This window comes from Mirounga leonina, unplaced genomic scaffold (assembly GCF_011800145.1).
Source record: "Mirounga leonina isolate KUSES-001 unplaced genomic scaffold, KU_Mleo_1.0 Mir_92, whole genome shotgun sequence".
Taxonomy (NCBI): domain Eukaryota; kingdom Metazoa; phylum Chordata; class Mammalia; order Carnivora; family Phocidae; genus Mirounga; species Mirounga leonina.
The window spans coordinates 16,660,955-16,900,901 of NW_023270852.1; the positions used below are offsets into that span (position 1 = coordinate 16,660,955).

At 41.1% G+C, this 239,947-nt stretch overlaps 4 protein-coding genes across 11 annotated transcripts in view; all 4 read left to right on the top strand.

The window, feature by feature from the left end:
* Positions 1-36,651: 36,651 nt before the first annotated feature.
* ACER3 (alkaline ceramidase 3) lies at positions 36,652-202,467 on the top strand. 6 transcript variants are annotated; one of them, XM_034995231.1, is made up of 11 exons: positions 36,652-36,822; positions 89,015-89,125; positions 131,147-131,199; positions 149,101-149,153; positions 151,649-151,730; positions 154,608-154,643; positions 174,529-174,587; positions 190,217-190,318; positions 192,544-192,648; positions 198,691-198,736; positions 199,457-199,688. In XM_034995231.1, the coding sequence occupies exons 1-11, from the start codon at positions 36,720-36,722 to the stop codon at positions 199,508-199,510; spliced, it is 804 nt and encodes a 267-aa protein (XP_034851122.1). In that variant the 5' UTR covers positions 36,652-36,719; the 3' UTR covers positions 199,511-199,688. The 6 variants fall into 6 exon arrangements, with proteins under 6 accessions (XP_034851122.1, XP_034851123.1, XP_034851124.1 ...); XM_034995232.1 differs by lacking the exon at positions 36,652-36,822 and adding an exon at positions 49,996-50,080 and having other exon boundaries at positions 199,457-202,467; XM_034995234.1 differs by lacking the exon at positions 36,652-36,822 and adding an exon at positions 96,167-96,241 and having other exon boundaries at positions 89,041-89,125; positions 199,457-202,467.
* Positions 36,758-55,440, top strand: LOC118004080 (RNA-binding protein with serine-rich domain 1-like). The gene is given in 5 exon segments (XM_034995229.1): positions 36,758-36,822; positions 44,765-44,955; positions 49,984-50,080; positions 54,458-55,243; positions 55,246-55,440. Coding segments are annotated over 4 exon segments (999 nt in total). The 5' UTR covers positions 36,758-36,822; positions 44,765-44,935; the 3' UTR covers positions 55,342-55,440.
* Positions 202,468-218,373: 15,906 nt separating the features above from the next.
* Positions 218,374-224,769, top strand: B3GNT6 (UDP-GlcNAc:betaGal beta-1,3-N-acetylglucosaminyltransferase 6). The gene is given in 3 exon segments (XM_034995244.1): positions 218,374-219,860; positions 219,863-220,721; positions 223,953-224,769. Coding segments are annotated over 2 exon segments (1,191 nt in total). The 5' UTR covers positions 218,374-218,998; the 3' UTR covers positions 220,192-220,721; positions 223,953-224,769.
* Positions 224,770-231,330: 6,561 nt separating this feature from the next.
* The window catches only part of CAPN5 (calpain 5), a 52,310-nt gene continuing 43,693 nt past the window's right edge, over positions 231,331-239,947 (top strand). Inside the window, exon 1 of one of the 3 annotated variants that reach the window (XM_034995608.1) lies at positions 231,331-231,433. The gene's annotated coding sequence lies outside the window, so the exon portion shown is untranslated. Of the gene's footprint in view, positions 231,434-232,422; positions 232,628-239,947 lie in introns of those variants that run through there. The other 2 variants (XM_034995610.1, XM_034995607.1) reach the window with 2 other exon arrangements.

The window sequence follows — 239,947 nt, forward strand, 5'->3', positions numbered from 1 at the left end:
GTGCATGTGTGAGTCGTATGTGTGATGTGTGTGCATGTGTGAATCGTGTGACATGTGTGCATGTGTGTATCGTATTGTGGTGTGTGTGCATGTGTGAGTCGTATGTGCGATGTGTGTGCATGTGTGTGTCACATGTGTGATGTGTGTGCATGTGTGAATCGTATTGTGACGTGTGTGCATGTGTTATGTGTGTGCATGTATGTATTGTATGTGTGATGCATGTGCATGTGTGAATCATGTGTGATGTGTGCATGTGTGTATCGTGTGTGTGCATGTGTGTATTGTATGTGTGATGTGTGTGCATGTGTTGTATGTATGTGTGTTGGGAGGGCAACAGGCAGGCAGGGGGAAGGTGGATCAGTTTTTCACAGAACATATTGAAAGACAAAAGTCCTGGGCGGGGATGCCTGGGTGGCTCATTCGGTTGAGTGTCCAACTCTTGATTTCAGCTCAGGTCTTGAGGGTCGTAAGATCAAGCCCCATGTTGGGCTCCATGCTCAGTGGGGAGTCTCTCTCTCTCCTCTGCCCCTCCCCCTGCTCGCACACGCGCGGTCTCTTTCTCTCTCTAAAATAAATAAATAAATCTTAAAAAAAAAAAAAGATAAAAGTGCTGGGGTTCCTGGCTGGCTCAGTCGATAGAGCATGCCACTCCTGACCTCGAGGTGATGAGTCCAAGCCCCATGTTGGGCATAGAGCTTCCTTAAAATAAATAAATAAATAAGTAAGTAAATAAATAAATAAATAAGCTTATCTTTGGGTAGTGAAGTTAATAGCTATTTTTCTTTTGCCTTCTCTACATTTTTCAACTTTTCAACAAAGAGCATATATGACTTTTGCAACAAAAAGAAAAAAATTCAAAGGAATTCACTGTGTTTCATTGCCATCCACGTTGAATCCCTTAGTCCCAGCAAATCCTATGAGTGAGCTGCTAGCCTAGTCTGTTGTGTCAGTGGAAGAATGCTCACTGACTTCTTTTAGTGTGGCTACAGGAGCCGTCTGGAGACAGGGACCCCACCCTGTTCTGTCACCCAGGGCTCACCCAGATGGCCTGGTAGGGCCTTGGCAGGGTCCTGAGCGCTGGATTCCCAGGGTTCCAGGCAGCTTTGGAGCTGGACCCTGGCCAATGGGGGGCAGCGGGCGGGAAGCAGGTACAGAGTCCAGCTCTGGAGAGAGGCCTGCTAAGAGCCAGGATGCCGCCAGAACACTTCCATCCAAGAGAGCTGCCATAGCTCCTCACCTCCAAGACATGCATTGCCCTCCTTGTATTGATTTTTGAAATGGAGGGCAACATCTGGGAATTGACAAGTACATTTAGTGAGGTGACACTTCTTGTTTTCCCAAAAGGCTCTTATTAAACCTGCAAGTTATACCCAGAATGTGCACAGTGTCAGGCTCACAGTGGATGCCAGTAAATATCTCTTAATAAATGAATACATATATTAAAAGGGAAAAAGTAATATCTATCTTTTTATAAGAGCAATATGCCTCCCATTGATCCCAAAGTAAGTGATGCTTGCTGGGCGGGCTCCCCTGGGCTTGCTTAGCTTGGCACAGTCCCCCTGGGGACATTGGAGAAACACAGTGACCCTGTGAGCCGTGTCTGAGGGGACAGGCATTTTCCGTCCAGAGCTCCTTAACCACCTCCCCAGGAACATGAGAAAGTGTCTGCTCAAAGCACAAAGTGTCTTCTCAGTGCTGGATCCCACTGTGCCGCCCCCTCCTCCCCTCCATGGCTTGTGCCATTCCCGTGCAGAGTAGGCCTTTTCCTTTGGGAACGTCTGTGCTCACAGCGGGTGAGGGATGGACCTGAGCAGCCACAGTGTAACCAGGTGCTTATTTAAGGCAACAGGCACCTTAAAGATTGATTGACTGATTGATTGATTTTAGAGAGAGAGAGTGTGCATGCAAGCGGGGTCAGGGTGGGTAGGTGGGAGGGTATGGAGAGGGAGAGAGAGAACCCCAAGCAGACTCCCCACTGGGCATGGAGCCCAATGTTGGGCTCATCCCACGACCCTGAGATCATGATCCAAGCCGAAACCAAGAGTAGAGCACTCAACCGACTGAGCCATCCAGGCGCCCCAGGAATGACAACACTTAAAGGGAGGTTAGGCTGAACCCTTCTAATACAAAAAAATATATGACTCATTCCAGATGTGGAGTATTTCATCATTATAAGAAAATTAACTATTTTGAATGGTTGTCCCCTTGGCCTCAGAAGGGTGTGACTGAGACCAGCGTCTAAAGGGATGTGGCGCGGTGTCTGGCTGGCTCACTCAGTTAAGCGTCTGCCTTCAGCTCAGGTCATGATCTTGGGGTCCTGGGATCGAGCCCCACATCAGGCCCCCTGCTCAGTTGGGGGGTCTGCATCTCTCTCTCTCTTCTCTCACTCTCTCTCAAGTAAATAGATAAAACTCTTTAAAAAATAAAATAAAATAAACAAAATAAAATAAAGGGATTTGGCATCTAGCTAGTCATCTCTAAGTGGGTCCCCTTGGTGGGCTGGGCACCTCCACCCCCATTCTCCAGCTGCTGTTGGCTCCCAACCCCCACCCCACTCCAACACCCTATTAGGTGCAAGTGGACAGGAGGATAAGGGCAGACAAGGATTAACTTGACTGTTGCAGACGTAACATGGCATTGGGTCCTTCTTCAAGATAGCCGTGCAAAATCCTTGGCATTTGTCTTATGGGAAGGTCTGTGGGTCCCTCGCAACCTTTCCCCATCTCTGGGGAAGTCCCTTGATTTGGCTTTGCCTTCTCTGGCTGAAGCTATACTTTTTTCCTCAGCTCAGCTCCAGTTCGTCCCCTCTGAGGTGCCACGTGCCCTTCTAGGAGGTCGTCTTAATCCAACTCCTCTCCATGGGGGCACATCTGGCCCATTGGGAAAACCTCAGGCATCCTTGCTGGGCTGTTCCTAAAGCACCACCATCTCCTGATTTGGCCACCAGTGGGCGCCCTAAACAAGCCTCTAGCCAATGGACATTTTCAGGTGCCAGTCAGGTACCCATCTGTACTCTCATTAAATGTCCAGGCACACAGGCTTCATTCTCTGGATGGTTTCCAGGAAGCCCCCCTCAGTTGGCTTAAGTAAGGAAGAAGCTTCCTTTGGCCTTCCCATCTTGGGGTCAGGGTGGGGCACAGGCAGGGACAGAGATGGACAATACTATCCAGTCTCCAGTGAAACCCTCACTTCCCCCTTCTTTATCCGGCTTTCTGTGTATCTTCAGTGGGGGTTTTAGTCTCTTAGTAAGTCCCATGGAGATTGTCCTTCCCTTGGCCCGTGGTGCCTCCTTGAACTCTCTGAGACAAACAGGAAGTTGCCTCAACCCTATCAGGCTTCACTGATTCCAACAGCTTCTAGATACACAAGGAGTCTGTGGGATGTGAATTCAGATCCCCAGCCTTTGTCTAACAAGTCCCTTGGGCAAGTTGCTGAACTTCTCTTGGTCCCAGGTTCCTTACTTGCAAATTGGGTTTTAAAATCCTTATTTCGCAGAATTTGGAAGAAGTTTAGACCAACAATATTGCAGGGCATTTGGCATAGTGCCTGGCTTATAATAAATGTTCACTAAATGGGAATCATTATTCACATGGTCCTGCTCAGATGTGAGCTTCCTGCTCTGGGCCTGGGAGGCATCCAGGCTTTGCAGGGCTGCTCTGCAGAGGGATACGCTCATCCATTATTCTGCCCGTTGCCAGCTTGACTCCCTGAGGAGTGGTAAGGAAACATCACAGGTGTTATCTTCACAGAGGGTGAGTTCCCTCTCTACCCTGTCACCTCTCAGCTAGGTGACCTTAAATATCTCTGAACTCCTGGTCCCACCCCTGAAAAGTCAAGACAATATCAAACTGTTTCGGAAATAAACCTTCCTTGCTCTCAGTGGGCTATTATAAGGATGAAATTAAGTGGCATATGGCAGGTGTCTGGCCCAAACCTTGCGGCCTGCAAGCCCTCAGCAGTGATTAATTCCCTCCTCCTCTCCCTGCGAGGGAGCAGTGGGGATGGTGTCTGTCACCTGCATGTCTTCATCCACAAAACAGTTGTGACGGCTGAAGAAAAGAGTCTCTTGTACCAGGTCACCCGCACTGCAAAGGGTGAGCAGGCTCTGACCATTAGCAGGAAGAAAGAAGAGACCAGCAGTTCTGGGAACAGTTCCTGAAGAAGAAGCCACTTTAAATTTTGCTCCCCAAGGAAGATTCAAAGCAGTCTGTTCTGTTGAAATGTCTGTTTCTCTCGGGAATCGTTTGTATGTGGTCGGTAAAGGGGGGTGCAGTGTCCGGATTACATGGGAGCCATATTGATTCTTTTTTTTAATTTAAATTCAACCAGCCAACATACAGTACATCCTCAGTTTCGGATGTAGTGTTCAGTGATTCACCGGTTGTGTCTAACACCCGCGCTCGTCACATCGCATGCCCTCCTTAACGCCCATCCCCCAGTTAGCCCATCCCCCACCCCCTCCCCTCGCCATATTGATTCTTTTTTTTAATTTAAATTCAACTAGTCAACATACAGTACATCCTCAGTTTCGGATGTAGTGTTCAGTGATTCACCGGTTGTGTCTAACACCCGCGCTCGTCACATCGCATGCCCTCCTTAACGCCCATCCCCCAGTTAGCCCATCCCCCCCCTCGCCATATTGATTCTTACGTGACATATCCTAGCATGTGCGTGTCTTGAAGCAATTAGGAACAAGCTTTCTCACGACTAAAGAGGAAGCTGCAGCATTTTATGAAGATCTTACAGAAAGCTGAGAAAGTGCTTTTCTCTGGAGCCCGTTGTGGCTGACGTAACGGCTTCAGGAACCAGTGTCCTCTCCACTCTGTGAGGCTCTCTGGGGAAGCGGATTGTGCGGATGAAGAAGCTGTGGAGATACTTCCTCTTGGGTCGATGAAAACTCGTTTTACGTTTTGAAGAAGTCTAAACCTCAGTTGAGGTTTTTCACTTTGGTGACTCCAGCTCTGTGAGAGGCGAATGCCGTAAAAACCCCCCATCGGGGAGGACGGCCCTCGGGCTGAAGGCTGCTGGCACGCAGTGACCAGGGGCCGGGGGCAGGAGCGCGGGCAGCCACGGAGCCGCCGTTGATGAGGACTGGTGCTGGTTCGTTAGAGCTCTGCTTACAAAGACCCCACAGGTTGTTGTTTTTGTTTTTTTAAGATTTTATTTATTTATTTGAGACAGAATGAGAGAGAGAGAGAGAGCACATGAGAGGGGGGAGGGTCGGAGGCAGAAGCAGACCCCCCGCCGAGCAGGGAGCCCGATGCGGGACTCGATCCCGGGACTCCAGGATCATGACCTGAGCCGAAGGCAGTCGCCCAACCAACTGAGCCACCCAGGCGCCCAAGACCCACAGGTTTTAAGTGATCTGCCCCAAACTTACTCTTCGGTTGTGGCTAAACCCGATCATTTTTTCCCCAGAGAATTGTATTTTATTCAAGGGGTTTTAATCCATCATACCCATTATTTATTTTGATGCTCAAATTAGCCTTTCCTTGGCTAGTGGGGCATTATCATCCTTTGAGCCCTTCCTTGATTTTTTTTTCCTTTTTATAAATTTACTAGTTTTATTTAAATTCAATTAATTAACATATAGTGTATGATTAGTTTCAGAGGTAGAGGTCAGTGATTCATCAGTCTTATGTAACACCCGGGGCTCATTACATCGCATGCCCTCCTTAATGCCCATCACCCAGTTACCCCATCTCTCTACCCTCCTCCCTTCCAACAACCCTCAGTTTGTTTCCTATGATTAAGAGTCTCTTATGGGGGCGCCTGGGTGGCTCAGTCGTTAAGTGTCTGCCTTCGGCTCAGGTCATGATCCCAGGGTCCTGGGATCAAGTCCCACATCGGGTTCCCTCCTCAGCGGGAAGCCTGCTCTCCCTCTCCCACTCCCCGGGGCTTGTGTTCCTGCTCTCGCTATCTCTGTCTCTGTCAAATAAATAAATAAAATCTTAAAAAAAAAAAAAAGAGAGTCTCTTATGGTTTGTCTCCCTCTCTGGTTTCATCTTGTTTTATTTTTTCATCTCTTTCCCCTATGATCCTCTGCTTTGTTTCTTAAATTCCACTCACGAGTGCGATCATCTGATAATTGTCTTTCTCTGACTGACTTATTTTGCTTAGCATGATACCCTCCCCTTCCATCCAGTTGTTGCAAATGGCAAGATTTCATTTTTTTGATGGCTGAATAGTATTCCATTGTATATATACGCCACATCTTCTTTATCCATCCATCTGTCAATGGACATCTGGGCTCTTTCCATAGTTTGGCTATTGTGGACATTGCTGCTATGAACATTGGGGTGCATGTGGCCCTTCTTTTCACTACATCTGTATCTTTGGTAAACCCTATAATTTTTCTACCACAAGATCTTTGCAAAAGGATTTTCTTTGTTTTATTTTCTTTTCAGGGTCATACATATGGCATGACCACATTAGGATACAAATGCCCACATTAGGATCCCATGGGCCAATCAGGATTACCCAAACCTCCAAGAAAGCAAAAATTAAAGTGATTTTGGGGTAGTTCCTGTCCCCTCAACCACATGTTTTCCAGGTTTGATGAAAGCCATGTTACCAGAACAAGAGAATACTCCTCATATAGAAAAAAAAACAAAAAAAGTAAATTTCAGATGTAAGTAAAATTCGGATGTTATCTCCCTCCAGGAAGCCCTCTCTGCAGCCTTCTACCAGGTTGGGCTAGGGGCCCTCCTCTGGGCTCCCTCAGCTTCCTGCATTTCTCTGTCTCAGCTCAGAGTGCGTTGTGTGGTCACTGCCTCCACCCCAGTCTCGCTGGTCCTTGGGGGCCGAGGGCCCAGCACAAGGCCAGGCCCTTGGGTGGCATCCATAAGCACTGCGTGCTGAACAGGATGACCCGGGAACACAGTTTGGGGTTGGTGAATAGAATAGTGTGGTTCTGCCTGTATTTCCAGCCAGTGAGAACTTACTTCAGAGATCGTTTACCCCTCTAAGCCAGGAGTAAGCCTGTGTGTAAACACTTTTTACAAAGTTCGTGAAGTATTTAGCTTTGTTTACTAGCTTTGGCACAGGCCTCCTCCCAGCCTAGAAATCCCCCCGAGGCTTGAGGCGCTGTGCGGATGCATACAAAACCCAGGATGGGACCAGAACCCTGCGCAGAACAGTGGAGAAAACCGAAGCAGGAGAGCATAGGGAGGATAAAAAGTCCGGGGCTGTGAATTAAGCCATGCTCCAAGCCACACTCTGACATTCACATGCTCTGGGACCCGGAGGGCCACTTTGCCTCTTTGGGCTCCAGTTTCCTCATCTGCAGGAGGCCTTGGAGTAGGTCCCACCATTTGTTTGACATGTGTTGCAGGACCTATGTGGTGCCTCCTCAGAGAGAAGAGGAAGTAACCTTTACTGATGGGACCAACGATGTCCCAGGCACTTTGTATCTAATATCTAATTTAATGCCTCCTCCAAGGTAGGCATTATTATCCCCATTTTATAGCTGCAGAAATGGAGGCTCAAGAGGTTAAGTGACGTAGGGGCACCTGGGTGGCTCAGTCGGTTAAGTGTCGGACTCTTAATTTTGACTCAGGTCATGATACCAGGGTCATGAGATGGAGCCCCGCAACAGGCTCCATGCTCCATGCTCAGCAAGGAATCTGCTTAAGATTCTCTCTCTCTCCCTCTGCACCCCCCCACCCCCGGCTCATGCTCTCTCTCTCTCCCAAAAAAAAAAGACGTTAAGTTTAAGTGACTTATATGTGCTTGTGGAGCCAGCGAGGAACAGAGCTGGAATTGGAACCCAGGTCTGCCTGACTAAAGATTAAGACGGTTCCCACCCAACCTGAACAGTCTGTGAGTCCATGACTTAAAAAAATAATAATTCCTGAGAATGTATATTCATCCCCTCCCTTAGATCTGGGCTTTTAATCTTTAAATGAAAAAGGGAGGGACACCTGGGTGGCTCAGTCGGTTGAACATCTGCCTTCGGCTTAGGTCATGATCCTGGGGTCCTGGGATCGAGTCCCGCATCAGACTCTTTGGTCAGTGGGGAGCCTGCTTCTCCCTCTGCTTGCCGCTCCCCCCTACTTTTGCTCTCTCTCACACACAAATAAATAAATAAAATCTTTAAAAAAATAAAAATAAAAAATAAATAAATGAAAAAGGGATTCTGACTCTGAAAATGGATAATGTCCTGTTCTAGCTTATATGTTAGAAAAAGCTGAAAGATGGCTCACTCATCCCTCCATCCATTCATTCACTCATTTGTTCAACAGATATTTATCGCATGTCTATGTATGGACCACACACTGTTCAAAGCACTGGGTAAGCGTCATGAACAAAGACAGATGAGGTCTCTGCTCTCATGGAACTGACATTGTATTGGGAAGACCCAATAAAGATGCTAAATAAGATGATTTCAGTTTATTGTAAATTCTAGGAGAAATGTAAACTAGGAGAAACGATATGGCAGATTGCAGGTCTACCTAAGTCAAGGTGGTTAGAAAATGGCCTCTCTGAGCAGATGACATTTGAGCTGAGATCAGGTTGAGAAGGACCAGCCATGTGATTATCAAGGGAAAGTGCTTCCTAAGCTGAGGGAACAGCAAGTGAAAAGGCACTGAGGTAGGGACAAGCTTGACTATCTGAGGAAGAAAAAGGAAGCCAGTGTGGCTGGAGGAGATCAACAATTGGGAAAGTGGCAGAAACGAAAGGTGGGAGATGGCGCCATGAGGCCATGGTACAGAGTTTACACGGCTAGGCAAAATCACCAGCAGAAGGTAAGCAGGCTCATGATATTCGACCTTAGAGACACTCTGACCCAAGCATCTCACATTGGTCCAGCTGAAAAGACTTGTCCGGAGACCCAACAAAGTCAGCGGGTGGTGGAACCAAGAGTTAGTAGAAGGCCATAGTCTCCCTACTCCCCAGGGTGTTGAAACAGAGCTCTTGGCCAATCCAGTGACACCCTAACTGTAATGCAACTGCCCAGGCCAGTCACATCTCTGTCCTGATCAACTGCACCAACCTTCACTGGTCTTCTGACTCCCACCCTTACCCTCCTAAGGTTTATTGTCTACACCGCAGGCAGAATGAGCACGTTAAAACTTAGTTTAGATCATGTCAGACCTCTGCTCAAACTCTCTGATGGTTTCCCTGTACCTCGATGTAACTGTTCATTTCTGTGTCCCCACCAGACGTGAGGGCAGGCTCTTGTTGGATATCCCGGGAGCCTTGGTGTGCTGAACATAGGCTCTGGAATGTTAAAAAAAAAAAAAAAAACCCTCAATAACTGCTGAAGGAATAAACATGCATAGATATAAAATCGTGCAAGCAAGCACACTAGGTGATTTGCTTTATGCCCTGCAGAGTTGTCTGGTTATCCCTCAGGTATAACACATTGGTTAAGAGCATGGGTGTTGAACCAGACTGCCCAGGTTGAAAACCTGTCTTTTCCACTTACAAATCTTGCAAATGACAAGATTTCATTTTTTTGATGGCTGAATAGTATTCCATTGTATATATACGCCACATCTTCTTTATCCATTCATCTGTCAATGGACATCTGGGCTCTTTCCATAGTTTGGCTATTGTGGACATTGCTGCTATGAACATTGGGGTGCATGTGGCCCTTCTTTTCACTACATCTGTATCTTTGGCAAACCCTATAATTTTTCCACCACGAGATCTCCTTGGATAGTTATTAGCCCCTTTGTGTCTCAGTTTCCTTGTTTATATAATGCAGATATTAATAGCATCTAACTCACAGGGTGGTTGCGAGTATTAAATTAGTCAGGATATATGAAGTGCCTGGAACAATTCTTGGTACCTCCTGACTGCTAGTCACTGATATTATTTTTTTTTTTAAAGATTTTATTTATTTATTTGAGACAGAGAGAATGAGAGACAGAGAGCATGAGAAGGAGGAAGGTCAGAGGGAGAAGCAGACTCCCTGCCGAGCAGGGAGCCCGATGCGGGACTCGATCCCGGGACTCCAGGATCATGACCTGAGCCGAAGGCAGTCGCTTAACCAACTGAGCCACCCAGGCGCCCCAGTCACTGATATTATTACTGATATCTACATATGTAGTGGGGAAAATGAATGCAAGAAAGGTCTAGATGGCTTCCATGGCAACTCCTGGTATTGGAGTCAAAGCCGTGTCTTTGGAGGGTTCCCTAATTAGTTGGCATGAACTTGGGCAAGTCACTTCACCCTTCAGAATCTGTTTCCAAATCTGAAAAAAGGAAGATCATTTTACTTCCCCCATTGGAAGATAGCTTTGAGATTAAGTGAGATTATGTATATCAAGTTTCTGGCACAGGACCTGGTACCTACTCAAAAGGCAACAACTGTTTCCTTTCTTCTCCCCCGCCCGCCCCCCGGCCTTGGGATCCTTGCCCAGCCAGGGATCCTTGTTACATGGGCCTGAAGCTGCCCACACCCTCGGGGCCTAGCACACAGCCCGGCCCTGTAGACAATAAACAGCAAACAGACAGAAACAGCGAACAGACAATAAATACTTGTGGACTCTTACTTACGTAGGCTGCCTTGGCAATATTTCACATATCTGTCCCCGGGGATTCATTTTTTTCTAGAAAAGTTGTCCAGAGCATCATCATCTCTCATGGTGGTTATGCTGAAGACCACCTACTGACCTCCTCACTCTGGCAAGGGCTTGACCCTCCTGCTGTATTGAACAGTTTTCTTAAACATTAAGGAGCATACATACTTGACAGATGAGTCACCTAGTCTTGTCTGTTCTAGTGAGCAAAGGTGTCTTAAATCAGTCTCCTGCGCTCAGCCCTAAGTCAGACCGAGTCGTCTCTCACTGGGACTGACATGACAGCCTCCTAGCTGTCTCCCTTCTTTCCTTCTAAGCCCCACACAGACTACTGGCATGACCTTGCTAAAACGAAAATCTCATCATGCCTTTCCCCTCCTGGAAACCTTTTATTGGCTCCCCACTGCCATGGCATAAAGCTGCCTTCCTCTTCAGCCTGGTCTTTTGCTCCCCCACGCCCCCTTCTGCCCTCCACACTCCCTTATACTCCTCCAGACCTGCTTATAATACCACAGTAGCCCTGTGCTGCTTTAGGCCTCTGTGTCTTAGCATATGCTGTTCCCTCTTCTTCAAATGACGCCACGCCTGCCCTCCCTGTCCCCGTCACATGATAAACAGCTGCCCATGCCTCCAAACCCAGTTCTGCTGAAAGCGTCGTCTGTGCAGGAGGAGATGGCTGACACGTGAGCCCCCCCCCACCCCCACTACCATACATTTGCCCTAGAAACATTGGGCATTCTCTGTGCACCAGATTGGTCGGATCCCTGTGGGTGCAGCCGGCACCCCGTGTGGATGTGAATGGTGCTCCTACCTGCCCTGTTTCCTACCCTGGAGCGCTGAGCTCCAAGCAGCTCCTGGCTCTCGTCTCTTAGTCCCCCTCTTCACTGAGTGCTCACTCGGGGCTCACACATGGGGCAGACCCATGAACGACCTGCATCGTGGGCCCAAATGGTCTGTCAGTCCCTTTCTGAAGACTGAGGAAGGCAAGCGCGGAACGGAGCAGGACAACTTCCAAGATCTAACCAAGGCTGACACGGTCTCTTGCCTCTTATTTTGCAATCTTGCCAATCACTAACGAAAAGATGCTTTCGCTTTGGCTGTCCTGGGACTCCTGCTCAGGCTTTGGCTGAGTGGTTCCCAGGGGCCAAGTCCTCAGGAAACTCCCCCTGCAGCCCCCAGAATGCTGGGCCAGTGACCAGGTCACACAGCAGCCCACATAGTGCGAAATCAGCTTTGCCACCACGAGGGTGGCAGGAAATAAGTAAGCTCAGGCTCTGGCTTCCACTGTTCAGAGCCTCGGTGTGTCCATTCTTTTCTTTTCTTTTTTTTTTTTTTCTTATTTATTTTTTATTCTTATGTCAATCCTCATACATTACGTCATTAGTTTTAGATGAAGTGTTCCATGATTCATTGTTTGTGCATAACACCCAGTGCTCCATGCAGAATGTGCCCTCCTCAATACCCACCACCAGGCTAACCCATCCTCCCATCCCCCTCCCCTCTAGAACCCTGTTTGTTTTTCAGAGTCCATCGTCTCTCACGGTTCGTCGTGTCCATTCTTTTCTTTAGCAAAGCTTGCTGATGCTCACTTTGTGCTTGGCACTGAGGACGGGGAGACAAATTAGCCTGTCCCCGCCCTGGAGGAGCACCTTGTCTGTGGAAGCGGGCAGCATGTTTCAAGACACTTCTCGGAACAAGTAAGTCACCACATGGCTAAGTCCCAAAGAGCTAGTTCCTGAAGGAAGAAGGAACATGGTGCATTCTAAGAATGGCAGGAAGACAGGTGGAGGGTACCTGGAGATCAGGGGAAAGATCCCAGGTGAAACGGGACACGTTGTGCAAGGTGGAGGTACCGGGAGGAGCACAGCCTCGTCGCTATAGTAAGAGCTAAACTAACATGGGTGTGGCACTCACTGTGGGCCAGGCACTCTTCTAGATGCTTCCCGTGCGTTACCTCCTCTCATTGTCCCAATAAGCAATGAGGTTAATTGTGATTATTATCCTATGAGCCATGGAAAGCCATTGAATGGTGTCAAGCAGGGAAAATAAATCAGATTTATATATGCGAAATTTCCTCTGGCTCTGGTGTGGTGCATCGAGGGGGGTCAGAGTGGATGCCAGGACACCCATCAGGAGGCCTCCACAGTAGGGGACCAGGGGCCAGATGCCAGGAGTCTGGACCTGGGGGCTGGCTGTGTGGGTGGGGAGAAGTGGGCATTTCTGGGGGCTATTAAGGAGGAGAGTTGACAGAACTGGTTAGCGCTTACTCATTCTTCAGGACTCAGCCAGGCCTCCCACAAACCTCCCCTCCTCCTCTAGGCTCCTCCAGCCTTGGCCACCTTGCTTCCTTCTAACAGCCCCGATCTTACTCAACACCAGATTCCAGGCCCATTTTCCAACAAGCACATCACAGAAAGCCAGCTGTCCAAGTGAATAATTCCTCAAACCATCACTTTGCCAAAAGGCTAATAAGCCAGAAGCTAATTCATAATAAGCCAAATCATTCAAAGCTAATTCCTAAATTTGTTTGTTTCCTTTTATTTTATTTACTTATTTTTTTTTAAGATTTTATTTATTTATTTGAGAGAGAGAGAATGAGAGAGAGCGAGTACATGAGAGGGGGGAGGGTCAGAGGGAGAAGCAGACTCCCTGCCGAGCAGGGAGCCCGATGCGGGACTCGATCCCGGGACTCCAGGATCATGACCTGAGCCGAAGGCAGTCGCTTAACCAACTGAGCCACCCACGCCCCCTACTTATTTTTTTTTTAAGAGAGAAAGCGCACATGCGTGCGAGCAGGGGGGCACAGGTGGTGGCTGTTGCAGAGGGAGAGGGAGAGCAAGAACGAGAATCTTAAGCAGGCTCCATGCTCAGCACAGAGCCCCCACAGGGCTTGATCTCAGGACCCTGAGATCATGACCTGAGTGGAAATCAAGAGTCAAACCCTTAGCTGACTGAACCACCCAGGCGCCCTATTATTACACTATTGTGTAATTTATAGCAGTTGGTATTAGATGGGACAGGGTTTTTTTTAATTGTTTGTATTAAGTATGTAAAAAAGAATACTTATACAAATATGCATAAGGTATAAAAAACAATGATACAACAAAACTCCTGCACCCAAAACCAGTTTTTAAAAATGAATATTATTGGGGCCAGTCAGTTGAGTGTCCAACTCTTGATTTTGGCTCATGATCTCAGGGTCATGAGATCGAGCCCTGCATCGGGCTCCACACTCAGTGGGGAGTTTGCTTGAGATTCTCTCTCCCTCTGCCCCTCCCCTGCATGTGAACATACTCTCTCTCTTTCTCTCTCTGTAAAATAAACAAATTTTTTAAAATGAATATTACTGTTACCTTGGAAACTCTAGTGCCCCTCCCACATCCCGTCAACTTCCATCTCACTCCAGAGATAATCACACTCCTACATTTTCTGCCTTTCTCCCTCACTTTTCTTTATAGTTACATATTTGTATCCTCAAAGAGTATTTTCTTAGTTTGTGTGTTTTTGAACTTTAAATAAAAGGAATTAGAGTATATATATTTTTCTGTAACTTATTTTTTCATTCAATGTTATATTCCTGAGATTCATTCTTGTTGATGTATAGAATTCTTTTTTTTAAGATTTTATTTTATTTATTTCTAAAGATTTTATTTATTTATTTGACAGAGAGAGAGAGAGAGCACAAGCAGGAGGAGTGGCAGAGGGAGAGGAAGAAGCAAGCTCCCCACTGAGCAGGGAGCCCAATGCGGGGCTCAATCCCAGGACCCTGGGATCATGACCTGAGCCGAAGGCAGAGGTTTAACTGACTGAGCCACCCAGGTGCCCCTTAAAGATTTAATTTTAAGTATCTCTACACCCAACATGGGGCTGGAACTTATACCCCAAGATCAAGAGTCATATCCTCCACCAACTGAGCCAGCCAAGCACGCCTGATGTGTAGAATCTAATTCATTCATTTTCTTGGCTATATAGTAATCTGTTTTATGAATACATTATAATTTATGTATTTGTTGAATTAAGGGACACTTACAATGCTTCCAGTGTTTTCTATTACACATAGTGTTGCTAGGAAGATTCCTGGATATGTCTCCTGGGGCACAGATGATATGGAATTGGTCTAATTCATTCTTTTTTTTTTAATTTTTAAAATTTATTTGTCAGAGAGAGAACACAAGCAGAGGGAGCGGCAGGCAGAGGAGAGCTGAGCAAGGAGCCCGATGTGGGATGACCTGAGTCGAAGGCAGACGCTTAACCGACTGAGCCACCCAGGCAGCCCAGTTTAATTCATTCTTTACAACAATCCTATGAAGTACAAATACTTAGCCTCATTTTATAAAGTACTTGAGGTTCAGAAAATTTAAATGACTAAGGGTATGAATCTAATAAGTGCAAGATTTTATACATTGTATCTCCCCATATCATGAAGTGGTCTATGAGAAGAAAAACCCAGCCTCTGACCCATTCTTTCAGCAAAGAATTCCTCTCTGGACAACTCCTACCCGTGTTCCCTCCACCCCCGTATCCCATTCTTCCCAGCACATCACCAGTCCCTCCCAACCTCATTCCTCCCTGTCCCCTCCTCTCCACCCCTTAAACCCACCATTGTCCACTGTTCAAATTGATGTTGACCACCCACTGAATTAGAACAAAGAACCAAGGACCTTAATGTCCCACTCGCCTCTTCCCACCTTCCCTATCGCTCAGCCTCTTGCCCCCAGACAAGAGTCTTCCCTCCTCCTCTGACCACCCACAGCTCTTCCCTACTCTGATGAACCCGATTGCTTGGCCTGGGATTTAGCATAAGCCTCTCCCAGATGGGAGCTCTTTGAGCAAGAGTCTGGTCTTTCATTTCTATTTCCCCAGCAGCCCCAGAGAAGTTTTCCCTAGTGGTATTTAGCACTTTCTATCTCATGTTATTTTTAAAAAAAATTTTTAAGATTTTATTTTATTTTTTTTTTTTTTTTTTAAGATTTTATTTATTTATTTGAGAGAGAGAGAATGAGAGACAGAGAGCATGAGAGGGAGGAGGGTCAGAGGGAGAAGCAGACTCCCTGCCAAGCAGGGAGCCCGATGCGGGACTCGATCCCGGGACTCCAGGATCATGACCTGAGCCGAAGGCAGTCGCTTAACCAACTGAGCCACCCAGGCGCCCTAAGATTTTATTTTTAAATAATCTCTATACCCAATGTGGGACTCAAACCCACAACCCCAAGACCAAGAGTCTCACACTCTACTGACTGAGCCAGCCAGGCACCCCTCTATCTCGTGTTATAAAGGACCTGTTTTATTCGCCTTTATCTCCCCAGATCTCAGCTCAGGGCCTTGCACAGAATGAGTAACAAATATTTAATGGAAGAATCCGTTTTCACCCAAACCACTTCCCGTGCTGTGCTTGGATTAATTTCAGTTAATGTTTACTGATCTGCTATAAAGCACCAAATACTGTGCACAGCCCTCCTGTTCTGGGCCAGCCAAGGCACTCGCTCCATCTCATTCCCCAGGCTCAAGCAGAGGGCCTACCATGCATCTGGTCCCTTCCTGGGCATAGTCTCCTTCAGAAACCTCCTGGAAGTCTGGCCCCTAATAATAAGCACTAATATTCACATAGCTCTTTCACAGCTCCAGCAGCAGCGCTGTCAGACCCATTTGATCTGCCCAGCCACTCAGTGACTGCTACAGGTGTCATGATCCCCATTTTGCCAATATGAAGACCGAGGTCCAGAGATATCAAATGATGGACTCTGGTCCACGTAGAAAGTCTCCAGAATTGAATCCAACTTTTCTAAAGCGAGAGCCCTTGCTTTTCCACTACAGAAATCTTCATGACAGTTGACAAGTCAGTATGGTGTAGAGGGAAAGGCTGCTGGCTTGGTGTAAGTCAGCCTTTGAGTTTGAGTTTCAGCTTCATCACTTAGTAACTGTGTGACTTTAATCAAGTCATTAGCTTCCCTAATCCTGAGTGTTTCATCTCCAAATGAGGCAGTAACATCTACCTCACAAGGTGATGAAGATTCAAAGGATAAAAAAAAAAAAATGTGTATAGGGGCGCCTGGGTGGCTCAGTCATTAAGTGTCTGCCTTCGGCTCAGGTCACGATCCCAGGATCCTGGGATCGAGCCCCGCATCGGGCTCCCTGCTCGGCGCGAAGCCTGCTTCTCCCTCTCCCACTCCCCCTGCTTGTGTTCCCCTCTCGCTGTGTCTCTCTCTGTCAAATAAATAAATAAAATCTTTAAAAAAAAAAATGTGTATAAATTGCCTTACACGCAGTCAGGACTCAGTAAGCATGAGAGCCTTACCTGGCCCCACCATGCCTGTTCCCCACCCCGAATCTCTATGACAATAATCCAATACTCCAAGTTCTGTGCCCTAAACTATTAGTCTTTGCATGCAGAGGATTGCTCACCCACAGAAGATGAGGACACTGGGTTCAGCACAAAGGACAAATGCATATTAATTTCCTCATTCCGGGGCGCAGTTCTTTATTTTCCTCTGGTTGGTTGCTTGCCTTCTCTGAGACTTTTAAGAGTATATAGGTTTGGGTTTGCCCATAGCCTGATGTGGCCCGCTTTAGCTACAGAGCATGGTTTCAGCCTTCTTCTGCCATACTGAACTCTTTCCCCCACCCACCAGCTACCAATCTACAAAGGAGTCTGTGGTTCCTTGAAATCCACATCACCCTCAAGGGAAATTTTTTATAGCTGTTTTTAATCTAAGAAACTATTCCCTGCCAGACAAATGGTCTATCAGTCCATTTCTGAAGACTTAACTAAGTGTAAATGATGGGGGCAGGCCAGATCCTAAGACCCAGAGGGGGCCCCGCAGGACTGGTCAAGAGGATCCCTGGCTGTGCACAGGATGGAAATGAAATGCCAGCTAGCAGGAAGTGAGAGCGGAGTTTATTGTAGGTATAGACAGAGAGTGCAGATACAGACAGAGTGTCTGGGAGACTCAGAAAGGAAAGGAGGGAGTCTGGGCTTTGTTGGGGTCTCAGGGGTTTTATTGAGGTTTGTGGTCTGGTATACCTGTCCTCTCGGGCATTGGAACCCCTTAGAACAAAGACGGGGGCCCAGGTGTTACTCCTTGGAGCCCAGGCGCGTGATCGTGGAGCTGTCTAGCCCAGCTCGGGTGGCCTGGGATACGAATTGATAGCTGCCTCTGCTCATTCTCACCCAGTCCTTCCTTAGATGTTATCTGTTTTAAAAAAGGCATTAACTCCTTGTCCCTTACAAGTAGGACATGCACTATTTGCATTCGGAGGCATGTGTAAAGTGGGATTGCAGGTTCTAGCAAGAACAGAAGCAGGGAAAGGAGCAAAAAGCAGGTTTTCATGTAGTCCTTCAGTTTCCCTATCTCACAAAGTCATGTGGCTCACACCTGTAATAATTACTATAATGACTACATCTGGCAGTTACTGGGCATCTATAAGGTGAGATCGTGTGTATAAAGCACTAAGTGCACTAAGTGCTTTATACACACGATCTCACCTTATCTTTACAACAGAACGTTGGGATGGGTGGTTATCTGTGTTTCGAAGATGAGAAAACTGAGCATTAGAAAGGTTTGGTGACTTGCTCAAGCCTACACTAGTCACAGAGCCATGGTTCAAAACCCTGTCTGATTGCAAAGCTTGACTTCTTTCCCTGCCCTAAGAAGTTCCCCAGAAGCTTTTTATCTTGATGAAGTCCCAAAAGTTCATTTTTGCTTTTGTTTCACTAGCTTTTGGAGATGTATCTTGAAAGAAGTTGCTGTGGCCGATGTCAAAGAGGTTACTGCCTATGTTCTCTTCTAGAAACAGTCAACAAAACAAAGAGGCAACCCACAGAATGGGAGAAGATATTTGCAAATGACACTACAGATAAAGGGCTGGTATCCAAAATCTATAAAGAACTTCTCAAACTCAACACCCAAAAAACAAATAATCAAGTCAAAAAGTGGGCAGAAGATATGAAAAGACACTTCTCCAAAGAAGACATACAATGGCTAACAGACACATGAAAAAATGTTCATCATCATTAGCCATCAGGGAAATTCAAGTCAAAACCACATTGAGATACCACCTTACACCAGTTAGAATGGCAAAAATGGACAGGGAAAGAAGCAACAAATGTTGGAGAGGTTGTGGAGAAAGGGGAACCCTCTTACACTGTTGGTGGGAATGCGAGTTGGTACAGCCACTTTGGAAAACAGTGTGGAGGTTCCTCAGAAATTTAAAAATAGAGCTACCCTATGACCCAGCAATTGCACTACTGGGTATTTACCCCAAAGACACAGATGTACTGAAAAGAAGGGCCATATGCACCCCAATGTTCATAGCAGCAATGTCCGCAATAGCCAAACTGTGGAAAGAGCTGAGATGCCCTTCAACAGACGAATGGATGAAGAAGATGTGGTCCATATATACAATGGAATATTACTCAGTCATCAGAAAGGATGAATACACAACTTTTGCATCAACATGGATGGAACTGGAGGAGATTATGCTAAGTGAAATAAGTCAATTATCATATGGTTTCACTTATTTGTGGAACATAAGGAATAGCATGGAGGACATTAGGAGAAGGAAGGGAAAAATGGTGGGGGGGGAATTGGAGGGAGAGATGAACCATGAGAGACTATGGACCTGAGAAACAAACAGGGTTTTAGAGGGGAGGGGGGAGGGAGGATTGGTTAGCCCAGTGATGGGTATTAAGGGGGGCATGTACTGCATGGAGCACTGGGTGTTATATGAAAACAATGGATCGTGGATCACGACATCAAAAACCAATGATGTATTGTATGGTGACTAACATAACACAATAAAATTAAAAAAAAAAAAAAAAGCTCCCCAGTCTGTTAACGGAAAGATACAAACCCAGAAACAAATACTTCATTCCTTGCAAATGTCCCTTTTTTCTGATTATAAAATCTGGTTCTGAATACAAAAGTCCTCCTCTGGGGGAGGAGGATTAAGGACTGAGATGACAAGAAGATTTACTTTTTGAGTACTTTTTTGTACTTGGTGCATTTTTTCTACCTGTGTAATTTTTTTTTTAACCTAACAAAGGTGGCTGGGGGGTAGAATATGCCACCCAAAATGTGCCACTTTGGCAAGTGGATTATTTTATGCTGAAGGCAATCAAGACCCAGACTCAGGAAAAGCTTTTTACTGTGCCCTCCTCCTCCCCCCCCCCGCCCCGCAACTGCCTAAAAGAATTGAGAAAAGGGGCTTGTAACCAGGAAGAGAGCTATTACCTAAGATCACATTTTCATCTGAGAGACTTACCTGCATGGTAGGGCAAACATTTGTTTACCAAACATTTGCTCTTCTCACCTTTCTTTTTTTTTTTTTTTTTAAAGATTTTATTTATCTGACAGAGAGACAGCGAGAGAGGGAACACAAGCAGGGGGAGTGGGAGAGGGAGAAGCAGGCTTCCCGTGGAGTAGGGAGCCCGATGTGGGGCTCCATCCCAGGACCCTGGGATCATGACCTGAGCCAAAGGCAGATGCTTAATGACTGAGCCACCCAGGCACCCTCTCTTCTCCCCTTTCTGTGAATTGCCTTCCTCAGCCTCTCCCTTTTGCAATCCCAGGTCCCTATCCTTGTCCTTAGCTTCGAAAGGTATAGAAGCCTCAACTGCGTGGTTGCTTTTGAATCTCGTATCTTTTGGGGGACTTGTTTTTCTCCTGTTAAGCTATCTTTTTATTGTAGGTTGGGTCTCAGCCAAGAACCTAGAAGAATAGAGGAATAATTATTTTCCCACCCTTATAGCAGTTTTAAAAACCAATTAAAACACAGTAGAACATTTAGAAAATACAGCCAGTAATTAAAAAAATAGTTCTTAATCCCACTTTACATAAATACTCACTTCTGACTTTTTTCTAAGCGTGCACTTAAAATGGGATCACATTTACACATACTGCTTTGTAACCTGCTTTCCCCACCCCACCCCTCCGCCCGCTTATCTGTATCTTACGAGGTCATACTACCACATCCTTTCATGTGCATGATACAGATCTGATGGTACTGACGGCGTTCAGGTTGTTTACAAATCCTTAACACTAGGAGAAAGCTGAGATGAATTTTTTTGAATAGGAATCCTGTGCACGCCTGGCTCAGCTCGGGCTGACTCTCCTCACGCAGAGGCAGGAACCGCAGGCTCAGGGCAGGGCCTGCTGGGCCCGGGGCAGGCGCTGGTGTCCGCGTGATTCCCGCGGAGAGCTCTCCTGCTGGGCTAGAGCTGGGCAGAGCAGAGGTCCAGTTGCAGAGGTTCCTGGATGGACCCAGCTCCTGGAGGGGCACCTCCCTACTACTCTGGCTCTATGCTCAGAGGCACCTGCGGGTAGGCATCCCAGCCAGCGGGGAGTGACAGACCAGGTCATGCCAGTGCCCAGGGCTTGCGGGACTTCAGAGCTGAGGGCGTCCACAGGCGTGTGTCAGTCCCTGTGACAATGACCGAGGTTCCTGTAAGGGGAGGCCCCCCAGAAGGCCAACAGGCTTGGGGAGGCGGCTGTCATCACGGATGGTGGTGAAATGACCCGAAAGATTTAGGATGTTGCTGGAGCCCAAAGTGCCTGCTCTACGTGTTCTTATTGAAGCCTTTAGAAAATTCTAAAATATGGGGGCGCCTGGGTGGCTCAGTCGTTAAGCGTCTGCCTTCGGCTCAGGTCATGATCCCAGGGTCCTGGGATCGAGCCCCACATCGGGCTTCCTGCTCGCCGGGAAGTCTGCTTCTCCCTCTCCCACTCCCTCTGCTTGTGTTCCTGCTCTCACTATCTCTCTCTCTGTCAAATAAATAAATAAAATCTTTAAAAAAAAAAAAAGAAAATTATAAAATATGGCATACACAAAAATAGAATAATGTATTTAATCTCTATGTACTCTTTACCCAGCTTAGACACATCTTAGTATTTTCCTATATTTGCTTCAGCTCTTTTGTTCTTTAAGAAATGAGGCATTAAGGGGCGCCTGGGTGGCTCAGTCCATTAAGCGTCTGCCTTCGGCTCAGGTCATGATCTCAGGGTCCTGGAATCAAGCCCTGCATTGGGCTCCCTGCTCAGTGGGAAGCCTGCTTCTCCCTCTCCTTCTGTTGCTCCCCCTGCTGTTCTCTCTCTCTCTCTGTCAAATAAATAAATAATCTTTAAAAAAAAATGAGGCATGAGGTATACAGTTGAGTGTGTAACCTCCCTAATTCCATTCTTATCTATGCCTAGAGGCCATTGCCATCTTGAATTTGGGGCTTATCAATTTATTAACTGAATGTGTGTTTTCAACGCTTCTAGTACATATGTATTTAGCCACAAAAAGAGATGGCTTGTTTTGTATGGTTTAAACCTTATATGAACCGTATGCTACTGTGACTGTTCTGCAAACTTCCTTTTTCTTCCCCTCAATCTTATGTTTTGGGGATTCATTCAATATACCTGCTATATACGATTTCATTTTGTGATTATACTCCACTTCATTTAAACATCCTTCTGTTCAATAAATAATCATGGCAATGAACACTCTTGTACATGCCTCCTAATACATAGATATGAGGGTTTTTAGGATATGTTCCTAGGAGTGTGTGAATCATGCTGAATCGTGGTGTATGCACATCTTCCCCTTTGCCAGACATTGCTCCCTGGAGTGACGGTCTCTCATTTGACATTCCCACCAGCAGTGTATGAATGTTCATGTTCTACACAGTTGCCAAACTTGATTTATCTCTTTTTTAAAAAAAATATTTTATTTATTTATTTGAGAGAGTGCACGAGTGGCGGTGGGGTGGTACAGAGGGACAGGCAGAGTCCGCACTGAGCAGGGAGCCCAACACAGGGCTCGATCCCAGGACAGTGAGATCATGACCTGAGCTGAAGCCATGCTCAACCAACTGAGCCACCCAGGTGCCCCCAAACTTGATTTATGTTTAATAAAGCCTTAAGAAGTTTTTTTTTAACCAAGTTCAAGTTTCATCTCTTCCATTTGCCCTCAATTTAAACTTGTATGAATTATTTTGCCTCTCTAGGCCTTGGTATTTTATTTTATTTTATTTTTAAAGATTTTATTTATTTGTCAGAGAGAGGGAGCACAAGCAGGGAGAGCAGCAGGCAGAGGGAGAAGCAGGCTTCCTGCTGAGCAAAGAGCCCGATGCAGGGCTCGATTCCAGGACCCTGGGATCATCACCTGAGCTGAAGGCAGATGCTTAACCAACTGAGCCACCCAGGCATCCTTATTTTATTTTTTTTTAACAATTTTATTTATCCATTTATTTGAGAGACAGAGAGAGAACAAGCAGGGGGAGGGGCAGAGGGAGAGGAAGAAACAGACTCCCTTGCTGAGCAAGGAGCCCAACATGGAGCTCAAGCCCAGGACTCTGGGATCATGACCCCAGCCAAAGGCAGATGCCCAACCAACTGAGACACCCTGGTGCCCCTAAGCCTTGGTATTTTAGTCTGCAAAGTGGAATAATGATCTTACTTTGCTAGACTGAGAGAATTAAATGAAAGAATGCATGTAAAAATGCTTGCTTAAGGATGCCTGGGTGCTTCAGTCAGTTGAGTGTCTGTCTTCGGCTCAGGTCATGATCCCAGGGTCCTGGGATCGAGCCCCGCATTGGGCTCCCCTCAGTGGGAAGCCTGCTTCTCTCTCTCCCACTCCCCCTGCTTGTGTTCCCTCTCTCACTGTCTCTCTCTGTCAAATAAATAAATAAAATATTTTTAAAAATAAATAAATAAAAGTATTTTAGGAGCACCTGGGTGGCTCAGTCGGTTAAGTGTCTGCCCTGGGCTCAGGTCACGGTCCCAGGGTCCTGGGATCGAGCCCCACATCGGGCTCTCTGCTCCGCAGGGAGCCTGCTTCTCCCTCTCCCTCTGCCTGCCGCTCTGCCTACTTGTGCTCTCTATCTCTCTATCAAATAAATAAATAAAATATTTAAAAAAAAAGTATTTTAGTGTGACCGGAGTGTGGGATGTGGCAACAAGGCCAGAGAGATGGGTAGGGTCCAGGTCACAGAGAGCTTTATCAGTCACATTGAGGAGTTTGGACTTTTTCCCCACAGGTAGTGGAAAATCACTGAAATTTGAGTGATGATTCAGAGGAAGGCTTTGATAGTTTTGAATTTAAGAAAGAGCCCTCTGGCAGCTGCAGTGGAAAGAATGGCAGCGGGACCCGAACAGGGCAAGGGTTTCCTCAGAGCTATAAGGGAGGGTACAAGCAATGAGGACCTGGACAGAGACAACGGCAGCGAGAAAAGGAGAGAGGTGGACAGACTGAAGAGCCCACAGCGGTGATAACTGATTGGATATGGCTGGACGGGGATAGGGAGAAGTCAAGCCTTCTTACTTTAGTAAACTGGGTCAATGGTTGTGAATTTCACTGTAGTAAGAAACCACTGGAAGAGAAACCAGTTTGGAGGGAAAACAATCAGATCGCCTTATGACACACTAAATTTGAGATCCTCCTGAAATATAGAGAGCTGTCCAAAAGAGAGTTGGAAATGCAGGTATGGAGTATCCTACTAGTCACCCACTCAACATCCTCTTCCCCTTCTTCTCTAACAGAAACCAACGTTGTTTGGGACAGTGATGTGCCTAGTTAAAACATCCACCCTCCTAGACTCTCTTGCCAGTCTTCCCAGACTCTATCCTTGGTCATGAGATTCGGTTCCACCCAATAAACTCTAAGTGGACATCACTGGGTGGAGGTTCCGGAAAAGCTATTGTTTTCCTGATAACAATGGACAGGTCCAGCTGGCAATTGCCTTTTACCTCTGTCCTTCTTCCTTCTTCTTGCCTAAACAGAGTAGTAATGCTTGGACAAGATGCAGCCATTTTGTGACCATGAGGATGAAAGCTCTTAGTGTACTAAGGGAAGAAGAGAAGAAAAACAGGATTTTGGCATTGTGGAGCTGTTGTATGGCCCTGCGCTGTCTACCGTCTGAGAAAAATAAACCCTAATTTAGTTAAGCCACCAGGATTGGTTTTCTGTCACCTGTAGCAAAACATGATCCTAATTGATTAGAGCTAAGGCCCAGGGATAAAGCTCTGGAGACAGATCTGGGTTAGATAAGAGATTTGGGTCAGCATCTAGATGGTAACTGACAGTATTTGGGTGGATACAAGAAAACCAGCACCGGAATAGGCACAAATGTAAATGATTCTTATAAATTGAAGGACAGAGGGCTCAATTTGTAGGCAATGTTGAAAGGAGGAATTCCTGTACACAGGGAGTGTTTTTACGTTACTTTTTTATTGTTGATGTTTCCATAACCTCATTCAACACAAAACAATCAATTTAGGGCTATTCAATTACTATTCAACAACTTTCCAGGTGTTTACCCAAGGGCAGTGACTGTTCATATGCGTGGCAACTTACCTCCCTGGGTGTGGTGTGTTTGGTGCTCAGGAGGTGACCTGGTAAACCTCAGTTCTCTGTTTTCCATGAAGCAAGTGCCCTTGGAGTTCCTTTTGGAAAGACTGGTATGAGGACTGCCCAGGACCTGTATTGCAGTTTAACCTGACGGTCCTATCTTTTGCCAAGATTATTTGCCACAGTGTCCTAATTAATTAGAAGGTTGATCAGGCTAATTTTCCTGACTCCTCTCTTCTCTCTGCCCTGCCCCCTACAAAAAAATCCGAAAACCAGAAATCTATTTACCCTAACACATGGAAACATGTTATTCCCTTTCTTGAACACGTCTGTTGTCTCTAGGATAAAGCCCAAACTCCTAATCCCAGTGTATTAGGCCTCAGTCTTTCCATCCTCAGTTCCTGATAAATGTCCTCACCTCTCCCCCATCTCTGTACACTGGTAAGCCACTCTGAATGTCTCATTCTGCCCACATTTTTCTCGTCCCCTTTTTTTTTTTTTTTAAGATTTTATTTATTTATTTGAGAGAGAGGGAAAGCATGAGCAGGGCGGAGGGGCAGAGGGAGAGGGAGAAGCAGGTTCCCTGCTTAGGGACGTGGGGCTCTATCCCAGGACCCTGAGACCAGGGACTGGAGCCAAAGGCAGAAGCTCAGCAAACTAAGCACCCTCTCTCGCCCTTTCAAGTCCTCGCCAACTATTTTACTTGCCCAGCAATGCTTTCTCTGCCTCTTGCTCTGAAGGACTATCCTCATCCACCTACAGCAGCCAGGTTAGTTTTCTGGTCTTTGGGCAGCTGGGAATGGCTGGAAACCCAGGAGTGGTCAACCTCCTCGATCCCTGTCCCCAATATTTTTCCAAATCCTGTTGACTCAACCCCTTAAACATCTGTGAATTTGTCCCCTCCTCTCTGTCACAATTGCTACTAACCAAATCACTGCAAGTCCCTACAGGAGCCTCTGTGTCATCAGTCTTGCCCAATTCAGTCAATCCAATTTACCCATGTCACTCTTTCCCTAAAAACCCTTTCCGTCCCTGATGGCAATTTCCCTGCAGACCTCTCAAGCCTCATTTCCTACACTCCAAATACCGAGAGAAATCGAACCCAGTGCTGACCTTCAGCCCTCTATCTTGCACAGCCCTCTTCTCCTGCGCTCCTAAGGGCTAGCACATGGCCTCTGGCACCAGACTTCCTGGATTCCAGTCTCTGCTCAGCTACTTATTAGCTGGATGCCCTTGGGTGAAATATTTAATCTCACTGTGTCAGTTTCGTTATTGGTAAATGAGGGCTAAAGGTTGCCTTCATCCTTGGGGTTGTTAAAAAGATTTTAAAAGGTAATACGGAAGAGTACTCAGAACAGTGTCAGGAACTGAGTAAATCCTATATAAGCGTTAGCTATTATAATTATTACATTACATTTTGATCCTTGAAATTTGTGTTTTTCTCTTCTTCTATTATCTAGGATAGTGCAGGAGACATGGCAGGAGATAACTTGTGGCTAGGATAAGGGGGGCAGGGAGCAGTGAGGGGGAAATGCTGAGAAACTAGGGACCAAAGAGGCTTATTTAGCTCAAGTCAACAAAAATTGGCTTTGGAGGACCTGGATGGCTTGGTCCATTAAGCATCTGACAGTTGATTTCAGCTCAAACCTTGATCTCTAGTCATGAGTTCAAGCCCTGGGTTGGGCTGCATGCTGGTGTAGAGCCTTCTGAAAAACAAAAAACAAACAAAAAAAACACCTGACTTTTTGTTCTCTGTAACCCAAGCCTCAGCTTATTTTATTTTTTTATTTTATTTTATTTTTTTTTTGAAGATTTTATTTATTTATTCAACAGAGAGAGACACAGCGAGAGAGGGAACACAAGCAGGGGGAGTGGGAGAGGGAGAAGCAGGCTTCCCGCGGAGCAGGGAGCCTGATGCAGGGCTCAATCCCAGGACCCTGAGACCATGACTTGAGCTGAAGGCAGACGCTTAATCGACTGAGCCACCCAAGTGCCCCCTTAGCTTAGTTTAGAAAATAGATATTACAGGAAAATCAGGCCCAGATCTTGTGCATGGTGGACAGGATGATTCCCTGAGCTTCACCAAGGAGGCTTTCTCCTTCCTTCAAAGTGATAATAATACCACAATACCATGAAGTGTTTTGATCTCATTTCATTTCCCAGGGACTGTATTTTGCAACCATTTTTTTCATTTAATCCAAACATAAAGTGGGTACTATTGCTTCCCCATTTTTTAAAAGATTTTATTTTTAAGTAATCTCCACACCCAACATGGGGCTCAAACTAACAACGGCAGGATCAAGAGTCACACACTCCACCGACTGAGCCAGAGAGATGCCCCCGCTTTCCCATCTTATAGGGATACAAGGTCACGTTTGCCACTTTCCGGAGGTGACACTGCTTTTTTTTTGTTGTTGTTGTTAAGATTTATTTATTTGAGAGAGAGAATGGGAGTGAGTGGGGGGAAGGGCAGAGGGAGAGAAAATCTTCAAGCAGACTCCCTGCTGAGCATGGAGCTGGCCACGGGGCTTGATCCCATGACCCTGAGATCATGACCTGAGCCAAAACCAAGAGTTAGGACATAACTGACTGAGTCACCCACGTGCCCCCAGAGCTGATACTCTTTTTTTTTTTTTTTTAAGATTTTATTTATTTAATTATTTGGCAGAGAGAGAGAGAGAGAGTACAAGCAGGGGGAGCAGCAGAGGGAGGGGGAGAAGCAGGCTCCCTGCTGAGCAGGGAGCCCGATGCGGGACTCGACCCTAGGACCCTGGGACCATGACCCCAGCCGAAGGCAGACGCTTAACCAACTGAGCCACCAAGGCGCCCCAGAGCCAATACTCTTAACCTCTTAACTACTATGCCAGATTGCTTCATAAAAGTGGATGATTTACTTAATCTGAAAAATATCTGTGGACTTGCTCACATGCTAGTTCCGGCACTGGGAACATAGAGATCCATATGGGTGATCCTTTGTTTCCAGGAACTCATAGCTGCATTCTGGGTACAAGCTAGTCAACAGGCAGTGAGGCCAAGTGTGGGAAATGCACAGGGTACTAGGGAGTAAGGAAAATAAAGCATTGACTCTGCCTGAAGAGTGGGGCTTGGGGTCCAGCTACAGAGGCAGCAGTTGAGTCTCAAAGTCTGGGATTGAGGGTGGTGATCACTCTAGTGATGTTTCTGGAAGCCTAAGTATCAGCAGGTGCATAAAAATTTATCATTTGATGTTTGTCATCTACTGTAAGTGAAAACAAGAAACCCCAAGGGGTGCTTGGGTGGCTCTATCAGTTAAGCATCCAACTCTTGGCTTCAGCTCTCGGCTCAGGTCATGATCTCAGGGTCATGAGATTGAGCCTCACATTGAGCTCCCTGCTCATTGATGAGTCTGCTTTAGATTCTCTGTCTCCTCTCTCTCTCTCTTAAATAAATAAAAAAAAGAAACTCCAAAATGATTTGTGTTTTTAAACTCTATTTTAATAGGGGCCCTTGGGTGGCTCAGTTGGTTAGGTGTCTGCCTTCGGCTAGGGTCATGATCCCGGGGTCCTGGGATTGAGCCCCACATCAGGATCTCTGTTTGGCGGAGATCTGCTTCTCCCTCTCCCTCTCCCTCTGCTGCTCCCCCACCTGTGCTCTCTCTCTGTCAAATAAATAAATAAATAAAAACTAAAAATTTTTTTAAAAAATTCTATTTTAATAAAACATACACATGTATATGTCTTAATAACACACACACACACACACACACAGAAAGATGTTTGGCCTGGGGCGCCTGGGTGGCTCAGTGGTTAAGCGTCTGCCTTCGGCTCAGGTCATGATCCCAGGGTCCTGGGATCGAGCCCCACATCAGGCTCCCTGCTCAGCGGGAAGCCTGCTTCTCCCTCTCCAACTCCCCCTGCTTGTGTTCCCTCTCTCACTGTGTCTCTCTCTGTCAAATAAATAAATAAAATCTTAAAAAAAAAAAAAAGGAAAGCTGTTTGGCCCATCATATACCAAAATATTATCAGTGCTTACTACTGAGTGATGAAATTTCAGATAATTCTTTATATATATTTTTATTGTGGATTATATTTTTATTGTATAAATACATTTTATATTGTGAAATATAACTTTATTGTGGAAATATAAATTGGTACAACCACTTGAGAAAGCTATTTGGTATTATCTAATAAATGTGAAAATGTGCAGACTGTTCCATTCACAGGTAATATGCTAAAGAAATTCTTGCACATGTGTATCAGATGTGTGCAAATGAGTGTTCAAGGTAGCCTTGGTTATAATAGCAAAAATGGGAAACAACTTCTACCCATCTCAGGAAATGGATAAATACAGTGTGGCATGGTCGTGCAATAGAAGACATCATAAAAGAGTAAAATGAAGAAACTACAAGCTTTAAACAACAGCACAGATGAATCTTAAAAGTATAATATTGAGCCAAGAAAAAAAAGCAAGTCTAAGAAGAATGCTTACTATATGAGTCTATTTTTATAAAATTCAAAAACATGCAAAATATATGCTCAGGGATACATTCATGTGATAAAAGTATACAAAGGTAAAAGAATAATAAAAACAAAATTCAGGGGGCACCTGGGTGGCACAGTCAGTTAAGTGTCCGACTCTTGGTTTCAGCTCAGGTTGTGATCTCAGGGTCAGGGTGGGGCTCCGCACTCAGCCCACAGTCCGCTTGAGATTCTCTCTCCCTCTCCCTCTGCCCCTCCCGCTCATGTTCTCTCTCTCTAAAATAAATAGATCTTTTGAAAAAACAAACAAACAAAATTCAGGAAGGCGGTTGCTTCTGGAGGGAGAGAAGTAATGAGATTGAAGAAGGATACACGGGGCTTAAGGCATCAGTCAGGTTCTAGCTCTCATATAGGTTCTATCTTAATTAGGCTCTATCTCATTACTATTCTTAATATATTCAGTTACGTATTATTTTTATATATTATATATTTCATAATAAAACTATTTTTATCCATATTTTGAAATTTCCCATAATGAACATGAGTACAAACAGTCAGTTATATTAAACAGAAAGATAACAAATGTAATGGCATTTTAAAAATTGTTATTCTCTTGTAGCTTTTCTTACCCTGGCCTCTTTATGTTGTTCATTCACCACATATTCACTGAGGACTTACTCTGTCCTAAGCTGTATGTTGGGGATACAAGGATGTTACATAGTTCCTACACTCATGGAGCTTACCCTCATGGGTGCTCTTTTGTGTCCCTGTAAAATTCTCAGAGTTTGGCTTTCACTATCAATATTTTACAAATTCATTAGCAATGTTCGTTAATGTAGCTATTAAGTACCTGTGCTCTGAAGCTAGACACTTAAATTCAAATCCTGGCTCTGCTACTAACTAGTTACACATATTTAGGCAAGTAACTTAACCTCTTTGTACTTTAATGTCCTTAACTATGAAATGGGAGAGAGAGTAGTATCTACCTCAGTGGGTTGTTGTAAGATTTAACTCAGTTATTGTAAAGAACCCAGGACAGGACCTGGCTCGTGGTAAATGTACCATAAATGATACCTATTGTTATTGTTTTTGTTCTGTAAATATTCCCTGAGCGCCAATTCTGTGTCAGGCCCCATGAGGGACTGGTGATACAGAGATAGAATGAGACCGAGTCGGGAAGATGGATTCTTAAACAGACTACCATGAAATGTGAGAGAAGTTATTGTGGAGGGAAACCTGGAGCTGCAGGAGCATAGATGGGCGCCTGGGGACAGGAGCCTGGGGACAGGGGCTCTTCCCACAGAGGCTTGGACACAACCGTGTCCCCAAGTGGGTGACATGCTAAGTGTTGACAGGCTACCACAGATGTGCCCTGCCATAAGAGAGGCCAAGAGGTAACGTGTAGATCATACGATCACTTAATCTGTGGTGAGCCTACACACTTGGTTTCTGTGCTTTCAAACTTTCCTTTGCGGTTATGAAATGATGCGACATATCTCGTGTGGAAAAAATGGCTTACAGCTTGGATTTCTTTTGTCTTGGGAACTAGTAAAAAGGGTTTTCACTAGGGGACGCTTGGGTGGCTCAGTTGGTTGGGCGACTGCCTTCGGCTCAGGTCATGATCCTGGAGTCCCGGGATCGAGTCCCGCATCGGGCTCCCTGCTCCGCGGGGGGTCTGCTTCTCCCTCTGACCCTCCCCCCTCTCATGCTCTCTGTCTCTCATTCTCTCTCTCAAATAAATAAATAAAAATATTAAAAAAAAAAAAAAGGGTTTTCACTAGGAATCTGGTTGAAACTCCCGAAATTGGGGTTCTCATTTGTTAGCTGAAAAATAAATACAGGGATTGGAAATAACATATTCAGTAATAAAGGAATAGTAACATGGATATATGACAATTAAGTACATTGTGTTATATCTATAATATCAAATATGATATAACTATTAATATGTTTATAAGGATTTTTTAATGGCATGAGAAATGCTTATGAAATATGAAATAGAAAGGCAATGTTAGTTCTAGTATGTAAAAAATCCATAGATAAAATGCTGGAAAAAAATATACTTACATGTTAACAATGGTTATTGCTGGTTGGTGGGATTGTGAGTGATTTCCTTTGTTTTTTCAGAGTTTTCTAAATTTTCCAATATAAGAATATATTACTTCCTTTAAAAACACAGCTTTATTGGGGTACCTGGGTGGCTCAGTTAAGTGTCTGACTTTGGCTCAGGTCATGATCTCAGGGTCCTGGGATTGCGCCCATGTCCAGCTCCCTGCTCAGCGGGGAGTCTGCCTCTCCCTCTGCCTCCATGCCCCTCTATGCTCATGCATGTGCACTCTCTCTCAAATAAAATCTTAAAGAAAAACAGCTTAATCAAGATATAATTAATCTACCATACTGTTCAGTCATTTAGAATACTTATTGTACATTTTAAAGTATACAATTGGAGGACACCTGGCTGGCTTACGCGGTGGATGTGAGACTTGATCTCAGGGTTGAGTTCGAGCTCCATGTTGGGTATACAGATTACTTTAAAAAATAAAAAAATCTTAAAAAAATATAAAGTATACCATTTTATTTTATTTTTTTGCATATTCAGAGTTGTGCAACCATTACCACATCTAATTTTAGAACACTTTCATTGTCCCAAAAGAAACCTTGTACCCATTAGCAATCACTTCCCATTCCCTGTTTCAGCCAACCACTGATTTACTTTCTATCTACTTTACTTTATTACTATCTAAAGATTTGCCTATTCTGGATGTTTTATATAAATGGAATCTTACAATATGTACCATTTTTTGTTTGGCTTCTTTGATGTAGCATAATGTTTTCAAGGTTCATTCATATTGTATCATGCATCAGTATTTCATTTCTTCTTATTGTCAAATAATATTCCATTGCATGGATAGTCTATATTTTATTAATCCATTCATCAGTTTCCACTCTTTGACTATTATGAATAAAGCTGCTATGAACATTCTTGTACAATTTTTTTGTGGCCATGTTTTCAAATTTCTTAGTATATAGCTAAGAGTGGAATTGTTAGGTCCTATGGTAACTCTGCTGAGTATTCTGAAGAAGTGCCGAACTGTTTCCCAAAGTGGTTGTATCATTTTACATACCATCAATGTATGAAGGTTCCAATTTTTGTACATCTTTGATAATATTTGTTATTGTTTTTTTGATTACAGTCACCCTAGTGTATGTGAGGTGGCATCTCATTGTGGTTTTGATTTGCATTTCTCTAACAGCAAACACGAACATCTTTTCTTTTTTTTTTTTAAGATTTTATTTATTTATTTGACAGAGAGAGACAGAGTGAGAGAAGGAACACAATCAGTGGGAGTGGGAGAGGGAGAAGCAGGCTTCCCGCCGAGCTGGGAGCCTGATGTGGGGCTCAATCCCAGGACCCTGGGATCACGCCTGAGCCTAAGGCAGATGCTTAATGGCTGAGCCACCCAGGTGCCCCCATGAGCATCTTTTCATGTGATTATTGGCATTTATCTCCCTTGGAGAAATGTCTAGCCATATGCTTTGCGCATTTTTAATTTTTTTTGTGTGTTTTTATTAAGTTGTAAAAGGTCTTTATATATTCTGAACACAAGTCTCTTATCAGATATATTATTTGTAAATATTTCTTCCCACTTTAGGGTTGTCTTTTTACTTTCTTGATGGTATTACTTGCAACAAAAAGTTTTAATTTTGATGAAGCCCAATTTATCTATTTTTTCTTTCATTGCTTGTGCTTTTGTTATTTTATATAAGAAACCACCGCCTAACCCAAGGTTACAAACATTTACTTTAAGTAAACTAAGAGTTTTATAGTCTTAGCGCTTACATGTAACTCTATGATCCATTTTGAGTTAATTTTGTTTACTGTGGCAAGAAGGAGTCTAATTTCATTCTTTTGCATGTGGATATCCAGTTATCACAGCACCATTTATTGAAAAGACTATTCTTTCCCTGTTGAATTGTTTTAGCGTCCTTTTTGGAAATCAACTGACCAAAACCTTAAGGGTTTGTTTCTGGACTCTTCATTCTTTTTTTTTTTTTTAAAGATTTTATTTATTTATTTGACAGAGAGAGACACAGAGAGCAGGATCACAAGCAGGGGGAGTGGGAGAGGGAGAAACAGGCTTCCCGTGGAGCAGGGAGCCTGATGTGGGGCTAGATCCCAGGACCCCGGGATCATGACCTGAGCCGAAGGCAGACGCTTAACGACTGAGCCACCCAGGCGCCCCTCTGGACTCTTCATTCTATTCCATTAATCTACATGTTTATCCTTATGCCAGTATTACACTCCCTTGATTAGTGTAGCTTTTTAGCAATGAAATTGGGAAGTGTGGGTCCTCCAACTCTGATCTCTTTCAAGATAGTTTTGGCTTTTCAGGGTCCCTTACATTTCTATGCATTGTTTTTATAATTGGGAAAATTGTGTTAGAAAGAGAGAAAGATAGACATTGCTGATGGTACTATGAAATCCGTTTTGTTTTCTGAGAGTGATACTACTGCTATGCACCTATTTTCTTGGTCAGGGGAATTTTTCTCTCCTAAATCTTGTCCTGGTCACCGTAGATTTTTTTTTTTCACTGTTGATGAAAATGTGATGAAATGTGCAGGGTATTGATTTAGTCAAGACTTCATCTCCTGTCTTGAGTCACTTGGCTGGGTCAGGGGTTCTTTCCACAACACCCTAAATTTTTTTTTTAAAGATTTTATTTGACAGAGAGAGAGAGCACAAGCAGAGGGAGCCAGAGAGGAAGAAGCAGGCTCCCCACTGAGCAGGGAGCCAGATGCGGATGCGGGGCTTGATCCCAGGACCCCAGGATCGTGACCAGAGCCGAAGGCAGCTGCCTAACCAACTGAGCCACCCAGGTACCCACAACACCCTAATTTTTTATTTAGTCCAAGCAAAATACTATCACACTCTCCTTTTGTGGTCTCTACGCTGTTTTCATTGTAATTTCATCAGCAAATCACGTTTTTCTTTTTTTTTTTTAAGATTTTATTTATTTATTTGAGAGAGAGAATGAGAGAGAGAGAGAGCATGAGAGGGGGGGAGGGTCAGAAGGAGAAGCAGACTCCCTGCTGAGCAGGGAGCCTGATGTGGGACTCGATCCTGGGACTCCAGGATCATGACCTGAGCCGAAGGCAGTCGCTTAACCAACTGAGCCACCCAGGCGCCCACGTTTTTCTTTTTAAGATTTTCTTTCTAAGTAAACTCTATACCTAACATGGGGCTTGAACTCACAACCCCAAGATCAAGACTCGCATGCTCTACTGACGGAGCCAGCCAGGCACTCCAACTCCAGCAAATCACTTTTGAGTATGTATTTCTGCAGGTTCAATTTGAATATACAAATATATGTATATTTATTCATTTATAACTTATATATACATGATTATTATACACATTAAAAACATACACAAAACATTTTAGAGGTTGGGCTTTTAAAAATGCTTAGAAATCGAAGTTTTCCCACACTTCAATGACTTTTATTTCTCTGGAGACTGGCCCTCTTGGATTTTTCCTATTCACTTCAGTGTGTTCCAGCACCCAGCCAAGGGCCAGGTACATAGCAGAAGCTCAATGTCTGCTATTGGAAAGAAAATTTTCAGATATCCTGCTATTTCTATTAATACATACTGCCTCTATTCCTAGGTTCAGCACCCTGAAAGTAAAGATTTTGCATCTACCATCCGCTAGGGTCACTTTGCCGAGAGGCTGTGGGCACATCTCCCCTTGTTTTGTCTTTTACCTGTGATTGCACCTTACCTGACTAGTTCTTTTATTATTATTATTTTTTTTAAGATTCTGTTTATTTGTTTGACAGAGAGACAGCGAGAGAGGGAACACAAGCAGGGGGAGTGGGAGAGGGAGAAGCAGGCCTCCTGCTGATCAGGGAGCCCAACGTGGGCTCGATCCCAGGATTCCCGGATCATGACCCGAGCTGAAGGCAGACGCCCAACAACTGAGCCACCCAGGCGCCCCTGACTAGTTCCTTTAGAAAATAGCAATTGTATCATCCTTAACTATAATCTTCATTTCAAACTGCTTGGTCAGGCGGAGTCCTGGGTGCCTTGACCATAAAGAATGAACAGCAAGCTTTCTTATCAGGATGTATCACTGGAGGTTATGAACAAAGGGAAAGGGAGCTTTTGGGGGTGACAATTAGGAAGTGCTTCAGGAAGCTGGATTTTTTTTATTTTTAAAGATTTTATTTATTTTTGAGAGAGAGCATAAGCAGGGGAGCGGCAGGCAGAGGGAGCAGTAGACTCCTCGCTGAGCACCCTGGGATCAGGACCCCAGCGGAAGGCAGATGCTCAACCTGCTCAACCTACTGAGCCACCCAGGCGCCCAGGATGCTGGATTTTAAAGGGCCAGTGGGAGTTAGCCAAATGGAGAAGAGAGGAAGGCAGTCCCAGCTGAACAGCAGGGACAAAGATGGGAATGGCTGAGATGGGAATGGCCCCAGCACATTCTGAGCTAGGGAAGAGTTCGTGTAGTTGAACACTACACAAGGGCAGGAACGGTTGCATTTGTGTTTTTTTTAAAGATCCCTCCGGACGCACAGTGTAGTATTAAGAGTCTCGAGGCTGGAAGTAGGGGAGGCTGTTGGTTGCCTGGAGAGTAAGAGTAAAATTATAGGTAGCCTGTGGAAACCTTTGGGATTGGAAGCCCAAACTGAAGCAGCTCTGCTTTAGTGTTTTGGCTGCATTCTTTTATAGGATTTCAACTCCCCTCCTTTTTTTTTTTTTCCTCCAGGGCTGTTGCCCTTTCCCTTTGTTCCCAAGAGACACTTACCTATACCTTTATCAGAAAATCACTATTCCCTAGAATTCCCCGGGGCTGGGAGAGTTCTGTTTCCGGCCTCCGTTTGAGGCCTGCCCTCAAAGGAAGACACTGAAGTGCATCTTTGCACAGGTTTTATCAAGCCAGAGCTTGTCGAAGGCTTCAACCCACCCCGCCCAAGTTAAATATCAAACCACGCACACAGACACAGAGATAGAGGCTCAGACACGTCCAGACAGAGAGCAGCCTCGGGCTTATCAGGGGCCCCGGACCTACAGCCAGCGGTGTGGCTGAGCGGGACAGGCAGCCCGGGGAACTATCGCCCCCGGGGCCAGATCACAGCCCTTCCCTGGGAAGAAAGGGGCCGAGGGAAACCCCAGCGCCCTCGGGATGGGCGGGGCGCCGGCAGGGCTCGGGCGGCCTGGCGGCGCCGGTGGGCGGGGTCTCCCCGCCGGGCACTGCCGCTGACGGCGCCGGCTCCGCCCCTCGGGGAGGGCGTGCGGCGAGCGCGCGAGCCGGGCCAGAGCCGGCCTGGGAGCCTGCGGAGCCGAGCGCCGCGAGCGGAGGAGCGCCTGGGCGGCGGCGGCGGCGGCAGCGGTAGCGTGCGCGATGGCTCCGGCCGCGGACCGCGAGGGCTACTGGGGTCCCACGACGTCCACGCTGGACTGGTGCGAGGAGAACTACGCGGTGACCTGGTACATCGCCGAGTTCTGTGAGTGCGGGCGCCGGCGCCCGGGCCTGAGGCGGGAGGCAGGGAGGGAGGGCGCCGGTCTGAGGGGAGACGCCGCGTGAGGAAGGCGGAGGGCGGACCTGGCCGCCAGGGGAGGCACCAGGCCTGGCCGGGGAGGTGGAGTGGGGAGCCCTGGTCTGGGGGCAGGAATGGGAGCGCTGCCGAGGAGGGGAGCGGATGGGGGGAATCCAGTGTGTCGGGTGAGGCGTGCCGGGGTCTGGGCGGTTTGGGGGGGTTGAGTTTGGGGGAGTGGAAGAGAAGTGGGGAACCCCCGCTGGACCTGCGGGGAGGCCTGAAGGGTAGGGCTGGGATGGGAATTCCTGTCGGAGGGGAGGAGTGGGGCAGGCTGGGGCGGCCCAAGAGGAGGTTGGGAGAGTGGAGGACTCGGCTCGTTAGAATGAGGGCCCGGGACACCTGCTCCTACTGTCGCTGCCACCCCCTTCGGCCTAAGGGCACAGGAGAAAGGAACAGGTCCTAGCTTAGTCTTACCCCAACCATGAAAACTCCCAGATCTTTCCCTTCCTCTTTGTCTGTTCTCGTCGGACCTCTTCGGTCACCTCCAGGGAAGGTGCCAGGCTCTCAAGAGCACAAGGGACCGAGTCCCTGCGCCACTCTGCCTCCTTTACGACTACCTAAGGGTTAGGGTTCATCTGGGGGCACTACTTCCACTGATTGCACCCTCTGAGGACATCCTTCTCCAGGTGCTGCCCTGACAGGCCCCAGTTTCCCCCTGGGTGTGTGTGTGTGTGTGTGTGTGTGTTATTCCATTAGGCTAGGGGAGCACAGGAAAAATCTGCCACTTTTTTTAAAAATTAATTAATTATTTTTTATTCTTATGTTAATCCCCACACTTTTTTTTTTTTTTTTAAATGCAGTTTACTTTGGTTAAGTTTTGAGAGCACAATGTTTGATCCTTCTTTGGGTACCTATCTGCTTCTGACAAAGTACAGAGGATTTTTTTGGCTGTTTCTTCTTTTAATTGGATCCACTTTCTCAGGACAGGAAGCAACTCTTCTTTGCTAACCTACCCTTTGTTGGGTCCTTTCCCCAGGCATTTGTTTGGCTTTGTAAGAAAGAGGCAAGAGTTTCATGCCAGCTGATCCTACCTTATTCTTTTCACAGTAATTGACTAAATTAAAAAAACAAAAACAAAAAACCACCGAACTCTTAGTAGTGTTCAAGACTTTAAACCATTCCTTTTAAACCATGATTTAGGCTGAGAGTCACTTATCCAGAACTACTAGTTTAGAGTAATAATTTTTACGTAGTAATGGAAGTATATGGGCAAAGGGATCATCTGTAGTGTAATTACTTGGCAGCCCAAATGTTGGCAAGGAAGCGCTATACCAATTTGCTGATCATGTTGGCAAGCCCATACGTGGTCCAGGGAAGGTCCATGAGAGGAAGAGACTTAAAACCATGCTTTCTGAATTGGAAGTGTGTAACATGGAAAAGAGAAACTCAGGGGTCCTCAAATTTTGGATGGGCTGTCATATAGAGCAGTTAAACTTTCTGGATTTCTCTAGAATGTGGAATTAGAGTGTATGGGTGGAAACTAACTGTAAGGGGAGAGATTTTGCTTCAACATAAGGGAACTTTTAAACCAAAGAATCATCGGATGGATTGAGGAGAGCTAGAGGTCACTGAAAGTGTTCAAACAGACATTGCTCAACTAACTCACATGAATTTTTTATGGAGAATTGTTTAGTAAAAAAAGGGATTGGCTTTAGTTGGCCTTTAGGTCCTTTGCATATTTATGGGTGGATATAGGTAATAATGGCTCTTAGTTTAGAACCAAGGATTAGAATCAAGAGAAAACTGACAGTTAAGTCATGTGACCTGTAAGAGTGCAAGATACTACTGTTCTGCCAGATAGCTCTGAGAAATGGGAAATGGCTTTTGGTCTTACTGTCCTCAGAGGAGGAAACTGAGCAGACTGCAGGGAGGCTTTTGACATAGGAATCAGGGGGTGCAAGAAGAGGGTAAGTGAATGTTGGTTGTCCTTTGCACATGTACCTTGGGAGAAAATTATTGGGAGGAAGTTGAGGTCAAGTCTTCTTATCCAGGAGGCAGTGGGTATATGTCATATTTTGGAGTAAGAGAACTTGATCTTCCAAAAATATGCTGGTTAATAATGGTGTGTTTAAGGCGCGCCTGGGTGGCTCAGTCGTTAAGCTTCTGCCTTTGGCTCAGGTCATGATCTCAGGGTCCTGGGATTAAGCCCAGGATCGAGCCCCGCATCAGGCTCCTTGCTCCGCGGGAAGCCTGCTTTTTCCCTCTCCTACTCCCCCTGCTTGTGTTCCCTCTCATGCTGTCTCTCTCTCTGTCAAATAAATAAATAAAAAATCTTTGAAAAAAAATGTAGTTTTATCATTCTTATAATATTTACATTAATGATAGAAATATTAAAGATAATAATGGAGATAATAGCCATATCTAAGTGCTTACTGTGTACCACACTTTGCTAAGCACTTCATCTATCTTCTCTCTTTCATTCTTTTTTTTCCTTTTAAAGATTTATTTATTATTTAGAGAGAGAGAGCGAAAGAGACAGAGATCAAGTGAGTGCTCACTTGCATGTGGGGATGGGGGAGGGGCAGAGGGGGAGGGAGAGAGAGAATCCTAAGCAGACTCCCTGTTGAGCTTGGAATGGGGGTGCTCAATCTCAGACCCTGAGATCATAACCTGAGCCCTTCCAAGAAATCAAGAGTCTGTCACTCAACTGACTGAGCCACCCAGGTGCCCCTCTTTGATTTTTTTACCTAAGGCTGCAAAATGTGGTGTAGAGAGAGTGTTCAGGTTGAGGTCTGTTCTAAAGCTACTATATGCCATATTCTATCACACTTTCATCGTTTTGTCCCTGCATGCAAAGTATGAGGACAGGTGAGATAGTACACTATCACAAAGGACAAATTGAATAATTGTTCAAGAATCCTGTCTTTTAGCCCTAGGCTATGTATATTTTGAATAATAAAAAGATGAGTTTCCGGAATTGCATGTTCAGATGTGGCAGCAGTTCTGAGTCACTGAAATACCTGAAAATTTGCCTTTTTAATATCACCCAAGATCAGTTCAAATTCTTCTTTTTTTTTTTTCCAAATTGTTTTTTTGTTTGATCAGATTGTAAGGACAGGGGAAAACGTAGAGTTTTTCCTCTTAATTATAATTGTGAAATAATATGTTCCTTGGTGTGGCAGAAGTTATAGGTACAGGCAGTCCTCACTCTTTATGGTAGTGACTATGCAAGTTAAAACCTGGCAAAGTAGTCTTAATAATCAATGGGAAAAGTTAAAATTGTTCTGTGACCTTCAAATTTCTTTGTCAAATACCATAAACCCTCTTATTGTTGGTTATAAACATATATAGAGAAATGAAAAAATAGCAAAACTGTTATTTAGTACACTGTAATTTAAAACATTAAAAACATTGAGAATTAAAATGTGTTATTTCTTTATATAAGAACTGATCAAGAGTAGTTTGAACAGTGCTGGCTTTCTTGTCATATAACATATGATATGGAATGAGTAATTTTTCTATGCCTTCATGAATTGTCATACTCCTAAGTTTGGTTCAGTTTCAACATTTTAGTCTTTGCACTTTCAGTATTGTGAAATATCTCTGAGAGTTCTTCTAATGCAGAGTTTTTTTGCTGTAGTTACTTCTTCCGGTCCATCTTCATCCTTTTCTCACAACCACTTTTTTCATTTATGTTGATAAGTTTGCCTTTACTAAGTTCCTCCAGCTGTATATCTAGAGTCCCTTGGAATGGCAGCAGTCAACATTGTCATTGTCAGCTATTTCTTGATAACTTTGTTTATGTTTGATTGGAATTTCACTTCCAATATTATCACTTTTTGTTTCTTTGATACACTTTCAGCATTGTTGGCTCTTTCCCTATTTTGCTTATTCATTTTTGTAAAATATCACATATGTTCATCACCAGGAGACCAAGAGGCAACTCAGCTACACACTTGGCTGTCTGTACATGAACTGAATAACAGAGTGCAGTGAATAATCACCAACAGTTTTTGCCTTGATTTTTTTTTTAAAGATTTTATTTACTTATTTATTTTTAGACAGTGAATGTGCAAGCGGGGGTGAGGGGCAGAGGGAGAGGGACAGAGAGAATCTCAGGCAGACTCTCCACTCAGCGCAGAGCCTGATGCGGGATTCAATCTCACAACCTGGAGATCACGACCTGAGCCGACATCCAGAGTTGGATGCTTAACTGACTGCACCACCGAGGAGCCCCTCAAGCCACTTTTCACACTTAGGTCTATAGTTAGTCATTAGAGCTTAGTAATACTTGAAGGCAAAGAGCATTTTGAAGTCTCATCTTGACTTAGTTTTTACCCATGTTGTCCAAGATATTAACTAGGAAGAATTGTCATTTGGTAGCATATATTGGAAGAAATGATAGATTTTTTTTTTTTTAATGGAACAGTAATTGGTATATGGGTAAATAAGAAGAACGAATACCTCAGATGGTAATTTGGGGAACTTTACTAAGCCAGAATACATAGAATAGTGAATATTTAAATGAAAGTCTTGGGCGCTTGGGTGGCACAGTCGGTTAAGCGTCTGCCTTCGGCTTGGGTCATGATCCTAGGGTCCTGGGATCTAGTCCTGCATTGGGCTCCTTCCTCAACAGAGAGCCTGCTTCTCCTAACCCTGCCTGCCTCTCTGTCTCTCTTTCTGACAAATAAATAAATCTTTAAAAAAATGAAAGTCTTGCCCAGTGCATTATTATCTCAGGTTAAATTTTTAAGTTGTTCCTTTGATTTTGGGTTTACCCTGTCCCTTTGCCAACTGTTTCCCCATTAGTGGGGAAAAAAACCTGACCTGGAGAGTTTTAGGTAGTGCAGAAGAGCATTTTAAAAGAAGTAGAGGGATGGAGAAACATTTTAGGACCCAGCAAAATGATAGAGCCCAAAAGAGACAGCAGAAGCAGTTAATAGTGACACAAAAGTCCTACATATTTATTGTAGGGAAAGGTCATGGTATAATGACTTGGAGCCAGAATCAAGATTTCTATTTGAACTTTGCTCAGTTGAATGTTGTGACTTTGGGCAAATCACTTAATCATTCTTTGTATCAGTTTATTTTCTATAACATGAGAATAATGATATCCAAGGGGGTTATGAGAATTAAATGGCAAGATAAGTGTGAAAGTGCAGTGAGGTGAAGTGCTTGGCAAATACAAGGTGCTCAATAAATACTAGTTGAATTGAAATCTAGTCAAAATAAGTCTAAAAAGTAAATCATGCTGTGTTATAGTTGTGGCCTCCTCATCTGTGATGGTTAGTTTTATGTGTGAACTTGGCTAGGCCGTTGTATCCATTAATTTAATCAAATACTAATCTAGGTGTTTCTGTGAAGGTATTTTATAAATGTGGTCAACATCTACAATCAGTTGACTTTAAGTAAAGATTACTCTCAGTGACGTGGGTGGGCCTCATCCAGTCAGTTGAAAGGCCTTATGAGCCACCACTGAGTTTGGGGAGGGTGGGGGGAAGGTTAAACTTTTTTGGGGGAGGTTTCCTTCTTGACTTACTTGACTCCTCACTTTAACGGACCTTTCCTCTCTTTTCTTTTCCTCCCTTTCATTCTTTCTTTCATTGTTTGAATATATTGAGAATATACCAGAATTTTTAGATGTTTTCAGTGGGATTGCTTTTGCACATGATGTTCCCTTGTCATTTGTAGCTACATTCTCTCAGTGGATACCTCTTTAAGCCTTGAGTGATTACTCCTTACAGAGTTAGGTACTTCTGTTTCCCTTGGAGCACTTTTTTTTTTTTAAAGATTAGTCATTTGAGAGAGAGAGCGTGCACGTGTGCAAGAGGGGGAAGGAGCAGAGGGAGAGAGAGAAGCAGACTCTCGACTGAGTGCGGAGCCTGACGCGGGGCTCGATCTCACAACTCTGAGATCGTGACCTGAGCCGAAATTAGGAGTCAGACGCTTAACAGACTGAGTCACCCAGGTACCCCTCCCTTCAAGGACTTTCTATTAACTGAAGGATAAAGGCCAAATTCTAACATGGCACGAAAACTCCTTTTTTTTTTTTTTAAATGAATATTTTCACAACAGCAAGAATTTTGCAGTGAATATCTGTTCACCTATTGCCTAGATTCTATTTTAACATTTTATTATGCTTGTTTTACACTTTTTTTCTTAAAGGTTTTATTTATTTATTTGACAGAGCACAAGCAGGGGGAGCGGCAGGCAGAGGGAGAGGGAGAAGCAGGACTCTGGGATCATGACCTGAGCCGAAGGCAGCTGCTTAACCGACTGAGCCACCCAGGCGCCCCTATGCTTGTTTTATTGCATGTCTGTCCATTTATCCATTCTTCTATCAATTCATTTTATCTTTTGATATATTTCAAAGTAAATTGCAGACATCTGTACATTTTCCCCTAAATCCTTCAACATGCATATCATCAGTTAAAGTTCAGTTCTTTTTTTTTTGAAGATTTTATTTATTTATTTGAGAGAGAGAGAGAGAGCACGACCAGGAGGGAGGGATAGAGGGAGAGGGAGAAGCAGACTCCCTGCTGAGCAGGGAGCCTGATGCGGACTCTATCCTAGGACTCTGGGATCATGACCTGAGCTGAAGGCAGATGCTTAACTGACTGAGCCACCAAGGCACCCTTAAAGATCAATTCTTTGTGGGTTTTTTTGGATGTAAAATTTATATTTGATGTTATGCACAGATCTTATGGTATATTCTCAGTATTTTGAGAAATGCATACATTTGTGTAACCAAAACCTCTATTAGAATATGGAACTTTACTATCAAGAAAGTTCCTCATGCCCCTTCCCTGTTAATCCTCACCTCCACCTTCCCCTTCTCTCTAGGGTGGCCACTGTTCTGATTTTTTTTCCCCCCACCATAGATTAGATGTGTCTGTTCTAAAACTGAATATAAGTGGAATCATACAGTATTTACTGTTTGGTATAAGACTTCTTTCACTCAGCATGTGGTTTTTGAGATTTCATTGATGTTGTTGCATGTTTTGGTAGTTCCTTTTTATTGCTGAGTAGTATTCCATTATATGAATATACCATAGTTTATCAGTTTTCCTACTGCTGAACACCTGGCTTTTTCAGGTTTTGGCAATTATAAATAAAGCTGCTATGAACGTTTTTGCACAGGTCTTCTTGTGGATATATATTTTCATTTCTCATAGGTAGATACTCAGGATTGGAATAACTGAGTCAGAGGGTAGTTGTGTGTTCAATTTTATTAGAAACTGCCAGACCTTTTCTCAAAGTGATTGTAGTGTTTTACAGCATTTCATCCACTCCCTCACTAACATTTGGTGTGTCTTTAATTTTTGCCTTTCTGGTAGTTATGTAGTTTTTTAACTCATTGTGTGATCCAGTGTATTCTAAACTCTTCAGTCTTTGTTCCTCCTTTTCCCTATAATTCCTGCTTTCCTTGCGTATACTGTACTCTTGCCAAAACAGACCGTTTATGTATTACATTTATATTTTGGTGCACTTTTCATTGCTTGTGTTCTTCCCATGAGAGATAATAATAAATTGCTTTTTAAAGCCATGAAGTTTGGGGGTGGTTTGTTATTCAGCAATAAGTAACTGAAATAGAGGGAGAGAGTAATAGTCCCTCTAAATAGTCTAAAGTTGAGTTTTGAGCAATTTTGATTTCCTGTTGTGTAAACTCAGAGTATGCCAAATTACACCATACATTTTATTCTTAGAGGATGAAACTTTAAAAATAATAATAAAGTTTAATATAGGCCCTCTCTCTGAAAATTTTGAAGAATTTTTATAAGCATTTTATTTATCCCTATAATGCACTCATAAGACTCAAAAGAGGCATTTTACCCAATGAAAATAAATAAGTACTTTAAGGTTGAAATAATTCAGTTGCATGACTGGAAAAATCTTTGACTCATTATAGGTGTGGACTCCATCTTAAAGTTCTTTAACTTTTCAGAGCAAGCTGCATTTAACATCAAGAGGAAAGACTGAATGGACTCAGAAAACAAAACAGACCTCTAAAATTGTGCATGTTAAAATCTTGATACTGCTGTAAAAATTTTTATGACTGGAATTCATTTATTTCTACAAAATGATACGGAGACATTCTAGGTAAGAGAGTCTTCACAAAAGGGCGCCTGGGTGGCTCCGTCGTTGGGTGTCTGCCTTCGGCTCAGGTCACGATCCCAGGGTCCTGGGATCCAGCCCCGCATCAGGCTCCCTGCTCGGCAGGAAGCCTGCTTCTCCCTCTCCCACTCCCCCTGCTTGTGTTCCCTCTCTCGCTGTGTCTCTCTCTGTAGAACAAATAAATAAAATCTTTAAAAAAAAAAAAAGTCTTCGCAAAATGAAATATGGTTTGAGGCTATTTGACCTGCTGGGTAGCAATCCCTCCCCGACCTCTCCCCACCCCCTTTTTAAAGCAGACAGGAGGACAGTCTCGTTTTGTTGTCTGATACCCATTTGATCACTGGAGTTCATTTAGTTTTGCCAATCAGATGGATGTTCTCTGTTCTTTCACTACTCTAGAAATGTCCAACTTAGGGGCACCTGGGTGGCTCAGTCACTTAAGTGTCTGCCTTCGGCTCAGGTCATGATCCCAGGGTCCTCGGATTGTGCCCCGCATCTCACATCTTGGGCTCCCTGCTCAGCAGGGAGTCTGCTTCTCCCTCTCACTCTGCGCCTCCCCCCACTTATACGTCGAGTGCGTTCGCGCTCTCTCTCTCTGTCTAATAAAATCTTAAAAAAAAAAAGTCCAACTTAAAGCTTGACAATTGAAGAGAATTATGACATTGATAAAGGAGGACTGTTCTGTGGTTAAGAGCATTCATTAAATAAACTTTTAGCCCCCTCTGTGCCTTTCCCTCATCCCATCTTCCTTTTTCTCCAGAGATAACCACTATCCTTAATTTAGTGTTTGTCATTTCCTAGCTTTTTACCCTGTGCATTTCTAAAAATACACTGTTTAGGTTTGCTTGTTTTATATTTTATATAAGTGGAATTGTACTGTGTGTATTTATTTTTCAACTTGCTTTTTTCACTCATTGTGGTCAAATATGTATCATCTATAATCCCAAGAATTATCTCTGTTGATGGGTTTAGATATAGTTCATTTATTTTTCCTGTTTAGAATTCTACTGTGTGAATATATTGATTTATCCATTCTTCAGTTATTGGATGTTTTCAGGTTTTTGCTATTACAAACGTTATAACCCTCTTGTACATATTCTAGTACACACAAATTAAGAGTTTGTGTATCTGTTGAATAGTGTAATGGTTAAATTGTAGGGCATGCCCATATTCACCTTTTAGTAGATCACAAGTTTTCACGTTTTTTGGTCTCATGTCCTCCTTTATATATTTGAAAATTATTGAGGACCCTGAAGAGCTTTGTGAGTTAAATCTTTTGGTATTTACTGTATTAAAAGTTAAAATTGAAAAGATATAAAACTTTTATTAATCCATTTAAGATTCATGCTTGTGTAAGAATTAAGTAAAAACAAACAAAAAAAAGATTTATGCTTTTGAGAAATGAGATTTAACCATGCTGTTGTATCAGTAGTTTGTTCCTTTTTAATTTTTAAAATTTAAACAAATCTTTTAAAGATTTATTTATTTTTTTAATTTTTAAATTTTTTAAAGATTTTATTTATTTTATTTGACAAAGAGAGTGAGAGAACACAAGCAGGGGGAATGGTAGAGGGAGAGGGAGAAGTAGGCTCCTTGCTGATCAGGGAACCCAATGCAGGGCTTGTTCCTAGGACCCTGCAATTATGACCTGAGCTGAGGGCAGATGCTTAACTGACTGAGCCACCCAGGCACCCCAAAGATTTTTTTATTTTTAAGTTATCTCCACACCCAGCGTGGGGCTCAAACCCACAATCCCAGGACCAGGAGTCAGATGCTCTACCAACCAAGCCAGCCAGGTGCCCCAATAGTTTGTTCCTTTTTATTGCTGAGTAGTATTCCACTGTATGAATATAGTACAGTTTGTTTATCCATTGTCTTATTCCTGGACACCAGGACTGTTTCCAGTTTTTGGCTATTATGAATAAACTTATGAACATTTTTGTTTTTTTAAAGATTTTATTTATTTGACAGAGAGAGACATAGCAAGAGAGGGAACACAAGCAGAGGGACTGGTAGAGGGAGAAGCAGGCTTCCCACGGAGCAGGGAGCCCAATGCGGGGCTCTGTCCCAGGACCCCGGGATCATGACCTGAGCCGAAGGCAGACGCTTAATGACTGAGCCACCCAGGCACTCCAAACCTATGAACATTTTTATATAAATCTTTTCATGGACATATATTTTCATCTTTCTTGGGTAAATTCCTAGGAGTGGCATTGTCAGGTTATAGAGTTGGTTTGTGTTAGTTTTTTAAGGGACTGCAACACTTTTTTCTAAAGTGATGTATCATTTTATCATAGAAGTTTTGGGTGCTCCATATCCTCAACAATATTTGCTGTTACTCTTCTTGAAATTTTATCCACCCTGGACTATGTGTAGTGGTATCTCATTGTGTGTGTGTATTTGTGTTTAAAGATTTTATTTATTTATTTGAGAGAGAGAGACAGAGCACGATCGGGGGAGGGGGGTTGGGCAAAGGGAGAGTGAGGGGTAGAGGGAGAAGAGAAGCAGTCTCCCCGTTGGGCAGGGAGCCTGATCGAGGGGCCTAAACCCAGGACCCTGAGACCATGACCCAAGCTGAAGGCAGGCCTTAACCAACTAAGCCACCCAGGAGCCCCTCTCATTGTGGTTTTAATTAACATTTACCTGATGAATAAAGATATTGAGTACATTTTCATTGCTTCTTGAACTTTCCCGTATCTTCTTTCGTGAAGTGTCTTTTGCCCATTAAAAAAAATCTGTTGTCTTTGAAAGATTTTTTTTAATTGAAGTATATAGTTGACATACAGTATTATATTAGTTTCATGTGTACAATGTAGTGATTCTACATTTATATATATTATGAAATGCTTATCATGAAAAGTGTAGTTGCCATTTGTCACCATACAAAGTTATTATAGTAAGATTCAGTCGCATTTTCTTTCTCAGATTACTGATTTACTGTGATTACTGATACATTTTTATTTATTTCCATCCTTTTTAGTGCTTTTTATTCAACATCTCCTATATTTCTTGCCTCCTTTTGGCGGTGATAGGTTTTTTTTTTCCCTTCTACCCTCTACTGGTTTGGAAGCTACTGGTTTGTTCTAGTTCTTTTATCTATCTATCTGACAAGTATTTAATGACATATATATAAATATATATAAATGTTGGACTTTTGAAAAAAGATTTATTTATTTGAGAGAGAGAGAGGGAGAGAAAACGAGCAGGAGGGGCAGAGGGAGAAGGAGAGGTAATCTCAGGCAGATTCCAGGCTGAGCGTGGAGCCTGTCGCAGGGCTTGATCTCAGGACCCTGAGATTGATCTCAACCTGAGCCGAAACCAAGAGTCAGACCCGCAACTGACTGAGCCACCCAGGTGCCCCTAAATGTTGGATTTTTTTTTTTTTTTAAGATTTTATTTATTTATTTGCGAGAGAGACAATGAGAGACAGAGCATGAGAGGGGGAGGATCAGAGGGAGAAGCAGACCCCCCGCTGAGCAGGGAGCCCGATGCGGGACTCGATCCCGGGACTCCAGGATCATGACCTGAGCCGAAGGCAGTCGCTTAACCAACTGAGCCACCCAGGCGCCCTAAATGTTGGATTTTAAGTGTAATTCTCTAGGCTGTACTTTTCTCATCCCCATGATTTACTTATTTTAAAACTGGAAGTTTGTACCTCTTAATCTCATTCAACTATTTCATCCATTCCCCCGTCCTCTTCCCCTCTGGCAACTACCAGTTTTCTCAGTATTTATGAGTCTGTTTCTGTCTGTTTTGTTTGTTTTTTAGGTTTTCCATATAAGTGAAATCATATGGTATTTGTCTTTGTCTGACTTATTCTACTTAGCATAATACCCTCCCTCTAGGTCTATCCATGGTGTCAAGAATGGCAAGATTTCATTCTTGTTTATGGCTAAGTTTATTTATTTATTTATTCATTGTCTGTGTGTGTGTGCATGTGTGTGTACCACATCTATTTATCCATTCATCCTTCAATGGATACTTGGGTTGCTTCCATTATCTTGACTATTGTAAATGCTGCAATAAACAGAGGGGTGCATATATCTTTTTAAAATAGTTTTTTTCATGGGACGCCTATGTGGCTCAGTCGGTTAAGCGTCTGCCTTTGGCTCAGGTCATGATCCCAGGGTCCTGGGATCTAATCCTGCATCGGGCTTCTTGCTCAGCAGGGAGCCTGCTTCTTCTGCCTGCCGCTCCCCCCTGCTTGTGCGCTTGCTCTCTCTCTCGCTCTCGCTCTATCTCTGGCAAATAAGTAAATAAAATCTTAAAAAAAAAATAAGTTTTTTCATTTTCTTTCTCTACCCAGAAGTAGAATTACTGGATTTTATGGCATTTCTATTTTTAATTTTTGGAGGAAATAACATACTGTTTTCTGTAGTGGCTGCACCAATTTACATTCCTACCAAGAGTACAATGAGGGTTCCCTTTTTTCTACATCCTCACCGACATTTGTTATTTGTCTTTCTGATATTAGCCACTCTGGTGTAAGGTGATAATCTCATTGTGGTTTTGATTTGTATTTCTCTGATGGTTAATGATGTTGAGCATCTTTTGGCCATCTGTATGTCTTCTTTGGAGAAATGTCTATTCAGGTCTTCTGCCCATTTTTAATTGGATTGTTTGGGGGTTTTGGGGTGTTGAGTTGTATGAGTTTTTAAATATATTTTGGATATTAACCCCTTATCAGATATATCTTTTGTAGGGGCGCCTGGGTGGCTCAGTTGTTAAGTGTCTGCCTTCGGCTCAGGTCATGATCCCAGGGTCCTAGGATCGAGCCTCGCATCGCTCAGCGGGAAGCCTGCTTCTCCCTCTCCCACCCCCCCGCCCCCGCTTGTGTTCCCTTTCTCGCTGTGTCTCTGTCAAATAAATAAAATCTTAAAAAAAAAAAAAGATGTATCTTTTGCAAATATCTCCTTTCATTATTAGGTTGCCTTTTCATTTTGTTGATGGTTTCCTTTGCAGTGCAAAAAAACTATACATATTTACATTGTATGATTTGCTAAATTTTGACAGATGTACTCCCGTGAACCCATCACCACAACCAAGATTTGAATATACTCATCATCCCAAAAAGTTTTCTTGTGCACCTTTGTTGCTTCATTGGTTTCAGGTAGGAGAGTAAATATGGTCCTTGTTACTCTATCTTGGGTGGATGTGTAATGTTCATTACTTTTAATCCTGTCTGTATATAGCCTATCTTTCTTATTATTGCCCTCTGTTAGAAGTCTTCATTATTTATTTGGTAAGCATGCTGTGTAGGTATCTTCATAAAATTGCTTTACCAGCAATGAGACTAGTACAAAGCCATGTGTACCATCAATAAATGGTTTGCTTCTTGACGAGATTGGACAAAAACAACGGCACTAATCCTAAAAATGACCTGAAATTTAAGTTGTATATTGAATTTATGCTTTAAAATCTATTTTGTTTCTTTTGCCTGGCAAATTTTTTTCCCAGATTTTTACTGTCAGCTATTATGTGCCCTTAGGGTTTTTTTTGTTTGTTTGTTTTTGTTTTTTTTTATGTGCCCTTAGGTTTAAGGTGTTTATCTTGTAAATAGCAGATAGCTGATTCTCTTACTTTTAAAATTCAGTCTCATTTTCTGTCTTTCTGTGATTACTGATACATTTTTATTTCCACCCTTTTTATTTTTAAGATTTTATTTATTTACTTGACAGAGAGAGAGAGAACACAAGCAAGGGGAGCAGCAGGCAAAGGGAGAGGGAGAAGTAGGCTCCCCGCTTAGCAGGGGGAGTGGGAGAGGGAGACGCAGGCTTCCCGCTGAACGGAGAGCCCGATGTGGGGCTCAATCCCAGGACCCTGGGACCATGACCTGAGCCAAAGGCAGACGCTTAACGACTGAGCCACCCAGGTGCCCCTCCACCCTTTTTTATAATGGTTTTTATTCTACATCTATATTTCTTGCCTTCTTTTGGCAGTGATAAGGTTTTTTATTCTCTTCTCCCCTCTGCTGGTTTGGAAGCTACTGGTTTGTTCTAGTTCTTTTCTTCTGGTGTTTATTTAAATATTTTTTGAATACATACTTAAAATCCAAACTTATTTCTTCCTTCTTTTAGGTAATTGAAAGAAGCTACTTTAACTTTGTATATGCTCCTCCTAACTTACATGTTATTTGCCGGAGATAGAGCAAGAGAGAGAGCGAGTGCACGCTATTCAGTATGTAGTTCCACCTTGTATTAGTCTTTGCTGCATGACAAATTTCCACATACGTAGTGGCTTAAAGTAACACACATTTATAATCTCACATTTTCTATGGGTTAGGAGTGTGGGCCTGGCTTAGCTGGGTCGTTTGCTTAGAGTCTCACAAGGCTGTAATCAAGATGTTGGCTGGGGCTGTGGTCCCATCTGAAGCTTGACAAGGGAAGACTTTACTAGCAGAATTTGGTTCCCAGTGGTTGTAGGATTAAGGCTTCAGTTTCTTGCTGGCTTTTGGATGGAGGCTACTCTTAGCTACTGGAGTCTTCCCTGGGTTCCTTGCTGCATGAGACCCCCAAAATAGGCAACCCAACAATGTGTGGTAGCTTGCTTTTTCAACGCCAGCAAGGGAGTGAGAGACTCCAGCAAGATGGGTGCTACAATCTCATATAATATCACATACACATAAATATGTATATCTTGTCATCTTGCTGTATTCTGTTGGTTTGACGCAAGTCACCAGTTCTGCCTACATACAAAGGGGGAGGGAGTTACACAAGGGCTTGGATACTAGGGGGTGAGGATCCTGGTGGCCACTTTATTTATTTAAGAGGGAGAGAGAGAGAGAGCGGGTGAGAGGGAAGTGGTGGGGAAGTGCAGAGAGAGAGAGTCTCAAGCAGATTCCACACTGAACTCAGAGCCCCACGGGGGGCTGGATCCCATGCCCCAAAAATCACAACCTGAGCTGAAACCAAGAGTTGGACACCCAACTGATTGTGTCACCCAGGCACCCCTATTTTTTTTTATTTAAATATTTTATTTATTTATTTTAGAGGGAGAGAGAGTGTACACAGGCAGGGTGAGGGGCAGAGGGTGAAGGGGAAAGAGAGGGACAAGCTGACTCTGGCTGAGCGCAGAGTGGATGCTCTGCTAGATCCCATGGCACCCTGAGATCGAGACCTAAGCCAAGACCTGAGCTGAAATCAAGTCACTTGTCAACCGACTGAGCCACCTCAGCACCCCCTGGTGGCCACTTTAGAATATGCTTGTCACAAACCTTGTGTTTATACTTCCAAAACGAGGTAATTGTTTTTATTGTTTTATTTGTTTTTTCCCTTAAACTAGATCACTATGGAACAACTTTCTTACTGTTATTCTGTGCTATTGGGTGGTTACTTTTCTATTTCATTTAACTACTGAGTAGGTAGTCCTTCAAGCATTTCATATAGATGATTTCAGATCCATTTCCTATCCTTCCATGGTCCAGTGCCTGATCTCCTATTCCTGTGTGAGCATTTGAAACTCTACTTGCTATGATAATGAGACAGGCAATTCACTGCCCTACCTCTTTCTCTCTGTAGGACAGTCATAACCCAGCCTCCGTATTGATTTTCAGGTTCTTCTCAATTTTTCCCTCTGGGAATTACCTTTAGTCTTTGAGGAGTTGAACTGTGCATTGAAAAATATATTATTCAGGGCGCCTGGGTGGCTCAGATGGTTAAGCGTCTGCCTTCGGCTCAGGTCATGATCCCAGGGTCCTGGGATCGAGTCCCACATCGGGCTCCCTGCTCCTTGGGAGCCTGCTTCTCCCTCTGCCTTTCTCTTTCTCTCTCTGTCTCTCATGAATAAATAAAATAAAATCTTTTAAATATATATATATTATTAAGCTTTATCCATATGTTTAGGTATTTGTAATGCGAGGATTTTTGGGGTGTCTGCCATATTGCTCAATAGCTATTTATTTTAGCTAACGATTTATACATTTCAAAACTAGAAATACTATTAACTATATATACACATAAAAATGTATACTTACAGATATATAAGATAAGAACTTCAGATAATCAGTATTGGCACATGTGGAATATAGAGTTGAGAAGTATAATGGGTAAAGACTTTCACAAACCGGCCCTTGATGACTTTTCTGATGTAATCTCTTGCCTTTCTAAACACTTGCACTTTATATTTCAGCAGTATAATTCAGCTTTTATTTTCTCGAACACAGAATGCAGCCTCATAGTTTCCTGTGTTTGCATACATTATTCTTTCTGATCTGGAATGTCCTGCTTTATTTCTCTCATCTCTTGGTTAATTTAGCCTTTTATTTTTTTTTTTCTTTCACATTCATTTTTTCTCTTTAGCATTTTTAATTATTATATTTTTCATTTCTAAAGGTTTTCTTTTACAAAGCTACCTGACAATTTGTGATAATTTTTTTATTTTTTGGTTATTTTTTGTTGCTTTCTTTTATTTCCTTAAATGTATCAAACATATTTAATATCTTGTATCCATTAATTTCAGTATCTTTCATCTTTGTCTGTTTCTATTGCTTGTTTTTGTGTTCTTCCTTTATGGCTGCGTGTTTCCTTATGTGTTCTTACGATTTTTGACGATGATTTCATTGTTCTGTAGACTTGGGAAGTCTTTGAGGCCATGTTAGGTTGTAAAGTCAGTGAAGGGTGGGGCCCTAGGATCTTGTTCATTGCTGTATCCCAGGGCTTGTTACAGTGTTTACTACATGAGGCTTTCAGCAAATATTTATTGAATGAATGATGTGTATATGTCTCACATAGTATTTTAATTATTTATATATATGCCTATATTCTCCACTATATTGATAATTCCACAAGTTAAAAAACTTTTTAGCTTTAACTCAGTATCCATAGAACTTAGCACAGTATCTAAGATAGGATTAAGTTCTCAGTAAATGTTAGTTAAACCAGTGAGAAATCACTTGGCATATTCAGCCCATTGTAATCTATAGAATAAAAAAGGTTTATTTTTTGCCTGGTTGTCATTTTGAAGCCATTACTTACTAGTGGAGATACTAGAGAAATGATGAATCAACTCAGATAACCAGTAGTATGTCTTGATCTTGACAGATTAAAGCAGAACCTTTTTCCAGACTGAACTATAAAACCAGAACTTTTTTTTTTAAGTTTATTTATTTAAATAATCTCTACATGCAACTTGGGGCTCGAACTCACTATCCCAAGATCAAGAGTCGCATGCTCTTCCGACTGTGCCAGCCACGCCCCCTAAAACCAGAACTTTTGAAGTTCCGTGTCACTGAAGGCTGATCGCATTATCAACTATTCAAGTACTTACTGATTTCAGGGCATTGTGAATATATAAAGTATTCAACAAATATTTACTAAATACCTACTACATGTATAGTACTTTGCAATGTTGTTTGATGGATTTTTTTTCCCAATAGGTTATGTGATACATGAGGTATAAACTTAAAATGTGAAAAGGTGACTAGCAGAAAAGATAAATGATTTGTTTCAGCAGTGAAAGAATTGTCTTAAGACAGTGTCATTTCTGGCAGCGCCGGCCTCAGCGGCTGAGGAGAGCGGGAGGAGGTTGCGGCGGCGGGAAGATGGCTCCTTCTCCTACCAAACGCAAAGACCGCTCTGATGAGAAGTCCAGGGATCGTTCTAAAGATAAAGGGGCCACCAAGGAGTCAAGCGAGAAGGATCGTGGCAGGGATGAAACTCGGAAGAGGCGCAGCGCTTCCAGTGGTAGCAGCAGCACCAGGTCCCGGTCCGGCTCTACCTCCAGCTCGGGCTCCAGCAGCAGCTCAAGCTCTTCTTCAGCGTCTAGCCGCTCGGGAAGCTCCAGCACATCCCGCAGTTCCAGCTCCAGCAGCATCTCTGGCTCGCCAAGTCCTTCTGGGCGCAGGCATGGTAACAGGAGGTGCTCCCGCTCCAAATCCGAACCACCCAAAAGAGATGAAAAGGAAAGGAAAAGGCGGAGTCCTTCCCCTAAGCCCACCAAAGTCCACATCGGGAGGCTCACCAGGAATGTGACCAAGGACCACATCATGGAAATACTCTCTACCTATGGGAAAATTAAAATGATTGACATGCCTGTAGAAAGGATGCACCCCCATCTGGCTAAAGGCTATGCATACGTGGAGTTTGAGAACCCAGATGAAGCCGAGAAGGCACTGGAGCACATGGATGGAGGACAAATCGACGGCCAGGAGATCACTGCCACCGCTGTGCTGGCCCCCTGGCCTCGGCCACCCCCCAGGCGATTCAGCCCTCCAAGGAGGATGCTGCCACCACCTCCCAGGTGGCGTCGGTCGCCCCCGCGAATGAGAAGAAGGTCACGCGCTCCCCAAGGTGCAGGTCCCTCATGCGCCGGTGGTCTCGCTCCCCTGGCCGCCGCCACCACAGGAGCCGCTCCAGCTCCAACTCCTCCCGATAAGCAGGGCCCCCGGAGCTCTGCGCCCTGTGACTTCGATCCCATCCACTTCGGCTTTGTCACTTCTCTAGCCAAATGAGAGTTGTTCGGAAAGAAATTCCTCACTCGGGGCAGGCTTCGAAGACAGCAACTGAGACATTTCCTCTGAAGGCAGAGTTCCAGAGGAGTATTCATGGTTTGGGATTGTGCCTGTAAGCATGCCTTCCAGTTTTCTGGTTCGAAAGCTCCCACATTTCCAGTTCCTAAGAGAGTGCATCCAGTGGCAAAGCCAGCAGGGACAAAGCAGGGCTCCAGCTGGTAGTGTGGCTGCAGCCTGGGGGTGGGGTACCTGTTCCATTTCCACAAATGACTGGGGGCTGGTTGGGCGTCCCGGTCCTGCCCTTGCTTCGTGGTCTGCAGGGTCCCTCAGGAAAGGGTGCACCTGGGTGCAGCTGTCGTTCCTGCTCGCCTGGCCCTGCTCCCCTGATCGAGTCCTCTTCCCACACCTGTGGTCAAATGGCCCATGTTAATTCCGAGAAATGGTTCTGTTTCTACGTGTACTCGCGTGCGCACACCCCCCCCCCCGTCTCCCTTCCTCTGAAATTGGTGAGCATAACGAGAGCCGGCTCAGCAGGGTCATCACGGACCACCCCCTGCTGCAGCTGCTGCTCAGGGTGGTCTTGCAGGTTACCTGGGCAACATGTACATTGCTTCTCTTGGCTTTTATTGTACAGTCAGTACTACAGATTTGTTGTTTTGAGTTTTGTAACTTACAGCATTTTAGGTGTTGTGTTTGTACTTTGTTGTGTAGAGTGAAGGGATTGTGTTGAATAAACAGGATTAGAATACAAAAAAAAAAAAGAAGTATCATTTCTTTAGTCATATGGATCACAAATGAATAAATTCTATAGACATTCAGATGAGTCTAGTATAGTTGCCAGAACTACATGGCTTGCTTGGCTCTTAAGATTTATTAGGATAGACCAGCACTTATGATTGTGTCTCTCTTATTCTCGTTCTTTCCTTTTGCTCTTGCTTTTTGCATGTTGTGGTGGTAGGAACACAGCTTGTTAAAGAGAAATGACATGAGATTGAATCTAGATATTCCCACTTGGGAGCGATATGACACTGGGAAAATTCCTTAATCTTGCTGTGGCTCAATTTACTGATAGTAAACGAAGAATGATAAGACCCAGCTCACAAGGTGATATTTTATATTAGAAAGATTATGTAAATAATGTCACTAATTTAGTTCCAGGCATATAAACTCAATAGATACTAGTACTCTTCTGCTTTATTCTTTTTCTTTTATTATCTAATTTGTGTGATTTTTTTCACTATTTCATTCTCATTCTTTTTTAAAATAAAAATCAACTTTAAAATAAAGTCAGTATTTAGATGAAAGGTTAATGGAAAAGACCGTGGAAATATTCCAGTTATATGTATGTGTGGTTGTAAGAGCATTGCTGTTTTAGTTGGATCACAGAGAAACCTTTGTTTGCTACATGGGACACTTGTCTTGGCTGACCTATCTCATTTTCTCTGGTTTTCTTTAAAGCAGTTTTTTTTTTAGACCTTTAAAAGCTGACATTCAGGGGCGCCTGGGTGGCTCAGTTGTTAAGCATCTGCCTTTGGCTCAGGTCATGAGCCCAGCGTCCTGGGATCGAGCCCTGCATCGGGCTCCCTGCTCGGTGGGAAGCCTGCTTCTCCTTCTCCCACTCCCCCTACTTGTGTTCCCTCTCTTGCTGTGTCTCTCTCTGTCAAATAAATAAATTAAAAAAAAAAAAAAGCTGACACTTGGGCAATGAATACTCTGAAAAAAAGTCTTGTTCCAGTGGAAATTGACCCAAAGTTATTTGGGTAGAACTAGCACTAGAACAGTTCTTTTGGGGGTGTGGTGAGGGAGAGGGGGAGAAAGAATCTTAGGCAGGCCTCACGCCCAGTGTGATGAGGGGCTTGATCTCACAACCCTGAGATCATGACCTGAGCTGAAATCAAGAGTCCAACGCTTAACTGACTGAGCCACCCAGGCGCCCCTAGAACAATTCATTTGAGAGATTTGGGAATTCCAAAAATTAAAAAACTTGTCTTATAATCTTTAATTTTTTCTCTACTGCTTAGGAATTTGATTTAAATTAAGCACTGTTTAAGACTTTAAATGAAATAAATTCATAAACTTATATTTTACTCAATGTGTTCTATTGGAGCAAGTATTTAGTTGCTTACACTGTTAAAGAATGAGATACTGCTAAACATTAACAACTAATTATACATTTTCAAAAACAATTCCACAACTCAGATAGCTTTTCATGTTTAGAAAATACATATCAATGATTTGTTTTCATTATTCATATTGATTTGGAAGCTGACTAAAAGAAATGAATTATTTTTATTTCATTTTCCAGAACACTGAAATTCCCAGGAGGTTAAAGATATTTAATTCAATAAATATTTAAGAAACATATTTATAACCACCAATTAGAAAGAGATAAAATCACTAAGACATTTAAATTACTTTATTTTACTTTAGATTCTAAATTATTCATAATTATAAAATAAAATGTTTTAGTTAATTTTTTTCATTTTGTGGATTTTTTTTTTTTTTTTTAAGATTCATTCATCCACTTCAGAGAGAGAATGAGTGCAGTGAGGGGCAGAGGGAGAGGGAGAGAGAAACCTTAGCAGACTCCTCCCTGAGCTTAGAGCCCAACATGGGGCTCGATCTCACGACCCCGAGAACACGACCTGAGCCAAAGGCAAGGGTTGGATGCTTAACTAACTGCACCACCCAGGGGCCCCTCATTTTGCGGATTTTTTTTTAAAGATTTTATTTATTTATTTGAGAGAGAGTGGGAGAGAGAGCATGGTGAGGGGAGGGGCAGAGGGAGAGGTAGAAGCAGACTCTCTGCTAAGCCCACATCGGGCTCCATCCCAGGACCCTGGGATCATGACCTGAGCTGAAGGCAGATGCTCAACCAGCTGAGCCACCCAGGTGCCCCTCATTTTGTGGATTTTTAAAAAAATGTAATAGGACATTTCAATCCAAATCAACATAAGAATAAGAAATAGTTGATAAAAACGGAAAGAAAACAGGGTGCCTGGGTGGCTCAGATGGTTAAGCGTCTGCCTTTGGCTCAGGTCATGATCCCAGCATCCTGGGATCGAGTCCCGCATCGGGCTCCCTGCTCCTTGGGAGCCTGCTTCTCCCTCTGCCTCTCTCTCTCTCTCTCTCTGTCTCTCATGAATAAATAAATAAAATCTTAAAAAAAAAAAAAAAGAAAACAGGTTATTAGTACCCTTGCATTTGAATCCTGACTTTACCTTGTTCAAGCTGTGTGATCTTGTATATATTAGGACAAATTGCTTAATTTTGATTTCACTTTCTTAGCTGTCAGATTAAAAATACTTACAGGTTGGTTTTGAGTATTAAGTTAAACAAAGTAATGACCTTATGCACTCTAAAGTACCATATAAAATTTTGGGTAATGGCTTTCTTAAGAATTTAGAGTATCCGATTATGCACTGAAATTTAAACTTCCTTTTCATCCATGAGCTGAAAAAGTATTCATTTTTCTGTTTTAAAAGTCTCATTTTTTGCTACAACTAAGCTCTACCTAACACAGTGTCTAAGCCTCATAATTGGTGGTCATATAATTGTGGAGTGAAGGAATGAATACATTCAACCTCTTGATACCAACATTATGTATTATTATTAACCTCTTTACTAGATACATGGATACGGATGCCTTTGTAACTTATTCCAATAAGTCTCATCAAGATGTAGAGATATTACCTTAAGCCCTCAAATAATAGCACAGGCATGTAATTGCTGCAGACTTGGGAGGCAGCCTAGTTTAATTGATAGACCTATCTGTACTCTGGGCTTGAGTCCAGTTCTGCCCCTTACTGGTTGAGCAAAAGTGGACAAGTCATTTAATCATTTAAGTCTGGGTTTCTCTAGTCTACTTCTTAACAGGGTTACTTTGGGAATTTAATGTTAGTGTATGTGAAAGTATTTATAGACTATATAGGAGTATAAAATGCAGAAATTTTTGTTTTATTAAGATTGACAAGGATATGAGCTGAACCATATGGCTTATTTTTACATCCATGAAAGTGTACAGAAAATAGTATTGCAAAGATCTCACAAGTTTGGGTATTTGAAAGGACTCATGAGTCTCCATAGAGCATATTCACCTAAGGCTTTTATTTAAAGTTAAAGGATATGGTGTAGCAAGAGAAAGAGAGAGTGGACAAGCATTAAGAATGTGGGGGACATCAAGGGGAAACTGTCTGGAATCCTAATTTGTATACAGGTCCATTTCATCCCTGGATTGAACCACCAAGATCTGTGTAATAAATCTTGGGTTGTGGAGAGCTCAAGGCAGTTCATAGTGGGGTATTTTTGTGTTGCTCTGGTCATGTTAAGAAACATATTTATATGTTTCTTAGCAAGCCAGGCTGGCTAACCAGTTCTATCAGGTGAACACCTGTCAGTAAACAAACTGGTTTACAGATCACTTGGGAGTTTTGGACTTTAAACAGCACATCATAAATCTGATTGACCTTATCTTTTTTTTTCTCAAAGATTTTATTTATTTATTTGACAGAGAGAGAGATCACAAGTAGGCAGACAGGCAGGCAGAGGGAGAGGGAGAAGCAGGCTCCCCGCTGAGCACAGAGCCTGATGTGGGGCTCGATCCCAGGACCCTGGGATCATGACCTGAGCTGAAGGCAGATGCTTAACCATCTGAGCCACCAAGGCGTCCCTAATTGACCTTATCTTGTCCAAGAGCCAGATACCCAGATGTCCTCAGAGATGAAGATAGAGTTTTCCCAGTCCAGCTGTAAATTGACCCTATCATACACAATTATATTCAGAGCACCTACTATGTACAAGGTATATGGTATGCCTTTGGAATTGGCATCAAGACATCATCCTTGACAACCAGAAAGACTAGTGAAGAAGAAAAACAGAAAATCAACAAAGTGGTATTGGCAGGGGAGTAAGCTACCTAACTCTGTCACAGTCTCTAGGTGATTTCCTGCTTGCTTATTTAAGGCTTTACTGAGGAAGTAACAATTTAGATGGTTTACTTAATTAATTACTTAATTACTTAATTAATTAATTAATTAATTAATACTTAAATGATGAGTAAAATTTTGCCAATGTCTAGAACAAGTGCCTAGCCAAGTAGGCATTCAGTAATATTTGATGTATTTAATTATTATATTTATGTACCTGAAGTAGGGAACAATATGTTCAAATCCATATATGATAAAAGTGCAAAGCTTTTCTGGGGAACAGATAATCTAATATGGCTGTGCAAAGAACACATGGTGGTAATGGCAAAGTGATTTAGGGACAGATTATTAAAGCTCTTGGGGCACCTGGCTAGTTCAGTTAGAAGAGCTTATGTCTCTCCTCCTGCTCGTGCTCGCTCTGTCTCTGTCTCTCATAAATAAAAACCTTAAAAAAAAAAAAAAAAAGAATTACTTCTTGGCGTTTGGCACCAGACCTCACCAACATTCAAAAACTACATCATTAGGGCGCCTGGGTGGCTCAGTCCGTAAAGCATCTGCCTTCGGCTCAGGTCATGATCCTGGGATCCTGGGATCGAGTTCCGCGTTGGGCTTCCTGCTCAGGGGGGAGCCTGCTTCTCCCTCTGCCTGCCGCCCCCCCCACTCCTGCTTGTGCTCTCTCTCTCTCAAATAAATAAAATAAAATCTTTAAAAAAAAAACAACTACATCATTAAAATAAATAATATTTTTATGAAAAAAACAAAAAATTTAGTGATAAGGGTGGCATTGCTTTACAGTTTTTGGAGGTGTCTTTAATGTCTGGCTTAATGGAAGTCAGCTGGATTCTCATATCTACTTCTGCATTTTATCTGTGTTGTAATACGTTATTTCAATTGAAGTGTATAAAGAAATTTAGGATTTACACCAACATATGTAGTTGGGAAAGGGAGGACTTTTTTTTTTTAAGATTTTATTTATTTGACAGAGAGAGACACAGTGAGAGAGGGAACACAAGTAGGGGGAGTGGGCGAGGGAGAAGCAAGCTTCCCGTGGAGTGGGGCTCGATACTAGCAGCCTGGGACCATGACCTGAGCCAAAGGCAGATGCTTAACGACTGAGCCACCCAGGCGCCCCAGGGAGGACTGTTTTAATAATAGCCTTTCTAGATAATTTTGGGTGTTCTTCTTTGATAGTATACCAAAACTTGACAAGTGTCAGTCTTAGTCATGTGTTTTGGAGTGTGTTGTTGGGGTTCGGAGCCGACAGCCAAGAAAGTATTCAGTATTTTGGCAGGAAGTAAGAAGATAGAATTTGTTTCAGATAATGGGCCCTACTTTGCACAGACATGTTTAAAATCCTCATTGGTGACCTCCCTACCACTGCTGAGTAGTTTATGTGCTTCCTCTTTTATTTAATGACTTTTTCAGCAATTAGATCTGATGAAATTATTTATGCCATAGGCAACAGGGAAGATTTAAATTCTGAGAACTCATGAAAAGATTTTAAGGAGGCATACAGCATAGGGAATACAGTTAATAATACTGTAATACACTTAGCATGGGAAGCATTTAGTAATGTATAAAATTGTTGAATCACTGTTGTACACTTGAAACTAACATGTTGACTATATTTCAATTAAAAATTTAAAATTTTAATAAAAGTGTTTCAAGGAGGAACCACTACTTGTTAAAGAATATACAGATTTCTAGGGAAAAATTACTTCCTTTTGTGGCCTTTTTTGTCAACGTTAAAAACAATATTAACATAACAGGTCATATTTATTGGCACTTACTATGTGTCAACCACCATGCTAAGCACCTTATTTAATTATAATGAAAAATCTGTTTCGGGAATATTTATGATGATGGTCCTGCATATTTAGAGTTATTTCCTCCTTCTATGGAAAGAAAGTGAGTAACTTTCTTAACACTTTTGACATTTTATTAGTTTTTCAGCAAAGTTATGTATTTGCATGCTTTTGGTTGCCTTTTGTGTAACCAATTGAGAATATATTCTTTCATCATAGAAAACTCTCTTAGTCATTCATGGCTTCTCTTCCCTCTCTCCCATCTCACAGCCATCTTAGTTCAGTCCTTATCATCACTTATTTGGATTATTGCAATCATATCCTATTTGTCTCCTTTCTACCATATCCAGTCTCTCAAATATCTTAAGGTTATTTGTCTCTTTATCATTCCTCTGCATCATTTGCTCCCCATTTGCTCTCTCTGGAGTAGAGTTCAGACTTTGTGCAGTTTGGTAGGGAGAGCATAGACATGTTGTCCATGTTTATATTTGTTCCACTTTATCAGAGTAGCTGTATGTACCTCCCAATACAACTTGCCTCCTAGACTTAATAAAAGTTACTTCTCATGGTTTCCTAGGCACACCATGTTCTTTCTTGCTTTGTACATTCGTATGCTATCTCTGCCTCGAATATTGTTCTCTGCACTTGTTTAACTCCTATTTACCCTTTAAGGCACACTGAAATACCATCTCTTCTGTGAAGTTTTTATCAATTGTACCACGCCAAGGGTTAATGAATTGATACCATTTTCTATGAACTTCCATTATGGTATGTGGTATTTTTTTAATTGATGTTAAAATTATGTTCATATGTTCATAAAATTCATATGGATTTCCTTTGTGGAAACCACTTCTCTTGTTTTTCTTATTAGAGAGTAATTACTTTCTTATTGTGGAAAATTTTGAATCAGTCAGCAAATATTGACTGGTTACTTTCAGTATGCCAGGCACAGTGCTAAGCCTGGGAGAAACTGGTAAAATCTTCATGAAGTATATAGTTTAGACTGGGGGAAGTACTTAAACAGTTCAGCTCTTCAAAATGTTGTGAAAGGAAATGTAGAAAATACAAAGAAGCAGAAAAAGAAAATGAAAAGCACCAGTAATCACTCTGCTCAGCATTACATTACAAAATGAAATGTAAAAATCAGACCTGGCCCAAGCAAGCCCATGAGGCACTATTGATCTGCATAGGCGGTGGCTTAGATTCCGTGCTCCCCAACTCCTGTGTCATCCACCCCTGTGACCTCATGGACCGTTTCTTAGGAGCAGTTAATTGTTTGCTGTACATCCTCCATACTGTCTTCTCTCTCTTTTTTTCTCTGCATACACACATATTTTAAAAATAAAAATATATGACTATGCCTTGTGTAATATTTTGTGGCCTGATTTTCTCAATGAAGGTAATGAATACTTCCATTCTTTAAAAAGTCATTTAGAAGATAAACTATTTTTATTCTATAAGAGCTTACTTTAAATTAAAAAAAAATACATCAAGCCTACATTTCTCTATCAAAAGTGAAAAAATTTTTGTTCACCCCCGTCATGTGAAGTAATTCATGGAACCTATGTTCTTTTACTTTTCACTTACTTTACCTTTTTTTTTTTTTTAAACCTCATACAAGTTAAGAGGGCCTGAAATATGGCAGTGATAGTGAGGATGAATGTAAGGGAATTCTAGTGAACATTCCCACCCCTTGCTCATTGCCCTTCTGCCTCTTGTGATAGCTCAGGACTCCTTTCCATCTCTTTCCTCTTTTCCTTTTCTTCTTCCCCAACTAGGAAGTCTGGTTTTTTGGTTTTTTTGTTTTTTGTTTTTAAGATTTTATTTATTTGTCAGAGAGAGAGACACAGAGAGAGCACAAGCAGGGGGAGAGGCAGGCAGAGGGAGAAACAGGCTCCCCACTGAGCAAAGAGCCTGATGTGTGGGACTCGATCCCAGGACCCTGGGATCATGACCTGAGCTGAAGGTAGCTGCTTAACCAACTGAGCCACCCAGGCGTCCCAGAAGTCTATTTTATATGCATATAAAGCAGTAAGCAAGATACTTGTATAAATGTACATAAAGATGTTCGCTGAAGTATTGTTTAATAATAAAAAAAACCCATAGAAACAACCTAGAATGTCCAGTGATATGGGAATAGATAAATAAAATTTGGTATATTCCTATGATAGCATACTGTACAGCAGTTGAAAGGAATGAACTATTGTAATTATCTACTGGATCTCTCAACTGTAATTTTTATTGATAAAAACTTTGTGGAGTGATAGAGTTATCCTGTTTATTTATTTTTTAAAGATTTTGTTTATTTATTTATTTGACAGAGAGAAGCAGCATGAGAGGGGATAGGGTCAGAGGGAGAAGCAGGCTCCCCGCTGAGCCGGGAGCCCGATGCGGGACTCGATCCCGGGACTCCGGGATCATGACCTGAGCCGAAGGCAGTTGCTTAACCAACTGAGCCACCCAGGCGCCCTAGAGTTATCCTATTTAGATAAAAATAAAAAGCACAAAATAAAACTATGTTTATGGACATACATATATGTAAAATAATTTTTAAATGAATTACAATTATGCATCCAAATTAACACTAGCCATTACCTCTGGAAATGTGTGAAGGGGGATTGGACTGGAGAGATGGTTGACTTTGATTATATCAGTAATAGTTCATTTACTTTTTTTTTTTTTTTTTAAAGATTTTATTTATTTATTTGACAGAGAGAGACACAGCGAGAGAGGGAACACAGCAGGGGGAGTGGGAGAGAGAGAGAAGCAGGCTCCCCGCAGAGCAGGGAGCCCGATGCGGGACTCGATCCCAGGACCCTGGGACCATGACCTGAGCTGAAGGCAGTCGCTCAACCAACTGAGCCACCCAGGCACCCTAGTTCATTTACTTTATTATAATAAAAAGCTTGATGCAGACGTGGCAAAATGTAAATAATGATCAATTGTAGGTGGGGGGTGTATTTGTTACATTATTTTTTCTGGATTATACAGTTTCTGTAATTAAAGGTCATTGTATAGTGTCTGGCACAAAATAGATATTTAATGAATTTCAGTTTTCTCTGTTTTTGTCAACTGTTCCTACAGGAGGAATGGATCATTGTAGTATCAGTAAATAACTGGGATGTTACATAGCCAGTTTAATATCCCAGTTATTTAAAGCTTCTCCAGCCACTTTAAAGATACCCTCCCCTACCCATGGTGATATATTTTGAGGTACAAATTCAGGAAATAAACATTCTTTATGACAGATTGGGCCAGGAACCTGTTCTTAGGAGAAATACCAATATACCCTGTCTAGCAACTTTTGTATTGTTTCATGGTTATTGTTTCTGCACTTAGAAGTCTTCTGTAGATTACAACTCAGTAGACACTATGTCAAATAATTTATTGTGAAACCTGTGTTATTTAGCTAATTGGTTTTTTCTTCCAAGTTTTTATTGATTGATTTTTAAAGATTTTATTTATTTATTAGAGAGGGAGAGAGAGAGGGAGAGAGGGCGAGGGCGAGGGCGTGTGCATGAACGGGGAGGGACAGAGGGAGCCTGGCTTGGGGTTTGATCCTAGGGCCCTGGGATCATGACCTGAGCCGAAGGCAGATGCTTAACCGACTGAGCCCACCCAGTTGCCCCTATGTTGTTGTTGGTTTTTTTCTTTTAAAGATTTATTTATTTATTTATTTATTTATTTATTTATTTATTTATTTATTTATTTTTAAAGATTTTATTTATTTATTTGAGAGAGACAATGAGAGAGAGAGAGCACATGAAAGGGGGGAGGGTCAGAGGGAGAAGGAGACCCCCTGCTGAGCAAGGAGCCCGATATGGGACTCGATCCCGGGACTCCAGGATCATGACCTGAGCCGAAGGCAGTCGCTTAACCAACTGAGTCACCCAGGCGCCCCAAAGATTTATTTATTTTGAGAGAGAGAAAAAGAGAAGGAGAGCATGGAGGGGGAGGGGCTGAGGGAGAGAAAAGCAGACTGCCCGCTGACTGCAGAGCCTGATGCAGGGCTCAATCTCATGACCCTGAGATCCTGACCTGAGCCAAAATTAAGAGTTGGACGCTTAACCTACTAAGCCACTCAGGCACCCCTTTCTTCCAAGTTTTTATTTTTTAATTTTAATTTTTAAAGATTTTATTCATTTATTTGAGAGAGAGAGAGAAGGAAAGCACAGAGGGAGAGTGAGAGGGAGAAGCCGACTCCCCACTGAGCAGAGACCCTGACGTGGACCCTGAGATCATGACCTGAGCCAAAGGCTGACACTAACCGACTGAGCCACCCAGGCGCGCCGCGCCCCCCCCCCCGCCGAGTTTATATTTAAATTCCAGTTCGTTAACATACAGTGTAATATTAGTTTCAGTTGTAGAATTTAGTGATTCAATACTTACAAATACCTGGTGCTCGGAGCACCTGGGTGGCTTAGTCTATATATATACACACACACACACCACACCTTCTTTATCCATTTCTATCTGTGGACACTCGGGCTCTTTCCATAATTTGGCTTTTGTGGACACCTGGGCTCTTCTCATAATTTAGCTATTGTTGATAATGCTATAAACATCAGGGCGCACGTATCCTTTCAAGTTAGTATTTTTGTATGCTTTGGGTAAATACCTAGTAGTGCAATTACTGGATCATAGGGTAGTTCTATTTAACTTTTTGCGGAAACTCCGTGTTGTTTCCCAGAACGGCTACACTAGTTTGCATTCCCACCAACAGTGTAAGAGAATTCCCCTTTCTCTGCATCCCCACCAACATCTGTTTCCTGTGTTGTTAATTTTAGCCATTCTGACAGGTGTGAGGTGGTATCTCATCGTGGTTTTTGACTTGTATTTTCCTGATGATGAGTGATATTGAGCATCTTTTCATGTGCCTGTTAGCCATCTATATGTCGTCTTTGGAAGAGTTCTATTCATGTCTTTGGCTCATTTCTTAACTGGATTATTTGTTCTTTGGGTGTTGAGTTTGATAAGTTCTTTATGGATTTTGGATACTAACCCTTTATCAGATATGTCATTTGCAAATATCTTCTCTCATTCCATAGGCTGCCTTTTAGTTTTGTTGATATTTCCTTCTGGTATAGTCATGATTTTTAACTGATGCATTTCAGCTCTAAGTAAATGAAGAGTGAGTGAAAAATTACAGTGAGACTAGTTTTGAGTAAAGGATAAATCTGATACATGAGATTAATTTGTGAGTAAAGAATTACTCCATTACATCATAATTGAATTGCTTCTAAAATAATGTCTGTTAGTTTTTGAATATCTTTACTATTGTGTAAATTTGGCGCTAGTTTAATTTGCATGAGGGCAGAGTCTGTCTGGTTTTCCTTTGTATTCCATTATAGTGCTTTTCATAGTAGACATTCAGTAAAGACTTGTTTTTGAATGAGTGAATAAATGTAAAGCTGCTGCTCTTAAGAAATTTAACGTAAGATGATAGATGTAAATACTTACATTTTGATTTAGTGAAAAGAGAGCTATCTGTGTAGGGCAATCTGTACTAAGTGCCAGATGAGGGGTTAGAACAGTCAGTGCTATAAGAAGAGGGAGTGATCATTTTCAGTAGGGTGACTAAGCCAAACTTACTGAGTTGGGCCCTGAAAAGAAAGTTTCAATGAAAATGGAGAGGAAGTAGGGATTATCAAAATAATCATTTTCTGATTTTGTTATTTCAAAATGCCTCTTTATCCTGAATATGGTTTGGAAACTTCCCCTGTTTTGACCTGTGGATAAATCTGGAATCTTCATTTCACTAAGTATTTCTCCAGGGAGATCAGGACCATCTTATTTCCCTTGTTCTTCTAATTCATGTCTTCTGTATCATTCTTTTCTGTTAATTGTTTATTCTCACTGTTTAGCTCTCATCTTTGAGCCTTCTTCAAAGCAGCATTATATAAAGATAATATTCTTTTTTTGCTATGAGTCTGTCCCTTTCCCTGTAACTTCCATCTTAATGGACTATAGTTTACCTGAGCCGTAACTAATGTGGAGCTCCCAAGGTCTTCTGTTACCTCTTTAAGAGACCACTATGTACTTGGCCTTTCTTCCCAAACCTAAAATGTACTTCCTCTTGAACTTAATATGAACATTTTCATTTTTATTATTTTATAATAAATGGTTTTAAGTTTTATTTTTATTATAACATACATGCAGTAAAGTGAAAATAGAATGTATGTTTCAAAAATAATGTAAAACCAGTTTTCATAAATTAAATAATTTTTTGAAGCTATTATATGTACTCTAAAGAAAATAGAATGACTCTTGTATTAGTATAAATAAATATATAAATACTTCTTATCTTTCCTTCTTCCAAGGCATAGCTCCAGTGCTAGCTCCTTACTGAATCTCTTCTTGGGTTCCCTCCCTTCCCCTGAGTATGTTGTTGGGTGCTCGTTGGTCCTGCCATTCTCCCTTGCTAGTTGGTTACCTGTCTCTCTTTCCTACTAAATTGTATATATATTTTCTTAGAACAGGAACCAGGGTTATTCACCTGCTAAACCTTTCTTCTCATCTCCCATCTAAGTGACTTACCCATAGGAAATACTTAATAAATGTTTGTCAAATTGAACTGAATTTGTACTTAAAATTCTTTAAAGTAAGACATACCTGTATTGGTTTCCTGTTTTTATTCTGATATCTGTCTTAAAAGCTACTAAGGAGTACCTAATACTGTAATATGCATTTGTGTGATTTTTTAAAACTCTGGGTGAAATAGCTTATACTACAATTTTCTTTGTTTTTCTTTATTATTGTTTTAATTGGAAGGCAAACTTTCTCCCTTCTGACAACTGTTCTGAGCTGATCTAAGTACCAAGACAATTCCCAGGCAGCACTTAATTTTTATTTTATTTTATTTTTATTTTATATCCATTAATTAACATATAGTGTATTATTAGTTTCATAGGTAGAGTTTAGTGATTCATCAGTTGCATATAACACCCAATGCTCATTACATCAAGTCCCCTCCTTAATGCCCATCACCCGATACCCCATGCCCCTCCCCACCTCCTCTCCAGCAACCCTCAGTTTGTTTCCCGTAGTTAAGAGTCTGCTACGGTTTGTCTTCCTCTCTGATTTAATTTTATTTTATTTTTCCCTCCCTTCCTTTCCCTATGTTCATCTGTTCTGTTTCTTAAATTCCAGCACCTAATTCTTAACATAGCAAGATTGTGGAAATTCCTGTATAATGTTCAGTGGATCTTTGTCATATCAGAAATGATCTTTCTGGGTCATATTTATTGTTTTCATCATACTTCTTTAAAAAATTTCAATATTTTGGGGTCCCCCCCTCATTTTACAGGTCAGGAAACTAAGTCTTTTTTTTTTTTTAAGATCTTATTTATTTACTTGTTAGAGAGCACAAGCAGGAGGAGCTGCAGGCAGAGGGAGAAACAGGCTCCCTGCTGAGCAAGGAGCTGCATGTGGGCTTGATCCCAGGACCCTGGGATCATGACCTGAGCTGAAGGCAGACGCTTAACCAACTGAGCCAGCCAGGAGTCCCAGGAAACTAAGACTTAGGCATAAATAAGTTTCCCAAGTTAACACAACTAGAAAGTGGTAGGAATAAAATGTTGCCTGATATAAATTGAGGAGATTAAATTAGATGATCTGCCTGTCTTCTTTCAGCTCCAAAGTCTCTGAAGTTCTGGGAGTCTTTAACATTATTTGAACATTTGTATAAGCAGTAAAATATTTGACAAAATGAACTTGCTTTGGGGAAAGTGTCGGGTTGCTTTCAAGCTCAAACCAGTTTACTGCTCTCACGGAGATCATTTGCTGACTGTGCCAGAGGGCTCCTCACAGTGGCAATGAAGTAATACCTATCATTTTTTCAGCTTCACCAGGTTTTAATGCTTCCATTTTTTTTATCTTCCATTCTGGGTGGTGGTTATACTCTTGAAAATATAATTGAGCTCTCAATGTCTACCCAGTTGCCCCAGGGCTTTCTTGTATCCAGCAAAATTCAGAACCCGTAAGACTGCTGAGTGCACTGGCTCCACCTACTCTCATGCTGAGGCAAACATCCTCCTACTGTTATCCGTTGAGAGTTGTTTCAAATTTACCTTTGCATATTGCCTTTTCCCCCTGACTTTCTTTCCTTTACTTTTGATATTAGAGTTTTCTTTTCATTTACCAAAATTTGCTTTTACTTATTAAGAAATCTCTAAATTATGGGAATGTTGTTAACGTCTGTAATTTTTATTTGGTGGGAGAATACAAAGAAATTGTGTTTGGGGGTATGAAAATACTGTAGTTTTCAGATTTAAAAAAATTCCTTAAGTCTATATTCAAGGAGGATTCCCTCTATAAAAAAATATTTTTTTGCTTGAATGTTTTAGTGTACTTACTGTGTGATATATGAATGAATCTCTAGTTTTTACTTCTGGTAAAAAACTTTTAATTGAATTTTCTGGGAGCATCCCAAACCCAGGTAAACTCTAATTAGAAGTAATTTAGCCTTCATTTTCTATCATTCATTTATATTATTAATATTTTAATTCTAAACTATAAGAACAATATAACTACATTGTAGAAAATATAGAAAAAAGAGAAAAGACCATTTTGCCATCTTAAAAAATCCATTCTTCTCATTTTGGTATTGGGGGAAACTTCAGCAACCGTAGTTATACCCAGCCATGATTAATGAAAACATAGTGTTATAGTTGTGCTCGTTATCAACTTCTCAGCTAGTTATCAGCTCCAGGTTGATTCATTGCATGCTCTGTGAAAATGGACCTGGACCCTTTAAATAGGTCTCCTTTGCTAGCTGGCTGAGTGTTAAACTTTGCCAGTAGAGGGCACTGGAGAGACATTGCAAGAGGGAAGGGTTTTCTTTCTTGGTTCTGGGGTGCTGGCTTGGTGGCTCCTCCAGTGCCTGGCTGTTGCAATACAAGTGGCTTATCTAGTGTCTCTCTGACAGTGCATGAAGCTTCCTCTAGTGTCCAGATCTTAAAGCTTGGTCAGCTTTTACAGTGATAGCTCCTGCAGAGCATGGGAATCAGCAGCTACTGGCCCGTAGCTCCCCCCTCCATGAGATCAGCTTTCTCTGGCTCCCTAGAGGGCATATGAAGAACAAGTTCTTAAGGGTATGATTTTCAGTAAGCTCTGCAGTTGTGGCACTACAGCAAATTTTCTGCTGTTCTGTGAGCTGCGGTCCTGCCCTCTCCCAAAAGGTGTAGATCTCAGTCCTGGCTGGGACCTCTTCTTTTCGTATTCTATCTCCAACCTAGCAATAGTGGCCATTCCTTACATTTGCTGTTCCTATATTCTGAAGAGTTCTCTTACTTCTTACTAGCCAATCCCTCATTACTCCAATTCTTTCATGATTCTTTATAGTAAACTTTTCTTGTTCAAATTACTCTGTGGTTTGGTGAGGGTTCCCCAAACACCAAAATGATAAAAATGGATATTTTAAGATGGTAAAATAATGGATTTTTTTTCTTTTTTTCCTCTGTATTTTCTACAGTGTGGCTATATTGTTCTTATAATTTAAAACATTAATATAAATGAATGGTAGAAAATAAAAGCTAAATTACTTCTACTTAGAGTTTGGTCCTTGACTTACACCATTTCTTTAAAAGATTTTATTTATTTCGGGCGCCTGGGTGGCTCAGTTGGTTAAGCGACTGCCTTCAGCTCAGGTCATGATCCCAGGGTCCCGGGATCGAGTCCCACATCGGGCTCCCAGCTCAGCAGGGAGCCTGCTTCTCCCTCTGACCCTCTCCTCTCTCACGCTGTTTCTCTCTCGCTCGCTCTCCAATAAATAAATAAATGAAATCTTTAAAAAAAAAATAAATAAAAGATTTTATTTATTTGAGAGAGTGCACACGCTTGTGCACGAGTGGGTAGGGGGAGGGAAAGAAAGAGGGAGAAGCAGTTTCCTTGCTGAACTGGGAGCCTGACTCAGGGCTCAATTCCAGGACCCTGAGATCATGACCTGAGCTGAAGGCAGATGCTTAACCAACTGAGCCCCGCAGGCGCCCTGACTGAAACCATTTTTAAGCAGAAATTTTTAGTCCGTGATCATTTTATGTGCATTCTTTTTGTTCAGTAAAGTTAAATTAGCTAATATTTATATATTTCCTTATTTACAATTTCATATCTATTATTCTTTAAATTAGCTTTTTAAAAACAACCTTTTATTCTTCTTGACTTTATAATCTTAGCTTCTTGACTTTATAGTTTTTTTGCTTTTGTAGTTAAACCTTTGGTGTCCTGTTTTAATAACTCATTGCCACTCCAAGGTCATCAAGATATTTTCCCGTGTTTTCTTCTAAAAGTTATATTGTTTTACCTTTCATGTTTAGATCTGCAGTACATCTCGAATTTATTTTTGTATAAAAAAATGTGAATTTGGGGTCCAGATTTTTTTTCCCGCCATGTAAGTATCTAGTTGATCCAGTGCCCTTTATTGAAAAGACCATTTTTTCTATACTACACTGCAGGGCCATGTTTGTTATAAATCAGGTGACTGTACAAGTTGGTTCTTGGGGTCTTTTCTGTTGTTCTATTTGTCTATCCTTGCAAATAGGCCTTGATATCTAGTTGTGTAAATACTCTGTTATTTGAGATTGTCTGGATTCTTCTTGGCCTTTTGAATTTTCTTTTTTTTTTTTTTTAAAGATTTTATTTATTTATTTGACAGAGAGATAGAGAGAGAGAACAAGTAAGCAGAAAGGCAGGCAGAGGGAGAGGGAGAAGCAGGCTCCCCGCTGAGCAGGGAACCCGATGCGGGGCTCCATCCCAGGACCCTGGGATCATGACCTGAGCCGAAGGCAACCACTTAACCGACTGAGCCACCCAGGCGCCCCAAGCCTTTTGAATTTTCATATAAAGTTTAGAATCAGTTTCTCAATTTGCACCCAAAAAACCTGTCAGGAGTTTTAGTCTTAAACCTCTTTTGTTAGATTTGTATCTAGGTATGTGATGTGTTTTGATGCTACTGAAAATTACATGTGGAGCACTATAACTTTCAGTAAAAGATTCAAGTTGTCAGTCTGACTCAGGAGTCAAAAATGTCTTTATTACTATGTTTTCTTAGCTGTATAGAGAGATACAGCGGGTACAGCATCATTATCTGATCTCAAGGCCTATTATCTACCCAAATACACAGATTCAGGTATAATGCAGTAATACTTCAGGAGTCTAGTCAAGAAAGCAAGTCTTCTACAAGGGAAAAATTCATGCTAGCTTCAAACTTCTCCATAGTAACGTTCAGTCTGGAAGACAACAGCACAATACTTACAAACTTTTGAAGGAAAGAGAGATCCCAACAGTTTATAGCTAAGTCATCTTTTGAGAATAAAGGCAGAGCACAATATTCTCAAACACTCAAGATGTTAAGGAATACAATATGTATAACTCCTTGAAAAACTACATGAGGATGGATTATGAAATCTAAACAAGTAGATCATGGTTAAAAAACATAAAGGCAAAATGGGAAGAAAGGTCATGGGGAAAAAGACTAGTGGTAGGCACAATATCCATTTAAATTGAGATTTGAGGCTAAAAACAAGGCTGGACATAGAAGTACCATATAATACAGGAATTCATGTCCTAGGAATATACCCTAGAGAATTGAAAACGTCTACACAAAAAAATTGTATTATGAATGTTCATAGCACATTATTTATAATAGTCAAAGAGTGGAAAACAACCCAGATGTCTTAACTGATGAATATATAAATAAGATGTGGCATATCCACTCAGTGGACTATTTGGCAATAAAAAAGAATGAAGTTATAGATACATGCATGCTACAAAATGGATGAACCTTGAAAACATGCTAAGTGAGAGAAGCTAGACACAAAAGACTACATATTATATGATTTCATTTATATGAAATATCCAAAATAGCCGAATCCATAGACATGGCAAGTGGATTAGTAGTTGCCAGGGACTGTGGGGAGGAGAGATGGGGAGTGACTGCTAATGGGTCTGAGGTTTCATTTTGGGCTGATGAAAATGTTCTAAAACTAGTGATGATGGTTGCACAAATAGGTAAGTAAGTTAGAAACCACTGAATTTTATACATGAAAAGGTTAAGTTTTATGATATGTGAATTATATCTTGATAAAGCTGTCATTAAACCCACAAGGGTGGAAAATGTGGTCTGCAGAACTAAACGTAAATCCTTGACAATGTGAAATATATAGGCCTTGACAATGTGGAAATGACTAATAAAAATAAGTAAGTAGGGGAAGAGAGGTGGGAGGAAATTTTGGAGTGTGAATTTTTTAATGTTTCACAGCAAGGATGCATTTGCTATAGGGGCGCCTGGGTGGCTCAGTTGGGTAAGCGTCTGACTCTTGATTTTAGCTTAGGTCATGATCTCAGAGTCATGGGATCAAGCCCCTGTACACTCCCCACTCAGCATGGAGTCTGCTTGCCCTTCTCCCTCTGCTCCACCCTGCCCTCCCCCACTCCCCTGCTCACACACACTCTCTCAAATAAATAAATAAATAAAATCTTTAAAAAAAAAGGATGCTATAAAAAACATGTAAAAATCAGGTCTCTAATATTTCTTTTAGTCATTTTTTTTTTTTTAAGATTCTATTTATTTATTTATTTGAGAGAGCCTGAGAGAGAGAGAGAGCCCATGCAGAGGAGCAGGGTGGGGCGTGTGGGGAGGTAGAGGGGCAGAAGGAGAGGGAGAAGCAGACTCCCCACTGAGCAGGGAGCCTGATGTGGGGCTCTATCCCAGGACACTTGAGCCGAAGGCAGATGCTTAACTGACTGATCCACCCAGGTGCCCCTCTTTTAGTCATTTTCATATTCAGTTTTACTTTCTTTTTTAAATTAAGATATTTTTAATACTTTTGTTTAAAAAAGGGTATGTCTAATATCCTGTAAAACTTTGTCTTTTCTTTCTTAATTCATCCGTTCTTTCATCTCTTTCTATATGTAAACTTTATTAGCAAAACAAGCTGCCATCTGCTATAACCATTGTTAAATCAAAAGAGAAAGAAACACATAATTTTATGATAATACCAGAGGATAAGGGAGAAACTACTATACTCTGGTTTCATCAAGCATGCATGCATGGATTTAGTCATTCCCCCAGACTTTCCTGAGTGCCTGCTCTGTCCTTGATATTGTACCAAGTGAAAAGCATTACAATTATGAATAAGATATGGCCCCTGTCCAAAAAAGTTCATAGTCTAATAAGGCAGCTTGTTATGCTTTCTTTGGACAGCTCTAATTTTAGAATGTTTTGCCTTATATTGAGTAGAAATCTGCTTCTCTGTAACTTCATTGATTTTAATTTTGATATTTTACAGCTGCTGGAAGCCTCAATCACCCGTAGTTTAACAATCCTTCAGATATTTGAAGACTGCATTCATGCTGTTCTCATATGGTGTTTCATTAATTAAGTGAATGATTCCTTTATTTTAGTCTCTTCTCTCAGTACTTAGGTTCTATGTTTGTTTAAAGTAGGGTTCCATAGATAGGTAAACATTCCAAAGAGAAGCGGAATTAAAGCAGAGAGAAGGATGACCACTACCCATCTCTTTCCATTTTTACTTCTAAATTTTGCTTTGAGGTAGTATATTCAGATTTTCCCCAGGAATAGTCTACTGTCATCTTTCTCTCTTTGGATCTTTCTCTTATAGTTGTCCTTATTCTGTCTCTCACAGCAGCCTATATTTGTGGTTTGCAGTTTCTCATTCTAATTTGTAAAACTTTGCATTGTCCTTAATTGAGTTTTATGTAGTTTGTAAGACTCTCCTACCTCCTGTCTCCAGGTCATTTGAAATGTGTTTCTGACTTTCATAGTATTGACTTCTCAGCTGAATTTAATATTATCTGTACCTTTGGGCATATTTCGATTCCTTTATTTCAGCCATCAGTAAAGATTTTCATTAGTTTGAATCCTAGGGCCCTCCTGAATGGCATCTTCTGCAGGTTTCAGCATCTTTCTCAGGTTTACTTAAAGCTATAGAAAACTGTCATTTGGATATATAACTATCAATCTATCTAGTTCCCCACCTTGTGTTTTCACACTCCACCTAGGCAAATTACTTTGCTATTTGTGCAATTGGGAATTTACTTAAAACATTTTTAATAGAATACTCTTTGATATAATTTTTTTTAAAAGGTTTTATTTATTTATTTTAGAGAGAGAGCATGATTGGGGGAAGGAGTAGAGGGTGAGGGAGAGAGAGAATTCCAAGCGGACTCCCGCGCTGAGTGTTGAGCCGGACACAGGACTCGATCTCACAACCCCGAGATCATGATCTTAGCCAAAATCAAGAGTTGGTCGCCTGACTGGCTGAGCTGCCTAGGCACACCCTCTTTGGTATAATTTTTAAAATATTAATAAGGACCTTCTTTGTACAAGCATTGTGCTAGTACATTTAAGGGTAAGAACATTGACTGTAAGGACAGATAGACCTGGAATAAAATCTTGGCTCTGCCGTTTGTTTACTGTGAGAACTTGGGTAAATTAAATAATCTCTTCCCTGGGGTGCCTGGGTGGCTCAGTTGGTTGTGTGTCTGCCTTCTGCTCAGGTCATGATCCTGGAGTCCCGAGTCAGGCTCCCTGCTCAGCAGGGGGGGGTCTGCTTCTCCCTCTGCCCTTCGCTCCAACTCGTGCTTGTCTCTGTCTCTCTTGCTCTCTCTCTCTCTCAAATAAATAAATAAAATCTTAAAAACAATAATCTCTTAGCCTGACTTTATTGTTTGCTTAATGGGGCAGTGTTTCACAAGGTTGTTGTGAGAAGCAAGTTAGCACATGTATAAAGTGAAGTCCAGTACTTGGTACTTAATACGACAGTAGACTTAGGTTCCTTTCTCTCTTTTCAGTATCTAGCTCAAATCTTATCACATCTATGAAACTATCCCCAACTGTTTTATTCCCTTTCCTAAAAGTTTCTTTAATTAATTTTTATTTTATCAAAGTGATGTGTTAAAAGTATAAAAATCCAGTACATTAAAAAATAAATAAAAACCCAGCTAGTGATAGAAGAGTTGTAATAAAACCAAAAAGCAGTGCCTTTCCCTTTTTTCTCTCTACCCTCTAATTCTACTCCCCGGAGGCAAAACTTTTTTAAAAACAGTTTTATTGAGGTATAGTTGACATTCAACAGAGTGTGCATACTTAAGGTGTATAAATTAAGGTTTGACATATATACATGTGAAACCATCACCACAATCAAGGGATTGAACATACCCATCACCTCCAGGTTTTCTCATGTCCCTTTGTTAAGTCCTCCCTTTCCATCCCACTGTTGGCTCTACCTCATCTCTACCCCACAACCACTGTTCTACTTTCTGACACTATAGGTTAGTTTATATTTTCTAAACTTTTATATGAACTGTTTTAATTCTTGTCTGCTAATTCTAACATATGTGCCAATTCCGGATTGTTTTCACTGGATTATTTGTCTCATTATGGGTTATGTTTCTTCTTTGTATGCTTGGCAATCTTTTTTTTTTTTTTTTTAAAGATTTATTTATTTGTTTCAAAGGGAGAGAGAGTGAGAGCAAGCAGGGGGCAGGGGCAGAGGGAGAAGAAGAGAGAATCCTTGAACAGACTCCCTGCTGAGCACCGAGCCCGGTGTGAGGCTCAATTCCATGATCCCGAGACCATGACCTGAGCTGAAACCCAAGAGTTGGACGCCCAACCTCCTGAGCCACCCAGGCACCCCATATGCTTGGTAATCTTTGATTGGATGCCAGACATTGTGTTTTTTACCTTGTTGGGTGCTGGATATTTTTGGTATACCAGAAATAGCCTTGAATTTTGTTCTAGGATTCAGTTAAGTTACTTGGAAATATATGTATATTTTTTGGATTTTGTCTCTGGTATTATTGAGATATAGTTGGAAACAGTTGACCTTGAATAATACGGAGTTGAGGAACACCGATATGCCCATGCAGTCAAAAAGCCATATAGAACTTTTGACTCCCCAGGATATAACTATTAGTAGCTTACTGTTGACCAGAAGCCTTACCAATAACATAAACAGTTGATTAGCACATATTTTCTGTTATATGTATTATATACTGTATTTTTACAATACAGTAAGCTGCAGAAAAGAAAATATTAGTAAGAAACTCATAAAGAAAAGAAAATGTATTTAGATTACTGTATTATATTTATTGGACCTGTGCAGCTCAAACCTGTGTTGTTCAAGGGTCAACTGTGTAATATTATATAAGGTTAACGTGTACAATGTGTTGATTTGATAAACATATATTGTAAAATGATTACCAGCATAGCATTGCATAATTACCTGTCATATAATTACCTGTCACATAATTACCATTTGTGTGTGTGTGGTGAGAACATTTAAGATGAACTTTCTTAGCAACTTTTAAGTATATCATATATTATTATTAGCTGTAATCACCATGCTGTACATTAAATCTCCAGAACTTGTTAATCCTATAACTGGAAGTTTGTACACCTTGACCTGTATGTCCTCATTCTCCAGTTCCCCACCCCCAACCCTTGGAATTACCATTCTCTTCTCTATTTCTCTGAGTTTGGCTTTTTTAGATTCCAAATATATATGATGTCACATAGTATTTGGTATCAGGGTAATGCTGGATTCATGAATACAAGTTTGGAAGTATTCCCTTCTCTTCTATTTTTGGGGAACAGTTGGAGGAGGTTTGGTGTTAATCCTTTTAAATATTTAGAATTCACCAAGGAAACTACTTGTTCTCAGCTTTTCTGTGTTGGGAGGTTTTTGATTACTGATTCAATATCCTTACTTGTTATTGTTTTATTAAGATTTTCTTTTTCTTCCTGATTCAGTCTTGGTGGATTGTGTATATCTAGGAATTTATCCGTTTCTTCTAGGTTTTCCAATTTGATGGCATATAATTGTTCATAGTAGTCTCTCAGGATGCTTTTTGTTTCTGTGGTAGTAGTTGTAATGTTCTCTCTTAGTTCTGATTTTATTTATTTGAATTCTCTTGCTTTTTTTCTGAGTTAGTGTAGCTGAAGGTTTATCAGTTTTTATCTTTTAAAAAGCCAGCTCTTCATTTCATTAATCTAATTCATTTATTTCCACTCTGATTTTTATTTCTTTCCTTTTCCTAACTTTGGGCTTACTTTTTTTCTAGTTCTTTGAGGTATAAAGTTAGGTTGTTTATTTGAGATCTTTCTTTTTTCTTTTTTTTTTTTTTTTAAGATTATTTATTAGAGAGAGAGAGAGAACATGTTCGTGGGGTGGGGTGGGGCAGAGGGAAAGGGAGAGAGAATCTCAAGCAGACTCCACTAAGCACAGATCCTGATGCTAGGCTCCATCCCACAACCCCAAGATCATGACCGGAGCCGAAATCAAGAGTCTGACATTGAACTGACTGAGCCACCCAGGCGCCCCAACATCTTTCTTTTTTTCTTTTTTTTTAAAAGATTTTTTACTTATTCATTTGAGACAGAGATACAGAGAGAAAGAGAGAACATAAGCAGGAGGAGAGGCAGAGGGAGAGAGAGAGAAGCAGGCTCCCCACTGAGCAGAGAGCCCAACATGGGGCTTGATCCCAGGACCTGGAGATCATGACCTAAGTCGAAGGCAGAGGCTTAACCATCTGAGCCACCCAGGCGCCCCTCTTTTTTTCTTAATACAGGTATTTATTGCTATAAATTTTCCTTTTAGAACTACTTTAGCTGCATCCCATAAGTTTTGGTATATTGTGTTTCCATTTTCATTTATTTCAAGATTTTTTTTTTAAAGATTTTATTTATTTATTTGACAGAGACAGCGAGAGAGGGAACACAAGCAGGGGGAGTGGGAGAGGAAGAAGCAGGCTTCCTGCCGAGCAGGGAGCCCGATGTGGGGCCCGATCCCAGGACCCTGGGATCATGACCTGAGCCTAAGGCAGATGCTCAACGACTGAGCCACCCAGGCTCCCTATTTCAAGATATTTTTAAATGTACCTTTTGATTTCTTCTTTGCTCCATTGGTTGTTCAGGAATCTGTTGTTTAATTTACACATATTTGTGAATTTCTAGTTTTCCTCCATGTTAATTGATTTCTAGTTTTATACCACTGGGGTCAGAGAAGATACTTTGTATGATTTCAGTTTTAAATTTTTTTTTTTTAAGATTTTATTTATTTATTTGAGAGAGAGAGAGAATGAGAGACAGAGAGCATGAGAGGGAGGAGGGTCAGAGGGAGAAGCAGACTCCCTGCCGAGCAGGGAGCCTGATGCGGGACTCGATCCCGGGACTCCAGGATCACGACCTGAGCCGAAGGCAGTTGTTTAACCAACTGAGCCACCCAGGTGCCCTCAGTTTTAAAATTTTTACTAAGATTTGTTTTGTGACATGTGACCTATTCTGGAGAATGTGTATTCTGCTGCTCTTGGTTGGATGGAATATTCTATATATGTCTGTTAGGGCCTTTTGGTGTCAGGCGTAGTTTATTTTATTTATTTATTTATTTATTTATTTATTTATTTATTTATTTTCAAGCATAGTTTAAGTCCAACTTTTCTGTATTAGTTTTCTGTCTGGATTTACTATTCATTGTTAAAAGTGGGGTATTGAAGTCTCCTACTATTAATTGTATTGTGTATTTCTCCCTTCAGATCTGTTAGTATTTCTGAATATATTTAGGTGCTCTGATGTTGGGTGCATACATATTTACAGTTATTATATCCTCTTGATGAATTACGCCTTTGTTATTACATAATGATCTTCTTTGTCTTTTTTTTTTTTTAAGATTTTATTTATTTATTTGAGACAGAATGAGAGAGACAGAGAGCACATGAGAGGGGGGAGGGTCAGAGGGAGGAGCAGACTCCCCGACGAGCAGGGAGCCCGATGCGGGACTCGATCCCGGGACTCCAGGATCATGACCTGAGCCGAAGGCAGTCGCTTAACCAACTGAGCCACCCAGGCGCCCCGATCTTCTTTATCTTTTGTTACAGTTTTTTGTTTTTTTACTTGACAGAGAGAGAGAGCACATGCAGGGGGAGCAACAGGCAGAGGGAGAGGGAGAAGCAGGTTCCCTGCTAAGCAGGGAGCCTGATGTGGGGCTCGATCCCAGGACCCTGGGATTATGACCTGAGCCAAAGGCAGCCTCTTAACTGACTGGGCCACCCAGGCGCCCCATGTCTTTTGTTACAGTTTTTATCTTAAAGTCTGTTTTGTCTGAGTGTAGCTACCCCTGCTCTCTTTTGGTTTCCCTTGCATGGAATATCTTTTTCCATACTGTCACTTTGAGCATATGCATGTCCTTAAAGCTGAAGTGAATCTGTTGTAGCTAGCAAGCATATAGTCAGGTCTTGTTTTTTATCCATCCAGCCACTGTGTGCCTTTTAATTGCAGAATTTAATCCATTTACATTTAGAGTAATTATTGATAGTTGAGGACTTACTAATGCCATCTTAATTGTTTTCTGGCTGTTACATAGTTCCCTTATTGCTTTCTGCCCTTTGTTGCCTTATTTTGTGAATTGATTTTCTGTAGTTATATGCTTTGATTCCTTCCTCTTTATTTTTCTGTAGGTTTTTGCTTTGTGATTACCATGAGACTTACATAAGACAACCTAGAGATATAACAGTCTTTTTTCCCCACTGATAACAACTTCGCTTACTAAAACTCTACCCTTTTATTCTCCTCCTTGTAAGTTTTTGATATAACAGTTTACCTGTTTTTATTGTCTATTCATTAATAAATTATTGTAGTTACAGTTTTTTAATTTTGTTTTAATTCCAGTATGGCTAACATACAGTGTTAATTCCAGTTGTACATTGTAGTGATACAGCAATTCTATACATTACTCAGTGCCCATTATGATAAATACACTCCTAATCCCCATCCCCTATTTAACCCGTTCCTCCCCAACCTCTCCTCTGATAACTATCAGTTTGTTCTCTATTGTTAGGAGTCTGTTTTTTGGTTTCTCTCTCTTTCTGTTTTTTTCCTTTGCTCATTTGTTTTGTTTCTTAAATTCCACATATGAGTGAAATCATATGGTATTTGTCTTTCTCTGACTGGCTTATTTTGCTTAGCATTATACTCTAGATCCATCCATGTTCTTGCAAATGGCAAGATTTCATTCTTTGTTATGGCTGAAAAATATTCCGTTATGTATATATATGCTACAACTTCTTTATCCATTCATCTATGGATGGACACTTGGTCTGCTTCCATAATTTGGCTATTGTTAATTATGCTGTAATAAACATAGGGTGCATATATCCCTTCAAATTAGTGTTTTCATATTCTTTAAAAAAATTTTTTTTAATTATTATTTTTTAATATTTATTTATTTGAGAGAGAGAGAGAGCACATGCAGGAGGAACAACAGGCATAGGGAGAAGCAGGCTCCCCACCGAGGAGGGAGCCTGACGCGGGGCTCGATCCCAGGACCCTGGGATCCTGACTTGAGCCAAAGGCAGACGCTTAACCAGCTGAGCCACCCAGGCGCCCCAGTGTTTTCATATTCTTTGGGTAAATTCCCAGTAATGCAATTACTGGATCGTAAGGTAGTTCTATTTTTAACTTTTTGAGGGACGTCCATACTGTTTTCCATAGTGGCTGCACTAGTTTGCATTCCCACCAGTAGTGGGAATGGTTCCTTTTTCTCCACATCCTTGCCAACACCTGTTGTTTCTTGTGTTGATTTTAGCCATTCTGACAGGTGTGAGGTGATACCTCATTTTGGTTTTGATTTGCATTTCCCTGAGGATGAGTGGTGTTGAGCATCTTTTCATGTGTCGGCCATCTGCATGTCTCTTTTGGAGAAATGTCTGTTCATATTTTCTGCCCATTTTTTAATTGGATTATTTGGTTTCTTGAGTCGTGTATCAGTCCTTTTTATATTTTAGATACTAACTCTTTATTGGATATGTCATTTGCAGCTATAGTTGTTTTTTGGGTTTTTTTTTTTTTTGCAGCTATAGTTATTTTTAATACTTTTGTCCTTTCACATTTATAAGTGATAGAGGTAAGTGATTAACATACCATCATATTACAGTATTAGAGTATTCAGACTTGGACCATATGCTTACCTTCACCAGTGTGTTGTATATTTTTATATATTTTCATGTTTCTAATTAGCATTATTTCATTTCAGCTTGGAGATCTTTCTTGTTGTTTTTTTGTTTGTTTGTTTTTAGAGATTGAGAGAGCACGAGCAGGGGAGGGGAGAGGCAGAGGGTGAGAAGGAGAGAGACTGAATCCCAGGCAGGCTCCATGGCAAGATTTCATTCTTTGTTATGGCTGAAAAATATTCCATCATGACGCTGAGATTATGACCTGAGCCAAAATCAAGAGTCGGTTGCTTAACTGACTGAGCCACCTAGGTGCCCTGATCTTGTTTTTTTGTTTGTTTGTTTGTTTTTTTAACACTTTATTTATTTGAGAAAGAGAGTGAGTAAGTGAGAGAGAGAGAAAGCACAATTGCGGGGAGTGGGGAGGGAGAAGCGGACGCCCTACTAAGCAGGGAGCTCAATGCAGGGCTTGATCCCAGAACCCTGGGATCATGACCTGAGCCAAAGGCAGTCACTTAACCGATTGAACCACCCAGGCGCTCCCCTGATCTTGTTTTCTAATGTAAGCGTTTGTAGCTATAAATTTCTCCTTAGTGCTGCTTTTGTTGCATCCCATGAATTTTGGGATGTTGTGTTTATTTTAATTCATCGCTAAGTATTTTCTACTTTCTCTTGTGATTTCCTATTTGATCCGTTGGTTGTTTAAGAATATGGTGTTTATCAAAACAGCATGGTGCTGGCACAAAAACAGACACATTGATTAATGGAACAGAATAGAAGAGAGCCCAGAAAGAAAGCCATGCTTATATGGTCAACTAATCTCCCAACAAGGGGGCAAGAATATATAATGGGAAAAAGACAACCCCTTCATAAATGGTGCTGGGAAAACTGGGTAGCTACATGCAAAGGAATGAAACTGGACCACTTTCTTATACCATACACAGAAATAAGCTCAAAATGGATTAAAGACTTAAATGTAAGAACTGAAATCATAAAACTCCTAGAAGAAAATATAGGCAGTAATTTCTTTGACATCACCCTTAGCAACATTTTTCTAGATATGTCTCCTCAGGCAAGGGAAACAAAAGCAAAAATAAACTATTGGGACTACATTAAAATGAAAAGCTTTTGCACAGTGAAGGAAACCATCAACAAAATGAAAAGGCAAGAGTGACTAGAATTAATAAGACAAGAAATAAAAAGTGTTGGTGAGGATGTGGAGAAGAGGGAACCCTCATACACTGTTGGTGGGAATGTAAATTGGTGCAGCCACTGTGGAAAACAGCATGGAAGTTCCTGAAAAAGTTAGAGAAATTGGGGCACCTGGCTGGCTTAGTTGGTAGAGCATGCAACTCTTGATTTCAAGGTTGTGAGGATGTAGGGATTACTTTAAAAAATACCCCCAAATTAAAGAATATATTAAAAAATAGTAATATTATATGATCCAGTAATCCCACTACTGGGCATTTACCCAAAGAAAATGAAAACACTAATTTGAAAAGATACATGCACTTCTGTATTTATCACAGCATTATTAACAACAGCCATGAGATGGAAGTAGCCCAAGTGTCCATCCATAGATGAATAGATAAAGAAGATATGGTGTATATATATATATAACATATATATAATGGAATATTGCTCAGCCATAAAAACGAGTGTTATCTTGCCATTTGTGACAACATGGATGGGCCTAGATAGTATTAGGCTAAATGAAATAAATCAGAGAAACACAAATACCGTATGATTTCACTTATGTGGAATCTAAAAAACAAAACAAACAGTAAAAACAGATCCATAAATACAAAGAACAAACTATGGTTGCCAAGGAGGATGCGCAAAGTGGGTGAAGTAGGAGATATAGACTTCCAGTTATGGAATGAATAAGTTTCAGGGATGAAAGGTACAGCATAGGAAATAGTATTGTAATTAGCATTGTATGGTGACAGATGGTGGTGGGTATACTTGTGAGCACAGCATAATGTATAGACTTGTCAAATCACTGTTATACACCTGAAATTGATGGAACATTATGTATCAACTGTAATTTAAAAAGGAGCTGACATAGGGGTACCTGGGTAGCTCAGTTGTTTAAGCTTCTGACTCTTGATTTGGGCTCAGGTCAAGATCTCAGGGTCGTGAGCTTGAGCTGCGCATCAGGCTCCGGGTTCAGTGGGGAGTCTGCTTAGGATTCTTTCTCTCTCCTTCTGCCCCTCCTCCCAATCTCCAACCCCCTGACCCCCACTCACCTTATCCCTTCCTCTCTCAATAAAAAAAAGCAGGGGAGCTGACATAAGATATTAACTTCATGTTTATACTTATCTTTGCATCTTAACATTATTAAAATAAAAAATGAAAGCATTCTTTATTAAAAACATTTGTATTAATTTAGGTTTATCATTCATGTAACAGCATTAAATTTACCAAAGATGTGTAATGTATCAAAGACCAGGCATTTGTCTTTCAGTTTCAGGATGGTATCAGGCTTTGTATTCACAGAGAAGAGGTTGTTAGCATTTTTAATTCAAATGAAATAAGGTGCACTGATAAAGGACATATTTTGCATCAGTTAGGATTAGGTTTGGCTGTAACAAATATGTGAAAATTAGTGCCTTAAAGAAGATGTAGATTTATTTCAGTCTGAAGAGAGGCAGTTCGGGGTTTGGATGGCAGCTCTTTGGTATCAGGGACACAAGCTTCTCTCATTTTGTTGCTTAGCCATTTTTGGTGTAGGGGCCCAGGGCAGGCTGCCCAAGATGGGCCATCTTGGTATAAAGATTATTTTGAGTTAAAAGTAATTAACTCAAATTGGGTGGCTCATTCAGTTAAGTGTCGGACTCTTGATTTCAGCCCAGGTCATGATCTTCGGATCCTGAGGTCGTCCACACTCATCGGGGAGTCTGCTTGGATTCTCTTCTCCCTCTCCTTCTGCCCCCCTACTAAAATAAATAAATAAATTTAAAAAAAAGTAATTACAACACAGAGATACAGAAAAAGCTCTCTGTCCTGGCGCCTGGGTGGCTCAGATGGTTAAGCATCTGCCTTCAGCTCAGGTCATGATCCCAGGGTCCTGGGATGGAGCCCCACATCGGGCTCCTGGCTCAGCGGGAAGCCTGCTTCTCCCTCTCCCTCTGCCTCTCTCCCTGCTCATGCTCTCTCTCTCTCTCTTTCTCTCTCTATATCTCTGTGTCTCAAATGAGTAAATAAAATCTTTAAAAAAAAAAAAGAAAGAAAGAAAGCTCTCTGTCTCCCCCTACAATTCCCTAAATTTACATTAGAAAGGAGAGCCTATAACAGGAGGAGAGCTATTAAGAGAGACTTCCCTTTACCTTCATAACTGATCTGCATAATAGGGCACCCTTGTTTTTCCAAACAACTCCTTTCACTTTCTTGCTGGTGGTCTTTCTCCCCTTTGTGTTCTCTGACTGTACCCCTCTCCTTTGATCATGTAAGCTTCATGTTGCCTCATTGTCTTTGGAAATTCATGTCTGTGTGGATTCCCCATACATATAACTGTTAAATTTGATTTTCTTCTATAAATTTGTCCCATGTGAATTTGATTTTTTTTTTTTAAAGATTTTATTTATTTATTTGAGAGAGAGAGAATGAGAGAGAGCACATGAGAAGGGGGAGGGTCAGAGGGAGAAGCAGACTCCCTGCCGAGCAGGGAGCCTGATGCTGGACTCGATCCAGGGACTCCAGGATCATGACCTGAGCCGAAGGCAGTTGCTTAACCAACTGAGCCACCCAGGCGCCCTTTTTTTTTTTTTTTTTTTTTTTAATGAGAGAGAGCATGAGTATGGGGAGGGTCAAAGGGAGAGGGAGAGAGAAAGAATCTTTTTTTTTTTCTAAGATGTTATTTATTTATTTGACAGAGAGAGACACAGCGAGAGAGGGAACACAAGCAGGGGGAGTGGGAGAGGGAGAAGCAGGCTTCCCCCGGAGTAGGGAGCCTGATGTGGGGCTCAATCCCAGGACCCTGGGATCATGACCTGAGCCAAAGGCAGACGCCCAACCAACTGAGCCAGCCACGTGCCCTGAGAGAAAGAATCTTAAGCGGACTCTGTGCTGAGCATGGAGCCCTACACAGGGCTTGATCCCATGACCCTGAGATCATGACCTGAGTGGAAATCAAGAGTTGGATTCTTAACTGACTGAGCCACCTAGGCGCCCCTGTCAATTTGATTCTAAGTCCACTTAGGAGGACCATAGGGCAGAGGAAGGTCTTCCTCCCCAACATGGGCTTAGATTCCCAGTGTCCCCTCAGAGACCAAGATGGCTTTAGCTATTGGGTCCACATTTCCTATAGCAGAAAAGGGGAAGCAGAGACAAGAAGGGTGTAACCTCTATTTTTCTTGAAAGTATCATGGCAGACTTCCATTTATCTTGAACTCCAAGTCTCATGGCCATTCCAAGCTGCAAAGAGCCTTGGAAATGTAATTTTCTTAGCTAAGTAGCAATGTATTCAGGTTAAACATTGGGATTCTTTTATTAAGAAAAAAGGGAGAGTGATATTGGGAAGGCAAATAGCCCCCAAAAATAAAGGAGAGAAAAGAACATGTCATTTAATTGCCACAGACTTGTGAATTTTTGTTTTTGTTTGGTTATTCATTTGTAACTTCATTTTGTTGTGGTTGGAGGAGGTATTTTTTATGTTATCTATCTTTTTAAGTGTGTTGAGAACTTATAGTCTAACATATAGTCTGTCCAAATGTTCCATTTGTGTTTGAGAAGAATGTATATGCTATATGGTAGAGTGTTCTGTATATGTCCATTAATTGATACTTGTGTTGAAAATCCTGTGTTGAAAATCATTCATTTGGAATTTTGAATGTTTTGTGCTACTTTATTCTACCCAGAATCTATTTATAAAATAGTTTATCCATTTCTTTCCCCATTTTACTACTTATTTCTGCTTTTGGGTGTTTATTATTTCTTTGCTTTTCATGTTTGAGGTTTGTTTTTGTTTTTGTAAAGAGAGGAACAAAAATCAGATGAAGATCCCTTGCTAGAAAAAAGAAATTAAAAATATTACCACAAAATGAAATTTCAAAAAGACATGCAAAATGCATACCCCAATTTGTTGCTATTTGATTCAACAGACAAAAGTAACAGTTCTGTATTTTATCTTGTCATTAGTGTATCCATGGACCGTTCTTTCAGTCTGAATGGCTACCTTCTCCAGCTCATTTTTTGCTCTATCTTTGACGTTCTTTTTGAGATACTTTTTCTTTTTATCTTTAGAATTACCTTAAAGGGCACCTGGGTGGCTCAGTTGGTTAAGCATCAGCCTTCAACTCAGGTCATGATTCCGGGGTCCTGGGATCGATCCCTGCATTGGGCTCCCTGATTCTCCCTCTGCCTCTCTAGCTCCCCCTGCTTGTTCCAATCTCTCATGCTTTCTCTCTCTGTCAGATAAATAAAATCTTAAAAAAAAATTTTTTTTTTTCTTTAGTGGATGTTCTGATTGAAAAATCTTTAGTTTTGGGACACCTGCATGGCTCAGTTAGTTAATCGTCTGCCTTCAGCTCGAGTCATGATCCCAGGGTCCTGGGATCGAGTGCTGCATCGGCCTCCTTGCTCAGTTGGGAGTCTGCTTCTCTCTCTGCCTGCCGCTCCCCCCCCATTTGTGCTTGCTCATTCTCTCTCTCTCTCTCTGACAAATAAATAAAATCTTCAAAAAAAAATCTTAGTTTCACTTGTCAGAAGTTATCTTTATTTTAATTGGATCGTTTTACAGAATTTTTTTTTTGAGTAGGGAATTATTTTCCTTTAGCACCTTGTAAATATGTTTCCACCATCTTTCTCGGAAGTCACCTATTTAAATTAAGGGCCAAATTCATGTTTTTTATTTTAAGTGGTATTGACTAATATAATTATTTTCTTGTGTTCTTCTCCTATAGGGAATACAGTGAGTAACCTGATTATGATTATACCTCCAATTTTTGGTGCAATTCAGAGTGTTAGAGATGGACTGGAAAAGCGGTACATTGCTTCTTACTTAGCACTCACAGGTATGTGTAACACTTCATCTAAAAATGATGTACAGTATTCGGATGGGTTATTTTTCTCATTCATACCTAAAATTGGTTCTTAATTTTGTGTTGTTTATTACACAACTTGAACATATTCTGAAACTTCTGATTTAAAACTCCAGTAAATTGAACTACATTTTGAATACAGTTTTTTAAAATTCAGTATTTCAAGCATACAGAAAAGAATAGAGATAATATAACAAATATACCCGTGTGTCTTACCACTCAGCTTTGTCAGATGTTAGTGTTTTGCAATATATGTTTCAGATTTTTTTCTTTTTTAAGGAAATAAACTACTATGGATAAAATTGAAGTTACCTTTGTATTCCTGCCTGATTTTATTCCCCTCATCCTCCTAGAGTTAACTTCTATACTTAATTTGATTATAATTTTCTCAGGTGTTTTTGTATTTATACTACATATATATGTATACTTAAAAGTATATATAATATGGTTTGCATATTTTCAAACTTTTTTAAAGGATATTGTACTGTAACGTTTTGTAACTTACTCATATTTCTCTACCTTGTCTGTGGGGCAGGGACTGTGTCTTGGTTATCTTTGTATCCCTATTGACTGGCAATTTAGTGGTCTTCAGTAAGTGTTGGATGGATGGGTAAATGAACTTTACGAGAGCATAAGATGGGAAATTCTCTCTGTCATGTTCTTGCATTTTAACAAGAAAAATAACAAAGGTGATTCTAGTTTATTTCTTTTCTATATAACCTTCTAAACACAATTTCTTGTTTTAGCCCAAAGTATTATTTATATATAGGTAGAAAGGACTTTTTTTTTTTTTAAGATTTTTCATTTATTTATTTGACAGAGAGAGAGACGGCGAGAGAGGGAACACAAGCAGGGGGAGTGGGAGAGGGAGAAGCAGGCCTCCCGCTAAGCAGGGAGTCCAATGCGGGGCTTGATCCCAGGACGTTGGGATCATGACCTGAGCCAAAGGCAGATGCATAAATGACTGAGCCACCCAGGCGCCCTAGAAAGGACTTTTAATTACTACCAATCAATAAGCTATAATGTGTCATATCAGATGCTGTAATGTGTCATATCAGATTCTACCGTAATTAATCATTAGATATGAGAGACTTCAATTTTGGAGTCCATTTTTCATATCCATGACGTTTTAAGAAAGTTATTTGTTTTAAGAAAGTTACTTCAAAAGGAAGACTTGTCTACAAACTTATCTCTTTGCCTTATTACCTGGGATTTTTTTTAAAGATTTATTTATTTTTGGAGACAGAGTGTAGGCGGGTAGGGGCAGAGGGAGAGAGATTCTAATGCAGACTCCATGCTGAGCATCATGACCTGAGCCAAAACCAAGAGTTGGAGGCTTAACCGACTGCACCACCTAGGTGCCCGTATTTCCAGGGATGTTTTAAGAATGTTTATGAAATACTGACAAATCACAATCAGTAATAACAATAAGAATAAAATGATTTAAGGGACTTCCTGGTTGCCCTAGGATAATAGTGTCCTCCTAAATTAGAATTTGTCCTCTTATCCTCCCAGAAAACCATACAGATTAAGAAAGAAAATACATAGTACCACACTTATTCAATACTTTCAGCCTTACTGTGAGAGAAAAAATACTATGAACTTCAAATCATTTTTAAATAAGTAAAAACACCAATTTCCAACAGAACTATCTTTGATGTTTTAGAGTTGGGGAAGTTTGAAAAACTGCATGAAAAAGAGGAAAGGGGTTGAGAACCTAAGTCTGAAAAAAAAAAATAAAGCTTCACATTAAACGCAAAATTTCTGAAAGCAGTCTAAGATCTGGTAGATTACAGTACTGGCTAGAGGTAAAGGACTTAAAAGTGTGTAAGACCTAAGGTGGCATTTTTGGAAAGGTACCCCTTCTGGGAAAGACATAAATAGAAAGGGGGTGGGACTGGGGTGCCTGGGTGACTCAGTTGGTTAAGCATCTGACTCTTGATTTTGGCTCAGGTCATGATCTCAGGGTCCTGGGATTTGAGCCCTGCGTCAGGCTCTCTGCTGAATGTGGAGCCTGTTTGGGATTCTCTCTCTCCTTCTCTCTTTCTAAAAAAAAAGAAAAAGTATTTAAAAAAAGAAAGGGGGAGGGACCTTTTGGAGAGGTCAGTGAAGGGGAAGAAGGAAGCTAGAGGGAGGAATTAAGATCCTGTGGAAACAAAGGAACTGTAAAACTTATCAGACCCTTCTCCCTTCACTCCCTCTATCACCCAAGTAAGTAAGTATATATGAAAAAGGGCACTGAACCTCACTATTCTGACAGAAGGGGGCAGTCTTGAGCTAGGAAATTTTAAGCCCCCCAAAGTCTTTACTCCTGCAAAATGGACCATATAAAATTACTGTAAAAAGAAAACAAAATGAAAATCAAAGTTTTTTGGCTCATGGGCATCCTTCCCTGACAACTAGTTACAAAGCGGAAGGAAACTGTAGCATAAAACTCCTAGCTAAATTAACTAACCTCAAAGAAATTAATCAAAATTTAGAAACAAATAACACCCCCTTCTTCTAAAAGAAATAGAATTGATTCAACTTAGGAAAGATATTGAGGCTGAATTACAATATGTTGAATATTTAATAAGGGCTACTTAAGAAGGCAGAGAAATAAGCAAAAGAATGAAAATGAGATTAAAAAAAGGGCCAGAGAGAAAGTGATTGAAATGGAAGAGAGGCAGAGAAGACCTCATAAACATATAATTGGAGTCCCTGGAGAAGACAAAACAGTGGGGGCGCCTGGGTGGCTCAGTTGTTAAGCATCTGCCTTCAGCTCAGGTCATGAGCTCAGGGTCCTGGGATTGAGCCCCATAGAGCCCCATATCGGGCTCCCTGCTCAGCAGGAAGCCTGCTTCTCCCTCTCCCACTCTCCCTGCTTGTGTTCCCTCTCTCGCTGTCTCTCTCTCTCTCTCTGGTCAAATGAATAAATAAAATCTTAAAAAAAAAAACAGTGAAACAGAACTTACATTTAAAATTATAATTCAAAAAACTTTTTAGAAATGAAAGAAGAAAGAAATGAATCTGTATTGAAAGGTCCATTTTTGCCTCTTAAAACTGACTTGGAATAGTTAACTCTGAAATATAGCCTTGTAAAACTACTGGATTTTAAAAACGAAAAAAAAATTCTTAAAGCTCTAATGAAAAAGGCCCAGTTACTGACTAGGGCAAGTAAATTAGACCAGCATTTGACCTCATCAGCAAAACACAGAAGGGCACCAGTGGAACAGCAGTTTTAGTGTCAGCCACAGATTTTCTATTCTAATCAAGTTGTTTTTCAGCTATCTAGGTTCTAGAAAGACAGTTTTAAACATGCAGGTCTCACTGACTATTATATACATGACTCCTTCCTCATGAATCTGTGAACACTGTACTAATTTAGTTGCTACTAGCCACATGTGGCAATTTAAATTTAAATTAATTAAAATTAAATAAAATGTAAAATTCAATTCCTCTGTCACACTAGCCACATTTCAACTGCTCAGTCCTCATATGTGGCTTGTAGCTACCCGATTGGGCAATGCAGATATAGAACATGTCCATCATCACAGAAAGTTCTGCTGACTACATTATACTAGAGAATGATGTTCATCCAACTAAGACAAGACTGGGAAAACTTTGGCAAAATGTCAGATGATGAGCCTTTAATATATTTAACTATAGATCTAAGGCTAATACAGGTGGGATAGGGTTGAAGGATAATATATGGACACATTATATGGTGTAATAAGTAGAAAGAATGAAGTTTTTTAAATGAGTGAAGGAAAGGGCAAAGTAGAATAAGTTCATTGACTGTTGCCTAGGTAATAAGTTGAGTACTAAAGAATATGATTTAAAAGTAACAAATTGGAGGGTGCCTTGGTGGCTCAGTCGTTAAGTGTCTGCCTTCGGCTCAGATCATGATCCCAGGGTTCTGGGATCGAGTCCCACATCGGGCTCCCTGCTCGGCAGGAAGCCTGCTTCTCCCTCTCCCACTCCCCCTCTTGTGTTCCTGCTCTCGCTATCTCTCTCTCTGTCAAATAAATAAATAAAAAAAATCTTAAAAAAAAAATGTAACAAATTGGATTGTAAAAGGTCAAGTAAGAAAATAAAGGGGGACTCGGTACTACAAACCGCCTAAGTACAAAAGAAACCCTTAGAACAAAAAAATCGCCTTTTCTACATACCAAAGAAGTTTTTTAAAGAGCAAAAAAGACTTATCACTTAGAGAAATACATTAAATATAAAATAATATGTGTAACAATTATGGTAAGAAATATGATTGAGATTAAACACATCAGTCATATCAGTCAATACAAATGAGCTTAGCTGTCAAAAGAAACATTTTCAAATTTGCTTACTAAACAAAACCAAACTTTATGCTTTGTATAAAAGATACACCTAAAACAAAATGATTCAGAAAAATTAGAAATTATAAGAAAGTAGAGGTAGTGATCTTGATATCATATAAAGTAGAATTCCCATTAAAAAGCATTAAATGTGATATAATTCTAGAATGTTTATATTAACTATATTAATTAGAATGTTATATTGAATGTTTATAATTCTAGAAACCATGATTCACAATGAAAATATAACAGTTATGAATATCTCTAAACCAAATAATACAAATACCATTTTTATATAGCAGAAACTACAAAAGATATAAGGATAAACAAATATAGTAATAGAAGATTATCATATGCCACACTCAGTACAAGACAGCTGAAGTGAACAACAGAAAATCAACGATTTCTAAGACCTAACAACATAACCAGTAAAGTAAACCGCATGGTTTATGCTGACCTTCATACCCTGGTTATAGAACATGTACCCTCTTCTCAAGTGTGCAGAAAACATTCGTAAGAGCAAAAGAGTGAGTTCCATGAAGAAGAAATAATAAAATAATATCCTCTTGCCTCTTAAAACTGACTTGGAATAGTTAACTCTGGATCCATGCTAAAAATTAACAACAAATTCAAACCAGAAAAAGGTTCTTCCTTTTCAAAATTTTAAAATCTTCTGTTAACTCTTGATTGAAAGGGAAAATGTCAAGTGAAATTATAAAATCCTTAAAATAGAGTTGTAACAAAAATTTTGCCTATCAGATAAAGCAGCCATCAGAGGACAATCCATAGGCTTAAACACTTAATACTAAAAGATTAAAAAGTGAAATATATTTTTTAAAGACTTTATTTTTATTTTATTATTTTTTTTAATGTTTTATTTATTTGACAGAGAGAGACACAGCAAGAGAGGGAACACAAGCAGGGGGAGTGGGAGAGGGAGAAGCAGGCTTCCCTCCCAGCCGGGAGCCTGATGTGGGGCTTGATCCCAGGACCCTGGGACCATGACCTGAGCCGAAGGCAGACACTTAACAACTGAGCCACCCAGACACCTCTAAAGATTTTATTTATTTGAGAGAGAGAGAGAGCACAAGCAGAGGGAAGGGCAGAGGGAGAAGCAAACTCCCTGCTGAGCAGGAAGGCCGGAAAATGAGCCTGTGGGAGCCTGATGTGGTGCTGCATCCCAGGACCCGGGGATCAGGGCCCGAGCCTAAGGCAGACGCTTAATGAACTGAGCCACTCAGGTGCCTCCCAAAAAGTGAAATATTAATTAAGACCTCAAAAGGCAAGAAAAAAGGACCACAAAGTAAACCAAATGAAAGTTCAAGGGAGGAAATTATAAAGACATAAGCAGAAATTAACCAGAAGACAGAAAAACATAGTTCTAATTAATGCATCAAAACCCATTTTTTTCTTTAAAGAAAAAGTAGGCAACTAGCTAACTTACGAAAGGAAGCAAGCATAAACATACATAATAAATGATAAAGGGAAATATCCATTGAAACAAAGGAATTAAATTTTAAAACCTCTTTTTGGCTTTTTTGATGTATGTGTGAAACAATGTTGTCCAACAATAAACTGGAATTTTTATTTGCTGACTTGTTCTAAAATAAATAAATAAAAATAAAACCTCTATGTAAATACATTTAGAATTGGATAATTTACAAAGAAAATAGTTTACCAAAACTGACCCCAGGAAAGATAGAAAGCTTTGAACAGACCAACAATGTCTGTATAAAAAATAAAATAAGTTGTCAAGGAACTCCACAAAATAATACCATGCCCAGATAGTTTCACAGAGAGTTGTACTAAAACGTCACAAAGACCAGATAGTCCCAGTATTACATAAATTTTTTCAAAGCATGAATAACAAAGGAAAATTTTCCAAATTCTTTTTATGAAGCAAACAACAGTGTTACGTAAACTTGATAAAAGTGCCGTAAAAAAGGAAAATGAAGAACTAATATGAATATCAATGCAGAGATCATAAGTTATCAAACAAAAAGGAGTGAACTGCTGATGCATGTAACAAGGAAGAACCTCAGAAATACACCAAGTGAAAGAAACTAAAAGATATAAAAGAAAACAGATTATATGATTCTATTTATATGAAATTTCTAGAAAAGGCAAAATTATGGAGATAAGGAAATCATCAATTACATGGGGTTTAAGGTGGGACTGGATGTTGACTGCAGATGGTCATAAGGGAACTTCTTGGAGTGATGCAGTTATCACAAAAACTGGATTGTGGTGGTTGCACAACTTTTTAAATTTACTAAAACTCATAAAGTCATACATTGAGTGAATTTAATGGTATATCTCAATACTTGATTAAAAACTAAAAACCAGTGGACACAGGAAATGTAGGAATGTGCACACTGTGTGAGAGAGAATGAGAGACATTGAGTGTTTACATCTCAGGTGGGGCTGAAGGAAGAAAAGCAGTAGAGGAGAATATAGATACAGAAGACTTGAAATAAGCAATATTGTGTATAGAAGCTGTATCTCTTCTCTGGTGGGATATAGCTGTTTTTCCCATTGTACCTGACATTTAGGATCCAGGCAGCCACCCCCAATTGTTGAAGATTGATGAATCCTATTTGTCACCCTGAGTTAGGATTTTCTTTAACAGGGATCAATGTCTTATTAAGTGAATTCATTTGCATATTAATGACCAAAAGTCATTTTTTTTATGTTTATACAGATATGATGATTTGAGTAACTATTCCACATATTGTGGTAATCTGCTGTCTTCTGATATTCCTGTGAATATATGGAGGTACATATTTTCTAAATTACTTTTTCCTGTAACCTTTTTCCAACTGAAGAAGGTTTAGGGGTGATTAAGGGAGACAAAAAATACTGCACAATAGAGGCATCATAATGAAATTCTTGGGCCTCTTGTATCAGTATCTCTTCATGGAAGGCATCCTTATGAAATTTATTCTTTGAAAGTCAGAGAAAGCCCTTTAGCTCAATTTTTTAAAAATATTTCTTCCAGTTATAGCACTAATAAAGATTAATAAGTCCTTACTGAATTCCTTGGAACCAGAAATATTTCTGAATTCATATTGCTTTTGGATTTTAGAAAATTAATAGATTATAATAGATTTAGAAAATTCATAGATTGTAGAAAATTAGTAGATTGTAGACAGTATACCTACTAAGCCCACCAAGACTTGGGGCAGCACTCCATAGGTGAACTATTCATCTTGCTGCTTAACGTGAATATTTATACTAACTGGGCTAAATAATTATCATAAATAGTCTTATGTCCAATCAGGTCAGGTTTTACTGTCAAATCAGTTTGTGCCAAACTTAAAAAACAAAAGAACTTTTGGTTTGTTTTTTTTTTTCCCAGAAAACTTTATGTCATGTTAATTATTTTTTTAAATTTTATTTTATTATGTTATGTTAATCACCATACATTACATCATTAGTTTTTGATGTAGTGTTCCATGATTCATTGTTTGCATATAACACCCAGTGCTCCATTCAATACGTGCCCTCTTTAATACCCATCACCAGGCTAACCCATCCCCCCACCCCTCATCCCCTCTAGAACCCTCAGTTTGTTTCTCAGAGTCCATAGTCTCTCATGGTTCGCCTCCCTGTCCGATTTCCGCCCCCTTCATTTTTCCCTTCCTACTATCTTCTTTTTTTTTTTTTTTTTAACATATAATGTATTATTTGTTTCAGAGGTACAGGTCTGTGATTCATCAGTCTTACACAATTCACAGTGCTCACCATAGCACATACCCTCCCCAATGTCTATCACCCAGCCACCCCATCCCTCCCACCCCCCACCACTCAAGATTTTATTATATTTATTTATTTGAGAGAGAGAGCACAAGAGGGGGTAGGGTCAGAGGGAGAAGCATACTCCCCGCCGAGCAGGAAGCCTGACGCAGGACTCAATCCCGGGACTCTGGGATCATGACCCGAGCCGAAGGCAATCGCCCAACCAGTGGAGCCACCCAGGCGCCCCAAGAACTTTTGGTTTTAAAAGCTTTTTTTTAGTTATTAAATAAGATATTTAAATTTATTTAATTCTCTCTTTTCTTATTTTAAAAAGTAGTAGATAATAAATAGAATCTGGCCCCACATTAGGAAAATAATAGACCATGACAACTGGAGTTTACTCCCCAGAGTGCAGGATCATTCAAATTTAGGAGATCCATTAATACATACAATAAATACAATTTATTACAGTAGTAAATTCAAGAAGAAAAACCATGTGATTATCTTCATAAATGCTGGAAAAGCCTTTGTCAAAATTCAGTACCCATTTCTTTCTTTTTTTTTTTTTAAGATTTTATTTATTTATTTGACAGAGAGAGAGAGCACAAACAGGGAGAGTGGCAGGCAGAGGGAGAGAGAGAAGCAGGCTCCCTATTGAGCAGGGAGCCTGATGCGGGGCCAATCCCAGTACCTTGGGATCATGAACTGAGCTGAAGGCAGACGCTTAACTGACTGAGCTATCCAGGGGCCCCTCAGTACCCATTTCTGATTAAAAAGAAAACTCAAGAAATTAGGAATTGATGGATACTGTATTAACATGGTAATATAATATCTCAGTCCTAAAGCCAGCATTTTACTCAGTGTGGAAGTACTAGAAGCACTAGAGACATTAATCAGTGTATTTACCAGAGAAAATGATAAAGGACCTAAGAATTGGGAAAGGAAACTATCTTTGTTAATAGATACCATAGTATTCCTGAAAATTCTAGTCCAGAGAATCAATTATCAAGCTAACTCAATGCAACTATTTGGTGAGGTATCAGGTTTAAAATTGTAAAAAGCAATAACCTTCATACATACAAACAATATCCCATTAGATATAATAGTAAAGAAGACTCCATTTAAAATACCATCTCAAAAGATAAAATATCTAGGAATAAATTTAATAAGAAATATTTAGTGTCTCTGAAAAAAACTAGTAGAACACTTGATGACATGAAAATAAATCTGAAAAAATAAAATGTTGTTTCTGGATAGACAAAGATGTCCATTAGTCTAGGTTAATTTATTATTATTTTTAAAGATTTTATTTATTTATTTGACAGAGAGAGGGAGAGTACAAGCAGGGGGAGGAGTAGAGGGAGAGGGAGAAGCAGGCTCCTTGCTGAGCAGGAAGCCCGATGAGGGGCTCAATCCCAGGGCCCTGAGATCATGACCTGAGCCGAAGGCAGACACTTAAGCGACTGAGCCACCCCCGCACCCCCAGGTTAGTTTATTGAAATAAATAATACTAATAGAAAAACCAGTAAGTTGTTTTCATTAAGACAAGTGGATACTAAAGTTCATATGAAAATATAAACATGCAAAGATATCTTGGAAATCTTTAAAAAGGAAGAGCTATAAGGATAAACTAGTCCTCCTATGTTAAAGTATACTCTAAAACTTGCATTGGTAAAATAGTATATATAGTACTGGTATTCCAGTAGATAGTACACTGGAATTTTTTTTAAAAAAAGGCATAAGTAGGGGCGCCTATTAATATATTTTTATATATAGATAGTGGCTCAGTTGGTTGAGTGTCAGACTCCTGGTTTTGGCCCAGGTCAAGATCTCAGGGTCGTGAGATCGGGCCCCACGTAGGGTTCTGTGCTCAGCACAGAATCCTCCCTTTTCTTCCCCCCTTGCCCTCCCCCCGACTTGTGCTCTCTCTTGCTCTAAAGTAAATAAATAAATAAAATCTTTTAAAAAAATAAAAAGGCATAAATAGACCCAAGTCCATATTAGAGTTCAGTATATGATAAAGATTGTATCTCTAATCACTGGGAGAAAGAAGAATATTTTAATACATGGTATGAAGAATAGAATGGATGTATGTATACCTTATACATAGGAGTAAGTTCTAAGTTGATCAGAGACCTAATTACAAAAACTAAAATCTTGTAAGTACTAGAAGAAAATACATGTGAATTCTTCTATATCCAGAGTGTGGGGAAAGTTTTTATAACTGTGATTCAACATCCAGATGTAATAAAGGAAAATGTTGGCCAATTAAATAAAAACTTTGGCTTGGCAAAAAAACACCATAAGCGAGGTCCAAAGCAAAAGACCAAATGGTGAAAATATTTATGACGTACACTACAGGTAGAGGTTTAATATCCCTAACTTTTGTGCTTAACCAACTGAGCCACCCAGGCACCCTTCAGCATGACTTTTAAATATTGAGGATAAAAAGGACCAAAAATCTGATAGAAATAAGTTGTCAGAGACGGACAGAAAATTCTCCAAAAAATATATTAAAAATAGCCAACATATTTAAGAAAAGATACCTAGTTCACTCATAATAAAAGAAATGCAAACGAGAACTACACTATGTATTATTTCTCATTTGTCAGATTGGCAAAAAGTGAAATGCTTGACAACATATTCTTGGCAAGGCTGTGGTAGAAATCTGCACTCTTCACACATTGCTAGTGAGAGTACAAAATTTTTGTAGGTGAATTTGGCAATATCTTTAAAAAAAAATTTTTTTTTTTTTAAGATTTATTTGCGAGAGAGAGAATGAGAGACAGCATGAGAGGGAGGAGGGTCAGAGGGGGAAGCAGACTCCCTGCTGAGCAGGGACCCCCCCCCAATGTGGGACTCGATCCCGGGACTCCAGGATCATGACCTGAGCTGAAGGCAGTCGCCTAACCAACTGAGCCACCCAGGTGCCCGAATTTGGCAATATCTAACAAAACTATATATGCAGTTACCCTTTGACTCAGCATTCACTTTTTTTTTTAAGATTTTATTATTTATTGGAAGAGAGAGAGAGAGCACAAGCGGGGTGAGGGCCAGAGGGAGAGGGAGAAGCAGACACCCCTGCCCTGAGCAGGGAGCCCAACTTGGGGCTCCATCCCAGGACTCTGGGATCATGACCCGAGCTGAAGGCAGCTGCTTAACCGACTGAGCCACCCAGGTGCCCCTCAGCATTTTCATTTTAAAGAATTTTCTGTGAAGATACATACCCAGTGATTCAAAATTAAATGGACACATGGATATTTATTACAAATTAAAATCCCATATAAGCTTTAAACATAAAACCCAGGGGCGCCTGGGTGGCTCAGTCATTAAGTGTCTGCCTTCGGCTCAGGTCATGATCCCAGGATCTTGGGATCGAGCCCCTCATCGGGCTCCCTGCTCAGCGGGAAGCCTGCTTCTCCCTCTCCCACTCCCCCTGCTTGTGTTCCCTCTCTCGCTATATCTGTCTCTGTCAAATAAATAAGTAAAATCTTTAAAAATAAATAAACATAAAACCATATATGCTTTAAAAGATGCAGAGTGTGAAAGTATAAATGTAAAAGGATACAGGAGGATTTAACACTTCTCAGAGTATACTTTTTTGTATTGTTTTTATTTTTGGAACCATATTATGATTTTACATACTCAAAAAATATAATTAGATCAGGCAGAACAGGAAGTAGTGGAAATTAGGGGGAGGGACCCTGGCTTTGAATACAAAGAAAAATAAATTGCAGAAGATAACATCTGATAAAGAATTGTTATCCAAAATACATAAAGAACTCTTTGTATACAAAATGTAAATATAAAATTCAACATTAAGAAAACAACTTGGTTAAAAAATGGACCAAGAACCTTAATAGACACCTCACCAAAGAAGATGTATAGATGGTAAATAATATGAAAAGATGCTCCACATCATATATCATCAGAAAAATGCAAATTAAAATAACAGTGAGATCCCACTATACATCTATTAGAATGGACAAAATCCAAATACTTTTGGGGATGTGGAGCAATACGAAATCTCATTCATTGCTGCTAGGAATGCAAAATGGAGCAGCCACGTTGGAAGACAGTTTGGTGGTTTCTTGCAAAAACTCAACATAATCTCACCATATGATTCAGCAGTGATGCTTTTTGTTATTTACCCAATAGAGTTGAAAAATTATGTCCACACAAAAATCACACAGATGTTTATACCAGCTTTATTTATAATGCCAATACTTGGAAGCAAACAAGAAGTCCTGTGGAGGTAAATGGATAAACTGTGGTATCTCCAGACAATGAAATATTGTTCAGTAAAAAGAAGTGAGCTATCAAAGTATGAAAAAACAAAGAGGAACCTAAAATGTCTATTAGTAAGTGAAAGAAGACAGTCTGAAAAGACTACATGCTGTATGATTCCAGCTCTATGATGTTCTGGAAAAGGCATATAGAGATAGTGAAAAGATCAGTAGAAAGATCAGGGCTGCCAGGAGTTTGGGGGAGGGAGAGATGAATAGGCAGAACACAGAGGTTTTTATTTTATTTATTTATTTATTTCTTTTAGCACAGGTTTTTAGCACTGTGAAACTATTCTAGATTTCTATGATACTGTAATGGTGGGTACATGCCATTATAAATTTGTCCAAATCCATAGGATGTACAACACCAAGACTGAACTATAATGAAAACTGTGGACTTTGGGTGATAATGTTGTTTTATTGTAGATTTATCAGTTGTAACAAATGCACCTCTAGGGGAGGCTATGCATGTGGGTGAAGAGGGGTTATATGGGAAATATCTGTACCTTCTGCTCAATTTTGCTATGAAATGAAATCTTGTGTAAAAAGAAAAAGTTGTAATAATAATATAAAAAAGTACTATATACCCTTTATCAAATAGAAAACATAACCACAGAGGAGGAAAGTGAAAGTATTTATCCAATTAACTTTAAATGTTATTTTCATTATATGTCCCCAGTTTGAAAACAAAAGGATAGTCAATGAAATCTTGAACCTTACTTTACTAACTTTATTCACTTTTATTTATTTATTTACTGTTTATTATTGGTAGTGGTATGAGTATAGCAATTTTAAAGTTATTTTTATATTTTATATTTATATTTACATTCCTAATACATTATATCTTAATAAGGAAATGGTCCAGTGTCATCAGTCTTACACAATTCACAGTGCTCACCATAGTACATACCCTCTCCAATGTCCATCACCCAGCCACCCCATCCCTCCCACCCCACTCCACTCCAGCAACCCTCAGTTTGTTCCCTGAGATTAAGAGTCTCTTATGGTTCGTCTCCCTCTCTGGTTTCGTCTTGTTTCATTTTTCCCTTCCTTCCCCTAGGATCCACTGTCTTGTTTCTCAAATTCCTCATATCAATGAGATCATATAATAATTGTTTTTCTCGGGTTGACTTATTTTGCTTAGCATAATACCCTCCGGTTCCATCCATGTCATTGCAAATGTCAAGATTTCTTTTTTCCTTTTTTTGATGGCTGCATAATATTCCATTGTGTCTATATACCACATCTTTATCCATTCATCTGTTGATGGACATCTAGGCTCTTTCATAGTTGGGCTGTTGTGGACATTGCTGCATAAACATTGGGGTGCATGTGCCCCTTCGGATCACTACATTTGTATCTTTGGGGTAAATACCCAGTAGTGCAATTGCTGGGTCGTAGGGTAGCTCTATTTTCAACTTTTTGAGGAACCTCCATACCGTTTTCCAGAGTGGCTGCACCAACTTGCATTCCCACCAACAGAGTAGAAGGGTTCCCCTTTCTCCGCATCCCCACCAACATCTGTCATTTCCTGACTTGTTAATTTCAGCCATTCTGACTGGTGTGAGGTGGTATCTCATTGAGGTTTTGATTTGTATTTCCCTGATGCCGAGTGATGTTGAGCACTTTTTCACGTGTCTGTTGGCCATTTGGATGTTTTCTTTGCAGAAATGTCTGTTCATGTCTTCTGCCCATTTCTTGATTGGATTATTTGTTCTTTGGGTGTTGAGTTTGATAAGTTCTTTATAGATTTTGGATACTAGCCCTTTATCTGATATGTAATTTGCAAATATCTTCTCCCATTCTTGTTGTCTGTTGGTTTTGTTGACTGTTTCCTTTGCTGTGCAAAAGCTTTTTATCTTGATGAAGTCCCAATAGTTCATTTTTGCTCTTGCTTCCCTTGCCTTTGGCAATGTTTCTAGGAAGACATTGCTGCAGCTGAGGGCAAAGAGGTTGCTGCCTGTGTTCTCCTCAAGGATTTTGATGGATTCCTGTCTCACATTTAGGTCTTTCATCCATTTTGAGTCTATTTTTGTGTGTGGTATAAGGAAATGGTCCAGTGTCATTCTTTTACATGTGGCTGTCCAATTTTCCCAACACCATTTGTTGAAGAGACTGTCTTTTTTCCATTGGATATTCTTTCCTGCTTCGTCGAAGATGAGTTGACCATAGAGTTGAGGGTCCATTTCTGGGCTCTCTCTTCTGTTCCGTTAATCTATGTGTCTGTTTTTGTGCCACTACCAGACTGTCTTGATGATTACAGCTTTGTAACAGAGCTTGAAGTCCGGAATTGTGATGCCACCAGCTTTGCTTTTCTTTTTCAACATTTCTCTGGCTATTTGGGGTCTTTTCTGGTTCCATACAAATTTTAGGGTTATTTGTTGCAGCTCTGTGAAAAAAGTTGATGGCATTTTGATAGGGATTGCATTGAATGTGTAGATTGCTCTAGGTAGCATAGACATTTTCTTTTCTATTTTTTTTTTTTTTTGAAGATTTTATTTATTTATTTGACAGAGAGACACAGCGAGAGAGCGAACACAAGCAGGGGGAGCGGGAGAGGGAGAAGCAGGCTTCCTGCCGAGCAGGGAGCCTGATGCGGGGCTGGATCCCAGGACCCTGGGATCGTGACCTGAGCCAAAGGCAGACGCTTAACAACTGAGCCACCCAGGCGGCCCCACATTGGCATTTTCACAATATTTGTTCTTCCAGTCCATGAGCATGGAACATTTTTCCATTTCTTTGTGTCTTCTTCAGTTTCTTTCATGAGTATTCTATAGTTTTCTGAGTACAGATTCTTTGCCTCTTTGGTTAGATTTATTCCTAGGTATCTTACGGTTTTTGGTGCAATTATAAATGGCACTTTGCTGAATTCCTGTATGAGTTCTAGCAATTTTGGGGTGAAGTCTTTGGGTTTTCCACATAAAGTATCATGTCATCTGCAAAGAGTGAGAGTTTGACTTCTTTGCCGATTCAGATGCTTTTTACTTCTTTTTGTCTTATTGCTGAAGCTAGGACTTCTTTTTTTTTTTTTTTTTTTAAGATTTTATTTATTTATTTGACAGAGACAGCGAGAGAGGGAACACAAGCAGGGGGAATGGGAGAGGGAGAAGCAGGCTTCCTGCCGAGCAGGGAGCCCAATGCGGGGCTCAATCCCAGGACCCTGGGATCGTGACCTGAGCCGAAGGCAGACACTTAACCAACTGAGCCACCCAGGCGCCCCTGAAGCTAGGACTTCTTTTTTTTTTTTTTTTTTTTAAGATTTTATTTATTTATTTGAGAGAGAGAGAATGAGAGACAGAGAGCATGAGAGGGAGGAGGGTCAGAGGGAGAAGCAGACTCCCTGCTGAGCAGGGAGCCCGATGCAGGACTCGATCCCGGGACTCCAGGATCATGACCTGAGCCAAAGGCAGTCGCTTAACCAACTGAGCCATCCAGGTGCCCTAGGACTTCTAATACTGTGTCGAACAGCAGTGGTGATAGTGGACATCCCTGCCGTGTTCCTGACCTTCAGGGAGAAGCTCTGTTTTTCCCCATTGAGAATGATATTCGCTGTGGGTTTTTCATAGATGGCTTTTATGATATTGAGGTATGTACCCTCTATCCCTACACTGTGAAGAGTTTTAATCAAGAAAGGATGCTGTACTTTATCAAATGCTTTTTCTGCATCTATTGAGAGGATCATATGGTTCTTGTTCTTTCTTTTATTAATGTATTGTATCACATTGATTGAGTTGCGGATGTTGAACCAACCTTGCAGCCCAGGAATAAATCCCACTTGGTCGTGGTGAATAATCCTTTTAATGTACTGTTGGATCCTATTGGCTAGTATTTTGGTGAGAATTTTTGCATCCATGTTCAGGTAGGGTCTTTGTCTGATTTTGGGATCCAGGTAATGCCTCATAAAATGAGTTTGGAAGTTTTCCTTCCATTTCTATTTTTTGGAACAGTTTCAGAAGAATAGGTATTAATTCTTCTTTAAATGTTTGGTAGAATTCCCCTGGGAAGCCATCTGGCCCTGGACTCTTGTTTGTTGGGAGATTTTTGATTACTGGGAAAGCTTTTTTTCAAAGAGTAGAATTGCCAAGCCAAGAAACAGATTCAACTATAGAGAATACACTGATCGTTACCAGAGGGGAGGGGGTGGGGGGATTGGTGAAATAAGTGATGGGGATTAAGGAACGCATTGTGATGAGCACTGGGTGATGTATGGAGGTGTTGAATAACTATATTATACACCTGAAACTAATATTAGTATGTTTTCTAACTGGAATTTAAATAAAAACTTAATTGCCAACTAATAATTGTAAGCAGAATGATAAGGTTGGTTTTTTTTTTATTTAATCACTATTTTGCAACCATCATTGTAATGATTGATTCAGACAAGAGTCATCAGTGAATGCTGAAAATACTGGGTGAAAGTATTTGGGAAATAATTATACAGCCTGAAAGTATCTTCTGACAGATTATTGATTAATTACAAATGGAAAAAAATGGTAACAACACAAATCTGGCAGATACCACCTTATTCAAGTAATTAAAGTTCATATGATTAATAATGATACAAACTAACAACTGGTTCTTCCTGGTGTGATGCAGTGAAAAAGAAACATAATTTATACAGTATTACTGCCAAAAGTGCATACATAAAAAAACACAGAACAAATTGAGGGGTACTCTGTGAAACAACTCAAAAAATGTTAAAGTTTCAAAAAATGTTAAAGTCATGACAGACAGAGAAAGGCTGAGGAACTGTTCCAGATTAACAGCTAAATGAAATGCTGATTTGCAGCATGAGGAGAAGAAAGTCTAAAGGGCAGTATTGGGCAAATCAGTGAAATTTGAATAAGGACTGTATTAGATAATAGTATTGCATTAATATAAGTTTTCTGAATTTGATCACTGCATTGTGATAATATAAGAGAATGTTCCTGCTTGGGAGATAAATGCTAAAGAATTTAAGGATAAAAGGTCATAGTCTCAGCAGCTTACTCTTAAATAGTTCAATAAAATAACGCTCATGTGTGTATTACTTTATTTTATGTACATTTTTTATGAATACAGATAAAACATGGCAAAATGTTAGTAAATCTAGGTTAAGGGTATGTAGGAGTTCACTGTAATACTTTTATAAATTCTGCAGTATCTTTTTTCTTTTTTTAATTTAAATTTGATTACCTCTTACTTAACATAGTGTATTATTAGTTTCAGAGGTAGAGGTCAGTGATTCATCAGTCTTATATAATACCCAGTGCTTATTACATCATGTGCCCTCCTTAATGTCCATCACCCAGTTAACCTATCCCCCAACCCTCCTCCCCTCTGGCAACCCTCAGCTTGTTTCCTATGATTAAGAGTCTCTTGTGGTTTATCTCCCTCTCTGATTTCATCTTGTTTTATTTTTCCCTCCCTTCCCCTATGTTCTCTGTTTTGTTTCTTAAATTCCACATATGAGTGAGATCATACGATAATTGTCTTTCTCTGACTGACTTATTTTGCTTAGCATAATACCCTCCAGTTCCATCCATGTCATTGCAAATGGCAATATTTCATTTTTTGATGGCTGAGTAATATTCCATTGTATATATATACCACATCTTCTTTATCCATTCATCTGTTGATGGACATCTGGGCTCTTTCCATAATTTGGCTGTTGTGGACATTGCTTAAATTCTGCAATATCTTAAAGTATTTTCAAAATAAAGGGTTTACTTTTTTAAAAGATTTATTGAGCACTTACTGTCTGCATGCTAGAATATGAAGCAATTTAACAATAAACGAGATTTGGAGTAAGTAAATATAGGAACAAAAATGGACAGTGATTACAGGAGGGATGTTTTTGCTGATCTAACAATCTCTCTCTTTGTGTTGCTTCTATACTTTATTCTTGCTTTTGTGATTGTGATCTTATCACTCTACATTTTAACTGTCATAATCTGTTTTTAAGTTGTCTGTTCTATTTGAGCTTACTGAAAGCAGGGCTCAGTCTTACTCTTCTGGATTTCTGGCATTCAGCAATACCTGGTGTAAGCTAAACATGTGAGAATGTTTGATGAATGAATGAATGCTTTATTTTAAACGCCTTGAACAGCAAGCATGTTTTGCTAAGACTTTTTCATTTATGTATTTGAATTTTTCACTGAGTTAAGTCTCCCCACTGAAAATATGTATGTGTGTATGTGTGTATATGAGAGAGACACACACTACACAAACAAACTTTATCTGGAAATAAAGATTTGATTAACAAATCCCAAGGAAATTTAGTAAATATTTGCATAAGATTTTCAGTGTTTTATTTTTGTGATCATAAATCCTTAATAACTACTTGAGATGCACTTACTTTTTGGAGTTGAGGGAGATTTTACAGAAAGAATTAGGAACTTTGGCATTGTGTTGAAGCATATTAGGGACAGACTATTTATTAGTAATTTATGAGGTAAATTGTGTTCTTGCCTGGAGCCTAAATCCACTAAATTTCATTTTTTAATTCATTCAACAAATGTTTACTGAGAATCTATTATGCGATAGGTATCGTTCTCAGATCACTGTTCATCGGAGCTTATATTTTAGAAGCAGAGATAGGCATTACATAAATAATTTTATAATTAAGTATATACTAACAGTTGTGTTCAGTGTTATGAAGAAAAGATGCCAAGTACAGTGAGGAAGAATTAAAGAAGAGTTAAAAGTGTTAGTTTTTCATATTTTTTCTCATCTTGTGTCCCTAATTGCCAGTTCTTCTGGTAAGCCTGATTTCAGTTTAATTTACCATCCCAGTTATAGATGCTTTGGAACCACCCAGTCCCTTTGTCTAAAACCTCTTTCTCTTTTTGTTTATTTTTCTACTGTAGTATAATCTAAATATACACATTTTATGAAAGGAAGAAATACTCATAACAGATCAATAGGAGAATCAAAGATGTCGCCTCTCATTATTTTTCTGATAAGTCTTTTAGAAAAGTAGAAATACTATTAAATTGAAGGGAGAATAAAAACCTAATTTTTGTTTTAAGTAAATATTTTTGAAACCAGTAAAACTATTTATATACAGAGATGATAATGAATTCAAAGAGTTTAATACTCCTTGTCCCATAATAAAACTAGGAGAATAAATTGAAAAGCAAAGACAGGTTGTTTGAAGCTGAATTCTGCCTGCCTGGTTAAACTACTTAGTGTTTGATATTAGGACTCTTAGAATTTTCCAAGCTTCATGTTGATTATGGCTTAGTCATTAATTTTTATGAGGCCATAAAATTTGCTGTTAACATTGGTGGAGTTTGAAGAGATAACAATAATTATCATTTATAGGGCATTTATAATATACCAGGCTCTGTGGGAAGTATATTAATTTATATTACGTCATTTAAAACTCTCCACAACCTATGAGGAACTCTTTAACCTCATTTTATAAATGAATATTTGAGAAATAATTTGACCAAGATCACAGAATTTATAAGTGGTAGAGCAATACCTTGAATTCAGATCTATATGCTTTTAATCATTATGCCATAAACCAATAATTTAAAACTGCATAATCTAAAATAGTACCATGCCAAAAGAAACCTTTTTCAGAAGATTTAATTTTTCTCATATGAGATTTAATTTTTCTCTTTACCCCTAAATCGATAAAATCTATTTGTAGTTGCACATATGTATTTGTTGTGTGTTTATCTAAATAAGTAGGTAATTCGCAATAAGAAAAATAAAATGAGTTGTAAAATAGTCAAAGTAGAGCAGGAAAAAGTCTATTAAAGATTTTTATTATGTCTAAGTCCATTTCTACTGCAGTAGAAATGTCACAGAGATACAAAGTCATTTCCTCCTGAAAAGGACCATTGAAAATTCTTTGCATGGAGTAGCCTTAGTTTTAGTATGATCTTACAGTCTGTCACTGCCAGACTAAGTCAGAGTCATCTGAAATGATCTTAAGAACGTACGCTTTTTGTCTAGGAGGAAGTAAGTGGATTGCATACTAGGTTAATAACCTTTTAGATTATAGCAATTACAGTTAGTAATGAAACAGACATAAAATCAATGTGCTGTGGAAAAGACCTTTGGAAATCATTTTATAACCGGCTTATAACTTATTTACTACCCTTCATTTTAGTTCCAGTTTCAGACATTGCCAGAAACACCAATGGTCTTTTTTTTCCTAATTTGTTGAAAAAGTAATGTGATAGTAATATCAAAAGAAAAGAAGTATTAACCAAAAGAAACTGTCTTCATTTTTTGGTTAATATTTCTTAATCTTTGTGCATACGCAGTTGTGGTTTTTATATGACTATACTTTGAATGAACATGCTCAGCCTAGTAGCCAAAACCCAGGGACAGGCTCAACCAGAGAAGCGAGAACCACAGATAGCTAAGTAGCCTATGTAGTCAGTAAACAGGAAATGGGGAAATGAGATGGCCAGGAAAGTAGCCTTGTAGAAAGTAAAATTAACGAGTAGAAAGCCTGATAAGATATAGCCTAAGGCAGAAAGCAGGCAGCTGTAATGACTCTTCATCTGGTTCCTATGGCCTCAGTTGTGACTTAATTTTAAGTGTTTTAGGCTGAAGCCAGAATAAGACAATAATTGATTTATAATTATGTTCTGTAAATATAAATATTAAAAAAAATCACAGCATCTAGTCTCATTTCTGTTATTGTCATGTCCATCGTTACTGCTGTAGCTCCATTCTGTTTAACATACCTTAACCTCCCTAAGCTGTCTTAACATTCCCCTTAATTGGCTATAGGTATCCTTAAACAGATTATTTTGGTTCTTCCTTCAATTACCATATTATCTCTCATCCATTATTGTCATTTTATATTCTTACTTTTCCTCTACCTGTGGAATTTGTTCCTTAACCTGCCTGATGGCTTGGATAGATGTTCCAGTTTCGGAAACAGTATGAATAGTACTAAAGCAAATCACTTACATAGGAGTATTTGATGGGCAAAGTATATTTGGAGCACGGCAGACAAGAGGTTTCCACCTCCCAATTCTTTCTTTTTAAAAATAGAGGTATTATTTCATATATAGTAAAATGTGCAAATCTTAAGTATACATACAGCTCAACGAGATTTTACCCATGTAAACACCACCCAGATCAAGATACAGAAAATTTTAATTACCCCAGAAAGTTGCCTTATGCTCTTTTTTAGGCAATATCTCCCCCAAAGGTAACTACTATTTTTTTTTAAAGATTTTATTTATTTGTTTGACAGAGAGAGAGACAGAGAGAGAGCACAAGTAGGCAGAGTGGCAGGCAGAGGGAGAGGGAGAAGCAGGCTCCCCGCTGAGCAGAGAGCCCGATGCAGGGCTCAGTCCCAGGACCCTGGGATCGTGACCAGAGGTGAAGGCAGATGCTCAACTAACTGAGCCACCCAGGCACCCCCAACTACTATTCTGACTTCTATTTCCATATATTAATTTGCATGTTCTTGAACTCTATGTAAATGGAGTCACAGAGTATATATTTTGGCATCTGGCTTCTTTCACTTGATGTAATAGTTCAATTCTTTTTCAATAGTTCATTCTTTTTTATTGATATGTAATATTCCATTGTGTGAATATAATAATTCATTTGCTCATTTTTCTGTTAATGGGTATTTGGGTTGTTTTTGGTTTGGGACTTTTATGAAAAAAGATTCTGTGGATACTCTTGTATATGTCTCTTTTTTTTTCTTTTAAAGATTTTATTTATTTAGAGAGAGAGCATGGGGGAGGGAAGGGCAGGGAGAGAAGAGAATCTTAAGCAGACTCCATGCTGAACGCGGAGCCCAACGCGGGGCTCAGTCCCTGGATCCTGAGATCACGACCTGAGCTGAAACCAAGAGTCAGACACTTAACCGACTGCACCACCCAGGTGCCCCTCTTGTATATGTCTTTTGATGGACATACGTACTCGTTTCTTTTGGATATATGTCTAAGTGTAGAATTGCTAGGTCATAGGGAAGTCTGTGTTTAAATTTATTAGACACTGCCAAACAATTTTTTAAATGGTTGGACCATTTTATATTCCTACCAACAATATCTGCAAGTTCCTGTTATTCCATATTGTTGCCCATACTTGTCAGTCTTTGTAATTTTAGTCATTCTGGTTTGGTGTGTAGTGGTGTCTCACTGAGGTTTTAATTTGTGTTTCTCCATTGAGTAATGATGTTGAACACTTGTCAAAAGCTTGTTGGCCTGTTGGATAGCATCTTTTGTAATGTGCCTCTACAAGTCTTTTGCCCATTTTAAAATTGGGTTGTCTTTTTCTTACTGATTTTTGTATATTTTCTGGATTAATTCTTTGTCAGATTATGTATTGTGAATATGTTTTCCCAGTTTCTGACTTGCTTTTTTACATTTCTAATAGAGTCTTCAGAGGAGCCAAAGTTCCTAGGCAAGAGTTTTTAAAGGCACCTCAAACACCAATTTATTAACTAATATACTAGCCATCTGTTGGTAATTGTGTTGGTTTTCTATTGCTACTGTAACAAAGCACCACAAATTAAGTGGCTTAAAATAATAAATAAATGTATTATCTTGTAGTTCTATAGATTAGAATTCTAACACAGGTCTCACTGGGCTAAAATTATAAGATTGGCAGATCTGTGTTTCTTTCTGAATCTCTAGGAGAGAGGCAGTTTCCTTGTCTTTCTTTTCCAGTTTATATGGCTCATGGCCCCTTTCTAGCATTCCCTAGCATTCCTAGGCTCATGGCCCCTTTCCTGTATCTTCAAAGCTAATAACTTTATATCTCTGAGCATTCTTCCATAGTCACATCTCCCAAAGGCTCCTGCTTTTGAGGATTCAGGTGATTAGGTTGGGCATACTATAATAATCTAGGATAATCTCCTCAACTCAAGGTCCTTAATTTAATCACATTTGCAAAGTCATTTTTTGCCATTTAAGGTACAGTGACATATTCACAGGTTCTAGGGCTGGGATGTAGACATCTTTGGGAGCCATTATTCTGTCTACCACCATAATGTAGTTACTACTGTAGTCCATGAGTTGCTGAACTAATGTAGTAGCCCATCTGCTACTAATGTTGCAGCATCCTCATTGGCAGTGGGATGGGAGAAAGTAATCCAAAATACACTGATAAGGCTAAATAAGATATACAGGCCTCTGTATGTATGTGTGTTACTATAATAAGGTAAGTAGTAGGTTAGAAAAGAGAATGTGCAGTTCCCCTTAGGATAGGTAGGAAACAATTAGAAAAACTCTTATTAAATATCCTAAATGGCTTCCCATCAGTTTAGGGATAAAGTCCATACTTCTTAGGACAACTCTCCAAAGCTCATTCTCTTAATCACTACGCTCTACTGCCTCTCTAATATGGTAGTGCATTTTGTTTCTCATGTGAATGCTAACTTCACAAATAAAGTAGGATCATGCATGCCCTGTAATTACAGCTGGCAGTATTTTGACACCACCAAATAACACCAAAATCTCTAACCTGAGGTCATAATTTTAAAATAATCACACCTTATACCATTAATGCCTTTGCTACTTTATAATAATATGCCCCTCTCCTTTTTCATTTATTCTAGGTCCCTTCTTATACATTTTGGTAAATCATGATAGAATTTAAAAAGAACTCATAGTATTTCTTGGGCCGTTAATTTTCTGTCATGGCAAATAAACTAACCTACTTCTAAAATCTAATGACTCTATTCTCTATGTACATGGATTTTTTAATAGCTTGAGTTAGGGATTATAAAATTTTGTTGATGCCTATTGTATGCCAGGTACATGCTAGGTAATCCTCATAGCAACCTTTCATGATAAACATTGTTATCCTTATTTTATATCTTTGGCAGCTGAGTCTCAGAGTTAACCATCTTGCCAAAGTGATGGACTTGGGATTCTAGTTTAGATCTGATTCCAAAGTCCTTGTACACTCTTTCCACGGTGTGGTCAGTCAAATGGATCAAAGTAAATGGGTATCTGTATTCTCTTGTAACCTTGAAAAACTTTGGTAGCATGCCAAAATATTTGAATCAAAAGGTTCCAACTCAGTGAAATTCTATTATATGCTTGAGAGACTCTTAAAACTGTACTGAAGTGCTGTGAATATGAACGTCTAATTAGAAGATGTACAGTGACCTTTCTATTCTAATTCCGTATTGTTTTGACTGCCTCAGTTTTCACTTTAGCTGTGGCCATGTAGGGAAACTTGTCCCTGTCACTGGTTTTTTGGAATGTTCTAGATAATTCCTACAAATGTGAATTTTCTTTTTTTTATTATTTTTTTAAAATGTGAATTTGATTTTAACTTTGATGCCTCGGACTTTTTAAGGGAAACATCGTGATGAAATGTTGGCTAAGAGTCACCCTTACATTAATTGTTTATTCTCCATGTGATTGAATTGGTTTGCAGATAGAAGAAAAGGAAAATGCTTAGATTCCTCTTTAAAGTATCTCCAGGATTTCTAATTTGTATAATTAATTTAAGGATCAATGAATGTTGTTTTGTTTTCACACGTTTCACATTTGTTCCTTTGGCGTAAATAACTCAACTTCTCTATTGAATTTCTTATTTGCTCCAGTTTGGATGCCATTCAGAAAATATACACCTGTTGAGACAAATTGTAGCGTGTCAATGGTGAGAACTGGTTTACTGTGCTAAATTTCACCATTATCCTTCAGCCGAGCATGCCACTTTTGGTTCAACCATTTTCTCTTTAAAAGAGATAACCTATTTGAGGGGCGCCTGGGTGGTGCATATGGTTGAGCAACTGACTTTTGATTTCAGCTCAGGTCATGATCTTGGGGTCCTGAGATCTACCCTGTGCTGGGCTCCGAGCTGGCTGCTTGGGATTCTCCCTCTCTCTCTCTCTCAAATAACTAACTAACTAACTAACTAACTAACTAAATAAATAAATAAATAAATAATCTATCTATCTATCTTAAAAAAAAAAGATAACCTATTTGAAAATCTGTGTGCCTTGGCAAGTTGGTCCTAATTTGGACTCTGCCTTACTAGCCTCATCTTCCACAACTCTCCCACGTATATTTTACACTTCACATCAAACTACTTGCTGTTTTTAGTACCATCTGTATTTTTACATCTCTGCCTTTAACCTCTTTTGTCTGGTAAATTCAGCATGTCTGTCCTTTAGGACTTGGTGTACTGTCTTTTCCTCTAGAAAGCTTGCCTTTAAACCTTCCTCAGTCCCTTATAGAATTGGATGACCCTATTCTGTGCTACCACTGAGTACAATGCGTATCTTTACCACAGCATTTAATATATACCATATTATAATTATTTGTCTACCTCTACTGAGGTAGAGGTCAGTGATTCATCAGTCTTATATAATACCCAGTGCTCATTACGTCACATGCCCTCCTTAATGTCTGTTACCCAGTTCTTCCATTCCCCCACCTCCCTCCCCTCCAGCAACCCTCAGTTTGTTTCCTATGATTACGAGTCTCTTATGGTTTGTCTTCCTCTCTGGTTTCTTCTTGTTTTCTTTTTTCCTCTCTTCCCCTATGATACTCTGTTTTGTTCCTTAAATTCCACATATAAGTGAGATCATATGATAGTTGTCTTTCTCTGATTGATTTATTTCACTTAGCATAATACCCTCTAGTTCCATCCACATTGTTGCAAATGGCAAGATTTCATTTTTTTTAATGGCTGAGTAGTATTCCATTGTATATATATACCACATCTTCTTTATCCATTCATCTGTCAGTGGACATCTGGGCTCTTTCCATAGTTTGGCTATTGTGGACATTGCTGCTATGAATATTGGGGTGCAGGTGCCCCTTCAGGTCACGACATTTGTGTCTTTGGGGTAAATATCCAGTAGTGCAATTGCTGGGTCATAGGGTAGCTCTATTTTCAACTTTTTGAGGAACTTCCATACTGTTTTTCACAGTGGCTGCACCAGCTTGCATTCCCACCAACAGTGTAAGAGGGTTCCTATTTCTCCTCATCCTCACCAACATCTGTCATTTCCTGACTTGTTTATTTTAGCCATTCTGACTGTATTTCCCTGATGCCGAGTGATGTTGAGCACTTTTTCACGTGTCTGTCGGCCATTTGTATGTCTTCTTTGGAAATATGTCTGTTCATGTCTTTTGCCCATTTCTTGACTGGATTCTTTGTTTTTTGGATGTTGAGTGTGATAAGTTCTTTATAGACCTTGGATACTAGCCCTTTATCTGATACATCATTTGCAAATATCTTCTCCCATTCTGTTGGTTGTCTTTTGGTTTTGTTGACGGTGTCCTTTGCTGTGCAAAAGCTTTTTATCTTGATGAAGTCCCAATAGTTCATATTTGCCTTTGTTTCCCTTGCCTTTGGAGACATGTCTAGCAAAAAGTTGCTGTGGCCGAGGTCAAAGACGTTGCTGCTTGTGTTCTCCTCTAGGATTTTGATGGATTGCTGTCTCACATTTGGGTCTTTCATCCATTTTGAGTCTATTTTTGTGTGTGGTGTAAGGAAATGGTCCAGTGTCATTCTTTTACATGTGGCTGTCCAATTTTCCCAACACCATTTGTTGAAGAGACTGTCTTTTTTCCATTGGATATTCTTCCCTGCTTTGTCGAAGATGAGTTGACCATAGAGTTGAGGGTCCATTTCTGGGCTCTCTATTCTGTTCCATTGATCTATGTGTCTGTTTTTGTGCCAGTACCAGACTGTCTTGATGATTATAGCTTTGTAACAGAGCTTGAAGTCCAAAATTGTGATGCCACCAGCTTTGCTTTTCTTTTTCAACATTCCTCTGGCTATGCGGGGTCTTTTCTGGTTCCATACAAATTTTAGGATTATTTGTTGCAGCTCTGTGAAAAAAGTTGATGGCGTTTTGATAGGGATTGCATTGAATGTGTAGATTGCTCTAGGTAGCATAGACATTTTCACAATATTTGTTCTTCCAATTCATGAGCATGGAACGTTTTTCTATTTCTTTGTGTCTTCTTCAATTTCTTTCATGAGTATTCTGTAGTTTTTTGAGTACAGATCCTTTGCCTCCTTGGTTAGATTTATTCCTAGTTATCTTATGGTTTTGGTGCAATTGTAAATGGGATCAATTTCCTAATTTCTCTTTCTTCTTTCTCGTTGTTAGTGCGACTGATTTCTGTAATTGATTTTATATCCTGCCACTTTACTGAATTCCTGTATGAGTTCTAGCAATTTTGGGGTGGAGTCTTTGGGTTTTCCACATAAAGTATCATGTCATCTGCAAAGAGTGAGAGTTTGACTTCTTCTTTGCCAATTCAGATGCTTTTTATTTCTTTTTGTTGTCTGATTGCTGAAGCTAGGACTTCTAATACTATGTTGAATAGCAGTGGTGATAGTGGACATCCCTGCTGCGTTCCTGACCTTCAGGGAAAAGCTCTCAGTTTTTTCCCATTGAGAATGATATTCACTGTGGGCTTTTCATAGATGGCTTTTATGATATTGGGGGTATGTACCCTTTATCCCTACACTGTGAAGAGTTTTAATCAAGAAAGGATGCTGTACTTTATCAAATGCTTTTTCTGCATCTATTGAGAGGATCATATGGTTCTTGTTCTTTCTTTTATTAATGTATTGTATCACATTGATTGAGTTGCGGATGTTGAACCAACCTTGCAGCCCAGGAATAAATCCCACTTCGTCGTGGTGAACAATCCTTTTAATGTACTATTGGATCCTATTGGCTAGTATTTGGGTGAGAATTTTTGCATCCATGTTCATCAGGGATATTGGTCTGTAATTCTCCTTTTTGGTAGGGTCTTTGTCTGGTTTTGGGATCAAGGTGATGCTGGCTTCATAGAAAGAGTTTAGAAGTTTTCCTTCCATTTCTGTTTTTTAAAACAGCTTCAGAAGAATAGGTATTAGTTTTTCTTTAAATATTTGGCAGAATTACCATGGGAAGCCATCTGGCCCAGGACTGTTGTTTGTTGGGAGATTTTTGATTACTGCTTCAATTTCCTTGCTGGTTATGGGTCTGTTCAGGTTTTCTCTTTCTTCCTGGTTCAGTTTTGGTAGTTTATAGATCTCTAGGAATAAATGTATCCATTTCTTCCAGATTGCCTAATTTGTTGGCATATAGATGCTCATAATATGTTCTTACAATTATTTGTATTTCTTCGGTGTTGGTTGTGATATCTCTTTCATTCATGATTTTATTTATTTATTATTTACTTATTTACTTATCTTTTTGATAAGTCTGGCCAGGGGTTTATCAAATCTTATTAATTCTTTCAAATTTTTTTTTAAGATTTTATTTATTCACTTGAGAGAGAGAGAGAGCACAAGCAGGGGAAGAGGCAGAGGGAAAGGGAGAAGCAGACTCCCTGCCAAGCTGGGAGCCTGACATGGGGCTTGATCCCAGGACCTGGAGATCATGACCTGAGCTGAAGGCAGATGCTTAACCATCTAAGCGACCCAGGTGCTCCTTATTAATTCTTTCAAAGAACCAACTCCTAGTTTTATTGACTTGTTCTACTGTTCTTTTGTTTTCTATTTCATTGATTTCTGCTCTGATCTTTATTATTTCTCTTCTCTTGCTGGGTTTAGGCTTTATTTGCTGTTCTTTCTCCAACTCCTTCAGGTGTAAAGTTCCGTTATGTATTTGAGACCTTGTTTCTTGAGAAAGGCTTGTATTGCTATATACTCCCCTCTTAGGACTGCCTTTGCTGCATCCCAAAGGTTTTGAACAATTGTGTTTTCATTTTTTGTTTCCATGAATTTTTTAATTCTTTAATTTCCTGGTTGACCCATTCATTCTTTAGTAGGATGCTCGTTAGCCTCCATGTATTTGAATTCTTTCCAAATTTCCTCTTGTGATTGAGTCCCAGTTTCAAGGCACTGTGGTCTGAAAATATGCAGGGAATGATCCCAGTCTTTTGGTACTGGTTGAAACCTGATTTGTGACCCAGTTTGTGATCTATTCTGGAGAATGTACCATGTGCACTTGAGAAGAATATGTATTCTGTTGCTTTGGGATGGAATGCTCTGAATATATCTGTGAAGTCCCATCTGGTCCAGTGTGTCATTCAAAGCCCTTATTTCCTTGTTGATCTTCTGTCCATTTCCGTGAGTGGGGTGCCAAAGTCTGCTACTATTATTGTATTATTTTTTTATGTGTTTCTTTAATTTTGTTATTAACTGGCTGTTGCCTTGTTAGGGGCATAAATTTTACAATTGTTCTTCTTTTTGGATAGACCCTTTAATTATGATATCCTTCTTCATCTCTTAAAAACAGTCTTTGGTTTAAAATCTAATTTGTCTGATACAAGGATTGCCACCCCAGCTTTCTTTTGATGTCCATTAGCATGGTAAATGGTTTTCCACCCCCTCACTTTAAATTGGGAGGTGTCTTTGGGTCTAAAATGAGTCTTTTGTGGGGCGCCTGGGTGGCTCAGTTGGTTAAGCGACTGCCTTCAGCTCAGGTCATGATCCTAGAGTCCTAGGATCGAGTCCCGCATCAGACTCCCCTCTCGGCGGGGAGTCTGCTTCTCCCTCTGACCCTCCCCCCTCTCATGCTCTGTCTCATTCTTTCTCTCTCAAATAAATAAATAAAATAAAATGAGTCTTTTGCAGACAGCGTAGAGTCTTGCTTTTTTATCCAGTTTCTGATACCAGTGTCTTTTGATTGGGGCATTTAGCCCATTTACATTCAGAGTAACTATTGAATATACCATACTTATATCATTTAATATACCATATTGTAATTATCTGTTTACTTTCTGACTCTCCCCTAATGTTATTTAGTAGTTAAGGGGGAAAGTGGCAGAATATGAGGTTGGAGAGATTTAGGCAGGAGCCAGATCATGCAGGGCCAGAGTAAAGAGTCTGGATTTTATTCTAAGAATGTAACATGATCCTATTTATGTTTTTAAAAGATCACCGTGACTGCTTTGTGGAGAATGGATTGTGGATGGTAAGAGTGCCAGCTGGGAACCTAGTTAACAGACTGTTGCAGTGGCGCAAGTGAGAGGTGATAGTGGTTTAGAGTAGGACAGTGGAGACTGGAGAGAAGTCGTTGATTCAGGACATATATTGGAGATAGTGCCTTTAGGGCTTATTAATGTGTTAAATGTGGGAGTTAAAGATTTTCAGATTACTTTCTAGGTTTCTAGTTTGAGCAAGTGTCTAGAGAGAAGATCTGGCATTCTGTTTTTATTTATTTATTTAAAGATTTTATTTATTTATTTGAGAGAGAGAATGAGAGAGAGCACATGAGAGGGGGGAGGGTCAGAGGGAGAAGCAGACTCCCTGCCGAGCAGGGAGCCCGATGCGGGACTTGATCCCGGGACTCCAGGATCGTGACCTGAGCCGAAGGCAGTCGCCAACTGAGCCACCCAGGCGCCCCTGGCGTCTGTGTTTATTATGTTGAGTTTGAAATGCCTGTTAGACATTGAGTGAAGGTGTTAAAATATATGAGATTGGAGTTCATAGGGGGGGTTAGGCATCATTGTCCTAACGTTGGTATTTAAAGCTGTGGAAACTGATGAGATCACCCAGGAAATGAATCTAGGAAGGGAAGATGGCCAAAGATTAATATAAATACCATAAGTTCATCACCCAGAGGTAGAACCTGGCATGCAGACATCTTAATAGGCCCCTATTTAATATTTAACCATTTTAAAATTAGTTGCCCATATTTGAGAGTTCCCATAGAAATCCAAATCCTTGGGGCACCTGGGTGGCCCAGTCGGTTGAGCATCTGCCTTCAGCTCAGGTCATGATCCCAGGGTCCTAGGATTGAGCCCCAAGTGGGACTCCCTGCTCGGCAGGGGTCAAGGAGAGGGGGGTCTGCATCTTCCTCTCCCTCTGCCCCTCCCCCCACTCATGCTCTCTCTCGCATTCTCTCTCTCTCAAATAAATAAATAAAATCTTAAAAAGAAAAAAAAAAGAAATCCAGGTCTTTGCCTTCTCTGAATAATTAGAAGATGCAACATCACTGAGCTTGTATGTCTTCATGGGAGCAGTCAGCCCAAGCTGTTCTTCTTAGAATGGTCTGTATAGTTGACCACAATCTCTACTGTTCCCTTATTGTTCTTCACTTAGCTATTTTACTCAAATGACTCTCTGGGCATTTGAATTTACAGCCCCTGATTTAGACCTTAAGGATAGAAGGAGTCAACAAAGGAACCTAGGAAGAAGCAATCATGAGATAAGAAAACCAGGAGAATAGGGCATTACAGAAAACTAGGTAGGAAGGTGTTTCAATTATTAAATGCCACTAAGAGATTGAGTAAGATGAAGACAGAAAAGGGCTGTTGTTTTTGGTGTGAATGGGTTTGAGGAATAGATGGGAAAGAGAGGTAAGGACGCGGAAATAGTTCTTTTGAAAACTCAGGAAAGTGAAGAGGTGTAGGTAATGGGGCAGAAGGGTGGCTTTTGGAGATATTAACGAATATGTGAACAGTCCATTAGAGAAGTAGACATTAATGATGCAGGAGAGAAAGGTGATAATAAATTGAAGATTTAGGAGAACAGATGATATCGTAGAGCACAAGAGCCCAATTGTGGGCTTGTTAGAAGGAGACATGCTGCTTCAGGGAGGGAAGGAGAGTGTTGGTCCTGAGGTGATGGCAATATGGAATACTGATAGATAAAAATGAGAATCTTCAGTGTTCACACAGAGCCAGAGAATTATCTTAGGCCAAAGATTTAGACTAAATATAGACTTTTATTCATTCATTCAAAGAGAGAGGGGGAGACGGGTGGGGGGAGGGGAAGAGGGAGGAGAGAGAATTTTAAGCCGTCTCCATGCACAGCATGTAGCCTGATGCAGGCCTTGATCTCACAACCTTGAGATTATGACCTGAGCCAAAATCAAGAGTTGGTAACTTAACCAACTGAGCCACTCAGGTGCCCCTAGACTTATATTTAGACTTACAGATTTATATAGATTTACTTAGATTAAATACCGATTTTGGAATTTAATCTGTAAAAATCTGATACTTTTCTTAAAGAGCACATAATAGTCATATATAGTCTCATAGTATTGAAAGAGGAGAATATTACTTTACATTTTATAGGTGAGAACTGAGGGTCAGACATGTGGATTTAAGATTGCCCATTGAGCAGAACTGGGGCTTCAGCCCCTAGTCATCACGAGTTCCAGTCTTACACTCTTTCTGACATACCCATATCTCTAACTTACTGACCTAAAATCTAAGTGAACTAGCCATGTACTTTAATCTTAAGGGAACATTAATTGATTTTTTTATCAGGTTTTAGCATTGTGGTTGGGAGAATATGCTTACTAAATTTGTTTTTTACCACCTTTGTGATTCAGAATTTAAAAGGGAAAAAATAAGTTCCAAAACTGATTTGGAGATTTTTCTTTTAATAGCCTTCTTAAAACTATAGAAAATATGTTCTGTTGAGAAAAAGGTAATATTGAACATCTGCAGAATATTTTTTCCTGTCTTCCTGAGTTGAATAATAAAACTTGAAATCATACCTTGCCCTCATTTCTTATCTAATGAAAATAAGTTTGAGTCTTATATATGTGCCTTATATTTCCACATCTGGCTTTTGAAAGGATTTTATTTGGTGCCTCTAATTCTGTCTTGATTCATATTCTTACAGAATAATTCCTTCTTAAGTTTTGGATCAGCCTTGACTCATTAAAGTTTATACACCAGAAACAGTAGTTTCTGAAGAATAATTTCTAGATACCTGTATCTTGTCAAGACAATTTAATGACAGCCTTAAATTACAAACTTATTTTTCACTTTAAGATTCATATTCATAGGGGGCACCTGAGTGGCTCAGTCGGCTATGCGGCTGCCTTCGGCTCAGGTCATGATCCTGGAGTCCTGGGATTGAGCCCCACATTGGGCTCCCTGCTCAGCGGGGAGTCTGCTTCTCCCTCTTCCTCTCCCTGCCACTCTGCCTCCTTGTGCTCACTCTCTCTCTGTCAAGTAAGTAAAAACAGTCTTTTAAAAAATATATTTAAAAAAAGATTCATATTCATAAATAAAGTCTTTAAACTACATAGATATTACTAATTTTGGTGGGGTTTTAAAAATCGTTCTTTTGCTTTTGTGACTTACTGAGATTTACAGCTAGAGGGTTTTTACACCCTTTTCCCTCATTAAAGCACATAAGCACATCATAGTTTTCCCTTGGATCTGGGTATAGTCAGTATGATAAATTATTTTAAGAGACTCAGTTATCACTGTTAATCCTCTTGGTCTCATTTTCCTGTTATATATATTTGAAGGTTTTATTTTTAAGTAATCTCTACATCCAACGTGGGGCTCGAACTCACAACCCAGAGATCAAGAGTACCACGTTCTACCAACTGAGCCAGCCAGGCACCCCTCATTTTCTTTCCAATATTTTAATGTGTCTGGAGAACATCTGGGTTAACCATTGATTAGAGGGGAGGTGACCAAAATGCTTCCTGAACTCTCCTTCGATTTCTTGTGAAATGTGGGCATGTGGCTGAGTTTCCTATCTGGCTCACATTAGAGGCATGCTTTTGGGCATCCTAGTTTATTTTTCTCCTTCCCTTTGCAGACCACCTCCTGCCCTTGTTTCCTGTGCCACAAGTTTCCTTAGGTCCTGGGCACAAAACCACAATTTCATCCTTGACTAGTCCCCTTATTCCCCCTCTCAGAACTCCCATATCCCTTCATTAGCCAAGTCTTCAGGTTCTATCTTTGTGATCTCTAGAATAGCTTCTTTCTTTCCATTTTTGTTGTCATCATTCTAATTGAGAACCTGTATTTTTTTTTTTTCACCTAGACTTCTCCTTACTAACTTCACAGGTGGCATGGGACACCATGCATTCTTTTCCTAAGTAAAAGTTCTGTTCTTTTGGACATCTGCTGCCCTACAAAATTCTGATATTTCTCTTAATTGCTTCCAGGAGTAGGTGTGACAGAAGGAAAGGCTTTAGGGCAGACGGACTTTGTTTCTAATCTGAGCTTTGCCACTTACTAGCTTTTTGATATTTCCAGACATCACTTTCTTCCTGTACAAAATGGGAATAATGTGGGAATACCTTGTAGATCTTTTGAAACGACTGGAGGTAGAGTGTATAAAGTGCCATGCCTGGCACTGGTATTACAGGTGCAAACTAAAAAACACTGTATGTGCTCCCATCTCACCTTTCTGCCTTATTTTCTGTTCCTGATACTCAGTCCTATTGAATGAAATGCTTATTCCTAAGTATTGTCCACATCTCCATACCTTTACTCAAACTGTATATATGTTCTCCACTTGTATGTTCTCCCTCGCCTTATCTGCCTGCAAATCTCTCTTAAGTTCTATCTCAAATGTCACCTTGTGAGGCAAGCCTTTCTGTTCTTATTGTCCACATTCTACCCAAATAATGTTTTTTCTTCTTTGGAACTATTTCCCGTATTATTTTTTCAATTCAGGGACATTCCTTACCACCCTCTACTACCAATACACATACTCTAATATGAAGTGCTGGATCATTGAGGAGGAAGAAAAAAAATCAACCAATTAGCAAGTACTTAATAAGTGTTCTTTATATTTTCAGCACTGTTCTAGGTTCTAGAGATTCTTTAGTGAACTATAGAGACCTAGATCATGCCTTTATGAATCTTAGAATTTAACAGTGATCTTTGGCTTTTGATGTTCAGCAAAATCATTGGCAGGCTTTTAAAATACGGGTACCAGAGTATCCACTAAATCAGGAGTTTCTAGAACAAGGGCCTCTAGGTAAAACAGAATTCTCCAAATCTGATAACTACTGGCCTAGCCAAACACTATTTCTTACATGCCCTGTTATGGTTGTCTTAATGGAGGAGGAAGCAGAGGAAGATTTGACTTAGGAGGTGACATTTAAAATGGATATGGGGTATACACTGAAGTATTAAGGGTAAAGGGACATGATGTATCCAATTTACTCATGGTTCATAAAAATAATTATATATGTACACATATATATACATACATTTATATATACACACACATATGTGGATATAGATATCAAAATGTTAGAAATGGTGTTTCTGGGGCACCTGGGTGGTTCAGTCCGTTAAACGTCTGCCTTTGGCTCAGGTCATGATCCCAGGGTTCTGGGATTGAGCCCCACATCAGGCTCTCTGCTCAGCAGGAAGCCTGCTTCTCCCTCTCCCACTCCCCCTGCTTGTGCGCGCTCTCTCTCTGTCAAATAAATAAATAAAATCTTAAAAAAAAGAAATGTTGATTCTGAGTAGAACATACACTGCAGTTTACTATTCTTTAAACATTTCTGAAGTTCGAAATTGTTTGAAAAGAAGAAGCTAACAGGAATGAGCAAAAGTTAACTGGATCTAGAAATTGTGTAAGATTTCGTGGGGGTTTTTTTTAAGTGTTTTTTTGTTTGTTTGTTCGTTTTGTAATCTCTACTCCCATCGTGGGGCTAGGACTCACTACCCCAAGATCAAGAGTCTTATGCACTTCCAACTGAGCCAACCAGGTGCCCCAAAGTTGTATAACATTTCAATAACCAGAGACACAGATTATAGGATTGGAGGCAGGGTATAAGTATTCCAGGCTGAAAGGACAGGGTAATCACAAGACCAGCAAAGGCAGAGGAGACTAGAAGTTGATAGTGTGAGGTAAGAGACCAGTCAGGTAAGCAGTCAGGTGTGACTGAACTACAAGCTGCAATAAAAGAAATGAGTGGAGCCAGATTATGAAGCTCCATGTATGCCTTGCAAATTTAGTCTGTCATTTAAACTAGTGGCTGCCAAGTAGAATACTCACAGCCCAAGTGGTAAGGAAAATGATCTGTTGAAGTGCACCAAGAAAACTTTGTAACTTCTCTTTGTATATATGTTACCTCTTTCTTTACCTCATCTAAATTTCTATTTTATGTGTTTTAAAAAATATGTAGTATCTTAACACAGTAGTGTATATACAGTTTGTAAATAAATATCATATATGGGGTTGCTAAAATTTTTTTTTGGTTGATATCAAAGTTGAGAGACCACTCCTTTAGACATTTTCCTGCCTTGTAATTAGAGCAATATTTTTAAAAATGCAAAACTAATTATATTAGTCCCTGTATGTATGCATGTGTATATGTGTGTATACATACATTTGGGTATATGTGTATAGTTTTTCAACAACTTAGTCTTTAATATAAAGTCCAAATCTGAATCAGATTTTAACATGACTTTAAATGCTCTTCTTAGTCTGCTGCCTACAAATCATGCCAATCTACTCACTGACTGGATCCCTATTCCAACATTGTTCATGGTGTAAGCCAAGTTCTTTCAGTTTTTTTAATGCACTACCTTGACTTTACATCTGCAGGATCCTTCTACATAGAATGGTCTCATTTGTTTAAAAAAAAATCCTTTTACTTGCTTAACTTCTGTTTATTCTTCAAGCCCTATCTTATGTGTTACTTCCCCCAGTAGCCCTCTTCTGACTCCCCAGATGAGGTTGTAGTTCCTGTGTTCAGAAATGGCCCCTTTCATATTTTTAATAGCTTAAAGTTCTGAGGACAGGAACCTTATCTCTCTTGTTCACTCATTTATCCCAGAGGAAATGCTTGGAATGTTGTTGAGGGCCCAGTAAATATTTGTTAAAAAGGAAATGGGGTTGTGCAGCAGCAGGAACTCTCATTCATTAGTGGTGGGAATGCAAAATGGTATAGCCACTTTGGAAGATAGTTTGATGGTTTCTTACAAAATTAAGTATACTAGGGCACCTGGGTGGCTCAGTTGGTTAAGCGACTGCCTTCGGCTCAGGTCATGATCCTGGAGTCCCTGGATCGAGTCCCGCATCGGGCTCCCTGCTCAGCGGGGAGTCTGCTTCTCCCTCTGACCCTCCCCCCTCTCATGTGCTCTCTCTCATTCTCTCTCTCTCTCAAATAAATAAATAAAATCTTTAAAGACAAAAAAACAACAAAAAAACCAAAATTAAGTATACTCTCACCATACGATTCAGCAGTCACACTTATTGGTATTTACCCAAAAGGGTTGAAAGCTTATCTTCATGCAAATACCTGCACACAGGTATTTATAGCAGCTTTATTTACAAGGCTGGGCTTGGAAGCAACTTAGATGTCCTTTAGTAGGTGAGTGGATAGATAAACTGTTAGACCTTTAGACAATGAAATATTTATTCAGTGCTAAAAAGAAGTGAGGTATCAAACAATGAAAAGACAAGAAGGAACCTTAAATGCCTATTATTAAGTGAAAGAATACCTATTGCTAACTGAAAAAAACTATATACTATATGATTCCAAGTATATAATATTGTGCAAAAGCAAAACTATGGAGACAGTAAAAAGATCAGTGGTTGCCAGGGTTCAGATAGAAAGAGAGATGAAATGGCAAAGCAAAGAGAATTTAGGGTAATGAAACCATTCTCTATAATATAACGGTGAATACATGTCTTTATAAAATTTGTCCATACCCAAGAGTGAACCATAAAATATAAGCTGTGGACTTTGGGTGATAATGATATACCAATGTAGGTGCATCAGTTGTAACAAATGTGGTAGGGGATCTTGATAGTGAGGGAGGCTGTGCACATGAAGAGGCAGAGTTTGTATGGAAAATCTTTGTACCTCAATTTTGTTGTGAACCTAAAACTGCTTTTAAAAAGTCCATTAAAAAATAGACAAGTCTATAATATAGAGCATTCTACAAGAAAAAAAGAGGGGGGCATGCAGCCGTCATTAGGGAAATGCCAATCAGAACCACAGTGAATACCACTTCAGTACATTAGGATGGCTATAATCCGAAAGACAGCCAATAACAAATATTGGGAGGATGTGGAGAAATTCATATATTGCTCATGAGGGTGTAAAATGATGCAGCTGCTTTTGAAAAACACTTTGGCAGTTCTTCAAAATGCTAAACACAGAGTTATCATATGACCCACAAATTCCACTCTTAGGTATGTATACCCAAGAGAAATGAAATGAAAACAAGTCTGCACAAAAACTTGCACATGAATGTTCACAAAGTAGTGTTATTCAGAATAGTCAAAATGTGGAAAAAACCTAAATGTCTATCTTAGCTTGAGTTGCCATAACAGAATACCATAGTCTGGGTGGCTTGAACAACAGACATTTATCTCTCACAGTTCTGGAGGCTGGAAAGTCCAGGATTAAGGTGCTGGCTGATTCGGTTCCTAATGAGATCTTCTTGGCTTGCAGACGGCTGCCTTCTGCTTGTCCTCACATGGCCTCTCCTGATGCATGCAGGCAGATTGAGAGTGAGGTCCTATCTTTTCCTTGTCTTCTCAGTACACTCATCCCATCATGGGGGCCCTACCTTCATAACCTCATCTAAACCTAATTACCTTCTAAAGGCTCCATGCCCAATACCATCACATTTGGGGTTAAAACTTCAACATATAAGTTGGTGGGGTGGGGACACAGCATGCAATTTGTAACAAGGTCCATCAACTGGTGAATGAATTTATAATAAAAGTCCAGAACGGGCAAATCTATAAAGACAGAAAATACATTAGTGGTTGTCTAGGGCTAAGGAGTGGGGAGATTTGAGTAGAAATAAGGAGTTACTAGTAGATATGAGATTTCTCTTTGGGTTGATGAAACTGTTCTAAAATTAGATAATGATGATGGTTGCGCAGTCTGAACATTTAAGAACAATTGAATTGTGCACCTTAAATTAATTTTATAGTATGTGAATTCTATGTCAATAAAGCTGATAAACTTTAGCAAAAACTGATGTTTGCTTTAAAGCGGCAAAATAGAAAACATTGTGTAGAGAAAGGTGATGCTCTTCTATACATTTCTTTGCATTCTAAGTAGATTCTTGAAGTAAATTGAGATCTCTGAAAATCAGACTTTTAATGCTATATAATAAAGAGTACAAGAGCATATTTGAAAAGGTTTGGACAAAAACAGTTCTTGAGTAAAGCACGATTAAGTGGCCAGTCTACTTTTCAGAATGAATAGTCATCCCACTGCATTTTATTTTTTTTATTTCATAGTATATTATATGACTTTAACTCACAGAGTTTGTGGGCTCCCCCTCCCTTCCATTAATTTACCCACCTTTGCACTTTCTAATTTCTCCTTTGGAAAAAAGACATCAACCATTCTGCTTCCTCATTTCTTTTTCCTTTTTTTTTTTTTTTTTAAGGTTTTGTTTGTTTATTTGAGAGAGAATGAGCGAGAGAAAGAGAGGGCACGAGAAGGGGCAGAGGGAGAGGGAGAAGCAGACTCCCTGCTTGAACAGGGAGCCCAATGTGGGGCTTGATCCCAGGACCCTGGGATCATGACCTGAGCTGAAGGCAGATGCTTAACCGACTGAGCCACCCACCCCTGCCTCCTTATTTCTTTAGTAAAATGAGTGCAGTAACTGTTTACTTCTGTCATCTCATGTTGAATAGTAAAAAATAATGTGATAATGTATTTAGTGATTTTTTTTAAAAAAAGCAAGAGTAATGGGGCACCTGGGTGGTGCAGTTGGTTAAGCCATCAACTTTTGGTTTCTGCTCAGGTCATGATCTCAGGGTCATGAGATCGGGCCCTGTCTTGGGCTCTGTGCTTAGCTTGGAGTCTTGAGGTTCTCTCCCTCTTCCTCTGACCCTTCTGCTTGTGCTCTCTCTTTCAAATAAGTAAATAAATCTTAAAAAAAAAAAAAAAAAGCTAGAGTAACAAGGGACACTTGGGTGGCTCAGTCGGTTAAGCATCTAACTCTTGGTTCTGGCTTAGGTCATGCTCTTAGGGTCATGGGATCAAGCTCTGTCCCGGACTCCATGCTCACCTTGGTGTGTGCTTGAGATTCTCTCCCTTTTCTTCCTCCTCTGCCCCTCCCCCCACTCGTGTTGCACATGCATGCTCAAATAAATAAATAAATAAAATCTTTTTTAAAAAGTAAGAGTAACAAATTTTTGAAATTTTTCTCAAGTGGCTTTGTACAAATTATTTAGTGACACCTCCGTTTACCGTGTTTGTTAGGCCAACTCTTATACATCCTTAAGGCTAACGCCCCTGGTTTCTTTTCTCTTCCTTCATAAGTACCCTCTACTGTTCTCCTATGTTACTCTGTATATCTCTTTATCATATCTCCACCTACTGGCATCTTATCTGCCTGTCTCTTCTGTTAGACTATATGCTTTATTAAGGCCAATGATTAGATCTTATCTTTGTAACTGTAACTGAATTTGGCAAATAGGAGGTGCTCAGTAAATGCTTGTTGAATTGAACTTAATGTAGAAGCCTTTTTGTCAGGTGTAATAGGGACTGATAATTTGGTCAGCTAATTTTTAAAACTTCAGAACAGAATTATTATAAAATTATGTATATACCTACCTTAAATTTTTTTTGAATTAAAACATGGTTAAATAATCTTTGACAATTATTTGATATATGGCATGGCCTTGGGATCCTAATTATAGTTCTACTTAGCTTTTCTCGCATTAAAAAACAAAAATTTTTAAAAACCCTAAAATGAAAATAGTTTATTTAAAATAGAGGCACTTGGGAAGAACTTTGAGACCTAAATATGGAATCTTTAGATTTTTACTATTTTTCTCAATCTAACAGGTATCTTACCCACACTTAATTCAACAGCAATTTTTTTATTATAACATTATCATTATTTTTTTTAATTAAATATTTTTTTTATTCTTATGTTAATCCCCATACATTACATCATTAGTTTTAGATGAAGTGTTCCATGATTCATTGTTTGTGCATAACACCCAGTGCTCCATGCAGAATGTGCCCTCCTCAATACCCACCACCAGGCTAACCCATCCTCCCACCCCCCTCCCCTCTAGAACCCTGTTTGTTTTTCAGAGTCCATCGTCTCTCATGGTTCGTCTACCCCTCTGATTTCCCCCGCTTCATTCTTCCCCTCCCGCTACCTTCTTCTTCTTCTTTTTTTTTTCTTAACATATATTGCATTATTTGTTTCAGAGGTACAGATCTGAGATTCAACAGTCTTGCACAATTCACAGAGCTTACCAGAGCACATACCCTCCCCAGTGTCTATCACCCAGTCACCCCATCCCTCCCACCCCACCCCCCACTCCAACAACACTCAGTTTGTTTCCTGCGATTAAGAATTCCTCATATCAGTGAGATCATATGATACATGTCTTTCTTCAACAGCAATTTTTATTAGCAACTCTCTTTTATTGAGTCTGTTTTAAGCATTTTAAATAGTTTTTGTAGAAACAACAGCTCGCTTTTTGAAATCATATTTCTGATAATACAGTGGCATTAACAGGTTTGGGAACAAATATAACTGTCTGGCTCTTAGTAAGTATACAATTCAGCTATTTGGATAAATGTGCAAGGAAGTACTAGAGTAGCTAACTAGCTGTAAGCATTATCCTGTTATGTTTAAGCTGTAAAGCTTATCCTGAGAGGCAGTCTCTCCTTTGCTGCCCTGTCCACCACTCCCTTGTGGTGTAGTCAATGAACTTCTGTCTCCTTTATAAAAAAAAAAAAAAAAGCTTATTCTGAGTATCAGGTAGTATATATTACAGAAAGAATGGAGACTATTGATTAATCTAGTAAGTCCACTTAGTGGAAGGAATTTATGAGAATTTATACTGTACTTGGGGTTTTTTTTTCTATCCCAAAATTTCATCAATTATAGAACTTATGCAGGGTCTGCTGTATCCTGCCATAGATTTCATAAACTTTGTTCTTAAAATTCAGTGCTTTGCATTGTCTTATTATCTTCTCACGTCACTCTGGCCAGCCCCAAAGAATTTCATGCTAATCGTCTTTTTTTATTTGTTTGTTTTAATTTCAGTGGTAGGAATGGGATCCTGGTGCTTCCACATGACTCTGAAATATGAAATGCAGGTCAGTAATAACAAAATTAACTAAATGCTTACTTCTCTTCACCCAGAGACACTTCAGATTTGAGGAAAGAGTACATTACTAGAGGGTGCTATTGATATAAGAGACCAAAGGGAAAAAAAGAGATTACAAATCTCTGGAGATTTTAATTTAGGCCAGAGGATTCAAATTGACTAGGTGGAATAAAGAGGTGAGCAAATAAGTTAGCTGTCCATAGAGAAAACAAGTGACAGCACTATAGCTTTTGTCCTCCTCTATACAGACATGCATAATGTTAGAGCAGGATTAGAGAGTACAGACCCCTGGAGACATTTTAAAAAGACAGTTCACTAAGATAATATATTCTTCGATGCCTGTATTTCCTCATGTCTCTTTTATGGCATCCATTTGAATGGATGATTCCTCTAGCTAGCAAAATTTTAGAGCTATGCAAGGATTTTTATTTACTGTCCTTGCTCTAGGAGGCCATATATCTAGTCCTCAGTCTTTTGACCTCTTTATTTCCAATTGCTAACCCAGAAACTCATGGAACAGCACTGTCCAGTAGAAATATCATATGAGTATGTATGTAATTTAAAAATTTTTGGTAGCCACATTAAGAAAGGCCATGTTAAAAAGAAATAGGTAAAATCAATTATAATAATATATTTTATTTAACCCAATATATTCAAATATTATTTCAACATGTAATCAGTATAAAAATTTATTAATGAAATGTTTCATGTCTTGAAATAGGTGTATATCTCAATTTAGATTAGGTTTATTTCAAGTGCTCAGTAGCCATATAAGACTAGTGGCTGCTAATTGGACAGTGCTATTCCAGAAGGATTTGTGAATTATTAATTACAGCTATTTAAATGTATAAGAATTAATTCTTAGGATTGATTCTGATATTCAACACATATTTATAATAAATAATAAAAGACTAGAGAACTGTTTGATTGAAGGAGATTGAAGGAGACCACAAAGACATGACAACTAAATACAATGTATGATTCTGGACTGGATGGTTGTGTGTGTGTGTATGCTTACATTTATGATATTATTGGGACACTTAGAAAACTTAAATGAGGTTTGAGGATTATATGGTAAATCAATGTTAATATCCTGATTTTGTTGGTAGTATTGTGGATACATAGGTGAATATCTTTTTATTTTATAGGTTTAATTCACATGCCATAAAATTAACCATTTTAAAGTATGTAAGTTAGTTGTTTTAAGTACACTTACAAAATTGTGAAGCCATCACCATTATCTAATTACAGAACATTTTCATCAACCCAAAGAGAAACTTCATGCCCATTAACTGTCTCTCATTACTCCCTCCACCTTGCCTCTGACAAGCACTAATCTACTCTCTGTCTGTGGATTTGCCTATTCTGGACATTTCATAGCAATGGATCCTACAGTGTGTGACCTTTTATGTCTGGCTTCTTTGACTTAGGCTGAATAATATTCCATTACATAGATACACCACATTTTGTTTATTCATTTATCAATTAATGGACTTTGGGTTGTTTCCACTCTTTGGCTTTTATGCACAATGCTTCTGTGAACATTAGTGTGCAAGTTTTTGTGTGGATATATATTTATTAGAAGTAGAATTGCTAGGTCACCTGGTGATTCTGCATTTAACCTTTTTTTAAAAATTTTTTTTAATTTTATTTTTTTGCCTTTAACCTTTTGAGGAGCTACCAGACTGGTTTCCAAAGTGGTGGTACCATTTTACATTCCCACCATCAATTTTCTCTATATCCTTACCAGTACTGGTGATTGTCCTTCCTTTTGATTATAGCCATCTTGCTGGATGTGAAGTGATATCTCATTGTGGTTTTGATTTGCATTTCCCTAGTGACCAGGGATGTTGAACATCTTTCATGTGCTTATTGCCCATTTGTATATCTTCATAGGAGAAATGTCTGTTCAGATCCTTCTCCCATTCTTTTTTTTTTTTTAAAGATTTTATTTATTTATTTGAGAGAGAGAATGAGATAGAGAGAGCACATGAGAGGGGGGAGGGTCAGAGGGAGAAGCAGACCCCCTGCTGAGCAAGGAGCCCGATATGGGACTCGATCCCGGGACTCCAGGATCATGACCTGAGCCGAAGGCAGTCTCTTAACCAACTGAGCCACCCAGGCGCCCCTTCTCCCATTCTTAAATTGTGTTATTTGCCTTTTTATCATTGAGTTATAAGAGTACCTTATGTATTTTGGGTACTAGACCCTTACTGAATACATAGTTTACAATTTTCTTCCATTCTGTGGGTTGTGTTTTCATTTTTTAAATAACATCCTTTGAATTTTAGGATCAGCTTATCAATTTCTGCAAAAATTATCTGGGATTTTGAAAGGGATTCCATTGAATCCAGAGATCACTTTGGAGAGTATTGCTTTCTTTATTTTTTTCTTTGTATTCACTTCTATTTTGCATATGATCTACAATAAACATTATTTTGGTAATAAAATATTTAAAAACTTAAGTTAGATGATTTTATGCTAATTTATAACCTTATGAAGAGTATTGCTATCTTTAATATTGTCTTCCAATCCATGAACATAGGATGTCTTCCCATTTATTTAAGTCTCTTACTTCTTTCAATGATGTTTTATAGTTTGTGTGCAAATCTTGACTTCTTTTGTTAAATATATTCATAAGTATTATAGTTTTGATGGTATTGTAAATTGAATTTTCTTTTTTTTTTTTTAAAGATTTTATTTATTTATTTGACACAGAGAGAGAGAGAGAGAGAAGGAACACAAGAAGGGGGAGTGGGAAAGGGAGAAGCAGGCTTCCTGCAGAGCAGGGAGCCCGATGCGGGGCTTGATCCCCGGACCCTGGGACTGTGACCTGAGCGGAAGGCAGCTGCTAACCAACTGAGCCACCCAGGCGCCCCGTAAATTGAATTTTCTTAATTTCATTTTTTTGATTTCTCAAGCCTAATTTATAGAAATAACAATGATTTTTGCATATTGTTATTGTGTCCTGCAACATTGCTGAGCTTGTTTTTTCACCTGTAGAGTTTTGTGTGTGCATATGTGGATTTGTTAGGGCTTTGTTAGTACACAATCATGTCATATGCAAATAGGGATCATTTTATGTCTTCCTTATCAATTGGATGCCTTGTACTTGTTTTTCTTGCCTAGTTGCCCTGAATAGAACTTCCAGTACACTGCTGCATAGAAGTAGAGAGAGCAGATATCCTTGTTTTGTTCCTGATTTTAGGAAAAGAGCTTTTAGTTTTTTACCATTAATTATAGAATTTGCTGGAGTTTTGTGTGGATGCCCTTTTTAAATCTGAGGCAGTTCCCTTCTATTCCTAGTTTGCTGAGTGTTTTTATCATGAAAAGATGTTGGAATTTTCAGATTTTTTTTTTTTCTGAATCTCTTGAAATGACCATGTGGTTTTTCTCCTTTATTGTATTAGTATAGTCTAGTACATTGGTTCCCATATGTTGAATCAACCTTGCATTCCTGTGATAAATTCCATTGGTTCCCATATGTTGAATCAACCTTGCATTCCTGTGATAAATTTGGTCAAGGCATATAATCCAAATGAATATCTTTGTAGGAAACATGCACTGGAGTACTTGGGAATAATGGAACTTCATGTCAGCAATTTACTCAAACGGTTCAGAGATAAAAAAAAGTTTTTTTGTATTGTCCTTCAAACTTTTGTGTACCTTGAAGTTGTTTCAGTTATTTTTTAATTAAAAAAATATACATCTTCTTTGACTCCAGTAATTGCACTCCTAGGAATACTTCCTAAAAAAGTAATCAGAGACAGGGAAAAGATGTTTTACAAGTATGTTACACATGTGAGAGTGTTACACGTGATAAAGATTTTTAAATGATCTAAATGTTTAACAAAAGGGAGATTGTTAACATATACTATGATATATCTGTGTGTTGAAATGTACTGTTGCCATTTAAAATAATATTTTGAGGGACGCCTGGCAGGCTCAGTCAGTAGAACATGTGACTCTTGATCTCAGGGACATGAATTCGAGCCCCACATTGGGCTTACTTTAAAACATACAATAAAATAAAGGAAACATGATCTCTGGTTGAGTACCTTTAAAAAATAAATAAATAAAATAATATTTTGAAGACTACTGAAATGGGAAAATGTTAGACAAAACTTTATGTAATGTGATATCAATTTTATAAACAATAAAAAAAAGACTGGAAGGAAGTACATTTTGCCTCACTTCTTTTCCTTTGTTACAAAGTTTGTAATCTGTGGCTCAAAATTATAATAACCCCCACCAACCCATAAAATATCCTTAAAGTCCTTGCCCTTTGCTTTCTGAGCAATATTCAACTCTGATCAAGCTCAATTATCTGTGTATCCTGTGCCTGAACTGAGTAGATAAATATTGCTCATAGAAATTATATCGCTTTGTTAAATGATCTCACTTTTAAATTATTGAACAAAAATCTCGAATAACCACTCAGTGCCATAAGACAGTACTGTTACATTTCCCTGACAGTTTCAATTTCCATTCTCCAGAACTATTATTTCACACTTGCTGCTCTTTTTAGATTTCTTTTTATATCTTTTTTGCCTCATATCCCCTTCTCCTCAGTGATATCTTCAGTATTTCACTAAGAATATAGAAGAAGTTAGTAAGAAACTGCCTCATCTTTTTACCACTATCATCTTCCTCCTATTATTGTGGAAGAAGGTTCCCAATTCCTCTCAAAGACTCAAGCCTACAGTTACATACTCCAGCGCAGTCACTTGCTCCACCAGTCTTTAGAAAGTCACTACACTCATTCACTGCTATCAGCTTACACACATACTCAAATAACTCCCCTCCTTTAAAAATTACTTCTCCCTGGCCCTGTTTCCAGCTATTGAATCATTTTTTGGTTCCCTTTCATATCAAAACCACTTGAATGTCTCTGCTCTGTCTATACTTACCTCCCTCTCTTTTCCTCCCGTTCCAGTTAGGTATTCCTTCCCTTCATTTCATAGAAACTGCTATTGTCAAGGTCACCAGTGACCTTCATCTTGCTAAATCCAGTAAATACATTTCTATCTTATTATTTGACCTCTCAGTAGCATTCCACACAATATTTGCTTTTTTCTTTGTGAAACACTTGTTTGGGCTTCCCACTTTTCCTTTATATAAAAGGAAATTCCCTCAGCCTTCTTCCTTACCTCACTGGACACTGTGTGTGTGTGTGTGTAGTTTTATGGTTTTATTAAAACAAATATGATATGCACATAAGCTATCTATTCATTGTCTTCGCTGTGCAGCCTGGCATTGGCATTGGTGACTCTGATGGCCAGCTGGGCTGCTCTTTCCACAATGGCTTTGTGGTTCTTAGAGGAGACATTGTGAGCAATCTCTGCACAGTAAGATTTGTTGCATGTCAGCACTTCAAGCTTCTTTTTTGTTTTTTAAGATTTTATTTATTTGAGAGAGAGAGAGTGCGCGTGCACACGTGTACACAAGTGGGGGAGGGGCAGAGGGAAAAGGAGAGAAGCAAGACTCCCTGCTGAGTGCAAAGTTGGCTGAGGGATCTCAACCCTGAGATCATAACCTGAGCTGAAACCAAGAGTCAGATGTTTAACCGACTGAGCCACCCAGGCTCCCCAGCACTTAAAGCTTCTTGATGTGGACTAGGAACTTCAGGAAGCCACTGGGCAGCTTTGTTTTCTTGTTGTTCCCGTAATCAATGTTGGGCATCAAGATCTGGCCCTTGAATCTTCCGTGCACCCTATTGTCAATACCTCTGGGTATTGACATCCACCAGTTGCCCTTAATTTTCATATATCAGTCTGACTTATGCCGGATGAACTTCTTGGTCCATTAAAAAGTTAATGATCTTGGGCTTTACCAGGGGTCTGAGGGCAGCCATGATGCGGAGTAGGAGATGGCTGCCACCTCTGCAGGCAGCGCTGAGGAAGAGGGGGCCCTGGCCACTCTTTTAGTCCTGGGCTACCTTCTCTATATTCTCTCCTAGGTGATCTCATATAATATCATGATTACTGATATTTATGCTGATGATTTCAAAACATCCGTCTTCAGTTCTAACCTCATCTTTGAGCTCTAGATTTATATAACCAACTATATGTTTGACATACCACTTCAGTGTCTAGTAGAAATCTCAACCTTTAATATGGGCAATATGTAATTCTTTATTTCTTTTTCCATACCAGTTCCTCCCCTAGTAGCCACTGTGATGCCATCATCCACCCAATTGCTGAAGCTAAAAACCTAGAATCATCCTTTTTTCTTTTTTCTCCTCATTCCTCACATCACATCTGTTAGCCATTCTTCTGGTTTTATTTTAAAAATATAACTGGAAAATGTGTTCTGTTTTCACATTGCCTACCCTTGTGTAAGCCATCACCATCTCATTTCCTGGCTACTGCAATAGTCATCCATTGCCCCTGCAGCCATCCAAGGTAGTCTTTTAAATTTTAAATCAGATCGTATTGTTCTTCTGCTGAAAACTCTTCCAAGACATCCATTTGCACTTAAAGTGAAATTTAAATACTATGGCCTACTTGATCTGGCCTTGGTCTAGTTCTACAACTTCAGTTTTTACTCTTCCTCTGCATAGTTTACTACACTTCAGTCACACTGGCCTGGTCTCCCCCAACTAGAATGTAAACTTCTTGAGAGCAGAGATCCCACCTGTCTTAAATACCACTGTACTTTAGCATATAGACTAGCGCTGGCACATAGCATCTGCCCAATAAATATGTAAATGGAAGGGAGGAAGGGCGTAAGGAGGGAAGGAAGGACATTTAATTAAACACATGAATAAATAACTAAAGAGATGCATTAAAGTATTAAATAGTAGATATCCCTGGATTGTGGGATTACAGGGAATTATATTTCTTTCTCTCTTGCATTTCTATGTTTTTCAGATTTTCTGTAATAAACATGAAGTACTTTTTTTTTTTAAAGATTTTATTTATTTATTTGACCGAGAGATAGCACAAGTAGGCAGAGGGAGAGGGAGAAGCAGGCTCTCCACTGAGCAGGGAGCCGGATGTGGGGCTCGATCCCGGGACCCCAGGATCATGACCTGAGCCGAAGGCAGCCGCTTAACCGACTGAGCCACCCAGGTGCCCCTGAAATACTTTTGTAATAAGGAAAATACATGTTTATGCTTGCTTTAAAAGAAAAGAGACTTTAAAAGACTCCAAACATGTTCTGGAGGAGTAGTAATGATAATAAGCCAATCTGAATACCCTTCATCCTAAAGCAGACTACCTTCTGTTCTTGGGGGGCTGGGTATTTAATTCAGTTTTGAGTTTTATTTATGTGGCAGATTATTGTATTTTCCAAAGATGTTAACACCAATATATCTCATCCCACCTGCTTTTCTTACAATGTGACATTGACTCTCCTCAAGAGGTGGGATCTTTGTTCCTTGCCCTTGAATCTGGGCAAGACTGTTACTATGGTGGACATGAAGCTATATGACTTCAAGGAGTGAGTCACAAAAGGCAATAGAGCTTCTTCCTTATCCTTACTCCTGGGATGCTTACCCTTGGAAGCCAATCAGCCATGTGGAAAGGCCATGTATAGATGTTCCTACCACAACCTCACCTGAAGTCCCTCGGCTGCAGCTGCATCACTGCCCAAAATTTGAGTGTGTGACTCTTTAGATGATTCCAGCCCCAGTCTTTGAGCTGTCCCAGCTGACCCTGAGTGAAGGAGAGATGAACTGCTCCCTCTCAGTTCTGCTCAAAATGCATATTAATCAGCAAAATATATATTGGTATTTTAAGCCACTGAGTTTTTTTTTTTTTAAGATTTTATTTATTTATTTGAGAGAGAGAAAGAGAGAGAGCACATGAGAGGGGAGAGGGTCAGAGGGAGAAGCAGACCCCCTGCTGAGCAAGGAGCCCGATACGGGACTCGATCCCGGGACTCCGGGATCATGACCTGAGCCGAAGGCAGTCGCTTAACCAACTGAGCCACCCAGGCGCCCAAGCCACTGAGTTTTAAGGTGGTTTGCTACACAGTAACAGAGAACCAGAACAATATACAAAACATATCTACTCCAATTCTGTGCATATGGCTACCTCTGACATTCCCTTAAACACATATTTTCTAAGACTTAGGTAAGTTTTTAAATTTCTAGGATCATTCCTGTTGTCCATCATGTAATTCCTAAAACAGTAACCCTGGAAGGTAGTGTGTGTCTGTCACATATATAAAGAAGCAACTGCATGAATGTGCTGAGACAAGGATAGACTAAGTATCTGAGTTAAGGAGGGAATAGGCTCCCCTACTGCATGCTGAATAGATCATGACAATATTTCAGTTCTGAGGACTGACCTGGTTTATGTTCAAATGAGAAACACCAGAATGGTGAAAGAACTAAAACTCTAGTCATGATTGAGGGGAAGGAACTGGGAATATTTCGCCTGAAGAAGAGAAGACATGCCGCTCACTCAGCTGTACATACCAGACTCTCTCAGTTCTATGCATTTTTCATGTCTGGCCCTATTGTACTTCCCTCTCTCCCTTGGACAATTCCTGTTCATCCTTTAAAGTCTTAGCCAAAGCGACAGCTCCTCTAGGAGGCCTTCCATGGCCCTGGGGTTGGATATGTACCCCTCATATGTTCTTCTACAACCCTCTGTGCTTCTCTGTTACTGCCCTTATCTTTTGTTTTATAAATATATTTATATCTTTCTTCTGTATCAGAATGTGAGTTAACCTAAGAGCAGGGACTCTCTCTGGTTGACCTTGGTGTATCCCATACTTTTAGGGCACATAGCACTACATAAATGTTTTATGAATCAGTGTTTGAAGTGTTGACATGTGAAAAAGATACAATTTATTCTTTGTGGTCCTAGTGGCATTAAAGGTACAGAGACATCTTGCTCAACATCAGAAAGAATTTTCTGAGCTAGTAGATGGTAAGAGCTTCCTTCAGAGATCTTGAGTCCCCTGTCCTTGGAGGTGCCCACACGTAAGCTGGACAAATACTTTCATTAGTTCAAAAATCGGTACCTGGGCAACAGGTCTGCATAGGTAAAAATGATATAGTCCTTTCCTCAAGGAACCTGTGGTCTCGAGTGAATCTACCTAGAGTGAAGGTAATATGGTACTGAATGCAGTGGTAAAGGGACCTACAGTATCCTATGGAAATGGAAAGAGAAATTATTTAAGGAAGGGAGGTGAGAGAAGGGTTTTCACACAGGTGACTCAGATACACGTTTGAGTTGCATCTTCAAAGATGAATAGGAATTTGCCAGGCCAACTCAAACCTCCAGAGTTGAGAGGATGTCTGGCATCTCAGGGCACTGCAAGTAGTACTTTGTAGTTGTAGCCATGGATGGAATGGGAATATGTGATGATGATGGGGACAGTTCTTTTTTTTTTTTTTTTTTTTAAAGATTTTATTTTTATTTATTCATGAGAGACAGAGAGAGAGAGAGAGGCAGAGGGAGAAGCAGGCTTCCTTCTGAGCAGGGAGCCCGATGTGGGACTCGATCCCAGGACCCTGGGATCATGACCTGAGCCGAAGGCAGACGCTTAACCATCTGAGCCACCCAGGCGCCCGATGGGGACAGTTCTAACAGTGATAATAGCTAACATTTGTTACATTATTGAGTACCTGCTCTGAGTAGGTGTTGAACTAAATAGTAAGAGATATGGTTTGGGAAGCTAACCAGAGGCCAGATCTAAGCCTTTTGGACTTTATCCCCTGTAAGCCATTTATAGATTTGGAGCAGAAGTGGGACACACTTTGATTGGTATATAAACTTAATTGTTGGTAAGATTGTTACCAAAATAACACAGCATTTCAATAGACCAGATGGCCTTTGATCCTGAGATCTTTGATTGTGTGCTTTATCATTACTGTAATACTACTCTATCAGCTTTGGGGACAAATTATACAGATGCCTTATTTCTTGCCTCTTTGGGTTCTACAAAGTTGTGGTTTTATGTGCTTGCCCATCTGGATAGAAATAATATATGACCCAATTTCCCAATGATTTAGGAGGGAAGAATCCTCAGTATTGAAGGACTTTTTAAAACAGCTTCCCCGGGGCGCCTGGGTGGCTCTGTCGTTGAGCGTCTGCCTTTGGCTCAGGTCATGATCCCAAGGTCCTGAGATCCAGCCCCGCATCGGGCTCCCTGCTCCGCAGGAGGCCTGCTTCTCCCTCTCCCACTCCCCCTGCTTGTGTTCCCTCTCTCACTGTGTCTCTCTGTGTCAAAAAATAAATAAAATCTTTAGAAAAAAAAACTTCCCCATCTCTCTAATTTAAACATAAAATGATTGTGAATATTCCTTGAAGGCTTCTTGTCTCTTTTCAGGATAAAGTTGTCTCAGTTATGTTAATCCATTATTTTTTATGCACAGTCACTGAAGCAAAGTACGAAATGACAGTGCTGCCACTTACTAGACCCTGGTGGTCAGTGAACCATTTCACCACCTGAACTTAGCTGGTTGTAGCTGTAAAGAAATTGGAGGCCCATTCTTTACTTCTGCCTAAACTGAGCACATGCAGATATTGACAGTTCTGTCTTAAGAATGATTTGGAGCTGGGGCGCCTGGGTGGCTCAGTCGTTAAGCGTCTGCCTTTGGCTCAGGTCATGATCCCGGGGTCCTGGGATGGAGCCCTGCATTGGGCTCCCTGCTCAGTGGGAGGCCTGCTTCTCCCTCTCCCACTCCCCCTGCTTGTGTTCCCTCTCTCGCTGCATCTCTCTCTGTCAAAAAGTAAATAAAACCTTTAAAAAAAAAAAAAAAGAATGATTTGGAGCTTAGATGGTATTTTCTTCAGATTTGTTATTGCTAGGTGGCTGCTTGGACTCCAGTTCCGCTTCTGCTACCACTTTGCTGGCTGTTTGAGCATAGATATGCCACTTAATCTTGCTGAGCTTTTGTTTCCTCATCTATTCTAATGGATTTAATAATACCCATAGGAGTATTGTGAGGATCAATTGATTGGCATATGTGAAAGTGTCATCATAGGATCTGGTAAATAAGTGTTTAATAAGTATGAGTTTCCTTCCTTTTTCTTTAGCCAGTTAGAATGTCTGAAAACCACCATTATTAATTGTTAGTGATTCATTCCTTTAAATACTATTATCTGTGCCTCTGTGAAGGGTAATATTTTAAGCTATTACTAACTCCTTTCTCATGATTAATGTTTCACATCCTTTTGGCAGCTAGCCAAGAGCAATGCATTTGGGAATGGGTTTGAGGAAAATATTAGAGAAGGAATAGAGACACTAGGAGTGGACTTCAAGTAAGGGGTGAAAGGTGCCAAAGAACAATTTAGAATCACAGAACTTTAATATTAGAAGAGATTTTTATTTTTTTAAAGATTTTATTTATTTATTTGAGAGAGAGAGAGTACAAACTTGGGGGAGAGGGAGAAGTAGGCTCCCCGCTGAGCAGGGGCAGGGAGCACAACATGGGGCTGGATCCCAGGACCCGGGGATCATGACCTGAGCCAAAGGCAGACACTTAACTGACTGAGCCGCCCAGGTGCCCCTAGAAGGGATTTTTAAAATGTAGTCCAATCTACAAATTTTATAAATGGAAAAACAGCCTAAGAGAGGTGAAGTAAATTTACTAAAAATTACACAGAAAGTTAGAGAAAAGATGAGGACCTACATTTTGTTTTATTATTTGTGTTTCCTTTACCTATCTTAGGACATTGTCTTGCATTGCTGGTGGTTGGAGTGTAAAAGCTTCAAGTTTTTAGGAGACTTCTCCCAGATTTTATCTATTCACTCATTCAACTAATTCTTTTTTGCTTTCACTAACTGACATATATACAGTTATTGATAATCCTGGGGTGGGTAAAGTTACAGGCAATTTTTAAATTTCTTCAGCCATGTGGAATTTTTCTTTGTGTTCTTCTGCTTTTTCTAAGTATTCTCTACTGAGCATATATGTTTGTTATTAGAAAAAAGAAGTAGATGCTAGTAAAAAAAATGTATTCATCCTTTTTTCATAAGTAAAAATAAATATATTTATCCTAGAAAATAAAACCAAAGAAAAATGTGTGTTCACCTATAATTTTCTTTATAATACAAAAACAAAAATTGCTTAAATGCTAGGTAGTTAATGTAAGCTAATTCAGACTTTATAATTTAAACAACAGATATTCTGGTTATAAATATTACCCTTCTTTCTCCTTTGCTCCCTATCTCAATGAATGGAACCACCTTACACTGAAAGCCCAAGCCAAAAACCTGTGATTCATCTTTAATTTCTCCTGCTTTCTCGCTTCTGAAAACACTGAAAGCTCAAATACATCTAGCTCTAGCAATCTGTACAACCACAACCTTAATCCATTATCTCCAATCCAGATTTCTGTAACTGTTTCCTAATTGGTGTCCGTACCTCCCCTATCCATTTGTCACACTGGAACAGAGATACTGTCCCTACAAACAAAACTAATTGTTTTCATTCTTTGAGCATTGTTTGCTAGGCTTTGTGCAAGTGTCAGAGATGAGACATGTAAAATGCAGTCTCTGCCCTCCAGAATGCATGCCACTTTTTTTTTTTTAGATTTTATTTATTTATTTGAGAGAGAGAGAGACAGAGATAGTGAGAGAGAGCACAAGTGGGGAGGAGAGGGAGGAGAGCGAGAAGCAGGCTCCCCGCAGAGCAAAGAGCCCCATGCGGGACTCGATCATAGGACCCCGGGATCATGACCTGAGCCGAAGGCAGACGCTTAACCAACTGAGCCACCCAGGCATGCCACTTGTTAAACATCTTTAATACTTCCCCTAGGTCAGGCTCATGAATTTGCACCACAGGCTGCGATCTGGCCCCTGCCTTCCTCTCTAGACTCCTCTTCAGTCACATACCCCACCCCCACCCTGGAACTCTGCTCTTTTACCAGTCATAATTTTGCTACTCACGGTTTTGAAATAAGACTTCTTTATTTGTATCTCCCAGATTTTAAAATCCATGCCCTTTTAACATATGCTCAGTTCAATTTAGTTTCTCTAAACAAACAAGCAGCCAACATCCAGAGTCCAGACTTTTCTTCTGAGCTACAGATTTGTATTTCTAGTTGCCTGATTGACATTTCTACTTGGCTGTCTCACAAGGTACCTCAAATTCAACATGTTGAAATTGTTCTTGTAATTTTCTCTGTTTTCACAATATCTGTAAACTGTACTGTCATCAACTGTAGTATTTAGGCAACAAACCTGGGAGTTATCCTTAGGAGTTTCTTCTCCCTCACCTTTGTATCAATCAATCACAAATCCCTGTTTAATTTACTTCCTGAATGTTTCTCAAGTCTAGTCACTTATATCTATTCCCAGTTCTGTGACCTTAATCCAAGTAGCAACTTTCCTTGGCCTGGACTGCTGTAACCTCCTAGGTAGCCCTCCCACAACTATGCTCTTTCCCTGCAGAACACTCCACACGAACCCGATCTGGCACCATATGTTCATTATTGTATTAGTCAGCTGGGGTTGCCATACAAAAATACTGTAGATTAGGTGGCTTAAACAATAGACATGTATTTTTTCATAGGTCTGGAGGCTTGAAGTCTGAGATCAGGGTGCCAGCGTGGTTGGGTCTGGTGAGAGCTGTCTTCCTGGTTTACAGGTAGCCACTCCTTTTGTGTGTGTGTGTGTGTGTGTGTGTGTTAAATGACCTTTGTTTGTTTGTTTTAATTTCAGTGTAGTTAACATACATGTTATATTAGTTTCAGGTATACAGTATGGTAATTCAGTAGTTCCATATATGACTCATTGTTCATCAAGATAAGTGTACTCTTTATTTATTTATTTTTAACATTAAGTGTACTCTGAATCCCCTTCACCTATTTCATTCATCCTCCCACCGACCTCCCCTCTGGTAACAATTTGTTCTCTATAGTGAAGAGTCTGTTTTTTGATTTGTTTCTCTTTTATTTCTTTTCCCTTTGTTTTCTGCTTTCTTAAATTCGACATTTGAGTGAAATCATGGTATTTGTCTTTCTCTGACTGGGTTCTTCCAAGCTCTCTGGTATCTCTTCTTATGAGGGTATTAATCCCATCATGAGGACCCCTACCCTGATGACCTCATCTAATCCTAATTACCTCCCAAAGGCCACATCTTCAAATACCACTAGATTGGGGATTAGGGTTTCAACATGTGAATTTGGGTGGGATACAAACATTCAGTCCATTATAACTATATTTTCTTATTTTTTGTATTCTTGATGCTCTGGCATCTGGAGCCTCACTGACTAGGGAGAGACTGTCCCTTCCAGGGGTGGCCATTTCTTAGATACAGCAAATAACTCACCCTGGACGGCACCTTTCATATTCAGACTAACCAATCGAGAGCCCATACTTTAAACTACCTTCTTTTTCTGACTCTACACTCCAGGAGACAGTATTCTTCTGCTCTGATCACCCCAGGGCCAGGTACTAGACTAAGATAGCCCCTAAACCCTAGAGCCTGCTGAAATTATTCAAATTAGCCAATGCTAAGCCTGATTGCCCTCTCTTACCTTGCCTTTCTCTGGGAAACCACTGTAAAGCATGTCATCCATGCTTTCCCCTTGCTCATTCTGCCTCCTGACTGATGCTGGTGCTTTCCCATGTGGCCCTGCTTGGCATGGGATGTCGCTTCTTAGGAACTGTGAATAACTATCTTTTCAATGGCAGTCATCTCCTGATCTGTTGGCCTCACCATACCTGAAAAATAATAAAACCTGTATTTTAAACACACTACCACCACCACTATGAACTGAATTGTGTCCCCTCAGAATTCATATGTTGAATCTCTAGTCCCCTGTATGACAATATTTGGAGATGGGGCCTTAAGATGGTCATTAGGTTTAGATGAGGTTATGAGGTGGGGTTTTCATGATGGGATTAGCACCCTTATAAGAAGAGACCAGAGAGCTTGCTCTCTCTCACTCTCCACCATGTGAGAATACAGTGAGAAGGCAGCCATCTGCAAGCCAAGAAGAGAAACTTCACCAAGCACCAAATCTGTGCCATCATCTTGGACTTCCTAGCCTCCAGAACTGTGAGAAATAAATTCTGTTGTTTAAGGTACCGAGTCTGAGGTATTTTGTCGCTGCCCAACCTGATGGAGACCGCCACCTAGATTAAACCTTTTCAGTGGCTTCCCATTGCTTTTAAGATAAAATTAAGAATCCCTTTCAGCCTAAAACATTTGCCTGATTTATTTGCTGCTTATTTCTCCAGTCACATTTCATATCCTTTCTCTTCATCATTAATTAAGCTTTAATCACAATGGACATTTTTCAGTTTTTTATTTTATTTATTTATTTATTTTTAAAGATTTTATTTATTTATTTGACAGAGAGATAGAGAGAGAGCACAAGTAGGCAGAGAGAGATGGAGAAGCAGACTCTCCACTGAGCAGGGAGCCCGACGCGGGGCTCGATCCCAGGGCCCTGGGATCATGACCTGAGCCGAAGGCAGCCGCTCAACCGACTGAGGTACCCAGGCGCCCCCATTTTTCAGTTTTTTAAATTCCCTTCCTGCAAGAGGACCTTTGCACATGATGTTCCCACTGCTTAGGGGTTCTCATCTTCCCCTCAGTCCCTCTTTACCTTACTCATATCCATATTTTCCAGGACTCAGTTTTTGTGTCACTTCTTTAAGGAAAATCGTCATGACTCTTTACATGAGGACACACCTGTTTTTTGGTCATGGTACTCTATACTTTTCCATCATAGCACTTATCATAATTGTAATTAAATATTTATTTGTGCAGTTAACTGTCTAGTGTCTTTCACCCTGGCTAGATTGTCAAGCATCATGAGAGCAAGGGTTATCTTGTCTCCTGCACATAGCATAGTTCCAGGCACATAGTAGGTATTTAATAAATATTTGTCGAATGAATGAATAAAAGAATGACAACAATTATTTCAACTGCCTTTATAGATTGTATAGCTAGACCTATGGGATAATATGGAGACAGCAGATCTATTTATGTCCTATCCTCCAAATACATTAATAGAAGATCCCCCAAAATGGGCCATTTAAGTACCTCCATACTACATTGTGGAAAGGCCAAATAATGACACAAATATTTTGCTAACACATGAAAACTGAAATAAAGAAGATATAAATGCAAAAGATGTTTAATATAAAGCCAGGAGATTGTGGTTCAAACTTAAATAGAGGAATCTTCTGTATATCATAAACCTTGTGGCAGATTTATCTGCAGTATATTGTGGTACCATGCCAACTTTTTTGAACATGTGAAGGTGATTCAAGTGAAAGGCTTTGGAGGCAACATAATGTAGAGGTATGCTCCAGAGTCAGTTTAAAATCTGGCTCCATTACTTACTAGCTCTGTGATCTTGAACAAATTACTTAAATTGTCTAAACCTCAGAGTTCTCATCTTGGGATGGAGATAATAGGACCTACCTTAGAATTGTTGTTAAACTTAAATGAGATAATAAATGCAAGACATTTAACCATAAGACCCTGCACATATGCTGCTATTTCATTATTCCAGTAATTTATCAGAATATATTACTTTGTGTAAACTCTCTTCCTTCTTCCTAGAATGTATTTCTCTAGCAACCTATTTCATTTGCTGCCACCACCTTCTCTGGCTTCTGTGTCCCCGTTCTTTTGGAATCTTTATATTTAATCACATGTTTTTCATTTCCCTCCCTCACTGGACTATGAGGGCATTGACTGCATCTTGTTTTCATTATATCCTCAGCAACTAACACATTGCCTGGTACATAGTAGATATATTATTAAATAATTAATTAAATGCATATCTAGTGAATAAGTAAATTCTATAGGATTGGCTTAAGGATTAGAAATAACCTATCTGCAACATTTAGCTAGTGTCTAGCTTGTAATTTAATACATATAGCTATTATTATTATTGCTAATAACAATATTTTTCAGAAACATGTTACTTAGATTAACTAAATGACTTTCCCAGCCATTAATATCCCTTCTTATATAAGCAGATATTTTATCCATCTTAAGTGTTCTAGGAAAAGGGAAAATGCAAAAGAATATTGATAGGACCCACAGACCAATAGATGGTAGACATCATTCTTGCCTGGAGGTATGATATCATAGTTTGTGGTACTGAATGATCTGAGTGGTCCAGTGAGTCAGGCGTCCTGCTTAGGTGTGTACATTAGGAAAGATAGATGGACAAGCTTGTTTGTTCAATGACAGTAAACCAACCCCTATAAGCAGAGGGCGGAGAAAGGTGAAAGAAAGAGGCAGGCCACTCCTGGTTGGTAGGTGGCAGTTTTAATAAGCAGAGAGTACCTATATACAAGGCTTATCTTGGGTGGCAGCAGTGGGTCCCCCACCTACCCCACCAAATCTTTTTTTTTTTTTTAAGATTTTATTTATTTATTTATTTATTTGACAGAGAGATAGAGCGAGAGTACAGGTAGGCAGAGGCGCAAGCAGTGGGAGAGGGAGAAGCAGGCTCTCCGCTGAGCAGGGAGCCCAATGCGGGGCTCAATCCCAGGACCCTGGGATCATGACCCGAGCGGAAGGCAGCCGCTTAACCGACTGAGCCACCCAGGAGCCCCTGCCCACCAAATCTTAAAAGTTTGTAAAGAGGCCTTAATTTGGTTTAGTCAAGTATACCGTACAGGTGTTTTCAACACCACATCACTATCTCAAGACTCTGTCCTTGGAACAGCCTCTGGGAACAAGAAAGACAAGCAGAACTCCTCTTCCAAGGATAGCGGGTGAGGAGCCTCCAATCGCCTGGGTCCAGCTCACAGGTCAATTGAGGGTCACGTCCTTTCAGTGACCTTCCCCAACACTCAGAGTAATTAGATGTTAAATATATGAAAGAGTTAGTAAAAGATATTAGATAATAAGAGGTGACTGTCATAATCATTCTGATGTTTTATTTTGATCTGTATAATAATTGCACCTCTACAATATTTAAGTCCTCTTATCTTTCTTTGTTTCTTTTAGCTATTGGATGAACTCCCAATGATTTATAGCTGTTGTATATTTGTGTACTGCATGTAAGTACTTATGTTTAAAATTCAGTTTAATATATTTTAAAATTCATTTTCACCTCATAGTAAATTAAGTAATATAGTTAACCCTGTTACATTATACTGGGAAATTGTAATAGTGTAAAAGGTTATAAATTCTGTGATCTCCCTGTGCAGTATAATCTGTCGAAGTTATAATAATGTTGTTTATTAACTTTTATGATCTCAAAACCCTAGGGCCAGTTTAAATACTCGTACTTCAATTGGACTTAACTTGTATAATCTGCCTTTCCTTGAGTTATAAATGTAGATAAAATTTTATATATTTTGCCATAAAAATAATATTTATGTACTTTGTACCTATAATTGTGGTAGGTATTACACAAATCATCTCTAATTCTTTCAGTTGTACAAGATAAATGGGTATTATCCCCATTATATAGATGATGAAGTGAAGCACAGAGAGATTTAGTAACTTGTCTAAGGATATAAGCAGAACTTATGCTTAGGTGACTTGCCTAAGGCCATGTAGCTGGTAAGTGTCAGAGTTGGAAATTGAATTACAAATTTAATAAACTTACCTTCTAAGTATGCGCTTAATTCCCTAGCACTAGTACTTAAAATTTCTCTAAACTCTTTATATGATGGTTATCTCTTTTCAATATGATCATTAATACTAGCTCAAGTATATTTTCTTCTTCTTCTTCCCTTTTTTTTTTTTTTTTGAGAGAGGGTGGGGAGGCAGAGGGAGAGAGAGAATCCCTAGCAGGCTCCACACTCAGCACAGAGCCTGATGTGGGGCTCGATCTCAAGACCCTGAGATCATGACCAGAGCCAACATCACGAGTCTGATGCATAACTGATTGAGCCACCCAGGCACCCCAAGAATATTTTCTTCTAAAGATATCTAAAAATCAGAATCATTTGAGAAAATATATTACTTAAAAGAGCTCATCTGGGGGCAGCTGGGTGGCTCAGTCGGTTAAGCATCTGCCTTTGGGATCCAGCCACGCGTTGGGCTCCCTGCCCCTCAGGGAGTCTGCCTCTCTCTCTCCCTCTCTCCCTCTGGCCCTCCTCCTGCTCTTGCTCTTTCTCTCTCTTTCAAATAAATAAATAAAATCTTTTTTTTTTTAAAGATTTTATTTATTTATTTAACAGAGAGATAGCGAGAGCAGGAACACAAGCAGGGGGAGTGGGAGAGGGAGAAGCAGACTCCCTGCCAAGCAGGGAGCCCGATGCGGGACTTGATCCCAGGACCCTGGGATCATGACCTGAGCCGAAGGCAGACGCTTAACGACTGAGCCACCCAGGCGCCCTAAATGAATAAAATCTTTAAAAAAAAATAAAAGAGCTCATCTGAAACTTTTTCTGTAAAGGGACAGGTAGTAATTATTTTAGGTTTCATGGGCCTATGGTCTCTGTTGCAGCTCTTCAACTGCTACGGTAGCATTGAAGCAGCCATAGATAATATGTAAACAAATGAGTGTGACTGTTCTGGTAAAATTTTATTTACAAAAACAAGCTTGGGTCTTTGGGCAGTAGTTTGCTGCCCCTGATCTAGAAAAATACTTTCAGGTGAGCTTTTTTAAATGAGTCATCAAGTAAAAGAGATCTTAGAAATCATCTGGGCCAACCACCTTTCTGTAGAGATAAGGAAATAGGAGTTGGGTCCAGTTCCCACAGCCAATTAATGAGTAAACTGAGAACTCTTCTGCTGCTTCTACTAAAACATAGGTTCAGAGGTTGGATACCTAACCAATGGTCAAATATTTATTCATATTTCCTTATTTACTGAGTATTTGCTAGCCTAGTGATTAGATACATGAGAAAAAGATTTTATCCCTGCACACAGGAGTTCACAGTCTGGTTGAGGAGACCCATAAAGAGACAATTATAATAAAGTGATATTTTCTGTAATAGTGTGCCTTAGTCAGGGATGGCTCATTGCAAGATTTAGAAACCTACTCAAGCCAGCTTGAGTTAAGAGGAATTTATTTAAGGACATGAGGAAATTATATGAAACCCAGTAGCAGAAAGTACAGCCTTACTGCAACTCAAGGGCAGCTTCTCTCTCCCACCCTTTTTTTCTCCATTCCTTCTTCTCTGCATGGTCTCGCCTTTGATTTTGCTTTATTTTTCCCTCTATGCAGATCACTTCTCTGCTCATTCATCTTCTCGTCCATTCAATTTAGCTGCCTAAATGTCAGCATCAGACTTTCAATCCATAAGGCTTTATACTTTGACTCTCCACATTTAATTGATTCAGTCTCTGATTCCCAAACTCCTAAGTTTTCAGGAGAGAGGTTCTCATTGACCCAGTTTAAGCCAGGTGCCTTCTCCTGATTTCCCCAGCCTCTTGGAGGCTCTAGGTGGTGCAAGTTCCCTGAGATAAGAGTTTGGGTGGGAGGAAATGATGGGCATCACTAGACCCAAAGGTGTATCTACAAGTGGTAAAGAGAGCATTCTATTTGTTTTACTAGTTATATATTCTAAAATAAGTTTCTTTCTTTCTTTTTTAAAAGGTTTGAATGTTTCAAGATGAAGAACTCTGTAAACTACCATCTGCTTTTTATTTTAGTTCTATTCAGTTTAATAGTAACCACAGTAAGTCATATCTTGTTTCTAACAGATTAAGCATGTGATGTAGATTTGAGAATTGTCAGGGTATAGATAGTACTAGAAATGTGGGAATAGATGAACTGGCACAGAGATAGCATGAACCATTAAGATGACCAAAGATGCAACCCTATGGAACACTTTTTTTTTTTTTTAAGATTTTATTTATTTATTTGACAGAGAGGTAGATAGTGAGAGCAGGAGTACAAGCAGGGGGAGTGGGAGAGGGAGAAGCAGGGAGCCCGATGTGGGGCTCGATCCCAGGACCCTGGGATCATGACCTGAACCAAAGGCAGACGCTTAACGACTGAGCCACCCAGGCGCCCCCACTTCTTTTTTTTTTTTTTTAACAGAGTTGAAAAAGAGTATATTGTTTGATATTCACAGTCTATCAGTTTGCAAACTTTCATAATGCCTAAAAATTTCAATAAGAGTCATCACTTTAAAAAAAAAACTATATACATTCAAGGTATAAAACATGATGCTTTGATACATAGTGAAATGATTAGGCAAGCTGATTAACATATCTTCTCGTGTGTGTGTGTGTGTGTGTGTGTGTGTGAGAGAGAGAGAGAGATGAGACCACATGAAATCTATTCTCTTAGTAAATTGCCAGTATTCAACCCAGTATTAACTATAATTACCATGCTGTACATGGGAACACTGACATTTGAGGGTCAGGTAGAAGAAATGGAGCTAGCAAAGGAGACCTAGAATAAGTAATCAGAGCTATAGGAAAACAAGAGAGCCCAATATAACAGAGTACAAAGAGATTTCTAGAAGGAATAACAGTATTAGTTGCCTCTGAGAGGATGAGTAAAATAAAGATTGAAGTTTGACCTATAAAAATTTCAATTAAAAGACCCAAGTGACCAGGGCGCCTGGGTGGCTCAGTTGGTTAAACGGCTGCTTTCGGCTTGGGTCATGATCCCAGAGTCCTGGGATCGAACCCCACATTGGGCTCCCTGCTCAGCGGGGAGTCTGCTTCTCCTCACTCTCCTTCTGTGCTCTCTGTCTCAAATAAATAAATCTTAAAAAAAAAGAGAGAGACTAAAGTCCAGAGAGTTTTAGTGACTTGCCTGGCCAGCCAAGTTTATATGGAGAATTGGTGGCAGAGTCAAAACTGGACCCCTTTGTAAGTTCAGAACTGATGTGGTCAGAATTACAGGCTTGGGAGTCAGTCAGATCTGAGTTTGGACCAACACTGTTACTTAATAACTGGGAACCTTGGGCAAGTTACTTAATCTCCCTGCGTTAATTTCCTCATCTGTAAAATGAAGATAATAACAGCATACATTTCATATTAGTTGTAAAAATTAATACCTGGCACACAGTAAGGACTCCATAATTCTTTTGCCTTAAAAAAATATCTTTAAGAGGCATGTCCTTTTGCATTTCTTTTATTAATAGCAGTGGTAATATGAAACTATGCAAAGGGAAATTAGTATTTTGAAACAACACATTTCAGAGATGAAAAGCATTCTTCCTTACTGAGTTTAGAGTTACAGATATATAGTGTCTCATATACATCTTACTATTAAAGCTCTATGGATGCTTAAAGGAAATAATCTGCTCTTACTGTGTGATGGTAGGAACTTCCTCCCAAAATAAGAAATTCTGTAGCTGAATTGAAAAATTACATAAAATTTTTGTGAGGTCAGCTCTACATTAAATGAGGATATAGAGATATCTAAGCACAGCATTTGCTGTCAAAGAGATGACTGCCTTGCAGGGGAGAGAAACAAACCAATAAATTACATGATGTTTATACATGGTCAGTGAGGGCACAAAGGAGGGTGAATGGCTGCTCCTGCTGAATGGAGAAGGGACCAGGAAAGGCTTCAAGAAAGAGGGATAGTTTGAGCGGGATCTTAGAAGATGAATGTTTGCCAGCAGGGGAAGATTTCTGAACAAAGTAAAGAGCAGCATGTTTAAAGATGTGGAAGCACTGTACTTTCTGGAGCCTAGGATAAAAAAGGGACAAGAGGAGAGCAGTGAGGCCAGGCAGAAAGTCAGGAGTGAAATCATGGAAAGCTTTGAAATTTGGACTTTGTCTTGTAAGTGATGGGAGCCATTTCAGGATTATGATTTGAATTTTGATACCTCTCTACCATGTCATTTTAAAGGCATACTCCTACAGGGCAGTAAATGCATGCTAAAGCCTAAATAGGCATTGAACTTAATCACCCAAATGATATTGGAGCCTAAAACTAGGATATGTGTAATTGGGAATACACTTAGGTGATGAGTTATGCATCTAGGTGAGTGTGTTAGAGGTTTTGGAAGTAAAAGAAAGCACAAGAAATTTGTTTTAAATGTTTTCAGTTACTGAGCATGCATTATGTGCTAAATACTTTCATGTATTTTAGCTTATTATTCCTCACCACTGTTACTCCCATTATCCAGATAAGGAAAAAATGAGTCTTTTGGTTAAGTGATTTGCTCAAGGTCTATAGCAAGTAAGTGGCAGACTCTGAAATTTATCACCTGTCAGTCCAGTGTTCTTTGTGTTGTAGAAAAAATGTGTTATAGACATTGTCAACAGAACCTCTTCACCCCTCCTAACTGTGTACCTTTGCCGTTCCTTGATGCTGATGTAGAAGCTAAGAGGCCAGAGTAATCTACAATAGCTTTGAAACATTTAGTTTACCATGGTAAAGCTAGCACTGGGGGAGACCCACCTGTAGGTACTAGCCCTTCTGTGGCATGCCACCTAATCTGATTGGTTTTACATGGCTAGAGTCAGATCTAAGTAGCAGGACTATGGAAGCAAGAGGGGTTGGGATTTGCAGAATGGTTGGAATAAGTTTTCTTCCCCTTCAATAATGCACTTCATTCACATGTGTTTCTTTTAATATTTTGTAGGTTTACCTTAAGGTAAAGGAGCCTATATTCCATCAGGTAATTTTAAAAAATTATTACACACTTGATTGTTTAACAGTACTTGCCTGCATTGTGTTTCCCTTTCTGGTAAATTATATGTGATACAGTTTCTGAAAATAAAATGGTAGATGTCCTATGAAAGTGTTTAAAACAGAGTTTGCAAACTCAAGTGCCTAAAGGATGCCAATGCCCAGGCCCGGCTGGCTTTGGTAGTCAGTAATGCAGGTGTAGCATTGCTCTTATAAGAAAAAAAGAGAAAGCATGCATGCACATACACATACAAGGTCCTTTTTATGACATTATTTTCTAGAAAAGATAGACTGAAAATTCCTTGAATATTTCCCCTCCTAATATTTTATGAGTTTTTTAATGTGGGAGGTTATTTACATTGAGGAAAGCAGACATAGGAAACTTTGCTGTAGGAAATAATGATTTAAGTGTATCCCATAATGAAACCAGAGGAAAATAAAGTAGCAGACCCTAAATAAAGAGAGCCATTGTTAATTGAGTGCTATCATGTGCCTGGTGCTATGACCATTACTGCATAGACTCTAATCTCCCCAGCAGTCCTACAAATTAGGGATTACTGTTCACATTTTAAAGGAAATGAGCTCAGAGATAGTGAGAATTTGCCCAGCAGTTACACAGTTATTAAGGGGCAGAGCTAGGGTTGTAACCTAGATTTGTTTGACTCCTATCCCAATTCTTTTAACAAACTAGAAAACAAACAAACAATAAATAAATAAGGACACATTTCAGGAGTATCAGAAGCCTTGTAGTTTTAGAATATTTTGTGCTTTTATAAAAAGTAAGTGTTCCTGTATCTTTTTAAACTTAAGCTAGATAATAATCATCTAACTGAAACCTGTTTCTTAAATTCCAAAACTACATTATTGTGCCTTGCTTTTCTATAGGCGAGCCTAAAGTCAATATTACAAGAGAGGACATCCTCACTTTCCTGTTTATTTTAGCTTGAAGTATGTCATTATGGAATTACCTCTTTATTTAGAAAGATTTATTGAGGTGCCGCCTGGGTGGCTCAGTTGTTAAGCATCTGCCGTTGGCTCAGGTCATGACCCCCAGGGTCCAGGGGTCAAGCCCCCCCCCCCCCTGCTCAGCAGGGAGCCTGCTTCTCCCTCTGCCTGCTGCTCTCCCTACTTGTGCACTCTCTCTCTCTCTGTCAAATAAATAAATAAAATCTTTAAAAAAAAAAAGAAAGATTTATTGACACACTGTAGAGGATGAAGTTTATATGAAGAATACTTCACTTTTATAAATTTCTTATTTGTCTTTATAAGGAAGAAAAATCATAAGCACAAAAAAACAAAATTCGGAAATTTGGGGTTAATTTTTGTAAGTTTATGATCAATTTTCCATTTTGTGTTTTAGACCTATTTTACAGTGTGTTTATGTAATAAAAGTAACAAACTATTCATCTAACTTCCCATGCTGCAACTCTCATGTGTTTTTTCAGTAATACATATTTTCTTTTCTGTAGATAGTGGTAAATGTTTGCTAATAGGAAGGGAGGGAGGGAGGATGAAAGCTTACAGCTATGGGTTATATACTAGGCCTCTCAGGAGGGAAGTGAAGAAGTAGAGGAATGGTAGGGGGAAGTGGGTAAGTAGTCTGAAGGTAGAAGACATTCATTCATTCAACAGATGTCCACTGTGTACATTCTCAGTACCAAATTCTGAGCTTGAAGTTGGAAATAGGCAGTGGAGCAAAAATTTCAATATCTAAAATCAGACAGACCTGGATTCAAATCGAGTCTCTACTTACTAACTGTATGCCCTGGACAAGTACTCAACTTCTTTGAGCTTTGGTTTCCTCATTATTCCACAACCACTTTTTAAAGCCTTCAGTATGCCAGGTGCTGGACTAGGCATAAGAGAAGTACTAGTGAATAAAATAATGGGGTCTCTGCTTTTGAGGGCTCATTATACTGTATCTCTAAAATTGGTATAATAATCTCCTAAGGTTGTCTGAAGATTAAATGAGGTGATGCTGGGGTGCCTGGCTGGCTCAGTCAATAGAGCATGTGACTCTTCATCCCAGGGTTGTAAGTTCGAGCCCTATGTTGGGTGTAGAGATGACTTAAAAATAAAATCTTTTTAAAAATAAGATAAATTTAAAAATAAATGAGATAATGCATATAAAGCCCCTACCACATGGTAAGCAGTCAGTAAATGTTAACTAATATTAATAAACCAAGGCAAGTAAGACATGGTTACTGGTCTCAAGGAGCTCACTGGATAGATAGACTTGTAAAAAAAAGTATTTATAGTATAGTATGTAAAAGCAGTGCTAATGTAGACAAGGGTGCAGTCTGTCTGCTTAGATGACTCAGGATAGGATTACAAAATATAACTATTGCATATAGCTAAATTATTACTTCCTCTAATACTGAAAAACAAAATAGGGAAGATGGCCTTCTATTGTAATACAGTAGTATTTCTCGCTATTTGTAATGTTTTATTTGAAGAGGTCTTTGCCCCAAAGTCCAATCTGGAATATTCTTTGCTGTCCTGTTAAGTAATTAGAATTGATTTTCTTCTTTTTAAAAAAGTAAGCTCCACACCCAACGTGGGGCTTGAACTCACAACCCTGAGATCAAGAGCTACATGCTCTACTGACTCATCCAAGCCAGGTGAGCCAGGTGCCCCAGAATCGATATTTTTTATTTATACTTAATGGCTTAAAAAAATCTATTCCTAATTAGTTTCTGAGTATCATTCTTAAGAAAAGAGAACTGCTTTTTCTGAGAATCTTCTTTTTGTCTAAGTTTATGGAATATCGCTCTCATTCTTTTATATCACTGTTGATCTTATATGCAGAAATTTGGAAAAATTGTTTTGAAATTTGTAATTAGAAAAATTGTTTTGGAATTTGTGGCTAAATTTACATAAGTTTCAAGATCTTAGAAATAATGGAAAAGGAGGGAAGAGCAATGTTATCTAATATAAAGGAACTCTGGCTTGAGAGTTTGGAATTTTGATTTCTTACCACTTTGATTTCTTAAAGTTTGGAATCTCAATTTCTTGCCACTTTGTTATCCATGGACATGCTGTGCCTGTTCTTCAGTTTCCTCATTATAAAATGTTTAAAACAAGGAGAGGTTTTCTTTCAACAAGGATAATATAAAAATACTACATAAGGTAAAGCACAAGGCAATAAATACGGTAATAGTGTGACAATAAAGTACATATGAAGGTGTAAGATTATGGGGTTAAGTTTCTGCCTATGATAATCACAGAAAGCTTCTGAAAGGAGATATTTGAGTAGGGACTAGACAGATAAGTGGTGGTGGAAGGAAAGAGTTAATAAACACTTTAAAAGTATCTGTCACACGTGGATGGAACTGGAGGGTATTATGTTGAGCGAAATAAGTCAAACAGAGAAAGACATGTATCATACGACCTCACTGATATGAGGAATTCTTAATTGCAGGAAACAAACTGAGGGTTGCTGGAGTGGGGGGTGAGGTGGGAGGGAGGGGGTGACTGGGTAATAGACACTGGGGAGGGTATGTGCTCTGGTAAGCGCTGTGAATTGTGCAAGACTGTTGAATCTCAGATCTGTACCTCTGAAACAAATAATGCAATATATGTTAAGAAAAAAGAAGAAGAAGGTAGCAGGAGGGGAAGAATGAAGGGGGGAAATCGGAGGGGTAGACGAACCATGAGAGACGATGGACTCTGAAAAACAAACTGAGGGTTCTAGAGGGGAGGGGGGTGGGAGGATGGGTTAGCCTGGTGGTGGGTATTGAGGAGGGCACATTCTGCATGGAGCACTGGGTGTTATGCACAAACAATGAATCATGGAACACTACATCTAAAACTAATGATGTAATGTATGGGGATTAACAGAAGAATAAAAAAATTAAAAAAAAAAAAGTATCTGTCACAGCCAGGATGATTGTCTTGTTAACTAGATTAGCTTCCCTGAAGGAGAAAATACTGATTAACAGTTTTACTTTACTGTATTAAATCCAAGGTGATCCACACATCTCCAAAAGAGAGCCAAATGCTGTTTATTTAATTTGATGGCCTTGCAAAGGGTAATACTAGAATCATATGCCAGCCACATTCAGTAGAAATACTAATATATTTTAAGTAAGAAAGCAACAACAAAAAAGGTATACATGAAAATAGGTTAAAAGAACTTTTAAGAAGTTAGTGAACCTTCTTTAAGTCAATTGATTAATCAATAATTGAATATCTCACATGAGATTTAAAATCTTCCTGCCAAAGTAGATGTCTCCTAGAGATTATTTCCAGACAGGACACATCAGTATTTTACTACTCACCCTTCTAACTTAACCCTCAAGGTTTGTAAGAAAGAATGTATTATATAAACAGATTGAAAAACAGGAACTTAAGCAGATTTATTTAAATTTTATTCTGTTATTTTTTTTAAGGACTTTATTTATTTGACAGAGAAAGCACAAGCAGAGGGAGCGGCAGGGAGAGGGAGAAGCAGGCTCCCCGCCGAGCAGGGAGCCCAATGCAGGGCTCGATCCCAGGGCCCTGGGACCATGACCTGAGCCGAAGGCAGACGCTTAACCAACTGAGCCACCCAGGCTCCCCCTGTTATGTTTTATTTGTGCCATTTTATCACAAATTAGGGATATAAGGAACTTACTATGTATGCACACTTGGAAAAGAAGCTGACATTTTTTAGTATCTGCTGCGTGCTGAGTGTTATATATTCTCTCATATAGTTTTTTTAAAGATTTATTTATTTGACAGAGAGAGATAGCAAGCGAGAGAGCACAAGCAGGGGAGGAGCAGGCAGAGGGCAAAGGAGAAGCAGGCTTCCCGCTGAGCAGGGAGCCTGATGCGGGGTTCCATCTCAGGATCCTGAGATCATGATCTGAGCTGAAGGCAGAGGCTTAACTGACTGAGCCACCAAGGCACCCCTCTTTCATATGGTTTATATAGATTGACTTACCTATTATCTTACTAAATATCAATAAACCTGTGTAGAAATTACCATCTTCATTTTATTTTGTTTTATTTTTTTTGAAGATTTTATTTATTTACTTGACAGAGAGAGACCAGAGAGAGAGAGGGAACACAAGCGGGGGGAGTGGGAGAGGGAGAAGCAGGCTTCTAGCAGAGTAGGGAGCCCGAAACGGGGTCGATCCCAGGACCCTGGGATCATGACCCGAGCCGAAGGCAGACACCTAACAACTGAGCTACCCAGGTGCCCCACCATCTTCATTTTATAGGTGAGATAACTGAGAGTCAGAAACATTAAATAATTTGTCCAGTGTTTCTCACCTAGTCACTAGCAGTGCTGAAAATTGAACCCAGGTCTTTTTTATTCCAAAGCCCATATTCCTTCTTTTTTTTTTTAAGATTTATTTTATTTTATTTATTTGACAGAGAGACAGCGAGAGAAGGAACACAAGCAGGGGGAGTGGGAGAGGGAGAAGCAGGCTTCCTGCGGAGCAGGGAGCCTGATGCGGGGCTCAATCCCAGGACCCTGGGATCATGACCTGAGCCGAAGGCAGATGCTTAATGACTGAGCCACCCAGGCGCCCCAGCCCATATTCCTTCTTTGATATGATGATGCCCCTGTAGCAGATAACTTTGGAATTTAATTTATTATCAGAATGAAAATATTTTTAGGTGAAAATTACAAGGAGAAAAAAAGTATGTATTCTATTATCTTTTATTTTAAAAATGACTAATACTAGAAAATGCACAGAAAAAAGTTGTGAAGGTCATGTGGCTACCTCCAGCTGCAAGAGAGACTGAGAAATCAAGCTTTTATAGCTGGGCATATTGTTGGCTAAATAAAATCAGTCTCCTATTAAAACAAAAAATAAATAAAAGGAGAGATTGGATACTGAGTAGGTCACTAGCAGGGTCTGCCACAGATCCTAGGAGAGAATCAGAATGTGTGGGGTGGAGGTACTTGTGGAAAGAAGAAAATTAATTTGGAAAAGCCTCAGTGCACTGCCAGAGAATACAGGTTCAAACTTACCCATTATTTGATGTGTTTAACAGACTCCTTGAACAATCCATTCCCCTTGACTTCTGTATGGTGATGATTCCTAAATCTCGTTTCTTCAGCTTAGATTTTTTCTTCTAAGATTTAGACCCTGATATCTCACATCTGTTCTCAGAGATATCTACATGGATATCTCACTAACACCTCAAACTCTGAACATATCTAGAAATGAAATCACCATTTTTCTCTCCAGTATTTCTTCTCTTGCTGTATTCCCTAACCCAAGGAACAATTTCACCATACATCTAACTGCTAACGTCATAAACCAGGCCATTGTTGACTTTCCCAACTCTTCTCAACTGCCATATCAAATTTTTTTTTTTTAAAGATTTTATTTCTTTATTCATGAGAGACAGAGAGAGAGAGAGGCAGAGGGAGAAGCAGGCTCCCAAGGAGCAGAGAGCCCAATGCGGGACTCGATCCCAGGACCCTGGGATCATGACCTGAGCCGAAGGCAGACGCTTAACCATCTGAGCCACCCAGGCACCCGCCATATCAAATTATTATCAGTCCAAGCCCTAAATAGCTCTCTAATCTGTTTCTCTCTATTCCCACTGATATTACCCTGGTTCAGGCCCCATTACCTAGGTTACCTGTCATTGGTTGGTTTTCCATTGGTCTTGACTCCCTCTAATTCATTCTCCATCCAGTAAGAGAGGGACACGAGTGATCATGTTGCACTATCATTGAAACTTCCATTGACTTCCCTTTTTTATAAGGTAAAGTTCAACTCAACATGACTTGAAAAGCCAGACTTGACCTCTGGTTTTACCTTTCTGACTTCGTTTTTCTCACTCTTCCCTCCAGCAATATATTCTAGACATACTTTCTTTTTTCCTATAAGCAATGCCAGTTACTTTCTTTCAGCTCCAATCGCTCTCTCGCTCTCTTTTTTTTTTTTTTTTGAGAGAGAGAAAGCACGTGCACAGGGGGTGGGGAGGGGCAGAGGGAGAGGGAGAGAGAGAATCTCAAGCAGGCTCCCCACCCAGAGCACACCTTGACACAAGGGCTTGATCTCAAGACACAAGATCATGACCTGAGCCAAAATCAAGAGTCCAACACTTAATTGACTGAACCACCCAGGCGCCCCTTTTCTAGCTTCTCTTAATAATATTTCAGTGATTATTAATGATGTTTCTAGTAATGCTTCAATTATAAAATTAAAAATCATATCCTCCATAAAAGTCTTTCCGATCTGCATAAGTCTAGGTGGCTTTCGTATATGCTTACAAAGTACTCTGTACAGTCCCTGTCACAGAGTTTAAATACTACATTTTTAATTGCCTGATTACTTACCTCTTTCCACACTAGGTTGTAATTGCTGTGAGGGCAGGGATCATGCCTTCCTTGTTCACCATTAGAGCATCATGGCTGCATTTGTGGATTTAATCTGGCAGTCAGCTTCTAATCAGGTTTAATCTAATGCTGTGTTTACTTAGCTCTGTAAAGGGATACATGGTGGAGAATACAGCAGGTATAACATTTTCATCTTATCAGGAGATCCAGAGCTATTTATATGTACAGATTCTTTTGCCCTCTCATCCACATAAGTTATGTACAGCTGTCAGGGATGAGAGCTAAGTGTTGTGGAGGTCATTATAACACATAGAAGCTACAGTCCCTTTTCCCTACCATTCTTTATAATGAGCACCTTTCATACTGTGCTCATGCAGGCCCAGAGCCTCCAACCTAGGTGCAGTCCTTCACAACCAAAGCAGACATAACATTTTCCATTTATCTTACTTGTATTCAAGGCTGGGAGACTGAGGTCATTCTTAACCAGGCCTACATCAAGACAATGCTTGATATTAATCCTTTACTCCACACCATTATATCCTCAGGGTCTAATACAATGCTTAATAAATATTTGTTGGAGTCTACTGTTACAGAGAGACTACAAGTAGTAGGCAGGAGTCATATCAAGGCTTTATAAAAGAGTCCACCTGAAATATAAAGATATAGAAAGGTTGAAAGTGAAAGTATGGAAAAGCATATATACCATGCAAACACTAAGCATAATTGTGTTATGTATATGTGGTATAGTTGTTTTATTACAGAATAAAATAGACTTTAAGGGAAGAACATTTCTCTTGTTAAGAAGGATTTATTTCATAGTGTTAAAAATATTCAATTCATCAGAAAATTATAATAATTTAAAATTTCTATGTCTCTCTAATACATTATAATGTCCCAAATATATAATGCAAAAATTGATAGAACTAAAAGAAAAAAATAGACAAATCTATAATTTTAGGTGATTTTAATACATACCTCTCAGTAATTGATAGAAGATGTAAAATATTTAAACAGCATGTTTAAGAAACTTGACCCATGGGGGCTCAGCCAGTTGGGCAGCCAACTCTTGATTTTGGCTCAGGTCATGATCTCAGGGTCCTGGGATCCAGCCCCGTGTCAGGCTCCCCATTCAGCAGGGAGTCTGCTTGAGGATTCTCTCCCTCCCTCTCCCTCTACCCCCCTCCCCGCTCATGCACTCTCTCCCTGAAATTAACTAACTAATTTAAAAAAACTTGACCCATAAGCCAAATGTAAAATACTGCATCCAACAATTGCAGAAGCACATTTTTTTCAAACCCTTAGAGAACATTTACAAAAATTGACCATAGACTTGCCCATGTACCATCTTAAATTTCATAGGATTAGAATCAGAATATAATTTCTAACTATAATGCAATTATGTTAAATATAAGTAATATAATTCTAAATAACACATGGATCAAAGAAATCATAGATATTGGAAAATACTTTGAATTGAATCATAATGAAAATAAATACATGTTATAACTTGTAGGACTCTGCAAAATTAATATTTGGAGAGAAATATCTAGCCTTAAAATGTCTATACCAAAAAAAAAAAAAAAGGGAAGAAGAAGAAGCAGAAAGGCCTAAAAGGGGGAGTTTGGGCATATATTTCAAGAAACAAAGGAAAGATAAAAAGCAAAAATGAATACAGTAGAAAACAAATATACTATAGAGAAAATCAGCAAAGCCATAAGTTGCTTCTTCAAAAAGACAAGTAAAATTAACGTATATCCTTAGCGAATTTGATCAAGGAGGAAAAAGGCAAGCATAAATAATATCAGAAATGAAAGGGGGAGATCACATCAAATCCTAGAGGCATTAAAAAATTAATTGAATATTATGAAGGACTTTATGCCATTAAATTTAAAGTTGTATTTTTTTAAGTAGACAGATTTTCTAGAAGTATAACCTGCAGAAACTTAATAAAGAATAGAAAATCTGAAATGCCCTATAACCATTAAAAGTAATTGAATCAGTAGTCAGAAATCTTCCCACAAATATAACTTCACTAGAATATTCAACCACACAGTAAAAGAAGAAATAATGCCAGTCTTAAACAGATTCTTATAGAGAACAGAACAAAAGGGACAGATGCTCTCCAACTCATGTATGAGGTTAGCAAAACTTTAATACCAGTAAGAACAGTAGGAAAGAGTTAAAATTAATTAGGCAGAAGTCCTAAGCGAAATATTTGCAAACCAAATCCACCACACACACACACACACACACACACACACACACACACACACACGATAAAACATCATGCCTAAGTTGGTTATATCCCAGGAGTATTAACTAGTATCAGAAAATCATAGTAATGGGGCGCCTGGGTGGCTCAGTCGTTAAGCGTCTGCCTTCGGCTCAGGTCATGATCCCAGGGTCCTGGGATCGACCCCGCATCGGGCTCCCTGCTCCGCGGGAAGCCTGCTTCTCCCTCTCACACTCCCCTTGCTTGTGTTCCCTCTCTCTGTGTCTCTCTCTGTCAAATAAATAAATAAATCTTTAAAAAAAAAAAAAAACCATATTAAAACATTAAATGACAAAAGTTGTGTAATTATCTCAAGAGATGCAGAAAAAAGTATTTGATAAAATATATTAATTCATTATTTAAAAAAACAGCAAATTATAAATAAAAAAGATCTTCTTAATCTGATAAAGATTATTTAAAAAAAATTTTTTTTTAAGCCTACAGCCAATATTACACTTAGTCTTGAACCAGTGAAAGTTTTCCCTGAGCATGAATTAGCAAAGCTTGTTATCAGCAGTTCTATTCACATTGTACGGGAGGGTTTGGCTTGCTTAGTTAGGCAGGAAAAAGAAACTAAAATTATTAAGTTTAAAAGATGAAATAAAACTGTAAATATCACAAGTGATACACAAATGTATACATAGAAAATCTAAAGAATCTATAGATAAATTACTAAAATTTGAAGAGATTTTTAAAAAGTCACATAATATAAAAACAGTGTACAAAAAATGGTTGTATTTATATATATGAAACAGCATCAAACAGGTAGAAAATATTTTTGAAAGTACTACTTAACAATAATCATCTAAGTATATGAAGTACTTTGGACTAAATCTAACATAAATATCTAAGACTTATAAATGGAAGAACTGATAAAACATTTGAAGACATTAAAGAGTACCTAAGTAAATGGATAATTATGCCATCATTTCAAGACACAGACAACACTAATCATTTATCTTAAAATTAAGAATTTGGGTTCATCAAAAAACATCATGAGTGAAAACATAATGCTATAGAGTGGACTAAGATATTCACAACACAGCACAAACAAATAAACAAAAAAAGTATTCACAGCACATATTACCAAGCGAAGACTAGTATAAAGACCTCCTACAAACCAATAAAAGTAGAAGACCCAATAGAAAAATGGACAAGAGATTTTAAGAGATACTTAACAAAAGATTGTGTTCAGATGGCCAATAAACATGTGAAATGGTGCTCAATCTATAAGTCATCATGGGAGGAAAAATTAAAAACACACTGAGATGCTACTACAAACCCAACAGAATGGCTAAAATCAAAAAGACTACAGTATGAAGTGCTCACTGCAAGGATGTTAAGCAACCATCATACACTATTGGGAGTGTTAATTGGCATAACCACTTTGGAAAACAGTTTGTGTAAACTACTAAAATTGAAATTATGCATACTGTGATCCAACAATTTAGTTCCTAGGCTTAGGGTTGAATAGAAATCTCTGAACATGTGTACCAAGAATACATATTAAAGTGATTATAGCAGGGTTATTATAGATATCTAACACTGGACCCTAATGTCCAGCAGCAGTAGAATGGATGTATAAAATAAGCATATTCAATGCAATGGGAAAAAGTCTGTTCAACAAATAATGTTGGGGAAAACTGGACAGCTATTTGCATAGGAATGAAACTGGACCACTGTCTATATCATACACAAAAATAAACTCAAAATGGATTAAAGACCTAAATGTGAGACCTAAAACCATAAAAATCCTAGAAGAGGGCATAGACAGTAATTTCTCTGACATTGGCCATAGCAACATTTTTCTAGATATGTCTCCTAAGGCAAGGGAAGCAAAAGCAAAAATAAACTGTTGGGACTACATCAAAATAAAATGTTTTTGCACAACAAAGGAAACCATCAATAAAACAGAAAGACAACTTACTGAATGGGAAAATGTATTTGAAAGTGATATATCCAATAAGGGGTTAATATCCAATATATAAAGAATTTACACAACTCAATACCAGAAAAAACAAATAATCCAATTAAAAACTGGGCAGAAGACATGAACAGACATTTCTCCAAAGAAGACCTACAGATGGCCAACAGACACATGAAAAGATGCTCAACATCACTCATCATCAGGGAAATGCAAATCAAAACCACAATGAGATATCACCTCACATATGTCAAAATGGCTAAAATCAACAATATAAGAAACAACAGGTGGTAGCAAGGATGTGGAGAAAAAGGAACCCTCATGCACTGTTGGTGGGCATGCAAACTGGTGCAGCAACTGTGAAAACAATATGGAAGTTCTCAAAAAATTAAAAATAGAATTACTGGGAGCTCCTATCTGGCTCAGTTAGTGGAGCATGGGACTCCTGATCTCAGGGTTGTGAGTTCAAGCCCCATATGGGGTGTAGAGATTACTAATAAAATAAAATCGTAAAAAAAAAAAAAATAGAATTACTGTATGATCCAGTAATTCCACTACTGAGTATTTACCCAAAGAAAATGAAAATACTAACTTGAAAAGATATATGCACCTCTGTGTTTATTGAATCATTTTTTACAGTAACCAAATTATGGAAGCAGCCCAAGTGTCCATCCATTGATGAATGGATAAAAAAGTGATATATATATACAATGGAATATTACTCAGCCATAAAGAAGAATGAACCATTGCCATTTGCAACAAAATGGGTGGACCCAGAGTATAAGGCTAAGTGAAATAAGTCAGAGAAAGACAAATACCATATGATTTCACTAATATGTGGAATTTAAGAAACAAAAAAAAAGAAAAAAGAAAAAACAGACTCTTAACTATAGAGAACAAACTTATGGTTACCAGAGGGGAGGGGGAAGGGAGATGGGTGAAATAGGTGAGGGGGATTAAGAGTACGCTATGATAAGCATTGAATAATGTATAGAATTGTTGAATAGTGATTCAACAATTGTGATATTGTTGAATTACAATAGTGATATTGTACACCTGAAACTAATTTAACACTGTTAATTATACTGGAATTAATAGGACAAAAAAAAGAATAAAAGAACGTAACTGTATTTGGAGACAGTTCCTTGAAAGAGTTAAGGTAAAATGAGGTCATATGGATAGGCCCTAATCCAATATGACTAGTGTCCTTAAAAAGAGAGGTTAGGACACAGTTATATACAGAAGAAGATCATATGAAGACATCAGAAAAAGATGGCCATCTACAAGCCTAAAAGAAAGTCCATGAGAGGAAACCAAACTTGCTGGCACCTTTATCTTGAATTTCTAGCCTCCAGAATTATAAGGAAATAAATTTCTGTTGTTTAAGCAAAAAAAAACTAAAGTAATTTTTGCAATAATTATTACCTATTTATTGAAATAGGTCCCTCAATATTAGAAGGATATAACCAATAAAATTAAAATATGCTTATTCAAATAATATTAGTTTTATGAAAATTATTAGTAAATATATTTATTTTTAGTTTTAAATATTTTAAATGAAACAATTATTAAATAAATTATATTTAATTTATTAGGCATTATTAATTATTAGATACAAATGAAGTAGATATTAAATAGCAGTGAAAACTAATACACCACAGCTCATATAACAAGTTCAGTTAGCTCACAAACATAATATTGAGTAAAGGAAGCTTGACACAGATATTACAGGGTTCCATTTATAATGAGGTTCAAAACAGGCAAAATTGAACTCTAATATTAGAAGGCAGGATAGTGGTGAATCTTGGGGAAGAGAGGATATAAGGCTTGAGAGGTACGTATTGAGGTTGATTTATGGTATGCCATCAATGGTCCATTTTTTCACTTAAAAGTCAAAAAGTACAAACATACTTGTTTTGTGATAATCATCAAACCATGTTTATCTTTTGACCACTCGTGTGTGTGTGTGTGTGTTCAGTTTTAAAAGTTTTTTAAACTTAAAAAAAGGAATAATAAAATGATAGGCAACCAGATGAAAACATAGGTTTGAATAATAGAGGACATCAAACAGCCAGTAAACATAACATACAGTGTTCAACCTGTAACCTGGGAAATATATGTTAAAAACCTCATTGATTGACAGAAATTTAGACATCTGACTATATCATAGGTTGGTGAGAATGTAGCACAAAAGAAACATATATTGGTTGGAGTAAAAATTGATAACACCACTCTGGAAAACAGTTCGGCTTTTTTAGTTATTTTGATAATACATATAACCTCTGACCTGGCAGTTAAACTCCTAGGTACATCCCCTAGATAAACTTGTGTACATGTGCACTAGGATATGTAAGAATGTTCATAGCAGTGAAAACTGGAAATAACCCCAAAATGTTGAACACAAGAATGGGTAAATATGTTGTGGTATTTTTACCCATTTAAATAGTATTTAATATAAAAAAATGAATGAAATATGGCTATATACACAATTAACTGAATCTTAAAAAACACGATGAAAACAAATGTGTGCATTATTATTCTATTGTAAATTAAAATTCAGTTCTATTAAAATTCAAAAAACAGTATTTAGGAATTCATATTTAGGAGACCAGTTTAAGTTAGTAAATATGTAAAGAAAAGCAAAAAAATGTTTATTATAAAAGACAAGAGAATGGTTTTCTCTAAGAGGATTGGGAGGGGGATTGGGAAGAGACACAGGTAGTACTTCTGATTTTGACCTGAATGGTACTTTCCCAGCTATTGACTTTATGAATACTTGTAAAGCTGTACATTTCTATTCTATGCAATTTTTAAATATTTAATATTTCACACTTTTAAAAGTTAAAATTTCCCACTAGGTTCAATTTTCCTGGTAGTGGTACCTATCCAGTGCTCAGTATAGAAGAGAAAGAGTTGATGGAGCCAAGTCTAGGAAGATGTGGGAACATACAGAATAAAGAACACGGGAATATATTAACATCAGTCAAAAAGAAATGGGCATCTCGGGCCCCTGGGTGGCTCAGTTGGTTAAGCGACTGCCTTCGGCTCAGGTCATGATCCTGGAGTCTCAGGATCGAGTCCCGCATCGGGCTTCCTGCTCAGCAGGGAGTCTGCTTCTCCTGACCCTCCCCCCTCTCATGTGCTCTCTCTTTCTCATTCTCTCTCTCAAATAAATAAATAAAATCTTTAAAAAAAAAAAGAAATGGGCATCTCTTTGGAGATGAGGAATGGGAGAAAGAATGTGGGGAGAAATTGCATATGAATGCAGAAACAATTAGGAGGAGAATTTTAAGAGTTCAGGGGGCATCTGGGTGGTTCAGTCAGTTAAGCATCTGGCTCTTGATTTCAGCTCAGGTCATGATCTCAGGGTTGTGAGTTTGAGCCCCATGTCAGGCTCGAGCTGGGCACAGAGCCTGCTTAAGATTCTCTCTCCCCCCCTCTCTCCGTCCTTCCCCTCACCCCCTTCTCTCCCTCTCTAAAAAAATAAAAATAGAAGAGTTCAGATTTACACTGTTATAAAATGGGAAGTAGAATCATTTGCTGAAAGTGAAGCTAAAGAAAAAGGAAGGATCTAGGGAGTGAGGCAAAATTAGAGCATCTGTTCAGATTTTACCAGATATTTAAAATTTCATGTAACCATTCAGATTTAAAACTGGCATAGGACTTCTGATATTGGTTATTCAGAAGCAGGCTCTTAATTTTTCCTCAAAGATCAGCATGATTCTTAATTACATAATTATACATTTAAAAAAATTCTGGGGGTGCCTGGGTGTTGGCTCAGTCAGTTAAGTGTTTGACTCTTGGTTTTGGCTCACGTCATGATCTTATGGGTTGTGATAACGATCCCCCGATCCTCTGAGAGGGGCTCTGTGCTAAGCAGGGAGTCTGCTTGGGGATTCTCTCCCTTTGCCCCTCCCCCTACTCAGGCTTTCTCCTTCTCTCTCTAAAATAAATAAATCTTTTTTAAAAAATTCTGTTCTTTATTTAAGTTTTTATTTGAATTTCAGTTAGTTACCATACAGTGTAGTATTAGTTTCAGGTGTACCATATAGTGATTCAATACTTCCATACAACACCCAGTGCTCGTTACAGCAAGTGCCCTCCATAATCTCCATCACCTATTTTACCCATCCCCCCATCCACCTCCCTGCTGGTAACCATCGGTTTGTTCTCTATAGTTAAGAGTCTGTTTCTTGGTTTGGCATCTCTCTCTCTCTCTCTTTTTTCCCTTTGCTCATTTTTTTAATTCCACATATGAATGAAATCATACGGTATTTGTCTCTCTGATTTATTTGCTTAGCATTATACTCTCTAGCTCCATCCATGTCATTGCAAATGGCCAGATTTCATTCTTTTTTATGGCTGAGTAATATTCTAATGTGTGTGTGTACATACACACACATATATGCATATATATATACAGTAATACATACACACACACATACCACATTTTCTTTATCACTGAATTTTATAAATTTAACTACAGTATGTCTTGGTGTTGGCCTGCTTTTATTGATTTTGATGGGAGTTCTCTTTGCCTCCTAGATTTGGATGTCTGTTTCCTTCCCCAGATTAGGGAAGTTTTCTGTATTATTTCCTTACATAAACCTTCTTCCTCCCTTTGTCTCTCTTCTTCTGGAACTCCTGTGATGTGAATGTTATTACATTTGATGGAGTCACTGAGTTCCCTAGGTCTACTCTTGTGATCCATCATTCTGCCTTCTCTTTTTTGTTCAGTCTCATTATTTTCCACAATTCTGTCTTCTATATCACTTACTTGTTCCTCTGCTTCTTCCATCCTTCTGGTCATTACATCCAGTCAATTTCGATTCTCAGATATTGCATTTTTCATTTCTGCCTGATTGTTTTTTAGCTCTTTCATCTTTGCAGTAAGGGTCTCTCTGATGTTTTCCATGCTTTTCTCAATCCCAGCAAGTATCCTTATGATTATTGCTTTAAATTCTGCATCAGGCATATTACTTACATCTGTTTCGATTAGATCTCTGGTTGTGACCTTTTCTTGTTCTTTCTTTGGGGATGAATTTCTCCATCTTGGCATTTTGTCTAGGTCTTTGTCTTCTTCTCTGTGTTAGAAAATCCTGTTATGTATACTGATGTAATGTATATGTATATGTATGTATATGTATATGTAATGTATATGTATACTGAGTAATGGCTTTATGAAGAAGAGGTCATATAATGTCCAGGTCCTGGCACTTCAGGAAGTGTCTCTGGTATGTGCTGTGTGCACTCTGCTGCTGTGTTTTGGCTGCTCTTTCCTTCAGGTCAGTTGTCTATAGAGGCTCTCCTTGCCTGCAGTGGACAGTGTTTGGACCTTGGCCAGAGTGTGGCAAGTTTTAACAAGGTGTGCTCTGGTCTGCTTGTTTAATGAGACCTGATGTCATTTCCACTAGAACTGAAGCTTTGCAGAACTGTTTGGTTAGTAGATGTGTGTGTGTGTTGGGGGCGGGGGGCATGGATTGTGGTTGTCTTCTGGAGAAGGGGCCCGCTGTGCTGGTCCTTAGGCACACCTGCCCATGAAAAGCAGTACCAGAATAGTATAGACAGATTGGACCTGGTGTAAGCATTAGGCAACAAGTGCTGTGCTGTTTACTAAAGTTGGTTTATGCTAAGGGGTAGGGGAGGGAAATGGTGCCAGCTAGCTCCTTTGTCCCCTGGGAGGGTAGTCCACACTCATTACTCTCAGGAAGCCCTCCCAGAAAAGGGAATAATTCCCCTTGTGCGTCCTGTGTGTTTTTTCAATCACTGTTTTCACACTCTCTGTCTCCAGGTTGTTTGCCTGCCTGGAGCGGTACAGTGCACTTTGGGGTCTATCATAGCCAAGCCTGCTCACTTTCAGAACTCCAAACTTTAGGTACCTGGTGTGGCAGGGACCCATGCAGGGCTTCTGGGTGAGGGTCACAATGTGCTGGGACCAGTGCAGGTTTGACCCAGAAGGGCAGCCGCACCAGAGCAGAAGCAAAGCAGGCTAAATAGTCAGTGTCCAAATTAGCCACCTTCAGCAGGTGTCTCTGGGCCTATGGTGAGGGAAAGGGGAGCAAGATGGCACCTGTTGGCTCCTTTGTCCCTGGAGTGGCAATGCCACCTCTCACAGATGCACTCCAAGAAGAGGGAACAGTCACACACACCCCTGCCATGTGCCCCAGGTAATCCTCAGATCACGCCTTCTGCCCCAGAGACACTTGCCTGCCTTCTCTCCAGGAGCAAGGCAGTGCCCTCGGGTCTCTAACCCAAACAAACCTGCGGACCTCCAAAACTCCAGTCTTTGAGCCCTGCTGGTTGCAAAAACTTATGAAAATCAGCCTCTCTCATCTTCCCAACCAATAGCTTTGAGGAGGTATTCTCCTGTGTGTATCACTGTGCACTCCTTTCTCTCTCACCTTTCTCCGCGAACAGGGCTCCCTCCCCTCTGCAGCACCCATGAGGTCTTTCTCCCCCAAACCATGTCTCCACACATCCCACTTTCCGTAATGTGGCCTTCTCTCTCCTTCTAATTGTGCAGTTTGTTGTATCAGTCCTCAGATTGATTTATTGGGTACTCACAATGATTTAATAGTTACTTAGCTGTGTTCGAGGGACAAGGCAAGCCTAGGGTCCTCCTCCTATACTGCCATCCTAGCTCTCCCTCTATATACCACATCTTTATCCATTCATCAGTCGATGGGTACTTGGACTGTTTCTATAATTTGGCTATGGTAGATAATGCTGCTGTAAACATTGGGGTAAATGTATCCCTTTGAATTAGTATTTTTGTATTCTTTGGGTAAATACATAGTAGTGCAAATTGCTGGATCGTAGGGTAGTTCTATTTTTAACTTTTTGAGGAACTTCCATACTGTTTTCCATAGTTGGCTGCACTGGTTTGCATGCCCACCAACAGTGCATGAGGGTTCCCTTTTTTCCACATCCTTGCTACCACCTGCTGTTTTTTTTTTTTTTAGGAGTTTTTATTTTTATTTTTTTTATTATTATGTTAATCCCCATACATTACATCATTAGTTTTAGATGTAGTGTTCCATGATTCATTGTTTGTGCATAACACCCAGTGCTCCATGCACAATGTGCCCTCCTCAATACCCATTACCAGGCTAACCCATCCTCCCACCCCCCTCCCCTCTAGAACCCTCCGTTTGTTTTTCAGAGTCCATCATCTCTCATGGTTCGTCCCACCTGCTGTTTCTTGTATTGTTGATTTTAGCCATTCTGACAGGTGTGAGGTGATAGCTCATTGTAGTTTTGATTTGTGTTTCCCTGATGATGAGTGATGTTGAGCATCTTTTCATGTGTCTGTTGCCCATCTGTAGGTCTTCTTTGGAGAATTGTCTGTTCATGTCTTTTGTGCATTTTTAACTGGATTATTAGTTTTTCAGGTGTTGAGTTTTATGGTTGTTGTTTTTTTAAGATTTACTTATTTATTTTAGAGGGAGAGAGAGTATTAATGGGCGGGACAGAGGGAGAGGGAGACAGAATCTCAAGCAGTCTCTGCGCTGAGGATGGAGCCCAATTCGGGGCTTGATCTCATGACCCTGAGATCATGACCTGAGCTGAAACCAAGAGGCCGAAGCTTATCTGACTGCACTACCCAGTTGCCCCAAGTTTTATAAGTTCTTTATGTATTTTGGATACTAACCCTATATCAGATAAATAATTTTAAAATTTGTAAGAAACCACAAAAGACCCCGAGTAGCAAAAGCAAACCTTGAAGAAGAAAAGCAAAGCTGGAGGCATCACAATTCCAGACTTCAAGTTATATTACAAAGCTGTAGTAATCAAAACAGTATGGTACTGGCACAAAAATAGACACATAGATCAGTGGGATGGAATGGAAAATCCAGAAACGAACCCACAACCATATGGTCAATTAATCTTCGAAAAAGCAGGAAAGAATTTCTACTGGGAAAAAGACATTGTCTTCAACACATGGTGTTGGGGAAACTGGACAGCCACGTGCAAAAGAATAAAACTAGACCACTTTCTTACACCATACACAAAAATGAATTAAACATGATTAAAGACCTAAATCTGAGACTTGAAACCATAAAAATCCTAGAGGAGAACACAGGTAGTAACCTCTTTGACATTAGCCATAGCAACTTCTTTCTAGTTATGTTTCCAGAGGCAAGGAAAACAAAAGCAAAAATAGACTGTTGGGACTTCATCAAATAAAAAGCTTCTGCACAGTAAAGAAAACAACAAATCTAAAAGGCAGTCTATGGATGGGAGAAGATATTTGCAAAAAGTCTGTTCTTTAAAATGTAACAAAAGATAATCTTTACATTTTATTGAGAGGGCTATTTTTGTAGGTAAAATATACTTCCTTTGCCAAAGAATAATGATTTTGCTAACTTCATTTTTCCTTTCTTATTCAGGTCATGTATGGAGTGTTGGTCTTCACATTAGTACTTCGATCTATTTATATTGTTACATGGTAAGTGGTTTGGATCAACAGTATGATTAGATTACATTCAAACAATATCTATAGTCTAAATTGAAATAACACATAAAACCCAACTCTAGCAGTGATATTGATAGAAAACTTTAGGCCAATATTTATTGTGGTATAAGATAATAAATATTAGTTCTTTAAGCAAGGTGTTAATTGGCATCCTGTAAAAACAAAAAGTTCCAACATTAATCTGAGGAAAACTGTATGATGGCCTCCTTTTGAATATTTGTAGTGTACATTAGTATATTGCCTTGAAAAATCCCTACAGTAAAAAATTGTTTTTGTTTCTCAAACTACTTAACTCAGAACCCTTCTTACAATACACTATTTAAGGAAGACAGTGTCAGAATCAGTACTCCAGAGAGATGATTTAGGAAATAGTCATAATCTTTATAGAGTTTATGAAGATTAAATAATAAATATTCATGTGAGTAATTTCCATGGGACCTGGCCATACAGCATGTGCTCAATAAATAAATAATATGATTTATGGGTTTATCCTTTTTTAATTAAGCTTTTTATTTTGAGGTAATTGTAGAAGCACGTGTATTGTAATAATAGAGATCTTCTGTACCCTTTACCAATTTTCTCCACTGATAATGTCTTGCAAAACTATAGTACAACATTACAACCAGGATTTGACATTGGCAGAGTCAAGATACAGAACAATTCCATTGGCACAAGCATCCCTGTGTTGTCCTTTTATAGCCGTACCCACTTCTCTCCTACCCCATTCTCTCACCACCTATCCTTAATCCCTGGCATTCACTAATCTGTCCTTCATTTCTATAATTTTTTTATTTCAAAAATATTATATAAATGGAATCATACAGTATATATAATAACCTTTGGGATTGGCCTTTTGCACTCAGCATAATTTACTGGAGATAAGTTCATGTTGTTGAGTGTGTCGATAGTTCATCCCTTTCTATTGCTGAGTAGTATTCCGTGATATGGATGTACCACAGTTTAACCATTGACCTGTTAAATGACATCTGGATTGTTTCTAGTTTTTGACTATAAAGAATAAAGTTGTTGTGAACACTTGTTTATAGGTTTCTATGTGAATGTAAATTTTCCTTTCTCTGGAATAAATGCCCAGAGTGAAATTGCTAAGTTGTATCATGGTTATATGTTTAGTTTTTCTCAGAACTGTCATACTGTTTTCCAAGGTGGTTCTACCATTTTACATTTCCACCAGCAGTGTATGAGTAACCCAGTTTCTCTGCATTCTTGTCAACATTTCGTGTTGTCACTATTTTAGCCATTCTTACAGGTATGCACTAATCTCTCACTGTGGTTTTAATTTTCATTTCCCTAATGTCTAAAGATAAACATATTTTCATGTACTTATTTGCCATCTGTATATCCTCTTTGTTGAAATGATTGTTCGTGTCTTTACCCATTTTCTGATGGTATTGTTTCTCTTTTTTTTCAGTTGAGTTTTGAGAGTTCTTTATATATTTTAGATACTAATCCTTCATCAAATATGTAGCTAACAAATATTTTCTCTCTCAGACTGTACCTTGTCTTCTCATACTCTTCAGAGTCTTTCACAGAGCAAAAAAGTTTAATTTTGATGAAGTCCAATTTATCAGTTTTCATTTAATGGATCATACTTTTGGTGTCAAATATAAGGACTCTCTCCCTAACCCTAGATTTTATCCTGTTTGTTTGTTTGTTTGTTTGTTTTCTAAAAGTTCTGTATAGTTTTACATTTTACATTTGAGTTCGTGATTTATTTTTAGTTAATTTTCATATAAGGTATAAGGCTTAGGTCAAGGTCCATTTTTTTTTTTTACCTATGAATGTCCATCTGCCCCAGGACCACTGGTTGAAAAGGCTATCTGAAATTTCTCCACTGTATTGTTTTGCTCTTTCCTCAAAAATGATTCATATATATTTGTGTGGATCTATTTCTCGGTTTTTTATTTTGTTACATTGATCTGTGTCTCTGTCCCTCCACCAGTGCTACACTCTTGAGTACTGTAGCTATATATAAAACAACTCTTCAAATCATGTAGACTAATGATTCCTCTCAGTTCTTTTCACAATTGAAAAAAGGTGTTTGGGTTCATTTGTCTTTCCATATAAATTTTACTATATATATTTAAATATGTGTATATTTAAATCTTTTGTTGGGATTTTGATAGGAATTGTATTAAACCTGCATATCAATTTGCAAAGAATTCACATCTTTACTATGTTGAGTCTTCCAGTCTGTAAACACACATGTCTCTCCATTTATTTTGATCATCTTTGATTTTGTTCATTGACATTTTGGAGTTTCCATTTCTTGAGCAATTGTAAATGGTATTTTATTTTTAAATTTGGGTGTCCACATGTTCATTACTATTATATAGAAATACAGTTGGTTTTCTTTATGTGTATCTTGTATTCTGCCACCTTGCTGAACTTAATAGTTTTAGAAGACTTACAGATTCCTTGAGATTTCCTGCAGATAGGGACAGTTTTTACCACGCTTTCTAATGTATGTGCTTTTGATTTCCATTTTTGCCTTATTCTCTCTAGAACTTCTAGGACTATATTGAATAAGAGTGGTGATAGTAGATATCCTTGCCTTGTTTTCAGTTTTAGGGGAAATAATATTAAGTCTTTCACCATTAACTCAAGTGCAGTGTTAGCTGTATGGTTTTTGTAGATGTTCTTTATCAAGTTGAGGAAGTTGTTCAGTTTTGTCAGACATTTCAATATCAGTTGATTTGATCATACGATTTTTTCTGCAGTCTCTGAGTATGGTGTTATTACATTGATTGATTTTCAAATATTGAACCATCTTTGTATTCTGAATGAACCCCACTTAATCATGGTATAAAATTGTGGGGTTTTTTATTCTTATGTTAATCCCCATACATTACATCATTAGTTTTAGATAAAATTGTTTTTATATGTTGCCAAATGATACTTGTTAATATTTTGTTAAGGATTTTTACATCTATAATCATGAAAGATATTGGTTTATAGTTTTACTTTTTGTTTCACAGTTCTCAAGGCTAGAAGTCAGAAATCAAGGTGTCAGTATGGCCATGATTCCTTTGAAACCTGTAGGGGAATCCATCCTTTACTTCTTAGCTTCTGGTGATTTGCTGACAATGTTTGGCACTCCTTGACTTTTATCCACATAATTTCTGCCTCTGCCTTTGTTATGCCATGGTGTTGTCCTCTATTTCCGTGTCTTTACATGGTTGTTTTCTTATAAGAACATCAGTCATATTGGATTAGGAGCCCACTCTATTCCAGTATAACCTCATCTTAACTAATTATATCTGCAATGACCCTATTTCCAAATAAGGTCACATTCTGAGGTACTGGGACTTAGGACTTCAACATATCCTTTTTGAGGGGAAAAATTTAACCTGCAGGTGCACCCTGCACCACTTAAAATATGCATTTTACATGCATTTATAACTACATCAGACAGTATTATGGTTTTTGCCCCACCATAAAACATAATTTAGAAACTCAAAGGGAAAGAAAAATGTATTATGTTTATTCATATTTTTACTCTGTCCTTTTTCTTCCTCTCTAACGTTCTAAGATTCCTTCTCTCCTCATTTCCTTTCTGTTTAGAAAACTTTCTTAGCCATTCTTTTAGGGTAGATCTGTTGGCATTATATCCTCTAGGTTTTTCTTCATGTGAAAATGTATCTTGATTTCTTCTCTGGTTACAGAATTCTAGGTTGACAGTTCTCTTTCAGAACTTGAAAAATGTTGTGCAACTTTTTTCTGGCCTTCAGGTTTTCTGATGAAAGATCCTGTCATTCAAATTTTTTATTTCCTGTAGTATAGGAAAGGTGTTGCTTCTCTCTCACTCTTTTCAGGATTTCCCCTTGTCTTTAGTTTTCAAAATTTTGTCTGTGATGTGTCTTCTTGATGTGGATTTCTTTGGGTTAGCTTGTTTGAGGTTAGCTTAGCTTCTTGAATCTGTGGGTTTATAGTGTTTTTTGTTGTTGTTGTTGTGAGGGGAGGAGTTTTTTTGGCCAAATTTGAATGTTTTCAGGCATTATTTCAAATACTTTTTCAGCCCTGCCTTCTTTCTTTTCTCCTTCCAGGACACCAATAACATGAATGCTGATCTTTTGTTATAGTCCCACCTTCTTATGACCTGATGAGGAAGGAAGTCTAGAATCCCCACTCAGTCTTTGCAGCATGGATGGGGGTGAGGCTAGAGTTTTTTCTGGGGTGTTTGGCTCTAGAATAGTAGTTACTATGTAAATTTTCACTCTTACTAGGCTGCCTCTTTTCTGGTCATTTGGCTAGAGAGAGCAGGCTTTTGTTAGGATTTTTTTTTTTTTTTTTTTTTGGTCTGTACCTAGTGGCATTTCTGGGTTGCTAGCATCTTCAGTTCCAACTCTGGGATATATGAGGCAAAAAGAAAACACATGGAACTCATCACTGTAGTGTAACTCAGGTCCCAAAGTCTCTAGCCAGTTGGCCTTCTCCACCTTTCAGAGTCTTCTTATGTTTGTTTTTATGTAATGTTCAGGATTTTTATTTTGTATTTTTTATTTTTTTTAAAGATTTTATTTATTTATTTGAGCGAGAGAATGAGATAGAGAGAGCATGAGGGGGGGAGGGTCAGAGGGAGAAGCAGACTCCCCGCTGAGCAGGGAGCCCGATGCGGGACTCGATCCCAGGACCCCAGGATCATGACCTGAGCCGAAGGCAGTCGCTTAACCAACTGAGCCACCCAGGCACCCCTGTTCAGGATTTTTAATTATACCTAGTGGGGAGAACAGGGAAAAGTGTGTCTGTTTCATCTTCCCAGAAACAGAAGTTCCTAATTTATTCTGCTTTTAATCTAGGCCCCCTCGGGAAGTGTAAAGAAGCATAAAATACAGTTCTTGCCTACATCAAGTCCAAAAAATAAGATACCAATGCTTCTAGAAACACAAATGACAGATCTGTAAAAAGTGTGTAACAGTGGAAGTCCTAGGAGATAAAACATCTTTCTTTTATCTGTCTTGCCACAGCTTCTTTTGGTGATCATTTCATTTAGTATTTTTCATTGTTTACCTATCTGTCTTGTCCATCTAGATTATGTTTCTTGAAGTCTTCGTTATCATGGTAACCTCTGGAACTCAGAATAGTGCTTGTCAGTAAAGATATTTTAAAATCAGATTGAAACTCTAGAACTTGTTTTTTGTTTTTGTTTTGTTTTGTTTTTTACTATAAAAATATATATCTGAAAATTTCTTTTGTAACAAAACATCTAGAAATTGTGGATGAAGCACAACAAACATCCTTTTAAATGCATAGCTGAACTCAAAAAAATGTAAAGAAAATTCTAAAGCACCAAATGCAAAGAAGGAATTGAAAACTAAACTGACAAATGAGTTCTGAGATCATGAGCAGTTATGAGGCAGCTTGTCTTTTAGCATTAGTTTTAGGTAGGAAAAATGACTCCCCTCTGAATTTGTAGTCACTGTTCTGCCTTCCCACAGATTTTGGATTCAAATACACATTACCTTTATTGTTTGGGAAACTTCAAGGTGTAAAATTATCTTAAACTGATCCGGCATTCCTAGAGCTCCAGTATATCTGAGAGAAGCAAAAGCAAAGTATCTTTAAAGAAATGTAATTTCATGTAAGCCCCTTAGGATTTCTGCAGATTGGATGGAGATCAAACAAGTGCGCCAATCAATTCCAAAACCAGAGGAGGAAATAAACTACCATAAGTAAAAGTCAGGAGAAACACAAATCAGTAGAAATAAACCCCCCAAATCAGATGCTGAAATATAAAGTAACTATTTAGGAAATATTTAATGAAATGAAAGAGAAAATGAAAAGGTGACCAAGGAACAGGAGATTATCAAAAGTGAAATTCCAGATTTGAAAAAGAATCAATGAACTTCTAACATTAAAAAATATATATTGAAATAAAAAACTCAGTGGATAAGCTAAAAAGTAGATTAGACACAGATGAAGAGAGAATTAATTAAATTGGAAGGCAAGTCTAAAGAAATAAGCCAGAAAGCATTATAGAGAAATAACACTTCTTATTGCAGTTCCAAGGGAAAGAATAGGAAAAAATTGGGACAGAATAGATATTCAAAGAGATAGTAGGTGTAATGTAGATGCTAGAAAGCTAAGAGCTGTATTTCCCTTATTTCTTTTGCCGATAAGTTTCCAGATACATTCAGGTTCTGACAATCACATGTATTCACATAAGATTGAATTCAGAACCAAGTTAAGTGGGGAAGAGAAATGGTAGTATGTAAAGCATTCGTTTACTAGAATGGATCTAAGGTGTGCATCATGGCTCTGGAAACAAGTGTGATGATAGCTTCCTGATATGAATTATAGCTAAGGTTACAATATGATGCTGGGTGAAACAGTGGTCCAGAGGCCTCCCAATTCTCTGGCTTCCTAAATGTGAAAAAGAAAAAAGTTACTTTGGCAAGATAATTCTGTGGTAGTGTTCATGAGTCATTCCTAGAGAGCCTAATCCTTGCTCATTCATCATTTTGGTTGGAATTGAATATTAAATTCTTTTCTGCTCTATATAGAGATATTATTTGCAGTTGAATGTAGAAAAAGCATACTGAAATTGCTGAAATCCAAAGAGAAAGATCTTACAACATCCAGAGATAAAAGATATATTACTAACAAAGGAATAGTCAGCAACAGACTTCTCAACAGCAACAATGGAAGCCAAAACACAGTAGATTATTATCTTAAAAATGCTGAGAGAAATTAACCATCAACTTAGAATTATGTACCCAAATATCTTTTAAAAACAGGGACAAGATAAAGACATTTTAAAACAAACTTTAAAAATGGAGAAAGTTTACCAATATACCTCACTAAAAGACTTTCCCTTTAGGAACTACTTTAGCTGGTGGAGAAAAAATGATAAACCTGTGGGATTATCTGAACAAAATATTGTGACTATTTAATATCCATTTTGATATATTTTTAAATGAAACTAAAGTGGTGGACAAAATAATATGAGATACAAGAGGATAATCTTAGTTACATAGTTCCTAAGGTCCTTTTTATTTTGGAAGAAGGTACAGACAGTGATTGATTTTAGATTTTACGTGTGTGTTTTTGATAACCATGAGAAACAGTAGTTGATTTTGTAGTGACTTTCAAAAACATGAGGGAGTAAATGGAATTATATAAACTGAATCCAGGGGCACCTGGGTGGCTCACTTGTTAAGCAGCTGCCTTCAGCTCAGGTCATGATCCCAGCTTCCTGGGATCGAGCCCCACATCGGGCTCCCTGCTCAGCGGGAAGCCTGCTTCTCCCTCTCCCACTTCCCCTGCTTGTGTTCCCTCTCTCGCTGTGTCTCTCTCTGCCAAATAAATAAATAAGATCTTAAAAAATTTTAAAGGGCGCCTGGGTGGCTCAGTTGGTTAAGTGACTGCCTTCGGCTCAGGTCATGATCCTGGAGTCCCGAGATCGAGTCCCACATCAGGCTCCCTGCTCGGCAGGGAGTCTGCTTCTCCCTCTGACCCTCACCCTTCTCCTTCTCTCTCTCTCTGTCATTCTCTCTCTCTCAAAAATAAATTTAAAAAAAAATAAATTAAAAAAAAATAAACTGAATCCAAAAGAAATTAAGAAAAGAAGGATAAAAAGGGAAGCAGAGAGAAGTCAGAACAAATACAAAGCAGAAACTAAAGGGGTAGAAATAATTCAAAATATATCACTAATCACAGTAAATATAAATGGACAAATCTAAGCAATTAAAAAACAAAAACTCTCAAGCAGGGAAAAGAAATCCAGCTATGTGCTATTCATAAAAAGCGTGATTAAAACATAAATACACAGTACATTGCCCACCCACCACAAAATATACATAGCTTAAGAGTTGTATCTCGGGGCGCCTGGGTGGCTCAGTTGGTTAAGCGACTGCCTTCGGCTCAGGTCATGATCCTGGAGTCCCGGGATCAAGTCCCGCATCGGGCACCCTGCTCGGCAGGGAGTCTGCTTCTCCCTCTGACCCTCCTCCCTCTCATGCTCTCTGTCTCTCATTCTCTCTCTCTCAAATAAATAAATAAAATCTTAAAAAAAAAAAAAAAAAGAGTTGTATCTCTTTTCTCAGCAGGTACCAGTTGTAAATAGGAATGAACTAGGAGCCAAAATGTGAAACCAAAAATGAAGCAGCTATGTGTAGTTAGTAATTTCTAGTTTAAATTGTAAGGGAACATTGTGGCTTCATATGTGTTATTTTATATTGTACTTTTCCCATCACTGATGGTTTGGACTTTAATAAAAGAAATTCCATAGTTCTTAATATCACAAAATGAGAATATTTCAACAGTTATATTCTAGAAAGCAATATACTAATTGAAGTGAATGCGTGTATATATTAAGATATAGCCTTAAACCTTTGTCTCCATGCCTGTCAAATGATTAAAACTATTATCGTCAGCATGCTGGACTGAGAGGTAAACACTGAAGTGGTTAGAGCAGGTCCTGATTGATACTGTCCGTGTTTAGCACTATATGTTTATGCTACAAAAGTGCCATATTAGACTCTAGCTAGCTAGTACTGCTGCATTATGTAACTCCAAAGAGGAAGACAGGACTTGATTAACTAAATGCTTGTTTAAGATACTGTTATTATCCTTGGCTTGGATATGTCATGCAGCTTTATGTGGCTATTTTCATTTACTTAGCATTACTTTAATACCTTGAGTGGAGAGCCAGACATTCTCTTCACCTGACTAGCAATGGCCATTTAACTGCAGTAGGAAAAAGCAAAAAAACCATTTTGTATGAAAATTGGTGACAACTGGCACTTAAGATCAGTAGAGTTGTTTATTCTTGGTGCTTAAGATGCTGTCTGCCCAAAGCTCTGAAAGACTTTAAGAAAGAAAGTAATACTTACTATAATACTACTGAGTTTTCATAGAATTATTACATTTGATAATAAAACCACCTGATTAGTCTCAAAAAATCCACCTAAATACACAGTACTTTTAAAAGAAAAGGGTATAAAAACAATATGTGCCACACAAATACTGACTAAAAGAAAGTTGGACTAGCTGTTTTAATAACAAAAAAAATTAAAGCATTATTTAAAACAAATGTGTTTGCTACATTATTATTAAAAGATTTGATTTACCAGGGAAAAAAAGGCAGTTCTAAACCTTGTATGGAAAATTTTAAGCAAAAATTGACAGAATTACGAAGAGAAGTCTATCAGTGCTCCATCATGCTGAAATATTTTAACACAGTAACCATATGAACAAGGATATAGACAAAATTTGAAAAATACAATAACAAGTTGATGTAATATATTTAAGTTAAAGAAGCTTGGTCTTCTCAAGCATGCATGGAGTAGTTATTAAATCTACCAGACACTAGTTTTAAAGCAAGGTTCAACAAACTTTAAAGTATAACATGTTCTCTGACTATAGTACAACTAGTCAAAACAGGATTAGTCAAAATAGCCCATATATTTGGAAACTTAAAACCACACTTGTAAATACAAGTAAGAAAAAAAAAATCACAGTAGAAATAATACTTACAAAGTAATCATAGTGAAAGTACTACAAATCAAGTACTACAAAGTACTGGTTCTTAGAGGGAAATTTATGCCTTAGATGTTTATATTAGAAGTAGAGAAACTGAAGAATAATGAACTAAACATACAACTTCAATAATTAGAAAAAGGATCAATAGAATCAATCCACATAGAAATGAAGAATGGGACTACTAAAGGTCAGACATTAATGAAAAGAAAACATACAACATTAAAGATCAACATCTTCAATCTAATTTTGCTCCCTTCTCAAACCCTACTAAAACTCCAGCAAAGGAATTTATTTATAAAGCATAAACCCACAAGAAGACTCAATAAAATTTTAAAAGCTGAAAAATAGATGGATTATGGCTAATCCAAGAAAGCCGAATTTTAAACAAAGAACCTCCAGTTTACATCAGAATTTTCTCAAGTATCAAGTATCAAGCATTAACAGCAACAGACAGTTTGGAAAAGCAGATGGAAGTGGGGTTTAACATAAAGAGGACTGGTTAAAAGCCTTAAGAAGCTGTTAAATGCTCACATCCCCTCACCTATTCCATACCACTGAATAACTGCAGGAGCCTGTAGGTTTATTTTCTGGTAAAGGTGAGCAATGTCTCTAGATTGGGCTTTGCCAGACACAACTGAGCATGTGAATACCATGGTGAAATCAGAGAAATTGGATGACCTTATGCATTTTGAATGTTGAATGTAAAAACTTCTAAGCAGAAAATTGAGAGAATCTTCTTTTAGGGAATATGAGAAGCCTAAAAGATCTAACGATACTGATTTGGGGGTTCCCTAACAATTGGCGCAGCAAAATAACCCTACAATAAAGGTTACTAGTCTAAGGGCCTCAACCACATGCTTAGAGCTTGTGGTCATCTTTTTATTTTCCCATTCTTAAGAATGAGGAAACAGGGGCGCCTGAGTGGCTCAGTCGTTGGGCATCTGCCTTCAGCTCAGGTCATGATCCAAGGGTCCTGGGATCGAGCCCCCGCATTGGGCTCCCTGCTCAGCGGGAAGCCTGCTTCTCCCTCTCCCACTCCCCCTGCTTGTGTTCCATCTCTCACTGTGTCTCTCTGTGTCAAATAAATAAAATCTTAAAAAAAAAAAAGAATGAGGAAACAGTGCCAGACATGATGAATGCATCCAGTATGAAAGAGACCAAAACAAATAAGGGGGAAGAAAATCAACTTAGAACAAACAACTTATGCATGAAGAAGAAAACTTCAAAAATAACAAAACAACAAATATCATTAATCCATTCATATTTCTAGAAATATACTATATCTGTGAGTCAAGAGTAGGATGCAGTATAAAAAAAGGAACAGTCAGAGAATCTCTACCCGCCCCCCCGAAGATACTAAAAATACAGTAAAATGGAAAACTGAAGTGAATGGTTTGAAAGCTACAGTTAAAGAAGCCACTGGAATTCCTTCTCCAGAACACACATTGTGATTGCATTATGGTCCATCATCCCCCATCCACCAGTAAGAATCTACCACAGGAAAGACACTAAACCCATGGTGTGGTCCAGAGTAAACAAGATAGCATGAGGCCTCAGGACCCTTGGGCCCACTCATCACCACTGCTGTAGAAACAGTGAAGTGTTTCCTCAAGTCTGTGAGCTTCACAGCAGAAAAGGCAGAAGCACACGCACACACACACACACCTGGGTGCCATCAGGATGATGAGAAAGAAATGGAGAAGAGACTCAATATTACTGGGCCAGATACAAGAACCAGCATAAAAAAGGGAGGGGACAATGCAGATAAAATGGAAGAGAAGGGATCATTACCAAAGTTACTTAAGAAAATATTCTGCAATTGAAAGACATGAATTATTACATTGAAACAACCCATTGGCTATTCAACACAATGGGTAGAAATAGACCCATGCCAGTTTCAGAATTCTTGACAAGGAAGATTCCACAAGTTTGTAGACTTAGAAGGCAGAAATACAAAGGATCAGGAATCAGAATGGTGTGCGACTTATCAAAACAAAACTGGCATCTAGAATTCTAACTTAGAATCCTGCAGCCAACCAAACTATCAACTCATATATTTGAGTTCTCAAAAAAAGTTATAGTCCGTAAACTATTACTCAGAAACTTACTGACAGATGTATAATGAGAGAGTAAACCAAAAAGGAGGAAGACATGAGATACAAGACATAGGAGATCTAACGTTGAGAAAGGTAAAGGCAATTCTCAGGGTGAAGAGGTAGGGAAAGAATTTCTCAGATGATAACTATACCCTAGTCAGGAAGGTAGTCCAGAATGAAGCAATGTGACTCCAGACCCAGATATGTTGAGGGCCTTCTGTATTACACATTCTCATACCTGTTAATAATGGGTAGTCTGTCCCCAGAATCTTATCTACTTAGCTTGTAGGGACCATGTGCTGATGAAATTCTTGCTCTCTCCTCTGTACCCTGCTGCCTGGATAACCAAAGACATTCATTTCACCCCACAGAAGAATTTTGCTTTGAACTACTGCTGAGAGCTGAAGATTGGCCCCGGTAAGTAAGCTTAGACGCAGAAAATAGAGAGTACCCTACTCCCATTGATCATATTCTGTCACATCTCAGCACCTGGCCCACACTGCAGCCCTGCCAGATGCCTTCACTGTGTTGAGCCCTATGTTTCCTGGGACTCATTCTTGCCTCCCCTAAATGGGGTTATGATAAACTCTGAAAAGCTGAAGATAGACTGTGATTCTCTTAACCTAATCTTCTCTGAGAACCTTTCTCAAACAGTGGCAATAATGCTTTTTCCATGCACAGCCAGGTTTGTGCTTTCCTGGTGGTTTTTAAACTACCCTTTTTCATTCATTTATATACAAATACTTACAGTTAAAAATAAAATATTTGAGAAAATCTATTCTTGTCGTTCACCATACTTAAAAAAAAAAGTACATGAAGATAGCAGTAGATTTAGAAAGAGCATTCTATAAAATTCAACAGCTATTTACAAACTAAAAACAAAATAAAACCCTTTACAATTTAGTAATAGACGGGAACTTTCTTAACTTGTGAACTCTACAGCATCTAATACATGTAGTAATGAAATGTTTAAAAAAAAGGTATCTTTAAAATGATGAATAAAACAAGAATATCTATTATCACCACTTCTATTCAACATTACACTGGTTGAAGGCTTGTCCAATATAGTATTTGCAAATTGCATGATCATGTACAGAAAATGTCATAGGACATGTACCAAAAAACTACTAGAAGTAGTTAGTTGGAATTCAGCAAGGTCATGAAATTCAAATGAATATTCAAAAATCATATTTTTATATACTAGCAGCCAACAATTGAAAAGTGAAATTTCAAAAATACAATTTCCAGTAGCACCAAAAAAAATCAGATGTTTAAGGATTAAATTTAGCAACTGTATGTAGGACCTGCATATGGGAAACTACAATGAACAGTTTTTTGCTGAGAGAAATTTAAAAAGACCTAAATAAATGGATAGATATACCATTTTCATGGATTAGAAAACTCAATATTGTTAAGATGTCAGTTCTCCCCAACTGATCTATAAGTTTAATGCAATCATAATCAAAATCTCTGTGGGCTTTTTGGTAAAAATTAAGAAACTGATTCTGAAATTTATATGGGAATGCAAAGGATCTAGAAGAACTAAAACAATTTTAAAAAAGAATGACACAGGTGCCTGGGTGGCTCTGTCGGTTAGGCGTCTGCCTTCAGCTCAGGTCATGATCCAGGGGTCCTGGGATCGAGCCCCGCATTGGGCTCCCTGCTCAGTGGGGTGCCTGCTTCTCCCTCTCCTTCCCCCCGCCCCCCCATGCTCCCACGAGTGCTCTCAAATGCATAAATAAAATCTTAAAAAAAAAAAAAAGGAATGACAAAGAGGACTTACACTCCTTGATTTACTCTGTGCTGCACTAATCAAGACAATGTGGTATTGTCTTGATTGAATGAATTGAATTGAATGATTGAATGAATTGAAGAATGAAATATAGATCAATAAAACATCCAAAAGTAGACCATTCATCCATACTGACCTGATGTTAAGTAAACATTCAAAGGTAATTCTGTGGGGGAAAGGATAATCTTTTCAATAAATTGTGCTGAAACAACTGGATATTCTTATTTTAAAAATGAACTTAAACTCATGCCATTATAAAAGTTAATGCCATTACAAAAATTACTAGAATTGAATCATTTCCTTAAATGTAAAAGCTAAAATTGTAAAACTTCTAGAAGGACGTATAGAAAGTCTCTGCAGCCTTTGGTTAGGCAAAATTATTAAATAGGATACAAAAAACACAACTATAATGAAAAAAATTGATAAATTGAACTTTATCAAAATAACAAATTTTTTTCTTCAAAAGACATTAAGAAAGTGAAAGGCAAGGGGCGCCTGGGTGGCTCAGTTAAGTGGCTGCCTTCAGCTCAGGTCATGATCTCAGGGTCCTGGGATCGAACCCCACGTTGGGCTCCCTGCTCAGTGGGCAGCCTGCTGCTTCCCCTGCTTGTGCTCACTCTTTCTTTCTCTCTCTGTCAAATAAATAAAATAAAATCTTAAAAAAAAAAAAAAGTGAAAGGCAAATCACAGATTTGGAGAAAATACAAAATATATATCCAACAAAGGATTTAATGTTTAGACTATATAAAGAACTCTTATAACTCAATAAGAAGGCAAATAATTTTTTTAAACATGCGAAGATTCAACAAACTACCAAAGAAGATACATGGACCGCAAATAGCACATGAGAAGATGTTCCACAACAGTCATTAGGGAAATGCAAATTAAAACAACAGTGAGATACCACTGACACCTACAACGTACAACTAAAATTAAAAAAAAAAAAATACCCATGTTACACCAAGTGTCGGTGAGGATATAGAACAATACTCATACACTGCTGGTGGGAATGTAAAAGGATCCCGTCACTTAGGAAAGCAGTTTAACAGTGCCTTAAGTTTAACGTTTACCTGCCGTTCACCTGCCGTACAATACAGCTATTCCTCTCCTAGCTTTTTACCCAATAGAAATGAAAGCATACGTTCATACAAAAACTTACTTATCAGTGTTCATAGCTGTTTTATTTGTTATAGAAAAAAATGGAAACAACATAAATGTCCACCAACATTTGGACAGATAAACAAGTTGTGGTATATCCATACAATGGAATACTACTCAGCGATTAAAGGAAATGAAGTATTGATACACATAACAACATGGATGAATTTTAAAATAACTATGCCAAGTGAAAGGAGCCATACAGTGAAGAGGATATACTGTGTTATTCCATTTATATAACATTCTAAAAAAATGCAAACTAGCTTTTGGAGATGATGGATATATTTATTGTCTTGATTGTAGTGTTTCATGGATATATACAAATGTACCGATCAAATGTACACTTGAAATATATTCAGTTAAATGTAAGTCAGTGATACATCATTGAAGCTATAAAAATATATAAGCTACTGTTCTTATTTTGGGTAACTCACTAAGCTTCAGTTTTCTTATCAGTGAAGTGCAAAGACTAATACCTGCCTTATAGGGTTTATTTGAAGATTTTATTCATTTGCTTGTATATCCAGTTGACTATGGTGCCTGCCTGACACAGAGCAGGTGACTCAATGTTAATTCTGTTCCAGCACCCCCCTGCCTCTTCCAGGGGACTGATAAAGTTATTGGGGGCCTTCAGTTTACTTTCTTGAAACACTTAGCAAAGTCTTAATGGCATATTCTTTCTCATTTTTTTAATGGCTAAATGTAATAGGCAAATATATTAGAGAATTTAATAGATAAGTTTGCTTTTAATACTAATGAAAACCAGGCACCTGGGTGGCTCAGTCGTTAAGCGTCTGCCTTTGGCTCAGGTCATGATCCCAGGGTCCTGGGATCGGCCCCCGCATCGGGCTCCCTGCTCAGCCAGGAGCCTGCTTCTCCCTCTCCGCTTCCCCTGCTTGTGTTCCCTCTCTCACTGTGTCTCTGTCAAATAAATAAATAAAATCTTTATTTTATACTAACGAAAACCTTTCCTTCTCATGAAAGCAGTAGCTTCAAGCTCTGATCATCACATGACTTAACAAAATTTCAGTTTGCTTTCTTTTTTTTCCCCACAGGGTTTATCCATGGCTCAGAGGACTGGGTTATACATCCTTGGGTATATTTTTAATGGGATTTCTATTATGGAACATAGATAACATCTTTTGTGATTCACTGAGGTAAGATATATTTTCAATCTTTAAGAAATATTTTTGGAAGCAATCTATTAAGCAGAAAATTTCATAGGCATATAGAATTATTAGTGCTATGAAGTGAATTTTTCCCATTGTTGAAGTTAAATTCTGAGAATACTTGCTTAATTAACCTAAAAATTTGGACCTAAGACTATTACATAATATCTGTAGGGATTTTTGTGTGTATGCATCACAGAATTACAGAGTTGATCAGATGTTAATTAGGCCTCTGAAATCTGCCTAATCTCCTGTGTTGAAAAAATACTAATGATTTGTAAGAAGCATAAGATACATGCATATAATTTTGTACTTTAATATACTTAATGTTATTTTCTAAGAAAGGCAAGTGTTCCTTTTACCATCTTGTCAGCAATTTTGTATTGACTAGAGTTTGAATTTTGGGTCTGTGGACCTTAGTCTGTCACTAAGATAAATATCTTTCTGGGCCTCAATTTACATAAAATGAACATGTTGAAGAGCTTAAACTAGTGGGTCCTTCCAACTCAAAATTCTGTGCCCTAAAGTTTTGCATAAACACATATATTGAAAAGCACCAGAGAGAGGCAATCAGCAAAATTCAGACTGTGGGAAATCTACAGGATAAATGGCAGAGGGGGTAAGAAAGGGAAGAGGAACATAGAGATTAAAAGAGACTTAAGGGGTGCCTGGTGGCTCATTCGGTTAAGTGTCCGACTCTTGATTTTGGCTCAGGTCATGATCGTGGGCTGGTGAGATGGAGCCCTGTGTGTCAGCCTCTGCGCTCAGCGAAGAGTCTACTTGGGATTCTCTCTGTCCCTCTGCCCCTCCCCCTATGGGCACACTCTCTCTCTCTCTCTCTCAGGAAGGAAGGAGGAAAGAAAGAAGGAAAGAGAAAGAAAGAGGAAATAAAATATCTAAAAATAAATAAGAGACTTAAGAGATATACTGTATCAACCAAATGCAGAGTGTTGATTTTTTAAAATTTTGATTCAAGCAAACAAACTGCAAAACAAAATTTTAAACTTATGAGAATTGGAACTTTAATCAGTAATGGAATATTTTGTGATATTAAGGGATTATTGTTAATATTTTATATGTGAAAATGGTATTATTATGTTTTAAAGAGGTTTTTTTTTAAGATTTATTTATTTACTTATTAGAGCAAGCACGAGAGGGAGAGGGAGAGAGAATCGCAAGCAGACTCCATGCTGAGTGTGAAGCCCTACTTGGGGCTTGATCTCATGACCTTGAGATCATGACCCCAAGATCACAACCTGAGTGGAAACCAAGAGTCAGTCACTCAACCGACTGCACCACCCAGGCACCCCTTTAAAGAGGTTTTAATCTTTTAGAGACACATACTGAAGTATTTAAAGTTAAAATAATACAATATCTGGGATTTACTTCAAAATATGGAGGGGGAGAAGTAGATGAGAGTCTAGATGGTTGGCTGTAAGTTATAATTGTTGAAGCTGGATAATGGGTACATTATAATTTTGCCCACTTTTGCACATGTTTGAAGTTTTCCAAAATAAAAAATTCAATAAGTAAATATATATTTTAAATGTACACAAACAAACAAGTAATATACCTTGCTTAGAAGACTAAGTTCTGAATGAGTGGTTCTGAATCCGTATTACCCAGCAGAAGCCCCATTAGAGCGTTTACACTGCTGAGATAAGTCATCCTCCTCTGGATAAGAGCCACTAAGAAATAAAGTAGGTTCTTAGAGATGGTAATTGTCTCAAAAACTCATGGGATATCTAGAGAAATAGTTTTACATTGATTTTTTTTCCCTTCTAATAAATGAGAATATTACTATGGTACACACTTAATCGAAAGATGTAGAATTTGAGACTCAGCTGCGCCTAGGCTGTCCATTAGTACATTACCTTAAAAAAAATGAAAATAACTCTTGTATAGTTCTGATAGGACTTCTCAAAGCCTTCTTTCTATTAATAGACATTGCAGTTTCCAAGAGAGCGATAAACTATGTACTATTTTCTATGTTTTCTTTGAACACAGAATCATTTCTTCATGGAACTTCTGCTAGGAACACTATTCCTCAAAATATACTTTGGAAAACAATATGCAGACTACAGCAGACTTAAGGAAATTAAATAATTGCCCTATCTGAGAATAACATTTCAAATTGCTCAAAGGCTGTCAGCATTAGTTGTTAATATTAAAAAAATAATAATACGGTGATTTCTTTCCCCTTCTTTACACAGGAACTTTCGAAAGAAGGTGCCACCTATCATAGGTGTTACCACACAGTTTCATGCATGGTGGCATATTTTAACTGGCCTTGGTTCTTATCTTCACATCCTTTTCAGGTAGGAAAGAGAGAGTTTTTTTTAGCATAGCATTGAAGTATTTTTTTCCCTTAACCCTTCAAATAGGATGTTGTAAATATAAAATGTCAGAGACAAAAATCAGGGACTTATGTTCTAGCTTTGCCTCTGCCCCTGGGTGACCTTAAGCAAGTCCCTTCCCCTCTCTGAAGCTTAGTTTTCTCATCCTTTTCTTTTTTTTAAAAAAAAAGATTTTATTTATTTATTTGAGAGAGAATGAGAGCGAGCATGAGAGGGAGGAGGGTCAGAGGGAGAAGCAGACTCCCCGCTGAGCAGGGAGCCTGACGCGGGACTCCATCCAGGGACTCCAGGATCATGACCTGAGCGGATGGCAGTCGCTTAACCAACTGAGCCACCCAGGCGCCCCATCCTCTTCTTTTTTTAAGGTTTTATTTATTTGTCAGAGAGACTGAGCAAGCAGTGGGAGCGGCAGGCAGAGGGAGAGGAAGAAGCAGGCTCCCCACTGAGCAAGGAGCCCGATGCAGGACTAGATCCCAGGACCCTGGGATCATGACCTGAGCCGATGGCAGACCGACTGAGCCACCCAGGTGTCCCTAGTTTTCTCATCCTTAAAGTGAGATAGTTGTACTAACTGACCTCTGACACATGACCTACATTTTAAGTAATCATTCATCTCCTTTTTAAAGCAAGTAGAATGTAAACATTTCCATTTCTTTGTTTATCAACATATTTTGTTGTTGTTTGTCAACATATCTTTGTTTATAGAGAACAAATTTAGAGGGGAAAAAGCAGCCAGATCCCCTAAGTAGCAGACTGGGAAAGCATGTGTATCAGAAGTTCCCAGCTTAATTTGTTCCTTCCCTGAGATAAGTTAGTTGCCAGTTTTCTTCCCTTGCTCGAGTCTGTTGGAGGTTAATCATTTACAACCAAAATGAAATTAGAATTCTCTCTGATCACACTATTCAAATAATGCCTCCATATCATTCTCCACTTACCAGGCTTTATTGTTTGCCCCCAGCAGCTAGACTTAAAGTTCCTTGAGATAAGGGACTTTATCTTATTCACTGCTACCCTCTCAAATGCTTAGAACAATAGCTATCAGATAGTAAGCACTCAGTATATATTATTAAATGATTTAATGAATGAATGTGTACCTATTGATCTCTTTACTAGGGGGTCCGAATATGTTTAATCTCAAATTCTTCTCAAGAGTTGAGAGAGCTGAAAAATTTTAGAAAGGGGAAGAAAATTTTCTTTTGAACCAATGTGAAAATTTACTCAACTGAAATTTGTAGAATATTTCCTCAAAATAACATTTGCATCTCAACTCTCTGGAGATCAATTTATTTAGGGAATGTGAATTATCTAAAATATAACTACCTGAGGATTATAGAAAAAGAACTTCTGGGCAGCTAAATAAGAATCATTGAATTCATGCTCTGAAGAGCTCAAGGTTATTAGTCATGGAAGAGCTCTTAAACTCTGACTGTGAGTATATTTATTTTACTTTTTGCAACCTGTTACTACATTGATTATTTGGATTCTCAGCCCATAGCACATTAGAAATAGCTAATTTAAAAGGGACGGGATAGGAAATGTTTGAGGAAATTGAAAAATGATAGAAGAGGAGAAATAATAACTATAAAATGAGCCTGAGAATTATAAACTTAGCACCTTAACACTGCCCAAGAAGTCCCGAGGACATTACTGCAGTGTAATACAATACAGTCATAAAGTTCTATAATAAATAAGAAGTGAAAGTATACTCATCATATGCTATTTTTTTAAACATTAGGGTTCCCACTTTCCCCTTTTTCACCTTCCCCTTTCCGTTTCCCTTTCCTTTTCCCTTTCGCCTTCTCTCCTCCTGGTATGGAAACCCTTCAGGGAGGCGGGGTACTGAGCGGGGAGAAGTGCTGTGTCGCGGTGGCCGCTTTCAGTGTGTGAGGAATGAGGAAATGAGGTCAGATCCGGTGGTGATGGGGAAGTGGCTGCTGTGCAGTTCAGGGAAGCAGAGTGAGGAGGGGAAGGGATATGGCAGGGTGGGTGGAGGAGGTGGCTGGAGTTAGGAAATGGGTTACACTGAACAAGTAAATTCATTGATTAAACAATAAGTAAATATATTGGAGATTACAAAAGCCTGATTTCTCCACTGTCTCAGAAGGGATTTACAAATATGGAAAGAGGGAAAGCTAGATGGAATCTTGAGGGGGTTAGATTAGAATTTAAATTATTAGGGGCGCCTGGGTGGCTCAGTCGGTTAAGCGTCGGACTTAAGCTCAGGTCATGATCTCAGGGTCCTGGGATTGAGCTGCGCATCAGGCTCTGCTTAGTGGGGAGTCTGCTTCTCCCTCTGCCTGCTGCCTTCTCCCCTACTTGTGCTCTCTCGCTCTCTCAAATAAATAAATAAAAATCTTAAAAAATAGTATTAGTATGAACACATGAGTGTGTGACATCAACATAAATGTACACATAGATATGGAAAAAGTTAGATGTATGTGTTGTATAAGTTATAAATATATATGTATACATGTGCTTACACATACATGTATTGCTTAGCTCTGTGAACCCCTGTGAAGGCTGAAAGGCAAGGTTTGGCCTTCTAAACCTGAGATAGTGTGAATATCAAAATTAAATAGCAAGAATTTCAAGTTATAACCCTTTGAATAAAATGAGAATCTATGAGTGCATACTAATACAAATAAATGAGAAGGGAAGCTCTTCTTACAAAAGAATGCCCCATAACAAATGTAGAAGAGGGCGCCTGGGTGGCTCAGTCGTTAAGCGTCTGCCTTCGGCTCAGGTCATGATCCCGGGGTCCTGGGATCGAGCCCCGCATCAGGCTCCCTGCTCAGCGGGAAGCCTGCTTCTCCCTCTACCACTCCCCCTGCTTGTGTTCTCTGTCTTGCTGTCTCTCTCTGTCAGATAAATAAATAAAATCTTAAAAAAAAAAAAATGTAGAAGGAACAGTGGTCACAAATGATCACCATTTGGCAACCATCTTAGAATAGTTGATATGTATTATTTATCAATGGATGCTCTGGCTGATAGATGGAAGTATGATGAGGAACACATATTGGTGTAATTTAGAATATCTCCACATGAAATACTAATACAAAGGGGGAAATGGTGACTTTACAGTGAAGAAAACTGGCAGCAACCAACTTGACCATGCATTTAAGGTTAACATTGCCATGACAGAGCAGGTCATTATGGTATGTCTCCTGATAAAATACACTGAAATGAGCTCAGCATTATTTCTGTAGTATTCCTGCCAAATATGCATGGCCTAGGTCTGGTTATGAGGAAATATTGATGGACCTATGTTGAAGGTCCTTCTACAGAATGCAAGTCCTATACTTTTTAAGACTATCAAGTTTATGAGACAAGAAAAGACTGAAGAACTGTTCTAGTTAGAAAAAAATTGTAAGATATGAAAACCAAATGCAGGGCATGTTTCTAGATAGCAACCTGGATCAGAAAGGAAAAAAGAGAAATTATTGGGACAGTCAACAAAATTGGAATGAAGGGGGCGCCTGGGTGGCTCAGTCGTTAAGCGTCTGCCTTCGGCTCAGGTCATGATCCCAGGGTCCTGGGATTGAGCCCCACATTGGGCTCCCTGCTCAGCGGGAAGCCTGCTTTGCCCTCTCCCACTCCCCCTGCTTGTGTTCCCACTCTCGCGTGTCTCTCTCTGTCAAATAAATAAATAAAATCTTTAAAAAAAAAATTGGAATGAAGTCTTGAGTTGGATGTTAGTATTGTATTAATTTCCTGAGTGGAAGGGTTGTATTATAGTAATTTAGGACACTGTCCTTGTTTTATGGTGATACACATTGGAATATTTAGAGGTGATGGGCATCATGTCATTCAGACTCTATAATATATACACGTGTGGGTGTGCAAAACAAATGTGGTTAAATGATAACAATTTGGCATCTGGGAGATGGGGATATAGGAATTCTTCATATCAATCTTGCAACTTTCCTGTAAGTTTGAAACCATTTTTAAATTAAAAAAATAAAAAAGGAGAGGGGAAGATATGACACCATTTGGCAACCATCTTAGAGATAGTTGATATGTATTATTTATCAATGGATGCTCTGGCTGATAGATGGGAGTATGATGAGGAACATCACCTCCAGATGATGGTGGGGGTGAGGGGGTTGAGATATTTAGTGCAAATAAGCAAATAGAAAACTGATCATCTAACTGGTAATCAAAATACCTTCTAAAACAGTAGGCTATTCATGTTTGTGAAAAGGAGAGGGCTAAATATACATATATGCTCATAAATACTTAATTATCTTTGTGAGGGTATATGTTAACTGGTAAGTACTAGCATTTCTCTCTGGGCTAAAGGTACCAGGTAGGAGACAGATCTTTTTCCTATGTACTCTTCCAAATCTTTAACAAATAATTATATTACCTATTTTAAAAAAAATTTTTAAATAAAACAATGAGATATTTTTTATATCCATTAAGTGAGCTCTATAGTATTTTGAAATTTCCTTCTGTATTCTTTCATTGCAGTGAAATGCTATCATCTCACATTACTTGTCAGTGTAAATTGATGTAACCCATTTGGAAAGAAATTCGATACATGTGTTTGTGAAAATAAAATATTTATATTTTTTATCCCAGTTATTATATTCCTTGGAATTTATCCTAAAGAAAAAGGAAGATGAAAATGTGTGTGTAAACTCAAATATGTTTATTACAGTGTTACTTAATTAGCAAAGCAACAATAATGATAGAAGAAAAATAAATTACCTAATAGGGTAGAATTATAAATTATAGTATATCTTTTATTCAGCCATTTAAAATTATAAATGTGAAAATTTTATAACAACATAGAAAAATATTTGGATTATTTGGATTTTTAAATGAAATAGACTAAAATCATATGTAGGTAATTATTAACCCTGTGTAAAATTTGTATGGGGACAAGGGTTAAAGTAAATACAGAAAAAAATGAAGCATTTTGACTATATTCGGTGGCAGGGTTTTGACTTACTTTTTTTGTTTTGTTTTCTATTAATGTTAAAATGTTTTACTTTGATTTTTTTTTTAAGGAGGCAGAGAAGATAGAATATGTTTTAGACATATTTCATCCTAAATAACTAAAATAAAAGAAGCTTGGATATTCAAGCTTCAGTTGTGAAAATTTTGATTCTCTGGGTACCTCATTGAATGAAGCATGCAAATAATATTTCAGAGGGATGATTTGAGAATTTAATATAACACATGTGCCTTTTAAGACTTAAGTACTGTACAAATGTTTGTTTCAAACAGAGTTAACAAACAGGGAAGTAAAAATATCTGACCTTGGAACTTTGCTCCATCACTTCATAACTGTGTAACAATCTTGAGCCAAGTGATTTACTTGCCATATGCACTGATTTAGAATCCAGTCTCATCTTCAGAAGTTACTTATTCTAAAGGCTCCTGTGAGGAAGACTTTCATTACCTTCCTGATTATCTCATACCTGTATTGTAATCCTTGTAGAGCTGATATAACTACTTCCAAAACATTCTAAGAATACTCTACTTTAATCCTTGCTACCATTATCTTCAAACATGAAACTGGCAATTATGATATGAATCATCAAGTATGAGTGGAGTGCTCCCTACCAAACTACAAACATCCTGAGGTCATAGTCCGAGTATTCATTTCTATCTTCCTTACCATCTTACCAAGTGTTCTGCATAGAGTAGCTGCTCAAAAACTGGTTGCTGGGCGCCTGGGTGGCTCAGTGGGTTAAGTGACTGCCTTTGGTTCAGATCATGATCCCAGAGTCCTGGGATTGAGTCCCACATCAGTCTCCCAGCTCAGCGGGGAGCCTGCTTCTTCCTCTGACCCTCTCCCCTCTCATGCTGTTTCTCTCTCTCTGAAATAAATAAATTAAAAAAAAAAAAAAGGTTGCTAAATGAACAAAGAATCTACTAGGATTGCTTTTTTTTGTGTGTATACAGAGGCACTATGGTTAAATTTGTCAGTAAGAAAGTTTGTATGAATTAAAAATTAATCTGAAGAGCTTTCCCCCCCCTCCCCTTTTCTTTCAGTTTATATACAAGAACTCTTTACCTGAGATACAGGCCAAAAGTAAAGGTAAGTTCCCTTCCTAGGGGTGGGTGTGTATGGATGTGTGCATGCATGTGTGGATGTGTTAGGAGAGGTTTGGTATTGAGAGGATGGGCTACAGGTGGAAGAAGGGGATGGGGTGGGAAGGTAGTAGATAGAGTACAAGCTTTGGAACCAGATGCTCTTGAATCTTGAACCAGGTCTTCCACGTACTACTCTATGACCTTGGGCAAGTCTGTTCTCCTTAAGCCTTAGTTTTTTCAACAATAAAATGGAGCTGTCAATAGCTACATTAAGAATCTGAGATGATTTTTTTTTTTTAAGATTTTATTTATTTATTTGACAGAGAGAGACAGAGTGAGAGAAGGAACACAAGCAGGGGGAGTGGGAGAGGGAGAAGCAGGCTTCCTGCTGAGCAGGGAGCCTGATGCAGGGCTCGATCCCAGGACCCTGGGATCATAACCTGAGCTGAAGGCAGGCGCTTAACGACTGAGCCACCCGGGTACCCCAGAATCTGAGATGATTAAAATGCCCAGCTCCATGCCTGACAAAATAGAAGCTTAATCCATTTAAGGTAAATTAAATAAAAATAATTTCTGAGATCTGGTGCAAGTCTGGAAAGACTATGCCATACTCAGGCTACTAATACCAGGATAGTTGTTAGCACACCTAGCTCATTGGTTCTTTTTCAGGGATAACATGCAGCAGTTACCTTCTTTCATTTTGTCCTAACTTGTTTCCAAACAGTTTCTCTTCGGAATCTGGCCAGTGATCCTGTTTGAGCCTCTCAGGAAGCACTGATGAATTATTCCACCAAGAAAACAAAAAAGCACCTACCATAGACCTGGCCAAATGAATAAGCAAATCCTTAAAGATCTACACATTCAAATATATTATGACCATCGGAGTAAAGGAGTGACTTTCTGAGTAATGCTGCCGGTCACACAGAGAATAAGGAATGGGGCTTGTTGGATGTTTAGCTTGTGTCTTTATCTCATTGTTCTCCTCCTCACCCTCACCCTAAGATGTTTAAAAAGAAACAGACATGATGTGTGTGTATACACTTGAATGCTGGAAACATGAGGCTTTTCTTAACAGGTTAACAGTTTGTGCGGATCATAGGAAATTAACCTTTTTCTCTTTTTTGATAAGGGTTGCATGTGAATTATACTTTGCTTAATATTTGATTAAATAATCAAAACAGCTGAGTATTGGCAAAACCCCATATCCAGATGGCCAGCTGTGGAACCAGCACTTAGCGGTGTCAGCCTTGATTTATATTCTTGTCATAGTAACCTCATGAATGGTTTTCCAAGGTGAAAAAGAGCTGTCTGTGGGATTCTGGTAGTTCTTCATTGTCTGCCTTTGTTCTAGTCAGTATGTCATAAGCAAGCTCCAACCTGCTACTAGGTTCCATATTTGCCGTATCCCAGATTTGCAGTGGGCTCTGGGGTTTCTGTGCAGCACAGCCAATCAGAGTGGGTGGGTCACCTTGTAATATTTATGAAGACCACGAGGATCCCATTTAAGGGTGGTTTCTCAGTTTTCTTTGATCTTTGCAGATCTTTAAGTTGTCACTGGTTTTATGGCTAGGCAAACATGATTGGTGGTCTGGCCTACCCCCCATATTCCATCCTCTTCACCTAACTTATTTGAAGTTACCAGTGAATGTTGTTACTTTTTAAATTATGCCATTTTTTTCCAGTTTTCAGAGAGGCTATGATTATGCCCAGGGAAATGTTTCAGGTTAACTAGAGCTAAAATGATCAGGATCCTATTTATCTAAAGCTTATTAGAATATCTGCCCCTTCATTTTTTGAAGGAACTAGATATAAGAGTTGAGAACAGCTCTAACTTCCTTGAACTTGTAACAGAACTCACCAAAATTAAAGTGCTAAGAAATGGCAGTGAAATACCATTGTAAGGCAGCTAGTTCTAATTTGGGTTTGAATGTATAACAAATTGAATCACTTTTCACAAACATAACACCTGTCTGGAGTAAAAACCCGATTTCACCCCTTTGCTGATGTATCACCATATTTGTAGCTCCATACCATTTAGCATTTTTGCAACTTTTTCCTGCTCATGCATTATAAAATCCAGATTGTTTTTACCACATGGAGACATTGACACAGATTAAATCCTGAAGCTACAACTTCAAAAGGAAAATCTTTTTTTTTTCTTATGCAAAGGTATGAAACACTCCGGTCATTTCTCCAGTATCCAGTAAGTCTCCTTGGTACAAATTTAAAACCAATACAAATTTTGTCATTTTTCTTCACCTACTAGCCTTAGTTTTAGTCGAAGTACTATTTTCCTTACCTTAGCATGCCAGCATGCCATTAGGCAGATAATTCTGCCTACTTTTATGATCTTCCAGCAAGAAAAACACTTGCCAAAACAAATCTAAAGAACTTTGGCTGTGCCTTAAGAAAATCTAAATCTAAGCCGTTCCAACACACAGCCCATAAGACTGTTCTTTTGCCACAAGATTCTGACTTCTGGCTACATTTCAGTGTAGATACCTAGGTTATCAGCCATCTTACATTTTTTTAATGAGTTCATTTGTTTCACACCATTGTCTTTTTGTACTTTTCATTCAAGTTACACTTCTGTGTAAAGAATTTATATATGGCAACGAAGGCACAGCTTCTTGACAGTGCAGCTAGGTGTGATGCAACTGAGTTTCTGTGTATCACAGTCAGATAAGATGTGGAGACCCTCCCCCCCCCCCCCCACTACTGGCGCTGGGGTCCTTTTCAGCAGCTTGCTGAATGAGCAGTTGTAGTCACTTGAAGAAAGTTGTCCAACACCTCAGTGGAGAAACATGGGCACCACTGGATGGTTTGTAATGCTGTGGCCAGTTCTTCAGAGACCCTTGTTTCTGCTGTGAAAACAGCAACAGGAAAGCAGAAAGCATTTTAGAAGTGTTGAACAGAAAGCAGAGACTGAATCCAGACTCTTAACTCTCCAGGTTAGTCTGTGCTTCACAGTGGCTGTCTTTCTAGCAGCCTAAGTATTTGCTCACTCAAGACTTTGTTTCTGTGCCATAGTGAGTATTATGGAAATACTGCTGACCTTCCGGATATCACTGAATTGACTTTATTTCAATGGCTTTATTTTTCCCTTCTAGGATTCTGGGTGGACATTATAGCTTGAATTACTACCTGCCCCCCTTCCCTTTATTTTCTTGGCAGAAGGTTTGTTTACATATCATCTAATGTGAAAGGTGCTCCTCTGTGGGTCCTATAGCAAATTATCTTTCAGAAAATACTAATACCTTAAGAGGATATGAAAGAAGCAGTTTGCTTGCACATCTTAATATCCTGCCATCTTCACAGAAAATTGAAAGCAATTTGACTCTTTTTTTAACGAAAAACTATATGAAAGGTGGTTGTACTAATCTGGTTGGTCACTCTACCCACCCCTCCCCACCTTGGTGCTTTCATGAAACGTTGCCAACACCTGAATTGATCTCCTTTATCCTTGTGATATTGTATAAATTGATGATTGGTGATAAATTGATGAGAAACATTAGGCTTTGAATAATTTACAAATGAGAACCCCAAATAGTGGTATTTGGTATAGCAGAATTAGATAAAATATTATGGTTTACCCTAAATGCACAATTTCCAGGACTGTTAAACTAGGCTTTCCTTACATTAAGAAGGTTTTTCTTATACTAAGGAGAAGGAGGTAGGAGTCAATATCAAGAGATCAAAAACTTTAGGTACACAACGCATGAAAATCTTTAAAAGCCTGAAAAAAGTAAGTTCTATTTTTTTTTTAAGATTTTATTTTTAAGTAATCTCTATATCCAATGTGGGGCTCAAACTTACAACCCAGAGATCAAGAGTCATGTGTTCTACTGACTGAGCCAGCCGTGCACCCCAAAACTAAGTTCTGTTTTAATGCCAGTTCCTTCAGAATTTAGCCAATGCCCCTTAAAGTATAATGATTTAGCTTAAGGTTTTCTTTTCTTTTCTTTTTTTTTTTAAGATTTTATTTATTTATTTGACAGAGAGAAACACAGCGAGAAAGGGAACACAAGCAGGGGGAGTGGGAGAGGGAGAAGCAGGCTTCCCGACGAGCAGGGAGCCCAATGCAGGGCTCAATCCTAGGACCCTGGGATCATGACCTGAGCTGAAAGCAGATGCTTAATGACTGAGCCACCCAGGCGCCCCTAGCTTAAGGTTTTCTTATGAGTCCTATGGGTTCCATATTACTTTGCTCTTGAAAAAAGTAATTTGTTGCTAAGTTGAACAGTTTTAGCTCTCGATTCCACATTTACATGACGGAAGAAATTCTTTTAACCCTGTGGTTTATGATGTGCTACTGGATAAGTATTTATATAAAACCGATATTTGAAAGAGAATCAGTTATAATTGGAATTTGTAAGTAAGTGGCAATTTGTAGATCTACCTGTGTCTTACATTTTGCATCTTATCAGTGCCATAATATAATTAGTTTAGTGACTTTGTCTTGTTTTTCAGTATCTAAAATTACAGCTTATTCACTATGCTGTAAACATTTGGAAATAATGAGTAAAATTTGGCTAAAAGTTAAACCCCTTTGTAGAGGGGGCTGTAAAGTGAAAAAAAAAAGTCACAGCCCACCTGAATGGGAAACTTCAATGCTGTTTTTTAAACTGTTGGACTTCCTTTAAGAATAAGGAAACTTAAATGTCTAACTGTAGTTGCTAGATGAGATGTTGCCAGTTTTGCTGAGGTTCATGTGAGCATGCTATTTGACTTAACATTTTTCTCCTGTTGGGGAGGAAAAACCTCTCTTCTACCCTCTTAGATCCAGTAGTTGGGGGCCTGTGAATTAAACTGATTAGCAAGAGAAAATGTAGATTTTTTTTCACATCTGTACACAAGAACTCAGAGAAAAGCAGGATTTGGGGCTCATATGCCATCTTTTTTTTTTTTTTTTTTTAGATTTTATTTATTTATTTGACAGAGAGAGAGATAGCGAGAGCAGGAACACAAGCAGGGGGAGTGGGAGAGGGAGAAGCAGGCTTCCTGCCGAGCAGAGAGCCCGATGTGGGACTCGATCCCAGGACCCTGGGATCATGACCTGAACTGAAGGCAGACGCTTAACGACTGAGCCACCCAGGCGCCCCATATGCCATCTTAATAAGGGGAGGGGAGAAAGGGCACTTAGGGGAAAACAAATGGCTTTCAGAAAGGATAAATGGGCCCTTAGGAGAAAGAAGGGAGATACAATAGTTTTGTGACAATGTCTGCTTAGTTGTGGTACCAAAAGTCCCAGGGAGAGGATTTGTAACAGTTGAGTTCATTGGGGGAGATTCTACTTTTAGGCAGATAAAGGGAATTCAGAAAAGCTTCTTCCTGCATCTGTAGATTCTCAATGCCCTTAGCTCAAAATAATTGTTATGCCACAGTGGTGTATTCTGGACTCCTTTATTTCCCCCATCTAAAACTTCCCAGGGTGTTTCAAGGAGCAGAAGCTGAGCTAGTGGTTGTGGAGAAAAGATTCAGGTTAGAAGGTGGGAGGTAAGAGATACGCAAAGGGAAAGAGGCATAAATTTATGGAGAAAGAAAAGGAAAAACAAAAACTAATAGTTGAAATGGATTATAAACTCAGTTTCTTGAGTTCAGAAAGCAGTCAGTCCAGATGATTTCTACATGTTGGTCTTGAAGTGTCTTTAGATGGCAGAGTCATCACGATGGTAGTGGTAATCTCACAGTCATGGGCATTTCCTGGAGCTCAGAGGACCATGTTCTGGTGAACTTCCTGAGTGGCCCAAACTGTTGGGATAAAGCCTTTAAGGTTCTCTTCAGCTTGCAGGGCTTTAGGAAACAGGCAGTTTTAGTTCTTAATGGTGCCAAGTCAGGAGGGTGGAAGAAAGTTGGAAAAGTTAATTACTGACAAAATGCACAAGATGGCAGGATTCAGCTTTCAAAGAGGTGAAAAAAGCTCAAAGACAATGAACAGGAATAGAATCTGATAATCCACAATGGTGGGTTATAGTTTTCTATTGAAACATAAAATTTATCTGTCATCACCCCCACTTTTATCAAAGATAATTGAGGTAAGACTATTTTTGTTTGCAAAGCAAGTCTAGTCTCGTCAAACTTGGCCTGACTGGGTTTTTTTGTTTTGTTTTGTTTTTAAGATTTATTTATTTATTTATTTGACAGAGAGAGACACAGCGAGAGAGGGAACACAAGCAGGGGGACTGGGAGAGGGAGAAGCAGGCTTCCTGCCAAGCAGGGAGCCGGATGCGGGGCTCCATCCCAGGACCCTGGGATCATGACCTGAACCGAAGGCAGATGCTTAACGACTGAGCCATAGCAAGAAAGGTAATTGACAACATAGGCCTTTTTAAGTTTGTTTTACTGGAACTTTTATTAGGAATCTCAGATTGGACTTTTTTTTTTTTTTAAGATTTTATTTATTTATTTGACAGAGAGAGACACAGCGAGAGAGGGAACACAAGTGGGGGGAGAGGGAGAAGCAGGCTTCCTGCTGAGCAAGGAGCCCGATGTGGGGCTCGATCCCAGGACTCTGGGATCATGACCTGAGCCGAAGGCAGACGCTTAACGACTGAGTCATCCAGGCACCCCATCAGATTGGACTTTTAAAAGGCTCAAGGCTAGGAGAATTTGCCATCAGACTTCATTTGCAGTACCCACAGATTTGGATGAATTCCTTCTCAAGGTCCCCAAAATATCTTAAGTTTTCTGGGCCTGCCAGGAGGTGGCCTTCCTTACTCACCTATAAGGCTGGGAATCCTGTACACCAGGTGCCAGGTGGATTTTCCAGGAAGGTTTTAAAAGCACTGACTCCTTAAAGTCCACCTTAGTTTCTTAAACCTGGTCATCTCTGATGCTATGCACACCATTCTCACACATGACACTCCAGTCAAAGCCTAATATAACCAGTGTTTCCAATTGTGTCCTGTTATAAGAAAAACAAATTCTTACTGAACTTAATCAAATAACTATATTGCCATGAAAATAACATTCAGGGGCGCCTGGGTGGCTCAGTCGTTAAGCATCTGCCTTCAGTTCAGGTCATGATCCCAGGGTCCTGGGATCGAGTCCCGCATCGGGCTCCCTGCTCTGCGGGGAGCCTGCTTCTCCCTCTCCCACTCCCCCTGCTTGTGTTCCCTCTCTCGCTGTGTCTCTCTCTGTCAAATAAATAAAATCTTTAAAGAAAAAAAAACCATTCAGTAAGGGTTTCCAAATTTTGGATGGATCAGGCAGGGAGAAAAGATAAATGTTTTGTTTTTGTTTACAAAGACATAATCTACTAAATTGCTATGTTATAGATAGCTTAAGAGAAAGGGGGTTTCTTAAACCCAGAAAATGAAACATTAAAGAACCAGCAATATTCTGAGCAAAGGTCATAGAAGAAATCATAATCATTCTTTATCAGTCTACTCAGTGCCATATGATAAATTCAGGTGTTTCTTGATTTGCAGTTTTATGAACCTATGAGCTTTTCTATTTGTTCTAGAAATCATTAGTCCAGGGTATGATCTTAAAATTACCTAAACAATGACATCAGAAACCTGTACCCCAGAGTAATGCTGTAATCTTACTGTGGGTCCCTGAGACAATCTTTTGTTGAAGATTAAACCTGCAGCTGATTACAAGAGTTTTCAGGAAAACATCAGAGTAAAACAATATCTGTGAGTGACAAAAGGCTTTAAATGGCCATGATTAAAGATTTGATGAGAGTTCTTTATAATGCAGTTGACGAGGAGATTTAGTTGTCTCTGTGACATTCAACATTTTAAGATAACTGGAGTTATGACTGGTCACATTTACCAGGACATGGACAGCTATGACTTTGACAAATTTCCAATAATCCAAGAAACTGTGTCCTTTTAATAGGGAATTTCAACCTCTAGTTTTGCATCCATATACTATTGAGCTCATTTCTTAAAAAAAAAAAAAAAAATATATATATATTATAAATAAATGCATTCAATCATAGCCAGTTTGCCCACATGAATAAGATATTCCCCCCCCTTCTTTCTCTCCCCTCCACCCCCTGCCCTCTTCTGCAGACCCTTTACAACTTTATGCCCATGTGGGATTTTGTCCTTTCCTCTTCCTCATTCTGGAACAACCTTTAAACAACCTCTGTGCAACTACTTGAGGACAAAATTGCTCTTCTTTTTTCCTTAACAAAAACACATCTTTCATTTCTTACAGGCCTTTTGAGATTGCTTCCCTTCTTTATTTTTTCTAGTATTTTTCACTTACATGTATTTACCAGAAGGTAACCCTTAGTAACCTTAATTTCCAGTGAAAATGAGGAAGTCATCAGTTGTGAACTGTCACATACCAGCATTCTATAGATTAGCACATTTATGAATGTACCACTTCAAATCCAGATCTACATGTTTCTTCATAATACAATTTCTTAATGTGGTGAAAGAACATGTTTATTAACAGGCCCAAATATCTTTAGTCAAAATAATCTTTAAGTCAAATATCTTTAATCAACAATAAGTCAAAGTAGATAAACTTATGTTTAGTAATTAATGTTTCAGTATTTTATTTTATTTGGAAATGACCTAGACGCAGATACAAAGAACTGCTTCATTTGAAATTCAAACTGAAGATAAAACCCTGGCTTGGGACCATAAACTTTGATGTTGGATTTGACGTTGGTTTGACATCATTGAGGGAAAAGTGGAAAACATGTAAGGGATAGCAGGTTTCACCAAGCAACAATTCTTTCCCTGATAGGCAGTCAGAGCAGCTAAGGAGAAGACCGAGCACTCAAGAATGTAAGCAGTATTGTTAGCTACAGAATTTCCACTGTAACAGACATACACTTGGCCATTTGCAATAAGCAGTACCAACCCCCATTTTAATTCACTTTTAATAGCCAGTATTGTTTCACAAGACCTTCCTTTATTATTAAATCCAGCAAATTACTACCTGTTTTGATTGGCAGCTAGTGTAGAAAATGATCACAAGAATATTTCCTCCTAGCCAACCCTAAAAACAAAAAATTTATCACAGGTAACCTAAAATTGCCCCACTCTGTTTAGCTCAGCAGCTGTCGATATTATAGCACCAACCACAGGTCACACTTTGCTCACAGCTCCTTTTCAACCCTTCTTAACAAGACCTGCTTCATTGCTTTAAAGAATACAACGCTGATACTTGAACTAGATTTAGTCACTGGTAATTTATTCACAAAATTGTCATAAAAGAAGCTTTATTTGAAACTTCTGGCAGTGTCTGCAGAACATCACTTTTACATTGAGTTTGGAGAAGTAGTAACTAAGATTGCAGCAGAGCACATTTCTTAGGGAAATCACATAAATATAAGCACATAAATACAGTTCACTACAGATACTCGTTTTGAGATCATCTGCACCTTAAAATGATAAAAATGTTTTATGATCTATGGCTCTAGACCAGGGGTTGGCAAACTACAGCCCACAGATCAATTCAGTCTGCAGTTGTATGGCCTGCAAGCTAAGAACAATTTTTACATTTTAAAAGTGTTGTTTAAACTTACAAAAAGAAAGAAGAAAATGCAACAGAGATGTATGTGGCCTGTGATGCCTCAAATATTCACTATCTGGTTCTGAGAGTTTGCCGCCTCTTCTCTAGGTCTTCAACAAATGAACTCTGTAATGCAAGTCCAGTATAGTGCTTGCCACTGCGCTTCTCTGCAGGATTATTCCAGTGTGTATTCATCAGAAAGAAAATATTTTATTCATTTAACACTTTTATTTTATACATTACATATACAAATATTTTATACATTATACACTTCTTTGTTGAATGTGATAGGACTTGTGTTTAAATATTTACACTATAAAATTATTTCTTCATACTAGTTTTACTAGATCATTAACGGCCTGCAGCAAAGTGCCTAAACCTTTGAATAAAATTACATGATTTTGTTTTCATTATGAAGGGAATTACATTCCATACTGTAAAGTCCAAAAATGCTAGTTGCATTCAGTTTTTAAGTTGACTTCCAAAAAGTTGAGATCTTTTGACCGTCTTTCCTCATGCCATATAAAATGTGTCATGTGGCAGTTGTCACGGAACTAATAAGCCATCACAGTCATGGGTACTTTTTTTTTTTTAACTTTCTAAAAGGAAAAGTTCAAAGTCCTTTCCACAATTAGTCCTTGTTTCCTTTTGGCTTTTTTTTTTTAAAGATTTTATTTATTTATTTGAGAGAGAGAGAATGAGAGAGAACGAGTACATGAGAGGGGGGAGGGTCAGAGGGAGAAGCAGACTCCCCGCCGAGCAGGGAGCCCGATGCGGGACTCGATCCCGGGACTCCAGGATCATGAAGGCAGTCACTTAACCAACTGAGCCACCCAGGCGCCCCTGGCTTTTCTTTTTAGAGCTAAATTATTTAATACCAATTAATTAGTGAGTCTGTTTTAATAAATAGGTATTATCAATTTCTGTTTAATGTATTGATCAGGCATTGTCTACTGTCCAGCATTTCCACACATTTAATATTTCTGAGTCATTGATGTGGCCAAAAGATAAACCGTTCAAGCTAATATTAAGGTTCCTAGTTTCATTTTGGTGCAGATGTCTGTTCTACTAGCAATTACTTAATAAACATAGGTTGTACTGGATCTTTATGAGGAACTAACCATTTTCAGGTGATCTCAGATCTGCTTATTCACTTCTTCTATTTGATTTGCCAGTGCCACAATCATTTTTCTAGAAGATAGTAGAAATATGTATTTTTATCTAATCTGCTATAACCTAGGCTATATTTCATTACTTCTCTAGGTGAAAGTATTAAAAATGATAACTGTTTTGAAATAAGACTTCTGGTAATGTTTTACCCTGGTTTATATTAATATATACATTTATATAAAGGTAGGGCCACCGTGTTTAGTTGTACAGTCTGTGCACTGCACAAGGCACCCACTTGAGGGAGGGGAGTTAGTGGAGGCTGAAATCTAACCTGTGCTCAGCTTGTCAAGGTATGTGCCTTGGTAGGGTTGCATCTTGGGACACCTTTTTTCAGCTTCTAGGTGAAAGGGTCTGTATAAGGCCAGCAGCAATCCTGCTCACAGGAAGGATCTTTATCATTAGAGTTTTGAACTATACTGCAATACCTTTCTACTCCAAGCCTAGGTGATTTGCAAAGCAAAAGCTAAAACATTTCTGATCTGTAAGTACACAGCATTCTCAACTTTAGGAGCTCCAGAGTAAACACATGAACCCTACAGCTTCAAAACAGAAAAAACATACTGCACGAGCCGTTGTATGTCTGGCTTCTGTCTTTTGCAATGGCCAAAGCACTATCTGCAAGATGTAAAACATAACTAGAATTTCCCACTCCTCATTCAGTAATCCAAACCATGGCTTTTCAAATATGTTTTCCTAGCCAAACCCTCTGGAATGGGTAGTCTGAATCACTGCTGACCATATGGTAGATAGGTCAACTAGTTCCTCCTTTGTATGTCAGGAAGGGACAGCCTTGCCTGAATCAACAGGCTGCCAAGGAATACAAGCAAATTTGCAAAGTGATTTGGACTCTGCTTTGTAAAAGTAAGGACTGAAAACGGGTTGGGATTGCTTTAATTCCACCTCAGAGTAGTTCATGCCTTTCCAAAGCTACCCTGTCACACACACCCTCCAAACACAGGCACTCACCATTTGAGTGAATTTCTATTGAGCTGATGGGGCTTAGCTCTAGCAGGTCGGGGGTGGGGTTTTCCCCCCACCACCCCCCAGCTTTTTTTTTTCTTGCTTTAGCCCTGTACTGGAATACAGGTCTACCTAGGTGCTAGAGAAAGCAGGACCTGTCTCACTTGGTAAGCCAGCCTCGCCCCAGAATAGGGCTGATTCTCAAATGTGGAGAAAGCATAAAAAGAGAAAGAGGATTTGTTTCTCGAGCCTTGCTATGTGGGAACCATATGGCACTGTGCCATCCACCCAGCAAACTTTGGAAAGCTATGTCCATATTAGGTGCTAGGAGCAGATGGAGAACAAGACATCCTGCCCTAGGCACTTACACTCTAGTGCCCACCAAGTAACTACCAGTTATATTTGGGGTGAGTGTCATGGAGGGAGGGAACAGAGGGCTTTGGGAGTGTGCATGAGGAAACTGGAGAAAGGGACACTTCTCTAAAGAGGAGTGTTATGTTAACTGAAGGGTGAGAGGAGTTAGGAAAAGAAAGGCTGGTAACAGCAGAGAGAGCAAAAAGTGAGTGTCTGGGGAGATGAGTAGGAATCAAGTCACACAGGGCTTTCAAAGCCACGTTGAGAACCTGAATTTGGAAAGCTCCTGAAAGGGTGGGAAATGGACGAAAGGGAGCCAGTGTGGGTGCAGGGATACCAGATAGAAGATCAAATACATCTGAGTTAAATGGGAAGCAGCAGATTGGGGGTGAGTTCGCAAGTAAGTTTGGGAGTTATTGAATGTGAAGACAGAGAGAATCCTGGTGGAGAGCTAAAAGGTAGTAAAATACTGTGGATCTGGAGCTCAGCTGAGCAATCTGGGTTGAAGACATAACTCTGAGAAAAACATACATGATACTTCAAGCCATGGGAGTAGAGGAGATCATGGAAGGAAAGAAGAGAGTCTCAGGCTGAGTCCTATAAACCAAACCATTTAAGGGTTAGGTAGAGGAATTATGAAGGGCAGGGCACCTCCAAACAAAGAGAATCACCACTCACTTGGAAAGGAATCTGAGGGTGAGAACCCGTGTTCTAGTTCCTCAGGGTCTGTGTATGGCTAGACCTGTGCTCCAAGTGGTATGTGGGGCGGTGGGGGGGGGGGGGGGTTGAGGAGGCAGTACCGGACCCAACACCGCCCTGAGGCAGCAGGCTCCCAGGGGGGCCCGTTGGCATTAAGTCCTGACAGGGTACAGTTACATACCTCATGTCCTTGGTGTCTAAAGACCTGGGTTAGGATCTTGGGCCCCCACTGAAGACGTGTCTATAGCCAAGTCACTTAACTTTAAATGTTGGATTCTGGATCTGTAAAATGTAGGGTTGTCTGAAGGGTTAGCACCATGGTGTAGCATGAATCTAATTATAATGGGCTTTCTAAATAGGATCCTTCCTGTAAGAATGTCTGTCCTGGGCCTGCCAGGGGTATCTCAAAACTTGTAGACAACCCTGAGGAGTCAACCTCTCTTCCAGGTCCCTCTCCGATTGACCAGTTTGACCTGGAACAAGGGGCCATCCAACTTTCCTCCCCTTCCTGGTCGTCAGATGCCACCTTGTGCTCACAGGCCTGTTTGTCTTGGAGATGGGGACAGGTTCCTCTGCCTTATCTCACTCCAGTTTTTCAGACTAGGGTGTGGCTGAACAAGCACTGGGCTGAGACTTTTTTTTTTTTAAGATTTTATTTATTTGACAGAGAGAGCACAAGCAGAGGGAGAGAGAGGGAGAAGCAGGTTCCCTGCTGAGCAAGGAGCCCGATGTGGGACTCGATCCCAGGACCCTGGGATCATGACCTGGGCCGAAGGCAGCTGCTTAACCAACTGAGCCACCCAGGCGTCCCAGGGCTGAGACTTTTTACAATAGATTAAAACATCTACCCACTGTAAAGAGGCGGGCTGGAAAGGAGTTAAGATTGTTATAACTCAGGGACGCCTGGGTGGCTCAGTCGTTAAGCGTCTGCCTTCGGCTCAGGTCATGATCTCAGGGTCCTGGGATCGAGCCCCACATCGGGCTCCCTGCTCTGCGGGGAAGCCTGCTTCTCCCCTCCTTCTCCCCCTGCTTGTGTTCCCTCTCTCGCTACGTCTCTCTCTGTCAAATAAATAAATAAAACCTTTAAAAAAAAAAAAAAAGATTGTTATAACTCGACCTCTGAACAGTACACACATTTCTGAAGTCACCCTGCCACAAATATCCACTACATATATCTCACTAGGTTCCCCCCGGCCATTCCAGAACCTTCCTAGAGAGGCCATAGTTGCCTGTCCTAAAGTCTTCATTTTACTCCAATAAACTTACCCCATCTAACTCTCTCGCCACTTCAATTCATCCCTAACTTCCCAAAAGACATTTCTGCTAAGGAGAAAAGATGCGTTTTTAGGGGACTTAAAATGAGTTAACAACATTGTCATTCTGCCCACCTGGATGGTGGTCGGCTCCATGTCAGGCCTTGGACTCTCAGCCATGAGTGCGACAGGAGTTCTCAGTCTGGGAAAAAAAATCCAGCCAGGTCCCTCCCTGGAGCTGTACTCTTGCCCTCCTATGCCCCAGATTTAATTGGTGCTCCCATCGTCTCTCAGCCTTCACCTGCCAGTTTCCAGGAAGTCTGGGCTTCCCTAATCCTCCAGCTATCTCTTACAATCCCCATTGAAACCTATACTCAAGCCCCGTCCCCCCTTTTCCTTCTTCCTCCCACCACTCACTTCCCATTCATCCTCATCCCACACTCTTCTTTCATCCAGTTACTCCCCACGGACCCAGGACCCTCTAAATAAGCAAGAAGGACAAGGAGCCTGAGAGGTGAATGCTCTCATAGAATATCCAATAAAGCACCAATCTCCAAGGACACCATCCTGCCATTCTGACAGCCCCTGCCCAGTTTAGGCTGGGCCATACCTTGCTCCCAAGCCTATACCCCACTCAGCATCTGCCTCTGGGGTCCCCGCCTTCAGTCTCGCCCTCTCCAGACACTGTACCACCATTTGGGCTACTATAATGAACTCTTGAAAACAGAGACTTGTCAAGACTTTCAAAGGACCAAGTTAAAACTCCAGATATGGCATTCAAAGCCCTTCCCAGGGTACTTCTAATCTATCTGTGTATCTTCAACTCCCAATATTTACCCCTCCAACCACATTAAGCCTGAAATGTGTCCCAGACACATCCTGTTTATTCCTACCTCTGTAGCTCTGCCCAGGAGTGCCCTCTCCTTGGCTACTGGCAAAACTCCTTACCATCCCAAAGCCCATGTGGCAGGTTAAATATGGCCATCAATTTTTGCAGCGCCTCCCCAGTATCTGGGCTGGTCTTGTGACTCGCTTTGACCAACAGAATGTGGTGGGAGTAATATAATGCAAGTTCTGAAGGTCAGGCCTCAGAGGCCTTGTAGCCACTGCCCTCACCATCTTGGAACCCCAAGACCACCATGCCGTGAGGCAGCCCAGGATGAAGGAGCACAAAGAGTGCGAGGCCCGGCTGTCCCCAGCTGACCCATTAACTGACTAGAGCCACAGGAGCGAGCCCAGGCAGGCCCAGCACAAGAGGCCCCCAGGCCACCCGCAGAATCTTGAAAAATAATTGATGCTGGTTGTTTCGAGCCATTACGTTTGGGGTTGGTTTGTGACACAGCACTAGGTAACTGATATTATCCAGTTCTAATGTGAAGTCTTCCTTGGCTCGCTCAGGTTCCCTTCTCCAAGTTCCCTCTCTGTGTTTTGTATGCATCCTACCCCTTTATAAATATTCAATATCTGGCTCTCCCAAGAGATGGTGAGCTCTTGAGGACCAAGACCGAGTCTGATTGACCACTCACAGTGATAATGGGATGAAGCCCATGATCGTTTGCCAAATACAGTATGCTCGGATGTCATTAATGCCTTTAGAAAATATGCCTGTATGAACATTTTACATACAATTTCCCCAACAAAGATTTCAGAGCAAATCCTATATTTTTAAATTTTTTTAAAGATTTTATTAATTTGTCAGAGAGAGAGAGAGAACACAAGCAGGGGGAGGTGCAGAGGCAGAGGGAGAAGCAGGCCCCCTGCTGAACAGGGAGCCCGATGCGGGACTCAATCCCAGGACCCTGGGATCATGACCTGAGCTGAAGGCAGACGTTTAACCAACTGAGCCACCCAGGCATTCCCCAGAGCATACCCTATGTTAACAGAACAGGCCCCAGGCCCTGGAGTTGCTCTCAGTCCAGCAGGGAGAACTGATCATGAAAATACAGCATTCAACGATTCCGTCAGGCATACTGCAGGAGAGGCCAAGGCAGTCGTGGGTGGAGTCAACAAAACCGGAAGAGATAGCATTTAGCTTCATCACAAAGGGTAAGCTGTCACTGTAGGAAGCTTGTACCTGTCTCCACTTCACCTTCCCTCCAAGGAGGATAGATGTCATGGATTGGTCAGATTCAAGAATATTGAACCAAGCCCAGTCCCGGGGGTGGGGCCTCAGCTTGTGAAAAGCAGAGTGTTGAAGGTAGGTCCCAGTCTGGGGACGGCTCCTGTCTATTTCTTCTCTCTCAGACACTCGAGGTAAGACGGGGGCTTGGGCTGCTTCCCATTGGTGAGGAGGTGCATTTTCTCCCCCTCCCAGCCACCCCTCTCCTTAGAGGGAGAAGCAAGAACCAGAGGAAGGACAGGGAGAGAAAGGAACCAGGACAAAACTTCCGCGTTAAGGTTCCATGCTTGGAGTTGGGGCCAAAAGTAATAAAAAATTTGTTTGCTTGCCATATCCACTGTGCATGTATTCCCCAGGAATACCTTAGGGTGGTATGGGGCTGGTGGATAACCCAGGAATCTGTGTTCCATTCATCCGTCTCGGCATGAAACCAGAGGAGGGAATAACCAACAGAAACTTTTCCTGTTCCTAGAACATGAGAAAGAGAATCCCAGGCAGAGTGAATAGCATTGCAAAGGAAAGGAAACATACGCATGGAACAATAAATGGAGAAAGAAGTGACAGGGTCACAAAGGAACTTTATATGATCCTCTTCTGCCCCATAAACATTTTTGTGTTAGTTAGTTGCTAATGTTACTGTAGTACCCACTTACTGCATGCCATGCATGGGTCACCTTACACAAATCAAATCCTATTATCCTCCGAGGCACTGAGATAAATGACTTGCCCATGTTCCCACAAATGAGGAATGTGAGGCTTGAAAGGGTCACCTACGTGGCACGTATGGCCTCTTTTACCAACTTAGTTATTCAGCAGCCACGGTAACAAGGACACGTTGAATTGAGCTCGTACCAGGTTTCCTGCAGGAGGTGGTGCTTGAGCTGAGTCCTGAGGGATGAGGGATCAGGGCCAGCAGAGGCCGTGAAAGCCTAAGGTGTGAGGACTGCAGGCGATCTGGAAGAGTGCACTGAGAAAAGGGGGAAATCCAGCAAAAAGAACCACAGAGGACACCCAAAGCTCCACAGTGTCAGCATCCAGGAACACAGTTCCACACACCAGCACCACCCTCAAGGACAGGACCCAGCCCAAACTTTCCTTACTCATATCAAAAAGTGGCTCTGATTCAGCTTCCTGGTTCAGCTTTATCAAAGTAAATGCAAGTTTCCTTGAGACAAGAATTACTGTTGCATTAAGACTGAGACGAGGGGTGCCTGGGTGGCTCAGTCGTTAGGCGTCTGCCTTCGGCTCAGGTCATGATCCCAGGGTCCTGGGATTGAGTCCCACATCGGGCTCCCTGCTCGGCAGGAAGCCTGCTTCTCCCTCTCCCACTCCCCCTGCTTGTGTTCCCTCTCTTACTATGTCTCTCTCTGTCAAATAAAAAAAGACTGAGATGATTTTTCTTTCTGGAAATGATTCTGGGCAGGGAGAAAGAAGATAGAGAATGCCTCCTGATTGCACTGAAGGATGAGTGTTAACCTTCTCAATTTCTCAGTTGAAACTCAAACACAGATTCAGGACTTGACACAAAGTCCCACAGCTAAAGCAGTTGAAACTCAGTCCCAGTTATTCAGCCTCCAAATTTTGTTCTCATTCATTTTTAAAATCTTTCATTCACTAAAAAAAATGTGGCCTGCCGCAAATGTGCTAGGCACAGGACAAGCCCCTGAGCCTAGAGCGATGATTAAGTAGACTTAGACCATCTCGCTGTCCCTCCTGTCTCAGTGCATCAAACGCTGAAGCAGGAATACACTGAGAGCTACAGGAGCCTAACTCTAGTATTTCTAATGGACTGTGATTGCACCAACACTTTTGCAAGGATCTCTCACTTTTTTGGGTAGTTACTGGCACTGCCATTATTATTATTTTAAGATTTTATTTATCCATTCGACAGAGAGAGAACACACAAGCAGGGGGAGTGGCAGAGGGAGAGGGAGAAGCAAACTCCCTTCTGAGCAGGGAGCCCAATGCGGGGCTGGATCCCAGGACCCTGGGATCATGACTTGAGTCAGAGGCAGGCACTTAACCGACTGAGCCACCCAGGCGCCCCATGGCACTGCCATTATTTCATTGAACACCTGCTTTGTGCCCATCTTGTGCTAGACATTGTGCATAGACTACAATACACAAGCACTAGAGCACAATTCAATCTAGTAACACCTACTATACGGAAATGACTCAATCTGAAAATATTTATTGAGCATATACTTTGGCCAAGTATTCATTCAACAAAATTTTTTTTTTTTAAGATTTTATTTATGGGGTGCCTGGGTGGCTCAGTCGGTTAAGTGGCTGCCTTCAGCTCAGGTCATGATCCCAGGGTCCTGGGATCGAGCCCCACATCGGGCTCCCTCTGCCTGCCTCTCTGCCTACTTGTTCTCTCTCTGTCAAATAAATAAATAAAATCTTTAAAAATATATTTATTTGTTTGAGAGAGACACAGCAAGAGAGGGAACACAAGCAGGAACACAAGAACACAAGAGGCAAAGGAGGGAGACGGGGTCCATCCAGGCAGGGGAGCTCCAAGGCCGAAAGAGCTTTGCCAGGCTAAGGCTGGTGGCCAGGGCAGGGGGCTGACGGTAGGAAGCTGAGGAAAAGAGCATGAGGTGTGGCATGAAATCTGCACGGGTCACAGGTAATCCAGCTACTGTGGAGGAGGGATCTGCTGAGAGCATGGAAGTATGTGGAGAGACCGAGCGGGAGGCTATGTCATCTGAGCAGCTGATGCTAGTTTGGATTAGCCTGTTGATAGCGGGAGTGGAAGTGGACAGGTTGATGAAACATTTAGGGATTAAAATCAACTGGGCTTGGGTGGGGGGATGAAGACAAGGAGGGAGTCAATCACAGTTTGGGGCTTGAACAAAAAACACAGTGGGTGGTGACACTCTGGGACAACTCTGGGGACGGAGATGAGAGGTTGCACCCGGAGTGGCTGTGGGCCACCACGTGGAGCTGCTAGGTAATAGGTGGCTGGATGGACATATGGCACTGGAGCTCGGAGGTCCCCAGGCAAAGGAGATATCTAGGACAGAGCCTGGGCACCTCCCACTATTAAAGGTGGAAAGAGGAGGAAATGAGCAAAGGGAATTGAGAGACATGGTTAAAGAGGGAGGAGGAAAGGCAGGAGAGAGTAGCATCTCTGAAACAGAGCAGAGTGTGTTTTAAGGACAGAACCCAGTGTGATGGGATTCACAGGGAGTCAATACAGGAAAGGCTATTGTGATCTGGAGTTTGTCTTTCTTCATGAAAGCAGGGCTTGAGGTGCAGCGGGCAGGCGCGGGGAGTTAGATACACAGCAAAGAAGACCTGATTTGGCATGTTTGGGGAACAAAATAATGCCAGGCAGAAAGAAAAAGAAGTGGGGCCAGAGGAAGTGGAAGAGGTCATAATATCAGTGCCACTCGCTGATTGGCTACTTTGTGCTCATTTAATGCTCCCAACAACCCTGCAAAGTAGGAATCTACTAGCGCTTTCTTTTCTTTTCTTTTTTTAGAGATTTGATTTATTTATTTGACAGCGAGAGAGGGAACACAAGCAGGGGGAGTGGGAGAGGGAGAAGCGGGCTTCCTGACAAGCAGGGAGCCCAATGCGGGGCTCGATCCCAGGACCCTGGGATCATGACCTGAGCTGAAGGCAGACGCCCAACGACTGAGCCACCCAGGCGCCCCTCTAGTAACCCTTTCTTATAGACAACACTCAACCCTAGGGATCGGAAGTGACTTGTTCAAGAGGATACGAGTAAGTGGGGACACCAGAATCTGACCTGGGTCTGAGTCCAATGCTATCACCTCATGCTTCCTTGACTAGGGTGGTAAGGGGGGGGGGAGATGGATCAGAGAGAGTCAGGGCTGACAGGGATGGAGAGGAGGGAATAAGCACAGAGATTGGGAAGCAGGAACTCAAGGATATGGAGCGTGGATGTAAGTGGAGTGTGGGGAGAGCCCAGGCTTCTGGTTGGAGCAACTGGGTGGATGGTGGTACCATTGACTGAGGTGGAAAAGCGGGATAAGAATTCATGGGAAGATGAAGATTTTTGACTTTGACGTGAGTCTGCTCCGCCTAGGTGGCATGGGGAGACGTGGAGAGACAATGAGATTCTAAAGGTCAGAGCACTCCAGACCGTGGGAGACACCAGATGCTTCCGTGTAATCTTGAATTGTGGTTTCCTTTGACCTTGTAGCAGCAAAGTTGAGACAGGCCTGGTTCGTGATGGGGTCAGAGTGTCCTTCCACTGATGTCAAACATGACTCCTGGTTCACCTCTGACTCGGTTTCCCCCACAGATGGCTTCTCCCTGCCGCAGGTCCCTGAATCCTAAGCCTCTGACCCTCCTTCTGGTGGGTGTGAGTTTCTTGGCCCTGCACCTCTGGCTCCTCCAAGCCTCCAGGTCCCAGCGGCAGAAGATGTGGGATGGCTCTACGGAGGCTGCCCCTGCGGCCCCTGCGGCCGTGCAGCCGTCGGCGTTCAGTTCAGGGTCCCCGTGTGTGGCCAACGACTCGGTCAACGCCACGGTCGACTTCGAGCAGCTGCCCGCACGCATCCAGGACTTCCTGCGGTACCGCCACTGTCGCCACTTTCCCCTGCTCTGGGACGCGCCAGCCAAGTGCGCGGGCCGCCGCGGGGTCTTCCTGCTGCTGGCGGTCAAGTCGTCGCCCGCCAACTACGACCGGCGCGAGCTCATCCGCCGCACGCGGGGGCAGGAGCGCCGCTACCACGGGCGGCAGGTGCGCCGCCTCTTCCTGCTGGGCTCGCCCGCGCGCGAGGACGCCGAGAGCGCGGGCCGCCTGGCGGCGCTGGTGGAGCTGGAGGCGCGCGAGCACGGCGACATGCTGCAGTGGGCCTTCACCGACACCTTCCTCAACCTCACGCTCAAGCACCTGCACCTGCTCGACTGGCTGGCCGGGCGCGGCCCGCACGCGCGCTTCCTGCTCAGCTGTGACGACGACGTCTTCGTGCACACCGCCAACGTGCTCCACTTCCTGGGCACGCAGCGGCCCGAGCGCCACCTCTTCGCCGGGCAGCTCATGGACGGCTCGGTGCCCATCCGCGACAGCGGGAGCAAGTACTTCGTGCCCCCGCAGCTCTTCCCCGGGGAGGCCTACCGGTGTACTGCAGCGGCGGCGGCTTCCTCCTGTCCCGCCACACCGCCGGGGCCCTGCGCGTGGCCGCCCGCCGCACCCCGCTCTTCCCCATCGATGACGCCTCCATGGGCATGTGTCTGAAGCGCGCCGGCCTGGCGCCCAGCAGCCACCAGGGCATCCGGCCCTTCGGCCTGCAGCTGCCCGGCGCCGCCAAGTCCTCCTTCGACCCCTGCCTGTACCGCGAGCTGCTGGTCGTGCACCGCTTCGCGCCCTACGAGATGTTGCTCATGTGGAAGGCGCTGTACAGCGCCGCGCTGAGCTGTGGCCGGGGCCCGAGGGTGTCCTGAGGACAGGCGGGCCGGACGCGGGAGCGGGAGCCGCCTCCACACCGGACGCTTTCCGTGCTGAGAATGCATCCTCCCTGCTCTGGATATCGTCGACCGCACCCAGCTCGGTGCCCCCGACCCCACTACACACTGGAATCGCCTGGGCGGGGGTGGGAAGGGCTTGGCTCCTGGCCCCATCTCCACAGTTCTGGCTATATCGGCCTGGAGTGTCCTCAGACATCTGGGTATTTCCTAAGCTCCTCAGATGATCCCAACGTGCAGCTAGGAGTGAAGCCCACTGGGCAAGGGATGTGTTTTAACCCTCCAAACCCAGCTCCATTGCCCCCTGGAGGAGCCTGCGGGCGGCCCCTGCACTGAGCCCGTGTGGGCGGTGGAGTCAGGATCCAGTGTCGCCTGTTGGGTGCAGTACACGGGTGGTCGTTGTCATCATTCGCTCCGGAGTGAGTACAGATGGAGCTGGACTGACGGTCAGCAGATGGATTCCCTTCCCCCGGAAGTCAGTTCGCACTGGGGACCTGGGAAACAACCAGGTCAGAGCCTGGGGGGGTCTGACAGCCTTCCTCCCACCCAGTTCTCTCCACCACTCCCTCACCCCCCGACACCTCTGTGAGGTCAAAATCCCCACTGTGCAAAGTGGGAACCTGACACTCAGTGAGGACAGTGACTGATCCAGGGTCATGTGGTCATTCCCAGTCATCCCACCGCTATAGCCCCCTCCACACTCACGACCTCAGCTAATGGCCTCTTCTAATAGGCTTGCCCATGCACACCTGCCCCACCAGCACTTACTCCCGGGATGGGGGGGTGCGCGCGGGGTCACAGACAGCCTCCTTGCCAGGGTCTGGGCCTCAGGGTTGGTCAGCCTTGGGGAACCAAGCTGGGGGTTCAGGGTGGGATCAGTGTGGGGGTCAGTGATGATGAAACTGTGAAAGACGCTGATTGGGAAATCTGGACAGTATTTGGAAAGCCTGTGGAGGTCAGTGTACAGAACCGTGTTGGGGGCGGGGAATCCGATTAGTAGCCTTGAGGGACAATGATTAGAGGGTGTGCAGGGGTGACTGGAATCTGCCGCGAACATCAGCTAGGAGGCTGGGGAGTCAGTGATCAGGACTGAGGATCAGGCTGTGGCCCTGACCTCCAGGAGCTGTCAGCCATCTTGGCAAAGTAGGAAAATAAACGAAACAGCTTCAGGGTAAGGCAGAAATGTGTATCAAGGGGCGCCTGGGTGGCTCAGTCGGTTAAGCGTCTGCCTTCGGCTCAGGTCATGATCCCAGAGTCCTGGGGTCGAGTCCCACATCGGGCTCCCTGCTCAGAAGGGAATCTGCTTCTCCCTCTGCCTGCCGCTCCCTCTGCTTGTGCGCTCTCTCTCTCTGACAAATTAATAAATAAAATCTTTGAAAGAAAGAGAGAGAGAGAGGGAAGGAGGGAGAGAGAAAGAGACAGAGAAAAAAGGGAGGGAGGAAGGAAGGAAGGAGTATCAAGGTCCCAGCTGTGGGAGACGACAAGAAGGACACAACTTCAAGGAGGAAGGAGCCCGGGTGGGAAGTCAGGAGGCTGACCAAACGCCTTCCCTGCCCTCAGGACAAGACCCATTCCTCCCCGCTGGCGGACTCGATCCGGGCAGAACCACAGGCAGTCCTGCTTTGCGGGGCTCCCTCCTGCCTCTGAGTCTCCACACAAGCTCTCATCCCTTCACGGGAAATGCCTTCCAACCGCCACCCCCCCCCCCCACGTCACTCGCATCATTTAGGAGGTTACAGCTGTCCGCCAAAATCTGCTGCCCCCTCCCTAGCCTACACTGCCCAGCTTCCGTGGCAAACAGGCGTGGCCCTGTGACCAGGCGTTCTTAGATGACAGTGGACACCATGGGGAGCGCACCTGAACCCTGCCTCATCTGTGCTCACCCTCCCCTTCCCCTGGATTGGAACATGGTGGGCCTGTGACCCAGCTCTGACCTCGCAGATGAGGCCAACATTCCAGGCCTACCTCCAAACAAAGAACTGCTCTACCCAAAACATCAATAGTGCTGAGGTTGAGAAACCTCTTTTTCTCACTGCAAGGACCCAGAGTCTACCCTGAATCTCCAACAGGCCTTCACCCAACTCCTGATGCGTATCCAACTGCCTCGGTGGTCACCTCAGCTTGAATGTGCTGCAGGCCCACCTCAGGCCTGCCCCCTCGCCCATGTCCCCATCTCAGTAAATGGCACTATCATCACCTTATTTGCCCACGCCAGAAGATGGGAGGTGATGATGCATCTCAAACTCTCCTTCTCCCTCACAACCCATCTGGTCCATCACCAAGTTCCATTGATTTTACCTCCAGTCAGTTCTCATCTGTCCATCTTCTTCTCCATGGCTCCAGTCTGGCCTGGGTTACCACGAGCTCTCAGGTGGGCCAGAGCCTCCTAGGGATCCACTCTCCACGCTACGGCAGCCGAAAGGCAGATCTGGTCATAATTTGGCCCCTCTCAAAATCTAGCCCTATTGCCCTCGGATAAAAAGCAAATGCTTTCTGGGACTGGCAGTTTGACCTGCATTCCTTTGACTTCTCCTGCTTGATTTCTCACTCTGCTGGGGCCTCTTGAGGTTCGATGCACTCTCTCTTGCCCCTGGGCCCTCCACCATGCTGTTTCCTTGCCTGAAACATTTTTCTACTCTCGCTTCATTTTTTTTTTTTAAGATTTTATTTATTTATTTGACAGAGCAAGAGCACAAGAAGGGGGAGTGACAGGTAGAGGGAGAAGCAGGCTTCCCGCCGAGCAGGGAGCCCAATGCGGGGCTTGATCCCAGGACCCTGGGATCATGACCTGAGCCGAAGGCAGCTGCTTAACCAACTGAGCGACCCAGATGACCCAGCTCTTGCTTCATTTGATATAATCTTCAGATACAAGGTGAAATGTCACTTCCTTGGAAAAGCCCTTCTCAACCCACTAGTCCTGGGACACAGAGCTTCTCAACATGGTGGCTCCTCACACTCTACCTTGTTCTAGCTCTGAATTCCCCAGAACCCTCCACATCTGCTCTTGTGCCCCAAAGAATGCTGTGTTAGTTTCCCACAGCTGTGACAAACTACCACAAAGCTGGCTGCTTAAACCCATGCAAATTTATTCTCTTACAGTTCTGTAGGTCAGAAGTCCAACACAAGCTTCATGGAGTTAAAACCAAGGTGTCGGGGCACTTGGGTGGCTCAGTCGTTAAGCGTCTGCCTTCGGCTCAGGTCATGATCCCGGGGTCCTGGGATCGAGCCCCACCTCGGGCTCCCTGCTCCATGGGAAGCCTGCTTCTCCCTCTCCCACTCCCCCTGCTTGTGTTCCCTCTCTCGCTGTGTCTCTCTCTGTCAAATAAATAAATAAAATCTTTAAAAAAAAAAAACAAGGTGCCAGCAGGACTATATCCCTTACTGGAGCTCTGGGGAGAATCCCTTTCCTGGCCTCTTTCAGCTTCCTCCATCTTCAAAACCAGCAATTCTGACTCCTGCTCCTCCTTCTACTTTTAAGGATCCTTGTGATCACATTGGGCCCACTTGGATAATCCAGGATTATCTTCCGATTTTCAGCAACATTCATTCCCCCTGCAACCTTACTTCCCTTTTCCCTTGTAACCTAAACTATTTGTAAGCTCCAAGGATGAGGGTGCAGACGTCTCTTGGGGATCATTATTCTGCCTACCAGTGTCCAATAAATATTTGTTGAATAAATGAACAATGATTAAATAATAAACTACAATTAATGAATGAACATATGTTCTTCCTTCACACAGACCTCCCTGATGCAGACTGTCATGCTGAACAATTATCACGAGTCCTGAATCCCCTTCTCCCTAGCTGCCATTTATCAAGGGCTTGTAACAGACAAGAAAACAAGAATGCTGAGGCCAAGAGAGGACACCTTCCTTATTCTCTAGGAAGTCTGACTTCTGTGCTTTGACAGCTTCCTCCTATTTTCCTGAAAGCCGATGGATTATCCCCACTTTATAGGTAAAGAGATTAAGACTCGGGAACTGTACAGCTCAGAAGGGTTAGAACTCTGTAGTTATGGGACTGCTGTGTCACTCTGGATCCTGGTCACCCCTTCTCTGAAGCTGAGCTGCTCTCGTCACCAGGCCTAGCAAAGACCAGCATCCCGCGGAGCCCTGGCGCCACCTCGTGTGCTGTCATCTGGCCCTCACCCCGCCCGGCTCCTCAGGCTCTTGCGCCCCAGGGCCGCCAGGGGGCGCTCCCCGCACACGGTTTCTGCGGGGAAGCTGGCGTCCGGTCCCTGGGTAGGTGAAAATCTGGGCGGGGCGGGGGGTACTTCCAACAACCGTTACTCGACAGGTGGTAATTGACAAGGACCACATAAGCAGAGAAAATGATGGGCCTGCCTCGCTCACAAACACGCTTGCGAAATCCTACGTAAAATGCCTGCAGATGGAGCTTGACAATATGTAAAACAGGAAACTGTATCAGCATCTGGATGGGTTTATCCCAGAAATTCCAGGTGGGTTTATTTAGCATTAGAAAAGCAATCACCATGTATGGATAGAAAAGGAAGATCTGTCAATGTGGGACATCATATCAAAAGAAATGTATCTCTGGTGCAGGAGAAAAAAATGGATAAAATTCAACATCCATTTGTGATTGTTTTTCTTTCTTTCTTTCTTTTTAGATACAGAGAGAGAGCGCAAGCTGGGGGGAGAGAGAGGGAGAGAGAATCTCAAGCAGACACCACGCTCAGCAGGGAGTGGTGGTGGAGCTGGACCTCACCATTCTGAGATCATGACCTGAGCCCATAGCAAGAGTCCACCGCTTAACCAACTGAGCCACCCAGGAGCCCCAGCCATTTGTGATTAAAAAAAAAAAAATCTTTGTAAAAGTTGAAAGCACTTCCTTTAAGATTTGGTACAAGACTAGATGTGCTCACCATCACCACTTCTGTCCAAGACGTGAGAGCACAGCAAGGCAAGGTAAAGATTCAAAGATACAATGACTTGAAAGAAGAAGGAACATGATCAAAACCTGAGGTCCAATCAGGTCCAATTTCCCCTCTCTATAACAAATTAATGCCATACTCCCTATCCTGAAGTGAAATTCGTGGATAATTTAATCTGTCCACACATATATATATATTTTTAAAGATTTTATTTATTTCTTTGAGAGAGAGAGAATGAGAGAGAGAGAGAGTGCACATGAGAGGGGGGAGGGTCAGAGGGAGAAGCAGACTCCCTGCTGAGCAGGGAGCCCGATGTGGGACCCGATCCTGGGACTCCAGGATCATGACCTGAGCCGAAGGCAGTTGCTTAACCAACTGAGCCACCCAGGCGCCCCCACACATATATTGTCAAAAAATCACCATAATTCTTTAATTTTAATATTAGGTTAGTAAAAGAAAATACTTTAGGGCGCCTGGGTGGCTCAGTCGTTAAATGTCTGCCTTCGGCTCAGGTCATGATCCCAGGGTCCTGGGATCGAGCCCCACATCGGGCTCCCTGTTCAGCAGGAAGCCTGCTTCTCCCTCTCCCACTCCCCCTGCTTGTGTTCCTGCTCTCGCTGTCTCTCTCTGTCAAATAAATAAAATCTTTAAAAAAAAAAAAAAGAAAATACTTTAAAATAAAGTAGTATGAATTGTAATGTGTAATTTCTTGGGCACAACAAGAACAACAACAACAAAAACCCTTATAAATTTCCAAATCTCTTAAATAGGGAGCAATACACCTCATTGAGAACCATTAGTCTACATATAGAAAACCCACCAAAAAACACATACAAAAACATCTTGCAGATAATTGATTAATTTTTAAAAGTACCAAGTTTTCCAGATACAGAATCAACATACAAAAATCAATTTAATTTCTATATAGTAGTAATAAGCAGTCAGGAAAAGTCATTTTTTAAAAGTACCACCATAATAGAGGGGCACGTGGGTGGCTCAGTTGCTTAAGGGTCCGACTCTTGATTTCAGCTCAGGTCATGATCTCAGGGCTGTGAGATCGAGCCCCATATAGGGCTCCTGCTTAAGATTCTCTCTCACCCTCTCCCTCTGCACCTCCCCGCTCTACCCCCCACACCCTACTCACATGCTCTCTCTCTAAAAGAAAAAAAAATACCGTAATAGAAACAAAAAGCTACCTAAGAATGAATCTAAAAGACGTGCAAGAAAATAATAAAAAATTATTTTAAGAGGGTTTTTTTTTAACATCTTAATTAACATGGAGAGACATCATGTTGTAAAGCACCTCTAAGTCCCGGACTGCCTTGAATCCTTATCCCAACCAGGTAACAGGGATTATTATCATCCCCACTGGCTCGATGTGGAGACTGAGGCCCGGGTGGGAGAATGAGCTGCTCAAGGTCACACGAGTCTTCTAGACCCAGGCCTCCTGCCTGCCATTCCTGGGCCCTGAGCACTGCCCTCGCCACCACGCCTGATGGCAGCCACACGCAGAGTCCAAAGCTGCAGCTGCACAAGGCCAGAGGCTGGCTCTCGGGACTCTGGAGAGAAGGACGCAGCCAGTAATTTGTGCGCGCACATACGCACACAACCACGACATCTGTCTTGCCTTTAGAGGGAGGAAAACCTCCTCAGACCCCCCCAATGTCAGTGGCACTGGGAGCAGGAGGCAGCAACCCTCCGAGGCAGGGGGAGGGTGGAGCTCCAAGGTCAGGCCCACCTCAGCTTCCTCACCTGGGTGCCCCGCACCCCTGCCCCTGGAGGCCGCCAGGGGAAACTGCCAATCTCTCCGAGTTAAATCTACATTAGAACAATTTTTAGAGCTGGCCCCTCTCCACCCTGGGATGGTCATTTACAGAATTATTCTGTAGGGTTGGTGACCCTCTTCTTCCCTCCTGCCTAGACTCAGCCTGGCCTTTGAGTAATCAACAGGTTCATTAACATAATTTACCCAGTAGAAGAACAGTCTTTCCAGAAGGTCAATTCTGATGCTCCCCAAAACCCAGAAATGACATTAGTTTGTCAAATGTCATCCTTTATTCTTTTCTCCTGCTTTCAAGAGTTTGAAGCAATAGAGTAGGAGATTGGATGTGTATTTCAGAAAGTTCATTCGGCTGCAGGTGAAGGGATCTGAGGGGCAGGAGAGAGTCCTGGGGAGAGTGAGGAGATGGGGAGCAGGGGAGCAAGGGAGAGAGGAGTAGAGGGAGTCCAGAGGTCATGGCAGGTGGAATGGGGCTTGGAGCTTTAGAGTGCTAGCAGAAGGCATGAGAGGGAGCAGGGCTGGTTCAGGTCTCACCCAGGAACTTCAGCTTCACAGGCTTGATGGGGAGGGTCAAGGTTCTTATGAGGATGCTCTGGGCTTTTTGGGAAACAGTCTGGCCGTTCCTCAAAAAATGTCACTGGGCGCCTGGGTGGCTCAGTTGGTTAGGCGACTGCCTTCGGCTCAGGTCATGATCCTGGAGTCCCTGGATCGAGTCCCGCATCGGGCTCCCTGCTCAGCAGGGAGTCTGCTTCTCCCTCTGGCCCTCCCCCCTCTCGTGTGCTCTCTGTCTCTCTCATTCTCTCTGTCTCAAATAAATAAATAAAATCTTTAAAAAAAAATGTCACCTGGAGTTACTCTATGACCCAATAATTCCATTCCTAAGTATATACCCCAAAGAATTGAAGACATGGGTTCATACAAATCCTTGTACGTGAATGTTCATAGCAGCATTATCCATAATAGTTCCAAAGTGGAAAAATACCAAAGGTCCATCAACAAATGAATGGATAAGGAAAATGCAGTATATACATACAGTGGAATATTATCCAGCCATAAAATGGAATGGGTATCCTGATCCATGCTACGACATGCATGACCCGTGAAAACATTCTGCTGGGCGAAAGCAGCCAGACGCCAAAAGCCACCTGTTATTTGATCCTATTTGTATGAAATGTCCAGAACAGCAAATCCATAAACACATAAAGTAGTTTCATGGTCACCTGGAGTTGGGGGGAGGCAAGGGGGAGTGACTGCTAATGGGAAGATGAAAATATTCTGGAATGAGATCATGGTGATCACTGTACCATTTTGCAACAGACTAAAATCTTTGCAACAGACTAAAATCTTACATTTCAAAAGGGTGAATTGTATGGTTGTAAATTATATCTCAATAATACACATGTACAAAGATACAGTTGGAGACAAATCACTCTCTCCACTTCCCTGCTCTCCGGTTCCCATTCCCTGTTCTCTCCACCCCTCCCCACCTGTGCCTCAGGAACCAGTCTCCCAGACTGTCCTTCCTGTATTTCCTTTGCCCAAATGAGCAGATCCCTGTGTGTGTTCTTATATTCTCTTCTTTCTGATATGAAGAGCAGCATACTATATAGACACTCTTTCAACCTCTGCTTTTTTTCACTTAATGGTGTGTCTGGGGCACCTGGGTGGCTCAGTCGGTTAAGCGACTGCCTTCAGCTCAGGTCATGATCCTGGAGTCCCGGGATCGAGTCCCACATCGGGCTCCCTGCTCGGCGGGGAGCCTGCTTCTCCCTCTGCCTGCCACCCCCCCGCTTGTGCTCTCTCTTTCTCTGTCAAGCAAATAAATAAAAAAATCTTTTTTTTTTTAAAGATTCTATTTATTTATTTGACAGAGAGAGAGCACAAGTAGGCAGAGGGACAGGTCATGATCCTGGAATCCTGGGATCGAGTCCCACATCGGGCTCCTGGCTCAGCGGGGAGCCTGCTTCTCCCTCTGGCCCTCTCCCCTCTCATGCTGTTTCTCTCTCTCTCAAATAAATAAATAAATAAATAAATAAATAAATAAATAAATAAATAAAATCTTTAAAAAAAAATGCCAAAGATTGCCAGCCAACCACCAGAAACGAGGAGGAAGGCACAGAACAGATTCTCCCTCACAGCCCTCAGAAGGACCCAACCCTAATGACACTTGATCTTGGATTTCTAGGCTCCAGAACTGTGAGACAATACGTTTCTGTTGTTTAAGCTGCCCTGTTTGGGGTACTTTGTGATGGCAGCCCTAGTAAGCTAATGCTCTTAATGGATTCTCTAATGTTAAACCAAGTTTGCATTCCTGGAATGAATTCCACTTGGTTCTGGATGGTTCTTTTTTTTTTTTTTTTAAGATTTTATTTATTTATTTGAGAGAGAGAATGAGATAGAGAGAGAGAGCATGAGAGGGGGAGAGTCAGAGGGAGAAGCAGACTCCCTGCTGAGCAGGGAGCCTGATGCGGGACTCGATCCTGAGACTCCAGGATCATGACCTGAGCCGTTGCTTAACCAACTGAGCCACCCAGGTGCCTGTTTCTGGATGGTTCTTAATAAAATCCAGGATACTAACAAAATACAGGCAATGTTTCAGAGAGTCATGGGATTAAGAGCAACTGAAAGGTAATCTTGTCCTCTGTATCACCATTTTCCATGTGTCTGCTGGAAGTCCATTGTGACCTTCCCATTTCCTGCACTCTCAGGAGAATACCATTAGCAACCTCTCCCAACCTGAAAGTTCTGAGTGTCTGACTCATCTCTCTCCCTATAATCCTTGGCTACAGTCCTCCCTACAGCCTCTTGGCTAGATGGGAGTAGGGGAACTTATAGACATGGTTATTTGACTCTTTCCCCCAAGACACCAGCCACTCCCCATGCCGAGGGGCTTCCTTTAGGTTTCTCAAACAATAGCTAGCCAATTAGATCTGCTGAGATTTTTGAAAGAAATTATTATTATTGTAAGAGTTTCACCTGGGAACCCTTGTTACTCACAGAAGCAGTCAAGATAAAGGTGTTCTGGACTGGAGCAGAGAAGATTCTGTGCCCAGGCTCTGGTGAGGTGGGGGGTATGGAGACCTGCAGCACTATGGAATGGGCGGTAGGTTAGCTTTGGGGGACAAAAGACTCTTCCAAGAGGAGTTGAAAGAGCTGCCCTGTGAGGGAATGAGCTCCCAGTTACAGGGGGATGCAAGCGGAGATTGGCTAGCCAGTCAAGGGGTCTACAGAGGTGGCTTTTCCCTGGGGGAGAGAAGAGGAGGAGGGGGAGGAAAAGGGCACAAGAGTGGGTAGGTGTGGATCCCAGTTCTGCCATTTTCTAATTGTGTGACTGGGGCATCTCCCTGAGGCTCATTTCTATCATCTGCGAAATGGGCCTAATGAGGGCTCCTGCAGAGGCTGGCTGTGAGAATTTAATGGGAAAAGCACCTACCCAGCAGGCCCTGGGACGGCACCAGCCGATGACTCAGTTTATGAAAACTGAGTGCCACCAGAGCATCATTAGAGCCTCACCCCTTCCTCAAGCTTGCTGGGAGACCAGGTTCTTCCCGGCTTGTCTGCAGACCATGCACAACTCCCCCCCTCAACAAGAGTAGGGCCGGTGCCTCCCCGCACCCCTAACCAGGATGGGTGCCCTGGACAGGTCACTGTCTCTCTCTAGGCCTCTCTCCTCATCTGTCAGAGAAGGTGGGTACTGATGGGCTCAGAGTGGGCCCTCGCAGTTCTGACCTTCTGGAATGCCTGGGCTTCTAACTAACCATGTGTACATGTACAAGACCCAGTGTCTTCACAAAATGAGGGGGTTGGACTGGATGAACATAGCATCAGCTGAACTGTGCCGGGCACTTACTCTGAGCCAGGGGCCCCTCTAGGGGCTTCACAGGGATGGCCCATTTAATTCCCACAACCCCATAATGTGAAGGCTACTAGATTGATTTTGTAGGAAGCAGAGAGGTTAGGTGACTTGCCCCAGGTCACACTGATAGGAGCCCAGGCAGTGAGTCCTGAGTTCATGCTTGGGATCACCATATGACACTCTTCTTGTGGTTCCAACATCTGAAAACAAAAGGGGCACCCAACATCCACTGTTTTTACAGGCTGAGGCAAATGTTTTCTCAGACATGACCCAACACCCTGCATGATGGGGCCGTATCTGGCCCCACGATTTGCCTGTACCTGATCATCACGGAAAGGGGCTAGAGGACTTGCCTGGATCACACAGCCGGTAACGGGCCGAAGGAGCCCTGGAGCCAGACCCGCCTGGCTTCCCCCACTAGTACTGTCTTCCCCAGAATGAGCCTCAACCTCACAGGGACGGAGGCCAAGACTCCACCACTGGCTCTTAAGAGAGGCAGCGAGAATTCAGGGCCAGGGAGGAAACACAAACAACAGGGTGGGAACGCTGAAGAAGGGGGTGGGGCCTCGGAGTGGAGAGGTGGGGGTTGGGCTCGGGGATGGAGGCCCTGGCTCTAGAGGCCTGATTATCAGCCCTTGCCTCCCGGAGAGGGCAGGAAGAGCCTTCCAGACAGCCGGAGAGCGGCGTGAACGAGGTCTGAGGGTGGGGGAGGCGGCGGCCTCGAGAGGAGCCTGGGGTCTGGGGAGGCTGCAGCCAGGGCACAGGCCGGCCAATGGGGTGTGAGTGGGGGAGTCAGGCACAGGGGCAGTTTTGGAACAACGTTCTGTGGGTGGCCGGTCATGGCTGCGTCTTTGAAAGTCTCCCTTGGCTGGAGAGGGACTGCGGGGTGGGGGGTGGGGGGGAGGAGGAAGTGGGGCTGGAGCTGCACCCCGCGGAGAAACATCTGGGAAGTCTGGGACAGAGATTGTGAGGTGGTGGCCCGGCGGTCTGAGTGCCTGAGAGGTTAATGAGATCATTAACCGAGACTGAGAACCCCGGTGAGCGGGCCGGAGTTTCTCCATCTGCCGAGTGGGCTGGCACAGATCAGAGAGGCAGCGCTATCCACAGCCCTGCGCCCCTACTGTGTGCCGCGGTTGGTCGTTGTACACACCTTCTCAGCCTCACTGCAGACACACGCCACTGCTGTGGCAGGCCTATCAGAGCGCGCGGAAACGCTCACTATGGGCCTGGGGCCAGCTTTCCGCATCCGACCGGGGCCTTCCTGCGTGTGCCCCCACGGGGGCTCTAGGTTCCCCCTCCTCATCCCCAACCTCGGACCTGGGGAAGAGATGGGCACTCGCCCCTTCAGGTTCCTCTTTTCCCAGCCCCCTGTTTTGGCCCCTGCAAGATGCATGCCCAAAGCTCGGCCGGCCTGCAAGCCTTCCGCGGCGCTGGCACACAACCCGCGGGCAGACGGGGGCTCGGCCCTGGGGGCGCTCCCGGAGATGCTCCATGGCGGACAGTGCGAGATTTGGGACGGAGGGAGGGAGAGCCGGGGCCTGATCGAGCCGAGAGGGGTCGGGCCGAGCCGCGCTGGCCCCGAGTCCCCCTCCTACCGCCCAGCGGGAACTCGGCGGCCGCCTCCCCGCCGCTTCGCCCCTCGGCACGTAGCCAGTTCGCCTGCGCCGCAATCCGGGCCCGCCCGCCCGCAGGAGACCACGCCTCTGTCCCCAAACGGGCGGAGGCCGCGGGGCGGGGCGGCCGCTGCCCGGGAGTCCGAGCTCGCGCCCCCGCCCCAGGCCAGCCCCAGAGGGATCCCCGCCCGAGCCGGAGGCCGGTGCTGCCCGGGTTCCCGTGCCCGCGCCGTGCCCTGAGTCCGAGTCCGGCCCGAGCCGCGGCGGCGCGGCAGGTAGGAGGCGCTGCGCAGAGGGAGGCGTGTGCGAGCGCGCGTGTTCGTGTGTGTTTCGGAGGTGTGGGTGCGGGTGCAGCGCCGGCCGGTGCGTGCCCGGTGAGCACGAATCGGTGTGCGGGTGCGCTGCCCGCAGGCGGGGGAGGAAGGAGGTGAGCGTGGGCCTTGAGGCCCGGGGCGGGGGCCGGGGGTTTCGACGATCCGCCCCCGCCCCCGGGGCTACTGCCCACCCCATCCCCACCCCGCGGCCAGGGGCCTCTTCCAGCTCCCCCTGGGTGGGTGCTCCGGAGCCAGATTCTTAGTTCCGACGCGCTGAGGTTTCACCCTCGGGACTTGACTGTCTCTTCTCTTCCTCACAGTTCCCCTTTCCCGTTCTCTTCCCAGTCCTCCTCCATCCGTTCAGTTCCACCACCCCACCTGGATGTCCGCCTAACCCCGGCCCTGGACGCTTGGGAAAGGGGCAGGGCCAAGGCGGATTCCCTTCCCGACCCTCCTGCCAGGTTGGATAAGGGCCTTTTTTCTGGGCTGCTGGGCTTGGGTGAGTCAGAGGGGCCGGGGGAGGCGGAGAGCGCTGGGAGAGAAGGGATCTTGGGCTTCTCTGACCCCGCCTCCACCCCCAGAGTTGGGGACCCGGGGAGACCCGCCTGGGGTCCAGAGGTGAAGTAGAACAGAAGGTCATGAACAGGTGCCAGGTCTGTCCAGGTTTCATTTCCTGTAGTGGGATTCAGCCCCAGCCCTCACTGGGATGTGAAGGGTGGGGCAGAGGGTGAAGTCAGCTACCTTGTCTCTCAGGGCTGCGGAGTCAGGATTTGAACCTGGATCAGCTGGGTTCTCAAGTCAGAATCTTCTTCCTGTATCAGTGTTGGAGAGTGAAGTGCTGAGGCCAACTATTCCTAATATCCTAGGGAGGGAAAAATCTGGGAAGACTTCCTGGAAGAGAGGAGTTTGAGGGTAGGGCTCAGCCAGCCCTGAGTGTGAGGCCTCCTGGGGGAAGCCACTGTGTTCTCTTGCAAGGATTGAGAACTCTCAGGATCTTTGGGCCTGGTTCCTGCTCCTGGGGTAGGGGTGGGGAGGCCTGGCTGAGGAGACTGGGCAGGGTCGGGTGGACCCAGCTGTGGCTGCTTCAGGCCAGGCCAGAGCTGGGCGCTAGGACAGTGAGGTGCGGTCACTGCCCCATGAGCCTCCCTTCTGACTGGTGAGGCAGATGGGTCAACAGATAAGCCCCAGCGCATGTACCTAGTGCTGGAGCCCAGCGCAGGAACCTGCCTGGGAACTGGGGGAGATTTCCCTGCAGATAGAGTGGTGCTGGGTCTCAAAGGCTGAAAAGTTCACCAAGCAGAAGAGAAAGGGCATTGCAGGTCCAGGGAAAAGGCCTGGAGGTGGGAAGCGGAATGATAGCCCCGTGGGGAGGGACAGTAAATGGTCAGATGTGTGTCTGAGAAGTGTCACCCATCTCTGGCTCTGTGTTGGCTGGGTTGCTGTGGAGACCAGTGAGGTGGAGGCCAGTGAGGAGGAGGCCACAGCAGGCAGAGGCCCTCTCCCCCCTCCCCTGCCTCTCCTCTGCCCCCCACCCAGGGCTAGGTGATCTGATAGAGATTCCCCTTAGCAGGGGTGGTGTGAACAGGAAATGCGCTGGGGCCGCACAGGGACCTGGTGCAGAGGGCGCAGAGGGAGCATGGGTCGGGAAGCCCCTTTTGAGATGGGGCCACCATTGGGGGAAGTCAGTGAGATGGAAGCTGGCTGTGGGAGGACTGTGGGCTCTTGGGGGTAACATCCAGGACACTGCTTCCAGGCCTCTGGCTGCTTCTGCCTTCCCCACAGGCTCTCAGGACAGCCCTGAAGCTCTGGTCCCTGAATGGGAGGCCCCCTCGGAGCCCTCAGAGGGCACCTAGAAGCCTCTTTCCGCCACCTCTCCTACCTGCGGGGCCTGGCTTTGTTTGCAGGCTTCTCTGAGCCTGGCTCTGCCTTTGCCTGTGCCCAGGGATAAATGCTGCTTTATGACAGGTTCAGGGGACGATGATGATGATGAAGGTAGATCGTGTCGCTAAAAGTGCTGTACTAAGTACGCATAATGGCTATCAAACTGGTGTTTGATAGTTATTATAATTAACAGTACAGTTGATCCTTGAAAAACATGGGTTCGAACTGCACAGGTCTACTTGTACGAGGATTTTTTTACAGTACAGTACTGTAAGTGTATTTTCTCTTCCTTATGATTTTATTTTATTGTATTTTTTAATTTAATTTAATTTAATTTAATTTTATTTTATTTTATTTATTTGACAGAGAGAGACACAGCAAGAGAGGGAACACAAGCAGGGGGAGTGGGAGAGGGAGAAGCAGGCTTCCTGCGGAGCAGGGAGCCCCATGCGGGGCTCGATCTCAGGACCCTGAAATCATGACCCGAGCCGAAGGCAGATGCTCAACAACTGAGCCACCCAGGCGCCCCCCTTATGATTTTCTTGATAACATTCTGTTTTCTCTAGCTTAGTTTATTTTAAGATTACAGTATATAACACATAACGACAAACAAGATGCGTGTTAATCAACTGTTTATGCCATCGGTTAAGCTTCTGCTTAACAGTAGGCTATTAGTAGTAAAGTTTTGGGGGGAATCAAAAGTTATACGTGGATTTTTGTCTGTGGGGAGATGTGCACCCCTAATGCCTGCCCCAGCCCCACTGTTGTTCAGGGTCAACTGTAATTAACAGTTGGTATCACTTAGTCCCTTCTTCCCTGCGGGATACAGCCCACAGTAAGGAGGGGCCAACTTTGGGACAAGGGTAAAAGGAAAAAGGTTTTCTCCCATTGAAGTGGAAGTGCCCCCCCCACCCCGCCCCCTTCACCAGGTGAGGAGAGCTGTGAATGGCTCCGAAGCCCTGAGTGGGTGGTCTTGCTGTCTATCTGCCCAACCAAGTCCCTGGGCCTCCCAAAGCCTCCTATCCCTGAAGGGTCATACAAAAAGCTTGGCAGAGGGCCTTGAGCTACCCCAACTGCAGAGGGCAGGTCTGCAACTCCCTGCCCCAAGCAGCTCCCCAGCTCCCCAGCTCCCCAGTTGGCTTGGGGTCTGCACAGACAGATGGGGAGTCTGTCCATCCAGAAGGGGAGTCAGTCCGACCTCAGCTGGTCTTCTCACCTCCCTCCCCCTGCACGCATATCCTCAAGTGTTCTGAGTGCCTTTAGGGCCCCTTCCCTCCAGCCCTCAAGTCCCCCAGGGAGCTCTTTTGCCCCTTCGTGCCTCGCCCTTGCTGCTCAAAACAGTTCTTGACTGGCAGTGGTCCTCCAGGCCTCGGCTTCAAGGCCTCCCTGGTTTTGTAGCTTCTCCTCCCTGGGTTGATGGTGACACCCTGGGATTGCTTTCAGTTAGGCCAGGCTGGGCCGGGCTGCCGACTTCCCTTGGCCTCAGGCCCTGCTTTTCCCTGCTTACTAAAGGCAAAATGGGCTAAGTCCTTTTGGGGTTTTAATCCAGGATCTTGTAGGAAGGCAGCCCTCAGGCTCCGACACAGGAAGCTAATGGAATGTGAGCATTTGCTTGCTGTCGTGGCCTGAGTTACTGCTCCCCATTCCACCTGCTGGGGGCCCCAGCTTTCGCGGGGCTCGGGGTATGAGGGTGCCAGTGGCTGGGGCCGCGGTTGCCTGTGGTTTTCTGCCACAGCGGGGCGTGTGGCCTTGCGGGAGAAGAGGCTAGCGGCCAGAGCAGACGAAGCCCATATATTGGTACTCAGCTCACCATCTCTCATGGGCTGTGCTCGGGGGCTGGCCACAGGGCCTTGCGTCCTGGGGGACAAAAGGCAGAGAGCCTGCCTGCCACTGGATGACTTGTGCCAGTCACGGTGAGGTGGGCCCCCAGTGGTTTGTGACCCCCAGCAGGAACTAAGACACCGAAGTTTGGGGTGACTTTGTTTTACGTTGAAGCGTTCAGGGCGTCATAACTTAATCCTCGCTTGCTGGTGCACTCACTCCCTTGAGCAGGAGAGAGGCCTGAGGCCACACATACGCCTGCCCACGGCCTTCTCCAGGATTAGGACTCGTTTCCTCTGGCTTGAAACAACACCAGGTTATTCTCTTAGAGTTTTGGAGGTCAGCAGTCTGAATTGAGTCTCAGGGGACTAAAAGGGTGTGGGCAGGCCGGTTCCTTCCTGAGGCTCCACAGACTTCTCCTTGTCTCTTCCAGTTTCTGGTGGCTGCCGGCCTTCCTGGGACCGCATGACCCCAGTCTCTCTCTTGCATTGTCCTCTTGCCTGGTCCTCTTCTGGGGTCACATCTCCCTCTGCCTCCCTTGTACAAGGACACCTGTGATCACATTTAGGGCCCGCCTGAATAATCCAGGATAATCTCCACAACTGGAGACCCTTAATCATATCTGCCGAGTCTCTTTTGCTGTATAAGGTAACAGTCTCAGGTTCCCGCAGTTAGGACATTGGTATTGGGGGGTGGGGGCATTAGTCAGCCTGCCACACGGACCAACTGCACTGTCATTGCAGGCCATTCTGCGAGATCCCCCTCCCGGGAGCCCATGGCCGCTGGCTTTCCCCATGCGGTCCCCCTCAGTGTCAGTCCCCCTCCCTACTCCCACCCCCCACAGCCCAGGAGCTTTTGTGGGCGGAGTCTGGGGCAGCTGCACCTTTGGCCTTAGGGCTCAGCCTGAGACCATGGTAGCCAGAGCTCAGGGCTATTTGGAAGAGGGGAACGTGCTGGCCTGTCCCCACGGGTTGCCCCAGTGACTGGACCCTGTCCTGCACTTGACAGTAGGTTAGGCCTTTCAGCGTTGTGTACAGCTCTTTGCAGACATTCATTCAACAAACCCAGTGCTGTGCAGGGTCACCTGATCCCCACCATCATCCTACGAGCGCTGGGGCCTGGTGGGAGCCCCATTTTGCAGATGAGTATGGCAAGGCCAGTGAGGCTAAGTCCTGCCTGGAGCAGAGGTGTGTGGGGAGCTGGGCCAGGAGAGCAGAAGACCTTCGTTGTGCAGACGAGAACTCTGAGGCGCACAGAGGGTAACTGTCTCCTCACCTGAGGATGAGGATGAGGATGTGGACGGGATGTTTGAAGGCTCAGATCCGTCCTCGGCCCGGGCGTTTGAGGCTGCCGTGGGTGGGAACATGACCGGGGGCAGAGCCGTGCCCTGGTGCTGTGGGTGCCGCCAACTCCTTCCGCCCAGAGACACGGCTGCCGGTCCTAGAGGGCGGCGTGGGCCTCCCACTGCCCCAAGGAGAACCCCAGCCAGAGAGCCCCTGGCCTGCGTGCTGCACACCCTGCCTCAGTGTGGGTCTCCATATCCTCCCCACGGCCAAGGCCATGGCCCTATGGGTCCTGCGTCTCTCTCAGCCGCTGCCTGTGTCCTGGCCTTCTCGCCATCCCGCCCCGCCGAGAGCCATGCGGGAGCCCCGCACACTCCCGGGGCCTCAGCCTGGCTTTCGGGACTCTTGTAACTTGGCTACGGCAATGTTTCTGTGCTAGCCCCCTCTTCTCTTCCTCTCCCCTGCTCCCCGTCCTCCAGCCTTGCCTAAATGGTTTCTTCCTCCCAGAGTGTTCCATCCTCCTCCCAACCTTCCATTTCCACCTCTTGAAATCACAGCCCCCCACTTGAGATCCTGCTTAGATGCCTTCCCCTCCACGAGCCTTTTCTGCCATCTGAATGGACCCGTGCCCTTTTAGAGCAAATCTCTCAACTCGGTACCGGGGGCCTTGTATCTCTCCTCCACCTGGCTGACCTCCAGGCAGAGCCCCGCCTCACCCGGCTGCCCCTTGACCAGGCACAGGGCAGGTGTGGGGGAAGGTTGGGACAGGAACGCCCACTGAGTGCAACTCCCAGGGGCTGATGAGCGGGTGGTCACTGTCATTGCTTGAGGGAGGGATGGAGGGTCAGGCAGAGCAGAGCTCTGAGCTGACAGAGGCCCCTGGCTCGGTCCCAAATGCATCTCTTCCCTGGTCCCTCGGCCTCATCTGCAATGCAAATAGCTCATTTCTGAACTTGTGCAGGAGCTTGAGCTAGGAATCAAGCATCGGTTTCCCTGTCTGAGAAATGGATATCAGCTCGGCAGGTTTCCAGCTTGACTCTTGGAGGCATGTGGTGCTAGAAGCAGACTGGCTATTCGGGAAGCAGGAAAAGAGGCTGTCCTGGTGACAAATCCAGCAGGTTGAAAAAAACAAGAAGTGTCCCTTTCCCCGACCACTCAACAGGGAGAACCTGTAGGCCAGAGAGGACAGGGGCTTGCTTGCCTGGGGCCACACAGCATAGTGGAGCCGAGGTGGCTTCAGTAACTTGATTGAGTCTCATTTTGTCAGGCTGTTTCCCTGCGGGGAGTGAGCTGTGCTCCGAGGATCACCCCCTCCCCCCCGCCCCCGCAGCCCCCATAGGACAGGAAACAGCCCCTGGCCTGGGGCGCTCAGCTGCATCTGCCCCTCCATCCAGCACCTTCTCGGTGGCATGTAGTTCAGGGCCTGGAGCTCCAAGGTAGGGTGGCCAGCTGCCCTGGGTTTCTCAGGATGCATGACCTTCAGTGCCCAGACCAGGTGAGCTCGCTGCTTGCCCTGCCTGGAGCCCATCCCCTGCCCAGGGAAGCCCCTGCCTGCATGAGTGTGGCTTCTTCCTCAGTCCCAGCTTCTTGCTGTCCCCGCCCTCGGCCCAGCAGAGCCCAGGCTAGAATGCCCCTTTTGGAGGTTCCTCTCCCAGGTATGCCTGCTTGCTGAGATTTTCGGCCTCCTCATGACACCCTGTGGAGGGACCCAAGGCCCAGTGGGGAGCAGCTGGGGGGCAGAGGCCTCGGGACTCGGCCAGGACCACACAGCTAGCCAGCCCAAAGCTGGCTTTTCCCTCACATGCTCTGCTGGGGGTTTATCAGCACCCCAGGACCAGAGAGAGGCCCGGTGCCCCAAACGTGCCTGGCCCTGCTCTCCAGGCCTTCCACAGCTGCAAGCATTGGGCAGCTTGCTTGGGTGTATGTGTTCCAGAAGATCACTGCAGCTGGGTAGAGACTGGATTGGACACAGGAACGATATGGGCGGGGGAGTGGAGAGGAAAGACAGGATTTTCCAGCCCTGGTGCCAAGCCGCCTGGCGTTGGCTGGAATGACTCACTGGGCCTGGCCCCCTGGCTCTGCCTGCTAGAGCCCGGAGCATGACCTGGAGTGTGAACCGGAGTGTGAACCGGATCGTGAACCAGTGGCCCAGCTCTCCCTCCTCACGCACTTTCCCTCCCCCAGCCCGCCATGCTTTTCTCAGCACCCAGTACATGCAGGAGGCCAAAAAACACCCACGGTGGCACAGAGATAGACCTGGAGCTGGCTAGTGATATGGTAGCTGGGGGGGGGGGGG

Excerpts from the sequence above, each read along its gene's own strand:
- ACER3 (XM_034995231.1), top strand. The coding sequence starts at position 36,720 with ATGGCTCCGGCCGCGGACCGCGAGGGCTACTGGGGTCCCACGACGTCC. Across the intron at positions 174,588-190,216 it reads TCTATTTATATTGTTACATG|GGTTTATCCATGGCTCAGAG; the intron begins GTAAGTGGTTTG and ends TTTTCCCCACAG. Across the intron at positions 198,737-199,456 it reads GATACAGGCCAAAAGTAAAG|TTTCTCTTCGGAATCTGGCC; the intron begins GTAAGTTCCCTT and ends GTTTCCAAACAG.